The following is a 288,358-nucleotide window of genomic DNA, read 5'->3' as shown; positions in this document are numbered from 1 at the left end:
AGCCACAGCTAACAGCGTGGACCACAGAGAAGGGCATGAGACGCAAAGACTGCTGCTGCCACCTCCAAGGGTCCTATGTGCGAGCACAGGTCACTATCCACACCTTCCTTCCGGGGAGCCTCTGCAGCCCGCCACTGCCAGGGTCTCGGGATCCAGGGACAACTTCCCCAGGAGAACGCACAGTGCGCCTCAGACTGGTGCAATGTCCTGCTGGCCTCTGCCACTGCAGGCTCGCCCCGCATCGTGCCCCTCCCTTCCCCCGGCCTGAGTGAGCCAGAGCCCCGAATCAGCTGCTCCTTTAACATCGTCCCATCTGAGCGAAGAACAGACGCCCTCCGGCGACCTACACGCAGAGGCAGGGCCAAATCTAAAGCTGAGCCCCAGGAGCTGTGCGAACAAAGAAGAGAAAAGGAAATCTCTCCCAGCAGCCTCAGGAACAGCAGATTAAATCTCCACAATCAACTTGATGTACACTGCATTTGTGGAATAACTGAATAGACAACGAATCATCCAAAATTGAGGAGGTGGACTTTGAGAGCAAGATTTATGATTTTTTCCCCTTTTCCTCTTTTTGTGAGTGTGTATGTGTATGCTTCTGTGTGAGATTTTCTCTGTATAGCTTTGCTATCACCATTTGTTGAAGGGTTCTGTACATTCATTTTTTGTTTGTTTTTTATTTATTTTAAAAAAAAATTTTTCTTAATAATTTTTTATTTTAATAACTTTATTTTATCTTACTTTATTTTATTTTATCCTCTTTCTTTATAACTTTCTATTTTTCTCCCTTTTATTCTGAGCCATGTGGATGAAAGGCTGTTGGTGCTAGACCAAGGAGTCAGTGCTGTGTCTCTGAGGTGAGAGAGCCAACCTCAGGACACTGGTCCACAAGAGACCTTCCAGCTCCACGTAATAACAAATGGTGAGAGTCTCCCAGAAATTTCCATCTCAACACCAACACCCAGCTTCACTCAATGACCAGCAAGCTACAGTGCTGGAAACCCTATACCAAACAACTAGCAAGACAGGAACACAGCACCACCCATTAGAACAGAGACTGCCTAAAATCATAATAAGGGCACAGACACCCCAAAACATACCAACAGAACTGGACCTGCCCACCAGAAAGACAAGATCCAGCCTCATCCACCAGAACACAGGCACTAGTCCCCTCCACCAGGAAGCCTACACAACCCACTGAACCAAATTTAGCCACTGGGGACAGACACCAAAAACAACGGGAACTATGAACCAGCAGCCTGCAAAAAGGAGACCCCAAACACAGTAAGATAAACAAAATGAGAAAACAGAAAAACACACAGCAGATGAAGGAGCAAGATAAAAACCCACCAGACCTAACAAATGAAGAGGAAATAGCCAGTCTACCTGACAAATAATTCAGAATAATGATAGTAAAGATGATCCAAAATCTTGGAAATAGAATAGAGAAAATGCAAGAAACATTTAACAAGGACATAGAAGAATTAAAGATGAAACAAGCAACGATGACCAACACAATAAATGAAATTAAAAATACTCTAGAAGGGATCAATAGCAGAATAACTGAGGCAGAAGAACGGATAAGTGACCTGGAAGATAAAATAGTGGAAATAACTACTGCAGAGCAGAATAAAGAAAAAGAATGAAAAGAACTGAGGACAGTCTCGGAGACTTCTGGGACAACATTAAACGCACCAACATTCGAATTATAGGGGTTCCAGAAGAAGAGAAAAAGAAAGGGACTGAGAAAATATTTGAAGAGATTATAGTCGAAAACTTTCCTAATATGGGAAAGGAAATAGTTAATCAAGTCCAGGAAGTACAGAGAGTCCCATACAGGAAAAATCCAAGGAGAAATATGCCAAGACACATATTAATCAAACTGTCAAAAACTAAATACAAAGAAAACATATTAAAAGCAGCAAGGGAAAAACAACAAATAACACACAAGGGAATCCACATAAGGTTAACAGCTGATCTTTCAGCAGAAACTCTGCAAGCCAGAAGGGACTGGCAGGACATATTTAAAGTGATGAAAGAGAAAAATATACAACTAAGATGACTCTACCCAGCAAGGATCTCATTCAGATATGATGGAGAAATTAAATCCTTTACAGACAAGTAAAAGCTCAGAGAGTTCGGCACCACAAAACCAGCTTTACAAAAAATGTTAAAGGATCTTCTCTAGACAAGAAACACAAGACAAGGAAAAGACCTACAATAACAAACCCAAAACAATTGAGAAAATGGGAATAGGAACATACATATCGATAATTACCTTAAATGTGAATGGACTAAATGCTCCCATCAAAAGACACAGACTGGCTGAATGGATACAAAATCAAGACCCATATATATGCTGTCTACAAGAGACCCACTTCAGACCTAGAGACACATACAGACTGAAAGTGAGGGGATGGAAAAAGATATTCCAAGCAAATGGAAACCAAAAGAAAGCTGGAGTAGCAATTCTCATATCAGACAAAATAGACTTTAAAATAAAAACTATGAGAAGAGACAAAGAAGGACACTACATAATGATCAAGGGATCAATCCAAGAATAAGATATAAAATTGTAAATATTTATGCACCCAACATAAGAGCACCTCAATACATAAGACAAATACTAACAGCCATAAAAGAGGAAATCAACAGTAACACATTCATAGTAGGGGATTTTAACACCCCACTTTCACCAATGGACAGATCATCCAAAATGAAAATAAATAAGGAAATACAGCTTTAAATGATATATTCAACAAGATGGACTTAATTGATGTTTATAGGACATTCCATCCAAAAACAACAGAATACACATTCTTCTCAAGTGTTCATGGAACATTCTCCAGGATAGATCATATCTTGGGTCACAAATCAAGCCTTGGTAAATTTAAGAAAATTGAAATTGTATCAAGTTTCTATTCCAACCACAATGCTAGGAGACTAGATATCAATTACAGGAAAAGATCTGTAAAATATAGAAATATATGGAGGTTAAACAATACACTATTTAATAACGAAATGATCACTGAAGACATCAAAGAGGAAATCAAAAACTACCTAGAAACAAATGACAGTGGAGACAGGATGACCCAAAACCTATAGGATGCAGCAAAAGCAGTTCTAAGAGGGAAGTTTATAGCAATACAATCTTACCTTAAGAAACAGGAAACATCTAGAATAAAAAACCTAAGCTTGCACCTAAAGCAATTAGAAAAGAAGAACAAAACCCCCCAAAGTTAGCAGAAGGAAAGAAATCATAAAGATCAAATCAGAAATAAATGAAAAAGAAATGAAGGAAACAATAGCAAAGATCAATAAAACTAAAAGCTGGTTCTTTGAAAAAAGAAACACAATTGATAAACCATTAGCCAGACTCATCAAGAAAAAAAGGAAGAAGACCCAAATCATTAGAATTAGAAATGAAAAAGGAGAAGTAACAACTGACACTGCAGAAATACAAAAGATCATGAGAGATTACTACAAGCAACTCTACGCCAATAAAATGGACAACCTGGAAGAAATGGACAAATTCTTAGGAATGCACAACCTGCCAAGACTGAATCAGGAAGAAATAGAAAATATGAACAGACCAATCACAAGCACTGAAATTGAAACTGTGATTAAAAATCTTCTAACAAAGAAAAGCCCAGGACCATATGGCTTCACAGGCGAATTCTACCAAACATTTAAAGAAGAGCTAACACCTATCCTTCTCAAACACTTACAAAATATAGCAGAGGGAAGGACACTCTCAAACCCATTCTACGAGGTCACCTTCACCCTCATACCAAAACCAGACAAGGATGTCATAAAGAAAGAAAACTACAGGCCAATACCACTGATGATCATAGATGCAAAAATCCTCAACAAAATACCAGCAAACAGAATCCAACAGCACATTAAAAGTATCATACAACATGATCAAGTGCGGTTTATTCCAGGAATGCAAGGATTCTTCAATATATGCAAATCAATCAATGTGATAAACCATATTAACAAACGGAAGGAGAAAAACCATATGGTCATCTCAATAGATACAGAGAAAGCTTTCGACAAAATTCAGCACCCATTGATGATAAAAACCCTGCAGAAAGTAGGCATAGAGGGAACTTTCCTCAACATAATAAAGGCCATATATGACAAACCCACAGCCAACATCATCCTCAATGGTGAAAAACTGAAAGCATTTCCACTAAGATCAGGAACAAGACAAGGTTGCCCACTCTCACCACTCTTATTCAACATAATTTTGGAAGTTTTAGCCAGAGCAATCAGAGAAGAAAAGGAAATAAAAGGAATCCAAATTGGAAAAGAAGATGTAAAGCTGTGACTGTCTGCAGATAACATGATACTGTACATAGAGAATCCTAAAGATGCTACCAGAAGACTACGAGAGCTAATAAAAGAATTTGGTAAAGTAGCAGGATACAAAATTAATGCACAGAAATCTCTTGCATTCCTATACACTAATGATGAAAAATCTGAAAGTGAAATCAAGAAAACACTCCCATTTTCCATTGCAACAAAAAGAATAAAATATCTAGGAATAAACCTACCTAAGGAGACAAAAGACCTGAATGCAGAAAATTATAAGACACTGATGAAAGAAGTTAAAGATGATACAAATAGATGGAGAGATATACCATGTTCTTGGATTGGAAGAATCAACATTGTGAAAATGACTCTACTACCCAAAGCAATCTACAGATTCGATGCAATCCCTATCAAACTACCACTGGCATTTTTCACAGAACTAGAAGCAAAAATTTCACAATTTGTATGGAAACACAAAAGACTCTGAATAGCCAAAGCAATCTTGAGAACGAAAAACGGAGCTGGAGGAATCAGGCTCCTGACCTCAGAGTATGCTACAAAGCTACAGTAATCAAGACAATATGGTACTGGCACAAAAACAGAAAGATAGATCAATGGAACAGGATAGAAAGCCCAGATATAAACCCACGCACATATTGTCACCTTTATTTGATAAAGGAGGCAGGAATGTACATTGGAGAAAGGACGGCTTCTTCAATAAGTGGTGCTGGGAAAACTGGACAGGTACATGTAAAAGTATGAGATTAGATCACTCCCTAATACCATAAACAAAAATAAGCTCAAAATGGTAAAGACCTAAATGTAAGGCCAGAAACTATCAAACTCTTAGAGGACAACATAGGCAGAACACTCTATGACATAAATCACAGCAAGATCCTTTTTGACCCACTTCCTAGAGAAATGGAAATAAAAATAAACAAATGGGACCTAATGAAACTTCAGAGCTTTTGCACAGCAAAGGAAACCATAAACAAGACCAAAATACACCTCAGAATGGGAGAAAATATTTGCAAATGAAGCAACTGACAAAGGATTATTTTCCAAAATTTACAAGCAGCTCATGCAGCTCAATAACAAAAAAACAACCCAATCCAAAAATGGGCAGAAGACCTAAATAGACATTTCTCCAAAGAAGATATACAGAATACCAACAAACACATGAAAGAATACTCAGCATGATTAATCATTAGAGAAATGCAGATCAAAACTACAATGAGATATCATCTCACACCAGTCAGAATGGCCATCATCAAAAAATCTAAGAACAATAAATGCTGGAGAGGGTGTGATGAAAAGGGAACACTCTTGCACTGCTGGAGGGAATGTGAATTGGTACAGCCACTATGGAGAACAGTATGGAGGTTCCTTACAAAACTACAAATAGAACTACCATATGACCCAGAAACCCCACTATTGGGCATATACCCTGAGAAAACCATAATTCAAAAGAGTCATGTACCAAAATGTTCATTGCAGCTCTATTTACAATAGCCCAGAGATGGAAACAACCTAAGTGCCCATCATCCGATGAATAGATAAAGAAGATGTGGCACATATATACAATGGAATATTACTCAGCCACAAAAAGAAATGAAATTGAGCTATTTGTAATGAAGTGGATAGACCTTGAGTCTGTCATACAGAGTGAAGTAAGTCAGAAATAGAAAGACAAATACTGTATGCTAACACATATATATGGAATTTAAGAAAAAAAAATGTCATGAAGAACCCAGGGGTAAGACAGGAATAAAGACACAGACCTAGTAGAGAACGGACTTGAGGATATGGGGAGGGGGAAGGGTGAGCTGTGACAAAGTGAGAGAGAGACCTGGACATTTATACACTCCCAAACATAAGGTAGATAGCTAGTGGGAAGCAGCCACATAGCACAGGGAGATCAGCTCGGTGCTTTGTGACCGCCTGGACGGGTGGGATAGGGAGGGTGGGAGAGATGGAGACGCAAGAGGGAAGAGATATGGGAACATATGTATATGTATAACTGATTCACTTTGTTATAAAGCAGAAACTAACACACCATTGTAAAGCAATTAGACCCCAATAAAGTTGTTTAAAAAAAAAAGGAACAAACAATACCCAATGTTAATAGAAGGAAAGAAATCATAATGATCAGAGCAGAAATAAATGAAATACAGATGAAGAAAATAACAATGATCAATGAAACCAAAAGCTGGTTCTTTGCAAAGATAAGCAAAATTGATAAATCTTTAGGCATATTTAACAAGAAAAAAAAGGGAGAGGATGCAAGTAAACAAAATTAGAAATGAAAAAGAATTTACAATGGACACCACAGAATACGAAGAATCAGAACGGAATACTACAAGCAACTATATGCTAATAAAATGGACAAACTAGAAAAAATGAACAAATTCTTAGAAAGATACAACCTTCCAAGACTGAACCACGAAGAAATAGAAAATATAAACAGACCAATCACAAGTACTGAAATTGAAACTGTGATTTAAAAACTCCCAACAAGGAGTGAAGGACCAGATGGCTTCACACGTGAATTCTATCAAATATTTAGAGAAGAGTTAACACCTTCACTCTGAAACTCTTCAAAAAAATTAGAGGAAGGAATACTCCCAAAGACATTCTATGAGGCCGCCATCACCCTGACACCAAAACCAGACAAAGATATCACAAAAAAAGAAAACTACAGGTCAATAATACTGATGAACATAGATGCAAAATTCCTCAGCAAAATACTAGCAAACAGAATCCAACAACACATTAAAAGGATCATACACCATGATCAAGTGGGATTTATCCCAAGGATGCAAGGATTCTTCAATATATGCAAATCAATCAATGTGATACACCATATTAACAAATTGAAGAATAAAAACCCTATGATCATCTCAATAGATGCAGAAAAATCTTTTGACAAAATTCAACACCCATTTATGATAAACACTCTCCAGAAAGTGAGCTTAGAGGGAATCTACCTAAACATAATAAAGGCCATACACAACAAACCTACAGCTAACATCATACTCAAAGGTGAAAAGCTGAAGCATTTCCTCTAAGATCAGGAACAGGATGTCCACTCATGCAACTTTTATTCAGCAGAGTTTTGGAAGTCCTAGCCACGGCTATTAGAGAAGAAAAAGAAATAAAAAGAATCCAAATTGGAAAAGAAGAAGTAAAACTGTCACTGTTTGCAGATGACATGAAAATCCTAAAGATGATACCAGAAAACTAATAGAGCTCCTCAATGAATTTACAGGATACAAAGTTAATACTCAGAAATCTCTTGCATTCCTAAACACTGACAATGAAATATCAGAAAGGGAGATTAAGGAAACAATCCCATTGACCATGGCACCAAAAAGAATAAAATACCTAGGAATAAATCTACCTAAGGAGGCAAAAGACCTGTACTTTGAAAACTATAAGACACTGATGAAAGAAATCGAAGATGACACAAACAGTTGGAAAAATATACCATGTTCTTGGATTGGAAGAATCAATATTGTGAAAATGGCTATACTACCCAAAGCCATCTACAGATTTAATGCAATCCCTCTTAAATTACCAACGGCATTTTTCACAGAATTAGAACAAAAAAATTTACACTTTGTATGAAATCAGAAAAGACCCAAAATAACCAAAGCAATCTTGAGAAAGAAAAACAGAACTGGAGGATTCAGGCCCCTTGACTTCCGACTATACTACAAAGCTACAGTCATCAACACATTATGGTACTGGCACAAATACAGAAATATAGGTCAATGGAACAGGATGGAAAGTCCAGAGATAAACCCATGCACCTATAGTCACCTAATCTATGACAAAGGAGGCAGGAATATACAATGGGGAAAAGACAGTCTCTTCAATAAGTGGTGCTGGAAAAACTGGAGAGCTACATGTAAAAGAATGAAATTAGAACACTGCTTAACACCATACACAAAAATAAACTCAAAATGGATTAAAGACCTAAATGTATGGCCAGGCACTATCAAACTCTTAGAGGAAAACATAGGCAGAACACTCTCTGACATAAATCACAGCAAGATCTTTTTTGACCTATCTCCTAAAGTAATGGAAAAAAAAAACAAAAATAAATAACTGGGACCTAATGAAACTTAAAACTTTTGCACAGCAAAGGAAACCATAAACAAAATGAAAAGTCAACCCTCAGAATGGGAGAAAATATTTGGAAACAAAGCAACTGACAAGGAATTAATCTCCAAAATATACAAACAGCTCATGCAGCTCAATATCAAAAAAACAAACAACTCAATCAAAAAATGGGCAGAAGATCTAAATAGATATTTCTCCAAAGAAGACATACAGATGGTTAAAAAGCACATGAAGAGATGCTCAACATTACTAATTATTAGAGAAATGCAAATCAAATCTACAATGAGGTATTACCTCACACTAGCCAGAATGGCCATCATCAAAAAATCTACAAACAATAAATGCTGCAGAGGGTGTGGAGAAAAGGGAACATTCCTACAGTGTTTGTGGGAATGTAAATTGATACAGCCATTATGGAGAACAGTATGGAGGTTCCTTAAAAAACTAACAATGGAGCTGCCATATGACCCAGCAATTCCTCTCCTAGGCATATATCTGGAGAAAACCAGAATTTGAAAGGATGCATGCACCCTGATGTTCATTGCAGCACTATTTTCAATAGCCAGAACATGGAAGGAACCTAATTGTCCATTGACAGAGGAATGGATAAAGAAGATGTGTTACATACATACAATGGAATATTACTCAGCCATAAAAAGGAACGAAATAGTGTCATTTACAGAGAGGTGGATGGACCTTGAGATTGTCATGCAGAGCAAAGTAAGTCAGAAAGAGAAAAACAAATATCATATAATATCGCTTATACGTGGAATCTAGAAAAATGGTACAGATGAACTTATTTGCAAAGCAGAAATAGTCACAGATGTAGGGAACTAACACAGTTACCAAGGGGAGAAGTGTGGGTGGGATAAATTGGGAGCTTATGATTGGCATATAAACAGTACTATGTATTTATAAAATAGATAACTATTAAGAACCTACTGTATAGCACAGGGAACTCTACTCAGTGTTCTGTGGTGACCTAAATGGGAAGGAAATCTAAAAAAGAGTGGATATATGTATACATATAACTGATTCACTTTGCTGCACAGCAGAAACTAAGACAACATTGTAAAGCAACTATACTCCAATAAAAATTAAAACAACAACATAAAGAAACACAAATGCTAGATTTAAGAGTTTATGGGGGAAAACGCATATATTACACACAAAATATGACTTCCCTTGAGAAAAAGCACAGTCACACACAAAAATTTTTTGCTATTCTTTTGGTAAAAAAGAAAGTCTTCTGGCAACTATGGGAGACTCTGCTTTGTATGCGTGTTGAAGAGGCCTTTACTTATATTCTCGGTTTGGTTCCTGTTTTTATTTATAAAGGACTCAAGGTAGCCTACAGAAACATAGGTGTTACGTGTCTTTGAAATGAAGCACTACCTGCATCTGCCACCTGGATTAAGTTCCATCCACTGAAAGAACACTGTGCATAAAAGTTCTTTGTTTCATCCAGTTTGTGAGAAACACATAATTTAATGAATGGGAACCAAGCCTTTCTATGGAATCTGTATGGTCTCAACTAAATGTTAGAAATGGTATGTTTGCAGGTTTCTTAAGCATTTCACTTTCTATTCCAAATCCTTGGTATATATTCTGTACACTGAAAGAAAAATCTGTATAAATCTTTCACCTTGCTTGTTAGAAACACATACTCTTTTAATATGGGAAACAGGCCTTTTCCTGCAGTATTAAAATCTTTCACTCCTATTTACCTTTAGAACACAGTTTAGCACATCTTATTATATTTACCTCTAGTGGGAACAGTATTATGGACCTGTTGAACAATATACTACATGCACTACACTTCAAATATATTTTACTCAATGAATTAATATAGTGCATATTTGTTCTTGTGGCAAGAAGCAATTTAAATATGTTGTCTGAAAGGCTTACCTTCCAATTGCATGAGCACATTTAGTTCATCTCAATATCACATAAGTATTACAAAAGCTTGCTTTACAAGGTTATGGAACAAATTTCTACTTGTATCACAAACAATTTTATTACTTCCCTTCATTGAAAGAACACTGAGAAAAACGGTGTGTTGGTAACTTGGTAAAATGGCCTTCTGGTTACTATGGGAAACTCTTCATTGTATGCAGGTTAATAAGGCCTTTGCATATATTATCAATTTGTTGCCTGTTTTGAGAAAAGAGTCAAAGTAGTCTTTAGAAACACTAGTTTTGCAAGTCTATAAAATAAGGCACTAACTGCTTCAGCCACTTGTGTTAAATTCCACACACTGAAAGAACACTGCATAAAATTCTTTCACCTTGTTTTGGATACACACATCTATTTACTAAATTGGAAAAAAAGACTTTATGTGTAGTCTGAAAGGCTTTTTCTCTTATTTAGTCTTTGAACTCAGAACATCACACAGTTTTAATGAAATTATAAATTGTAGGTTTGCAGGTCTCTCAAACATTTCACTAGCTACTCTAAATCCTGGTTTCAAATTCCATACTCTGCGAGAACAATCTTTATAAAACTTTATACTTCTAGATTGTAAGAAACACATTCGTCTTCTATATGGAAACAAGTCTTTTCCTGCGGTGTAAAAGACCTTCACTCCCATTTGTTTTCAGAACACAGAGCTTTGTGCAGCTTTGTAGAGTACCTATAGGAAAAGCAGTATTACAGATCTCTGAAAAAATATACTACATGCATCACACTACAAATATATCTTCCATTCAGTGAAAGAACACAGTTTATCGTAGTTGGTTTTTTATGGTAGTAAACAATTATCTACATTCCTAATATGGTAAATACATTTAACTATGCCATGTGAAAGTCTTTTCCTTCCAATCGCATTGAGCATAGTCAGTTTAACTCAACATCACATAAGAATTACAAATGGTCAATTTATATGTTTATGGAACAACTAACTACATATATCACCCTCAAGGTGTAACTTTCTTTTACTGATAAAACACTATTAGAAAAACCTTGTGCTGGTTGTTTGGTATTTAAAATGGTCTTCTGTTTACTATAGAATCTCTTTATTGTATCTGTATTGGAAAGACCTTTCTTATGTTCTTATTTAAGTACTTGTTTGATGAAAGATATATTTCACATATAATGAAAGGAGAGGATGGTTTCTTGCTATGCTCTGCATTCTGTCATTGAAAGGAAGATATACTTGAAGTGTGACACATGTAGTTTGTTCTCTCAGAGATCTGTAAAAGTGCCATTTCTACAGATCTTTTAAAATTGTGCCAAGCTATCTGTTTTAAAGTCTAATAGGATGAAGAAAGCCTATTAGACTGCATGGAAACACTTGTTTCCAATACAGTCAAGTACGTGTTTTTGCCAGTTTAGATGAATGTAACTTAATACTCAGTGTTATGTCAATGCATGGAACTTGTACTCCAAATTTGGAGTATGTAAGGAAACGCTTGAGAGTCCTGTAGACCTTCACTTTCTAAAGTTTCTTTTACAGCTAGGCTAAGCTCTGTGTTCTAAAGGCAAATAGGAGTTAAAGCCTTTCATACTACATGAGAAGGCTGGTTTCTTATAGAGGAAATATATGTGTCTTTTATTCAACTAGTCGAAGGAAAGTTTATGCACAGTGTTCTTTCAGTATATGGAACTTAACCCAAGTAGCTAAATCAGAGTGTATTATTCCACAGACTTGGAATGCTAGTGTTTCTAGAGGCTACTTTCAGTCTTGCCTCAATACAGGTACCTAACTGAGAAGATAAGCAAAGGTCTTTTCAGCCCACATAAAATGAAGAGTTTCCCATAGTCCCTACAAGACCTTTTTCAGACTACCTGAAAGAAGTTTTTCTGACAGTGTTCTTGCACCGAAGGGTAGCTATACTTAGGCTGTGATACAAGTAAGCGATTTGTTTCAAAAACTTGTAAAGTTAATCAAAGTATGCTCAAGGTGAAAGGAAAGTAAAGCTTTTTAGATGACATCGTTTAACATGTGTCTCATATAATGAGTGGAGGGGATGCTTTTTTGCTATGGGAAAGAAATACTATGCACTGTGTTCTCTCATTGAGTGGAAGATATTTTTGAATTGTGATGCATGTAGTGCATTTTTTCAGAGACATGTAAAACTGCTATTTTGGCAGGTCTTTTATTTTTTATTTTAAGATTTTTTCTTGATGTGGACAGTTTTTAAAGTCTTTATTGAATTTGTTGCCACATTGCTTCCATTTTATGTTTTGATTTTTTGGCTGCGAGGCATGTGGGATCTTAGCCCCCTGACCAGCTATCGAGCCTATACCCCCTGCATTGGAAGGAGAAGTCTTAACCACTGGACCAACAGGGAAGTCCCCAGGTCTTTTCTTTTTATCATTTTATTTTGAGATTTTATTATTTTATTCTAATTTTTTATTTTTTTAAACTTTTAATTTTATATTGGAGTATAGTTGACTAACAATGTTATGATAGTTTGAGATGTACAGCAAAGTCATTCAGTTATACATGTATCTATTCTTTTTCAAAATCTGTTCCCATTTATGTTGTTTTATAATATTGAGCAGAGTTCCCTATGTCATACAGTAGGTCCTTGTTGGTTATCCATTTTAAATATAGCCATGTGTACATGTCAATTTTAACTGTCCCTTCCCCCTCCCTTCCCCCCTGGTAACCATAAGTTCATTCTCTAAGTCTGTGAGTCTGTTTCTGTTTTGTAAATAAGACCATTTGTATCATTTCTTTTTAGATTCCAGCATATAAGCAATATCATACAATATATTTCTCTTTCTCTGTCTGACTTACTTCACTCAGTATGGCAATCTCTAGGTCCATCCATGTTGTTGCAAATGACATTATGTCATTCTTTTTAATGGCTGAGTAATATTCCACTGTGACAGGTCTTTTATAATTGGACTTATCTCTCTCTTTGATTGGTCAATAGGAGTGAAGAAAGCCTTTCAGGCTGTATGGAAAGACTTGTTTCCCATACAAAGTATGTGTTTTTTACACGTTAGAGTAAATAAATTTTTATACACAGTGTTATTTCAATACACAGAATGTGTACTTTGAATTTTGAGAATGTATGGAAACTTTTGAGATTCTCAAAAAGCCTAAATTTTCTAAAGTTTATTTTAAAGCCATGCTAATCTCTGTGTTCTAAGGGCAAATAGGAGTGAAATCTTTCAGACTGCCATGAAGAGCTGCTTTCCCAAATGGGAAATGTATGTATCTTTCATAATGTAGATGAAAGATGTTTTATGCACAGTGTTTTTTCAGTATATGGAAATTAACCCACATGGCTATAGCAGGTAGTGTATTATTTCACTGACTTGTAACACTAGTGTTTCTATAGGTACCTAACTGAAAATATAAGACCTCCTCAACTATCCTAAAGTGAAGTTTCCCATAGTCAGGTGAAGATCATTTTACCCAGATACCTCTAAGAAGTTTTCATATAGTGTCCTTTCAGTGAAGGGAAATTATTTTGAGTGTGATATATGTAGTGATTTGTTTCAAAAACTTGTAAATCTAGCCTTTCTAAATTCTTGTATGATGTTGATGTAAGCTACCTGTGCTCACGGCAAATGGAAGATAAAGTATTTCAGATGGCATGTTTAAAAATGTTTCATATAAAGAATGTAGAAGGTTGTACTTACTATGCAAAAGAAATACACTGTATTCTGTCTTTAAGTAAAAAATGAATGCATGTAGTGTATTTTTTAAAGAGATCTTTAATAGTGCTATTTCTACTGGTCTTTCAAATCTGCACTAAAGTTCTCTTATAAAGTCAAATAGGAATGAAAATCTTTCAGATAGCATGGAATGTCTTGTTTCCTATATAATGTGTTTTTACAATGTATGTGTTTTTTACAAGCTAGGCATTAGAAATTTTATTCATGGTGATCTTTCATTATAGGGTGTTGCACCCAATATTTGGGGTATGTAGTGAAAGTTTGAGAAATCTGTAATTCTACAGTTTTTACAGGTTAATTGAAAGCTTGCTGATCTTTTTGTTCTAGAGGCATATTGGAGTGAAATCCTTTCTGACTGCATGCAATAGTGGTAGTATCTGTTTTTCACAAACTTGATGAAAGAAATTTTATACACAATTTTTTGAAATTATAGACATTGTATTTTATTTTTCAAAAAAATTTTTAAATTTTATATAAATTTTAAATGTTACTTTCCTTTTATAGTTATTACAAAATATTGGCGATATTTGTGTGTTATAGAAAACATCCTTCAGCTTATCTTACACTCAATATTTTGTGCCTCTCACTACCCCACTTCAAAGTCCCCCCCTCCCAACTGGTAACCACTAGTTTGTTCTTTTTATCTGTGAGTCTGCTTATTTTTGTTATATTCACTAGTTTGTTGATTTTTTTTTAGACTTGACATATAAGTGATATCATACAGTATTTGTCTTTATCTGTATATATCATGTCATTTAGCATAATGCCCTCCAAGTCCATACATGTTACTGCAAATCACAAAATTTTGTTCTTTTTTATGGCTGAGTAGTATTCCATTGTATAAATATGTAGCACATCTTCATCCATTCATGTCTTGATTGACACTTAGGTGGTTTCCATATCTTGGCAATTGTAAATAATTATTCTATGAACATTGGGATGCATGTATCTTTTTGAATTACTATTTTTTAAATTTGGATATATACTTAGGACTGGAATTGCTGGGTCATATGGTACTTCTATTTTGAGTTTTTGAGAAACCTCTACACTGTTTTCCACAGCAGCTATACCACTTTACATTCCCACCAACAGTGTAAGAGCGTTTCCTTTTCTCCACAACCTTGCCAACATTTGTTATTTTTGTTTTTTAGTGATAGCCATTCTGATAAGTGTGAGGTAATATCTCATTGTTGTCTCTTGCATTTCCCTGATGATTACCAATGTTGAGCATCTTTTGATGTGCCTGTTGACCTTTTGCATTTCCTCTTTGGAAAAACATCAGTTCTGTCCATTTTTAAATTGGGTTTTTGTTTTTTTGATGTTGAGTTGTATGAGCTGTATATGTATATTGGATATTAATCCCTTATCAATCATATATTTTGCAAATATATTCTTCCATTCAGCCAGTTATATTTTTGTTTTGTAGATGGTTTCCTTTCCTGTGCAAAGGCTTTTAAGTTTAATTAGGTCCCATTTGTTTATTTTTGCTTTTATTTCCTTTACTTTTGGAGATAGATCCAAATAAATATTGCTGTGATTTATGTTAAAGTGTGTTCTGCCTGTTTTCCTCCAGGAGTTTTATAGTATCTGGTCTTACATTTAGGTCTTTAATCCATTTTTTAGTTTATTTTTGTATATGGTGTTAGAGAATGGTCTAATTTCATTCTTTTGGACATGTAGCTGTCCAATTTTCCCCAGCACCACTTATTGAAAACTGTAATTTCTCCATTGTATATTCTTGCCTCATTTGTTGGAGATTGAGTGCATGGGTTTATTTCTGAGTTCTCTATCCTGTTCCATTGATCTATGTGTCTGTTTCTGTGCCAGCACCATACTGTTTTGATTACTGTAGCTTTGTAGTATAATCTGAAAGCAGAGACCATGATTTGTCTTACCTACTTTGTTTTTCTTTCCCAATATTGTTTTGGTTATTCAGGTTTTTCTGTGTTTCCATACAAATTAAAAAATTTTTTGTTCTAGTTTTGTGAAAAACACCATTGGTAATCTGATAGGGGTTGCATTGAATGTGTAGATTACCTTGGGTAATATGGTCATTTTAACAAAATTGATTCTTCCAATCCAAGAGTACAGTATATCTTTCCATCTGTTTGTGTCATCTTCAGTTTTTTTCATCAGTGTCATAGTTTTCAGAGTACAAGTCTTTTACTTCCTTGAGTAGTCTTTCCCCGAAGTATTTTTATTTGATGCAATGGTAACTGAGATTGTTTCCTCACTTTCTCTCTCTGATAGTTTGTTGTTAGCATATAGAAATGCAAGAGATTTCTGTATATTTATTTTGTATCCTGCATGTTTCTGATTTTATTGATGAGCTCCAGTAGTTTTCTGGTGGCATCTTTAGGATTTTCTATGTAGAATATTATGCCACCTACAAACAGTGACAGCTTATTTCTTCCTTTCCAATTTGGACTCCTTTTTTACTTTTTCTTCTCTAATTGCTGTGGTTAGGACTTCCAAAACTATATTGAATAAAATGGCAAGAGTAGGTATCCTTGTCTTTTTCCTGATCTTAGAGGAAATGCTTTCAGCTTTTCACCATTGAGTATAATATTAGCTGTGGGTTTGTCATATGTGGCCTTTATTATGTCTAGGTATACTCCCTCTATGCCCACTTTAAGGATAGGTTTTAATCATAAATGGATTTTGAATTTTATCAAAAACCTTCTCTGTGTCTATTGAGATGATCATATTATTTTTATTCTTCAATTTGTTAATGTGGTGTATCACATTGATTGATTTGGGTATCCTGAAAATCCTTGCATCCCTGGGATAAATCCCACTTGGTTATGGTGTATGATCCTTATAATGTATCGTTGGATTTGGTTTGCTTGTATTTTGCTGAGGATTTTTGCAACTATGATCACTAGTGTATCAGGCTTGTAATTTTCTCTTTTTGTGATATCTTTGCCTGGTTTTGGTATCAGGGTGACGCTGGCCTCATAGAATAAGTTTAAAAGTGTTCCTTCCTCCGCAACTTTTAAAAAAAATAGTTTCAGAAGCATAGGTGTTAACTCTTCTCTAAATGTTTGATATAATTCACCTGTGAAGACATCTGGAATTTGTTTACTGGGTGTTTCTAGATTACTGGTTCAATTTCATTACTAGTAATTGGTCTTGTTCATATTTTCAATTTCTTCCTGGTTCAATCTTTGGAAACTGTACATTTCTAAGAATTTGTCCATTTCTTGTTGGTTGTCCATTTTTATTGGCATATAGTTGTTTGTAGTAATCTCATGATTCTTTGTATTTCTGTGGTGTCAGTTGTAACTTCTCCTTTTTCATTTTTGATTTTATTGATTTGGGCCTTCTCCATTTTTTTCTTGATGAGTTTGGTTAAAGATTATTAATTTTCATTATCTTCTCAAAGAACCAGCTTTTAGTTTCATTGATCTTTGCTATTGTTTTCTTTGTTTCTATTTCATTTGTTTCTGCTCTGATATTTATGATTTCTTTCCTTCTACTAACTTTGGGTGTTGTTTGTTCTTCTTTCTCTAGTTGCTTTAGGTGTAAGATTAGGTTGTTTATTTGAGATTTTTCTTGTTTCCTGAGGTAAGATTTTATTTCTATAAACTTCCTTCTTAGAATGCTTTTCTTCATCCCATAGGTTTTGGATCATTGTGCTTTCATTTTCATTTTTCTCTGGGTATTTTTTAATTTCCTCTTTAATTTCTTCAGTTAGCATTTGTTGTTTAGTAGCATATTGTTTAACCTCCATGTGTTTGTGGCTTTTTTGTTTTGCTTTGTTTTTGCAGTTGATTTCTTAGTCTCATAGCATTGTGTTTTGAAAAGATGCTTGGTATAATTTCAATTATCTTAAATTTACCAAGGCTTATTTTGTGGCCAAGCATGTGATCTATCCTGGAGAATATTCTACGTACACTTGAAAAGAATGTGTATTCTGCTGTTTTCAGATGGAATGCTGTATATACATCAAATATGTCTATTTGGTCTAATGTGTTATTTAAGGCCTTTGTTTCCTGATTTTCTGTCTGGATGATCTGTCCACTGATGTGAGTGGGGTGTTAAAGTCCCCTAAAATAATTATGTTACTGTCGATCTCTCCTTTTATGTTGGTTAATATTTGCCTTACATATTGAGGTGCTCCTATGTTGGGTGCATAAATATTTACAATTGCTATATCTTCTTCTTGGATTGATCCCTTGATCATTATGTAGTGTCCTTCTTTGTCTCTTGTAATAGTCTTTATTTGAAAGTCTATTTTGTCTGATACAAGTATTGCTACTCCAGCTTTCTTTTGATTTCCATTTGCATGGAGTAGCTTTTTCCATCCCCTCACTTTCAGTCTGTATGTGTCTCTAGATATGAAGTGGGTCTCTTGTAGTTAGTCTTGTTTTTGTATCTGTTCAGCCACTCTATGTTTTTTGGTTGGAGTCTTTAGTCCATTTAACATTTAAGGTAATTATCAATATGTATCTTCTTATTGCCATTTTGTTAATTGTTTTGGATTTGTTTTTGTAGGTCTTTTTTCCCCCTTTCTTTTTTGTTCCCATCTCTTTTGATGACTATCTTTAGTTTATGTTTGGATTCCTTTTTCTTTCATTGTGTAAATCTATTATAGCTTTTTGGTTTACAGTTACCATGAGGTATAACATCTATAAGTGATTATTTTAAGTTGCATATTTCTTAATTTCAAATGTATTTTTAAAAACCCTTATATTTGTACTCTCTTCCCTTCATGATTACTGTTTTGTATATCATATTTTATATTTAATTGTTTCATGTATCCCTTAACTGCTTATTGTGGATATAGATGATTTTATTACTCTTGTATTTTAACCTCCATACTAGCTTTGCATGTGAATGATTTCCTACATTTACTGTATGTTTTGCCTTTACCAGTGAGTTTTCTCATTTTGTAATTTTCTCATTTCCAGTTCTGACTTTATTTTTCACCTTCTGTTAACTCACTACTAGCAGGAAAATTTTGGTTTATGTTCACTTCTGGAAAAGAACTCTGTTCCAGGTAATATGAAACTAAGTAACAAGTCTCCAATTTCAGAATGAAATATTTCACTTATATGCATCTCTAGAACTGTGTGACGAATGCCTCTTCATAGCAGCTTTGAGAAGAATTATCATTTCAGGACTGGTAAAGAGTTCAATACAAGCATTACATACTGGGAATATAATCCATTCATTCAAACAATACTGTCTAGAAACTGTCTTGTAGGTAGATTGTTAAAAAACATTGAAATTGATAATATTGGAAATGCATCACTTTATGAGAGTAGAAATGCTGCCCCTTATATTTACTGATAGAAGCCTGAGAGCATACAGATTCCAAGTAAGTAGAAGAATCACAGGTTTAATAGCCTGTCAAACAAATTATTACAAGCATGATAGTCTCAGTATAAGTTCAATTAGGAATACTGTGTCAAGTAATATTCTCATAAACCCTCTTAAAAACATCTATATTATTTATATGGAAAATAAGTCTTCATGTTCATATGAAAACATTTCACTTATATGCACTGCTAGAACTATGTGATGATGCATCATCATAGTTGCTTTTAGAAATGTGTTACAGGACAGTTAAACAATGCTATACAAGAGGGTCAAACTGGGAATAAGTTCCATTCATTGAAATAAAACTGTACCTAAACCATCTTATATGTAGCTTGATATGAACATTGACATTGATAATGTTTTTAAAAAGTTACTACAAGCATCAAATTCAGAGTTTAAGTTCCATTCAGGAAGAGACCACTGTGCCAATTACATCTATCATATAGCGTCTTACAAACATTTATATTGCGAATATAAAAAAAAGTCTCCACATGAAGAAATAAAAGTTTCACTTAATATGCACTGGAAGAACACAGGAAAAATTCATTGACATAGTAGCTTGTAGAAACACTCATATTAAAGGACTGTTAAACAAATGAATATAAGCATGACATATTCAGAACATGTTGCATTCATGGAAATAATACTGTCCTGAAAATGTTTTGTAATTAGCTTGTTGTAAACATTGATATTGATAGAATGAGAAATGTTTCACTGTAACTGGATTGAAAAAGCTATCCCTTACATTCACTGATTGAAGTCAGAGCTGAGTGCAGCTTACAAATAGTTAGTAGAATAACTACTTTAACAGGCCTGTTAGACAATGCACTGCAAGCATGAATTTCTGGGTATAAGTTTAACTCAGGGAAAAAACCCATTGTGCCTATCAATATTATTAAAGAAGAAGCTTCTTGCAAATAAATATATTGCTAATGTAGGAAACGACTCTCCACATGCATACTTAAAGGTTTCACTTAATATGCACTGCAAGAAAACTGTGATGAATATATGCTCACAGTAGTTTTTAGAAAGAATAGATTTACATTACTGATAAACAATGCAGCACAAGCATAACGTACGGGGAATCTGTTCCATTCACTAATATAACAGTGTCCCAAACAGTCTGGTAATTAACTTGTTAAAAACATTGATATTGATAGCATGGAAAATGTTTCACTGTATGCGGGTCGGGTTCCCTTATAATCAATGATAGAAGATTTTTTTTAACACCTTTATTGGGGTATACTTGCTTTACAATGGTGTGTTAGTTTCTGCTTTATAACAAAGTGAATCAGTTATACATATACATATGTTCCCATATCTCTTCCTCTTGCATCTCCCTCCCTCCCACCCTCCCTATCCCACCCCTCGAGGCGGTCACAAAGCACCGGGCAGATATCCCTGTGCTATGCGGCTGCTTCCCACTAGATATCTACCTTACGTATGGTAGTGTATATATGTATATGCCTCTCTCTCGCTTTGTCACAGCTCACCCTTCCCCCTCCCCATATTCTCAAGTCCATACTCCAGTAGGTCTGTGTCTTTATTCCTGTCTTACCCCTAGGTTCTTCATGACATTTTTTTCTTAAATTCCATATATATGTGTTAGCATACAGTATTTGTCTTTCTCTTTCCGACTTACATCACCCTGTATGACAGACTCAAGGTCTATCCACCTCATTACAAATAGCTCAATTTCGTTTCTTTTTATGGCTGAGTAATATTCCATTGTATATATGTGCCACATCTTCTTTATCTATTCATCCGATGATGGGCACTTAGGTTGTTTCCATCTCCAGGCTGTTGTAAACAGAGCTGCAGTGAACACTTTGGTACATGACTCTTTGGAATTATGGTTTTCTCAGGGTATATGCCCAGTAGTGCGATTGCTGGGTCATATGGTAGTTCTATTTGTACTTTTCTAAGGAACCTCCATACTGTTCTCCATAGTGGCTGTACCAATTCACATTCCCACCAGCAGTGCAAGAGTGTTCCCTTTTCATCACACCCTCTCCAGCATTTATTGTTTCTAGATTTTTTGATGATGGCCATTCTGACTGGTGTGAGATGATATCCCATTGTATTTTTGACTTGCATTTCTGTAATGATTAATGATGTTGAGCATTCTTTCACGTGTTTGTTGGCAATCTGTATATCTTCTTTGGAGAAATGTCTATTTAGGTCTTCTGCCCATTTTTGGATTGGGTTGTTTGTTTTTTTGTTATTGAGCTGCATGAACTGCTTGTAAATTTTGGAAAATAATCCTTTGTCAGTTGCTTCATTTGCAAATATTTTCTCCCATTCTGAGGTGTATTTTGGTCTTGTTTATGGTTTCCTTTGCTGTGCAAAAGCTTTGAAGTTTCACTAGGTCCCATTTGTTTATTATTATTTTTATTTCCATTTCTCTAGGAGGTGGGTCAAAAAGGATCTTGCTGTGATTTATGTCATAGAGTGTTCTGCCTATGTTGTCCTCTAAGAGTTTGATAGTGTCTGGCCTTACATTTGGGTCTTTAATCCATTTTGAGCTTATTTTTGTGTATGGTGTTAGGGAGTGATCTAATCTCATACTTTTACATGTACCTGTCCAGTTTTCACACCACGACTTACTGAAAAGGCTGTCCTTTCTCCACTGTACATTCTTGCCTCCTTTATCAAAGATAAGGTGACCATATGTGTGTGGGTTTATCTCAGACTTTCTATCCTGTTCCACTGATCTATATTTCCGTTTTTCTGCCAGTACCATACTGTCTTGATTACTGTAGCTTTGTAGTATAGTCTGAAGTAAGGGAGCCTGATTCCTCCAGCTCTGTTTTTTGTTCTCAAGGTTGCTTTGGCTATTCGGGGTCTTTTGTGTTTCCATACAAATTGTGAAATTTTTGGTTCTAGTTCTGTGAAAAATGCCAGTGGTAGTTTGACAGGGATTGCATTGAATCTGTAGATTGCTTTAGGTAGTAGAGTCATTTTCACAATGTTGACTCTTCCAATCCAAGAACATGGTATACCTCTCCATCTATTTGTATCATCTTTAATATCTTTCATCAGTGTCTTATAATTTTCTGCATACAGTTCTTTTGTCTCCTTAGGTAGGTTTATTCCTAGATACTTTATTCTTTTTGTTGCAATGGTAAATGGGGGTGTTTTCTTGATTTCACTTTCAGATTTTTCATCATTAGTGTACAGGAATGCAAGAGATTTCTGTGCATAAATTTTGTATCCTGCTACTTTACCAAATTCATTGATTAGCTCTAGTAGTTTTCTGGTAGCATCTTTAGGATTCTCTATGAATAGTATCATGTCATCTGCAAACAGTGACAGCTTTACTTCTTCTTTTCTGATTTGGATTCCATTTATTTCCTTTTCTTCTCTGATTGCTGTGGCTAAAACTTCCAAAACTATATTGAATAAGAGTGGTGAGAGTGGGCAACCTTGGCTTGTTCCTGATCTTAGTGGAAATATTTTCAGTTTTTCAACATTGAGGATGATGTTGGCTGTGGGTTTGTCATATATGGCCTTTATTATGTTGAGGAAAGTTCCCTCTATGCCTACTTTCTGCAGGGTTTTTATCATAAATGGGTGTTGAATTTTGTCGAAAGCTTTCTCTGTATCTATTGAGATGACCATATGGTTTTTCTCCTTCAATTTATTAATATGGTTTATCACATTGATTGATTTGCATATATTGAAGAATCCTTGCATTCCTGGAATAAACCCCACTTGATCATGGTGTATGATCCTTTTAATGTGCTGTTGGATTGTGTTTACTAGTGTTTTGTTGAGGATTTTTGCATCTATGATCATCAGTGATATTGGCCTGTAGTTTTCTTTCTTTGTGACATCCTTGTCTGGTTTTGGTATCAAGGTGATGGTGGCCTCGTAGAAGAAGTTTGGGAGTGTTCCTCCCTCTGCTATATTTTGGAAGAGTTTGAGAAGGATAGGTGTTAGCTCTTCTCGAAATGTTTGATAGAATTCGCCTGTGAAGCCATCTGGTCCTGGACTTTTGTTTGTTGGAAGATTTTTAATCACAGTTTCAATTTCAGTGCTTGTGATTGGTCTGTTCATATTTTCTATTTCTTCCTGATTCAGTCTTGGCAGGTTGTGCATTCCTAAGAATTTGTCCATTTCTTCCAGGTTGTCCATTTTATTGGCATAGAGTTGCTTGTAGTAATCTCTCATGATCTTTTGTATTTCTGCAGTGTCAGTTGTTACTTCTCCTTTTTAATTTCTAATTCTATTGATTTGAGTCTTCTCCCATTTTTTCTTGATGACTTGGCTAATGGTTTATCTATTTTGTTTATCTTCTCAAAGAACCAGCTTTTAGTTTTATTGATCTTTGCTATTGTTTCCTTCATTTCTTTTTCATTTTTTCTGATCTGATTTTTATGATTTCTTTCCTTCTGCTAGTTTTGGGGTTTTTTTGTTCTTCTTTCTCTAATTGCTTGAGGTGCAAGGTTAGGTTTCTTATTCTAGATGTTTCCTGTTTCTTAAGGTAGGATTGTATTGCTATAAACTTCCCCCTTAGAACTGCTTTTGCTGCATCCCACAAGTTTTGGGTCGTTGTGTCTCCATTGTCATTTGTTTCTAGGTATTTTTTTATTTCCTCTTTGATTTCTTCAGTGATCACTTCATTATCAAGTAGTGTATTGTTTAGCCTCCATGTGTTTGTATTTTTTTTACAGATCTTTTCCTGTAATTGATATCTAGTCTCATGGCGTTGTGGTTGGAAAAGATACTTGATATAATTTCAATTTTCTTAAATTTACCAAGGCTTGATTTGTGACCCAAGATATGATCTATCCTGGAGAATGTTCCATGAGCACTTGACAAAAATATGTATTCTGTTGTTTTTGGATGGAGTGTCCTATAAATATCAATTAAGTCCTTCTTGTTGAATGCATCATTTAAAGTTTGTGTTTCCTTATTTAATTTAATTTTGGATGAGCCTCCAGTGTTGTAGTTACAGATTCTTTTCCTGTATTGATATCTTCTCATGGCGTTGTGGTGGAAAAGATACTTGAGATTAGTTCAATTTTCTTAAATTTACCAAGGCTTGATTTGTGACCCAAGATATGATCTATCCTGGAGAATGTTCCATGAGCACTTGACAAAAATATGTATTCTGTTGTTTTTGGATGGAGTGTCCTATAAATATCAATTAAGTCCTTCTTGTTGAATGCATCATTTAAAGTTTGTGTTTCCTTATTTAATTTCATTTTGGATGATCTGTCCATTGGTGAAAGTGGGGTGTTAAAGTCCCCTACTATGAATGTGTTACTGTCAATTTCCCCTTTTATGGCTGTTAGTATTTGCCTTATGTATTTTTTTTTTTTTAACATCTTTATTGGGGTATAATTACTTTACAATGGTGTGTTAGTTTCTGCTTTATAACAAAGTGAATCAGTTATACATATACATATGTTCCCATATCTCTTCCCTCTTGCGTCTCCCTCCCTCCCACCCTCCCTATCCCACCCCTCCAGGCTGTCACAAAGCACCGAGCCAATATCCCTGTGCCATGTGGCTGCTTCCCACTAGCTATCTACCTTACTACGTTTGTTAGTGTGTATATGTCCATGACTCTCTCTCGCCCCGTCACAGCTCACCCTTCCCCCTCCCCATAACCTCAAGTCCGTTCTCTAGGAGGTCTGCGTCTCTATTCCTGCCTTACCCCTAGGTTCTTCATGACATTTTTTTTTTTTTCTTAAATTCCATATATATGTGTTAGCATACTGTATTTGTCTTTTTCTTTCTGACTTACTTCACTGTGTATGACAGACTCTAGGTCTATCCACCTCATTACAAATAGCTCAATTTCGTTTCTTTTTATGGCTGAGTAATATTCCATTGTATATATGTGCCACATCTTCTTTATCCATTCATCCGATGATGGGCACTTAGGTTGTTTCCATCTCCGGGCTATTGTAAATAGAGCTGTGATGAACATTTTGGTACATGACTCTTTTTGAATTTCGGTTTTCTCAGGGTATATGCCCAGTAGTGGGATTGCTGGGTCATATGGTAGTTCTATTTGTAGTTTTTTAAGGAACCTCCATACTGTTCTCCATAGTGGCTGAACCAATTCACATTCCCACCAGCAGTGCAAGAGGGTTCCCTTTTCTCCACACCCTCTCCAGCATTTATTGTTTCTAGATTTATTGATGATGGCCATTCTGACTGGTGTGAGATGATATCTCATTGTAGTTTTGATTTGCATTTCTCTAATGATTAATGATGTTGAGCATTCTTTCATGTGTTTGTTGGCAGTCTGTATATCTTCTTTGGAGAAATGTCTATTTAGGTCTTCTGCCCATTTTTGGATTGGGTTGTTTGTTTTTTTGTTGTTGAGCTGCATGAGCTGCTTGTAAATTTTGGAGATTAATCCTTTGTCAGTTGCTTCATTTGCAAAAATTTTCTCCCATTCTGAGGGTTGTCTTTTGGTCTTGTTTATGGTTTCCTTTGCTGTGCAAAAGCTTTGAAGTTTCATTAGGTCCCATTTGTTTATTTTTGTTTTTATTTCCATTACTCTAGGGGGTGGGTCAGAAAGAATCTTGCTGTGATTTATGTCATAGAGTGTTCTGCCTATGTTTTCCTCTAATAGTTTGATAGTTTCTGGCCTTATATTTAGGTCTTTAATCCATTTTGAGCTTATTTTTGTGTATGGTGTTAGGGAGTGTTCTAATTTCATTCTTTTACATGTACCTGTCCAGTTTTCCCAGCACCATTTATTGAAGAGGCTGTCCTTTTTCCACTGTACATTCCTGCCACCTTTATCAAAGATAAGGTGTCCATATGTGCATGGGTTTATCTCTGGGCTTTCTATCCTGTTCCATTGATCTATCTTTCTGTTTTTGTGCCAGTACCATACCGTCTTGATAACTGTAGCTTTGTAGTATAGTCTGAAGTCAGGGAGCCTGATTCCTCCAGTTCCTTTTTTTGTTCTCAAGATTGCTTTGGCTATTCGGGGTCTTTTGTGTTTCCATACAAATTGCGAAATTTTTTGTTCTAGTTCTGTGAAAAATGCCAATGGTAGTTTGATAGGGATTGCATTGAATCTATAGATTGCTTTGGGTAGTAGAGTCATTTTCACAATGTTGATTCTTCCAATCCAAGAACATGGTATATGTCTCCATCTATTTGTATCATCTTTAATTTCTTTCATCAGTGTCTTATAGTTTTCTGCATACAGGTCTTTTGTCTCCTTAGGTAGGTTTATTCCTAGATATTTTATTCTTTTTGTTGCAATGGTAAATGGGAGTGTTTTCTTGATTTCACTTTCAGATTTTTCATCATTAGTATATAGGAATGCCAGAGATTTCTGTGCATTAATTTTGTATCCTGCTACTTTACCAAATTCATTGATTAGCTCTAGTAGTTTTCTGGTAGCATCTTTAGGATTCTCTATGTATAGGATCATGTCATCTGCAAACAGTGACAGCTTTACTTCTTCTTTTCCGATTTGGATTCCTTTTATTTCCTTCTCTTCTCTGATTGCTGTGGCTAAAACTTCCAAAACTATGTTGAATAAGAGTGGTGAGAGTGGGCACTCTTGTCTTGTTCCTGATCTTAGTGGAAATGCTTTCAGTTTTTCACCATTGAGGATGATGTTTGCTGTGGGCTTGTCGTATATGGCCTTTATTATGTTGAGGAAAGTTCCCTCTATGCCTACTTTCTGCAGGGTTTTTATCATAAATGGGTGTTGAATTTTGTCAAAAGCTTTCTCTGCATCTATTGAGATGATCATATGGTTTTTCTCCTTCAGTTTGTTAATATGGTTTATCACATTGATAGATTTGCGTATATTGAAGAATCCTTGCATTCCTGGAACAAACCCCACTTGATCATGGTGTATGATCCTTTTAATGTGCTGTTGGATTCTGTTTGCTAGTATTTTGTTGAGGATTTTTGCATCTATGTTCATCAGTGATATTGGTCTGTAGTTTTCTTTCTTTGTGACATCCTTGCCTGGTTTTGGTATCAAGGTGATGGTGGCCTCGTAGAATGAGTTTGGGAGTGTTCCTCCCTCTGCTATATTTTGGAAGAGTTTGAGAAGGATAGGTGTTAGCTCTTCTCTAAATGTTTGATAGAATTCGCCTGTGAAGCCATCTGGTCCTGGGCTTTTCTTTGTTGGAAGATTTTTAATCACAGTTTCAATTTCAGTGCTTGTGATTGGTCTGTTCATATTTTCTATTTCTTCCTGATTCAGTCTTGGCAGGTTGTGCATTTCTAAGAATTTGTCCATTTCTTCCAGATTGTCCATTTTATTGGCATAGAGTTGCTTGTAGTAATCTCTCATGATCTCTTTTATTTCTGCAGTGTCAGTTGTTACCTCTCCTTTTTCATTTCTAATTCTATTGATTTGAGTCTTCTCCCTTTTTTTCTTGATAAGTCTGGCTAGTGGTTTATCTATTTTGTTTATCTTCTCAAAGAACCAGCTTTTAGTTTCATTGATCTTTGCTATTGTTTCCTTCATTTCTTTTTCATTTATTTCTGATCTGATTTTTATGATTTCTTTCCTTCTGCTAGCTTTGGGGTTTTTTTGTTCTTCTTTCTCTAATTGCTTGAGGTGCAAGGTTAGGTTGTTTATTCTAGATGTTTCCTGCTTCTTAAGGTGGGCTTGTATTGCTATAAACTTCCCCCTTAGAACTGCTTTTGCTGCATCCCACAGGTTTTGGGTCGTTGTGTCTCCATTGTCATTTGTTTCTAGGTATTTTTTGATTTCCTCTTTGATTTCTTCAGTGATCACTTCATTATTAAGTAGTGTATTGTTTAGCCTCCATGTGTTTGTATTTTTTACAGATCTTTTCCTGTAATTGATATCTAGTCTCATGGCGTTGTGGTCAGAAAAGATACTTGATACAATTTCAATTTTCTTAAATTTGCCAAGGCTTGATTTGTGACCCAAGATATGATCTATCCTGGAGAATGTTCCGTGAGCACTTGAGAAAAATGTGTATTCTGTTGTTTTTGGATGGAGTGTCCTATAAATATCAATTAAGTCCATCTTGTTTAATGTATCATTTAAAGCTTGTGTTTCCTTATTTATTTTCATTTTGGATGATCTGTCCATGGGTGAAAGTGGGGTGTTTAAGTCCCCTACTATGAATGTGTTACTGTCAATTTCCCCTTTTATGGCTGTTAGTATTTGCCTTATGTATTGAGGTGCTCCTATGTTGGGTGCATAAATATTTACAATTGTTATATCTTCTTCTTGGATCGATCCCTTGATCATTATGTAGTGTCCTTCTTTGTCTCTTTTAATAGTCCTTATTTTAAAGTCTATTTTGTCTGATATGAGAATTGCTACTCCAGCTTTCTTTTGGTTTCCATTTGCATGGAATATCTTTTTCCATCCCCTTACTTTTAGTCTGTATGTGTCTCTAGGTCTGAAGTGGGTCTCTTGTAGACAGCATATGTAAGGGTCTTGTTTTTGTATCCATTCAGCTAGTCTGTGTCTTTTGGTGGGAGCATTTAGTCCATTTACATTTAAGGTAATTATCGATATGTATGTTCCTATTCCCATTTTCTATATTGTTTTGGGTTCGTTATTATAGGTCTTTTCCTTCTCTTGTGTTTCTTGCCTAGAGAAGATCCTTTAGCATTTGTTGTAAAGCTGGTTTGGTGGTGCTGAACTCTCTCAGCTTTTGCTTGTCTGTAAAGGTTTTAATTTCTCCATCAAATCTGAATGAGATCCTTGCTGGGTAGAGTAGTCTTGGTTGCAGGTTTTTCTCCTTCATCACTTTCAGTATGTCCTGCCACTCCCTTCTGGCTTGTAGGGTTTCTGCTGAAAGATCAGCTGTTAACCTTATGGGGATTCCCTTATGTGTTATTTGTTGCTTTTCCCTTGCTGCTTTTAATATGCTTTCTTTGTATTTAATTTTTGACAGTTTGATTAATATGTGTCTTGGCGTATTTCTCCTTGTATTTATCCTGTATGGGACTCTCTGTGCTTCCTGGACTTGGTTAACTATTTCCTTTCCCATATTAGGGAAGTTTTCAACTATAATCTCTTCAAATATTTTCTCAGTCCCTTTCTTTTTCTCTTCTTCTTCTGGAACCCCTATAATTCGAATGTTGGTGCGTTTAATGTTGTCCCAGAGGTCTCTGAGACTGTCCTCAGTTCTTTTCATTCTTTTTTCTTTATTCTGCTCTGCAGTAGTTATTTCCACTATTTTATCTTCCAGGTCACTTATCCGTTCTTCTGCCTCAGTTATTCTGCTATTGATCCCATCTAGAGTATTTTTAATTTCATTTATTGTGTTGTTCATCGTTGCTTGTTTCATCTTTAGTTCTTCTAGGTCCTTGTTAACTGATTCTTGCATTTTGTCCATTCTATTGTCCATTCTATCTCCAAGATTTCGGATCAACCTTACTATCATTATTCTGAATTCTTTTTCAGGTAGACTGCCTATTTCCTCTTCATTTGTTAGGTCTGGTGCATTTTTATCTTGCTCCTTTATCTGCTGTGTGTTTTTCTGTTTTCTCATTTTGCTTATCTTACTGTGTTTGGGGTCTCCTTTTTGCAGGCTGCAGGTTCGTAGTTCCTCCTGTTTTTGATGTCTGTCTCCAGTGGCTAAGGTTGGTTCAGTGGGTTGTGTAGGCTTCCTGGTGGAGGGGACTAGTGCCTGTGTTGTGGTGGAAGAGGCTGGATCTTGTCTCTCTAGTGGGCAGGTTCACGTCTGGTGGTGTGTTTTGGGGTGTCTGTGGCCTTATTATGATTTTAGGCAGCCTCTCTGCTAATGGGTGGGGTTGTGTTCCTGTTTTGCTAGTTGTTTGGCACAGGTTGTCCAGCACTGTGGCTTGCTGGTCGTTGAGTGAAGCTGGGTGCTGGTGTTAAGATGGGGGTCTCTGGGAGATTTTCGCCGTTTGATATTATCTGGAGCTGGGAGGTCTCTTGTGAACCAGTGTCTTGAAGTTGGCTCTCCTACCTCAGAGGCAGAGCCCTGCCTCCTGGCTGGAGCACCAAGAGCCTTTCATCCACACGGCTCAGAATAAAAGGGAGAAAAAGTAGAGGGAATTAGTAGACGTATGAGGAAAGAAAGAAGGAAAGGAGGGAAGGAAGGAGGGAAGGAAGGAAGGAAGGAAGGAAGAAAGAAAGAAAGAAGCAAAGAAGGAAAAAAGGCAAGAAGGAACGAAAGGAGGGAGGGAGGGAGGGAGGAAGGAAGGAGGGAAAGAAGGAAAAACAAAAAGAAAAAAGATACAGTAAAAATAAAATAAAGTATAATAAAGTTATTGAATTAAAAAATTCTTAATTAGAAAAAAAAAAAAAGGACGGATAGAACCTTAGGACAAATGTTGGAAGCAAAGCTGTACAAAGTCTTACACAGAAGCGTACACATACACCCTCACAAAAAGAGGTAAAGGGGGAAAAATCATAAATCTTGCTGTCAGAGACCACCTCCTCAATTTGGGATGATTCGTTGTCTAAAGGAGGGAAGGAAGGAGGGAAGGAAGGAAGGAAGGAAGGAAGAAAGAAAGAAGCAAGGAAGGAAAGAAGGCAAGAAGGAACGAAAGGAGGGAGGGAGGAAGGAAGGAAGGAGGGAAAGAAGGGAAAACAGAAAGAAGATACAGTAAAAATAAAATAGAGTATAATAAAGTTATTGAATTAAAAAAATTCTTAATTAGAAAAAAAAAAAAAAAGGGACGGATAGAACCTTAGGACAAATGTTGGAAGCAAAGCTGTACAGACAAAGTCTCACACAGAAGCGTACACATACACCCTCACAAAAAGAGGTAAAGGGGGAAAAATCATAAATCTTGCTGTCAGAGACCACCTCCTCAATTTGGGATGATTCGTTGTCTAAAGGAGGGAAGGAAGGAGGGAAGGAAGGAAGGAAGGAAGGAAGAAAGAAAGAAGCAAGGAAGGAAAGAAGGCAAGAAGGAACGAAAGGAGGGAGGGAGGAAGGAAGGAAGGAGGGAAAGAAGGGAAAACAGAAAGAAGATACAGTAAAAATAAAATAGAGTATAATAAAGTTATTGAATTAAAAAAATTCTTAATTAGAAAAAAAAAAAAGGGACGGATAGAACCTTAGGACAAATGTTGGAAGCAAAGCTATACAGACAAAGTCTTACACAGAAGCGTACACATACACCCTCACAAAAAGAGGTAAAGGGGGAAAAATCATAAATCTTGCTGTCAGAGACCACCTCCTCAATTTGGGATGATTCGTTGTCTAAAGGAGGGAAGGAAGGAAGGAAAGAAAGAAAGAAAGAAAGGACGAAGGTAAAGTATAATAACGTTCTTAAAATTAAAATTGATTATTAAGAAAAAAAATTTTAAGAAAAAACCATGGACGGATAGAACCTAGGACAAATGGTGGAAGCAAGACTATACAGACAAGATCTCACACAGAAGCATACACATACACATTCACAAAAAGAGGAATAGGGAGAAAAATCATAGATCTTGCTCCCAAAGTCCACCTCCTTAATTTGGGATGATTGGCTGTCTATTCATGTATTCCACAGATGCAGGGTACATCAAGTTGATTGTGGAGCTTTAATCCGCTGCTTCTGAGGCTGCTGGGAGAGATTTCCCTTTCTCTTCTTTGTTCTCACAGCTCACAGGGGCTCAGCTTTGGATTTGGCCCTTCCTCTGCGTGTAGGTCGCTGGAGGGCGTCTGTTTTTTGCTCAGACAGGACGGGGTTAAAGGAGCCGCTGATTCGGGGGTTCTGGCGTACGGAGGCCGGCGGCGGGGAGGGAGGGGCACGGAATGCGGGGCGGGCCTGCGGCGGCAAAGTCCGGCCAACAGCCCGAGGCCCGCCGTGCGCTCTCCCGGGGAAGTCGTCCCCGGATCCCGGGAACCCGGCAGTGGCGGGCTGCACAGGCTCCGCGGAAGAGGGGAGTGGAGAGCGACCTGCGCTCGCACACAGGCCCCTTGGTGGCGGCAGCAGCAGCCCCAACGTCTCCCGCCCGCCTTGGGGTCCGCGCCTCCAGCCGCGGCTTGCGCCCGTCTCTGGAGTCAGCGCCCTCAGCCGCGGCTCGCGCCCGTCTCTGGGGTCCGCGCCCTCAGCCGCGGCTCGCGCCCGTCTCTGGGGTCCGCGCTTTCAGCCGCGGCTCGCGCCCGTCTCTGGGGTCCGCGCTTTCAGCCGCGGCTCGCGCCCGTCTCTGGGGTCCGCGCTTTCAGCCGCGGCTCGCGCCCGTCTCTGGGGTCCGCGCTTTCAGCCGCGGCTCTCGCCCGTCTCTGGGGTTCGCGCTTTTAGCCGCGGCTCGCGCCCGTCTCTGGAGTTCCTTTAAGCAGCGTTCTTAAACCCCTCTCCTCACGCACCAGGAAACAAAGAGGGAAGAAAAAGTCTCTTGCCTCTTCGGCAGGTGCAGGCTTTTCCCCGGACTCCCTCCCGGCTAGCTGTGGTGCACTAACCCCTTCAGGCTATGTTCAAGCCGCCAACCCCAGTCCTCTCCCTGCGCTCCGTCCGAAACCGAAACCCTAGCCTCAGAGCCTCAGCTCGCAGCCCCGCCCGTCCCGGCGGGTGAGCAGACAAGCCTCTCGGGCTGGTGAGTGCCGGTCGGCACCGATCCTCTGTGCGGGAATCTCCCCGCTTTGCCCTCCGCACCCGTTGCTGTGCACTCCTCCTCGGCTTCGAAGCTCCCCACTCCGCCTCCCGCCGTCTCCGCCCGCGAAGGGGCTTCCTAGTGTGTGGAAACTTTTCCTCCTTCACAGCTCCCTCCCACTGGTGCAGGTGCCGTCCCTATTCTTTTGTCTCTGTTTATTCTTTTTTCCTTTTGCCCTACCCAGGTACGTGGGGAGTTTCTTGCCTTTTGGGAGGTCTGAGGTCTTCTGCCAGCCTTCAGTAGGTGTTCTGCAGGAGTTGTTCCACGTGTAGATGTATTTCTGGTGTATCTGTGGAGAGGAAGGTGATCTCCGCGTCTTACTCTTCCGCCATCTTCCCTTACTCTCCCTGCCTTATGTATTGAGGTGCTCCTATGTTGGGTGCATAAATATTTACAATTGTTGTATCTTCTTGGATCGATCCCTTGATCATTATGTAGTGTCCTTCTTTGTCTCTTCTAATAGTCTTTATTTTAGAGTCTATTTTGTCTGATATGAGAATTGCTACTCCAGCTTTCTTTTGATTTCCATTTGCATGGAAAATCTTTTTCCATCCCCTCACTTTCAGTCTGTATGTATCTCTAGGTCTGAAGTGGGTCTCTTGTAGACAGCATATATATGGGTCTTGTTTTTGTATCCATTCAGCCAGTCTGTGTCTTTTGGTGGGAGCATTTAATCCATTTACATTTAAGGTAATTATCGATATGTATGTTCCTATTCCCATTTTCTTAATTGTTTTGGGTTCGTTATTGTAGGTCTTTTCCTTCTCTTGTGTTTCTTGCCTAGAGAAGTTCCTTTAGCATTTGTTGTAAAGCTGGTTTGGTGGTGCTGAACCCTCTGTTTTTGCTTGTCTGTAAAGGTTTTAATTTCTCCATCATATCTGAATGAGATCCTTGCTGGGTAGAGTAATCTTGGCTGCAGGTTTTTCTCCTTCATCACTTTAAATATATCCTGCCACTTCATTCTGGCTTGCAGAGTTCCTGCTGAGAGATCAGCTGTTAACCTTATGTGGATTCCCTTGTGTGTTATTTGTTGTTTTTCCCTTGCTGCTTTTAATATGCTTTCTTTGTATTTAATTTTTGACAGTTTGATTAATATGTGTCTTGGCGTATTTCTCCTTGGATTTATCCTGTATGGGACTCTCTGTGCTTCCTGAACTTGATTAACTATTTCCTTTCTAATATTAGGGAAGTTTTCAACTATAATCTCTTCAAATATTTTCTCAGTCCCTTTCTTTTTCTCTTCTTCTTCTGGAACCCCTATAATTCGAATGTTGGTGCGTTTAATGTTGTCCCAGAGGTCTCTGAGACTGTCCTCAGTTCTTTTCATTCTTTTTCTTTATTCTGCTCTGAACTAGTTATTTCCACTATTTTATCTTCCAGGTCACTTATCCATTCTTCTGCCTCAGTTATTCTGCTATTGATACCTTCTAGAGTATTTTTAATTTCATTTATTGTGTTTTTCATCATGTGTTTTTCACCTTTAGTTCTTCTACGTCCTTGTTAAATGTTTCTTGCATTTTCCCTATTCTATTTCCAAGATTTTGGATCATCTTTACTATCATTATTCTGAATTATTTTTCAGGTAGACTGCCTATTTCCTCTTCATTTGTTAGGTCTGGTGGGTTTTTATCTTGCTCCTTCATCTGCTGTGTGTTTTTCTGTTTTCTCATTTTGCTTATCTTACTGTGTTTGGGGTCTCCTTTTTGCAGGCTGCAGGTTTGTAGTTCCCGTTGTTTTTGATGTCTGTCCCCAGTGGCTAAGGTTTGTTCAGTGGGTTGTGTAGGCTTCCTGGTGGAGGGACCAGTGCCTGTGTTCTGGTGTTAGAGGCTGGATCTTGTCTCTCTGGTGGGCAGGTCCACGTCTGGTGGTGTGTTTTGGGGTGTCTGTGGACTTATTATGATTTTAGGCAGCCTCTCTGCTAATGGGTGGGATTGTGTTCCTGTTTTGTTAGTTGTTTGCCATAGGGTGTCCAGCACTGTAGCTTTCTGGTTGTTGAGTAAGCTGGGTGTTGGTGTTGAGATGGAGATCTCTGGGAGATTTTCGCCGTTTGATATTATGTGGAGCTGGGACATCCCTTGTTGACCAGTGTCCTGAAGTTGGCTCTTCCACCTCAGAGGCAGAGCCCTGACTCCTGGCTGGAGCACCAAAAGCGTTTCATCCACACGGCTCAGAATAAAAGGGAGAAAAAGTAGACAGAAAGAATTAGTAGAAGCATGAAGAAAGAAAGAAAGAAAGATAGAAGAAAGAAAGAAAGAAAGACAGAAGGAAGGAAGGAAGGAAAGAAGCAACGAAGGAAAGAAGAAGGAAAGAAAGAAAGGAGGGAGGGAGGGAGGGATGGAGGGATGGAAGGATAATGGTTGGAAAGAAGGAAGGAAGGAAGGAGGGAAGGAAGGAAAAAAGAAAGAAAGAAAGAAGATAAAGTAAAATATAATAAAGTTATTAAATTCAAAAACAATTATTAAGAAAAAATAATTAAAAACAAACAAACAAAAAACTGACGGATAGAACCTTAGGACAAATGGTGGAAGCAAAGCTATACAGACAAAATCTCACACAGAAGCATACACATACACACTCACAAAAGGAGGAATAGGGGAAAAAATCATAAATCTTGCTCTCAAAGACCACCTCCTCAATTTGGGATGATCCGTTGTCTAAAGGAGGGAAGGAAAGAAAGAAAGAAAGAAAGACAGGAAGAAGGAAAGAAAGAAAGAAAGAAAGGAAGGAAGGAAGGAAGGAAGAAAGAAAGAAAGAAAATAAAGTAAAATAAAATAAAGTTATTAAAATTAATTATTAAGAAAAAATTTTTTTTTAATTTGAAAAAAACAAAACAAAATAATGGACGGATAGAACCCTAGGACAAATGGTGGAAGCAAAGCTATACAGACAAAATCTCACACAGAAGCATACATATACACACTCACAAAAAGAGGAAAAGGGGAAAAGAATCATAAATGTTGATCTCAAAGTCCACCTCCTCAATTTGGGATGATTTGTTGTCTATTCATGTATTCCACAGATGCAGGGTACATCAAGTTGATTGTGGAGCTTTAATCCGCTGCTTCTGAGGCTGCTGGGAGAGACTTCCCTTTCTCTTTTTATTTTCACAGCTCCCAGGGGCTCAGCTTTGGATTTGGCCCCACGTCTGCATGTAGGTCGCTGGAGGGCGTCTGTTTTTTGCTCAGACAGGATGGGGTTAAAGGAGCCGCTGATTCGGGGGCTCTGGCTTACTCAGGCCGGGGGGTGGGAGGGGCGCGGAGTGTGGGGCGAGCCTGCGGCGGCAGAAGCCGGCGTGACGTTGCACCAGCCTGAGGCCCGCCGTGCGTTCTCCCTGAGAAGTTGTCCCTGGATCCTGGGAACCTGGCAGTGGCGGGCTGCCCAGGATCCCCGGAAGGGGGGTGTGGATAGTGACCTGTGCTGGCACACAGGCCCCTTGGTGGCGGCAGCAGCAGCCTTAGCGTCTCCCGCCAGTCTCTAGGGTCCGCGCTTTTAGCTGCGGCTCGTGCCCGTCTCTGGAGTTCCTTGAAGCAGCCCTCTTAATCCTCTCTCCTCGCGCACCAGGAAACAAAGAGGGAAGGAAAAGTCTCTTGCCTCTTCGGCAGCTCCAAACCTTTTCCCGGACTCCCTCCCGGCTAGCCGTGGTGCACTAACCCCTTCAGGCTGTGTTCACGCAGCCAACCCCAGTCCTCTCCCTGCGCTCCGACCAAAGCCCAAGCCTCAGCTCACAGCCCCGCCCGCCCTGGCGGGTGAGCAGACAAGCCTCTCAGGCTGGTGAGTGCCGGTTGGCACTGATACTCTGTGCAGGAATCTCCGCACTTTGCCCTCCGTACCCCTGTTGCTGTGCTCTCCTCCGTGGCACTGAAGCTCCCCCCTCCGCACCCGCAGTCTCCGCCCGTGAAGGTGTTTCCTAGTGTGTGGAAACATTTCCTCCTTCACAGCTCCCTCCCACTGGTGCAGGTCCCGTCCCTATTCTTTTGTCTGTGTTTTTTCTTTTGCCCTACCCAGGTACGTGGGGAGTTTCTTGCCTTTTGGGAGGCCTGAGGTCTTCTGCCAGCATTCAGTAGGTGTTCTGTAGGAGTTGTTCCATGTGTAGATGTATTTCTGGTGTATATATGGGGAGGAAGGTGATCTCCGCCTCTTACTCTTCCGCCATCTTCCCCTCCGGCCTCGCCATCTTCCCCTCCGGCCAATCACTGATAGAAGTTTAGTTTAGCTAAGCACAGCTTGGTAATAGATAGAGAATCACAGGTTTAACAAGCCAATTAAATAACTCACTACAATTATGAAATAATGAGTATAAGTTAAATTCAAAAAAAGAACACTGTGCCAAGTAATACTATCAAACAGCATCTTACAAACATATATTATTAGTATTAAAAAAGTCTTTGCATGTAGACACAAAGGTTTCTCTTGTATACACTGCTATAATACTGTGATAAATCATCATCATAATAGTTTTTTGGAGCAACTCACTACAAGCATAAATTTATGGGTACAAAGTCAATTCAGGTAAAGAACACAATGCCAAGCAATAGGACCATGAGCTCCTTACAAGCATCTATATTGCTAATAAAGGAAGAAATCTCCACAAGCAGATACAAAGTGTTCTCTTATATGCACTACTGTAACACTGTTAGGTGTGCATCGCCCTTATATCTTGTGCGATCTTATTTTGGCCAAACTGCTAATAGCACAATAGAGGCATGAATTACTGAGAACATATTCCTTTCATTGAGAGAACACTGTCTGAAATCATCTTATATGTAGCAGTTAAACACATTGAGGTTGATAGTATGGGTATTGCTTCACTGTATGTGGGTCAAGAAAGCTTTCCCTCACATTCATTGACAAAAGTCTGAGCTGAGGGCAACTTCAAAGGCCAGTTTAGAAAAATAAATAAAAATATGAAATCCTGGGTAGAAGTTCAATTCAGGAAGAAGACACATGCCATACAGAGCTATGATGTGGCTTTTTTAAATTGTTTTTTATTAAGATTTTTAAACTTTTTATTTTATATTGGAGTAGAGTTGATTAACAATGTTGTGTTAGTTTCAGATGTACAGCAAAGTGATTCAATTATACGTATGCATTTATCCACTCTTTTTCAAATTCTATTCCCATTTAGGTTGTTACATAATATTGAGCAGAATTCCCTGTGCTATACAGTAGGTATACAGTAGGTCCTTGTTGGTTATCCATTTTAAATATAGCAGTGTGTACATCTCAATCTCAAACTCCTAACTATTCTTTCTCTCCACTCTTCCCCCATGGTAAACATAAGTTCATTCTCTAAGTCTGTGAGTCTGTTTCTGTTTTGTAAAAAAGTTCATTTGGATCATTTCTTTCTAGATTCTGCATATAACTGATATCATACGATATTTCTCTTAGTCTGACTTACTTCACTCATTATGACAATCTCTAGGTCCATCCATGTTGCTGCAAATGGTATTATTTCACTTTTTTAAATGGCTGAGTAATATTCCATTGTGTACATGTACCACATCTTCTTTATCCATTCCTCTGTTGATGGACATTTAGGTTGCTTCCATGTCTTTGCTATTGTAAATAGTGCTGCAATGAACACTGGGGTGCATTTATCCTTTCGGACCATGTTTTTATCCAGATATATGCCCAGTAGTGGGACTACAGGAACTTATGGTAGCTCTATTTTTAGTTTTTTAAGGAAACTCCATATTATTCTCCTTAGTGGCTGTACCAATTTACAGTCCCACCAAGAGTGTAGGAGGGTTTGCTTCTCTCCACACTCTCTCCGGCATTTATTGTTTGTGGACTTTTTGATGATAGCCATTTTGACTAGTATAAGGTGATATCTCACCATAGTTTTGATTTGCATTTCTCTAATAATTAGTGATGTTGAACATCTTTTCATGTGTTTGTTGGCCATCTGTATGTCTTCTTTGGAGAAATGTCTATTTAGGTTTTTTGCCCATCTTTTGATTAGGTTTTTTTGTTTTGATGATATAAAGTCACATGAGCTGTTTGTAAATTTTGTGAACTAATCCCTGTCAGTCACATCATTTGCAAATATTTTCTCCCATTGTGTGGGTTGTTTTTTCATTTTGGTTATGGTTTGTTTGCTGTGCAAAAGCTTTTGAGTTTAATTAGGTCCCATTTGTTTATTTTTGTTTTAATTTCCATTAGTCTGGCATACAGATAAAAAAAGATATTGCTGTGATTTATGTCAGAGAGTGTTTTTCCTATGTTTTCCTCTAAGAGTTTTATAGTGTCCAGTCCCACATTTAGGTCTTTCATCCATTTTGAGCTTACTTTTGTGTATGGTCTTAAAGAGTGTTCTAATTTCATTCTTTTTACATGTAGCTGTCCAGTTTTCCCAGCACCATTTATTTAGTCTTGCCTCCTTTGTCATAGATTAATTAACTATAGGTGCACAGGTTTATTTCTGGGCTTCCTATCCTGTTCCATTGATTCATATTTCTATTTTTGTGCCAGGATCATACTGTTTTGATTAATATAGCTTTGTAGTATAGTCTGAGTCAGGGAGCTTGGCTCTTCCAGTTCCATTTTTCTTTCTCAAGATTTCTTTGGCTATTCGGAGTCTTTTGTGTCTCCATACAAATTTTAAGTATTTTGCTCTAGTTCTGTGAAAAATGCCACTGGTAATTTGATAGGGATTGCATTAAATCTGTAGATTGCCCTGGGTAGTATGGTTATTTTGTCAATACTGATTCTTCCAATCCAAGAACATTGTATATCTTTCCATCTGTTTGTGTCATCTTCGAGTTCTTTCATCAGTGTCTTATAGCTTTTGGAGTGCAGGTCTTTTGTCTACTTAGGTAAGTTTATTCCTAGGTATTTTATTCTTTTTGATGCGATGGTAAATGCGATAGTTTCTTGAATTTCTCTTTCAGATCTTTCATTGTCAGTGTATAGATTTCTGTGTATCAATTTTGTACCCTGCAACTTTACCAAATTCATTGATGAGCTCTAGTAGTTTTCTGGTAGCATCTTTAGGATTTTCTATGTATAGTATCATGTCATGTGCAAACACTGACCGTTTTACTTCCTATTTTCTAATTTGGATTTCTTTTCCTTCTCTGATTGCCATAGCTAAGACTTCCAAAAGTATGTTGAATAAAAGTGGATAGAGTGGACATACATGTCTTTTTCCTCATCTTAAAGGAAATGCTTTCAGCTTTTCACCATGGACTCTCACGTTTGTTGTATATGGTCTTTATTATGTTGAGGAAGGTTCCCTCTCTGCCCACTTTTTGGAAGGTTTTTTTTTATTATTATTATCATAAATCAGTGTTGAATTTTGTCAGCTTTTTCTGCATCTATTGAGATGATCATATGGTTTTTATTCTCCAGTTTGTTAATGTGGTGTCTCATACTGATTGATTTGCAGAATTCCTACTCCAGCTTTATTTTGATCTCCATTTGCATGGAATAACTTCTTCCATCCCCTCACCTTCTGTCTGTATGTGTCCCTAGGTCTGAAGTGGGTCTCCTGTAGACAGCATACATACAGGTCTTATTTTTGTATCCATTCAGCCAGTCTATGTATTTCAGTTGGATCATTTAATCCATTTACATTTAAGGTAATTATCAATATGCATGTTCCTATTGCCATTTTCTTAATTGATTTGGATTTGTTTTTGTAGGTCTTTTTTCTTCCCTTCCTCTTTTGTTCTCTCCTCTTGTGGTTTGAAGACCATTTTTAGTGGTGTGTTTGGGTTTTTTTTCTTTTTTGTGTGTGTATCCATTGTAGTTTTTGGGTTTGCTGTTCTCATGAGGTTTAGGTATGGCAGTCTATATGCGTACAAAGTTGTTTTGAGTTGCTGGTCTCTTTCCTGCCTAGAGAAGTTTCTTTAGCATTTGTTGCAATGCTGATCTGGTGGTGCTGAATTCTTTTAGCTTTTGCTTGTCTGTAAAGCTTTTGATTTCTCCATCAAACCTGAATGACACTTTGCTGGATAGAGCATTCTTGATTGTAGGTTCTTCCCTTTCATCACTTTAAATATATTGTGCCAATCCCTTCTGGCTGCAGTTTCTGCTAGAAATCAGCTGATAACCTTATGGGAGTTCCCTTGTATGCTATTTGTTATTTTCCCCTTGTTGCTTTTAATATTTTTTCTTTGTCTTTAATTCTTGTCAATTTGATTACCATTTGTCTTGGCATGTTCCTTTTTGGGTTTATCTTGCCTGGGATTCTGCACTTCCTGGACTTGGGTGATTGTTTTCTTTCCCATGTTAGGGAAGTTTTCTGCCATTATCTCTTCATATGTTTTCTCAGGTCCTTTCTCTCCCTCTTCTCCTTCTGAGACTCCTATAATGTGAATGTTGGTGCATTTAATGTTGTCCCAGAGTTATCTTAGACCATCTTCATTTCTTTTCATTCTTTTTTCTTTATTCTATTCCATGGCAGTGATTTCCACCATTCTGCCTCTAGGCCACTTATCCATTCTTCTGCCTCAGTTATTCTGCTATTGATTTCTTCTACTGTATTTTTCATTTCAGTTACTGTATTGTTTATCTGTATTTATTTGCTCTTTAGTTCTTCTAGGTCTTTGTTAAACATTTCTTGCATCTTCTTGAACCTTGCCTCCACTCTTTTTCTGAGATCCTGGATCATCTTCACTATCATTTTTCTGAATTATTTTTCTAGAAGGTCTCCTATCTCCACTTCACTTAGTTGTTTTTCTGGGGTTTTATCTTGTTCCCTCATCTGGGACATAATCCTCTGCCATTTCATTTTATCTAACTTTCTGTGATTGTGGTTTCTGTTCTTCAAGCTGCAGGATTGTAGTTTTTCTTGCTTCTGCTGTCTGACCTCTGGTGGATGAGTCTATCTAACAGTTCCCTCGTGCAAGGGACCGGTGATGGGTAGAGATGGGTCTTGTCCCTCTAGTGGGCAGGGCTTTGCTCAGTAAAACTATAATCCACTTCTCTTCTGATGGGTGAGGCTGTGTTCCTTTCCTGTTGGTTGTTTGGCCTGAGGCAATCCAGCTCTGGAGCCTATAGGTTGTTTGGTGGTGCTGGTGGTGGCCTCCTCAAGGGCTTACACCAATGAGTACTTCCCAGAACTCCTGCTGCCCGTATCTTTGTCCCTGCAGTGAGCCACAGCTACCCCTCCCCACCTCTGCAGGACACCCTCCAATACTAGCAGGTAAGGCTGGCCCTGTCCCTTATGGGGCCACTGCTTTTTTCCCCTGGGTCCTGGTGTGCAAAAGAATCTGTGTGTGCCCTCCAATAGTGGAGTTTCTGTTTCCCCCAGTCATTTGGAAGTACTGCCAGATTCTCTGGGGACTCCTCCTCTTGTTGCTAGACCACCAGGCTGGGAAGCCTGAGGTGGGGTTCAGAACTTTCCCTCCAGTGAGAGAACTTCTATGGTATAATTGTTTTCCAGTTTGTGGATTGCCCATCCGATGGCTATGGGGTTTGATTTTGTCACACTTGTGCCCCTCCTACCATCTCATTGTGGCTTCTTCTTTGTCTTTGGATGTAGGGTATCTTTTTTGGTAGGTTCCAGCATTTTTTTTTTTTTTTTTTGCGGTATGCAGACCTCTCACTGCCGTGACCTCTCCCGCTGCGGAGCACAGGCTCCGGACACACAGGCCCAGCGGCCATGGCTCACGGGCCCAGCCACTCCGCGGCACGCGGGATCTTCCCAGACCAGGACACGAACCCATGTCCCCTGCATGGGCAGGCGGACCCTCAACCACTGCGCCACCACGGAAGCCCCCAGCATTTTTTTGTCAATGGTTTTTCAACAGTTAGTTGTGATTCCAGTGTTCTTATAAGAAGGGGTGAGTGCATGTCCTTCTACCCCACCATCTTGAGCTCATCTCTATGCTGTAACTTTTTCCATACATCTTTATTGCTGATATGGGAAACAATTCTCCATATGCAGATGCAAATATTTCCCTTATATGCACTAGAGTACACTGATGAGTGCATAATCTTTGCAGTTTTTAGAAACATTAATTTGAAGAGACCAGTCAAGGTGGTGGAGTAGAAAGACCCTGAGCTTACCTCCTCTCATAAGCACACCAAAATCATAACTACCTACAGAACAACCATCAATGAAAAAGACTGGAGCCTACAAGAAAATATCTACTACAACTGAAGACATAAAGAAGAAACCACAATGAGATGAGTAAGAGAGTTGTATTTATATTATAATCAAATCCCTTACCCCCCAGTAGGTGACCCACGAACTGGAGAATAATTATATTGCAGAGGGTCTCCCAAAGGAGTGAGAGTTCTGAGCCCCATGTTGGGTTCTCCAACCCAGAGGTCCTGCACTGAGAAGATGAATCCCCAGAGCATTTAGCTTTGAAGGACAGCAGGGCTTAATTTGGGGATCCCCTGGGGGAAATAGAAAATTCACTCTTAAAGGGCATGGACAAAATCTCATGTGCACTGAGACCCAGGGCAAAAGCAGTAACTTGATTAGCCTGAGCAGGCCTACCTCCTGGTCTTGGAGAGTCTATTGAAGAGTTGGGGGGGTGGGCAGTGGCTCACCCTGGAGGCATAAACACTGGTGGCTGCCATATTTGGCAACATTCTACCTTGTGAACACTGCTGCTAGTGGCTGCCATCTTGGCTCATTAATTCCAAGACCTGGCCCCACCAAACAGCCTGTAGGCACCAGTGCTGGGACTCCTCAGGCCAAACAACTAACTTGGTGGGAACACAGCCACAGACATGCTGCCTAAAGTCTTCCTGAGCCGACAACCACATCTAGACATGCCCTTTGACATGGCCCTGCCCACCAGTCAAGACCCAGTTCCACCTAGCAGTGGGCAGACACCAACCCTTCCCTTCAGGAAACCTGCACTAACCTTTAGACCAGCCTCACCTACCAGGGAGCAGACAACAGATGCAAGAAAACTACAGTCCCTCAGCTTGTAGACCCATCCTGCCCACAGCTGGGTTGTGTCCCTGTCCACTTGCTTATCAGAAACACGTCCATTTGCTAAATGGCAAACAAGGCTTTCTATGAAGTCTTAAAGGATTTCTCTCTTATTTGCCCTTTGAACACAGAACTTCATGCAGCTTTCAATGAAATATCTGGAGTCTTAGATGTTCTTGTAAGAATTGAAAGTAAATCAGTTTGCTTTTGTGTAAGTTTTTCTTCCAGTCAGAAATGTTTGCTCTTATCCTTTCTGTTTTTTAACACCTATCCCATCTTTAAGACCAAACTCAAGTTTTATCTTTTCGTGAGGCCATCCTAGGACACAATCTACTGAGATTTAATTTTTCTGATTTGTATTTGCAAAGTAAACTTAATATATGATTATGTCATATTTTTTACTTAAAAGTAGTAATTTATTTTAAAAATTGAGGTATTGTTGATTTATAATATTATATTTGTCTCATGTGTATAACATATTGATTCAATTTTTTTTTTTTTTTTTTTTTTTTTTGCGGTACGCGGGCCTCTCACTGTTGTGGCCTCTCCCGCTGCGGAGCACAGGATCCGGACGCGCAGGCTCAGCGGCCATGGCTCACGGGCCCAGCCGCTCCACGGCATGTAGGATCTTCCCGGACCGGGGCACGAACCCGTGTCCCCTGCATTGGCAGGCGGACTCTCAACCACTGCGCCACCAGGGAAGCCCTGATTCAATATTTTTTATGTTGTACTTCATTTATAGTTATACCTGCTTCAGGCACTTGGGTAAAATTCCATATACTGAAGGAACTCTGTGCATAAAGCTTCTTTCACTGAAGTATGAGAAGAAAACCTTTCCAAGAAAGAGTTTAGTGCAGCTTTAAAAGACGTGTAGAAATAGCAGTGTTACAGATCTCTTAAAAAATACACTACATTCATCACATGTCAGGTGTATCTTCTGCTCGGTGAGAGAACACAGTGCATACCATTCCTTTTCCATAGCAAAAACACATCATCTCCATTCATGATATGAGACACTTGTTAAACCATGCCCTCTGAAAAACTTTACCTTGTTTTGCTTAAGCACACTTTGCTTAGCTCAATGGAATTTAGAAAGGCTAGATTTTCCGGTGTTTAAAACAAATCTCTTCATGTATCACAGTGTAGGTACATCTTACTTTCAGTTAAAGAACACTGTCAGGAAAACTTCTTGGAGGTTGCTTGGTAAATATGTCCTGTGGAGACTATGGGAAACCCTTTATTGAATGTGGGTTCAAAAGGTTTTTGCTTCTAATCTAAGTTAGGAATCTCTATTGAGGTAAGAGTCAAAGTAACCTATAGAAACACTAGTATTACAAGTTTTTGGAGTAATACCAAACTTGCTTCAGCCACAAGAGTTAAGTTCCATATACTCAAAGACCATAATGGAAGCAAGCATTTCCATGCAGTCTGAGAGTCTTTCACTTTTTTCTTCCTTTCCAAGAGGGAGCTTAGCCCAGTTTTAGAAGACACATAGAAATAGCAGTTTTACAAGTCTCTTAAACAATACATTACATGCATCACACCTCAAGTATATTTTCCATTCAATGAGTGAACCCCGTGCATACTATTTCTTTCCCATATCAGTAACCATCCACTAAATTCATTATATGAGACATGTTGGTATAACTTCTCTTCACTGAAAGTACACTGTCAAGAAAACTTCTTGTATGCGGCTGTTTAAAATACCTGTATGGGAAACTCTTCCTTGTATCTGGGTTTAAAAGGTCTTTGCTTATATTCTAAGTTAGACACATTTATTGAGGAAAGTCTCAAAGTAGACTGTGGAAGCACTAGTGTTACAAGTCTGTGAAATAAAACACTGCCTGATTCAGCCACTTGGGTTAAGTTCCATTTACTGAAAGAATACTGTGCTAAAAAACTTCTTTCATCTATGTTATAAAATACACATACATTTCTTATATGGGAAACCAGCACTTGAATGCAGTCTGAAAGTCTTTCATTCCTACTCACCCTTAGAACACAAAGCCTAGTATAGCTTTAAAATAAACTTTAGAAACTCTATGTGCCCAGGTCTTTCAAACTTTTTACTACATACTCCAAATTCGACGTACAAGTTCCATATACTGAAAGAACACTGTGCATAAAATTTTTTTCATCTAGCTTGCAAAAAACACATATGCTGATTATACAGGAAGAAAGCCTTTTCATGTAGTCTGAAAGACTTTCACTTCTATCCGCCTTTCCAAGAGAGATGTTAGCGCACCTATAAAAGACCTGTAGAATTAGCAGTATTACAGGTTTAAACTAAATACTACATACGTCACACTGCAAGTATATCTCCTCACAATGAGAGAACAGGGTATAGTATTTCTTCACCATAGAGAGAAACCATCCACTACATTCAGTATATGAGAGATGTTGAAGCATGCTATCTGAAAGTCTTTAACCTCACTTTGCTTTGCTCAACAACCTGCACAAATTAAGCAAGGCTAGATTTACAAGTTTTTGAAACAAATCACTACATGTATCACAGCCTAGGTATAACTTCCCTTCACTGAAAGAGCACTGTGAGGCAAAATTCTTGGGAGTGGCTTGATAACAAGGTCCGGTTGAGGCTATGGGAAACTCTTCATTCTATGCAGGTTGAAAAGGACTTTGCTTATATCTCAGTTAAGAACCTGTATTGAGGAAAGTCTCACAGCAGCCTATAGAAATACTAGTGTTACAAGTCTTTGAGATAATACCCTTTCTGAGTCAGCCACTTTCTTTAAATTCCAAATAATGAAAGAACACTGTGCATAAAACTTTCATCTAGCTCTAAAATATAAATACATTTTCTATATGGGAATCCAGGTTTTTCATGCTGTCTGTATGGCTTTCATGCCTATTGGACTTTCCAAGGGAGAGCTTAGTGCACCTTTAAAAGATCTGTAGAAATAGCAGTTTTACAGGTCTGAAACAATACAAGACATCCATCACGCTTCAAATATCTTTCACTCAATGAGAGAAGCCAGTGCATAGTATTTCTTTCCCATAGCAAGAAACCATATCATCCCATTAATTTTTTCAGACTCGTGTTGTACAGTTTCACCTCAAAGATTTTTCCTTCCTTTCACCTTGAGCACTTTGCTTAGCTCAACATACAGGAATTTAGAAACGCTAGATATTCAAGTTTTGTAACGAATCAGGACACCTATCCCACAGTGAGTATAACTTTTTTCATTGAAAAAACAGTCATAAAACTTTTTGCTTATAGTTTGGTAAATGGTTTTTTGTGTCTATAAGAAACTCTTCATTGTATCTGTGTTGAAAAAGCTTTTGCTTTTATTCTCAGTTATGTTCCTGTATTGAGGAAAGACTCAAAGTAGCCTATAGAAATGCTAGTGTTACAAGTCTGTGAAATAAAACGTTACCTGGTTCAGCCACTTCGGTTAAGTGCCATTTACTGAAAGAACACTGCATAAAAACTTCTTTCACTAACTTATAAAGTACACATATGTTTCCTTATATAGCAAACCATCACTTGCATGTGATCTGAAAGTCTATCACTCTTATATGCCTTTAGAACACAGAGCTTAGCATAGCTTTCTAATAAGCTCTGGATAGTATAGGTTTGCTGGTCTCTCAAAACGTTTCACTACTTCCTCCAAATTTTGGGTACAAGTTCCAAATACTGAAAGAACATGGTGAATAAAATTTCTTTAAAGTAGCTGGTGAAAAACACATACATTAACTATACGCAGGTTTTTCCATGCAGTCTGAAAGGCTTTCACTCCTATTGAGCGTTCCAAGAAAGCTGTTAGTGCAGATTTAAAAGACCTGTAAAAATAGCAGTATTACAGGAATCTTAAACTATACACTAAATGCATCAAACTTCAAGTTTATCTTCATCTCAATAAGTAAATATAGTGTAGCATTACTTTCCCACAGCAAGAAATCATCCACTATATTCATTATTGAGATATCTGTTAAATAATGTGGTCTGAAAAATCTTTACCTTCTTTTGACATCAGCACACTTTGCTTATCTCAACAATTTACAGGAATTTGGAAACAAACCACTATGTGCATCACAGGCTAGGTATAACTTCCATTCACTGAAAGAATATAGGCAAACTTCTTGTAGGTAGCTTGGTAAAAAAATCTTGAAGTGACTATGGGAAATTGTTCATTGTATTCAGGTTATAAAGGGCTTTGCTTTTTTTTTTAACGTCTTTTTTTTGTGTGTGTATGATACGCGGGCCTCTCACTGCTTTGGCCTCTCCCATTGCGGAGCACAGGCTCTGGACGCGCAGGCTCAGCGGCCATGGCACACGGGCCCAGCCGCTCCATGGCATGTGGGATCCTCCCGGACCGGGGCACGAACCTGTGTACCCGGCATCGGCAGGCAGACTCTCAACCACTGCGCCACCAGGGAAGCCCTAACATCTTTATTGTAGTATAATTGCTTTACAATGGTGTGTTAGTTTCTGCTTTATAACAAAGTGAATCAGTTATACATATACATATGTTCCCATATCTCTACCCGCTTGCATCTCCTTCCCTCCCACCCTCCCTATCCCACCCCTCTAGGTGGTCACAAAGCACGGAGCTGATTTCCCTGTGCTATGTGGCTGCTTACCACTAGCTATCTGTTTTACATTTGGTAGTGTATATATGTCCATGCCACTCTCTCACTTTGTCACAGCTTACCCTTCCCCCTCCCCATATCCTCAAGTCCATTCTCTAGTAGGTCTGTGTCCTAATACCCGTCTTGCCCCTAGGTTCTTAATTACCTTTTTTCTTTTTCTTAGCATACGTTATTTGTTTTTCTCTTTCTGACTTATTTCACTCTGTATGAGAGACTCTAGATCCATCCACCTCACTACAAATAACTCAATTTCGTTTCTCTTTATGGCTGAGTAATATTCCATTGTATATATGTGCCACATCTTCTTTATGCATTCATCCAATGATGGGCACATAGGTTGCTTCCATGTCCTGGCTATTGTAAATAGAGCTACAGTGAACATTTTGGTACATGACTCTTTTTGAATTATGATTTTCTCAGGGTATATGCCCAGTAGTGGGATTGCTGTGTTGTATGGTAGTTCTATTTGTAGTTTTTTAAGGAACCTCCATACTGTTCTCCATAGCGGCTGTATCAACTTATATTCCCACCAACAGTGCAAGAGGATTCCCTTTTCTCCACACCCTCTCCAGCATTTATTGTTTCTAAATTTTTTGATGATGACCATTCTGACCAGTGTGAGATGATATCTCACTGTAGTTTTGATTTGCATTTCTCTAATGATTAATGATGTTGAGCATTCTTTCATGTGTTTGTTGGCAATCTGTATATCTTCTTTGGAGAAATGTCTGTTTAGGTCTTCTGCCCATTTTTGGATTGGGTTGTTTGTTTTTTGATATTAAGCTGCATGAACTGCTTGTAAATGTTGAGGATTAACCCTTTGTCAGTTGCTTCATTTGCAAATATTTTCTCCCAGTCTGAGCGTTGTCTTTTGGTCTTGTTTATGGTTTCCTTTGCTGTGCAAAAGCTATTAGGTTTCATTAGGTCCCATTTGTTTATTTTTGTTTTTATTTCCATTTCTGTAGGAGGTGGGTCAAAAAGGATCTTGCTGTGATTTATGTCATAGAGTGTTCTGCCTATGTTTTCCTTTAAGAGTTTAATAGTGTCTGGCCTTACATTTAGGTCTTTAATCTATTTTGAGTTTATTTTTGTGTATGATGTTAGGGAGTGTTCTAATTTCATAATTTTACATGTAGCTGTCCAGTTTTCCCAGCACCACTTATTGAAGAGTCTGTCTTTTCTCCACTGTATATTCTTGCCTTCTTTATCAAAGATAAGGTGGCCATATGTGAGTGGGTTTATCTCTGGGCTTTCTATCCTATTCCATTGATCTATATTTCTGTTTTTGTGCCAGTACCATATTGTCTTGATTAATGTAGCTGTGTAGTATAGTCTGAAATCATGGAACCTGATTCCACCACTCCGTTTTTCTTTCTCAAGATTGCTTTTGTTATTCAGGGTCCTTTGTGCTTCCATACAAATTGTGAAATTTTTTGTTCTAGTTCTGTGAAAAATGCCAGTGGTAGTTTGATAGGGATTGCATTGAATATGTAGATTGCTTTGGGTTGTAGAGTCATTTTCACAATGTTGATTCTTCCAGTCCAAGAACATGGTATATCTCTCCATCTATTTGTATCATCTTTAATTTATTTCATCAGTGTCTTAAAATTTTCTGCATACAGGTCTTTTGTCTCTTTAGGTAGGTTTATTCCTAGATGTTTTATTTTTTTTGTTGCAGTGGTAAATAGGAGTGTTTTCTTAATTTCACTTTCAGATTTTCATCATTAGTGTATAGGAATGCTAGAGATTTCTGTGCATTAATTTTGTATCCTGCTACCTTACCAAATTCATTGATTAGCTGTAGTAGTTTTTGTAAGGTCGGATCTTAACAAACGGCACCGCGAAACAGAGGAAAGCTTCAAGTGAGCTTTATTAGAGAGTGCTCCCGGGCGAGGTTCACTGGTCCGAGAGAAATGGGCCAGAGAAGTCACACCTGGGCGAGGGTTGGGCAAGATTTTATAGGGGAAGAAAGGAAAGGGGTGTGGTGAATCTGGGAGGGCACAGGGTATTCCTTATTTGGTGGTCTTTTCGGGTATCCTGGGGGACCGTTAGTCCCGCCCCTCGAGAGGCGGGAAGGCTGGGCCGGGTGCAAAGTCCCCAGGTCAGTTCCTGGAACTGGGTGGTCCGGAATGCCTCCAGGGCAGTTTCTGGAACTGGGTGGTCCGGAGAATTTCGGTCTGATGCAACCTGTGAATCTGATTGTGCTCCCCTGCCTCGGGTTAGTTGGCCTTACAGTTTTCTGGTAGCATCTTTAGGATTCTCTATGTATAGTATCATGTCTTCTGCAAACAGTGACAGCTTTACTTCTCCTTTTCCAGTTTGGATTCCTTTCATTTCTTTTTCTTCTCTGATTGATGTGGATAAAACTTCCAAAACTATGTTGAATAAGAGTGGTGAGAATGGGCAACCTTGTCTTGTTCCTGATCTTAGTGGAAATGGTTTCAGTTTTTCACCATTGAGGATGATGTTGGCTGTGGGTTTGTCATATATGGCCTTTATTATGTTGAGGAAAGTTCCCTCTATGCCTACTTTCTGCAGGGTTTTTATCATAAATGGGTTTTGAATTTTGTCAAAAGCTTTCTCTGCATCAATTGAGATGATCATATGGTTTTTCTCCTTCAGTTGGTTAATATGGTGTATCACATTGATTGATTTGCATATATTGAAGAATCCTTGTATTCCTGTGATAAACCCCACTTGATCATGGTGTACAATCCTTTTACTGTGTTGTTGGATTCTGTTTGCTAGTATTTTGTTGAGGATTTTTGCATCTATGTTCATCAGTGATATTGGCCTGTAGTTTTCTTTATTTGTGACATCTTTGTCTGGTTTTGGTATCAGGGTGATGGTGGACTCGTAGAATGAGTTTAGCAGTGTTCCTCCCTCTGCTATATTTTGGTAGATTTTGAGAAGGATAGGTGTAGCTCTTCTCTAAATGTTTGATAGAATTCATCTGTGAAGCATCTGGTCCTGGGCTTTCGTTTGTTGGAAGATTTCTAATCACAGTTTCAATTTCAGTGCTTGTGATTGGTCTGTTCATATTTTCTATTTCTTCCTGGTTCAGTCTCGGAAGGTTGTGCTTTTCTAATAATTTGTCCACTTCTTCCAGGTTGTCAATTTTATTGGCATAGAGAAAAATCCCAGTGGTAGTTTGATAGGGATTGCATTGAATCTGTTGATTGCTTTGGGTAGTAGAGTCATTTTCACAATGTTGATTCTTCCAATCCAAGAACATGGTATATCTCTCCATCTGCTTGTAACATCTTTATTTCATCAGTGTCTTATAGTTTTTTGCATACAGGTCTTTTGTCTCCTTAGGTAGGTTTATTCCTAGGTATTTTATTCTTTTTGTTTCAGTGGTAAATGGGAGTGTTTCCTTAATTTCTCTTTCAGATTTTTCATCATTAGTGTATAGGAAGGTGAGAGATTTCTGTGCATTAATTTTGTATACTGCTACTTTACCAAATTCATTGATTAGCTCTAGTAGTTTTCTGGGAGCATCTTTAGGATTCTCCATCTATGATATCATGTCATCTGCAAACAGTGACAGTTTTACTTCTTTTCTGATCTGGATTCCTTTTATTTCTTTTTCATCTCTGATTGTTGTGGCTAAAACTTCCAAAGCTATGTTGAATTATAGTGGTGAGAGTGGGTAACCTTGTCTTGTTCCTGATCTTAGTGGAAATGGTTTCAGTTTTTCACCATTGAGAATGATGTTGGCTGTGTGTTTTTCATATATGGCCTTTATCATGTTGAGGTAAGTTCCCTCTATGCCTACTTTCTGCAGGGTTTTTATCATAAATGGGTGTTGAATTTTGTCGAAAGCTTTTTTTTTTTGCATCTATTGAAATGATCATATGGCTTCTCCCCTTCAATTTTAATATGGTTTATCACATTGATTGATTTGCATATATTGAAGAATCCTTGCATTCCTGGGATAATCCCCGCTTGATCATGATGTGTGATCCTTTTAATGTGCTGTTGGATTCTGTTTGCTAGTATTTGTTGAGGATTTTTGCATCTATGTTTATCAATGATATTGGCCTGTAGTTTTCTTTTTTTGTGGTATCTTTGACTGGTTTTGGCATCAGGGTGATGGTGGTCTCATAGAATGAGTTTGGGAGTGTTCCTCCCTCTGCTCTATTTTGGAAGAGTTTGAGGAGGCTATGTGTTAGATCTTCTGTGATACAATTCACCCGTGAAGCCTTCTGGTCCTGGGTTTTTGTTTCTTGGAAGACTTTTTCTTTTTTTTTTTTTTTTTTTGTAGTATGCGGGCCTCTCACTGTTTTGGCCTCTCCCGTTGCGTAGCACAGGCTCTGGACATGCAGGCTCAGCAGCCATGGCTCACCGGCTCAGCCGCTCCATGGCATGTGGGATCCTCCCAGACCAGGGCACAAACCCATGTCCCCTGCATCAGCAGGCAGACTCTCAACCACTCTGCCACCAGGGAAGCCCTGGAAGACTTTTATAACAGTTTCAATTTCAGTACTTTTGATTGGTCTGTTTATATTTTCTATTTCTTCCTGGTTCAGTCTCAGAAGTTTGTGCTTTTCTAAGAATTTGTCTATTTCTTCCAGGTTGTCCATTTTATTGGCATACAGTTGCTTGTAGCAATCTCTCATGATCCTTTGTATTTCTGCAGTGTAAGTTGTTACTTCTTTTTCATTTCTCATTCTATAGATTTGAGTCTTCTCCCCTTTTTTCTTGATGAGCCCGGCTAATGGTTTACCAATTTTGTTTATCTCTCAAAGAACCAGCTTTTATTTTTGTTGATCTTTGCTATCATTTCCTCATTTCTTTTTCATTTATTTCTGAACAGATCTTTATGATTTCTTTCCTTCTGCTAACTTTGGGGTTTTTGTTTTTGTTCTTCTTTCTCTAATTTCTTTAGATGTCAGGTTAGGTTGTTTATTTGAGATGTTTTTTGTTTCTTGAGGTAGGATTGTATTGCTATAAACTTCCCTCTTAGAACTGCTTTGGCTGCATCCCATAGGTTTTGGATCGTCTTGTTTTCATTGTCATATTTTTCTAGGTATTTTTTGATTTCTTCTTTGATTTCTTCAATGATCTCTTGGTTATTTAGTAGTGTATTGTTTAGCCTCCATGTGTTTGTATTTTTTACAGATTTTTTCATGTAATTGATATCTAGCCTCATAGTGTTGTTGTCAGAAAAGATACTTGATACGATTTCAATTTTCTTAAATTTACCAAGTCTTGATTTGTGACCCAAGGTATGATCTATCCTGGAGAATGTTCCATGAGCACTTGAGAAGAGTCTTATCTCCTGTTTTTGTATGGAATGTCCTATAAGTATCAATTAATTCCATCTTGTTTAATGTATCATTTAAAGCTTGTGTTTCCTTATTTATTTTCAATGATCTGTCCATTGATGAAAGTTGGGTGTTAAAGTCCCCTATTATTACTGTGTTACTGTAAATTTCCCCTTTTATAGCTGTTAGGATGTGCCTCATGTATAGAGGTGCTCCTATGTTGGGTGCATTAGTATTTTCAATTGTCATAACTTCTTCTTGGATTGATTCCTTGATCATTATGTAGTGTCCTTCTTTGTCTCTTATAACATTCTTTATTTTAAAGTCTATTTTGTCTTATATGAGAATTGCTACTCCAGCCTTCTTTAGATTCCCATTTGCATGGGATATCTTCTTCCATTCCCTCACTTTCACTCTGTATGTGTCCCTTGGTCTGAAGTGTGTCTGTTGTAGACAGCATATGTATGGTCTTGTTTTTGTATCCATTCAGCCAGTCTATGTCTTTTGGTTGGAGCATTTAAACCATTGACATTTAAGGTAGTTATTGTTATGTATGTTCCTTTTACTATTTTCTTAATTGATTTGGGATTTTATTGTAAGTCTTTTCCTTCTCTTGTGTTTCCTGACTAGAGAAGTTTCTTTAGCATTTGTTGTAGAGCTCATTTGGTGGTGCTGAATTCTCTTAGTTTTGCTTATCTGTAAAGTTTTAATTTCTCTTTCGAATGTGAATGAGATCGTAGTGGGTACAGTAATCTTGGTTGTAGGTTTTTCTCCTTCATCACTTTAAGTATGTCCTGCCACTCCCTTCTGGCTTGCAGAGATTCTGTTGAAAGGTCAGCTCTTAACTTTATGGGGATTCTTTTGTACCCTTGCTGCTTTTTTTTTTTTTTTTTTTTTGCAGTGTTTGGGCCTCTCACTGCTGTGGCCTCTCCCGTTGCAGAGCACAGGCTCTGGAGCACAGGCTCAGCAGCCATGGCTCACGGGCCCAGCCACTCCACAATGTGTTGGATCTTCCTGGACAGGGGCATGAACCCATGTCCCCTGCATTGGCAGGCGGACTCTCAACCACTGCGCCACCAGGGAAGCCCCTCCCTTGCTGCTTTTAATATTTTTTCTTTGTATTTAATTTTTGATAGTTTGATTAATATATTTCTCAGTGTGTTTCTCCTTGGATTTATCCTCTATGGGACTCTCTGAACTTCCTGTACTTGACTATTTCCTTTCCCATATTAGGGAAGTTTTCAACTATAATCTCTTCAAATATTTTCTCAGTCCCTTTTTTTTCTCTTCTTCTTCTGGGACCCCTGCAATTTGAATGTTGGTGTGTTTAATGTTGTCCTAGAAATCTCTGAGACTGTCCTCAATTCTTTTCATTCTTTTTTTCTTTCTGCTCTGTGGTAGTTATCTACTGTTTTATCTTCCAGGTCACTTATCCGTTCTTCTGCCTCAGTTATTCTGCTATTGATTCCTTCCATAGAATTTTTTTTTTTTTTTGCGGTACGTGGGCCTCTCACTGCTGTGGCCTCTCCCATTGCAGAGTTCAAGGTCCGGATGCGCAGGCTCAGTGGCCATGGCTCATGGGCCCAGCCGTTCCACAGCATGTGGGATCTTCCCGGACCGGGGCACGAACCCATGTTCCCTGCATCAGCAGGCGGACTCTCAACCACTGCTCCACCAGGGAAGCCCCCATAGAATTTTTAATTTCATTTATTGTTTTGTTCATCATTGTTTGTTTGCTCTTTAGTTCTTCTAGATCCTTGTTGAAGGTTTCTTGTATTTTCTCCATTCTATTTCCAAGACTTTGGATCATCTTTACTGTCATTACTCTGAATTCTTTTTCAGGTAGACTGCCTGTTTTGTTTTCAGTTGTTTGATCTGGTGGGGTTTTACCTTGCTCTTTCATCTACTGTGTATTTCTCTGTCTTCTCGTTTTGCTTAACTTACTATGTTTGGTGTGTCCATTTTGCCGGCTGCAGGTTCGTAACTCCTGTTGTTTTGGGTGTCTGCTCCCAGTGGTTAAGGTTAGTTCAGTGGGTTGTGTGGGTTTCCTGGTGGAGGGGACTGGTGCCTGTGTTCTGCTGGATGAGACTGGATTTTGTCTTTCTGGTAGGCAGGACCGAATCCGGTGGTGTGTTTGGGAGTGTCTGTGAACTTATGATTTTAGGCAGCCTCTCCGTTAATGGGTGGGTTTGTGTTCCTGTCTTGCTAGTTGTTTGGCATAGGGTGTCCAGCACTGTAGCTTGCTGGTCGTTGAGTGGAGCTGGGTCTTAGGGTTGAGATGGAGGTCTCTGGGAGAGCTTTTACCATTAGCTATTATGTGGGGCTGGCAGATCTGGTGGACCAATGTCATGAACTTGGCTCTCCCACCTCAGAGGCTCAGGCCTGACAGCCGACCAGAGCATCAAGACCATTTTGGGAAGTCTGAGGTCTTCTGTTAGCGTTCAATAGGTGTTCCATAGGAGTTACTCCATATATAGATGTAGTCTTCATGTATTTGTTGGGAGGAGAGTGATCTCCACGTCTTACTCCTCCAGCATCTTAAAGGTGCCCGTCTCCCATATGTTTTGAATTGTTGTGTTTTTATTCATCTTCAGTTATTTTATATCTCCTTTTTGATTTCTTCAGTGACCTGTTTGTTGTTTAGTAGCATATTGTTTAACCTCCACATGTCTGTGTTTTTTGCATTTTTTTTCTCTTGGTTGATTTCTAGGCTCATAGAGTTGTTGTCAGAAAAGATACTTTATATGATTCCAGTCTTCCTAAATTTACCAAGGCTTGTTTTGTGGCCTAGCATGTGATCTATCCTGGAGAATGTTCCATGTCCACTTGAAAAAATGTTTATTCTGCAGCTTTTGAACAGAATATATACATATATATATATGTGTGCGTGTGCGTGTGTGTGTGTGTGTGTGTGTGTGTGTGTGTATGTATATGTATATATGAAGTCCATTTGGTTTAATGTGTCATTTAAGGCAGTGTATCCTCATTGATTGATTTTATGTCTGGATGATCTGTCCATTAATGTAAGTGGCAAGTGAGAATCCCCTACAATTATTGCCTTATCATCAATTTCTCCCATTATGTCTGTTAAGATATGCTTTATGTATTTAGGTGCTCTTATGTTGGTTGCATACATATTTACGATAGTTATACCTTCTTCTTGGACTGATCCCTTGATCATTATGTAACGACATTCTTTCTTTCTTTTTACAAAGTTCTTTGTTAGAAAATGTATTTTTTTCTGTTATAAGAATTGCTACCCTGGCTTTCTTTTGATTTCCATTTGCATGGAATACTTTTCTCCATCCCCTTGCTTTCAGTCTGTGTGTGTCTTTAGATCTTCAGTGAGTTTCTTGTAGGAATTATATATATGGGTCTTGTTTTGTATTTATTCAGCTGCTCTATGTCTTTTGATTTGAGCATGTAGTCCATTTACATTTGAAGTAATTATTGAAAGGTACGTATTTATTGCCATTTTGTTCATTGTATCTGGGTTGTTTTTGTGGGTTTTTTTTTTCTTTTTCTTTTTTTGTTTCTCTTCCCATGTCATTTGATGACTATTTTTAGTGTTATGTTTGTATTCTTTTCTCTTTTTTGTGTGTATCTAGTATAGATTTTTGGTTTGTGGCTACCATGAGGTTTATATATAGCAATCTATATCTAAACATGATTACTTTAATTTACTTATCTTAATTTCACATGCATTTTATAAATTTATTTATTTATTTACTTATTTATTTATCTTTTTAAAAAGTTTGGCTGCATTGGGTGTTCATTGCTGTGCTTGGGCTTTCTCTAGTTGCAGCTAGCAGGGGCTACTCTTTGTTGCAGTGCATGAGCAACTCATTGTGGTGGCTTCTCTAGTTGCACAGCATGGGCTCTAGGTGCATGGGCTTCAGTAATTGTGACATGCAGCCTCAGTAATTGTGGCTCCTGGGCTCTAGGGCACAGACTCAGTAGTTGTAGTGCATGGACTTAGTTGCGAGCAGGAGCTACTCATTGTTGCGGTGCATAGGCTTCTCACTGCGATTGCTTCTCTTGTTGTGGAGCATAGGCTCTAGGTGCTCAGGCTTCAGTAGTTGTAGCACGCAGGCCCAGTAGTTGTGGCTCACATGCTAAGAGTGTAGGCTCAGTAGTTGTGGCACATGGGCTTAGTTGCTCCGTGGCAGGTGGGATCTTCCCAGACCAGGGCTTGAACCCATGTCTCCTGCATTGGCAGTGGATTCTTAACAACTGCGCCACCAGGGAAGTCCAATTTCACATGCATTTTAAAACCTCTGCATTTCTACTCCCTTCCTCTTCCAATTATTGTTTTTGACATTATGTTTTATATGTGTTTGTTTTGTGTATCCCTTAAATACTGTGGATATAGATGGTTTTACTCCTTTTGTCTTTTAACCTTCTTACTAGGGTTACATGTGGTTGATTTGCTACCTTTATTGTATGTCTGCCTTTATCTATGAGATTTTTCCTTTCATAATTTTCATGTTTCTAGTTGTGGCCCTTTCTTTTTCACTTAGAGAAGTCCCTTTAACATTTCTTGCAAAGCTTGTTTTGTGGTGTTGAACTCTTTTAGCTTTTGCTTGTCTGTAAAGCTTTTGATCTTTCAGTCAAATGTGAAAGCCTTGCCAGGTAGAGAATCTTGGCTGTAGGTTTTTCCCTTTCATCACTTTACATATATAGTGCAACTTCCTTCTGGCTTTTATGATTTTTGCTGAAAAGCCTTATGGGAATTCCCTTCTATGTAACTTGTTGCTTTTCCTTTGTTGTTTTTAATATTCTATTTTTAATCTTTAATTTTTCCCATTTAATTACAATGTGTCTTGGTGTGATCATGTCTGTGATTCTCTGTGATTCCTGGACCTGGATATTTGTTTTCTTTCCCAGGTTAAGGAATTTTTCAGCTCTTATGTCTTCAAACATGTTCTCCGCCACTTCTCTCTTTCTTCTCATTCTGGGATCCATGTAATGCAAATGTTAGTACACTTGATGTTGTCTCAGAAGTCTCTTAGATCATCCTCATTTCTTTTTATTCTTTTTCCTTTTTCTATTTATCTTCACTGATTTCCACTACTCTGTCTTCTAGCTTGCTGATCTGTTCCTCTGATCACTTAATCTATTGTTGGGTCTTTCTAGTATATTTTTCATTTCAGTTATTGTATTATTCATCTGTTTACTTTTTCTTTGTATTTTCTAAATCTTTTTGAAAAACTTACAACTTTTCACTCTGTTCACCTAATCTACTCCTTAGTTCTTTGAACATCTTTATGATCAATCCCTTGAATTCTTTATTGGGTAGATTTCTTATCTTCACTTCACTTAGTTATTCTTCTGGGATTTTATCTTGTTTCTTCATTTGGAACATAATTTTCTGTCACCTTATTTTTCCTAATTTGTTGTTTTCATTTTTATGTATTTGATGATGGTTTTATTTCCCAACATTACAGAATTGACCTTTTGTAGGAGACAGCCTATACATCACAGCAGCACACTCCTTTCTGGTCACTAAAGCTATATACTTTAGGGGTGCCTCCTATGTGGGCTGTATAGGTTCTTCAGTTGTGGTGGGATGACTACTGTGGATGGTCTTGTAGATGTGACTGGCCCTCATTCAGTTGGTTGTTAGGCCCTGCCTTGTGTGGAGGCTTCCAGATGCTCATGGGTGGGGCTGGGACATGAGATTGATGGCTGCAGAGTGCAGGGGGCTCCTGGTGCTACTGCTGGCCCACTGTTGGGCAGAACCTAGTTCTGGGTGGGAGGTTCATGGGCTTGGGTTCTGAATCTATTGTCTACCTGCTGATCGGCTGGACTGGTTCCCTACACAGCTGCTTGGGGTCTTAGGATGTCCCAAATCTGGCTTCAACATTCTGGTGAGTGTAGCTGGGGCCCAGAGAACATAGAGGCTGGTGCTGGCCTACTTGTTGGGTGAGCTGGATCCTGGCACTGCAGGCTGCAGGGTTGTGTTTGTCTTGGGAATGGTGTCACCCAGTGGTGAGTGAGGCTGGGCCCTGAGGCTAGTGCCAGTCCACAGGTGGGTGGTACTGGGTCTTAGAGTTTCTATCTGCAGGACCTGGTGGTCTGTAGCTGGTATTGGTATGTTGGTGAGTGAGACTATGGCCCTGGGTGTTCAGTCACTTGTGCTGGCCTGCTGGTTGGTGAGATGTGTCTTGATATGGCAGGTAGTGGGGCTACTGTGGTACTTGGGTTGGTGTCTGCCCAATGGTGAATGAGGCTGGGTCCTGGCGTGTTTGTCTCCAGGGCCTGGTAGTCCTGGAGCTGGTGTCATCTTGTTTGTAGGTGGGGCTAGAGCCTGTGGGGTCCTGGTGATGATGCCTGCTTACTGGTGTGTTATGCTGGTCCTGGGGTTAGTGCTGGCCCACTGTTGGGTGGAACCAAGTATCACAGTCTCTGGCTGTGGATCTTGGGGGTTCCTGGAGCTGGTGTTGACCTTCTGGTGGGCCAAGCTGGTCTGGTGGTCTCTGGATGCAGTGCTCTGAGGGTCCCAGGTTTATTGTCTGGGCATTGGTGAGCAGGGTTGGGTCCTGGGCACTCTGGTGGACAGAGATATGTCCCAGGGCAGCTATGATGTGTGTGTGTTTTAAGACAGTTGGCCTGGTGATGGGTGGGGTTATTTCCCTGCCCAGCTAGCTGCTTGGCTTGACTTGAGGCATCCCAGTACTGGTGCCAACAGGCTGGTGGGCAGGGCTGTGTACTGACACTAATAAGCTAGAAGAAAGTTTCCAAAATGGCACCTGCAAGCACCAGTGTCCACGTGGTAGAACGAGCTTCCCAAAATGGTTGCCACCAGTGTCTTTGTCCCCAGGGTGAACTCCAGTTGCCTACTGTCTCTCTGGAAGGCTCTCTGAGATCAGCAGGTGGCTCTGTCCTAGGCTCCTTTCAAATTACCCCTTCTGTCCTGGGTCCTGGAGCATGTGAGATTTTGTGTGCACCCTTTAAGAGTAGAGTCTCTATTTCCCCCACCCCTCAACTTCTCTGGAAAGGAAGCCCCACTGGCCTTCAAATGTTCTGGGAGCTCATCTTCCTGGTGCAGTATCCACAGCTGGGTAGTCCAGTGTGGGACTCAGAGCCCTCATTCTTTGGGGAAAATCTCTGCAATTGTATTTATCCTTCCATTAATATGCCAGCCATCCATGGATATGAGTCTTGACTATACTGCACTTCAGCCCTCCTACCCATCTCGTTGTTGTTCCTTCTTTGTATCTTAAGTAGTAGAAGATAGTTTTTGCTAGATTTGGTCTTTCTCATAAATAGTTGCTCTGTAAATAATTGTAACTCCGTTTTGCCTGTGGGAGGACATAAGCTCAACGTCTTCCTACTCTGCCATCTTGGCCATGAGGGAAATTTCTTTATAAAAGAACTTCATCTACTGATTGTACAGGAATAATAATATTTGACATCACCATTTTATGAGCACTAGTAAAATAATAAGTCTTGACAATGATCATCAGCAGATACTAAAACTAGTAAATAGATGGGGACCCTGGTAATGGATGAATTCATGGTGACAACACTTGAGTCCACTTATCAATCTTACCTCTATGAAAAGTGAAACAACTATAATGTGCTTCAAGATGTGATACTATAGGAAGTAGAGACAAGTATTTTTGTAAAAAAACAAACTTGATCTTGAATCTAATCAAATCTCTAAATCTAACCACTAGTTTATTAAAAATAAAAGATAAGGAATCATGTTAAAATAAATTTTAAAATAATATGCAATAAGCTAAACACAGAATGTGTTTTAAAATATTTTAAAATATTTTAAAATAAAATATTTTAAAATAAAAAGGGCCCATGTCATAGGATCTTGTTTCTCCCTGTGCTCACAGGTAACAGGGCACCACCTACATGAGCTCCAGGGGCAGGCAAAAGCCACGGCTGCCATCTTGGACTCCAGAGGCGGGTGTGGACCTCTGCAGCTGCTGTCACCACTGAGGATCCTGTGGGTGCATGTCATTGCCCCCGCCTTCCCGGGATCCTGTGCAGCCCACCACTGCTTAGGGTCCCATGATCAGGGGCTAACATCCCCAGGAACGTGCATGGACCACTGCTGCTACCAAGGGCCCTACAACCCAGTGCCAACCACTGCCCCATCTCCTCTGGGGCGCAAAACTGGCTACCACTTCTGCTGCCGCCTAGGGTTCTATGATCTGGGGCCAACTTCCCCGAGGGGACGTGACCTGCTGCTGCTGCTGTGGAGGGACCTGTGACCTGGAGCTAACCTCTGTCCCTGGCTGCCTAGGACCCTGCATAAGTCATGCACCTGTGCACCTGCACAGCCCCTATCAAGGGGACAAGAGCCAGCACACACTGGGGAAAGAGACAGCAAACATACAAACCAAAAACAGCCCTTACACCAAAAAAATATTAAACCCACACAAGCTACACAGGGATGCTCCCACTTATAAATGGCTCTCCAAGACTATAGTAGATAACTGTTTCTCCTAAACACCAGACTAAGGGAAATATAAGCAAAACAAAGAAGCAGAGGAACCACACTCAGTTCAAAGATCAAGAAAATTCCCCTGAAGGAACAAAAAAATGAAACAGACCTCTTCAGTCTAATAGACATTGAGTTCAAAAAGGAGGTAATGAAAATACTGAAGGAATTAAGAAAATCTGTCAACAGAAATGCAGATTACTGTAAAAAGGAACTAGAAACTATAAGGAGGAGCCAAGAAAAATTAGAAAATTCATTCGTCAAGACAAAAGCTGAGTTAAAGGCAATGAATAGCAGAATGAAAAATGAAGGAGAAAGAATAAGTAATCTGGAAGGTAGAATAATGGAAATTACCCAATCAGAACAGCAAACAGAAAGCAAAATTAAAAAATGAAAGCAATATAAGAGACCTATGGGATAATATAAAATGAGCCAATCTACTCATAATAGGGTTTGCTGAAGGAGAAGAAAGAGAAAAGGGGATTGAAAATGTATTTGAAGAAATTATGGCTGAAAATTTCCCTAAATTAAATTTCCCTAAAACTAAAGAAGGAAACAGATATTCAGATACAGGAAGCACAGAGAGTCCCAAACAAGATGAACCCAAACAGAATATACACCAAGACATATTATAATAAAAGTGGCAAAGTTGATAAAGAGAGGGTTCTAAAGGCAGCAAGAGAAAAACAAAGAGTTCTTTACAAGGGAACCCCCATAAGGCTATCAGCTAATTTCTCTACCAAAACACTGCAGGCCAGAAGGGAGTCGCAAAATGTATTCAAAGTCTTGAAAGAGAAAAATCTGCAACCTAGAATACTCTACCCAGCAAGATTATCATTTAGAATAGGAGGAGAAATAAAGAATTTCTCAGACAAGAAAAACTAAAAGAATACAGCAATATTACATCTATCCTAAAAGAAATATTGAAATGTCATTTCTAAATAGAAAAGAAGCAAGAAAAAATAGGAAGGAGGAAATCACAATTGGAAAGCAAATCACTTAAATTAGCCAGTATACAGATCAAAAATGAAAAAAAAATCTATTTGTGAAAGCAATGATAAATACAAGCAATAGCAAAAGGATAGGGCTTCCCTGGTGGCGCGGTGGTTGAGAGTCCGCCTGCCGATGCAGGGGACGCAGGTTCGTGCCCCGGTCCGGGAAGATCCCACATGCCGTGGAGCGGCTGGGCCCGTGAGCCATGGCCACTGGGCCTGCGCGTCCGGAGCCTGTGCTCCGCAGCGGGAGAGGCCGCAGCGGTGAGGGGCCCGCGTACCGAAAATGCATATTCTTTCTCTTTTTTTTAAGAATATATTTGAGACTATATGACTATCAGTCTAAAGCAAGCAGATATAGGAAGAGGTTATCATACTTGAAAAACAGGGCAACCACAAATCAAAAGCATACAATAGATTTACAAAAACCTAAAAGAAGAGAACATTCTTCTTTTTAAAAGGAAATCATTAAACCACAAAAAGAAAAACAGAAAGAAAAAGAAAGGAACAAAGAAGAAAAAAGAATCAACTGGGAAACACAGTTTGAAATGGAAATAAATACACATGTGTCAATAATTACCTTAAATGTCAATGGACTGAATGCTCCAATCAAAAGACATAGAGTGGCAGACTGGATAAAAAAAACAAGAGCCTACAATATGCTGCCTACAAGAGACCCACCTTAAGGCAAAGGACACACATAGATTGAAAGTGAGGGGATGGAAAAAGATATTTCATGCAAACAGAAATGACAATAAAGTGGGAGTTGTAATACCCACATCAGACAAAATAGACTTTAAAGCAAAGGCTATAAAGAAAGATAAAGAAGGACACTATATAATGATAAAAGGATCAATACAAGAAGAGGATTTTACACTCATCAACACATATGCACCTAATATAGGAGCACCCAAATACATAGAAACAAATACTAACAGACAAAAGGGAGAAGTCAATAGGAATACAAGAATAGTAGGAGACTTTAACACCCCAGTCACATGAATGGACAGATCTTCCAGACAGAGAATCAATAAGGCAACAGAGGTTCTAAATGATACAATAGAATGGTTAGATTTAATTGATACTTTCAGGACACTACATCCAAAAAATCCCCCCATAATATACATTCTTTTCAAATGTACATGGAACATTCTCTAGGACTGACCACATCCTAGGGCACAAAACTAACCTCAACAAATTTAAGAGTATAGAAATTATTTCAGGCATCTTCTCTGACCACAATGGCATGAAACTAGAAATCAACCACAGGAAAAGAAATGAGAAAAAAACTATTACATGGAGACTAGATAACATGCTACAGAAAAACAAATGGGTCAATGTGGAAATCAAAATGGAAATTTAAAAATATCTTGAAACGAATGACAATGAAAACAAAACCATACAAAATCTATGGGACACGACAAAAGCAGTTCTTAGAGGGAAGTTCATAGCAATACAGGCCTTCATCAAAAAACAAGAAAAATGTCAAGTAAACAACCTAACCTACCACCTAAACAATTAGAAAAATAACAAACAAAACCTTAAGTCAGCAGAAGGAAGGACATAATACAGATCAGAGAGGAAATAAATAAAATATAAATTTAAAAAACAATAGGAAAAAATCAACAAAGCCAAGAGCTGGTTCTTTGAAAGGGTAAACAAAATTGATAAACCTCTGTCCAGGCTCACCAAGAAGAAAAAAGAGAGAATCCAAATAAACAAAATAAGAAATGAAAAAGGAGAACTCTCAACTGATATTGCAGAAATACAAAAAACCATAGGAGAATACTATGAACAATTATATGCCAAAAATTTGACAACCTAGAAGAGGTGGACAACTCTCTAGAAACATACAGCCCACCAAAATTGAATCAAGAAGAAATAGGTAATTTGAACAGACTGATCACTAGAAGTGAAATAGAATCTATTAAACAAACAAACAAACAAACAAACAAATTTCCTCCAAACAAAAGTCCATGACCAGATGGCTTCACAGGAGAATTCTACCAAACATACAAAGAAGAACTTATAGCGATTCTTCTCAAACTCTTCCAAAAGACTGAAGAGGAGGGAACATTCCCAAAGTCATTCTATGAAGCCACCTTCACCCTGATATCAAAACCAGACAAAGACACTAACAAAAAAGAAAATTACAGGCCAATATATTTGATGAATATAGATGCAAAAATTCTCAACAAAATACTAGCAAACTGAATCCAATGACACATAACAAAGATCATACACCATGACCAAGTAGGATTCAACCCAGTTTCACAAGGATGGTTCAACATACAAAACTCAATCAATGTAATATACCACATTAACAAAAGAAAAGACAAAAACAACACGATCATCTCAATAAATGCAGAAAAAACATTTGACAAAATTCAACATCCAGTCACAGTAAAACTCTTACCAAAGTGGGAATGGAGGGAACATATCTCAACATAAAAGAAGCCATTTATGACAAACTCACAGCCAGTGTAATACTCAATGGTGAAAATCTGAAAGCCTTTCCGCTAAAATTTGGAACAAGACAAGAATGCCCACTCTCATCCCTTCTCTTCAACATAGTATTGGAAGTCCTACCTACATCAGCCAGACAAGAAAAAGAAATAAAAGTTATCCAAATTGGAAGGGAAGAGGTAAAATTATCACTATATGCAGGTGACATGATACTATATATAGAAAACCCTAAGGACTCCACACAAAAACTACTAGATCTAATAAATGAATTCAGCAAAGTAGCAGGATACAAGATTAACGTTCAGAAATTGGTTGCATTCATTTACACTAACAATAAAATATCAGAACAGGAATGTAAAAAAACAATACTTTTAAGATTGCACCAAAAAAAAAAAAAAAAGAAAACCTAGGAATAAACCTGACCAAGGAGGTGAAAGACTTATACACTGAGAATTATAAAACATTAGTAAAGGAAATAAAAGAGGACTCAAAGAAATAGAAAGATATCCCATGCTCTTGGATTGGAAGAATTAATGTTGTTAAAATGGCAATACTACCCAAAGCAATCTACAGATTTAATGTGATTCTTATTAAACTAAAATATACAAGGGATTCTTGGAGAATGGGCTGATTTCAAGGCATAGGCAGAGAAATGACATGATGAGCCTAGGTCATCTTCTTATACTAGAAAGTAAGGAAGCACTCAAAGAAAATGGAGGTATGTGGAAATGTCACAAAAACCAGCTTGGGGCTCTCACTGGCCAAACTGGGGCATCAAAATAAATTCTGATAATAATGTATTATTATCCCACTGAATAAAATTATGAATCTACTGAATAGAGATAGAAATCATGAGTCTATACTAATAAAAATGCATAATTTGGAAGTTTGATAATAAATTAGCATAGTTTCTATTGGGCTGCCCCCTGCAGGCCTGCAAGCCCTGTAATTACCCAGCCTCAAGACCAAGGAAAGAGCCCGAAGTCAGTGACAAAGACATCAATGGTTTAATGGATAGAGGATCTTACAAAAGCAAAAGTGTCTTGGAGGGACACCCCACCATGGAAGGCAGATGGCAGACAGTATATGGGAGCAAACTTTGCTACCTGGGGAAGAAGGTGTTATCAGTTATAGGGGGAATTGACCTCAGCTTGGCTCATTGATTACCAGGGAAACCAGCAGAGGAGCACACCTCTCACCACCCCTTTGATAAACTATCATAGTGGAAATAGTTCTGATCTAAAGATTAGAATAATCACTAGCTAGGGTGGGGGTAAGTATGTAGGCATTTAATGATTAGGATCTAAGATTAATTGGGAAGTAGGGTGAGTAGGGTGTAGGTGAGGCAGGGACTGGTTGAACTGGGGATGTACAGAGAGCAAGAGAACAGCCATTTGGGGTGACCTGATCATGTAGTTTCAAAGAACTGTCTGAAAAATACTTATTAATTACAAAGGGAAAAGGAGTAACTTTATAGTAGAGAAGTTTGGCAGAAGCCACTTTATTTAAATGATCAGGGTTAACATCACTAGTAATAGAACAAATGGAAATTCTGTGTTACCTGATAGGATACAATGAGAACACAGTCATACTTCTGTGATAGTTCTCTCCAAGATGCTTAACCTAAGTCTAACCACAAAGAAACCTCAGACAAATCTAAGCTGAGTGTCATTCTATAACAAAACTGTTCTGGAATCTTCATGACTCTTCCACGGTTAGTTGTGGTCATGTAACCTACTTCTGGTTCATTAAGATTTAAACAGAAGAAAATGGACAGGCTTTAGGAAAGTCATAATTTTTCTAATAAAAATGGGGTAGGCTTAGGTGTCATACACTTCTTGCCCTTTATTCTTCCCCCTTATTCCTATTTTTAATAGATGCAATGTACAGATGTGAAAGAATGGAACACACTCCTTGTGACTATAAAGACTTAAGTTACATACTAAGTGTTACAAAGCAGAAAAGGAGAAACAACATGGTTCCTGGACCAGCTACCTTTAGGCTCCTTATTACATTACGCTTTGTTTGATTAAACCATGGATTTCTATTGATGTGGCCAAATGCAAACTGGTAACAACAACTTGCTTTACCTTACTTTTCTATATCAACCTGTCTAGTTCCCCTCCCTGATGCCAGCATTTTTTGTTGGTAATTTTATGGGTTATTGTATTCACAAAGTAATTTATAGACAATTGATTTCTTTATGATGTTGAGCCTTCTTCAAGCACATGGTATGCCTCTTCATTTGTTCTAGTCTCTTCTGTGCCTTAAATAGGATTTAAAAGTTTCTGTTATATAATTTTGCATTTTTCTGCTATTATCACCAATTTTTTGACCCCACAATTGATGCAAGGGGTAAACAGATGCTTTTCTGAATCCCAAGAGAATCTGAAAGAGTGGAGTGACATTTGGGTTAATTATGACAAAAATCTGTCAAGTTGTTACCAACGAGGGTTCTTGGCCTTCCTTAATCAATAGATATTGATGAGGCTAGACAAGAAATTCAGACAAGGATTTTTGGGGGCTCCTGCTGCAGCATAAGGGGGCAAAAACAAGTAACAGTTTCTCTTGCTTGCTCACTGAGGAGGGAGGCAAGCTGGTTCCTTATGTGGGGTGAGGGTAGGGGTGGGTCCAGGGGTTGGGCTGGAGAGGTGGCTTGGGTGCTTTGCCCACCCCTTTGTTTATTCGGTTGCTCAAGGAGGTATTTGTCCAGCTGCAAGCACTACAGCAAAGTGTCCCAGGTCCCAGGTCCCAGCCTGTCTCATTTCCAAGAGGAGTGACGCTGTAGCTGCCTGACGTCCACTCTCTTGGATGGATAGGGCAGAGAAGTAGAAGAGGACAGAGAAAGGAGAAGTAGAGAGATATCAGGAGAGGGAAAGGGACAAAAGGGAGAGGGAAAGCATTGCCTGAATGAAGGTACTGAAGTCCTCAGGGGCCAGGAAGGCAGACTTACCAAACTTGGTGACACCCAAACAAGAGGTTCAGGTGGCCGCTTGACACCCATGGGAAAGCTGCATTCAGTGGTCCCAGAGATGCCCAGATTCTCTCCCAGGAAGGGGACAAATGCCCCACACTGGGTGCCACAAAGTCTGTTATTTACCAGGGTTCTTAGACTTCTTTAATTAATAGAAATTGATAAAAGGCCAGACAAATTCAGGCAAGGCTTTATTGGGGCTCCTGCAGCAGGAGGGGGCAAAAAGAAGTAGCAGATTCCCATGTTTGCTTGCTGAGTCTGGGGCGAGCTGTCTCCATCTATGGGGTGAGGGTAGGGGTGGGTCCAGGGGTCGGGCCAGAGGGGTGGTTTAGGTGGTTTGCCCGCCCCTTTGCGGGTATGGTGTACAGGGGTCATGCTCATTACCCTGCTTTTGCTACTGGTACCCTACTTTTGCCTCCTGTTTTTGTTCCTGGCTCTTCAGAAGTGGCAGTTGGGTTTTAGTCTTTTTGTATCTTGTTGTCCATAATTTGCCCCAACTGTGCATGCACACAGTTATTTTTAGTCCCATGTAGTTTCTTTGTGTTTTGTTGCTGGAGGAGACGTTTGTCCAGGTGCAAACACTGCAGCAAAGTGTCCCAGGTCCCAGCCTGTCTCAAAGTCACAGTGGATTAAATATTTCAAGGTTAATTCATAAATTAAAATTCACTTTTCTGTAACAAAACTGCAATGAATACATCTATTTTGAATATCAAACAAGTAAACACTATATGTTTGAAGTTAAGATTTTCAGATAGGTGAAATAGAAACTCCTGGGAAAGCTTCTTGGAAACACAAATTCAGTTTTATGAAAACTTAAAATGAAGCATACTTACCTGATAAATAGAATATTGCCTGCCATATCAGTAAACAAAGGATGTCACAGTCATCAGTGATTACAGCCACAGCCTATGGTGAGCTGCTGAATCCTGAGGGAACTCAGGAAGGAAAAGAATACCTGCCATCTAGCAGCCATCAGACTATAGCCACTCCCCACGGAGAGCCCTGAGGAAACAGCATATGAAAACACAAGATATGGGCCCCAGATAGCTGAGGTGCATATCAAAGCAACGATTTCAGTGAGCCCAGACTCTTGCATCTCCCCATATATAGAAAAGCATTAAATTACTTAACTTGACATATGTGGTTTTCTTTAATTAATAATCTTTTGACTTTCAGACTACCTGCCCCTTGTTGCAAAACTCCTATATATCCTGGCTCCCTGCTTCGCCTCCTCGGAGCAGTTCTCTCAGGGTTACTTGAGATGCTGCCTCCCAGGCTTGAAGTCCTAAAATTCCCACCAAATAAAACATAACTCTCAACTTTTAGGCTGTGAATAATTTTTTAGTCGATATACTTCAATCTGTTTTATGTTAACTATTTTTAATGTTTTTAAAGTATCTAGTTTGTTATTATTCTCCAACCTTCTTCTTTATCTTTGTGATTATATATAAGCTCGGTGTTTTATAGTCTCAAAGCACTTGATTAATACTTTAGAATGTCTTATTCTTCATGGAACTTAAAGTTCTATGTTTGGGAGATGTTGCCAAAAAACCTTGGCTCTCTGTGCACGGATGCTGAACAGAATACAGAGACAGAGACTTTGGAGGATAGAGAGATGGCTTTATTCCTCTGCCAGGCAGAAGGGAAGACATGGCAGGTTAGCACCTCAAGAACTGTGCCCCCCTGGCATTCTTTTTCTCCTTGCATTTTTTCAAAACAGTCATAGCTGGCATTAGGCAGCCTGGTAATTGGGTCCTTTTGTCTCTGGTTTATAGGCCAGCGACCTTCTTTCTGAAGCCAAAAGCTACAGGGGGTGATTTGTTACAAGGGAGCATAGTAAATGTAAACACCAGGAGGAGGATGTAATTTACACAAAGTTAGGGAGTGATAGGTTAGCTTTGTGAAGTACAAATCTAGTTACAGACACTACAGATTAGTAACAGTTAAAATAAAATAAGGGGTGATTAGCTCTTTCAGGCCAGGTTATGTTTCTTCTCTAGCCTGTTCACTGTTCCCTTTATTTTCCTTGTTCTCAGGAGAGGGAAGAAAACCCCTCACTTCTATTTTTATTGTAGCATAAAACAGGAACACACAAATAGGTAATTGCACACTGTAATGAAAAATGCTTGAGTGAATAAGTATGAACAAATAATATGTCAGAAAAAATTTTACACTTTAAATAAGCTCGTAGAAATTATGAAGTGCAATGCAAAATTCACATGACGTTTTCATATACTGTACTTTACAAAAGTCCACCAAAGCAAAACATTGACTCTTCAAAGCAATTTTGCCCTCCTGCTACCTTGCATTGCCTTTCTGGCCAACCTTCCTTCGTTCCATTCCTCCTGCACAGGGAAACCTCTTTGGCGGGAAGGGCGCTTTGGTGGAAATCTTTGAAAGGTGCGGATTTAACCTCCCTGAGTGTCTAACTTACTGCGGAGATTTTAAGAGGAGATAGCTGATAGCTGAAAATGCCGTCAGAACCTTGCAAAACGCGTAACAAATGTACACCTACACCAGTCCTGCTCAGCGCAATCTCGATATACGAAGGTGGGCAATTCCCCGGCTAAATCTTCCTGCTTCCTCTAAAACCACGGGTTAGACAATTCACCCGAATAGTAAGCAACAATCAGATCTGCGCATGCTCTGCTGGTGGACAGCGCCCCTCCTCCTCCTAGTCGGAAGTCCCGGTTTGTTTAGTAAATTACGACAGTCGTAAACTGAGATTTTTGTGACGGCTTCCCAACTTTACGACAATCACTATGGCGGCTGCCGGTGGTGGGTTTGAAAATGCGAGGGTCGTCGACGAGCGTAAAGAACAGACTTGGATTTCCAGGACCGAGGTGTTGGGACAGGTACCTCTGTTTGGGGGCTTCGTGAACCATTTAGAATTGAGAGAGTGGAGGCTTTCTGGGAGCCAGGCCTCTGGTTCTCCTGCCTCCCCGCAGCCTTGGTATCTCACCTTACCTGGTTGTGTGGGGGTAGATGTCTCCCTTTGGAATGCCCGCAAATTCTTGGGTATTTTCTGCCTCCTAGATGCTCTGGCAGGCTCCAGTTGCTCATATTCTTTTCAGTAAGACTTGTTTATTTCCTCTGAATTTCCATATCTTTTAAATCATCCATTCTTGACATTTCTATCACCTGATCACCTGAGCTGCGCACTTTCGAAGAACTCCGCCACTTACAACGACTCTCTCTGCGTTTTATATAGTCTCAATCCTCGCTCTTGCTATATCTGAAATGAAATTTTCCGTTTCCAGGAACACATGTAAGCCTTGTCAGAGTAGACCGTTTCATTCTCCTTTTAAACTATTTATATCAGTTATTGGCTTATTGTAAATACTTACTGATGCAAACAAGGATTGAGACAAGAGACCCAGAGAATTCAGCACTTCGAAAAAGGTTGAGAAGCATTCTATTTCTCATTAAGATTGAGATGGGGTAGAGGTAACATAAAGAATGCAGGAAGTAAACTGTACTATTGAATTATCTGACAAGATGTAAGAAGTGTGGCAATGAAGGGGAAAAGTTGTAGTTGGAGAGCAATGTAAGGTGAAACAAGTGATGGATTTTGTTTTAAGCTGGAACAGTTTAAAACGAGTTTAAATGCAGACGAGAAGGAGCCGGTATACAGACTGGAAGGAGAAGGTGTAGCGACTACAGCCAGATTTACAGGGGAAGAGAGGGCAATAAGTCTTAGGTGAAAGGTTGGTGTTGTTCCCTGATTTCAGCATATGTAATATACGTGTATAATAAATATCCTTCATCCTTGTCTCTGATATTTCAGGCAGTTTTTGGAGAGAGTAGGGTTTGTGATAAATTGTATAGTAGAGCTACGTACAGAGGTTTGAGAAGGACCAACCCCAGCTTTGAAATTTGGGGGAAGAATGAAAAGGCAGGAACAACTTCCTAGAAAGATCTTACTTTATTTGACTGTTGTTGAAAGATGAATAAAAATTAGCAATATAATCATTTGTTTTTAGAAAGGTGATTCTTCCTGAAGCATTTTGGGGGTGTTGGTAGAGGAGTTTGGGCACTGCAGACTGAAGGTGTGGAGGTCAGTCCCCAAATAGTTACAAAAGTGTCAGGCAGTATCAGTGCGATAGTGAAGGGAAAAGAGATTCAAGTCATATTTGAGGTAGGGAGCTTAGGGAGAGGGAAGGGTCTACAGTAGGTCCCCGGATTCTGTCTTTGATTGGTGGCTCATTTCACTAGAGATTGGTAATTGGTAATGCAATTGGTAATGTGGAAGGAGAGTTTTTTGTTTAAATCTTTCTTATACTTTGGTAGAAGCAAATTCCTGGTAAGCCTTATATGAAAGAGGGAGAAGTTTTTGTTTTGCTTTTTTGTGAAAGGCAAGTGGATCAATTGTTAATTTTTCTTTTTTCACTGTTTTAGGCTAAAGCCAATTTTGAAAAGGAAGAAAGGCGTAAAGAACTTAAACGACTTTGGGGTAAGGAAACATGGATGCTACCTGATGTGAATAAGCGACTTGAACAAATCTCACAGGTGAATACTAACAGGCTTACTTGATGTAAGCTTATCTGTCTTTTTTTTTCTTTTTGTACTTATTCAAGTTAATATTGGAGGAGTAACTTTATAGACTATTTTTGCAAGTTACAGAATGAATATCACATAGTTGGCATTACTGAATATTTTCTCTCTCTGGCCAAATAATATTTTGGACATAATGACATTGGAAAGATTTTGTTAGTTGAGTTGGCTGGTAGAAAACTTAGCTTCAAATTTCTAGCCCACTTGTGGCAAGTTTATGGATCTAAAAAGTTATGCGTTTTAAGCTTAATGTCATGCTTTTATTTCTTTTTCTTTTTTTTTAGGGGGATTGTCTCAATCCTTGTTTTCTCTTCCCACAGTTTATGCTATCTTGTTATATTTTATGTGGCTAGTAATCTTCTATAAATTCTTTTGGGCTTATTGAAGGAGATACACACACACGTATGTCTGTGCATATATGTGTTTATTTGATTATATCTGTCAATGTATCTACAAATAAAACTTCCCTCATATTTTTCTAAGAAATTTTAGCTATATGATTTATTACTAGTGGCATATATTATAGAAGTATGGTAAAGTTTCTTAGAAGAAATTATTTATTTAGTCATATTCCTTGTTTCCTTTCATGAAAGATTTAAAGTTTTTTGGAATATAGAGGTTTCTTTTCCTCAAAATACTTCCTTTTAAAGTAAGCTAAACTAAATTCTTACCTTTTAAACATGATTATTTATAGGAACACTCTGTGAAGAAAAAGAAGAAAAAAGACAAACATTCAAGAAAAGTAAAAAAAGAGAAGAAAAAAAAGAACAAGAAACAAAAGTGTGAAAAAAACAATGAGTCAACTGACAGTTCATCAGTAAGTATGTACTAAAACTAACCAAAGCAGCTACTTGAGAAAATTGTATTTAGAGGAACAACATATGGGAACCTAAAATATATATGAGAACTTAGATAATATTATTAGTTAGGATATGAAAATGCCTGGGAGACATCTACTTGGAGGTGTCCAGGAAATGGTAGAAATATGGATCTTAGGTTATAGATAAAGGTAAGAGGATGGAGATACATTTTGAGAATCATTGCTCATTGAAGCCATTAGAATGGATGAATTGCCTAGGGTAATTGAAAAGAAAGAAGAATACCGATACTGAGGAGCCAGACAGAAAATAAAGGATATTAAGTAGAAGTAGTTGGAAAATTAGGAGAAGCAGGAAAGAGTAGTACTGTAAAATAAGGGAAAAGAGTGCCAAGATATTTCAGAGTCTGTTACTTCTGTTTGCTTTTCATAGAAATTAACATTTAAGTCTTTAAAATAGGTTGTATTTATATATTTATCTTTGGGACAAAAAGGAAGAGAATGCTGGGTCTGCTTTGTCTCTAGCCAGGTCTGGGGTGAGAGGACTCACAGAGGATAGGAATGCAGGCCAAACCCTCATGCTTATTTTCAGGAAGAGAAAGGTATGTTGTGCTTAGTGAGTGATGAGCTAGAGATGTTTAGGGATAATTGGACTCATAGGTACGATCTTCAGAGGATTATACTCTCAGTTGAATCATCATGTTTGACAATCTGGCCTTCTTGTAGTTTCAGAAATTAAATTTTTGGCAGTGTACCCTGAGATGATAATTGGCTCATGAAAGCCTATCTTATTTGAGAACGCAGTATCTTAATTCATAGTGAGAAATACACCTGGATAGTTTTATTGACTATCCAGCATATTTTGTAATGGTAGGAATATTATATAGAAAAAAAATTTTTTTGGAATATAACTCAGCACAGAGGGAGTTAGAAAATCTTAATGAGAAAAGAAGATAGAGGTACTTTTTCCACAATTGTGGGATTGAGTTGCTGACCCCATTGAGAATCTGATAAAAGTGATCTTTTCTTCAAAAAGAAATTTATATACAAAGTTGTTTATTTCAGGGGAGTTTGTAAAACTCCCAGGAGTTTACACAAGGATCACAGGTTAAGAATCCTCATTCCATGGGGATATATCTGCCAGGGCAACTAAACATTTATGTCAATTGATTAAGGGCACTTGCTTCCCTTTATTAGAGACACACTGTCCTGTTCTTTGTTGTTCTTGTTGCTATTGCTGTTCTTCTCTGCAACATACATAAGTCTTTTTGTTGCAATATATAGCATGTACATTTATACATACCTATTAAGTTGTATAACATATACCTTAGAGAAAGTAGTTTGAATGAATGCTCAGTGCCCACATCACACTGAAGTTGACTGAAGAAGAACAGAGAAACTTATACTGACAGTGAAGGGTAGGAAAGACAGAATGATAGCTAGGGGAATCAGGTTGGTTGGGAGGTCTTTTTGAGAAAATGTTTTTAGGAAGAGAGGGATAAATATTGCTGAGGAGAATGCTAAGTTTGGGTGAGCAAGCTTCCAGGGGAAGGGGTAAGCTTAGACGGGAAGTAGGATCACCTTCTCTTCTGAGCTAGAGGGAAGTAGTAAAGATGTATACAAATACAGATAAATAAGGAGGAGGTAGCAGATAAATAAGAAGGGGAGCAGATTATTGATGGTGTTTCTGCTTGATGTTCTCTGTTTCCTTTGTGAAGTAGAAGGTAAAATCATCATCTGAGATGACAACTTGGGAGTAGAAGTAGGATGGAGGGACTGAGGAAATAGTATAGATTTGAAACAACTTTGCTTAGGTAATAAAAGAAGCAAATGAATTGCTGGGAACCATTGAGGATCCATGTGAGGCTGGAAAGCATATCTTGACTGTCAGGGTTTCTATTTTTTTTTCTTTTAACTTTTCAAATGAGCTTTACTGAGGTATAATTTATATATAATAAAATAATCCTATATTAATTGTACTATTTAGTGAATATACCTTTTTAACTGTCAGTTAAGATAGCATTTCCATTCCCCATAAAGTTCTTCATGGCTCTTTGCAATCAGTTCCTCCTCACCCTCTCTCCTCCTCCACTCTGGGATTGGGCAGGCATAGATCTGCTTTAGCACGCTATAGATTAGTTTTCGCTGTTCTGGAATTTCATATGAATATTCATATATAATTGACTCTTGAACAACACGGGTTTGGACTGCACAAGTTCATTTGTACGTGGATCCTTTTCGAGGAATATGTACTATAGTACTGCACGATCTACAGTTGGTTAGTTGAATCTGCGGATGTGGAACCATAGATATGGATGGCCAACTGTAAAGTTACACGTGGATTTTCCACTGCACTGAGGATCAGCACCCCTAACCCCCACATTGTTCAAGGGTCAACTGTAATATGATCCTTTTTGTGTCGGGCTTCTTTGGCTTTACATAATGTTTTTGCCACTCACGTAATTGCATGTATCAGTATTTCCTTTCTCTTTATTGCTATATTCCAGTGTATGAATATACCATAATTTGCTTATCTGTCTTATCTGTTCAAAGTCATTTGGGTGGTTTTTTAGTTTGCGCTAGTATGAATAAAGCTACTGTGAATGTTTGTGTACAAGTCATTTGGTGGACATGTTTTTCTCTTGGAAGAATGCCATAGTTTTCCAAAGTGTTTGGACCATTTTACACTCCTACCAGCAATATATGAGAATTCCAGTTATTCTACACCTTTGCAAGCACTTGGAATTTTCAGCCTTTGTACTTTTTTGACCATCCTACTATGTGTAGTAATATTTCATGTGATATTTCCCTGAACACCAGTGATGTAGAGCATTACTTTAAGTCTTTATTGGCCATTCTGTTTTCTTTTATGAAGTCCAATTTATTAATTATTTTCTTTTATCATTAATTTTTCGTAGTTACTGCTTTTGGTGTCCTAATTTTTGCACATCTCAAGGTTGTGAAGATTTTCTCCTGTGTTTTTTTCAAGAGGTTTTGTAGCTTTGGCTTTTTCGTTTATCAGCGATTCATTTTGAGTTAATTTTTGCTTATGGTATGTAGTAAGTGTCAAATTTCAGTTTTTCCACGTGGATTTCCACTTGTTCCAGCATCATTTGTTGAGAAGGCTAACCTTTCTTTGTTGAATTACTTAGGCTCCTTTGTTTTAAATACAATTGAGCATATATATTTGTGGGTTAATTTCTAGACTCTGTTCTGTTCCCTTGGCTTGTATGTCTCTCCTTGGCCAGTAAATAAACTGTTGTAATTACTGCAAGTTTAGAGTAAGTCTTGGAATAAGGTAGTGTAAGTTCTATGATTTTGTTCTTTTTGAAAATTGTTTGCTACTCTAAGTTCTTTGCATTTTTAAAATAAATTTTAGAATCAGCCTATCACTTTCAACAAAAGTATGTACTGATATTTTGATTGGAATTGTTTTGCATCAGTAGATCAATTTTGGGAGAATTAATATCTTAAAATAGAGAGTCTTCCAACCCATCATGTATGTGGTATGTCTCTCCATCTCTTTAAGTCTTCTTTAATTTCTCTCACAGTGTTCTGGAATTTTCAGTGTAGAGGTCTTACTATCATCTTTTGTTATATATTTTATATTTTATTTTCTTGGGGTGCTGTTGGAAATGGAATGAAAAAAATAAATTTTATTTTTTGTGTATTTGCAGCTAGCATGTACGTTTACAGTGGATTTTTGTATATTTACCTTGTATCTTGTCACCTTGCTAAATTCACAAGTACTAGTGTTAGGTTTTTTTGGTTGATTCTTAGTACATGATTATATTATGTGTGAATAAAGACACTTTTTTTTCTTTCCGATCTCTAGGTGTTTTATCCCATTTGTTAATTTTTTGTTATTTTATTTCACTCGCTAGGCCTTCAATATAGTGTTGAATAGAAGTGGTGAGAGTGGACATCCTTACCTGTTCTTTATCTTAAGTGGAAAGCATTTATCTTTCACCTTTAAGCATGATGTTAGCTGTGGGCTTTTCATGTATGCCCTTTTAGACTGAGTAAATTCTCCTCTATTTTTATTTTTTTCTAAGAGTTGGTGTCTTGAATAGCATTGGATTTTGTCAAATACTTTTTCTGCATCTATTTATATAATCATATGATTTTTCTCCTTTATTCTGTTAGTATGGAGAATTACATTGGTTGATTTTTGAATGTTACAGCAACCTGAGTTTCTGGGATATACTCTATTTGGTTATTTTTGTTTATTTAATTATAAAATATTTTATTTATATATACTCACAAGCACATTTTATTTTATATATATTTTTTCTGATATGATTTGCTCACAATTAGTTGAGAATATTTGCATCTGTGTTTATGAGGGGTATTGGGTTTTGTTGTAAGGGTAATGCTGGCCTCACGTATGAATTAGGAAATGTTCCCTGTTCTTCCATTTGTAGAAGAGTTTGTGCAGGATTGGTGTGATTTCTTCCTTAAAGGATTGTTAAAACTCACTAGTCAAACTGTTTGGGCCTGGAGTTTTCTTTGTGGGATGCTTAAAGGACACATTTAATTTCTTTAATATCTGTATTAAATGTTTTCTCTTTATTCTTGAGTTAGTTTTGGAATTAAGGTTTGCAAGGAATTTGTTTATTTCATCTAAATTTTTGAATTTATTGTCATAATATTGTAATATTCCTTTATTGTCCTTTTAATGTCTGTTGAGTCTGTAGTTATGTCCCCTCTTTCATTCCTGATTTTGGCTATTTCTATTTTCTCATTGTTTCCTTTAGAATAGTTTTAGGTTTATCAATTTTATTAATCTTTTCAAAGAATTGCCTTTTAGTTTCATTAATTTTCTAGTTGTGTATTTTCTATTTTATTGATTTCCACTCTCTTTTTACTGTTTCTTTCCTGCTACCTATTTTGTATTTAATTTGCTCTTCTTTTTCTAGCTTCCTGAAGTGGGTTGTGTAGGTCTTTGATTCTAAATCTTTCTTATTTTCGAATGAGTATTTAATCTACAATTTTTTCTCCTAACACTGTTGTATCTCCATCTAACTAATTTTGATGTGTTATGTTTTCATTGTCATCTTTTCAAAATATTTTCTAATTGATTTTGTTACTTTTTTTAAACTTACAGACTATATATGAGTTTAAAATTTTCCAGGTATTTGTGGATTTAACCAGTTTTGTTTTTGACTTCAAATTTAATTCTATTGTTGTCACAAAACATACTCTGTATAATTTAGTTTTAAAAAAAAAATCATAGAGACTAATTTTATGGCCTAGCCTATGCTCTATCTTGGTGAAAATTCCTTATGTAATTGAAATGAATGTATATTCAGCTGTTGTTAGTTGTAGTGTTCTGTGAATGTCAACATGGGAAAGTTTATTCATAGTGTTAAGTCATCTGTATTCTTACTGATTTTCTCTTTTCCTCTTCTGTCAGTTACTGAGAGAGCAGCAGTAAAATCTGTGTTGTGGATTTGTCTTTTTCTTCTTTCAGTTTTGTCAGTTTTTGCCTTATGTATTTTGAAGTCTTGTTAGATACATACACATTTAAGATTGTTGTATCTCCTTGATGAATTGATGGTTATATTATGAAATGTTCCTCTTTATTTCTGGTAATATTCTTCTTTAAGGTCTACTTTTGTCTCATAGTAATAAAGCCTTTTCAGTTTTCTGACTTTTTGTTTTCATGGTGTATTTATTTTTATTCTTTTAGTTTTAATGTATCTGTTTATTTTATATTGAAAGTATTTCTTGTGGACAGTCTGTGTTTGGGGCTTGCTTTTTTATCTAGCTTATCAGTTTCTTCCTTTTAAATTAGAGGATTTTCTCCACTATATAATATGACAGCCATATTGACTAACATTTCTGGTAAAAATTTACTGAAGTTATATCAGGTTGAAAGTTCATTTCTTCAGGGTCACTAGCCAGATTTTTTAAGTGTTTGTAGACACACATGGCTAGGTTAGTGGCTACCATATTGGGCGGTGTAGGTATAGAAAGATCCTATTAGATAGTGCTGGTTTAGATTATTAATGTTTAATGTAATTACAGGTATGTTTGAGTTTGTCTGCCATCTTGCTTTCCCTTTTCTATTTGTCCCATTTATTTTTTCTCTTCCTAGCTTCATTTGGGTTAGTTGGTTTTATTTTAGTGTTCTTATTTGTTTATTCATTCATTGATTCATTCTATGTTTTTTTTAGTTGAATGAAAGATTTTTAAAATTTTGTAGTGCCTTATACTTTTCAAAAGTTTCACAGACATGATTTAATATAATCCCATAATAACCCTTAATTTTAATCCCCTGTGCCTATATTGCCCCTTTCCCCTTCTCTCTCCCCACTGTTAACTACTAGTTTACCCTCTATATCTGTGAGTCTGCTTTCTTTTTGTTTTATTCACTAGTTTGTTTTATTTTTAGATACCACATATAAGTGATATTTTGTAGTATTTGTCTTTCTTTGTCTCACTTACTACTTCACTTAGCATAATGCCCTCCAGGTCTGTCCATGTTGCTGCAAATGGCAAAACTTCATTCTTTTTTATGGCTGAGTAGTATTCTGTTCTATTATATATATATATATATATATATATATATATATATATATGACATATCTTTATCCATTCATCTGTTGGTGGACATTTCAGTTGCTTCCATACCTTGGTGATTGTAAATAATGCTGCTCTGAACATTCGGGTTCATGTATCTTTTTGAATTAGTGTCTTTGTTTTTTGGGGGTATATACTTGGGAGTGGAATTGCTAGATCATATGGTAGTTGTATTTTTAGTTTTTTGAGAAACCTCCATACTGTTTTCCACAGTGGCTGCACCAGTTTACATTTCACCAACAGTGTAGCATGGTTCCCTTTTCTTCACATCCTTGTCATTTGTCATTTGCGTTCTTTTTGATGATAGCCATTCTGACAGGTGTGAGGTGATATCTCATTGTGGTTTTGATTTGCATTTCCCTGATAATTAACGATGTTGAGTATCTTTTTGCCCATCAGCCATCTTCATTTCCTCTTTGGAAAAATGTCTGTTCAGTTCTTCTGCCCATTTTTTAAATGGGTTATTTGTTTTTTTGATTACGAGTTGTATGAGTTGTTTATATATGTGGGGTATTAACCCCTTTCAGTCATATCATTTGCAAATATTTTCTCCCATTCAGTAGGTTGTCTTTTCGTTTTGTCAGTTGTTTCCTTTGCTGTGCCAAAGATTTTAAGTTTAATTAGGTCCCATTTATTTACTTTTGATTCTGTTTCCTTTGCTTTAAGAGACGGATCCAAAAATATATTGCTGAGATATATGTCAGAGTGTTCTGCCTATGTTTTCTTTTAGGAGTTTTATAGTATAGGTCTTATATTTAGGTCTTTAATACATTTTGAGTTTATATTTGTATACGGTGTTAGAGAATGTTCTAATTTCATTCTTTTATGTGTAGCTGTCCAGTTTTCCCAGCACCACTTATTGAAGGGACTGTCTTTTCTCCATTGTATATTTTTGCCTCCTTTGTCATAGATTAATTGACCATAGGTGTGTGGGTTTATTTCTGGGCTCTCTATCCTGTTGCATTGATCTATGTGTCTTTTTTTTGGTGCCAGTGCCGTACTGTTTTTATTACTGTAGCTTTGTAGTATAATCTGAAGTCTGGAAGCATGATTCCTCCATCTCTGTTCTTCTTTCTCAAGATAGCTTTAGCTATTCAGTGCCTTTTGTGTTTCCAAAGAAGTTTTAAAATTATTTGTTCTAGTTCTGTGAAAAACGCCATTGGTAATTTGATAGGGATTGCAGTGAATCTGTAGATTGCCTTGGGTAGTATGGTCATTTTAACAATGTTAATTCTTTCGATCCAAGAACACAGGTATATCTTTCTATTTGTGTCTTCTTCAGTTTCTTTCATCAGTGTCTTATATTTTTCCGAGTACAGGTCTTTTACCTCGCTAGGTAGGCTTATTCCTAGATATTTTATTCTTTTTGATGTGGTGGTAAATGGGGTTGTTTCTTACATTCTGTTTCTGATAGTTCACTGTTGGTGTATAGAGATGCAACAGATTTCTGTATATTAGTATTGTATCCTGCAACTTTACTGAATTCATAGATAAGCTCTAGTAGTTTTCTGGTAGTGCTTTTAGGATTTTCTATGTATAGTGTCATGTCACTTCTAGATAATGACAGTTTTACTTCTTCTGTTCCAATTTGGACTCCTTTTATTTCTTTTTCTTGTCCGATTGTGGCTAGGACTTCTAAAACTATGTTGAATAAAAGTGGCAAGAGTGGGCATCCTTGTTTTGTTCCTGATCGTAGAGGAAATTGAGCATGACGTTAGCTGTGGATTTGTCATATATGGCCTTTATTATGCCCACTTTCTGGAGAGTTTTTATCATAAATGTTGAACTTTAATGTAAGGTTTTTCTGCATCTATTGAGATGGTCATATGGTTTTAATTCTTCAATTTGTTAATGTGGTGTATCACATTGATTGACTTGTAAGTATTGAAAAATCCTTGCATCCCTGGGGTAAATCCTACTTGACAAAGGTGAATGATCCTTTTAATGTATTGTTGGATTGAATTTGCTTATCTCCTGTTGAGGAGTTTTGCATCTATCTTCAGCAGTGATATTGGCCGGTAATTTTTTTTTCTCAATATGTTTGTCTGGTTTTGGTATTAGGGTGATTCTGGCCTCAGAGAATGAGTTTGGAAATGTTCCTTCCTCTGCAATTTTTTTGGAATAGTTTGAGAAGGATAGCTGTTAACTCTTCTCTAAATGTTTGGTAGAATTCACGTGTGAAGCCATCTGGTCCTGGACTTTTGTCTGTTTGGAGTTTGTTTTTTTTTTTAAATTACTGATTCAGTTTCATTACTGATAATTGATGTATTCATACTTTTCTATTTCTTCTTGGTTCACTCTTGGGAGATTGTACCTTTCCAAGAATTTGTCTGTTTCTTCTAGGTTTTTCATTTTATTGGCATATAGTTGTTCTTAGTAGACTCTTTTGACCTTTTGTATTTCTGTGGTGTTGTAACTTATACTTTTTCATTTCTGATTGGACCATTTCTCTTTTTCTCTGATGAATCTGGCTAAAGGTTTATTGGTTTTGTTTATCTTTTCAGAGAGCAAGCTTTTAGTTTCATTGATCTTTTCTGTTGTTTTTTTAAGTCTCTGTTTCATTTATTTCTGCTCTGATCTTTATGGTTTCTTTCCTACTACTAACTTTGAGTTTTGTTTCTTCTTTTGCTTGTTTCTTCAGGGGTAAGTCAGGTTCTTTATTTGAGTTTTTTCTTGCTTCCTGACATAAGCTTGTATCACTGTAAAGTTCCCTCTTAGAACTGCTTTTTCTCGTCCCGTATGTTTTGGATCATCATCTTTTCAGTGTTATTTGTTTCTAGGTATTATTTCCTCTTTGATTTCTTCAGTGATCCATTGGATTTTTAGTAGCAAATTCTTTAGCCTCCACGTGTTTGTGTTTTTGTTTTTAACATCTTTATTGGGGTATAATTGCTTTACAGTGGTGTGTTAGTTTCTGCTTTATAACAAAGTGAATCAGTTATACATATACATATGTTCCCATATTTCTTCCCTCTTGCGTCTCCCTCCCTCCCACCCTCCCTATCCCACCCCTCCAGGCTGTCACAAAGCACCGAGCCAATATCCCTGTGCCATGCGGCTGCTTCCCACTAGCTATCTACCTTACTACGTTTGTTAGTGTGTATATGTCCATGACTCTCTCTCGCCCTGTCACAGCTCACCCTTCCCCCTCCCCATAACCTCAAGTCCGTTCTCTAGTAGGTCTGCGTCTTTATTCCTGTCTTACCCCTAGGTTCTTCATGACATTTTTTTTTCTTAAATTCCATATATATGTGTTAGCATACGGTATTTGTCTTTTTCTTTCTGACTTACTTCGCTCTGTATGACAGACTCTAGGTCCATCTACCTCATTACAAATAGCTCAATTTCATTTCTTTTTATGGCTGAGTAATATTCCATTGTATATATGTGCCACATCTTCTTTATCTATTCATCGGATGATGGGCACTTAGGTTGTTTCCATCTCTGGGCTATTGTAAATAGAGCTGCAATGAACATTTTGGTACATGACTCTTTTGAATTATGGTTTTCTCAGGGTATATGCCCAGTAGTGGGATTGCTGGGTCATATGGTAGTTCTATTTGTAGCTTTTTAAGGAACCTCCATACTGTTCTCCATAGTGGCTGAACCAATTCACATTCCCACCAGCAGTGTAAGAGTGTTCCCTTTTCTCCACACCCTCTCCAGCATTTATTGTTTCTAGATTTTTTGATGATAGCCATTCTGACTGGTGTGAGATGATATCTCATTGTAGTTTTGATTTGCATTTCTCTAATGATTAATGATGTTGAGCATTCTTTCATGTGTTTGTTGGCAGTCTGTATATCTTCTTTGGAGAAATGTCTGTTTAGGTCTTCTGCCCATTTTTGGATTGGGTTGTTTGTTTTTTTGTTATTGAGCTGCATGAGCTGCTTGTAAATTTTGGAGATTAATCCTTTGTCGGTTGCTTCATTTGCAAATATTTTCTCCCATTCTGAGGGTTGTCTTTTGGTCTTGTTTATGGTTTCCTTTGCTGTGCAAAAGCTTTGAAGTTTCATTAGGTCCCATTTGTTTATTTTTGTTTTTATTTCCATTACTCTAGGAGGTGGGTCAGAAAGGATCTTGCTGTGATTTATGTCATAGAGTGTTCTGCCTATGTTTTCCTCTAAGAGTTTGATAGTTTCTGGCCTTATATTTAGGTCTTTAATCCATTTTGAGCTTATTTTTGTGTATGGTGTTAGGGAGTGATCTAATCTCATACTTTTACATGTACCTGTCCAGTTTTCCCAGCACCACTTATTGAAGAGGCTGTCCTTTCTCCACTGTACATTCCTGCCACTTTATCAAAGATAAGGTGTCCATATGTGCGTGGGTTTATCTCTGGGCTTTCTATCCTGTTCCATTGATCTATCTTTCTGTTTTTGTGCCAGTACCATACCATCTTGATAACTGTAGCTTTGTAGTATAGTCTGAAGTCAGGGAGCCTGATTCCTCCAGTTCCTTTTTTCGTTCTCAAATTTGCTTTGGCTATTCGGGGTCTTTTGTGTTTCCATACAAATTGCAAAATTTTTTGTTCTAGTTCTGTGAAAAATGCCAGTGGTAGTTTGATAGGGATTGCATTGAATCTATAGATTGCTTTGGGTAGTAGAGTCATTTTCACAATGTTGATTCTTCCAATCCAAGAACATGGTATATCTCTCCATCTATTTGTATCATCTTTAATTTCTTTCATCAGTGTCTTATAATTTTCTGCATACAGGTCTTTTGTCTCCTTAGGTAGGTTTATTCCTAGATATTTTATTCTTTTTGTTGCAATGGTAAATGGGAGTGTTTTCTTGATTTCACTTTCAGATTTTTCATCACTAGTATATAGGAATGCCAGAGATTTCTCTGCATTAATTTTGTATCCTGCCACTTTACCAAATTCATTGATTAGTTTTCTGGTAGCATCTTTATGATTCTCTATGTATAGGATCATGTCATCTGCAAACAGTGACAGCTTTACTTCTTCTTCTCCGATTTGGATTCCTTTTATTTCCTTTTCTTCTCTAATTGCTGTGGCTAAAACTTCCAAAACTATGTTGAATAAGAGTGGTGAGAGTGGGCAACCTTGTCTTGTTCCTGATCTTAGTGGAAATGCTTTCAGTTTTTCACCATTGAGGATGATGTTTGCTGTGGGTTTGTCATATATGGCCTTTATTATGTTGAGGAAAGTTCCCTCTATGCCTACTTTCTGCGGGGTTTTTATCATAAATGGGTGTTGAATTTTGTCAAAAGCTTTCTCTGCATCTATTGAGATGATCATATGGTTTTTCTCCTTCAATTTGTTAATATGATTTATCACATTGATAGATTTGCATATATTGAAGAATCCTTGCATTCCTGGAATAAACCGCACTTGATCATGGTGTATGATCCTTTTAATGTGCTGTTGGATTCTGTTTGCTAGTATTTTGTTGAGGATTTTTGCATCTATGTTCATCAGTGATATTGTCCTGTAGTTTTCTTTCTTTGTGACATCCTTGTCTGGTTTTGGTATCAAGGTGATGGTGGCCTCGTAGAAGGAATTTGGGAGTGTTCCTCCCTCTGCTATATTTTGGAAGAGTTTGAGAAGGATAGGTGTTAGCTCTTCTCTAAATGTTTGATAGAATTCGCCTGTAAGCCATTTGGTCCTGGGCTTTTCTTTGTTGGAAGATTTTTAATCACAGTTTCAATTTCAGTGCTTGTGATTGGTCTGTTCATATTTTCTATTTCTTCCTGATTCAGTCTTGGCAGGTTGTGCATTTCTAAGAATTTGTCCATTTCTTCCAGATTGTCCATTTTATTGGCATAGAGTTGCTTGTAGTAATCTCTCATGATCTCTTTTATTTCTGCAGTGTCAGTTGTTACCTCTCCTTTTTCATTTCTAATTCTGTTGATTTGAGTCTTCTCCCTTTTTTTCTTGATGAGTCTGGCTAGTGGTTTATCTATTTTGTTTATCTTCTCAAAGAACCAGCTTTTAGTTTTATTGATCTTTGCTATTGTTTCCTTCATTTCTTTTTCATTTATTTCTGATCTGATTTTTATGATTTCTTTCCTTCTGCTAGCTTTGGGGATTTTTTGTTCTTCTTTCTCTAATTGCTTGAGGTGCAAGGTTAGGTTTCTTATTCTAGATGTTTCCTGCTTCTTAAGGTGGGCTTGTATTGCTATAAACTTCCCCCTTAGAACTGCTTTTGCTGCATCCCACAAGTTTTGGGTCGTTGTGTCTCCATTGTCATTTGTTTCTAGGTATTTTTTGATTTCCTCTTTGATTTCTTCAGTGATCACTTCATTATTAAGTAGTGTATTGTTTAGCCTCCATGTGTTTGTATTTTTTACAGATCTTTTCCTGTAATTGATATCTAGTCTCATGGCGTTGTGGTCAGAAAGGATACTTGATACAATTTCAATTTTCTTAAATTTACCAAGGCTTGATTTGTGACCCAAGATATGATCTATCCTGGAGAATGTTCCATGAGCACTTGAGAAAAATGTGTATTCTGTTGTTTTTGGATGGAGTGTCCTATAAATATCAATTAAGTCCATCTTGTTTAATGTATCATTTAAAGCTTGTGTTTCCTTATTTATTTTCATTTTGGATGATCTGTCCATGGGTGAAAGTCGAGTGTTTAAGTCCCCTACTATGAATGTGTTACTGTCGATTTCCCCTTTTATGGCTGTTAGTATTTGCCTTATGTATTGAGGTGCTCCTATGTTGGGTGCATAAATATTTACAATTGTTATATCTTCTTCTTGGATCGATCCCTTGATCATTATGTAGTGTCCTTCTTTGTCTCTTCTCATAGTTTTTATTTTAAAGTCTATTTTGTCTGATATGAGAATTGCTACTCCAGCTTTCTTTTGGTTTCCATTTGCATGGAATATCTTTTTCCATCCCCTTACTTTCAGTTTGTATGTGTCTCTAGGTCTGAAGTGGGTCTCTTGTAGACAGCATATATAAGGGTCTTGTTTTTGTATCCATTCAGCTAATCTGTGTCTTTTGGTGGGAGCATTTAGTCCATTTACATTTAACGTAATTATTGATATGTATGTTCCTATTCCCATTTTCTAAATTGTTTTGGGTTTGTTATTATAGGTCTTTTCCTTCTCTTGTGTTTCTTGCCTAGAGAAGATCCTTTAGCATTTGTTGTAAAGCTGGTTTGGTGGTGCTGAACTCTCTCAGCTTTTGCTTGTCTGTAAAGGTTTTAATTTCTCCATCAAATCTGAATGAGATCCTTGCTGGGTAGAGTAGTCTTGGCTGCAGGTTTTTCTCCTTCGTCACTTTCAGTATGTCCTGCCACTCCCTTCTGGCTTGTAGGGTTTCTGCTGAGAGATCAGCTGTTAACCTTATGTGGATTCCCTTATGTGTTATTTGTTGTTTTTCCCTTGCTGCTTTTAATATGCTTTCTTTGTATTTAATTTTTGACAGTTTGATTAATATGTGTCTTGGCGTATTTCTCCTTGGATTTATCCTGTATGGGACTCTCTGTGCTTCCTGGACTTGATTAACTATTTCCTTTCCCATATTAGGGAAGTTTTCAACTATAATCTCTTCAAATATTTTCTCAGTCCCTTTCTTTTTCTCTTCTTCTGGAACCTCTATAATTCGAATGTTGGTGCGTTTAATGTTGTCCCAGAGGTCTCTGAGACTGTCCTCAGTTCTTTTCATTCTTTTTTCTTTATTCTGCTCTGCAGTAGTTATTTTCACTATTTTATCTTCCAGGTCACTTATCCGTTCTTCTGCCTCAGTTATTCTGCTATTGATCCCATCTATAGTACTTTTAATTTCATTTATTGTGTTGTTCATCATTGCTTGTTTCATCTTTAGTTCTTCTAGGTCCTTGTTAACTGATTCTTGCATTTTTTCCATTCTATCTCCAAGATTTCGGATCATCCTTACTATCATTATTCTGAATTCTTTTTCAGGTAAGCTGCCTATTTCCTCTTCATTTGTTAGGTCTGGTGCATTTTTATCTTGCTCCTTTATCTGCTGTGTGTTTTTCTGTCTTCTCATTTTGCTTATCTTACTGTGTTTGGGGTCTCCTTTTTGCAGGCTGCAGGTTCGTAGTTCCTGCTGTTTTTGATGTCTGTCTCCAGTGGCTAAGGTTGGTTAAGTGGGTTGTGTAGGCTTCCTGGTGGAGGGGATAGTGCCTGTGTTGTGGTGGATGAGGCTGGATCTTGTCTCTCTAGTGGGCAGGTTCACGTCTGGTGGTGTGTTTTGGGGTGTCTGTGGCCTTATTATGATTTTAGGCAGCCTCTCTGCTAATGGGTGGGGTTGTGTTCCTGTTTTGCTAGTTGTTTGGCATAGGTTGTCCAGCACTGTGGCTTGCTGGTCTTTGAGTGAAGGTGGGTGCTGGTGTTAAGATGGAGGTCTCTGGGAGATTTTCGCCATTTGATATTATGTGGAGCTGGGAGGTCTCTTGTTGACCAGTGTCCTGAAGTTGGCTCTCCTACCTCAGAGGCAGAGCCCTGACTCCTGGCTGGAGCACCAAGAGCTTTTCATCCACACGGCTCAGAATAAAAGGGAGAAAAAGTAGAGGGAATTAGTAGAGGTATGAGGAAAGAAAGAAGGAAAGGAGGGAAGGAAGGAAGGAAGAAAGAAAGAAAAGCAAAGAAGGAAAGAAGGCAAGAAGGAAAGAAAGGAGGGAGGGAGGGAGGGAGGAAGGAAGGAAGGAGGGAAAGAAGGAAAAAAGACAGAAAGAAGATACAGTAAAAATAAAATAAAGTATAATAAAGTTATTGAATTAAAAAATTCGTATTTAGAAAAAAAAAAAAAAGGGACGGATAGAACCTTAGGAGAAATGTTGGAAGCAAAGCTATACAGACAAAATCTTACACAGAAGCATACATATACACCCTCACTAAAAGAGGTAAATGGGGAAAAATCATAAATCTTGCTGTCAGAGACCACCTCCTCAATTTGGGATGATTCGTTGTCTAAAGGAGGGAAGGAAGGAAGGAAAGAAAGAAAGAAAGAAAGAACGAAGGTAAAGTATAATAACGTTATTAAAGTTAAAATTGATTATTAAGAAAAAAAATTAAAAAAAAAAACCATGGACGGATAGAACCTTAGGACAAATGGTGGAAGGAAGACTATACAGACAGGATCTCACACAGAAGCATACACATATACATTCACAAAAAGAGGAAAAGGGGAAAAAAATCATTGATCTTGCTCCTAAAGTCCACTTCCTTAATTTGGGATGATTGGTTGTCTATTCAGGTATTCCACAGATGCAGGGTACATAAAGTTGATTGTGGAGCTTTAATCCGCTGCTTCTGAGGCTGCTGGGAGAGATTTCCCTTTCTCTTCTTTGTTCTCACAGCTCCCAGGTGCTCAGCTTTGGATTTGGCCGTGCCACTGCGTGTAGGTCGCTGGAGGCCGTCTGTTTTTTGCTCAGACAGGGCGGGGTTAAAAGAGCCGCTGATTCGGGGGCTCTGGCGCACTCAGGCCGGGGGGTAGGGAGGGGCAAGGAGTGCGGGGCGGCCCTGCGGCGGCAAAGGCCGGCGTGACTTTGCACCAGCCTGAGGTGCGCTGTGCGTTCTCCCGGGGAAGTTGTCCCTGGATCCCGGGAACCTGGCAGTGGCAGGCTGCACAGGCTCCGCGGAAGAGGGGTGTGGAGAGTGACCTGTGCTCACACACAGGCCCCTTGGTGGCAGCAGCAGCAGCCTTATCGTCTCCCGCCCGTCTCGGGGGTCCGCGCTTTTAGCCGCGGCTCGCGCCCGTCTCTGGGGTTTGCGCTTTTAGCCGCGGCTCACACCCGTCTCCGGAGTTCCCTCAAGCAGCGTTCTTAAACCCCTCTCCTCACGCACCAGGAAACAAAGAGGGAAGAAAAAGTCTCTTGCCTCTTCGGCAGGTGCAGACTTTTCCCCGGACTCCCTCCCGGCTAGCCGTGGCGCACTAACCCCCTGCAGGCTGTGTTCACGCCGCCAACCCCAGTCCTCTCCCTGCACTCCTAACCGAAGCCCGAGCATCAGCTGCCAGCCGTGCCCGCCCCAGCGGGTGAGCAGACAAACCTCTCGGGCTGGTGAGTGCTGGTCGGCACCAATCCTCTGTGCGGGAATCTCTCCGCTTTGCCCTCCGCACCCCTGTTGATGTGCTCTCTTCCGGAGTTTCCGCCCCGAAGCTTTCCCCCTCCACCACCCGCAGTCTCTGCCCGCGAAGGGGCTTCCTAGTGTGTGGAAACTTTTCCTCCTTCACAGCTCCCTCCCATTGGTGCAGGTGCCGTCCCTATTCTTTTGTCTCTGTTTTTTCTTTTTTTTCTTTTGCCCTACCCAGGTACGTGGGGAGTTCCTTGCCTTTTGGGAGGTCTGAGGTGTTCTGCCAGCGTTCAGTAGGTGTTCTGTAGGAGTTGTTCCACGTGTAGATGTATTTCTGGTGTATCTGTGGGGAGGAAGGTGATCTCCACGTCTTACTCTTCCGCCATCTTCAAGGTCCCCCCGTTTGTGTTTTTTTGCAGTTTTTTTCTTTACTTGGTTTCTAGTCTCACAGCATTGGCAAAGATGCTTGATATGGTTGCAGTTTTCTTAATTTTACTGGGGCTTATTTTGTGACATTTGTCTAAGTTACTGTTTGTCTGAAAATTTGTTTTGTTTAGTCTTCATTTTTAAAGTTTTTTTCCTAGACAGATAATTTTAAGTTTATAGTTCTTTTCCTGTACTTTAAGATGTCATTTTATTGTCTTTTGCCTACATTGTTCCTAATGAGAGACATTTGCAATCATGTTTATCCCTTTCTCTCTGTATATATTTCTTTCTGCTCTGAATGCTTTTAAAATTTTTTCTTTATCATTTTTTTTAGCAAATCAATTATGATACGTTTGATACTGTTTTCTTTTTCTTTAACCTGCCTTGGGTTCATTGTGCTTTTTTGATTTATGAGTTCATAGTTTCCATCAAATTTGAAACTTTCTGGCTATTATTTTCGTGAAATGTTTTTTGTGTCCCCTCTTATTCTGCTAGTCTCCTTAATTCTGTCCCATAAGTCACTGAACCTTTATTTATTTTCGTTCTAGCCTTTTCTGTTCTTCAGTTTGGATAGATATTACTGTTGCATTTTAGGTTCAAGTTCACTAGGCTTTTCTTTTGTAGCATCTAGTTGGCTGTTATCCCCAGTCATTAAAGTTTTCATTTCAATTATTGTATTTTTCATCATTAGACATTTCATTTGGGTGTTTTTTATATCTTCATTTTGACTCCTATTTGTTCATGCTTTCCTTTCCTTGGGCATATTTATAACAGCGGTGTCAAAATCCTAGTTTGCTATGTCATTATCTCTTTATTTCTTGTTCTGTTTTGATTAACTGATTTCTTTTCTTGTCTTTGGGTCACATTTTCGTGCTTTGAATGTCTAGTAATTTCTAATTAGATGCTGAACCTTGTGAAAGTTATATTGTGACTACTGGATTTGTTGTCTTCCTGTAAAGGGTCTTGAGTTTTCTTTTGGTGGGGAGTAGGTTACTTGTGTATTAGCTTAATACTTTTCAAAGGCTGGTGTTTAAGTTATGTTTGTGTGCATCTAGAGTAGCCATTACTTCTAAGACATGCTAAGGCGTGCCCTTTGTGGTTTCTCTGCTGATTGCCCTCGGTATTCAAGGAGATTTCTCTATTCTGGTTGGTGGGAACTAGAATGTCTTCTCGCCCTTTGTGAGCTCTGGGGATTTCTCTGCTCATAGTACTCTAATAATTGTTCCTTCCATGGTAATTATTCTTTGTCTGTCCTTGCATCCTAAGAATGTTCAGTTTGATATTCAGTTAAAGACTACAGGGGTCTCTTATATAGTTTTCTGGAGTTCTTTCTCTGTGTAGCTCCCTTTTCATGGATGCTCTATCTCAGCCATCACAAAGTAAAAATTCTGTTTTCTTATCTCAGTGAGATTGTCATATTGGGCTTGAGTTACCCTGCCTTGTGCCATGGTCTAGAAAGTGCCACTAGGCAAAAAGCAGTAGAGTGTAATTGTAGCACTCACCTCATTTGTTTGCCTTTTCTCAGGGATCATAGTCCTGCACAACTGAGATTCAATGTTTAAAAACAGTTGTTTCTTATATTTTTAATTTTATTTCCATTTCTGTATATTTTTCTAGTCTGATGTAGCATTTATTTTTTCACGGCTAGTGCAGAAGTCTTCAAGTATCTTTGAGAAATATATGTATTTATGTAGGTACTTTATATTTTAAATATAAAATGTATGCATTTTATGTGTATTATGCAAATATAAGTAAATGTATTTTATATACATATGTAATACTTCATATATATATATATATATATATATATATATAATATGTACATTTACATATGTTTTTATTGGTGACACTTTTCTGTCTTGGTCCTGTATTTAGGTTTTGACTGTTAGATGGGATTAGGAGTGTGGTTAATTATGATGGCTACACATGAGAAGAAGAGTCCTGGGAGCTATCTTAGGTCAAGAGGCACGTTGATGGTTTATGAGTTCTTCAAGGTAGGGTCGAGGATTGAAACAGCAGGAGAACTTAGGTCATAGCATGGGGAGAGGGGAACATAAGTCATGCTGAAGTGGTGAGGTGAGTGAATAATAGTGAAAATTAGCAACAAAATTAATAGGGAATGGAGGCAGGAGAGTTGTACAGAATGGTCCAGTTGTCGTTGTGTAAATGAAAAATGAGTACTAGCTGTATCACATATGCTTCTTTCATTCAGTACCTAGTATTTAATGCAGGCTGCTGCTTAAAGTTTCTGACTTGGGCTTTTGCAAGGGTGGATTGAGTTAATTTTAATGCGCATTTATTGAATGCCAGCTCTTTGCCAGACATTTTTTATATACATGGGGAATACAAATATATAGAGTTCAAAGTTTTGGGGAACTCATTTTATAATTAAACAGACACATACTTCCAGTATGTAATCTCATGATGCCAAGGCATGTCAAGGTATTAAGGGAAGGAGGATTTCATATGCAGGTTTTGAGGAAATGATGCTTGAGTTCAGACTTAAAGGATGAGTAAGAATCACCCTGGCATATAGAGGTGTGTGTGCACAAGGAATTGTGAGAGCAAGGTGTGGAAGTAGGAGATAACATGATATAAAAGTGTCTGTGTGTGCATGTGTGTGTTTATGTATGTACATAGGTAAATACAACTATAAGTAACTTAACAATATTAGATTATAAAACAAGAGGAGAGTGAATGGAGATGAAATTGTAAGAGTTGATAGGACTTTGTAAACCAAGAAGTTTGAATTCTTCAGTAGGGAGTATATCATCAAATTAGGTTCATTTGTGTTATTAGAGAACCCCAGAATAGCCATTGGTTAATATAAAATATATAGAATCTAAAAATAGTTAACTTTTCTTTTTCTGAATTTTATTTTTTTATACAGCAGGTTCTTATTAGTTATCTATTTTATACATATTAGTGTATATATGTCAATCCCAAGCTCCGAATTTATCCCCCGCACCCCCCCCCCCCGCCCCATTTGGTGTCCATACGTTTGTTCTCCACATCTGTGTCTTTATTTCTGCCTTGGAAACCTGTTCATCTGTACCATTTCTCTAGGTTCTAAATATATGCATAAATATAGGATATTTGTTTTTCTCTTTCTGACTTACTTCACTCTGTATGACAGTCTCTAGGTCCATCCACGTCTCTACAGCTGACCCAGTTTCGTTCCTTTTTGTGGCTGAGTAATATTCCATTCCATTGTAGATATGTACCACATCTTCTCTATCTGTTCGTCTGTTGATGGGCATTAGGTTGCTTCCATGACCTGGCTATTGTAAATAGTGCTGCAGTGAACGTTGGGGTGCAAGTGTCTTTTTGAATTTTGGTTTTCTCTGGGTATATGCCCAGTAGTGGAATTCCTGGGTCATATGGTAATTCTATTTTTAGTTTTTTAAGGAACCTCCATAGTGTTCTTCATAGTGGCTGTATCATTTTACCTTCCCATCAACAGTGCAAGAGCATTCCCTTTTCTCCACACCCTCTCCAGCATTGGTTGTTTGTAGATTTTCTGATGATGCCTATTCTAACTGGTGTGAGATGATACCTCATAGTTTTAATTTGCATTTCTCTAATAATTAGTGATGTTGAGCAGATTTTCATGTGCCTTTTGGCCATCTGTATGTCTTTGGAAAAATGTCTATTTAGGTCTTCTGCACATTTTTTGATTGGCTTGTTTTTTTAATATTGAGCTGCATGAGCTGTTTTCATATTTTGGAGATTAATCCTTTGTCAGTTGCTTCATTTGCAAATATTTTCTCCCATTCTGACTGTTGCCTTTTCCTCTGGTTTATGGTTTCCTTAGCTGTGCAAAAGATTTTAAGTTTAATTATGTCCCATTTGTTTTTGTTTTTATTTTCATTATTCTAGGAGGTGGGTTAGAAAAGATCTTGCTGTGATTTATGTCAAAGAGTGTTCTTATGTTTTCCTCTAAGAGTTTTACAGTATCCAGTCTTACATTTAGGTCTTTAATCCATTTTGAGTTTATTTTTGTGTATGGTGTTAGGAAGTGTTCTAATTTCATTCTTTTACATGTAGCTGTCCAGTTTTCCCAGCACCACTTATTGAAGAGACTGTCTTTTCTCCATTGTATATCCTTGCCTCCTTTGTCATAGGTTAGTTGACCATAGGTACATGGGTTCATCTGTGGGCTTTCTATCCTGTTGCATTGATGTAAATTTCTGTTTTTGTGCCAGTACCATATTGTCTTGATTACTGTAGCTTTGTAGTGTAGTGTGAAGTCAGGAAGTCTGATTCCTCCAGCTCCATTTTTTTACCTCAAGATTGCTTTTGCTATTTGGGGTCTTTTGTGTCTTTATACAAATTTTAAGATTTTTTTGTTCTAGTTCTGTAAAAAATGCCATTGGTAATTTGATAGGGATTGCATGGAATCTGTAGATTGCTTTGGGTAGTATAGTCATTTTCACAGTATTGATTCTTCCAGTCCAAGAACATGGTATATCTCTCTGTCATCTTTGATTTCTTTCATCATTGTCTTATAGTTTCCTGAGTACAGGTCTTTGACCTCCTTAGGTAGGTTTATTCCTAGGTATTTTATTCTTTTTGTTGCAGTGGTGAATGGGATTGTTTCCTCAGTTTCTCTTTCTGATCTTTCATTGTTAGTGTATAGGAATGCAAGAGATTTCTGTGCATTAATTTTGTATCCTGCAACTTTACCAAATTCATCGATGAGTTCTAATTGTTTACTGGTGGCATCTTTAGGATTTTATATGTATAGTATCATGTCATCTGTAAACGGTGACAGTTTTACTTCTTCTTTCCCAATTTGTATTCCTTTTATTTCTTTTTCTTCTCTGAATGCTGTGGCCAGGACTTCCTAAACTATGTTGAATAAGTGTGGCGAGAGTGGACATCCTTGTCTTGGTCCTGATCTTAGAGGAAATGCTTTCAGTTTTTCACTGTTGAGAATGATGTTTGCTGTGGGTTTGTCATATATGGCCTTTATTATGTTGAGGTAGTTTTCCTCTATGCCCACTTTTTGGAGAGTTTTTATCATAAATGGGTGTTGAGTTTTGTCAGAAGCTTTTTCTGCATCTATTGAGATGATCATAGGGTTTTTATTCTTCAATTTGTTAGTATGGTGTATCACATTGATTGATTTGCATATATTGAAGAATCCTTGCATCCCTGGGATAAATCCCACTTAATGATGGTGTATGATCCTTTTAATGTGTTGTTGGATTCTATTTGCTAGCATTTTTTTAAGGGTTTTTCCATTTGCATCAGTGATATTGGTCTGTAATTTTCTTTTTTTATAGTATCTTTAGTTTTGGTATTAGGGTGATGGTGGTCTCGTAGAATGAGTTTGGGAGTGTTCCTTTTTCTGCAATTTTTTGGAAGACTTTGAGAAGGATGGGTGTTAGCTCTTCTGTAAATGTTTGATAGAATTCACCTGTGAAACCCTCTGGTCCTGGACTTTTGTTTGTTGGGAGATTTTTAATCACAGTTTCAGTTTCATTACTTGTGACTGGTCTGTTTATATTTTCTGTTTCTTCCTGGTTCAGTTTTGGAAGGTTATACCTTTCTAAGAATTCGTCCATTTCTTCTAGGTTGTCCTTTTTATTGGCATAGAGTTGCTTTAGTAGTGTCTTAGGATGCTTTGTATTTCTGCGGTGTCCTTTGTAACTTCTCCTTTTTCATTTCTAATTTTATTGATTAGAGTTCTCTCCCTCTTTTTCTTGATGAATCTGGCTAAAGGTTTATCAATTTTGTTTATCTTCTCAAGGAACCAGCTTTTAGTTTTATTGATCTTTGCTATTGCTTTCTTGTTTCTGTTTCATTTGTTTCCACTCTGATCTTTATGATTTGTTCTACTAACTTTGGATTTTGTTCTTCTTTCTCTAGTTCCTTTAGATGTAAGGTTAGATTGTTTATTTGAGATTTTTCTTGTTTCTTGAGTTAGGCTTGTATAGCTATAAACTTCCATCTTAGAACTGCTTTTGCTGCATCCCATGGGTTTAGGATCATCATGTTTTCATTGTGTTTGTGTCTAGGTATTTTTTGATTTCCTCTTTGATTTCTTCAGTGATCTCTTTGTTATTTAGTAATGTATTGCTTAGCCTCCACGTGTTTGTGTTTTTTACGTTTTTTTCCCTGTAATCTATTTCTAATCTCAGCATTGTGGTTGGAAAAGATGCTTGATATGATTTCTATTTTCTTAAATTTACTGAGGCTTGATTTGTGACCTGAGATGTGATCTATCCTGGAGAATGTTCCGTGTGTACTTGAGAAGAAAGTGTAATCTTTTTTTCAGATGGAATGTCCTATAAATATCAATTAAATTGAACTGGTCTATTTTGTTGTTTAAAGCTTTTATTTCCTTATTAATATTCTGTCTGAGTGATCTGTCCATTGGTATAAGTGAGATGTTAAAATCCCCCACTATTATTGTGTTACTGTCAATTTCCTCTTTTATAGCTGTTAGCATTTGTGTTATGTATTGAGGTACTCCTATGGTGGGTGCATATATATTTATAATTGTTATATCTTCTTCTTGGATTGATTCCTTGATCATTTTGTAGTGTCCTTTCTTGTCTCTTGTAACATTCTTTATTTTAAAGTCTAGTTTATCTGATTGGAGTATTGCTACTCCAGTTTTCTTTTGATTTTCATTTGCATGGAATATCTTTTTCCATCCCCTCACTTTCAGTCTGTATGTGTCCCTAGTTCTGAAATGGGTTTCTTGTAGACAGCATATATATGGGTCTTGTTTTTGTATCCATTCAGTGAACCTGTGTCTTTTGGTTGGAGCATTTAATCCGTTCACGTTTAAGGTAATTATCGAAATGTGTGTTCCTGTTACCATTTGCTTAATTGTTTTTTGTTTGTTTTTGTAGGTCCTCTTCTTCTATTTTGTTTCCCCTTTAGAGAAATTCCTTTAGCATTTCTTGTAGAGCTAGTTTGGTGTTGCTGAATTTTCTTAGCTTTTGCTTGTCTGTAAAGCTTTTGATTTCTCTGTCGAATATGAATGAGATTGTTCCTGGGGAATATTGCTTGTAGGTTCTTCCCTTTCATCACTTTAAATTTATCGTGGCACTCCCCTCTGTCTTGTAGAGTTTCTGTTGAGAAATCAGCTGTTAACCTTATGGGAGTTCCGTTGTATGTGGATTGTCATTTTTCTCTTCTTGCTTTTAGTAAGTTTTCTTTGTATTTAATTTTTGTCAGTTTGACTACTATGTGTCTCGGCAAGTTTCTCCTTGGGTTTCTCCTGCCTAGGACTCTCTGCGCTTCCTGGACTTGGGTGGCTATTTTCTTTCCCGTGTTAGGGAAGTTTTGTACTATAATCTCTTCAGATATTTTCTCGGGTCCTTTCTCTCTCTCGTGTCCTTCTGGGACCCCTATAATGCGAATGTGGGTTTGTTTAATGTTGTCCCAGAGGTCTTTTAAGCTGTCTTCATTTCTTTTAATTCTTTTTTCTTTATTCTGTTCTGTGGCAGTGAGTTCCACCATTCTGTCTTCTCAGTCACTTATTTGTTTTTCTGCCTCGGTTATTCTGCTGTTGATTCCTTCTAGTGTAGTTTTCGTTTTAGTCATTGTATTGTTCGTCTCTGTTTGTTTTTTCATTCTTCTAGGTGTTTGTTCTTTAATTCTTCTAGGTCTTTGTTAAACATTTTTTGCATCTTCTCGGTATTTGCCTCCATTCTTTTTCCTGCGTCCTGGATCATCTTCACTATCCTTATTCTGAATTCTTTTTCTGGAAGGTTGCCTATCTCCACTTCTTTAGTTGTTCTTCTGGGGTGTTATCTTGTTCCTTCATTTGGTACATAATCCTCTGCCTTTTTATCTTGTCCATCTTTCTGTGAATGTGGTTTTTGTTCCACAGGATGCAGGATTGTGGTTCTTCTTCTGCGGTCTGCCCTCTGGTGAGTGAGTGTATCTACGAAGTTTGTGCATTTCCTAATGGGAGGGACTGGTGGTGGGTAGATCTGGGTGTTGCTCTGGTAGGCAAAGCTCAGTAAAACTTTAATCCTCTTTTCTGCTAATGGGTGAGTTCCTTCCCTGTTGGTTGTTTGGCCTGAGGCGACCCAACACTGGAGTGTAAAGGCTCTTTGGTGGGGCTAATGGTGGAATTTGGGAGGGCTTACACCAAGGAGTACTTCCTGGAACTTCTGCTGCCAGTGTCCTTGTTCCTGCAGTGAGCCACAGCTGCCCTCCGCCTCTGCAGGAGACCCTCCAACACTAGCAGGTAGGTCTAGTTGAGTCTAGACCCATGCTCCTTCCCCATGGGTCATGGTGCACACAGTACTTTGTGTGTGCCCTCCAAGAGTGGAGTCTCTATTTCCCCCAGTCCTGTTGAAGTCCTGAAGTCAAATCCCACTAGCCTTCAAAGTCTGATTCTCTGAGAATTCCTCCTGTTGCCATACCCCCGTGTTGGGAAGCCTGACATGGGGCTCAGGACCTTCACTCCAGTCGGTGGACTTCTGTGGTATAATTGTTCTCCAGTTTTGAGTCACCCACCTAGTGGTTATGGGGTTTGATTTTATTGTGATCGTGCCCCTCCTACCATCTCATTGCACCTTCTTCTTTGTCTTTGGATGTGGGGTATCTTTTTTGGTGAGTTCCAGTGTTCTCCTGTCAATGATTGTTAAGCTGTTAGTTGTGATTCCAGTGCTCTCGCAAGAGGGAGTGAGCGCACGTCCTTCTACTCTGCCATCTTGAACCAATCTCTAACTTTTCTTTCATATAGAAGAAATCAAGTAGGCAATTTAGTGTGGTCTTCTGGGACCAAGTCTTCTAGTTTTGTTCCTCCATTGTCTTTAAAATGTACCTCTTAGTGTAGATAACAGGAACGAGGATGCCCTCTTTTTTGTAACTTCCAGAAAGTCCTAAATAGTACTTTCATTTCCACCTTATTGGAGACTTGATTAAGGTTTCACTCTCCAGCAAGGGAGGCACATTACATCTCCAAATGAAATTGGGTTCTATTGGTAGGAAAGAAAAGGCGTAACAGTCGTCTTTATGACAGGGAGTCAAAGAAGAGGAGTACTGTGGTCAGACATGCCTTTTATGATACTTAAAGGTATTTAGGGTGGGGGTTGGAGAATGAAAGGGAGCAGGAAAGACTGGGATTTTGGAGACTAACTTGGTTTTTCCAGTTGTCTAAGTGAGAGATAAGCAGATCTGATCTAGGGCTGCTGCTTTAAGAATGGGGAGGAAGGAGTATATATTAGTTGGGACTCTTGGTTGTAGGTAGCAGAGACCAAACTTAAGTTGGTTTAACCAGCCCCCCCCCCCCAAAAAAAGAGGGAGGGATTTATTATTAGAACACAAACGTCTCATAGGACATATAGGAATGCACCTGGGTTTTAGGAATAGCTCAAACTAGAGTCATGAATGCTTTTATGAATCTTCTTACCATCTTCCTTTTTTCCCCTCTAAGTTCTATTTTTGCTTTTCTTGATATAGGTAAATTTTTCCTGAGTTCTGTGCCTCATGACAGAAATGGTCTCTGCCAATGGCTTTCGAGTTCTCCTTTGTTATAGAGTAAACCATTTAGCCTTGGTTTCAAATTCCTGGAGAAGTGGCTATGATTGAAATTAATTGGTTCAGGTCCCTACCTCTGAAACAGTCAGTTGTGGCCAGGGATGGAGGTGAACTCCCATGATAATCATTTGGTGTTCACTGTAGTTGAGAAATCTTTTGGAAATGACAGTCATAGGTTTAGATGGGAGGAGTAAGATGATCCTGAGATTTCTGACTCGGGTAAGTGGGTGGTTGGTGATGTCAGGTAGCTTAATTCAGATATATAGAAGAAGGATCAAGTATTGTGGAAGTAGGTGCTGGGTTCACTTTTTGTTCTTACTGCGTTCAGCATGGCGTTTAAATATTGTAGGCAGTTGTTTAAATCACAGAAACTTTGGGTGGATAAATTAGAAAGATATCAGTATAGTTGTGGTAGTTTAAGTCATGAGAGTGGATTTAATGTCCCAAGGGGAATGTCTAGAGATTAAAAAGTATAATTGGCAAAGACTGGAAACACAGACAAAGTTGATATTTAAGGGTTGAGAAAAGGAGGAAGAGTGGAACCACACAGTTTTTATGCGGAAGTATGTAAATTTGAGAATTCTACTTATATGTTAAATATTCTTAGAGCTCTGAAGATGAGTGGGTTGAGGCTGTTTCCTCCCACACTTCTGGCAAGGAAAAGGCCTGGAAGGTGAAAGATGAAAAGTCAGAAAAAGAAGACAACGAAGTTATTCAGGTAAGCCGCCTGATTTTAAACAAAGAAAGCGTCAACTTACAAGAGTAGGTGAATGTTAAAATGAAAGATGATTGTAATTTAGTCAGAAGAAAAACTAGACTTTGTAAACAGTATACTTTTATGAGTAATTTTAGCAATAATGCTGTTTGCTGATCCTTTTCACTCCCCTTCTTCTCTTGTGGGAAAGTTAGCATTTGTCCCTATTCTAGTCCCTCAGAGGGTTTCCTACCTCTGGTTGTTGATAAGGAAGTGGCACTTTTCCCCTTATGTACTTGAAGTCTTGTATTTTTACATCTATCTGACTTTTCTACAGCGAGTAGAGTTCAGTCACAGTTTTTCTTTCCCTTCACTTCATGCGATAATTTTCTTAGCAACGCTTATAGTTGAATAGTTCACAAATTTGGGGTTATAGTTCATACGCCTGAGGAAGAATGCTATATTTACACTGTTAGCAACAATGAAGAAAGAAAGGTGAAAAGAACTATGTTTGAGAGCCTGTTGTATATCCGGCATTGGGCTAGATGCCTTAAGTCAGTTTTCTTGTTAACTCCTTAAAACATTCCTGAAAGGTAGGTATTTTAACCCGTTTTTACAGGGGAGAGAAGAAGGCTTAGAGAGACTAAGAAACTTGCTTTAAGTTATACAGCCATGTGGGATTTAATCCAGGTTTCAGTGCCTCCAGAATCTCTAATTTATTGTTAAGTGTTTAGTGTTGTTCTAATCAATTTAGATTGAAGTGACTTCTTTTTCTTAACAGAGGGATGAATGGATGACTGTTGATTTTATGTCTGTTAAAACTGTGTCATCATTATCACTCAAAGCTGAAAAGGAAACTATAAGGAAAATAGAGCAAGAGAAAACCCAAGCACTTGAACAGGTAAGAGAACATTTAAAATGCTTTACTTTTCTGATTTGCCTTTAACTGATACACATTTATGTAAATGCAGTTTTCCTTGTAAGATATTATTTTTGGTGGTATTTAATAAATCAGTGGGAACAACTATGAAATGTGATATGTTCTTTTAAATTTTTTTTGTAGGAAATGAGGTTAAATGTATATTATATTTATAAATCTAGGGCATATATGGTTGAGTACAGAATTTGGTTTACAGCTGAAAATCTTCAAGGTGAGAATTTAAAGCATTCTTGAGTTGGTAGTGCCTTGAAATGATTGGCAGAAATAACTACCAGTCCTTTCTAAAGGATGACACTGTCAATTAGGTCTCCCAGGTCTCCCAGAAGCAAGTTCTATGGCATTTAAGGTCATAATCTAAAATCATACTATACATGAAAATGTAACGATAGTCCACGAATGAGAGTCATCCGAAACAATAAACAACCAAATCAGACTCATAAAACCTTTATCTTTTGGAATATTTAATAGCTTTATATAGTAATAGTAGGTATAGAAAATATGAATAAGGGTTAAAAGTTTAATAAGAAGGTGGATTTGAGAAAGAGCCAATATTATAAATGAAAAATATTAGAGTTGAAATTAGAAACTTGTAAAATGGTGAAGCAACAAACTGAATACAGCTGAAGACAGAATTAGTGAACAAGAAGATAGTCTTTAAGAATTTAGTCTATCAAGTTCAAGACTTTGAATGCAACATAGAGGCACAAATAAATGAAAAATATGAAAGAGTGATTATGAAGTCCTGTGATCAATGTTTTGTGTTTTTGTTTCTTCCCCAGTTTGATTTTAATTCTGAAAACGTTGGTGTGGTAAACTGTATTGACTTTATAATTAAGTAGCTGCCCATTTGGAACTTTGGGGCCAGAGGTTTTTGGAATATCTTTACTAAGTTCTGTTTTGTCTCTGAGTTAGACCTGAGGAAGTTAGGGGGAAAGTACCAAAGGGGGGTAACCAGTGGGTAGTAGAGCAAGAAAGAGGAGCTGCATGAAGTCAGGAAGTTGATTTTACCCATTGTGATTACATGCTTTCTCCTGAAATCATGCTCTGCTGTTTGTGGGCATGAATGGTCTGGTATGTTCAGGTATCCCTGGCTTATGATCTTCGGTTTTGCACATATTCGTCTGTTCTCTATATCAAACAACGGAATGTAGTAAACTCTTGAATATCTTTAATACATTGAAATAGTGATTAGTTTTTCTTAGAAATACTGTTACAGAAAACTACCTTTCCTTTCCTAAGAAGCTATAGTACTTTGTCATGCTTATCTTACCAACTTTCCAGCATTGAATTACAGCTTTTCTAATTAATATAATCTTTTCTTATTATATAAACTTCTCTGATTCAAGTAAGTCAGTGTCTGTTGACTTGCTCATTTGCTTATGTAATTTTTGTCTTTTTTTTTGCATCTAAATCATCTTTTCCATTCCTGCTGCTACTCCTAGTTTAAATGCCATTTGTTAGTTGTATGTCTTCACCTCTTTGTCTCATTTATATCATCTTTACTGGAGCTGAGTTAATATATGAAGTGAACTGAAGACAGCCCCTGGAACTAAGAACCGGTTAACGTTAAATATTATTATGGTTCAGGCCCTAATTTATTCTTGCCTGGGCAGTTACAATAACGTTTTTGTTTTTCAGCATCCTACAACTGATGTCAGACTAACTTTTTCAAACTACAGCTTTTGTCATGGTATTATTCTGTTTAGAAATCTTCAGTGATTGAAGTTAAGGGGAATGTGTCTTTGCTGTTTGTGGTATTTCCTTTTCCGTGGATGATGCTCTGCTAGTGGTGGTTCATGCCACCCTCCTTTCTCATTCTGTCTTTGAGGATATGAAGTACATTTTCTATTAGAAAATTTGCAAAGAATAAACTGGGTGTACTTGGCTTAGCCCTGCCTTTCCTGCTTATGGAACAGACTGCTTGAAGAGATTGTGTGGGGAATGATATGAAGTGCGGGGTTGGTTCAGTGCATTCTACACCTGGGAAAATCTGCCTCATTGTGGGGTTAACAGATGCATTTGTTGTTCACTGAAAGAAAAATTCCAATTTAGCTTTCATTAGCAATAAAGGTAATTTTTGTCTTTTATTTCTTATGCTTTTTTTATGTTTCTTAACTTGCTCAGAGCCTAGATTGAAAAGAAAGGTGCTATATTTATTATTCTCTTTTAAAGACCACAAAATGCTGCCTGCAAATAGAGTCCAAACACATTAGATTGGACTCTTTCCTTTGGGTGATCTGCATCTCAACCAAAATAGTTTAATTAATTTCTGTTGTATTTCTCTGCAAATTCCTGTCTCTGAATTTTTGTTCATCTGGATTTTTCTAAGTACATGCCCTCTATCCCTGTATGACTGCATCCTGTTTATCCTTCAAGGCCTAACTTGATATATATGATGAAATTTTTATTATTTTGCTTGATTGAAATATATCTCTGCTTCCTTTATGTTCCCATAGCACTTTATTTGTTCCTTTAGTATATAGTACTTGTAGTTTTCTATAAAGCACTGTAGTTTAATAGTCTTATCCTGTTTCCCTTATGAGATTATAAACTTTTTGGGAAACTGTAGGTGCTTCTTTTTTTTTTTAATGTATTTGAAATTGTACAGTATTATTCTTTTACCCATGAATTTATTTTGCTGCTCTGTAAATGCCTGGATTTAGTCCTGATTTATGATAACCTGTAGTAATTTTTGACTTTTGCTTAGGTAAGAATTCAGATTATTGTGTACAGAAGTAAATCATCTAGACTAATGAGTGAGACAAGCCAGTTTTCAAACATCCATATATTTTCTTTCTTCAAATGATGGTTACAGTTTTTATAATAAGTCTTTTTTTTTTTTGCGGTATGCGGGCCTCTCACTGCTGTGGCCTCTCCCGCTGCGGAGCACAGGCTCCGGACGCGCAGGCCCAGCGGCCACGGCCCACGGGCCCAGCCGCTCCGCGGCACGTGGGATCCTCCCGGACCGGGGCACGAACCCCCGCCCCCTGCATCAGGCAGGCGGACTCTCAACCACTGCACCACCAGGGAAGCCCTATAATAAGTCTTTAAAAGTTTTATTGTATTTTTAATTTAATCTAATTTTTAATTGAAGTATGGTTGATATACAGTATTAGTTTCAGGTGTACACCTTAGTGATTCAATATTTTTATAGATTATATTCCTTTTAAAGTTATTATAAAACAATGGCTATAATTCCCTGTGCTGTACAATATATCCTTGTAGTTTATTTACTTTATACATAGTAGTTTGTACATCTTAATCCCCCACCTCTGTTGAGCCCCTTGACCTTACCTTTCCTCACTGGTGACCACTAGTTCTATCTGTGAGTCTGTTTTGTTATATATTCATTTTATTCCACATATAAGTAATAACTACAGTATTTGGCTTATTTCACTAAGCATAAAATCCTGTAGGTCCATCCATATTGTTGCAAATGGCAGAACTTCATTTATTTTTATGGTTGAGAAATATTCCTCTGTGTGTGTGTGTGTGTGTGTGTGTGTGTGTGTATGTATCACAACTTCTTTATTCATTCATCTATTGATGGATACTTAGGTTGCTTCCATATCTTGGCTGTTGTGAATAATTCTGCTATGAACATTGTGTGCATATATCTTTTTGAATTAGTCTTTTCATTTTCTTTGAATATGTACCTCAGGAGTGGAATTTTTGGATCATATGGTAGTTCTTTTTTTAGTTTTTTGAGGAAAGTTCTTATTGTTTTCCATAATGGCTGTACCAATTTACATTCCTACTAGAAATGTACTAGGATTCTCTTTTCTCCACGTCACCAACATGTTATTTGTGATCTTTTTGATGATGGCCATTCTGACAGGTGTGAGGTGGTACCTCATTGTGGTTTTGATTTGCAATTCCTTGATGATTAGTGATGTTGAGAATCTTTTCATGTGCCTGTTGGCCATATGTATGTTTTCTTTGGAAAAATGTCAATTCAGGTCTCTGCCCATTTTTTTAATTGGGTTGTTTTTTTTGATAGTGAGTTGTATGAGCTGTTTATATATTTTGAATATTAACCCCTTATCAGAAATATCATTTGCAAATATTTTCTCCCATTCAGTAGGTTGTCTTTCCTTTTGTTGATGGTTTCCTTTGCAGTGTCAAAGCTTTTAAGTTTAATTAGGTTCCATTTGTTTATTCTGTGTTTTTTTTCTTTTACCTGAGGTGACAGATCCAGAAAAATACGGCTACAATTTATTGGAAAGAGTGTTTAGCCTATGTTTTCTTCGAGATTTCTGGTTTCTGTTCTTACATTTAGGTCTTCAATCCATTTTGAGTTTATTCTTTGTATATGGTGTTAGAGAATGTTCTAATTTCATTCTTTTACATATAGTTGTCCATTGTTGTAGCACCACTGACTGCAGAGACTGTTTTTCTCCATTGTATATTCTTGTCTCCTTTGTCATAGATCAATTGAACCACTGGTGTGTGCGTTCATTTCTTAGCTGCCTATCCTGTTCTATTGATCTATGTGCGTGTTTTTGTGCCAGTACCATACTGTTTGGATTACTGTAGCTTTGTAGTAATGTCTAAAGTGAGCAAGCATGATACCTCCAGCTTTGTTCTTTTTTCTCAAGATTGTCTTGGCTATTTGGGGTCTTTTGTTGTTCCATGTAAATTTTAAGATTATTAATTCTAAATCTTTGAAAAATGTCTTGGGTATTTTGATAGGGATTGCTTTGGGTAGTATGGACATTATAATAGCATTCTAACAATTTGTGAACATGGTATATCTTTCTGTTTCTTTTATCATCTTTAATTTCCTTCATTGTTGTCCTATAGTTTTCAGAGTATAGGTCCTTTACCTCCTTGGTTAAGTTTATTCCCAGGTATTTTATTCTTTTTTGATTCAATTGTAAATGGGATTTTTTTTCTTGAATTCTCTTTCTGATAATTCATCACTAGTATTTAGAAAAGCAACAGATTTCAGTATGCTAATCTGTATTTTGAACTTTTATAAAATTTATTTCTTAGTTTTAATAGTTTTCTGGTGAAGACTTTAGGGTTTTCTATATATAGTATCATGTCATGGGCAAATAGTGTTAGTTTTACTTCTTCCTTTCCAATTTTGATGCCTTTTATTTCTTTCTCTTGTCTGATTGATGTCGTTACATCCTCCAATACTGTGTTGAATGAAAGTGGAGACACTGGGCAACATTGTCTTGTTCCTGATTTTATTTTTTTATACTTGATTTAATGAAAAATTTTTTTATTGCAGTATAATTGCTTTACAATGTTGTGTTAGTTTCTGCTGCAGAACAAAGTGAATCAGCTATATGTATACATATATTTCCTCCCTCTTGAGCCTCCCTCCAACCCCCACCCCATCCCACCCATCTAGGTCATTACAGAGCACCGAGCTGAGCTCCCTGTGCTATACAGCAGCTTCCCACTAGCTATTTATTTTACACATGGTAGTGTATATAGGTCAATGCCACTCTCTCAATTCGTCCCACTCTCCCCTTCCCCCACATGTCCAGAAGTCCTTTCTCTACATCTACATTTCTTTTCCTGCCCTGGAAATAGGTTCTTCAGTACCACTTTTCTAGATTCCATATATATGCCTTAATGTACAGTATTTGTTTTTCTCTTTCTGACTTACTTCACTCTGTATGACAGACTCTAGGATCATCCTCATCAATAAAAATGACCCAATTTTCTTACTTTTTATGGCTGAGTAATATTCCATTGTATATATGCAACACATCTTCTTTATCCATTCATCTGTCGATGAACATATAGGTTGCTTCCATGTCCTGGCTATTGTAAATAGTGCTACAGTGAACATTGTGGTACATGTATCTTTTGAATTATGGTTTTCTCAGGGTATGTGTCCAGTAGTTGGATTGCCGGGCCATATGGTAGTTTTATTTTTAGTTTTTTAAGGAACCTCCATTCTGTTCTCCAAAGTGGCTGTATCAGTTTATGTTCTCACCAACAGTGCAAGAGGGTTCCCTTTTCTCCACACCCTCTCCAGCATTTATTGTTTGTAGATTTCTTGATAATGGCCATTCTGACTGGTGTGAGGTGATACCTCATATTAGTTTTGATTTGCATCTTTCTAATAATTAGTGATGTTGAGCATCTTTGCATGTATTTGTTGGCCAACTGTATGTCTTCTTTGGAGAAATGTCTATTTAGGTCTTTGACCCATTTTTGGATTGGGTTGTTTTGATATTTAGCCGTATGAGCTGTGTGTATATTTTGGAGATTAGTCCTTTGTCACTTGCTTCGTTTGCAAATATTTTCTCCATTCTGAGGGTTGTCTTTTTGTCTTGTTTATGGCTTCACTTGCTGTGCAAAAGCTTTTAAGTTTCATTAGGTCCCATTTATTTATTTTTGTTTTTAGTTTCATTACTCTAGGAGGTGAGTCAAAAAGGATCTTGTGATTTATGTCAAAGAGTGTTCTTCCTATGTTTTCTTCTAAGAGTTTTATAGTGTCTAGCCTTAAATTTAGGTCTTTAATCCATTTTGAGTTTATTTATGTGTATGGTGTTAGGGAGTGTTCTAATTTCATTCTTTTACATGTTGCTGTCCAGTTTCCCCTGCACCATTTATTGAAGAGACTGTCTTCATTATCTTATCTTCATCATCTTATCATTATCAATATCTTTTCATTGTATATTCTTGTCTCCTTTGTCAAAGATCAGGTGGCTGTAAGTGTGTGGGTTTATCTCTGAGCTTTCTTTTCTGTTCCATTGATCTATATTTCTGTTTTTGTGTCAGTACCATACTGTCTTGATTACTGTAGCTTTGTAGTATAGTCTGAAGTGAGAGATCCTGATTCCTCCAGCTCCATTTTCTTTCTGAAGATTGTTTTGGCTATTTGGGGTCTTTTGTGTTTCCATACAATTTGAAAATTTTTCCTCTAATTCTGTTCAAAATGCCATTGGTAATTTGATAGGGATTGCATTGAATCTGTAGATTGCTTTGGGTAGTATAGTCATTTTCACAGTGTTGATTCTTCCAGTCCAAGAACATGGATCTCTCCATTTGTTTGTGTCATTTCTTATTTCTTTCATCAGTGTCCTATAGTTTTCTGCATACAGGTCTTTTGCCGCCTCAGGTAGGTTTATTCCTAGGTATTTTATTCTTTTTGTTGCAGTGGTAAATGGGAGTTTTTCCTTAATTTCTCTTTCTGATTTTTCAGTGTTAGTATATAGTAATGCAAGAGATTTCTGTATTAATTTTGTGTTCTTTGCCTTTACTAAATTCATTGATTAGCTCTAGTAGTTTTCTGGTGGCATCTTTAGGATTTTCCAAGTATAGTATCATGTCATCTGCAAACAATGACAGTTGCTAGTAGTTTGTTGAGGATTTTTATATCTATGTTCATCGGTGGTATTGACCTGTAATCTTCTTTTTTGTGTGATATCTTTGTCTGGTTTTGGTATCAGGGTGATGGTGGCCTTGTAGAATGAGTTTGGGAGTGTTCCTCCCTCTGCAATTTTTTGGAAGAGTTTCAAAAGGATAGATGTTAGCTCTTTTCTAAATCTTTGTTAGAATTCGCCTGTGAAGCCATTTGGTCCTGATCTTTTGTTTGTTGGGAGTTTTTAAATCACAGTTTCAATTTCAGTACTTGTGATTGGTCTGTTTATATTTTCTGTTTCTTCCTGGTTCAGTTTTGGAAGGGTGTACCTTTCTAAGAATTTGTCTGTTATTTCTAGGTTGTCCATTTTTTGGCATATGGTTGCTTGTAGTAGTCTCTTAACAATATTTTGTATTTCTGTGGTGATAGTTGTAACTTCTTTTTTATTTCTAATTTTACTGATTTGAGTCCTCTCTCTCTTTTTCTTGATAAGTTTGGCTAATGGTTTACCAATTTTGTTTATCTTCTCAGAGAACCAGCTTTTAGTTTCATTGATTTTTGCTATTGTTTTCATTGTTCTATTTCATTTATTTCTGCTTTGATTTTTATGATTTCTTTCCTTCTATTAACCTAGGGCTTTGTTTGTTCTTCTTTTTCTAGTTGATTTATGTTTAAGATTAGTTTGTTTATTTGAGATTTTTCTTGTTTCTTGAGGTAGGATTGTATTGATATAAACTTCCCTCTTAGAACTGCTTTTGCTGCCTCCCATAGATTTTATGTCCTTGTGCTTTCAATGTCATTTGATTCTAGGTATTTTTTGATTTCCTCTTTGATTTTTTTCAGTGATCTCTTGGTTATTTAGTAGCACATTTGTGTGTTGTGTTATTTACAGTTTTTTTCCCTGTAATTGATAGCTAATCTCACATTGTTGTCCAAAAAGATGCTTGATATGATTTCTATTTTCTAAAATTTATTGAGGCTTGATTTGTGACCCAAGATGTGATATATCCTGGAGAATGTTCTGTGTGCACTTAAGAATAAAGTTTTTCTGCTTTTGGATTGAATGTCCTGCAGATATCAGTTAAGTCCATCTGGTCTAATGTGCCATTTAAGGCTTGTGTGTCCTTGTTAATTTTTTTTTCTGGATGATTTGTCCATTGGTGTAAGTGTAAAGTCTCCCACTACTATTGTGTTACTGTTGATTTCCCCTTTTATGGCTGTTAGCATTTGCCTTATGTATTGAGTTGCTTCTATGTTGGATGCACAAATAGTTAGAATTGTTATGTCTTCCTCTTGGATTGATCACTGAATCACTATGTAGTGTCCTTCTTTGCCTCTTGTAATAGTTTTATTTTAAAGTCTATTTTATTTGATATGAGTATTGGTACTCCAGCTTTCTTTTGATTTCCATTTGCGTGGAATATCTTTTTCTATCCCCTCACTTTCAGTCTGCATGTGTCCTTATGTCTGAAATGGGTCTCTTGTAGACAACATGTATAAGGGTCTTATTTTTGTATCCATTCAGAAAGTCAGTGTCTTTTGGTTGGAGGATTTAATCCGTTTACATTTAAAGTAACATGTATGTTCTTATTACCATATTTTTTATTGTTTTGGCTTTGTTTTTGTAGGTTATTTTCCTTCTCTTGTTTTTCTTGCCTATAACAGTTCCTTTAGCATTTGTCATAAAGCTTGTTTGGTGGTGCTGAATTCTCTTAACTTTTGCTTGTCTGTTAGGCTTTTGATTTCTCTGTTGCATCTGAATGAGATCCTTGCTGGATAGAGTAATATTGGTTGTATGTTTTTCCCTTTCATCAATTTAAATATATCTTGCCTCTCCCTTCTGGCCTGCAGAGTTTATGCTGAAAGATCAGCTGTTAACCTTATGGGAATTCCCTTTTATATTTTTTGTTCCTTTTTCCTTGCTGCTTTTAATATTTTTTCGTTGTGTTAAGTTTTGTTAGTTTGATTAATATGTGACTTGGCATGTTTCTCCTTGGGTTTATCTTGTATGGGACTCTGCGTTTCCTGGACTTGATTGACTGTTTCCTTTCCCATGTTAGGTTTTTGTCTATAATCTCTTCAAATACTTTCTCAGACCATTTCACTTTCTCTTCTAATTCTGGGACCCCTATAATTCAAATGCTGGTGTGCTAAATGTTGTCCCAGTGGTCTCTGAGACTGTCCTCAATTCTTTTCATTGTTCTTTCTTTATTCTGCTTTGTGGCAGTTATTTCCACCATTCTTTTTTTGTTTTTAGCATGTTTACTGGAGTATAATTGCTTTGCAATGGTGTGTTAGTTTTTGCTATATTTTCACCATTCTGTCTTTCAGCTCACTTATCCATTCTTCTGTCTCAGTTATTCTGCTATTGATTCCTTCTAGTGTATTTTTAATTTCAGTTATTGTGTTGTTCATCACTGATTGTTTTTTAGTTTTTCTAGGTCCTTGTTAAACATTTCTTTCATCTTCTCGATCCTTTCTATTTCCGAGATTTTGGATCATCTTTACTATCATTACTCTGAATTCTTTTCAGATAGATTGCCTATTTCCCTTCTTGTATTTGGTCTTGTGCCTTTTTACCTTGCTCCTTCATCTGCAAGGTATTTGTCTGTTTTCTTATTTTGCTTAACTTACTGTGTTTGAGGTCTCCTTTCCACAGGCTGCAGGGTCGGAGTTCCTCTTTCTTCTGGTCTCTGCCCCCAGTGGGTGAGGTTTGGCCAGTGGCTTTTGTAGGCTTCTTGGTGGGAGGGCTGGTGCTTGTGTTCTGGTGGGTGGAGTTGAGTCCTTTACATCTGTTGGAAAGGGCCATGTCATGTGGTGTGTTTGGGGTGTCTGTGAGCTTAGTACGACTTTAGGCAGCCTGTCTGCTGATGGGTGAGTATGTGTTCCTGTTTTGCCTGTTGTTTGGTGTGAGGCAACTAGTGCTGGGGGCTGCAGGCATTTGGGTGGAGCTGGTTCTTGAATTCGGATAGAGACCTCTGTGAGAGCTTTTGCTGATTAATATTTTCTGGGACTGGGAATTCTCAGGAAGTCCAGTATCCTGGACTCTATCCTCCTCCCCCAGAGGCTCAGGCCCATCTTTTGGTCGGGGAGCCAAGACCCCACAAGCAGCTTGTCATGGATTAAAGAAAAAAAAAGAGACAAAACTCCAAATGGTAAAAGCAAAATCAAATGAGCAAAAACAAAGAAACAAACACACACACACACACACACACACACACACACACACACACACACACAGAGAGAAGAAACAAAAACAGAACCAAAGAAACCAGAAAACAAGAGAACAGCCAAAGAATCCCAAGGCAAAATTAAACAATTAAAAACAAAACTAACAAAAACAAAATACCAAAATCAAAGCAGAGTGCCAACTGAAGAATAAAGCAAAGAAAACAAAACAGACAAAAATGATTCAAAAAAAAAGAAATGAGGGGCTTCCCTGGTGGCTCAGTGGTTGGGAGTCTGCCTGCCGATGCAGGGGACATGGGTTCGTGCCCTGGTCTGGGAAAATCTCACATGCCGCGGAGCGGCTAGGCCCGTGAGCCGTGGCCGCTGGGCCTGTGCGTCTGGAGCCTGTGCTCTGCAATGGGAGAGGCCATAGCAGTGAGAGGCCCGCGTACTGCAAAAAAAAGAAAAGAAAAAAAAAATAGTAATGGGTACAAAACCCACAGAACAGAAGAGCAAAGGGAAAATGGAAATATAAAAAAATTTTTTAAATATATTAAAAAACGATGAAAAAGCACAGAACAACAGAAAAGCAAAGTAAAAGTAGAAATATAAGAAGATCAAAAGTATGTTAAAAAAAACATTGAGACTCAATAAAAGTAAAAAAAAAAAAAACAAACCCCAAACCAATAGCAACAACAACAGAGAAAAAGAAAAAAACAAAACAACAGACTTAACAACAGAATGAATCAAAACTGAGTAAAATTAATAGTAATAATAATGTTTTCCTGGGGTCTCAGCTGTTATTGTCCTTGCCATGAGCTACAGCCCACCCCTGCCTCCTCAGGAGACCCTCCAGTGCCTCTGTGCTGGTCTCTGGACCTGCTGTGGGCCCTGTGGGGACAGCTGAGACTCTGATCTGGCCCCACTCATGTGTGTGCTTGCCCCCAAAGTCCACAGGTGTCAGTGCTAGACCATTTTCATTTGTGGGAGTACTCATTGTCCTTTCAGATATTCCATAGGCACAGTATCTACTTAGCTGATTATGGGGATTTAATTTGCCAGTTATGTAACTGATGGAAAGATTTTTGTTTCTCTTTTTTAGTTGCCCCACCCCTGGGGCTCAGCTGTGGTTTTATTCCCATCTATGTGTGTGGGCCACCCACAGGAGTCTGCTCCCGAGGCTTCCCTGGAGCAGTTGGGTCTGTCCTGGTGAGGACAGGGCATGGAGGTGGCATGGCTACTTGGATAGTGGGAGCCCCGGCAGCGCCAGGTGCGTGGGGGAGCTGGCGGCCATGGGCGCAAGAGATATGGCCCTAGTGGGAACCTTTTCTAGTGCCCAGTGGCATGCGTGCGAGGGCCAGCCCTGGTCAGTCTGTTTTTAGTGCCTGGCAGCAGGTGTGCAAGGGCTAGCCCTGTCTGGTTTTTTTGTAGTGCCCAGCGACAGGCTCATGAGGGCCAGCCCTGGCAGGGCCTTTTGTATTGCCTGGTGCTAGGCGCTGGCATGTGGGGAGAGACTGGCTACAATGGTGGCTCCACCCCCTGCATGTGACTCAGCAGTAGTGCCCTGCTTCCATGGCATTCCGGTTTTCCTCCATAGGCATTCTCTGTTGCTATTTCCTCCCTCCTGTTCCCTCACACCATCTCCCCACAGCCAGCAGCAGTTCTTGCCCCGGGTTTACTCTCTATTCCCCATGCTCCAGTTCCCAGCCCCCATGTGCACTGTTGGACACACATCCCAATCTGGGGCACTTAGGGCCATGGTACAGACCGTCTGTGTAGTTTTCACTCTGTCCCATCTGCCACAGATCGGTCGCTTCACCCTCCATCAACAGCCTGAAATGCTTCCCTTCTCTCCCAACTGATTTCCTCATTGGTGAGGGGGCTTCCCCGGATGAGGGAATTTCTCTCCTGCTTCAGCTCCCACCACTGGCATGCAGGTCCTGTCCCGCTTCCTCTCCTCCTCCTTCTCCCTTCTTTCTTTCTTCCTACCCAGTTATGCAGGGATCTTTATAGTCCTTTCCGGTGTATAAGGTCTTCTGCTAGTGTATAGCTGGTGTTCTGTGAGAATTGTTGCATCTATAAATGTATTCCTGATGCATCCATGGAGAGAGAGGAACTCCACATCCTCCTACTCCTCCGCTGTCTTGGAACCCCTTTGTTCCTGATTTTAGAGGAAAAGTTTTCAGCTTTTCATCATCAAGTATGAGGTTAGCTGTGGATTTGTCACAAATGGTCTTTATTATGTTGAGATATTTTCCCTCTATACCAACTTTGATGAGAGTTTTTGTCACCAAAGGATGTTGAATTTTGTCAAATGCTTTTTGTGGGTCTGTTGAGATGATCATGTGATTTTTTTTCCTCCTTTTGTTAATGTGGTGTATCATATTGATTGGTTTGCAAATATTGAACCATCCCTGGAATAAATCTCACTTGACCATTATGTATGATCTGTTTTATATACTGTTGAATTTGGTTTGCTGATATTTTCTTGAGGATATTTGGATCTTCATTCATTGGAGATATTCACCTGTCATTTTTTTTTTTTGGTAGTGTCTTTATTTTATTTTAGTATCAGGGTAATTAGCGATGGCCTCATAGAATTAATTTGGGAATGTTCCCTCTTCTTCAATTTTTTGGAGGAGTTTGAGAAGGTATAGATATTAGTTCTTTTATATATGTTTGGTAGACTTCTCCCAGGAATGGATTTGTTCCTGAACTTTTGTTTGCTGAGAGTTTTTTAAAGTACAAATTCAATTTTACTACTAGTGATCTTTCTGTTCATATGGTCTATTTTGTCCTGATTCAGTCTTGTAAGTTTTTATGTTTATAGAAGTTTATTACTTCTAGGTTGTCCAATTTGTTGGCATATTAATTGTTCATAGTATTCTGTTTTGATATTTTTGTATCTCTGTGATAGCAGTTGTTATTTTTCCTCTTTCATTTCTTATTTTATTTGGGTCCTCTCTCTTTTTTCCTTGATGAATCTGCCTAAAGGCTTATCAGTTTTGTTTATCTTTTCAAAACATCAACTCTTGGTTTCATTGGTCATTTCTATTTTTTTTTTCTTTTTTGTTCTTTGTTTTATTTATTTCCTCTCGGATGTGAATTGCTTTCTTTCTGCTTTTGTTTGTTCTTCTTTTTCTAATTCCATTAGATGGTAGGTTAGGTTGTTAATGAGATTTTTCTTGTTTCTTGAGGTTGGCCTTTTACTGCTATAAACTTACCTTTAGAACTACTTTTGCTGTGTAGCACAGATTTTGGAAAGTTGTGTTATTTTCATTTGTCTAGAGGTTTTGTTTGATTTCGTCTTTGATTTCTTCATTGACCCATTGGTTTTTCTTTTAGTAGCATATTGTTGAGTCTCCACATTTTGTGTTTTTTCCATTTTTCTTCCCGTTAATTGATTTCTAGTTTCATGCCTTGTGGTTGGAAAAACTGCTTGATATAATTTCTATCTTCTTAAATTAGTTGAGACTTGTTGTTTGGCCTCCTATGTGATCTATTCTGGAAAATGTTCCATATGCACTTGAAAAGAATGTTTATTCTACTGTTTTTGGATGGAATGTCCTGTAGATATCTACTAAGCCCATCTGGTCCAAAGTATCATTTAAGATTACTGTTTGGGCTTCCCTGGTGGCGCAGTGGTTGAGAGTCTGCCTGCCGATGCAGGGGACATGGGTTCGTGCCCCGGTCCGGGAAGATCCCACATGCCGCAGAGTGGCTGGGCCCATGAGCCATGGCTGCTGAGCCTGCGTGTCCGGAGCCTGTGCTCCACAACAGGAGAGGCCACAACAGTGAGAGGCCCACGTACCGCAAAAAAAAAAAAAAAAAAAAAAAAGATTACTGTTTTCTTGTCTGGATGATTTGTTCATTGATGTAAGTGCGGTGTTAAAATCCTCTTCTATTATTTGTTATTGTCAATTTCTCCCTTTATGTCTGTTAATATTTGCTATATATATATATTTAGGTGCTCCTATATTAGGTGCATATATGTTAATGAGTGTTATCTCCTCTTCTTGCATTGAAATCCTTTTTGTTAATAATGCCCTTCTTTATCTTTTTTTATTGACTTTATTTTAAAATTTGTCTGAAGTGAGTACTTCTACCCCTGCTTTCTTGTCATTTCCATTTGCATGAATTATTTTTTTCTATCCTGTCACTTCCAGTTTATGTGTTTGTCTTTATGTTTGAAGTGAGTCTCTTACAAGAAGCATTTAGATGGGTCTTGTTTTTTTTTTTAATCCAATCAGCTGCTCTGTGTCTTTTGATTGGATCATTTAGTCCATTTACATTTGCAGTGATTATTGATAGGTGTGTCCTTATTCCCATTTTGTTACTTGTTTACTGGTTGGTTTTTCAGTTCTTCTTTGTTCTTTTCTTCTTTTAGTTCCTTCCCTTGGGGTTTGATGATTTTCTTTAGTGGTATGCCTGTGTTCCTTTTTCTTTAGATTTTTTGTATGTAGTACAGGTTTTTGATTTGCAGTTACCATAGGGTTCATATATGTTGACCTATAACTATATTTACATGTTTTAAACTGGTAGTCATTTAAGTTCAAACACATTCTAAACGATTTACATTTTTCTAAACCCCTTCACCACATTTTGTGTTTTTAATGATGTATTTTACATATTCATGTTTTCCCTTAACTGTTCGTTGTAGATATAGTTGATTTCACAGTTTTTTGTCTTAATCTTAGTAAGAGCCTATTTAAGTGATTGAGTCATAGGCTTTACTATATATTTGCCTTTACTAGTGGGATTTTCCCTTTCCTATAGATTCTTACTTGTTGTAGCTTTTACTTTTCCACTTAGAGAAAATGCTTTAACATTTTTTTAGGGTTGGGTTAGTACCCTCTGTGCTTCCTGTACTTGGATTTCTGTTTCCTTCTTCAGGTTCTGGCAGTCCATAATTTCATCAAACATGTTTTTGCCCTGCCTCTCTCTCTCTTCTCCTACTAGGACCCCTAGAGTGTGAATGTTGGTATGCTGGATGTTATCTTAGAGATCCCTTAACTGTTCTCATTTTTTTTAAACCTTGTTTCTCTTTTTCTGTTCAGATTGAGTTAATTTTTATTTCATCTTCTTCCGTATCACTTTGTCTGCTGTTGGTTCCTTCTAATGTGTTTTGCATTTCAGTTAGCATGTTCTTCAGTTCTGTCTTTTAAAAATGTTTTTTAGTTCCTTTTTAAAATTCTCTGTTCATCTATTCTTTCCTCTAATTTAGTCAGTATTCCTATTATTAATGCTTTGAACTCTTTGTATATTAAGTTGTTCACTGCTGTTTCATTAGTTGGTTTCTTTAGGGTTTTTCTCTTGTTCTTTCACTTGAAACAGTTTTCTGTCTTCTCATTTTGCTTAACTTTCTCTGTGTCTGTGATATTAGGTGAAACATTTACCTACTCTGATCTTGAAGGAGTGTCCTTGTGTGGGAGCATTTCTATGCAGTCTCCATGTGCCCAGTGGCTTTGATGGGAGAACTGGATCTGACCTGAGCATGAGTCACATCTTTCCACAGGGTGTGCTGGCAGCTGTCACCTTTGTAGGAGGTGAGACTGGAAGATGGAGGGACTAGAGTCAGAGCCAGGTGTGAGCCTGGGGTTCTTCTCTGCTCAGTGACCAACACCACCTTATTGGAGGTGGTATAGGGCCCCAAGTTCCTGGAGCAGAAGCCCTGTTATTTGGGAGTGAGCTGGCTCCATTCCCTTTAAGTGTGTACTCTTTTCGTTCCTAGCACCAGTACTTTGCCCCAGAGGGGACCAGTATTGGAGCAAGAGGGGCCAGAGTGGGTGCTCGGCAAAGGTCAGGTGTGGGCTGTGGTGTTCTGGACCCCAGTCTGAGTTTCGGACCTCACCCAATGAACTGCTTCCCTAAACAGCTGCAGCGACTGCCACCTTCCCCCACCCCCGTCAGATGCCATTCTGGGTCAGGTTAGCTCTGTCCCTCAAAACAGCATACTCCCCTCAGTCCTGTAGCCCTTGCCCCAGTTTGGAGCTGCATGGCATAGCAAGAGAGGCTGGAATGGGCACTTGGCTTCGGTCAGGGAGTGGGCTGTGGTGGTCCCAGACCAGTCAGAGTTACAGACTGCTCCTGATGTGCTGCCTCGCCAAGCACCTTTAGTGGTTGCCGTCACTCCATTCAGATGCTGTTCCAGATCTGAGCAGGGTTCATTTCTCACAACTATGTACTCTTCTTGGGTGCAGCATCCCTTGCGCCAGTATGGAACTGTGCCATGGAGCAAGTGGTGCTGTAGTGGGCACTTGGCTTAGGCTGGAGCATGGGCTGGGGGTGTTGTAGGAAACTGGCCAGAGTCCTGGGGCAGTTTAAGTCTACTTCTGCTGCCTTGTTTTGAGAGTAATCAAATTTGTATGTGCTCTTCATGAGCAGAGTCTAGGTTTCTTACAGTCCCCCTGTTAGTCCCACTGGTTTTCCAATCAGCTAAGGGGACTTGTCTTCTTGGCATTGGACCCTAGGACTAGGGAACCCAATATGTGGCTTGAATTGCTCACCCCCCAGGGAGGATCTCTGAGTCCATGTAATCTCCTTCCTTTTCTGTGTCCCCTCCCAGGGTCACAATTCCTGACTTGATTGCTTCTCTTCTCTTTCTACTTGAATCTGTGTGGATTTTTCTTACAGCCTTTGTTGTATAAGAGTCTTTCTACCAGTCTCCTGTTGGTTTTCAGTGAGAATTGTTCCACATGTAGATGTATTTTTGCTGTGTTCTTGGAAGGAAGTGAGCTCCACATCCTCCTACTCCACCATCTTGATCTCTCCTTCCTACATCATCGTATTCTTAACACATGATAAATGTTTGGTTTATTTTGAGGAAAATATGGCCCTTGCCTTAGAATCAAATGATAATTCCTATAATGGGAGTGAAAATAAATGAAGATCGTAGGAAGAAGACTAAAATGATGGTCCGTAACTGAAGCTTCAGTGTGAAGAATGTTGATTTCATATGTCTTCTTTATATTGAGGATATCATTTCTTTTGTGCTTTATGCTAATGTTTTTCATATTGTGAGTCAGAAATTTATTGCTGTCATCATTTAAAAATATAAAATATCAGCATGTATTACATGTAACAAATATACGTTTTGTTTCCTAAAACCTTTGTTTTGGATACACATACACACAGAAAATCTCTCTATGGGTCAAGGTCACAGAAAAGCTTGAAAGCCAATGCTCAAGTCTTTGTGTCTTCTTGGCTTCTTTCTCACATTGTGCTGTAAGCTTCAGATCTATGGCACATATCTATAAAACCAGTCTATAGCACATAGAGATGCATACCAATTTTTCAACCTTTTTTCATAAGCAGGGCATCTCCCCACTCCAGTCCTTGGCTTTGTTTCCATTCCCCTGTATATGCTGGAGCACCTTTAGTATTTATTATGTTTTAGAAATTGAACTAAGGACTAACGTTTTCTGCTTGCACATAGAGCCCAGTAGTCATGTGGCTTCAGTTATGCTTACTGCTTTGCATTTCTCTTCTGTTTTTGGTCCACAGAGATGGGTTTATCTTGTTTTGAACTTAGCAGTGTTTTATATTTTGTATATCTTTTCGGTTTGTCCTGAGCAGAGACAAACATGGCAACATGAACTGAACTTTAATAAATCCCTTGACTAGAAGGTCTGAGCATGTTTTAGAGATTGATTCATGTTGATATATTTTATTTCTATTTCATTCCTTTCAATCACTGTATAGTCTTTCATAATCTAACTCTGCCATTCTGTAAATATCCATTCCTCTTGGAATGGATATTTTGTTTTTCACTCTTACAAACTATTACAAGCAGTGCTAAATTTCTCCATAGTGCATATTTAGAAGTGGAATTGCTAAGTTATTAAGTACGCACCTATTTTCTTTCACAAACACTTGCAAAGAGATTATATCAATTTATTGTGCCCCAACAATGTATGTTTCTTAACCATACTTAGTATCTGTATTGTCAAACTTTAAAATTATGTCATGCTGAATAATGTGTGAGAAATGGTATTTCATGTATTAATATGCATTCCTCTGATTACTAGGAGAGATCTCTTTTTTTGTCATTTAGATTTCTTATAGTATGAACTGCTTGTTTATGTTTTTTATCTTTTTCTTACTGATGGTAGTTCTTTATATATTCAGTCTTGTGTCTTTTGTGTACTTTCAGATAGTATCTCATAATTCGTCTTACCAGTTGTCAATTGTCCTCCTCAGTTTGTAATTTTAGTCTTTGTTATCCTGTTGAATATCTGATATGTATCTCTCTGAGTGTCCAAATAAGACCACTGGAAGAAATTGTAGATACTGTGAGATTTTACAGTAGGCTAAAAAGGGAGGTGGCAGAATCTTTTTGTGTGTACATTATAAGAAGTCAAATCCTTACTACTTTGCTTATCCCTCTAAGTTAACCTTTAACATAAAAATTTTTTTGTTTGTTTTTTTCTATTTTTTTGCCGCACCATGTGATGTGGGATCTTAGTTCCCAGACCAGGGATCGGACCCGCACCCCCTGCAGTGGAAGCACGGCGTCTTAACCACTGGACCGCCAGGAAATTCCTAACTTAAATTTTGTTGTTTGGAGATTCTGTACTTTTTTGTCAGCTCATGAATACATTTTAAATGCTTTTTAAAAATTTTTTATCCAACATTTTTGTTTTCAAAGGTTGGTTCTGGAAGCTAACTAACATTTAACTCTTTCCATTCTTCTCTATCTAATTGCCATTATTATTTCTAATAATTGCCATTATTAGTTCTAAGAAGCATTTTCTGACCCCTTAAGTCAAATTGGATACCCCTAGTATATGTTTCTATAGCAGTCTTTACTTTCATAGCACTCTTCTATATTAATATTGCTTGTCTTTCTCCTTTCTCAAGGCCATAATTTCTTTGACGGTAAGGACTATGCCTGGCTTATTAATTATAGCCCCAGTACCTGGCATAGTGCTTGGAACACAGTAGACACTTGCACTGTGACTAGGCTACTGTCATCTTTTTCCTGATTACTGCCACAATCTTCTTACTGGTTTCCTACCTATAATGTTGCTTTTCTCCAGTCTTTTCTCCACTCTGAAACCAGTTTGCTCTTTGTGTAACACAAAGCTGATCATGTTTATGACTTACCATTGCCCCAGCAGAAAGCTCCAATAGCAGTTTAAAGTGTTTCCTGTGGCCTAGTCCCTGATTATTCTATAACCTAATCTCTTATTGATGTTCATTCATGCTTCTCAAGTTTTAGCCAGTCTGAATTACTTTGTTCCCTAAAGGTGCAGTGCTTTTTCTTTCCTCTTGGGCTTTATGAACATGCTTTTATTCCTATACTTGGAACCTCTTAATTCTCTTTTCCCACAGAAGAAACTGGCTAATTCTTGCTCATCCTTAGGTCTAATAGTACTCATATTACTTCCTTTAGGAAGTCTTTGATTTGTCAGCATGAGAGGAGTTTGAATTGTGTATGGCTTTAACACTCTGTACTTCTGTCTTCAAAGCACTTGACAGTTACTTGTATATTGTCTGTATTCCTCACTATCTCATAAGCTAGCAAAGGCTGTGTTAGGCATATTGACTATTACATTTTCTGCATCTAGCACAATTCTGATTCATGGTAGGTATTCAAGAAAAGCATTGAATGAATATTAATTTAGACATTATTTCCTGCAAGTTGGAAAAGAGTGTGTCTTAAGAGTTTTTAAAGTATTTCCCTAAGGTTACAATTGTTAACTGAGTCTCAGGTTTTTAATTTATTAATATATTTTATGGTGGGGTTATTTTAAAATTGTGACCTCTGAAAATGTTTTGTTCCAGTTCAGACTGCTGGAAAGAGAATTGAACCCATACTGGAAGGATGGTGGGACAGGTCTTCCACCAGAAGACTGTAATGTGTCATCAGTTACTAAAGGTATCTTCATATTTTGATTGTAGCCACACAGGCATTTCTTATAACTTGGTATTCCTAAGGGAATCAACTGAGTCTGCTAGTAGATTGGCAAGATGTATTATGAATTCCAAAAATGAATAATAATCTAAATCAGATTTTGAGATGTATTAAATCTAAATTTTATCACTAGTTATTATTTAAATATTTCTGCTTGATGCTGTAATTTTGATCTAGTCTGCAGATATCTGTGTCTGTTTATGTATTTGCAGAACAATGATGTATATTGATTATCTGATGTGAAATTTGTATGGTTTTATATTATGAGCATCTATGGATTATTACTAAAGGTTCAGTTTACATATAGGAAAGCAATGATAAAACATGCAGTCTTTTAAGGCCTCATTTAAATTATTAGTACTTGGGAAGATTATTTTAACTATAATATGTTAGCAAATTTATTAAATATTTTTATACTCGATAATGTTTTTATATTTGAGTTTATATTTTGAATGGATTAATGAAAAGTATGGTTCTGTAAGGATGTAATCCTTTGGTTTGTTACATTCTATAACAAAATGTAAAAAGTATTAAAGCTCTGAAGTTTCATGAAAATGATGTATAAATATTAAAGATGTGATTTTATATCTTCAGAAATTCTTACTTTGCCAGCATTTACAGATTTTATTGATGTTAGGATAGTGCTGTTACTTTCCAGCAGATGGAGACAAAATACTTGTGTCATGTATTCATACCTTTCACCATAATTTAAAAAAATACTTATATGCCAATTAAGTGTTACATTGACAACTCAATGAAAAGTTTGATTAATTACAATTAACCCAGTATACACATAGTAGTATTATAAATTATCTTTTCATCTTAGTCATTTCTCAGCAGAATATTTTCCTGCTTTTTATACATAGTTTATTTTTATTTTGGCCATTTGTTATATTCTTTTGTGTTTTATGAGAGATGTCCCTGGAGCCACGTTATAGGTTCCTTTTTAATTTATATTTATTAGTTTTACTGAAGTTATTAGTAATTAATAACCTTTTCTTTATTGCCTTTCAACTTGGGCAATAAAGAAATGTCTCTGCTGGGCTATATAATAATAACTGTAGTCATATAAGATTCTCTTTGAAATACTGATGTTTAGAAATTTAAGAGTTTGGGAATCATAAGTTTTCTCAGTGAACCATTATTATGTAGGGCTGATCCAAGCTTTTACCATCCTTGTTGTCAGAGGACAGTCAGTAAGTTCATCTATGGGGAAGACTTAGAATTGGCAAATCCTGTCTGAGTATATGTAGTCAGCAGGTTCTTAACTTCACTGATTGGAGAAGACCCAAAGTTCTACCTTAGGTAGTATCTTTCAGCTTGCTAAACCAGTAGAATCAAAGACACTAGGAGAAAAATGACCTTACATAAAGGTATTAGAGAGCCTTTCTCCCTTCCCTTTCATATAATGCTTTTACCATTTCCCTTTCTCATATTTAATTAGAAGGAGAAAGAATGACAGAAAACTCTGAATGTCTGTCAGAGGTTCAGATCCCAGAGTTGAAATTAAGCTTTAAAAAATGATTTGTAGGTTTTTCTGCATATGCAGATAGTGTAGTCATTCTCTTTAGACTAGTGGTAGAGTTGAAACTGTGAGGCACGTAAAAGTGTTATAAAAGTAGTATTAAGAGGTATGTAGAGGTGCTATAGTGTTTATATTTAAGGACTTAGACTTTGGAGTTTGACTTCTTGGGATTAGAATTTTGGCGTTTCCACTCATTAGTTCTGTGATTTGGGGAATGTTTCCTGACTTCTCTGAGCCCAGTTTAAACATTGTAGTAGGGAATAATGGTATTACCTGTCTTATATGGTTATTATGAGGATTTATCACAGAATCTGGAATATAGTAAATACTTAATAATGATGTTGTCAAATATTTGTCCTTATGATGAAATGTTTTGGGAAGATTTTATCAACAGGTTTTTTGGTAATGATTGAGGTGCCATATACACAATAACTAATTTGTTACTCTTGATATTTTTTTCCTTAGAGAAAATTAAGTAGAAAAATAAATAAATTTTCACTGTCCATACAAAATTATCTTAAATCATATTTTAGTAATGGGAATATTTGTACAATTTTTAAGTTTACAAAATAACACGTTTTTGTATCAGTTTATTTTCAATAGCAGCCATGTGAGGGTAGCAAAGTAGATGTCCCAATTGTATAGGAAGCTAATACCTAATGTTCAGGAAACTAAGGCTGAAATTGGTCGTTATTTGCCTATAGTCATATGAGTAGTACTAGAACCCAGGTCTTCTGATTTTAGTCTAGGGTTAGTTACTTTAGGTTTTTATTAGAAGACTCTGTTACCATGTAGTTAGTAGATATTCTTGCTTAAAAACTCTGTATTTTTGTTCATCCATGTAGATTATTTTCCCTCTTTATTTTTTGGCTTTCTCTTACAGAATCTTTTGAGAAGTTGTTTCAAAGTTGATTTAAATCAACTGCCTTATTTTGCACACAAAGAAGCAAAATTTAAAGGAGTTAATGACTTGCTTGAGGTCTTACAACTATTTAATAAAAACAGCAAGACTAAAATCTAGGTCTCCTGATATTCAGTTTATTGCTATTTTTATATTATCCTGTCTTCTGAGAAAAATGAGGATGTAGCCCAGATTCACTTGGTTGTATTTTGTCTATAATAATATAACTTTTAATTATGGAAGCATATACTCAGTCTCTGAATTTTTGACTTATAAACAACAGACTTCACGTACAGGTATATATTAAGTGCTCCATACCAATGAATTTACTGTAATTATTTGATATATCTTTATCTCAGATAGGACAGGGACCATGCCTTATTCATGATTTTTTTTGTTTTTTTAAAAAGTTACTTTTTAGTGAGTAGATACCCCATTCACCAATGTTTTACCCCCTTATTATTATTATTATTATTTTTTTTTTGCGGTACGCGGGCCTTTCACTGTTGTGGCCTCTCCCGTTGCAGAGCACAGGCTCCGGACGTGCAGGCTCAGCGGCCATGGCTCACAGGCCCAGCCGCTCCGCGGCATGTGAGATCTTCCCAGACTGGGGCACGAACCCGTGTCCCCTGCATTGGCAGGCGGACTCTCAACCACTGCGCCACCAGGGAAGCCCCCCCTTATTATGTTTTGATTTCCTTCTGTGTTTAATAGATTTTCATATTCATAGTAAGTGTTCACAAAATATTTGTTGGATTGAATTTCTTGATAGATGGTTCTGTAGTTGGTATTTTTTGTTTGCTTTTTAAATATTCAATTTGGTGAATTCTCTTGTTATAAATATTTTATTATTGCTATTGTTGGGGCCCAGGGTACGTTGCCCCAAAGTGTGCCTCAATGGCATATTGATTATTTTGAATTAAAGTTACTTAAGAAAGAGCTGATGCAAGAGGGACACTTTGAACCTCCTCTCTGTCTTCCTGAAAGTAGGGAATAAATTGCATATGAAAAATGAAGGTAGAAGGAAATTCTTATCAACAGAGATAGGGAATTTGAGGTCAAAAAGCCTATACAAACAGACCTTGTTACTTCTTTAATTTATTACCCCAAGCCCAAACTCAGTTTAGATTCTTCACTAATTAAGCACCCAAAGCCTAAGTTATTTTTGTCCTATAAATTTCTTATAAATTTAGTGTTTCTCTGTCTAAAAAGTATAAAAACTGGCTTCTTTGGTCCCTTCTTAGGTCCCATTTCTATGAGAACTCCATGAATATGAATTAAAATTTTCACTGTGTCCATCAGTTTGTCAGTAGATAACTCCTTGGAATAAAAATTTTAATTATATAGCTAGAACATTAACATGGGTGTTATTTACAGTGGTTGTCTCTTATCACAGTGTAAATTGCAGATTTAGACTAACTTCCTTGAGTAGCTGCATTGTTAATTTTGAACTCATAGAATGTATACATTAAAAAAAAGAGCAAGACCAAAATAAACTTAAATGAAAAGTGAATCATTGAGTTAACTAGAGACCTGGATTTGAAGTACACAATATTTTAGGCATGTAAAGTAAGACCCGTTATCTTAGAAGAGATAGCTTAGTGAAGATAAACTTTTGAGATTTGTGTGAGGGACAGAATTAATTTCAGAATTGAAAAATCTGTTTTTTTTAAAGTAAACTTTTTATTTACGTTCAACACGTATATAGAAAAGTACACAAATCTTTAGTATACAGACTGATTACAGTTGACCGTTGAACAACATGGGGGTTAGGGGCACCTACCCTCTGTGCAGTTGAAAATCTGCATATGACTTTTAGTTGGCCCTCTGTATTTGTGGATTCAACCAACCATGGATCCAGCCAACTGCAGGTTGTGTATATTGTAGTATTTGCTATTGAAAAAAATCCAAGTGTAAGTAAACCCACATACTTCAAACATGTTGCTGTTCAAGGGTCAACTGTATTTTTACAAAGTGAAAACATCTGTGCAATCAGTGTACAGTTTAAGAAACAGAACATTATTATCATCCCAAAGATTCGCTTTGTGGCTCTTCGAGTCACTGTGCTCTTGCCAGAGGGTTCTGGAACCAAAATTCTGCTTTGCCTGGAATCATATACTATGCCCTCTTTTGTTTCCTGCTACTTTTGTGCCCATTTTCAGATTCACTTGTGTTGTTGGGTATATAGTCATTTATTCTCATTGCTATGTAGTAGTCTATTTTAGGAATATATATATCATAATCTATAATGTATGTATATTCATTTTACTGAAGATGGACATTTGGGTTGATTCTAGGCTGGGATTACTACAGGTTTCTTGCTATGAAGATTCTTATACATGTCTTTTGGGGTCTCTGTATTTTGTGGGTTATAGAGCTGGGGTGATCTAAACTAGTTCTGTTTTTGAACAAGGAAAATCAGGAACAGTTTTGATTTATTTATTAAATTTCCTATATGCAAATGAAAAGTGTGATGTATATAGAAGGAAATATAAGCAGCCTAATAAAGTTTGTTGGAGGCATTCAGATTTCCATAGTTGGTAATCACAGCTAGAATAATTTGTTTCATTGTTATAGTTCTGCGTTAATATCTGCATTATTATCTATGATAATACAGATAGTTCTGTATTATCTGTAATTTCCTTATTTGTTCTTTTTTAAAACTATTAATATATTTTATTTCATTTATTTATTTTGAAAAAATTTTTATTGGGGTATAATTGATTTACAATGTTGTGTTAGTTTCAGGTGTACAGCACAGTGAATCTGTTACACAAATACATATATCTGCTCTTTTTAAGATTGTTTTCCCATAGAGGCTATTACACAGTATTGAGTAGAGGAGGTCCTTATTAGTTACCTATTTTATATATAGTAGTGTGTATGTGTCAATCCCAATCTTCCAATTTATCCCTCCCCCACCCTCACCCACCGGTAACCATAAGTTTATTTTCTACCTCTGTATCTCTATTTTGGTTTTGTAGATAAGTTCATTTGTAGCCTTTTCTTAGATTTGACATGTAAATGATATCATATGATATTTGTCTTTCTTTGTCTGACTTAAGTCACTAAGTATGAGAATCTCGAGGTCCATCCATGTTGCTGCAAATGGCATTATTTTGTTCTTTTTTATGGGTGTGTAATATTTAGTTGTATATATATGCACCACATCTTCTTTATGCATTCCTCTGTTGATGCACATTTAAGGTGCTTCCATGTCCTGGCTATTGTAAATAGTGCTGCAGTGATCATCGGGGTGCATGCATCCTTTTGAATTCTGGTTTTCTCCGTATATATGCCCAGGAGTGAGACTGCTGGATTATATGGTAGCTCTATTTTTACTTTTTTGAGGAACCTCCATACTGTTCTCCATAGTGGCTGTACCAGTTTGCATTCCCACCAACAGTGTAGGAGGATTCCCTTTTCTCCACACCCTCTCCAGCACTTATTGTTTGTAGACCTTATTGATGATGGCCATTCTGACTTGCGTGAGGTGATACCTTATTGTAGTTTTGATTTGCATTTCTCTAATAATTAGTGATGTTGAGCATCTTATCATGTGCTTTTTGGCCATCTGTATGTCTTCTTTGGAGAAATGTCTATTTAGATCTTCTGCCCACTTTTTGATTGGTTTGCTTTTTTGATATTGAGCTGCAGGTAAACTTTGGAGATTAATCCCTTGTCAGTTGCTTCATTTGCAAATATTTTCTTCCATTCTGAGGGTTGTCTTTTCGTCTTGTTTATGGTTTCCTTTGCTGTGCAAAAGCTTTGAAGTTTAATTAATAAATTAACTAGGTCCCATTTGTTTATTTTTGTTTTTATTTTCATTATTCTAGGAGGTGGATGGAAAAAGATCTTGCTGTAGTTTATGTCACAGAGTGTTCTCCCTATGTTTTCCTCTAACAGTTTTATAGTATCTGGCCTTACATTTAAGTTTTTAATCCATTTTGAGTTTATTATTGTGTATGGTGTGCTCTAATTTCTAATTTCATTAGAAATTAGAAATTTCTAATGTGCTCTAATTTCATTCTTTAGCATGTAGCTGGCCAGTTTTCCCAGCACCACTTATTGAAGAGACTGTCTTTTCTCCATTGTATATTCTTGCCTCCTTTGTCAAAGATAAGGTGACTGAGGTGTGTGGGTTTATCTCTGGGCTTTCTATGCTGTTCCATTGATGTATATTTCTGTTTTTGTACCAGTACCGTACTGTACCATAGTGTCTTGATGACCGTAGGTTTGTAGTATAGTCTGAAGTCAGGGAGCCTGATTCCTCCAGCTCTGTTGAGTATAATTGCTTTACAATGGTGTGTTAGTTTCTGCTTTATAACAAAGTGATTCAGCTATACATATACATATATCCCCACATCTCATCACTCTTGCGTCTCCCTCCCAACCTCCCTATCCCACCCCTCTAGAAGCTGCTTATACTTCATTGCAGCTTACCCTTCTGCCTCCCTGTGTCCTCAAGTCCATTCTCTATGTCTGCATCTTTATTCCTGTCCTGGCCCTAGGTTCTTCAGAACCATTTGTTTTTAGATTCCATATATATGTGTTAGCATACGGTATTTGTTTTTCTTTTTCTGACTTAACTTCACTCTGTATGACAGACTCTAGGTTCATCCACTTCACTACAAATAGCTCAATTTCGTTTCTTTTTATGGCTGAGTAATATTCCATTGTATATATGTGCCACATCTTCTTTGTCCATTCATCTGTTGATGGACATTTAGGTCGCTTCCATGTCCTGGCTATTGTAAATAGAGTTGCAGTGAACATTGTGGTATGCGTCTCTTTTTGAATTATGGTTTTCTCAGGGTATATGCCCAGTAGTGGGATTGCTGGGTCGTATGGTAGTTCTATTTTAAGTTTTTAAGGAACCTCCTACTGTTCTCCATAGTGGCTGTATCGATTTACATTCCCACCAACAGTGCAAGAGGGTCACTTTTCTCCACACCCTCTCCAGCATTTATTGTTTGTAGATTTTTTGCTGATGGCCATTCTTGACTGGTTTGAGGTGATACCTAATTGTAGTTTTGATCTGCATTTCTCTAATTATTAGTAATGTTGAGCATCCTTTAATGTGTTTGTTGGTAATCTGTCCTTCTTTGGAGAAATGTCTATTTAGGTCTTCTGCCCATTTTTGGATTGGATTGTTTGTTTTTTTGATATTGAGCTGCATGAGCTGCTTGTAAATTTTGGAGATTAATCCTTTGTCAGTTGCTTCATTTGAAAATATTTTCCCCCATTCTGAGGGTTGTCTTTTCATCTTGTTTATGGTTTCCTTTGCTGTACAAAAAGTTTTAAGTTTCATTAGGTCCCATTTGTTTAGTTTTTTAAAATTTCCATTTCTCTAGGAGGGGAGTCAAAAAGGATCTTGCTGTGATTTATGTCACAGAGTGTTCTGCCTATGTTTTTGTCTAAGAGTTTTATAATGTCTGGCCTTACATTTAGGTCTTTAATCCATTTTGAGTAGTTTATTTTTGTGTATGGTGTTAGGGATGATCTAATTTCATTCTTTTACATGTAGCTGTCCAGTGTTCCCAACACCACTTATTGAAGAGGCTGGTTTTTCTGCATTGTATACTCTTGCCTCCTTTATCAAAAATAAGGTGACCATATTTGCGTGGGTTTATCTCTGGCTTTCTCTCCTGTTCCATTGATCTATATTTCTGTTTTTGTGCCAGTACCATACTGTCTTGATTACTGTAGCTTTCTAGTATAGTCTGAAGTCCAGAAGCCTGATTCCACCAAATCCGTTTTTCTTTCTCAAGATTGCTTTGGCTATGCAGGGTCTTTTGTTTCCATACAAATTGTGAAATTTTTTGTTCTATTTCTGTGAAAAATGCCAGTGGTAGTTTGATAGTGATTGCATTGAATGTGTACATTGCTTTGAGTAGTATAGTCATTTTCACAGTGTTGATTCTTCCGGTCCAAGAACATATCTCTCCATCTGTTTGTGTCATCTTTTACTTTCTTCATCAGTATTTTATAGTTGTATGCGTAGCAGTCTTTTGTTTCCTTAGGTAGGTGTGTTCCTAGGTATTTTATTCAGTTTGATGCAGTGGTAAATGGGGTTGTTTCCTTAAGTTCTCTTTCTGATTTTTTGTTGTTAGTGTGTAAGAATGCAAGAGATTTCTATGTATTAATTTTGTATACAGCAACTGTACCAGATTCATTTATGAGTGCTAGTAGTTTTCTCATAGCATCTTTAGGATTTTCTATGCATAGTGTCATGTCATCTGCAAACAGTGACAGTTTTACTTCTTCTTTTCCAATTTGGAGTCCTTTTATTTATTTTTCTTCTCTGATTGCTGTGTCTAGGACTTCCAAAACTATGTTGAGTTGTATTAGCAGGAGTGGTCATCCTTGCTTTGTTCCTGATCTTAGAGGAAATGCTTTCAGCTTTTCACCATTGATTAATTGTTAGCTGTAGCTTTTGTTGTATATGGTCTCTTTTATGTTGAGATAAGTTCCCTCTAAGCCCACTTTCTGGAGTTTTTTTTTTTTTTTTTGGTCATAAATGGGTGTTGAACTTTGTTATAGTTTTTTCTGCATCTATTGAGTTGATCATATGGATTTTATTCTTTAGTTTGTTAATGTGGTGTATCACGTTGTTTGATTTGTGTATATTGAAGAATCCTTGCAACCCTAGGATAAATCCCACTTGATCAGAGTGTATTATCCTTTTAATGTGCTGTTGGATTCAATTTGCTAGTATTTTGTTGAGGATTTTTGTGTCTATGTTCATTAGTGATATTGACCTATAAATTTTCTTTTTTTGTGGTATCTTTGTCTGGTTTTGGTATCAGGGTGATGGTAGCCTCATAGAATGAGTTTGGGAGTGCTCCTTTCTCTGCAATTTTTGGGAAGAGTTTCAGAATGGTAGGTGTTATCTCTTCTCTAAATGTTGGATAGAATTTGCCTGTGAAACCATCTGGTCCTGGACTTTTGTTGGAAGATTTGTAATCACAGTTTCAATTTCAGTGTTTGTGATTGGTTTGTTCATATTTTCTATTTCTTCATGGTTCAGTCTTGTAAGCTTCTGTCTTTCTACAAATTTGTCCATTTCTTCTGCATTGTTCATTTTATTGATGTAGAGTTGCCTGTACTAATTTCTTATGATCCTTTCTATTTCTGTGGTGTCCATTGTAACTTCTGTTTTTTTAATTTATAATTTTATTGATTTGAATCCTCTCCCTTTTTTTCTTGATGAGCCTGGCTGAAGGTTTATCAATTTTGTTTATCTTCTCAAAGAACCAGCTTTTAGTTTTATTGATCTTTACTATTGTTTTCTTTGTGTCTATTTCATTTATTCTTCTCTGATCTTTATGATTTCTGTCCTTCTACTAACTTTGGGTTTTGTTTGTTTTTCTTTCTGTAGTTGCTTTAGATGTAAGGATAGGTTGTTTACTTGAGATTTTTCTTGTTTTTCGAGGTAAGCTTGTATTGCTATAAACTTCCCTTTTAGAACTGCTTTTGCTGTGTCCCATACATTTTGCAGTGTCGTGTATTTGGTGTCCTTTGTCTCTAGGTATTTTTTGATTTCCTCTTTGATTTCTTCAGTGATCCATTGATTATTTAATAACATATTGTTTAGCTTCCATGTGTTTGTGTTTTTTACATTTTTTTTTTTTCCTGTAATTGATTTCTAATCTCATAGCGTTGTGGTCAGAAAAGATGCTTGATATGATTTCAGTTTTCTTAAAATTTTCAAGGCTTGATTTGTGACCCAAGATGTGACCTATTGTGAAGAATGTTCCATGTCCACTTGAGAAGAAAATGTTTTCTGCTGCTTTTGGATATAATGTCCTATAAATATCAATTAAGTGTGTCTGGTCTAATGTGTCATTTAAGGCTTGTGTTTTCCTTAACTTTCTGTCTGGATGATGTATCCATTGGTTTCAGCGGGATCTTGATATCCTCCACTATTGTTGTGTTACTGTCAATTTCCCCTTTTATGGCTGTTAGTATTTGCCTTATGTTGAGGTGCTCCTATATAGGGTGCATATATTTACAATTGTTATGTCTTCTTCATGGACTGATCCTTTGATCGTTATCCAGTGTTCTTCCTTGTCTCTTGTAACAGTCTGTATTTTAAAGTTTATTTTGTGTGAGATGAGAATTGCTACTCTCTCCTTCTCTTCATTTCCATTTGCATGGAATATATTTTTTCCATTCCCTCACTTTCAGTCTGTATGTGTCCCTAGAGCTGAAGTGGGTCTCTTGTAGACAGTATATATACATGTCTTGTTTTTGTATCCATTCAGCCAGTCTGTACCTTTGGCTGGAGGATTTGATGTATTTGCATTTAAGGTAATTATTGATATGTATGTTGCTATTGTTATTTTCTTAATTGTTTTCAGTTTGTTTTTGTAAGTCTTTTTCTTCTCTGTGTTTCTTGCCTAGAGAAGTTCATTTAGCATTTGTTGTAAAGCTATTTTGGTGGTGCTGAATTTCCTCTTAGCTTTTGTTTGTCTGTAATGCTTTTGATTTCTCAGCTGATTCTGAATGGGAGCCTTGCTGGGTAGATTAATCTTGGTTGTAGGTTTTTCCCTTTTATTACTTTAAATTTCTCCTGCCACTCCGTTCTGGCTTGCAGAGTTTCTGCTGAGATATCAGCTGATAACCTTATGCGGATTCCCTTGTATGTTATTTGTTGCTTTTCCCTTGTTGCTTTTAATATTTTTTCTTTGTATTTAATTTTTGTTAGTTTGATTCATATGTGTCTCAACATGTTTCTCCTTGGGTTTATCCTGTATGGGACTCTCTGTGTTTCCTAGACTTGGGCAACTATTTCCTTTCCCATGTTAGGGAACTTTTCAACTACAATCCCTTCAAATATTTTCTGACTCTTTCTCTTTCTCTTCTTTTTCTGGGACCCCTATAATTCGAATATTGGTTCCTTTAATGTTGTCCCAGAGGTCTCTGAGACTGTCCTGATTTCTTGTTTTATTCTGTTCCACTGCAGTGATTTCCCCCATTCTGTCTTACAGCTCACTTACCTGTTCTTCTACTTCAATTATTCTGCTACTGATTCCTTCTAGGGTAGTTTCATTTCATTATTGTTCATCACTGTTTGTTCTTAGGTTCCTCTAGTTTTTTGTTAATCATTTCTTGTATATTTTCGATCCGTGCCTCTATTCTGTTTCTGATATCTTGCATCATCTTTACTATCATTACTCTGAATTATTTTTGGGTAGATCGCCTAGTTCCTTTTCATTTATTTGATCTTGTATGTTTCTATCTTGCACCTTTGTCTGCAGCATATTCCTCTGTTCTTTCATTTTGTGTAACTTACTATGTTCATTGTCACCTTTCCGCAGGCTGCAGGGTCGTAGTTCCTCGTGCTTCTGGTGTCTGCCCCCTTGTGAGTGATGTTGGTCCAGGGGCTTGTGTAGGCTTCCTGGTTGGAGGGACTGATGCCTGTGCTCTGGTGGTTGGAGCTGGGTGGGCAGGGCTGTGGCAAGAGCTGTATTTTGGGTGTCTCGAGCATAGGATGACTTTTGGCAGCCTGTCTGCTGATGGTTGGGGTTGTGTTCCTGTCTTGCTGGTAGTTTGGCCTGAGACATCCAGCACTGAAGCTTGCAGGCTGTTGTGGGGAGCCAGGTCTTGCTGCTGAGATGAGAACCTCTGGGAGAGCTCACACTGATTAATATTCTCTGGGGCCAGGAATTCTCTGGAGGTCCAGTGGCCAGGACTTCATGCTTCCACCACAGGGCTCAGTTTCAACCCCTGGCTGGGGAACCAAGGAAGAACTTGCAAGCCACGTGGTGTGGCCAAAAACAAACAAACAAAAAACAACAAAAAAACCCAGAAAAGAGACAAAAACCAAGAGAAACAGAAAACTAAAAAGAAGCAAACAAAACCAAAAAGATCCCCAAAAACCCCACAAATAATAAAGTAGACAACCACCAACCAAACAAAAATACCTCAAAATGAAAACAAACAATAGAAACATAACTAACAAAAACAAAAGAAAAACAACACAAAAAGCAAAGACTACAAAAAATAAACACACAAAAATGACAAGAAAACAAAGTGAAACAAACAGAAAAAGAGAAAAAAAGCTCCAAAACAGAAAAGAAAAAAAAGAAGACAAAAAGAAACAAAAATGACAAAACAAACAAAAAAACCCAATAGACCAATAAAAAATACGTTTAAAATTTTAAATGAATTAAAACAGCAAAACAAAACAACAAAATAATCCCTGGGGGCTCTGCTATCTGTGTCTTTGCCCCCATGGTGAGCCATTTCCAACCTCCACCTCCCCAGGAGGCCCTCAAAGACCTTTCAGGTAAGTTTCTGGACCTGCTGTGGGCAGTGTGGTTGCAACACAGATTCTGACCTGCCCCAACTCCCATGTGCACATGTTCCCAAAGTCCACAGCTGCCAAAGCTAGACCCATCTCAGTTCTGGAAGCACTCATCTCTTCAGTTGTTCTGCAGGTGTTGGATATACCAGGCTGATCATGGGGGTTAAATCTGTGGCTTGTGCAGCTGCACGGAGAGATTTTAATTCCTCTTCCTTAGTCGTACAGCCATGGGGGCTCAGTTTTGGTTTCGGTCCCATCTCGGTGTGTGGGCTAACCTCAAGCATCTGCTCTCCACCCAGGCGAGTGGGGGCAAAGGCAGCAACTGAGTGGGAGACTCTTACTCGCTTAGGTGGGATTGGCCACAGGTGGTGATCGATTGGGGCATGCATGCTTGCTCAGGCAGGAGGGAATAAGGTGCCTATGACTGGGGCATGTGCACTTGCTCAGGTGTGAGGGGGACAAGGTTGCAATGACTGGGGCGTGGGCACTCTGTTGGGAATCCCTCCCAGTGGCCATGGAGGCCAGGGCTGGCATGTGGGGAGAGAGGCTGCGATGGGGGCCCCGCCCCTTGTGTGCCACTCAACAATGGCACCTTGCTTCTAAGGCAGTCCTACTTCTTCCAGGAGCATTCCCAGCTGCAGAGCTCCTCACTCCCGTCCCTTCAGGCCGTACAGGACTGCCAACAGCAGTCCTCTCCCTGGGTCTGCTCTCCTAACATCTCGTGTCAGCACCCAGCCCCTGCCCACGTTGGCAGACACCCATCTCAGGCTGAGGTGTGCAGGGCTGTGGTACAGACTGTCCATGGAAGCCTTGTTTTCTTCTGACTGCCACAGATCAGCCACTGTCCTTTCTTACAATAGCCCCTGAATCCACCCCTTTCAGCATATTTTGCCACTGGTAAGGGGGCCTCCCTGGGTTTGGTAATCTCTCCTCTCCTTCAGCTCCTCCCCAGGAGTGTGGATTCCATCCCGTTTCCTCTTTTCCTTTTCTTCCCTTTCTGTCCTTCATCCTACCTGGTTACACAGGGATCTTCTCTTGTCCTTTTAGGTGTCCAGGATCCTGTGCTAGTGTTCAGCAGGTGCTCTATGCAAATTGTTCCACTTGTAGATATATTCTCGATGTACTTGTGGGGAGAAGTGAACCCCAGGTCCTCCTATTCCACCCTCTTGACTGCTCTCAGCTCCTTATTTGTTCTTTGTGTTGTATCTGAAACAGCTTTTCTACCCCATGTGTGTACCTTTATTCCTTATTTATTTCTAGGAATGCCCTTCCTACTCTTATCTTTTATTATAGAAATCCAACTCATTTTTTCAGCCTGGTTTGTGAAATTTTCCCTGACCTCACATTTAGAGGCAATCGTTCCTTTTTTTTCATTTTTATATAACTTTTTAGCTGTTTATAATATTTATCAAATATTATCTTTGTTATAATTATTTATGTCTTTTTATCCTCATTCTCTTAGATGGCAGTGTTTTTGAGGGTAGTTTTATTTTTTCCTTTCTCATAATTGTAGAACTGCACCTTGCATATATAGGCACTCAAGTATATGTTGAATTTTAAATGTATTTATGATTTTTATATATTCAAGGAATAATATGTAATTTTATAGTTAGAAATCATTGTAGTAGCAATAAGTATTCTGTCATAACCATGTGAAAAGTATAACTGACATTTAATATTGGAATTTAATTTCAGTAGTAGAAGATGGTGGTTTAAGCTGGCTAAGGAAGTCTTACCAAAGAATGAAGGAACAAGCTGAGAAACAAAATAGAAATTTAGAAGACATTGTAGCTGAAAGATATGGGGTAAGTATTAAGGAGCTACATATTATTTTCAGAGTTATATGAGAAATTAACTTTGTCAGTGTTTTGTGCCAGGAAACACTTTTGAATTGACTTGATACTAAATTTCAAATGTGTATATTGCTATAGCCATTTTTTCCTTTTCATTTTTATGTAAACCTATGTAGCATATTTGAATATAAAACTCAATGAATATAAAACTTAAGTATGTAAAATTCAAGTATGCATGTGTTTAATGTAAAAGCAACGTTTTCTTCTTGTGAGGAAATTTAAATAATATAGGAAAGCCTCCATAGTATACCTCTGGACATAACCACTGTTAAAAATTTTGTATATATCAGAGATTTTATTTTATTTCAGAGTTTTTGTTGTATTCCGGAGTTTCAGATTGTAACAGTTTTTTTGTTGTTGTTTAGAGAGTGTGCTTTTAAAAAGTGATATTTATTTTTTCTTCCAGTTTTATGAAATATACTTGACATACTTGACATATACTTGACATAACAGCACTATATAAGCTTAAGATATGCAGCATAATGATTTCACTTACATACATCATGACATGATTACCAAGTGTGTGTGTGTGTGTGTGTGTGTGTGTGTGTGTGTGTGTGTGTGTGTATGTACAAAACAATGGAATCATGCAGCAGTATATTTTAGAACCAGCTCCCCCATTTACCATGGGTGAATAATCTTTCTGTTTCAGTAGCTATTGATATCCTGTTTTTCTTTTTTAATTTCAGAAGAAAGAAGGCTTAGGAAGGAGTAGGCAAACAAAGAAAGTGAGAGAGAAAAATTATCCTTTGTTTTAAGAGAATCTTTGTTAATATTTTGATTTTTTTTTAGATTTTTTTCTGGTTATTATATACTTTTAAAATAAACAGTTTCATAAAAGTAGGCTCGGGCTTCCCTGGTGGCGCAGTGGTTGAGAGTCCACCTGCCAATGCAGGGGACACGGGTTCGTGTCCCGGTCTGGGAGGATCCCACATACCGCGGAGTGGCTGGGCTCGTGAGCCATGGCCGCTGGGCCTGCGCGTCCGGAGCCTGTGCTCCGCAACAGGAGAGGCCACAACAGTGAGAGGCCCGCGTACCGCAAAAAAAAACAAAAAAAAAACAAAAAAAAACCAAAAAAAAAACAGGCTCATAGAATACATCCTGATTCTTTCACTTACACAAACAGACATAGTTGGTTGCCAGTAAATGTATATATTTTAATGACCTCTTAATATTTACATATATATATTTATATGATTTTACCATTATTTATTTAATTGTCAGTGGAGGGACATTTATATATTTTTATTTTCTCCGCTGTTAAACAACACTGTGCTGATCATCTTTTCCAATGCATTTTTCATACTTACCTGGTTATTTTCTTACATGAATTGCTAAAAGGGAAATTGTCAATTTAGAGGATATAGACACTTAAAATGAGATATGTATTGCAAAATTTCTGTACAGAAATATTGAAGAAATTATACTGTCAGTAAAATGACTTTTGTTACATGGTTTTCAATAGTAGTACTATCATTCTTTATACTCTGTGCTACTGTGATTGGTAAGCAGACTTTTTCTTTGCTTTTATTTTTATACATTTGTTTACTAGCAAAGTGGGATATTTTTTCATATTTTTTTGGCCATTTGATTGATTATTGATGGTATTTACCCATTTGGGGATATTAATTTAAGACCTTTTAATAAGTCTGTTCAAATTTCTTCCTGTTAGTTTCATGTTCATTTTTTACTTTGTTTATATTTGCTATGAATATATTTTAAATATTTTTACGAACAAAACCTATCAGGTTTTTCTTTTATGACTTAATGTTATTGGTATAATTCATTGACAGGCCTTCTCCACCCCCAAGATCATAAAAATGCACACCTATATGTCCTTTGAGAACTTGTTCAGTTTTATTTTTATGGATAGCTTTAATATTTTTGAAATACATATTTGTGTATAGTTTAAAGTAAGCATTTAACTTTCCTTAAGTCTTTAGATAGTCATTTATAATATATTGAATGAATTATTTTTTCCCACTAATTAGAAATGATACATTTATTATATATTACATCATTTTTTATAAAATCAGTCTATTTCTTTACTCTCAAATCTATTTTATTGATTTTTTTGTTGTTTCCTGGAATTAGTATCATACTATTTTAATTACTGTAGTTTTCAGTAACTCATGCAGATAGCAAATAATTAGTGAACACCTACTATGTGACAGGGTAAGTCTCCTTTTATTCACTAAAAAGTAACTTTACATTCTTATGTGTGCTTTTTTTTGTTGTTAAATTTAGAATCAATTTTGTCAAGTTCAAGCTCAAAAGAAACAGTTTTCCAAAATACATTATAAATTTACAACTCATTTTGGAATTTTGATTTAAATTTAATTAAATGTATAGATAAATCAAAGACAATTAATAGCTTTGTAATGTTGAGTAATCTCATCCTAAAATACTGATTATTTCTCAATTCAAAATTTTTTAAAATTTTTATTGGAGTAGGGTTGTTTTACAGTGTTGCATTAGATTCTACTGTACAGCAAAGTGTATCAGCTATACCTATACATATATCCCCTCTTTTTCGGATTTCTTTCCCATTTAGGTCACCACAGTCAATTCAGATTTCTATTTATGCTCTTCAGTACATTTCTCCATTCAGTTGTTAATGCATGTATCCTAAGATATTTTTATTTTTTTCAATTGTATGCTGAATCTTTGTTCTCTTATGTTTTCTGACTTGCCTGGTGCTAGTCTGCCCATTTTTTTTTAACTCTTGTCATTAAATCTATAGGGTTTTTTTTTTAATTGGGTTATATGGGAATATAGTTATATGCAAATGGTGATTACTTTTGCTTTTGCTACTCGGTATTACAATATTTCAACTTTCTTGTATTCTTGAAGTAGAATTTCAGAACTTTGATTAATAACACTTTTCTTTCTGTGTTTAAGTGATAACTTCTCGCATTTAAGATGAAGATTGTCATCTTTAGAAAGTATCTTTGCATTCAAAGTTTATTCAAAAGTGTTTTTTTGTTAATTTGCTTTTGCTTTTAAATTAGGAATGGGTATCTAAATTTTATGAAATAACTTTTTTGGTATCCTTTGATATAACTGTGATTTTTTTTTTCTTTTGTTAATGAGATGAATTGCCTGAATACATTTCCTAACATTGGACCATTCTTGCATTCTTTGAATCCTATTTGATTATGGCATTTCCTTTAATATACCACTACATTAAATTTGTTAATATTTTATTTTGAATTTATATCTTTATTTATACATAACATGGCCTTTAGTTTCCTTCTTATGTTTTTTTAGGGGTTATTATGAGTTTATGTTTTGAATTGTGGACTTTTATATAAGTTCTTTATTTTTAAACCTTCGTTTTTTAGATTTTTTTTTGATGTGGACCATTTTTAAAGTCTTTATTGAATTTGTTACAGTATTACTTCTGTTTTATGTTTTGGTTTTTTGGCCGTGAGGCATGTGGGATCCTAGCTCCCCAACCAGGGATTGAACCCTTACCCCTTGCATTGGAAGGTGAAGTCTTAACCACTGGACCACCAGGGAAGTCCCTTATGTAATTTCTTAATGCTCTAGAACAGTTAAGAATCACAGAGTGAGGCATTTTGACATAGTAGTTAAAAACATTGGCTTTGTAGTCAAATAGTCCTGAATTTCAATACAGTGTTTGTTACTCTTGCTATGTGACCTTAGCTTCATTTTTATTTTTCATTTTAAAAACACAGCTATTAGTATCAATATCATAGAATTGTTGTGAACATTAATAATAATTTGAATGCTTTTTATCTGCCAGGTACTGTTAAAATACTTCATGTATAATTAAACTTATTTAATACCCATAATTGTACTATTTTCTTGTTTGGTAAATGAGGAAACTGAAGCAGACAGAGTTTAAATAAACAAGATTACGTAGCTCATGAGTAAATTTGAACCTAGGCATTGTTTGTAGAGCCCACTTAAATGATACAAAAGATGTAGTAAAATAAGCATTGGGTAAATTGTGGTAACTGCTGTTTTGGTTTTTATTATTACCATATTTTATTTAATCTAAGAAGCCACTAATTGTAGATACATCGTTAATTTATGTATCACCAAGAAAAAAAGAAGTTGCCTATGAGGCAATGCTTAAATTATGAAAATATTCCCCCCCACTGCCATCAGTTTCACTCTGTTGATGTTGTCATTAAATTTAAGAAACATGTTAAACCTGAATTTTTAAAATAATTTGAAAAAATGAAATATAATGGATTATCTCTGCCTAGACTAAGATGACAACTTTCCATCTCAACTCACATATTTTATTGAAATAATTTGAAATTTTAATTAGTTTACTATAAATTTAAAAAATATGCATGTGATTCTTGACAGTTATATTCTTCACAACTACAAGAACAATTATTTAGACTATTGCTATTTGGTTTATAGCATGCATTCCTTTTTTCAGAGATCTTTGCCCTAATTCATTTATGGTTTGGCTTAATGATCCTGAGTAATTTTCCCCCCAGAATTAGTAAGTGATTTACTTTTTGATTCCTTTCATTTTGGAAAATGACTTTCTTTTGTCCATGTCAAGGAAGGATAATTTGACTGAATTGAATTCTGTATATAGAATTACTATTGCCTTATAATTTTTTATCAAAATTTGATCTTTATTCCATTATCTTCTAGCATTTAGTATTGTAAGCAAATAGTTGATAGCAGTCTTTCTTTCCTTTGTAGGCAATGTGTTATTTACCTAACTCACGTTTGTTTACATGCTCACACTCCCTTCTCCCCTGATCCAATCTTTGTGAAGAATTTTTTTCTGAATGAATTTTGAGACTCAGGAATTAGGATTTTTTATGTATGAGTCTTTGTATGCTTCACTTTCTCTCCTCCCTTAAGGCTGTTGGGTGAGCCCTTTGGATCTAGAAAGTTAGCTGAGGAAATTTTCTCTCTTTTTTTTGTTAATGCTCCTATTATCTTTGCTTTTTTCTTTCTGAAAGTACTAGCATATGCATATTAGATTCTGTAGAATTAATTGTTCATGTGTCTTCTCCCTGTAACTTAAATCAATTTACCATTTTTTCCTAAGTATAGCAAATTCCCAGGCTAGTGTTGAATTCACAAATTTGGATTCAACACTTTCTATTCTTCTACTCACTACATGCATAGTTTTGAACATAGTTTAATTATAAGTCTTTATTATTCTTGAATGGCTCTTTTTTATGAGAATCTATTTTGTTTTAGTATTTTAGTAACATCTTGACTGTCACTGACTGTAGGAATTATTATTATTATTATTTTTTGCGGTACACGGGCCTCTCACTGTTGTGGCCTCTCCCGTTGCGGAGCATAGGCTCCGGACGTGCATGCTCAGCGGCCATGGCTCACGGGCCCAGCCACTTCACGGCATGTGGGATCTTCCCGGACCGGGGCACGAACCCGTGTCCCCTGCATCGACAGGCGGACTCTCAACCACTGTGCCATCAGGGAAGCCCCATAGGAATTATTATTATTTTTTAATTATGTTTTTATTGTTTTCTGAATTACATTTTGTTTTAGTGCTGGTCATTTGGTCAAAGGGCTCCTTTTGAGCTCCCAGGATTTTTTCATTATTTGGTAATTTTTCATTGGTTATTCATATTTTTTTAAGTATTCATTTTATGGTAGTGTGTTTCCTTGCTAGGGCTGCCAAAACACAGCTCCACAGGCTGGGTGGCTTAAACAACAGAAATTTTTCTTACAGCTCAGGAGAATGGAAGTCCAAGATCAAGATGTTAGAGGGTTTGGTTTCATCTGAGGCTTCTCTTCTTGATTCATAAATGACTGCCTTCTTGCTCTGTCCTCACATGAACTTTTCTCTGTGTGTGCACATTCCTCATGTCTCTTTGTGTGTCCAAATTTCTTCTTCTTACAAGGACATCAGTCATACTGGATTAGGGCCTAACCCAATGACCTCATTTTAACTTAATCACTGCTTTAAAGATCCTGTCTACAAATGTGGTCATATTCTGAGGTACTAGGGATTAGGGGTTCAACATATAAATTTGGGGGGGACATATTTCAGGCCATGTCAGGTAGGATGACTGTATGGGTCTTTTATTACCCTTTGTTGAGTTTTTCTTTCATTGTGCTACATGACAGTGTATCGTGACACAGTGGCATGTGGGGTACAAGTCATTGAGCCATTTTTAATTTTAAATATCTTGTTTAATTTTTCCTCCTTTCTAGTCAATGGAAATCTTCCAGTTGAAATTAAAAGAAGCTGAGAAAACTGCGTTTATGAAAGAAGACTGCAGACGAGAACGGTGGAGGAAACCAGCATACTCAGAGAGAGCACAAAGTAGTCAGGAAAGTAGAAAATCAGACTTGGTAAAATATAATAAAAGTTCAAGAGATAGATATAATACAACAGATATTGCAAAGAATATCAATAAAGATAAGTTTAGTGGTGATGAAAAAGATAGTAGATCTGGGTCTTTAGAAGCATGTAGAAGAGAATTGAGTCCAAAACAAAATCAAGAGTTTTCTTCTCATATAAATTTGAGACCTAAATTCTTAAGACCCTCTGATGCAGAACTGTCATTTCATAGCAAGGACAGAAATTTTGAACCATCTAGTTCATCTTCAGCACTGGTCTCTCAGGATTCTGTACATTGTGGTTTTCAAAAATCCACAGAGAACAGTGAGGAAAGTTTATCATGGTGGAGTCGATCTGATGAGAGAGAAGGAGACAGGAAACATTCAAATCGAAAACCATTAGAAACCAGTCACAGTGTTGACCGTGGACAAGTTTCAGAAGACGTGAGAGAAAAATCACAGGGTGAAAGCTTGAGAGAGGACTCTCTGAAAAAAGAACACCTACAGGATACAAAGTCTTCGCTTGCTGGGTATTTTTTCATTTATTTTTTAAACTGATAAATGAATATTAAGGTCCAGAGGATTCAGGGAACTGAACTGTATTTTTAGAGCATCAGTTACTAATTAGATATGAGTTATGATTTTCTATTTCTTAAATTCAATGGAAGAGATAGGATATGTACTTTTAACAATTCAGTAGTTCCGTTTTGTGAATTGTATTTCATTTCACAGTATATTTAACAAAAAGAGCTGGAAGATGAATTCAGTAGCTATATAGTCCCTCAAAATTTATTGCTTTTTTGCAATCTAAAAAACTAAATGAGTTTAGTAATTCTTTTAAATGGATATGCCACAAGAAATATTTTGGTAGATTTTGTTAGTACTGCCATATTACTTCCAAAGGAAATTGCTGCATTTTAAAGTATAATCATAATTGTAAATATTGCATGCCTACTGGAGGTCTGGGAGACTGAAGGAAAATATGCTGCCATAGCCCAAATATAAAGTGGAAAAGATATGTGAAATATCCTGCAGAGGGAAGCATGAATTTTGGTGGTGGTTTTGCAGAGAAAGAAATCCACTTTGATAGTTGTCAGGTTTTAAAGCTAATGTTAGAGGTTTTTTTTTTATACACATATCTTTAAAAAAAATTATTTAGGCTGCGCTGGGTCTTAGTTGTGACATGTGGGATCTTTAGTTGCGGCATAAGGACTCCTTAGTTGAGGCATGCATGCAGGATCTAGTTCCCTGACCAGGGATCGAACCCAGATCCCCTGCAGTGGGAGCACAGAGTCTTACCCACTGGACCATCAGGGAAGTCCCCTAATGTTAGAGTTCTGAAAGCAAAATATAGATAGGATAGTGGTTGTACCCATAATGATTAGGAAAATCGGCAGCACTTATTGGTTTTATTATTCTTGTACCTGTAGCACTTATATATAGGGCTGAGTCAGTCGATCAGGAAACCCAGGTTGAATGGGATCAAACCTAGGAAAACTTGCTTTAGCCATAGGGCTGGCACTATTTGAAATAGCCATAAATAGAAAATGAGTATCCAAAGGATAATAACTAACTTATACTTGAATGATCATTAAAATATGTTTTAAAATACCACCAAATGAATGGGACACTGAAGGAAGAGGTTTTAGGAAATAATAGAATTCATTGGTGGCAGTAGTAGGTATAAGCATTGTGGTTTGGGGTCATGAGTCTGGTAAATCACTTTTGTTAGTGACTCCATCTGAAGCTGTGGATTATAGAGCACAGTGTGTAGCTTTCAGTAGGAGGGAGGCAGGGAAGCTGGCAAAATCTGGACTGAATGATGGGAGGCCCAGTCACATGGGCTCTGGTTCACGTCAGGGCTTTGTTCCCAGGAAGCGAAAGGAGAAATCCAGTTGTATTGACCGGATAAACATGGTAGGGATTAGAGAATGTCTAAGGCTGTATACATATATAATTGTCCGGGCTTCACTCCAGGTAGTCTGGAAGGTAGACTGTTTCCAGTCACCAGTTGCCAGTGGGATGAGGCTCTTATTTCCTGATATCATTAGGGTTGGCTTAACATTTGGGTGATCTGTAGGTTTTTACTTCTGTGACTGCAGCTAAGCAGAATATGTAAGCAATCTTACATTGTTAATATTCCTTCTGGTTCTATAATTGCTTCATGTTTATATGTTGTAAGCTTCTGATAGATATACTGTAATACAGGAACTCATTGAAAGCTTTATGTTTTGGTCTGAAGACAGTATTCTTTGTTAGCTGTGTTAATTTTGATGTTACAGATGTTTTGAGGCTTTCCATGAATTCCATGATTGGCTGGAGAGGGAAAGGACAGTCTAGGAATATTCCACATATATGTAAACAAAAAAGAATTCCTGAGCATGTAGAGTGGTATAAAGTGAGAAACCAAGTGTGGGACCTTGAAGAATGCCTGTTTTCAGGGAGTGGAAAGATTCAGTGAAGGATTGTTAGAAGCTGTTAATTTGTCTGAACATTATCCTGGGTATATGTTGAATTCTTTATAAAATGCCAGAATTTTAGGGAGCTTTAGAACCAATGAATTTTAGAACTAGGAAAAAATCATAGAACTGATTTTATAACTATGAGAAATTATAGACTGACCTGGGCATTTTCCAGATGCAGAGACTGAGGCAACTGAGATTGTGACTTGCACAGTGCTATGTAACTGGGGTTGCCAGATTTAGCAAATAAAAATGTTTGGACATACTTAAACTAAAAAAATATATTTTTTTTTTACCTGAAATTCAAATTTAACTGCGTGTCATGTGTTTTATTTGGCAACTGTACGTAGCACTTGGCCATTTCTTGGGTCTGTGACCTTTTAAATATTTAAGTATTAAATATTTACCCTTGTAGTCATCATTTCTGTTGCTCTTCCTTCCTTTGGGTTTATCCATGTTTCAGTCTGGTATACTTTTTTTTCTGCCTGAAGGCTTTTCTTTAATATTCTTTCAGCTTTGTATGTCTGAAAAACTCTTCATTTCACTTTTCTTTTAAAGATATTTTCACTTGATATAGAATTCTAGGTTGGCATTTTAAAGTACTTTAAAGATATTGCTACTCTTTTCTTGCTTACATTTTTTCTGATGAGCAATCTGCTGTCATACTTTCCTTTGTTTCTATGTGCATAACTGTCTTTTTTTTCCTCCTATGGCTGCTCTGAAATGTTCTCTTTATCACTAGTTTTGAGCAATTTGATTATGAAGTGCCTTGCTGTGGTTTCTTTTCAGGTAGTTTTTTTGTTTGTCTTGTTTTTTTTTTTTTTGGTTTGTTTGTTTGTTTTTGCGGTACGCGGGCCTCTCACTGTTGTGGCCTCTCTCATTGCGGAGCACAGGCTCCAGACACACAGGCTCAGTGGCCATGGTTCACGGGCCCAGCCACTCCGCGGCATGTGGGATCTTCCCGGACCAGGGCACGAACCCGTGTCCCCTGCATCGGCAGGCGGACTCTCAACCACTGCGCCACCAGGGAAGCCCTGTCTTGTTTTTGTACTTGGGATTCTGTGAGCTTCTTGGATATGAAAGTTTTTTAGTTTTCAACATATTTGGTAAAATTTGGCCTTTGTTTCTTCTGTCTCTCATTTCTTTCAGGGACTCCAATAGCATGAATAGTAGGGTATTTAAGGTTGTCCCATAGCTCTCGGTTGTTCTTTTCCATTTTTAAAATTCTTTTTCTCTGTGTGTTTCATTTTGCATAGTTTCTAATGCTTCAAGTTAACTGATTTTTTCTTTTGCAGTCTAATCTTACATTAATCCTTTTCAGTGTATTTTTTTTATCTCAGACATTGTCATTTTCACTTGTAGAAACTAAATTCTTACCTATTTTATATCTTAGTTGTCTCTAACTTTTTGAACATATGGAATAAATTTATAATAATAACTTTTAATGCCCTTGTATGCTGTTTCTTACATCTGTGTCAGTTCTTGGTTTGATTGATAGCTTTTTCTCCTAATTATGTGTTTTACTTTTCTACATCTTTGCATGTCTGATAATCTTTAATTGGATACTAGATATTATGAATTTTACTTTGTGAGTGCTGGATATTTTTGCATTGCTGTAAGTATTCTTGAGCTTTATTTTGGGACCCAGTTAACTTAATTGGAGACTATTTGGTCCTTTTGACTCCTGCTTTTAATATTTGTTAGGTGGGCTGAGAGCAACATTTAGTCTAGGACTTATTTCCCACTAATGAAACAAGACCTTTAATATTCTACCCAGTGCTTTCAGAATTATGAATTTTCCTAGTCTGACTTGTAGGACCAGGCACTATTACCAGGAATGCTGAATATCTCTTCCTTTAACCCTTTGGGATAGTTCTTTCCCTGACTCCAGGTAGTGTCTTGCTGAATACTCAACGGGAACTCTCTGCACTTCTCTGGGATCCTTTCACTGTGTAGCTCTCCCCTCTCTAGCTGCCTTGGACTCTTAGCTATGTCTCTCCCATTAAGGAGTCCTTCATGCTCTCCCTGGGTTCACCCTCCCTGCACTGTAGTCTCAAATCTTTCTTAAGGTTGGGACAACTTTGTATATGCCAGGAATCTGACCTTGGCTGGAAATTTCTCTTTTCTCTTGTGAGGCTTCCATAGTATAGGTTTCACACGTGATATTAGTTGTAAATTAGTTTATGTTGTCTAATTCTGGGTTGACTTTGCAAGAGCACATGGTCACTGTTTTTATTCTTTAAATGCAGTTAAATGTAATTTCCTGATTATAGTTTCTTAGATTATCAGTAATTTATCACATTGAATGAGAAGAGTTTCCCTAGCTGTGTAGAGTTATGGCCTGATTCTAGAGTTTTAATTTTTTGTTTGTTTCTTTCTTTTTTAGAATGAGTATGGGAATATTAAGTAATGAAGAATAGCTGACATATTATTTTTCTCATTGCTACTGGATCTTTGGTCAGATATTATAACTGCCATAGGCCATCATGACATTGTAACATAGAATCTTTAAGTACTGATTTATGGTGGAGCACTGAGGGTTATTTATTTATTTATTTAATATACTAGAATCATGATCTATTTGTGCTGAATGCTTTGTTAAGGTCAATTAAAGTAACATTTGAATATTGGTGATGTTACTTGCAACAACTTACTTCTTGTTAATATGTACCTGTATTTCATATGCTCTTAATCTGTCCTGTTCAAACAGGAGTAGTCCAGTGGATGACTCTATCCACATCTTGAGTGTTGATGAGAAGAACAAGTTGGGAGCCAAGATTATCAAGGCAGAGATGATGGGAAATATGGTAAGACTTGTATGTTGTTCTTTTGGAGAATATTTGCTAAATATTTAACTTCTTACAAGTAATTTTGGAAGTTCCTTAGCTATGTGGATGTAGCACTCTTTGAAAATAACTGCTGCTTATTGATTCTTTGAAGAAATTCTTGAACACTTCTAAGAACAGTGCTGTCTACTTCTAAGTAAGTTATGTAATTTGTCAAATTTCTGAAATTTAAGATTCTAGGGAACTAAATGCTTTTTAATTTTCTTTTTAACTTGGATATTTGCTTTATTATTGTATTTATAACTTATTGAGCGTATTTGAGGGAGATAAAGATGTCACTGTCTTCTTTCCCTTTTTTAGTCATATTTTGTTAAGAATGTGTATTACTTTCTTAAATTCCCTTACTTAGGAACTTCAAAAATGAGCTAATAAAAAGGATGGTTAACTCATTTTTTCAAATCTTAAGGCAATATATTTGTGCCTGACAATGTGTTAAATGCTCTGTGTAGATTAGCTCACTTTATTCCCATAATAATGTTGTGATTTGAAACTTACTTAACTCACAATTGAATAGAAATCAGAATTATTTGGTAAGAGTGGCACCTATCTATTTATTATATTGTCACATTTATATTATACAAATACTGTTACATTGGACATGGCAGAATAACAAAGGCAGCTTTCCATGTCTTGACAAAATTGATTCCCTCGTGGTCATATGTATGTACGCATCTCAAATCCAAATATAAGTGATCTTAAGTAGTGTTCTGTTTTGGTGTACCATCCGTATGACACTCTTTAGTAGAACAAAAAGTAGCCAAACATGATAACTTCTGTTTTTATTAGTTTATATCTGTAATAAAAGTCATATTTGCTGCAATCTGGTAACACTGAACTTAAGCTCAACCCAGAAATTAGTAAGCAAGACAGACCACTACCAACAACAGCAAGAAAATAACATATGAATTTTGAAAGCACAATGAAATTAGTTAAAATAGTGAAAGAGAGATCACCAAGTTAAGAGGTTAACATGTTAAAAGAAGTGTTCTGTGTTCATGGAACTACTGCAGTGGAGAATGCTGTCTTTGCTTGTCATATAATTCTGTTTATTTATTTCATTGTGATTTATTGCTTTATATGTCAGTTTTGTAATATAAATTTTTATAGATTTCCTAGGGTTAAAATGAAATACATTCAGAATTTTAATCTAAATTCCTTAATAATAAAGAAGGTAATATTTTAAATCTTGCGATGGCTTTCTTTTTACAAATAACTGAAATTCTGAGTATTGGAAGTTTATAATATCTAAGGAATTATAAAAATGCCATTCTTAAGGTTATGTATTTCTTTCATTTCCCTATCTTCCCTAAAATATATGTCCTTGTAATTATTTACCTTCAAAGCATAAACAATTTCTACAGGTATTTGAGAATTTTGTTACCCAGAAGAGTTCTTTAAAAAGTAACATACTAGGCTGTGAGTTGGTAACTAGATTTAGGTGAGAGCTACTTGGATGTTTGCTATGCTGTTTTCCCTGTTGTTAAGTGAATTTGAAATATTCTACAAATGAAGAAACTATGTTATCACACCTGTTTTTCTTGTCTTTCTATTTGAAGGAATTAGCTGAACAACTTAAAGCCCAACTTGACAAGGCAAATAAATTTGAAGACAGCATAACACAGATATCATCAAAAAAATCTGGGGTAGAGGTAAGTAATAAAAGTTTGTTTATAGGTAGCCAGTTACCTTATATAATACTTCTACTTGGCAGTGGTAATATTTTAATGTTAAATGTGTCTATATCTGTGTCGGTGTGCTTGTATGTTTTTATGCTTGTTTGCTTGTTTTTAAAATTTATTTGCGTATGTATTCTCTCATGTTCCACCATTGTATCCTGGTGGAAAAAAGCCTAGGCCTACAGCTAGGCCTAGGGCCAAGGAGACCTGGTTTTTTTCTGGGCTCTGCCATTTACTGACTGACCTTGCACAAGTCAAGGTCATTATCTCCTCCTCCAGAATGAGAGACTTGAATTTGGTATCCATTTCATGTAAAATATTTTGTTCTAGGATTCATTCACCTATCTGTTGGTCAGTAAAACAGATAAAAACACCTGTCTGCATGGAATTCTATTTGGGTACTAAGAGAGAGGTAATAAATTGTAAAAATAAAAAAAAAGTTATATATCTTAGGCAGGGTGGTAGGGATCTTGAGTGCCAGGTATGCTGTATGTTTATGTGTATGTGTATGTCTTGGGATGCACAGGCTAATTCTCATTGAAAAAGTGACATTGATACAAGGACTTGAAGGAAGTTAAACAGTGATCTTTGTGGATCTGAGTGAAGAGCACTGTGGACATAAGGAACAGAGAATTTAAAGTTCCAAAGACTGGACATGTGTCCAATGTGTAGGAAGAACAGCAAGGAGACCAGTGTTGTTGGAGTGGAATGAATGAAAGAGAGGAAAGTAGAAGATCCAGATTAGAGAGATTGTGGGAGGCCAGATCATGTTATGCTTAAAAGTCATAGTAAGGAAGTATTGAGTTGGCCAAGAAGTTTGCTTGGGTTTTCATACCATCTTATGGAAAAATCCTAATGAACTTTTTGACAAACCCAATAAGTTTTTATTCTGGGTGAGAGGTAAAGCTATTTAAGATTTTTGAGCAGAAAATGTATTTTGACAGGACCATCCTGGCTTCTTTGTTAAGAGTAGATTGGGGGAGAATAAGGTCAGACATAGGGTCTAGTTAAGCTTTTGCCATGATACATACAAGAAACGATAGTGGACTTGACCAAGATAGTAGCTGAAGAGATGATTAGAAGTGATTAAAGTTTTTATATGCATAAATGTTTTCTGTGTATATTTTGAAGGAGAGCGGACAGGATTTTTATGATGGTTTAGATGGGAGGGGAATATGAATTAAAGAGAAGAGGAAAAGTAGACTCCAGAGATTTTTGCCTGAGCAGCTGGAAGACTAGAATGGCCATTATTTGAGATGTGGGAGAAAGAGTAGGTTTGGAGCAAAGATTGGAAGTTCTGTTTTGGGTATACTGAGCTTGGATGTCTTTTAGATGTGAAACAAGTAGAGCTATCAAGTAGGCAGATGGATATAGTTGGGAGTTGAGAGAAACCTGAACTGGAAATAGAAATTGGGGCATTATTAACATATAAATGGTGTTTAAATTCACAATACTGCATGAAATTACCACAGGAGTAAATGGATAGAAAAAGGCAAAGGATTGGTTTGGTTGCATTACAGTGTTGAGAGGTTTATAGAGTGGTTTATAACTGATTTTAAAGGACTATTCTCAAAGATTAATTTATGTAATTTAATGGTAGTGTGAGAAGAGGTGAGAATCTATGAAATCAGGTTTCATAGAATTTTTTCAAGCTTCACTTATTAATGACTTAGATAATAGTACAGAGAATATGTCTATGAAATAGGCTGTTTTTACTAAGTTGTGCTAGTCATGTTTTTAAAAAGTGGATAATTTGGAGTTTCTTGTACAGATTAAGGAATTGAGAATGGGAAACTATAAGTAGGATTAAAAAGTAGGGACTAAAAGAGTATAGCTAAAACTACTTATACTGTGTACACTTTTGCCAGATTTATTTTTTCAAGTGTCTTTGTGGTCATAATACTTTTGTACTCTGAAACTTTTATGTGGTTTCTTAGTGCTAACTATATAAAGTACTAGATCTTCCTGCAGTATATCCTTCCAAAGTATAACCCATTTTCCAGCCTTACCTCCAAAGCTTTTTTATACGTAACCTACATGTTTCTTTGACATTTACATATGCTATTAATTATCTGTGCCGGATATCACCCTCTTGAGGCTATCCACTTTTCATTTTGTCTTTAGTCCATTTTGAAGTCTTTTTTCTCATCCTTTTGAACAGTTGTAACCTTTTTCTCTTTTGAAACTTAAAGCCTTTTAAAATATTCTCTGCGGAATTTGTCTTTTCAAATTATGTATATTTGTATTCTTGTTATACCTATCTCTTTTTTGATACTTGTCACTTTATATGAGAGGGTTCTAAAACTGTGGCTGAATTTCAGGGGATTCTTGAAATTGAAAGCAGTTCATCTGAAAAAATTGAAGCAGATCTTCTATTAAATAACATTTCTTCTGCTGTTCTAAGGATATTGTAGAGTACTGACAGACTATATCTCATCCCTTGAGCATATATCTCTATACCATTACTGATTTCTTTATGTTTTTCAGCTCCTCCTAGCTTTTGAGCATTGTATCTCATAACTCAGGGAAGTAGAACTCAAAGTTGTATTCAAAGTAGAATTTCTATTTGTGAGTCTCTTTTGGAAACTGTATAGCCCTTTGAAGCTTCAAATAGAAAGGTTTTTATTCTATGGATTCTTTTTTTTTTAAACATTTTTTCCTAGTTTTATTGAGAAATAATTGACATACATCACTGCTTACAGTGTAGAGCATGATGATTTGATTTACATATGTTGTGAAATGATTATCACAACAGGTTTAGTTAACATCCATCATCTCATATAGATATAATAAAAAGAAAAGAAAAAATCATTGTGATGAGAACTCTTAGGATCTACTTTCTTAACAGTTTTCCCGTATATCATACAGCATGTTAACTATAGCATCATGTTGTGCATTACATGTCTAGTACTTATTTGTCTTGTAACTGGAAGTTTGTACATTTTGACCACCTTCCTCCAATTCCCCCACCCCTAGGATGTGCACAGTTTAACTGTGAAAAAGCACCTATTAAATTCATACAAACGAATGGAGTGATAATTATAGGAATTTCAGGTATCAGCAGTGTTTTTCTTTTGGGGATGGTGGTGTGTGGATGTAACGTGGGAGAGACAGCTATACAGGGTGGCCAGGGAAGGGGATCTTTCTGCAATTTCTGAAACTATACCTGTAGGTTGTCACTTTTTATTTATTTATTTGGTTACAAGTATTATTTATTTATTTATTTATTTATTTGGAGTATAGTTGATTTACAGTGTTGTGTTAGTTTCAGGTATACAGCAGTGTGAATCAGTTATACATATACATATAACCACTCTTTTTTTTTAGATTCTTTTCCCATATAGGCCATTACAGAATACTGAGTAGAGTTCCCTGTGCTATACAGCAGGTTCTTATTTCCTAAGGATTCTTTGACCAGAAAAGAAAATTTCATTCTTCTCTGCAGAGATAGGGCACTTGCACATTTAGTTAAAGCTTTACTAGGCATATATGTAAAAAAAACCTTTGCCAACAATTCTGAAAGAATTCTCTTTCAGAGAATTCAAAGAATGCCATTAAAGTCATTTATTCTATCAGGGTCAATGCCTTGGTTTATCTACCTTTCAAAGTAGTTTGTTAAAAAATGAAAGTACAAAGTTGTTTACTACAACAAAGAAATGTGCTGATATTTTAGAGGAAAATCCTGAAATACTTCTGATAGAAATTTTGCCTTTTCAGAGAAAAGAAAATCCCACTCATAGAACATTGAACATTGTTCTTTCGTTACTTAGCTTATTTGTTAGAAATGTTAGATTGTACGAATAGGGTAAATCTCCTGAATCAGTGATCTATGAACATCTTTTTGGCTTTAGTGAAAATCCATCAGCACTTCTAATTGTTGGTTTGCTTATTTCTCTTACCCTTTAGAAGTTGAACTTTTTAGTGATTAGGACAAGGGCTATTTCAGTTTATATATATAGTGTCTATGGTAATGCTTGGCATATTGTAAGCAATCAGAAAATAATTGAAATATTTGTTTTATGAATGTCCTTGATTTATTTTGTTCCCCATAGTTTTCTTTCTTTTTCTTTTTCATATTATTTTCCATTATGGTTTATTATAGGATATTGAATATAGGTCCCTGTGCTGTACAGTAGGACCTTGTTGTTTATCCATTCTATATATAATAGTTTGGATCTGCTAATCCCAAATTCCCCATCTATCCCTCCCCAATACCCCCTCCCCCCTTGCAATGACAAATCTGTTCTCCATGTCTATGAGTCTCTTTCTGTTTCATAAATAAGTTCATTTGTGTCATATTTTAGATTCCACATATAAGTGATATCATATGGTGTTTGTCATTCTCATTTTGACTTGCTTCACTTAGTATGATAATTTCTGGGTGTATCCATGTTGCTGCAAATGGCTTTATTTCATTCTTTTATGGCTAAGTAGTATTCTACTGTTTAAATATACTACATCTTCTTTATCCATTCATCTGTCAATGGACAGTTAGGTTGCTTCCGTGTCTTCGCTATTGTAAATAGTGCTGCTATGAACATAGGGGTGCATGTATCATTTCAAATTACAGTTTTGTCCAGATACATGCTGAGGACTGGGATTGCTGGATCATATGGCAACTCTATTTTCAGTTTTGTGAGGAACCTCCATACTGTTTTCTGTAGTGGCTGCACCAATTTACATTCTCATTAACAGTGTAGGAGGGTTCCCATTTCTCCACACCCTGTCCAGCATTTTTTATTTGTAGATTTTTCAATGTTGGCCATTCTGAGTGGTGTGAGGTAGTACTTCATTGTACTCTTGATTTGCATTTCTGTAATAATTAGCAACATTGAGTATCTTTTCCTGTGCCTATTGGCCATCTGTATGTCTTCTTTTTTTTTTTTTCTTATTTCTGAGATACACATTTTAAAGTAATAACTAGAATTATGACTTATAACATTATACCAGAGCATATAAGATTTTTAGAAATTTCATGTAATGTCTGGAACATTTATGTTAACATATTTCCATACAAATAACCCAAAGAAAGTTTAGTATTAGTTGTTTTTCTTGTTTGTTTTTTTATACTGCAGTTTCTTATTAGTGATCAGTTTTATACACATCAGTGTATACATGTCAATCCCAATCACCCAATTCAGCACAACACCATCCCCACCCCACCACGGTTTTCCCCCCTTGGTGTCCATACATTTGTTCTCTACATCTGTGTCTCAACTTCGGCCCTACAAACCGGTTCCTCTGTACCATTTTTCTAGGTTCCACATACATGCGTTAATATATGATATTTGTTTTTCTCTTTCTGACTTACTTCACTCTGTGTAACAGTCTCTAGATCCATCCACGTCTCAACAAATGACTCAATTTTGTTCCTTTTTATGGCTGAGTAATATTCCATAGTATATATGTACCACAACTTCTTTATCCATTCGTCTGTCGTTGGGCATTTAGGTTGCTTCCATGACCTGGCTATTGTAAATAGTGATGCAATGAACATTGGGGTGCATGTGTCTTTTTGAATTATGCTTTTATCTGGGTATATGTCCAGTAGTGGGATTGCTAGATCATATGGTAATTCTATTTATAGTTTTTTAAGGAACCTCCATACTGTTCTCCATAGTGGCTGTATCCATTTACATTCCCACCAACAGTGCAAGAGGGTTCCCTTTCCTCCACACCCTCTCCAGCATCTGTTGTTTGTAGATTTTCTGATGATGCCCATTCTAACTGGTGTGAGGTGATACCTCATTGTAGTTTTGATTGGCATTTCTCTAATAATTAGTGATGTTGAGCAGCTTTTCATGTGCTTTTTGGCCATCTGTATCTCTTCTTTGGAGAAATGTCTATTTAGGTCTTCTGCCCATTTTTGAATTGGGTTGTTTGTTTCTTTAATATTGAGTTGCATGAGCTGTTTATACATTTTGGAGATTAATCCTTTGTCCGTTGCTTCATTTGCAAATATTTTCCCCCCTTCTGAGGGTTGTATTTTCGTATTGTTTATGGTTTCCTTTGCTATGCAAAAGCTTTGAAATTTCATTAGGTCCCATTTGTTTATTTTTGTTTTTATTTCCATTGCTCTAGGAGTTGGATCAAAAAAGATCTTGCTGTGATTTATGTCAAAGAGTATTCTTCCTATGTTTTCCTCTAAGAGTTTTATAGTGTCTGGTCTTACATTTAGGTCTCGAATCCATTTTGAGTTTATTTTTGTGTATGGTGTTAGGGAGTGTTCTAATTTCATTCTTTTACATGTAACTGTCTAGTTTTCCCAACACCACTTATTGAAGAGACTGTCTTTTCTCCATTGTATATCCTTGCCTCCTTTGTTGTAGATTAGTTGACCATAGGTGTGTGGGTTTATCTCTGGGCTTTCTATCTTGTTCCATTGATCTATGTTTCTGTTTTTGTGCCACTACCATATTGTCTTGATTACTGTAGGTTTGTAGTATAATCTGAAGTCAGGGAGTCTGATTCCTCCAGCTCCGTTTTTTTCCCTTAAGACGGTATTAGCTATTCGATGTCTCTTGTGTCTCCATACAAATTTTAAGATGATTTGTTCTAGTTCCGTAAAAAATGCCATTGGTAATTTGATAAGGATTGCATTGAATCTGTAGATTGCTTTGGATAGTAGAGTCATTTTCACAATATTGATTCTTCCAATCCAAGAACATGGTATAGCTCTCCATCTGTTGGTATCATCTTTTATTTCTTTCATCAGTGTCTTATAGTTTTCTGCATACAGGGCTTTTGTCTCCCTAGGTAGGGTTATTCCTAGGTATTTTATTCTTTTTCTTGCAGTGGTAAATGGGAGTATTTCCATAATTTCTCTTTCAGATTTTTCATCATTAGTGTATAGGAATGCAAGAGATTTCTGTGCATTAATTTTGTATCCTGCAACTTTACCGAATTCATTGATTAGCTCTAGTAGTTTTCTGGTGGCATTTTTAGGATTCTCTATGTATAGTATCATGTCATCTGCAGACAGTGACAGTTTTACTTCTTCTCTTCCAATTTGTATTCCTTTTATTTCTTTTTCTTGTCTGATTGCCCTGCCTAGGACTTCCAAGACTATGTTGAATAATAGTGGTGAGAGTGGACATCCTTGTCTCATTCCTGATCTTAGAGGAAATGCTTTCAGTTTTTCTCCATTGAGAATGATGTTTGCTGTGAGTTTGTCGTATATGGCCTTTATTATGTTGAGGTAGGTTCCCTCTATGCCCACTTTCTGGAGAGTGTTTGTCATAAATCGGTGCTGAATTTTGTCAAGAGCTTTTTCTGCATCTATTGAGATGATCATATGGTTTTTATTCTTCAGTTTGGTAGTATGGTGCATCACATTGATTGATTTGCACATGTGGAAGAATCCTTGCATTCCTGGGATAAATCCCACTTGATCGTGGTGTATGATCCTTTTAATGTGTTGTTGGATTCTGATTGCTAGTATTTTGTTGAGCATTTTTGCATCTATATTCATCAGTGATATTGGTCTGTAATTTTCTTTTTTTTGTAATATCTTTGTCTGGTTTTGGTATCAGGGTGATGGTGGCCTCGTAGAATGAGATTGGGAGTGTTCCTTCCTCTGCAATTTTTTGGAAGAGTTTAAGAAGGATAGGTGTTAGCTCTTCTCTAACTGTTTGGTAGAATTCACCTGTGAAGCCATCTGGTCCTGGACTTTTGTTTGTTGGAAGACTTTTAATCACAGTTTCAATTTCATTACTTGTGATAGGTCTGTTCATATTTTCTGTTTCTTCCTGGTTCAGTCTTGGAAGGTTATACCTTTCTAAGAATTCGTCCATTTCTTCCAGGTTGTCCATTTTATTGGCAGAGAGTTGCTTGTAGTAGTCTCTTATGATGCTTTCTATTTCGGCGGTGTCTGTTGTAACTTCTCCTTTTTCATTTCTAATTTTATTGATTTGAGTCCTCTCCCTCTTGATGAGTCTGGCTAAAGGTTTATCAATTTTGTTTATCTTCTCAAGGAACCAGCTTTTAGTTTTATTGATCTTTGCTAGTGTTTTCTTTGTTTCTATTTCATTTATTTTTGCTCTGATCTTTATGATTTCTTTCCTTCTGGTATCCTTGGGTTTTTTGTTTGTTCTTCTTTCTCTAGTTCCTTTAGGTGTAAGGTTAGATTGTTTACTTGAGATTTTTCTTGTTTCTTGAGGTAGGCTTGTATAGCTATAAACTTCCCTCTTAGAACTGCTTTTGCTGCATCCCATAGGTGTTGGATCGTCATGTTTTCTTTGTCAGTTTTCTCTAGGTGTTTTTTGATTTCCTCTTTGATTTCTTCAGTGATCTCTTGGTTATTTTAGTAACGTATTGTTTAGCCCCCATGTGTTTGTGTTTTTTATGTTTTCTTCCCGTAATTCATTTCTAATCTCATAGCATTGTGGTAAGAAAACATGCTTGATATGATTTCAATTTTCTTAAATTTACTGAGGCTTGATTTGTGACCCAAGTTGTGATCTATCCTGGAGAATGTTCCATGCGCACTTGAGAAGAAAGTGTAATCTGCTGTTTTTGGATGGAATGTCCTATAAATATCAATTAAATCTGTCTGGTCTATTGTGTCTTTTAAAGCTTATGTTTCCTTATTTATTTTCATTTTGGATGATCTGTCCATTGCTGTAAGTGAGGTGTTAAAGTCCCCGACTATTATTGTGTTACTGTTGATTTCCTCTTTTATAGCTGTTAGCAGTTGCCTTATGTATTGAGGTGCTCCTGTGTTGGGTACATATGTATTTATAATTGTTATATCTTCTTCTTGGATCGATCCCTTGATCATTATGCAGTGTCCTTCCTTGTCTCCTGTAACATTCTTTATTTTAAAGTCTATTTTTTTTGATAGGAGTATAGCTACTCCAGCTTTCTTTTGATTTCCATTTGCATGGAATATCTTTTTCCATCCCTTCACTTTCAGTCTTTACGTGTCCCTATTTCTGAAGTGGGTCTCTTGTAGACAGCATATATATGGGTGTTGTTTTTGTATCCATTCAGCAAGCCTGTGTCTTTTGGTTGGAGCATTTAATCCATTCACGTTTAAGGTAATTATCAATATGTATGTTCCTATGACCATTTTCTTAATTGTTTTGGGTTTTTTTGGTAGGTCCTTTTCTTCTGTTGTGTTTCCCACTTAGAGAAGTTCCTTCAGCATTTGTTGTAGAGCTGGTTTGGTGGTGCAGAATTCTCTTAGCTTTTGCTTGTCTGTAAAGCTTTTGATTTCTCCATCGAATCTAAATGAGATCCTTGCCAGGTAGAGTAATCTTGGTTGTAGGTTCTTCCCTTTCGTCACTTTAAGTATATCATGCCACTCCCTTCTGGCTTGTGGAGTTTATGCTGAGAAATGAGCTGTTAACCTTATGGGAGTTCCCTTGTATGTTATTTGTCATTTTTCCCTTGACGCTTTCAATAATTTTTCTTTGTCTTTAATTTTTGCCAGTTTGATTATTGTGTGTCTTGGCATGTTTCTCCTTGGGTTTATCCTGTATGGGACTCACAGTGCTTCCTGGACTTGGGTGGCTATTTCCTTTCCCATGTTAGGGAAGTTTTCAACTATAATCGCTTCAGATATTTTCTCTGGTCCTTTCTCTCTCTCTTCTCCTTCTGGGACCCCTATAATGTGAATGTTGTTGTGTTTAATGTTGTCCCAGAGGTCTCTTAGGCTGTCTTCATTTCTTTTCATTCTTTTTTCTTTAGTCTGTTCCATAGCAGTGAATTCCACCATTCTGTCTTCCAGGTCACTTATCCATTCTTCTGCGTCAGTTATTCTGCTATTGATTCCTTCTAGTGTAGTTTTCATTTCAGTTATTGTATTGTTCATCTCTGTTTGTTCTTTAATTTTTTCTAGGTCTTTGTTAAACATTTCTTGCATCTTCTCGATCTTTGCCTCCATTGTTTTTCCGAGGTCCTGGATTATCTTCACTATCATTATTCTGAATTCTTTTTCTTGCCTATCTCCACTTCATTTAGTTGTTTTTCTGGGGTTTTATCTTGTTCCTTCATGTGGTATATGGCCCTTTGCCTTTTCATCTTGTCTATCTTTCTGTGAATGTGGTTTTTGTTCCACAGGCTCTAGGATTGTAGTTCTTCTTGCTTCTGCTGTCTGCCCTCTGGTGGATGAGGCTATCTACGAGGCTTGATGAGGTGTATGTTTTCTTTGGAGAAATTTCTATTTAGGTCTTCTGTCCACTTTTTGATTGGGTTGTTTGTTTTTTTTTGTTATTGAGTTGTATGAGCTATTTGTGTATTTTGGAAATGAAGTCCTCGTCTGTTGCATCGTTTGCAAATATTTTCTCCCATTCCGTAGGTTATCTTTTCATTTTGTTTATGGTTTCCTTTGCTGCGCAAAAGCTTGTAAGTATGATTAGGTCCCATTTGTTTATTTTTGCTTTTATTTCTATTGCCTTGGGTGACCTAAGAAAACATTGGTATGATATATGTCAGAGAATGTTTTGCCTATGTTTTCTTCTAGGAGTTTTATGCTGTCATGTCATATATTTAAGTCTTTGAGCCATTTTGAGTTTATTTTTGTATATGGTGTGAAGGTTGTTGATTTACATGCAGCTGTCCAGCTTTCCCAATGCCACTTGTTGAAGAGACTGTCTTTTCTCCACTGTATATTCTTGCCTCCATTGTTGAATATTAATTGGCCGTAGATGTATGGGTTTATTTCTGGGCTGTCTATTCTGGTCCATTGATCCATATGTCTGTTTTTGTTCCCAAAACAATGCGGTTTTGATTACTGTAGGTTTGTAGTATTTTCTGAAGTCTGGGAGGGTTATGCGTCTTGTTTTGTTCTTTCTCCTCAAGAATACTTTGACAGTTCTGGGGCTTTTATGGTTCCATATTAATTTTAGGATTATTTGTTCTCGTTCTCTGAAAACTTTCATGGGTAATTTGATAGGGATCACATTAAATATGTAGATTGCTTTGGGTAGTGTGGCCATTTTACTAGTATTAATTCTTCCAATCCAAGAGTATGGGATATCTTTCCACTTCTTTGAATCAACTTCAATTTCCTTTAGTAATTTTTTAAAGTTCTTAGCATATAAATCTTTTCACATCCTTGATCAGGTTTATTACTAAGTCTTTTTTTTTGTTTTGTATTGATGTGATTTTAAGAGGAATTTTTTTTTTTACTTTCCCTTTATTTTATTGTTAGTGTAATGAAATACAACAGATTTCTGCATATTAATTTTGTATCCTGCTACCTAGTTGAATTCATTTATCAGTTCTAGCAGTTTTTGTGTGAAGTCTTTTGAGTTTTCTGTATGCAGTACCGTCTTCATATAATGACAGTTTTATCTCTTCCCTTCCAATTTAGATGCCTTTCATTTCTTTTTCTTGTCTGATAGCTGTGGCTAGGACTTCCAATACTGTGTTGTATAGAAGCGGTGAGAGTTGGCATCCTTGTCTTGTTCCAAATTTTAGTGGCAGCGCTTTCAGCTTTTCACCTTTGAGTGTTATCGGCGGTGAGTTTTTCATAAATAGCTTTTATTATGTTGAGTTATGTTCCCTCTATACCCACTTTGATAAGAGTTTTTGTCATGAATGGATATTGAATTTTATCAGATGCTTCTTTTGCATCTATTAAGATGTGGTTTTTGTCTTTTTTTGTGTGGTGGTGTGTCACATTGATTGATTTGTGTATGTTGAACCATTCTTGTTACCCTGGGGTGAATCCAGCTTGGTTGTGGTGTATGATCTTTTTTATGTGATGTTGGATTTGGTTTGCTAGTATTTTGTTGAGAATTTTTGCATCTGTATTCATCAAAGATATCGGCCTGTAATTTTCTTTTTTGGTAGTATCTTTGTCTGGTTTTGGTTATTAGGGTGATCGTTGCTTCATAGAATGACTTTGGGAGTGTTTCTTCCCTTCAGTCTTTTGGAAGAATTTGAGAAAAATCAGTATATAAATTCTTATTTGTATACCTGGTAGAATTCCATCAGTCTGTTCAAATTATCTATTTCTTCTTGATTCAATTTTGTTGGGCCCCTTGTTTCTAGAAACTTGTCCATTTCTTCTAGGTTGTCCAATTTGTTGGCATATAATTGTTCATAGTATTTCCTTATTTTTTTTGTATTTCTGCAATATCAGTTGTTATTTCTCCTCTTTTATTTATTTTTTTGCTTTTTTGTGTCCTCTCTCTTTTCTTAAAGATCATGGCCAGAGATTTGTTGATTTTGTATATCCTTTCAAAGAACCAGCTCTTGGTTTTATTGATTTTTTTTCTACTTTCTAAAAAATCTCTTTTTTTAATTTCCTCTCTGACCTTTATTATTTCCTTCTTTCTGCTGACTTTAGGTATTGTTCTTTGTCTAATTCTTCTATGTGATAAGTTAGGCTGTTTATTTGAGATTTTTCTTGTTTTTTGAGGAAGGCCTTTATTGCTGTGAACGTCTCTCTAAGAAATGCTTTTGCTGCATCCCACTGATTTTCTATGGTTGTGTTTTTATTGTCATTTATCTCAAGGTGTTTTTTAATTTCCTCTTGATTTCGTCATTGACCCATTGGTTTTTAAGTAGTATGTTGTTTAGTCTCCATGTAATTCTTTTTTTCCCATTTCTCATTGTGTGTTTGATTTCTAGTTTCATGCCATTGTGGTCAGAAAAGGTGCTTGAAATAATTTCTGTCCTCTTAAATTTGTAGAGGCTTATTTTGTGACCTAGTTGATGGTCAATTCTAGAAAATGATCCTTGCACACTTGAATTATTTTGGTTTTTTGGATATAACGTCCTGAAAATATAAATTAGGTTTAGCTGTTCTGTTGTATCATTTAGTATCTCTGTTGCCTTATTGAATTTCTATGTGGAAGATCTGTCCAGTGATTTGAGTTGTGTATTAAATTCTAATGCTATTTTTGTATTCCTGTCTGTTTCTCCCTTTATGTCTGTTAGTATTTATGTCTTTGGGTGCTCTTGTATTGGGTGCATATATATTAACGAGTGTAATGTCCTCTTCTTGTACTGATCCTTTTATCATTACGTAGTGTCCTACTTTATGTCTCTTTATGGCCATTGTTTTAAAGTTGATTTTGTCTGATAAGAATATTGCTACCTCCACTTTCCTGCCATTATGTTTGCATGAAATATCTGTCTCCATCCCATCACATTCAGTCTATGTGTGTCCTTTGCCCTAAAGTTGGTTTCTTTTTACAGTAACCTGCATTTCTATTGACAGCTTTTCTTAATTCCTTCAGTATTTTTATTACCTCCTTTTTGAACTCAGAGTCTATTATATTTAAGTGGTATGTTCCATTGTTTGTTCTTTCAGGGGAATTCTCTTATCTTTTAATTGGGATTGGTTCTCCTGCTTCTTCATTTTACTTATATTTCTCTTACTCTATGAGTTTAGGAAAAACAGTTATGTAGTGTGGTCTTCGAGGACTATTTTTATGTGGTAGCATTCCTCTGTAGGCTGTGTGAGTTTAATATTTTTGGTGCAAGGTCTGTTATTAGTATGGATGCTTGTCACTTATTTCCTCAGTGTGTGCTGGCCATTAGCCCCTTGTTAGGGGGTGTGGCTGCTGTTGTGGTGATCAGAGAGAGCCTGCAGTAGATATTTTCGGGGCCTCCTCTTTTCTCTGTGGTTGTCACAGCCCTGTCAGGAGCAGGGTCTTTGCTCTCCAGATGTTGGAGTAGAAGCCCCCAGGTCCATTTCTCAACTGCACTGTGAGGTAGGGGGGACTGGAACATTCCTTCTGGGAAAGTAGCCACTGAGTATTCCTTCGTCAGAGCTGTCCACTCAGGAGTGGGCTCTGTGGTGTCACCTGTCACCCATTGTGCAGGCTCACAAAGCACACTGTTGTTGGCACTGCCCTTGTCCCTGCCTCAGCTGTAGGAATGCATGCAATCAGCCCTGGTGTCCCTCAGGTGCTGTGTTCACAAAGCCAACAGTGCAGATCCATAGGCACAGATCTACTGAAGTCAGGTACTAGAACTGCAGTAGCGGTGCACCTGGTCCTGCTGTGGGAGCTATGGAAGCAGCCCAGACCCCAGTCCTGCCTCCTTGTGCATTCACCTGTAAAACCCACGGCTGCTAACACCAGACATGCACACCCATAGTCCACTCGGATGTCTGGCAGGCACTGAGTTCGCAGAGGGCCTGGTGGCTACATTGTAAATCTGCAGATCACACAGCAGTGAGGAGAGGGCTCAGATTTCAACCCTGTTTCCTAAATCGTGTGGCCCCTGGGTATGGGCTCTGATTTCAGCCCTGCCTCTGCATGTAGGCAACTTGCTGGAACTTGTGCATTCTCAGAGCTTCTAGAGGAGGTGCCAGGCCTGCTTTGAGTATGCCAAGAAAGAGGCTTCTATGGTGGGCCCTGCCCCTCTCTTCACAAATCCATTAACAGTGGCACTTCACTTCTATAGTGGGCCCAGGCTTCTTCCACATATAACCCCCCAGTTGAAGCCCATACCACTCTTCAGTCCCTTTAGGCTGTCTTTGCTCAGCTACCCCTAGTCCTCTCCCCTGGTGTGTCCTTTGAAGCCCGAGTTTTAGCACCCTGTCCCTATGTGCACTAGCAAAGGCATGTCTCAGGCTGGGCAATGCAGTGAGGTGGCATGGACCATCTGTGCTGGTTCATCTCTCTCTGTCTGCCTTCCACAGACCAGCTGCTTCACTCTCCTCTGAGCCTCTGAAGCTCCCTTTCTGTCCTGGCTGATCACCCTACCTGTGAGGGGGCTTTCCAGGGTGCAGAAACCTTTCCTGTTTCATAGCTCCCTCCTGGGGCACAGGTCCCGTCCAGATTCCTTTTCTTATTTCTTTCATCCTATTCAGTTATGTGATAATCTTTCTTGCAATTTTGGATGTCTGGGATCTTCTGCCAGCTTTCAGCAGGTACACTGCATGAATTGTTCCACATGTGGATGTAGTTTTGATGTATTAGTGAGAGTAGATGAGCTCCATGTCCTTTATTCCCCCATCTTGATTGGAGCCCTCCCCATAGTTTTCTATTGTAAATCTTAAAAATGGCCCATGAACTTTGAAATCCTCTAGACTGGCCTTTCCAGTACTGTAGATTCCTTATTTAAACAACTCAGCTATATAGTATTTCCATCTAACTTGTGCATGGACTATGAGTGATGAGAGCCATTGAGTTTTGGAAGATTGCAGTTCTATATCAGGACAAATCTAGTCCTAATTCTTTAATGTATTAGATCCTGATCTGCCCTTCTATAATTTCTACCTTGTTAATAATCCTTCAATGGAGTTACATCATGGGTCATTAAACCTAATGGAATTCAGCCCTATACTTTTTTTCTTTTTAATAGTACAGGAAATTCAGCTCATTTGCAGTAAACAATTAAATAGCCGCTCTATAATGATGCAATATCTTTTAAGTTTTGTTTGCATTGCTGGCAAAGAAGGGAAGTACATTATTATACTCCCTTGAGTGGGGAGGGTTGAGTGGGGCACTTGAGTGGGGAGGGTTACATAGTCATTCTCTGGAAAGAAATTGAGGAATTAACTGAGGGCCTTAAAAGGCCATAGAAAAACATTAACTAATAGTTAATTAGTTAATGGCATTTTGTACATAAAGCTAGGTACTTGACTGGTGATTTAAAGTATTTCAAATAGCATTTTCACTATTATTGATTATTGACTTTTAACACTGTCAATCTGATTCTTATTGTGAGTTTACTATTACATAATGCGGTAATTTTCAGACTATGTGTATACCAGACTGTTTTTTTTTTCTTTTAATTTTTATTGGAGTATAGTTGATTTACAATGTTGTGTTAGTTTCAGGTGTACAGCAAAGTGATTCAGTTATACATACACATATCCACTTTTTTTTTTTTAGATTCCTTTCCTCTATTGGCCATTACACAGTATTGAATAGACTTCCCTGTGCTATACAGCAGGTTCTTATGAGTTATCTATCTTATATATAATACTGTGTATATGTTAATTCCAACCTGCTAATTTATTCCTCCCTCCCCACCTTTCCCCTTCAGTAATCATAGGTTTCTTTTCTACATACGTGATTCTACTTATGTTTTGTAAATAAGTTCATTTGTAACTTTTTTTTTTTTTTTTAGATTTCACAAATAAGTGATATCATATGGTTCTGTCTGACTTCACTCAGTGTGACAATCTCTAGGTCCATCCATTTTGCTGTAAATGGCATTATTTTGTTCTTTTTTATTGCTGAGTAGTACTCCATTGTATATATGTACCACATGTTCTTTATCCGTTCCTCTGTTGATGGACATTTAGGTTGCTTCCATGTCTTGGCAACTGTAAATACTGCTTCAGTGAACATTGGGGTGCATGTATCTTTTTGAATTATGGTTTTCATTGGGTATATGCCCAGGAGTGGGATTGCTGGGTCATATGGTAGTTCTATTTTTAGTTTTATAAGGAACCTCCATACTGTTTTCCATAGTGGCTGCACCAGTTTACATTCTCACCAACAGTGTAGGAGGATTCCCTTTTCTCCACAGCCTCTGCAGCATTTATTGTTTGTAGATTTTTTGATGATGGCCATCTGACCAGTGTGAGGTGATAACTCATTGGAGTTTTGATTTGCATTTCTCAAATAATAATGATGCTGAGCATCTTTTTATGTGCTTTTTGGCCATCTGTATGTCTTCTTTGGGGAAATGTCTATTTAGATATTCTGCCCATTTTTTGATTGGGTGATTTGTTTTTCTGATATTGAGCTGCATGAGCTATTTGTATATTTTGGAGATTAATCGTTGTTTGCAAATATTTTGTCCCATTCTGAGGTTTATCTTTTCATCTTGTTTATGGTTTCTTCTGCTTTTCAAAGGCTTTCAAGTTTAATTAGATCCCATTTGTTTAATTTAGCTTTTATTGCATTAGTCTAGGAGGTGGGTCAAAAAAATATTGCTGTGATTTATGTCAAAGAGTGTTTTCCTCAAAGAGTTATATAGTGTCTGACCTTACATTTATGTCTTTAATCCATTTTGAGTTTATTCTTGTGTATGATGGTAGAGAATGTTGTAATTTCATTCTTTTACATGTAGTTGTCCAGTTTTCCTAGCACCACTTATTGAAGAGACTGTCTTTTTTCCATTATGTATTGTTGCCTCCTTTTTCATAGTTTAGGTGTCCATAGGTGTGGGTTTATCTCTGGGCTTTCTATCCTGTTGCACTGAACTGTATTTCTCTTTTTGTGCCAGTGCTATACTGTCTTGATTAATGTGCCTTTGTATGATAGTCTGAAGTCAGGGAACCTGATTCCTCCAGCTCCATTTTTCTTTGTCAAGATTGCTTTGGCTATTTAGGGCCTTTTGTGTTTCCATACAAATTGTAAAATTTTTTGTTCTAATTCTGTGAAAAATGCTATTGGTAATTTGATAGGGATTGCATTGAATGTGTAGATTACTTTGGGCTGTACAGTCATTTTGGCAATATTGATTCTTCCAATCCAAGAACATGGTATATCTCTCCATCTGTTTGTGTCATCTTTGATTTCTTTCATCAGTGTCTTATAGTTTTATGAGTACAGGTCTTTGCCTTCTTAGGTAGGTTTATTTCTAGGTATTTTATTCATTTTAATGCAGTGGGATATGGAATTGTTTCTTTAATTTCTCTTTCTGATCTTTCGTTGTGTGTATAGGAATGCAAGAGATTTCTGTGTATTATTTTGTATTCTGCAACTTTACCAGATTCATTGATGAGCTCCAGTAGTTTTCTGGTAGCATCTTTAGGATTCTGTATATAGAGTACCATGTCATCTGCAAACAGTGACAGTTTTACTTCTTTTTTTCCGATTTGGATTCCTTTTATTTCTTTAATTTCTCTGATTGCCATGGCTAGTACTTCCAAAACTATGTTGAATAAAAGTGGCAAGAGTTGACATCCTTGTCTTTTTCCTAATCTTAGAGGAAATGCTTTTAGTTTTTCATCATTGAGAATGATGTTTGCTGTGGGTTTGTTGTATATGGCCTTTATTATTTTGAGGGAGGTTCCTTCTATGCCCACTTTCTGGATAGTTTTTATAAATGGATGTTGAATTTTGTCAAAAGCTATTCCTGCATCTATTGAGATAATAACATGGCTTTTATTCTTCAATTTGTTAATATGGTGTATCACATTAATTGACCTATATATACTAAAGAATCCTTGCATCCTTGGGACAAATCCTACTCGATTTGTGTATGATCCTTTTAATGTGTTGTTGGATTCTGTTTGGTAGTATTTTGTTGAGTATTTTTGTGTCTATATTCATCAGTGATATTGGTCTTTAATTTGCTTATTTTGTGATATCTTTGTTTGATTTTGGTATCAGGGTGATGGTAGCCTCTTAGAATGAGTTTTGGAGTGTTCTTTCCTCTGCAGTTTTTTGGAAGAGTTTGAGAAGGATAGGTGTCAGCTCTTCTCCAAATATTTGGTAGAATTTGCCTGTGAAGCCATTTGGTCCTGGACTTCTGTTGGAAGATTTTTAATCACAGTTTCAATTCCATCACTTGTCATTGGTCTGTTTATATTTTCTATTTCTTCCTGGTTTAGTCTGTAAGGTTGTGCTTTCTAAGAATTTGTCTATTTATTCCAGGTTGTCCATTTTATTTTATTGGTGTTGTAGTAGTTGCTTGTTGTATTGTCTTACCATACTTTGTATTTCTGTGGTGTCAGTGTTACTTCTCCTTTTTCATTTCTAATTTTATTGATTTGAGTCTTGTCCTGTTCTTTATTGAAGAGACTGCTTAAAGGTTTATCAATTTTTTTATCTTCTCAAAGAACCAGCTTTTAGTTTTATTGATCTTTGGTGTTGTTTTCTTCATTTCTATTGCATTTATTTCTGTTCTGATTTTATAGCTTCTTTCCTTCTACTAACTTCGTGTTTTGTTTTTCTTTCTCTATTTGCTTTAGATATAAGGTTCAGTTGTATATTTGAGATTTTCCTTGTTTCTTGAGGTAAGATTGTATTGCTATAAGCTTCCCTGTTAACACTGCTATTGCTGTATCCCATAGGTTTTGGGGCATTGTTTTCATTGTCACATGTTTCTAGGTATTTTTTGATTTCCTCTTTGAATTCTTCAGTGATTCATTGGTTATTTAGTAGCATACTGTTTAGCCTCCATGTGTTTGTGCTTTTTACAGTTTTTTCATGTAATTGATTTCTTATCTCATAGTGTTATGGGAGGAAAACGTGCTTGATATGATTCCTTTTCTTAAATTTACCATGGCTTGATTTGTGACCCAAGATGTGATTTATCCTGGATTATGTTCCATGTGCACTTGAGAAGAAAGTGTATTCTGCTGCTTTCGAATGGAATGTCCTATAAGTATCAATTAAGTTTATCTGGTCTAATGTGTTATTTAAGGGTTGTGTTTCCTTATTAGTTTTCTGTCTGGATGATCTGTCCATTGGTGTCAGTGGAGCATTAGAGGACCCCCACTATTATTGTTAGTGTTGATTTTCCCTTTTATGGCCATTAACATTTTGCTTATGTATTGAGGTGCTCCTATGTTGGGTTCATAAAAGTTTACAATTGTTATATATTCTTGGATTTATCCCTTAATCATTATGTAGTTTCCTTCCTTGTCTCTTGTAACAGTCTTTATTTTGTAGTCTGTTTTGTCTGATATGAGTATTGCTACTCCAGCTTTCTTTTGATTTCCATTTGCATGGAATATCTTTTTTCATCCCCTCACTTTCATTCTGAATGTGTCTCTAGGGCTGGAGTGGGTCTCTTGTAGACAGCATATATAAGGGTCATGTTTTTGTATCCATTCAACCAGTCTGTGTCTTTTAGTTGGAGCATTTAATATGTTTACATTTAAGATAATTATCAATATTTATGTTATTATTACCATTTTGTTAATTGTTTTGGGTTTGTTTTTGTAGATCTTTTTCTCCCTTCCTCTTTTGTTCTCTTCCCTTTTGTTTCTTGCCTAGAATAGCATTTGTTGTTCCTTTAACATGTGTTGTAAAGCTGGTTTGGTGGTGCTGAATTCTCTTAGTTTTTGCTTGTCTGTAAAGCTTTTGATTTCTCCATCAAATCTGAATGAGAGCCTTGCTGTGTAGAATAGTCTTTGTTGTTCCCTTTCATCATTTTCAATATATCCTGCTACTCCCTGTGTCCTGCAGAGTTTCTGCTGAAAAATCAGCTGATAACCTTAAATTCCCCTGTGTGTTATTTGTTGCTTTTTCATTGCAGCTTTTAATATTTTTTCTTTGTATTTAATTTTTGTTAGTTTGGTTAGTATGTGTCTCAGCCTGTTCCTCCTTTGGTTTATCCTGTATGGGACTCTGCATTTCCTGGACTTGGATGAGTATTTCCTTTCCCATGGAGGGAAGTTTTTGACTATGATCTCTTCAAATATTTTCTCAGGCCCTTTCTGTTTTTCTTCTTCTTTTGGAATCCTTATAATTCGAATGTTGTTTCATTTAATGTTGTTGCAGAAGTCTCTGAGACTGATCTCATTTCATTTGTTTTTTTTCATTCTCTTCTAAGGCAGTGATTTCCACCATTTTGTCTTCCAGGTCCCTTATCCTTTCTTTTGCCTCAGTTACTTGGCTTTTGATTCCTTCAAATGTATTTTTCATTTCAGTTATTGTCTTTTTCATCTGTTTGTTCTTTATTTCTTGTGGGTTTTTGTTAGACTTGTATCTTCTCAACCCATGTCTCTATTCTTTTTCTGAGATTTTTGGGTCATCTTTAGTATCATTACTCAGAAATCTGTTTCAGGTAGATTGCTTACCTCCTTTTAATTTAGTTGTTCTTGTAGGTTTTTATCTTGCTCCTTCATCTGCAATATAAGAGAGTAAGTAGATACCCTTTAAAATATGGCTTTATTAATTAATGCTAATTGATTAATTGAAAAAAAAGTACTGATAATAATCACTTCGTATTGTGTGTGAATGTAAGATCAGTAATTTGTATGCACTTTTTTATTTCATTTCAACAGAGGAACTAAACCTCTATTAAATGGAATTGAAATGCATTTTAAAAAATTAATTCTGATTGGAGAAGTAACCTGAAATGTGAATAATTTGCTTGGTCTTGTTTCAGATCAGTTTTTAATGAAGTAGTTATCTAATATTCTTTATGCGATTCTTTATTAAAATGCTTTCAATAAAATTCTGTTTTCATTATAGAATACAGTTTTCTTTATTCTATATGGTACCAGTTGTCTATTTGACTAAAGGTTCATAGGAAGAAGATTATGTATTGAAAGTAAGTGGGATATAACTTCTTCTTAAGAGTCAGAGAAGTGAAAAATATTTGAGGGCTCTTAATGGAACAAATAGAAGTTGTGTGGAATATCATTGTAGTAGCTAACTTAGCAAGTTCATTTTGTCATCTAATTGCTTTCAAGTTTAGTAGGATATTTATTTTTTTATACTTTAACCATATATAATTTTATATATCAGTATAAATCACTAAAGGTATGAGGGGGACAGAATGTGGAATCTCAGCCCCTTCCTGCTAAGTCAGAATTTGCATTCTTTATTTTTTTTTATTTTTAATTTTTATTGCAGCATAGTTAATTTAAAATGTTGTGTTAGTTTCATGTGTACAGCAAAGTGATTCAGTTATACATATACATGTATCTCTTCTTTTTCAAATTCATTTCCCTATTAGGTTATTACATTATATTTAGAAGAGTTCCATATGCTATATAGTAGGTTCTTGGTGGTTATCTGTTTTAAATATAGTAGTGTGTACATGTTAATATAGTAGTGTGTACATGTCAATCACAAACTCGCAATCTGTCCCCACCCATCCCCTCTGGTAAGCATAAGTTTGTTCTCTAAGTCTGTGAGTCTGTTGATGTTCTGTAAGTAAGTTCATTTGTATCATTTTTTATTATAGATTCCACATATAAATGATATCATATGATATTTGTCTTTCTCTGTCTCAGTTACTTAGGTATCATAGTCTCCAGGTCCATCCATGTTGCTGCAATTGGCATTATTTCATTCTTTTTAATGATTGAGTAATATTCCAATATATATATGTACCACATCTTCTTTATCCATTCCTCTGTCGATGGACATTTAGGTTGCTTCTATGTGTTGGCTACCATAAATAGTGCTTCAGTGAACATTGGGGTGCATGTATCTTTTTGAATTATGGTTTTCATTGGGTATATGTCCAGGAGTGGGATTGCTGGGTCATATGGTAGTTCTAATTTTAGTTATTTAAGGAACCTGCACACTGTTTTCCGTAGTGGCTGCACCAATTTACATTCCCACCAACAGTGTAGGAGGGTTCCCTTTTCTTCGCATCCTCTCCAGCATTTCTTATTTGTAGATTTTTTGATGATCGCCATTCTGACTGGTATGAGGTTATTTCTCTTTGTTTTGATTTGCATTTCTCTAATAATTAGTGATGTTGATCATCTTTTCATGTGTCTCTCAGCCCTCTGTATGTCTTTTTTTTAGGAATGTCTATTTAGGTCTCCTGTTCATTTTTTGATTGGATTGTTTGTTTTTTTGATATTGAACTGCATGGCTGTTTGTCAGTTTTGGAGACTATTCCTTTGTTGGTCTCACTGATTGCAAATATTTTCTCCCATTCTGTGGGTTGTCTTTTCGTTTTGTTCATGGTTTCCTTTGCTGCTGTTTAAAAGCTTTTAAGTTTAATTTGATCTTATTTGTTTATTTTTGTTTGTATTTCCATTACTCTAGGAAACAGCCTCGGAAAGATAGTACCTTGATTTATGTCAAAGAATGTTCTGCCTGTGTTTTCCTCTAAGAGTTTTATATTATCTGGTTTTATATGTATGTCTTTAAAGCATTTTGATTTTTTTTCAATAGTAGCTGTCCAGTTTTTTCAGCAATATTTATTGAAGAGATTGTCTTTCCTCCATTGTATAGTAGTGCCTCCTTTGTTAGATTAATTGACCATAGGTATGTGGGTTTATTCTGGGCTTTCTATCTTCTTCCATTGATCTATATTTCTGTTTTTTATGGTAATACCATATTGTTTTGATGACTATAGCTTTGTAGTGTAGTCTGAAGTCAGGGAGCTTGATTCTGCCAGCTCTGTTTTTCCTTCTTAAGATTGCTTTGGCTATTCAGGGTCATTTTTGTCTCTATCCAAATTGAAGAGTTTTTTGTTTTAGTTCTAAAAAAAAGCCATTGGTAATTTGATAGGAATTGCATTGAATCTGTAGATGGCCTTGGGTAGTATTGTCATTTTGACAATATTGATTCTTACAATCCAGCAATATGGTATGTCTTTCCATCTGTTTGTGTCATCTTTGATTTTCTTTTATCATCGTCTTATAGTTTTCAAAGTACTGGTGTTTTTTCTCATTAGGTAGGTTTATTTTTAGATATTTTATTCTTTTTGATATGATGGTAAAAGGCATTGATTCTTTACTTTGTTTTTCTGATCTTTCATTGTTAGTGTATAGAGGTACAAAAATTTCTGTGTATTCTTTTTTTATCCAGCAACTTTACTGAATTCATTGATGAGCTCTAGTAGTTTTCTGTTATTTATCTGTTGGATATTCTATCTGTAGTATCATGTCATCTGCAAACAGTGACAGTTTTACTTCATCTTTTCCAATTTATATTCCCTTTATTTCTTTTGCTTCTCAGAATGCCATGGCTAGGATTTCCAAAGCTATGTTGAATAAAAGGGGTGAAAGTGGACATCCTTGTCTTGTTCCTGATCTTAGAGGAAATGCTTTCAGCTTTTCACTCTTCAGTATGATGTTGGCTGTAGGTTTGTCATAAATTGCTTTTATTATGTTGAGGTATGTTACCTCTGTAACCACTTTCTGGAGAATTGTTATCATAAATAGGTGTTGAATTTTGCCAAAACCTTTTCCTGCATCTATTGAGAAGATCATACATTTTTTATTCTTTAATTTGCCAATGTGAGGTATCACACTGTTTGATTTGTAAATATTGAAAAATTCTTACAACACTGATCATGGTATATGATCCTTTTACTGCATTATTGGATTCGGTTTGCTAGTATTTTGTTTGAGGATTTTTGTGCCTTTGTTCATGAGCGATATTGGCCTGAAATTTTCTTATTTGTGGTATCTTAGTGTCGTTTTGGTATCAGGGTTATGGTGGCCTCATAGAATTAGTTTGGGACTATTTCTTGTGCAGTTTTTTGGAATAGTTTGAGAAGGATAGATGTTAACTCTTCTCTAAATATTTGATAGAATTCTCCTGTGAAGTGGTCCTGGACTTTTTTGGAAGATTTTTTCATCATAATTTAAATTTCAGTACTTGTGATTGGTCTGTTCATATTTCCTGTTTCTTCCTGGTTCAGACTTGGGAGATTGTAACTTTCTAAGAATTTGTCTATTTCTTCTAGGTTGTCCATTTTATTGGCAGATAGTTGCTTGTATAATCAATTATGATCATTTGTAAAAGAGATCATTTATAAAAGATCATTTGATCTCTTTTGATACTTTGTATTTCTGTGTTCTGTTGTAACTTCTCCTTTTTCATTTCTAATTTTATTGATTTGAGCCCTCTTCCTTTTTTTCTTGATGAGTCTGACTAAAGGTTTATCAATTTTGTTTATCCTTTCAAAGAACCAGCTTTTAGTTTCATTGATATTTTCTATTGTTTTCTTCATTTGTATTTCATTTATTTCTGCTCTGATCTTTACAGTTTCTTTTTTTCTACTAACTTTGTGTTTTGTTTGTTCTTCTTTCTCTAGTTGCTTTAGGTATAAGGTTAGGTTGTTTATTTGTGAGTTTTCTTGTTTCCTGAGGTAACATTGTATTGCTATAAACCTCCCTGTTAGAACTGGTTTTGCTGAATCCCATAGATTTTGGATCGTTGTGCTTTCATTTTCATTTATCTCTAGGTATTTTTTGGTTTCCTCTTTGACTTCTTCAGTGATCCATTGATTGTTTAATAGCATATTGTTTAGCCTCCATGTGTTTGTGCTTTTTACAGTTTTTTTTCTTGTAATTGATTTCTAATCTCATAGCATTGTAGTCAGAAAAGATGCTTGATATGATTTCAGGTTTCATAAATTTACCAAGGCTCACTTTGTGATCTAGCATATTGTCAATCCTGGAGAATGCTTCATGTGCTCTTGAGAAAAAAGTGTATTCTGCTGCCTTTGGATGGAATGCTCTTTAAATATCAATTAAGTGTATCTAGTCTAATGTGTCATGTAAGGCTTGTGTTTCTTTATTGATCTGCTGTCTGGATGATCTGTTCATTGATGTAAGTGGGGTGATAAAGTCTCCCACTGTTGTTGAGTTAATGTCAGTTTTTCCTTTTATGGTTGCAAGTATTTGCCTTATATATTGGGGTGCTCCTGTGTTAGATGCATATATACTTACAGTTGTTATATCTTCCTGGAATGATCCCTTGATCATTATGTAGTGTTTTTTGTCTCCTTTAACAATCTTTATTTTAGTCTATTTTGTCTGATATGAGTATTGCTACTCCAACTTTATTTTGATTTCCATTTTCATGGAATACCTTTTTCCATCCTCTTAGTTTCAATCTGTATATGTCCCTAGATCTGAAGTGGGTCTCTTGTAGGCAGCATACATATGGGTCTTGTTTTTGTATCCGTTCAGCCAGTCTGTGTTTCTTGACTGGAGCATTTAATCCATTAACATTTAAGGTAATCATTGATATATGTGTTCCTATTGCCATTTTCTTAATTGATTCGGATTTGTTTTTGTAGGTTTTTTTTTTTTTAACCATTCCTCTTTTGTTTTCTTCTCTTGTCATTTACTGAGTAACTTTATTGTTGTTTTTGGATTCCTTTTTCTTTTTTGTGAGTATATCTATTGTAGATTTTCATTTTGCAGTTACCTTGAGGATCTGATATAGCAGTCTGTATATAACAAGATTGTTTTATGTTGCTGGTCTTTTAATTTCAAATGCATTTCCAGTATCCGGCATTTGTGCTGTCCTCTTCTCACAATTGCTGGTTTTGATATCATATTTGTGTGCAGATGATTTCCTACCTTTACTTTATGTTTGCCTTTACTGGTGAGCTTTTTCATTCATAATTTTCTTGTTTCTATTAGTGGCCTTTTCTGCTTAGAGAATTTCCTTTAGCATTTGTTCAAAGGTATTCTGGTGTTGCTGAATTCTCTTAGCTTTTGCTTGTCTGTAATGCTTTTGATTTTTTTGCTGAAGCTGAAAGAGAGCCTTGCTGGATAGCGTATTTTTGTTTGTAGGTTCTTCTCTTTCATCGCTTTAAATATATAGTGCCAGTCCCCTCTGGCCTGCAGAGTTTCTGCTGAGAAACCAGCTGATAACCTTTTGGGCATTCCTTTGTATGTTAATTATTGCTTTTCCCTTGTTGCTTTTAACATTTTGTTCTTTGTATTTAATTTTTGTTAGTGTGATTATTGTGTGTCTCAGCATGCTCCTACTTGGCTTTATCTTGTCTGGGACTCTCTCCATCTCCTGGACTTGGGTTACTGTTTCCTTTCTCATGTTAGGGAAGTTTTCATGTATCATATCTTCAAATATTTTCTCAGGTCCTATCTCCCTGTCTTCTCCTTCTGGGACCCCTATAATAAGAATATTGCTGCATCTAATGTTACCCTAGAGGTCTCTCAGACTGTCGTCATTTCGTTTAATTTTTTTTTTATTCTGTTCCCTGGCAGTGATTTCCACCATTCTGTCTTCCAGTTCACTTGTTTTTCTGCCTCATTTATTCTGCTGTTGATTCCTTCTAGTGTATTTTTCATTTCAGTTATTATATTATTCACCTCTGTTTGCTTTTTAGTTTTTCCAGGTCTTTAAAAAAAATTTCTTGTATTTTCTCACTCTGTGCCTTCATTGGTTTTCTGAGATCTTGGAGCATCTTCAGTATCATTTCTCTGAATTCTTTTTCCAGTAGATTGCCTGTCTCCCTTCACTTAGTTTTTCTTCTGGGGTTTTATCTTATTCCTTCATCTGTGACATATTCTTCTGTTGTCTCATCTTGTCTACCTTTCTGTGTTCGTGGTTCCCATTCTACAGGCTGTAGCACTGTAATTCTTCTTGCTTCTGCTGTCTGACCTCTGCTGGATGAGTTTATCTTAGAGGCTTGTATACACCTCCTACTAGGAGTGACTTTTTCCTACCTGATGGTGGGTAGAGCTGGGTCTTGTCCATCTGCTGTGCTGGGTCATGCTCAGGAAGACTTTAAGCAGCCTGTCTTCTGATGGGTGGGGCTGTGTTTCCGCCCAGCTGGTTGTTTGGCCTGAGGTGTCCCAGCACTGGATCATACAGGCATTTGGATGGGGTTATGTCTGCGGGGGTGGGGGGGATGACATGGCAGCGTCCATGGGGGCTCACACTAATGAGTACTGGCCAGAGCTGCTCCTGCCGGCGTCTCTGTCCCCTCAGTGTGCCACAGCCATCCCCTGCCTTCGCAGGAGACCCTTCAATACTAACAGGTAAGTCTGACCCAGTCTCTATGAGCTTGCTGTTTTGTTACCTGGGTCCCATTGCACATGAGACCCTGTCTGTGCCCTTTAAGAGTGGAGTTTCTGTTTTCCCCAGTACTGTGGAATTCCTCTGATCAAACCCCTCTGGCCTTCAAAGCCAGATTCTCTGGGGGCTCCTCCTCCTGTTGCCAGATCTGCAGGCTGGGAAGCCTGACATGCGGCTAAGGACTTTCACTCCTGTGGGAGAACTTTGGTGGTATAATTATTTTCCAGCTTGTGGGTTGCCCACCCGGCAGTTATGGGATTTGATTTTATCACAGTTACACACCTCCTACCATCTCTTTGTGGCATCTTTTTTGTCTTTTTTGGTAGGTTTCAGCAGTGTTTTTGTCGATGGTTGTTCAGTTACTTGTGATTTTGGTGCTTCTATAACAAGGGTTGAGCCTATGTCCTTCTACTCTGCCATCTTGCAGGCAAGCCGGATCTTTAAATTGAAGAAACATTCATTAAATATGACATCTGCTCCATACGTGATGGGCATTCTCATACAATGCCTGTTTGAATATTGGTGCTTTGTCATCTTTTAATATTGTTTAGAGGAAAACTATATTTGAAGTTTCCTTTTGTAATTATTTTAAAAAAGTAAATAAGCTTTAGATATTTTTCTTCAACTTTTCCATGAAAAGATTATGGTCACTTTACATTATAGTGGATAATGAAAGTCCATGAGGCTTAAGATAATCTGTAATATTATGTGAAAACTAGAATCATTTTTATGCTCTTTTGGCTATTAAACAACAGGTTTCAAGACTCTTCTCAATAATTACAATTGTTATCTCTAAATCTTTCCACAGAATGAAGATCAGGAAGAAGTGATCCTTGTCAGAACAGATCATTCTGGAAGAGTCTGGCCTGTGAACACACCACGAAAACATCTGGAATCTAAAGGAGGAAGAAGGAAGAGACTGATTGTATGTTTAACATATGTCTTTTGTTTATTAATTCCTAATTCACTTTTTCCCTTTGTATCAGACTACAGTTGACCCTTTAACAACATGGGTTTGAACTGCAAAGGTCTACTTATACACAGAATGTTTTCAATAAATTACATACTATAGTACTGCACAGTCTGTGGTGGTTTGAATCTGTGAATATGGAACTATAGATATCGAGGGCCGACTCTAAAGTTATAGTCAGATTTTCAACACCATGGGGGTCACTGCCCCTAACCTTCGCATTGTTCAAGGGTCAACTTTATTTCAAAATATTTTCTGAAATGTTGCTTAATAATGCAAACATTAGAAGGTAGTAAATCATGTTCTTACTTTTATTTTAGTTATGATCCTCTGCCTTTTACAAAATGAATTCTAATTCAACAACAGTTTTCAAATAATTGTGAACATTGAATTTTTAAGGCAGTTTTAACTTTAGTGTATATTTCTTTGACATTGTTTCTAGCTTCTTTTTACATACTTATCATAACTCTTAGGGAAAACCTTGGTGCTATAGACCTGTGTTAGATCCTTTGTAAACCTTAATTTTCTTTTCCATCTTCTAGCTGCAGCAGTTAATTTTTAGCACTACCTTGAGGCTCTTAAAATGGAAAAAACAACATATTCAGTTTTCCCAAGTTAGATTTTTTGTTTTAAATTTGAAAGATCTTATAAGTGGTAATTGGGTCCACAGAAGATTTGTTCATTTAGAATTCTTCTATCAAATGTTTATTATCTGCCTGTTGAGTGCCTGTGCTGCTAGAGCTAGTAATTGATTTGTTCAGCAAATAGAAATGGGATGGATACCTCTCCTAAAGAAATGGGACGTATTAGGGGTTTGAAAGGGAGATGTGGGAGAAGAATAGTAAAGGTTTGAATTGTATGAAATGACAGAACTGGCTAGGGATTCATAGATGCATTGCCAGATGGCATTGAATACTCTTTTGAATTGCTTACTACTGAGTAGTCTAGGTATAGGAGTAAAGAGGATAGACACATTCATTCAGGATTGAGGTTTGTTTTCTGAGTGTAGTGAAAGGATAAGAGGAACAGAAAGGGGTTTGGATCCAGAGAGTGATTGAAGTCTTGGAATGTGAGATTTAAGCTTGTGAAGACAGGAGTAGTAATGTGGGGAAAAAATATTGGGAACGTGGTTCTAAAGAAGTTGAAGACCGGGTTTTATTTGGATAAGGGAATGTGAGAACAGTGTTGGAGAGATTTGATTTGGTTGGTAGACAGTACATAGCACTTTTCTTTTCCACGTGTAGGTATGGAATCAACTGACAGGAAAACCCAGAATTGATTTAGATGAGAATCAGAATATCAGCTTTTTTTCTGATAGAGCTGTTTAAAGTAGGTTTGCTAATACTTCACTTTTGTTCTTGATATGCTTACTTGATCTCTGGGTAACTAATGACTTCCCTTCACAGTGGTAGGGAATTTTTACTACAAGGAGGGGAAGAGCATAGAGGAGAGAAGAAGGCATAAAACAATTCTGTCCTTTCCTTAAAACTCAGAAATCAGATACTGTCATGCTTCCATCCTTGGGGAAGAGGAAAAAGTAAAGGCACAGAGAGGTAGAGAGTGTTATTCTAATGGAAATTTTTCCACGTGGAGTCAGACAGAATAGGGATATACTGGAAAGAAAGATTATGATACAAAGAGGGATTTTTAGTATCAGATTTATAGATAATTCATTAAAATACTTCAGAGACTTATGTTTTCACTAAACTAATAATGTTCATTTTGTCATAGGTTTCAACCTATGAGGAAAAAGAAAGGGTCAGATACTTTCATGATGATGATACTCTAAGCCTAAGTGACTTAGTCAAGAACGAAAAGATGGGAACAGCAGAAAATCAAAACAAACATTTTATGAAAATGACATCTAAGGTAAGATATATTCCTAGGATACCTTTGAATTTTGGTAAGCTGGTTACTCAGTCTACAATGATTTACTTTTCAGACACAGCTAGTTCTTTATAATCATGATTTGTTTTATTAAATTAAATCCTTTGTAAGACATATTGGAAATGTGCATTTTAGAATTGATTTGATTGGGGAGTATACTTTTGGTATTCAGGTTTTTTTTAAATAAGAATTCTGGGTTAACTTTTTAATGTATTCCATGAAAATGTTAACTATATATTTGATCTACCATTTAAGGGAATGTTTGGGGCCAGACTTTAATGTCGACAGTGTACTGCTAGTTAGGTGACCAGTCTGTTTTATCTTGATGTTACACTAGTTCTTCATAATTATGCCACAAGGTATATATAATTTGGAGTAATATATATCATAAAGAAGGCATCTTGGAAAAATCTTAAGTCTGTTTATATGAAAATTTTGTATGTTTTTAAATGTATATCAATGTTTCATGGGTAGTAGGATGAATTTTTTTATTTCAAAATAGCATTCTTTGTTGCAAACCCTTCCATTGCAGTCCCTTCAAACATTACCATTAACACTTATAATGAAAGAGACATATGTAAAGTTAGGGTTTGACCCCACTGGAAAGATTCAGCTCACTGCCTATATTTACAAATAAAGTTTTATTGGAATACAACTATGCACCTTTGTTTACCTGTAGTCTAAGGCTGTTTTTGCTTTATAACAACTGAGCTGAATAGCTGAGACAGAGACTGTACAGCCCACAGAACTGAAAATATTTACTGTCTGGCACTTGACAGAACAAATTACCCTTCCTTGCTTACGATGGGAATTTGAACCTAGGGATCTGAAGGACAGGAGGGAGCCTTTTTACTGTATACCTTATTAGACTTTTTCTTTTAACTATGTGAATATATTACCTGGTGAAAAAATTAACTTAATGAAAACTAGAATACAGGTAACCAAGGTATCAAGTGTGTGTATGTGTATATCACAGAGAGTAAAACAAACTTGGGTTAAACAGAAATGATTAAAAAATTGTATGGGATCTTAACTTTAGCCCGTTAGGATAATTTTACTTTTTATTTGGGGGGAATACTAGAAATATTCTAGGGTCTGGAAATTCACTGCAGAAAGAAGAACATATTTTTATGAAAATTTCCTTCTCAGAAATGGGGCAGTGGGACCTAATGAAACTTAAAAGCTTTTGCACAGCAAAGGAAACCATAAACAAGACCAAAAGACAACCCTCAGAATGGGAGAAAATATTTGCAAATGAAGCAGCTGACAAAGGATTAATCTCCAAAATTTACAAGCAGCTCACGCAGCTCAATATCAAAAAAACAAACAACCCAGTGCAAAACTGGGCAGAATACCTAAATAGACATTTCTCCAAAGAATACATACAGATTGCCAACAAACACACGAAAGGATGCTCAACATCACTAATCATTAGAGAAATGCAAATCAAAACTACAATGAGGTATCACGTCACACCGGTTAGGATGGCCATCATCAAAAAATCTACAAACAATAAATGCAGGAGAAGGTGTGGAGAAAAGGAAACCCTCTTGCACTGTTGGTGGGAATGTAAATTGATACAGCCACTATGGAGAACAGTATGGAGGTTCCTTAAAAAACTAAAAATAGACCTACTGTATAACCCAGCAATCCCACTACTGGGTATATACCCTGAGAAAAGCATAATTCAAAAAGAGTCACGTACCACAATGTTCACTGCAGCTCTATTTACAATAGGCAGGACATGGAAGCAACCTAAGTGTACATCAACAGATGAATGGATAAAGAAGATGTGGCACATACATACAATGGAATGTTACTCAGCCATAAAAAGAAATGAAATTGAGTTATTTGTAGTGAGGTGGATGGATCTAGAGACTGTCTTACAGAGTGAAGTAAGTCAGAAAGAGAAAAACAAATACTGTATGCTAATACATATATATGGAATCTAAAAAATATATATTTCTGAAGAAAAACAGGGGCAGGATAGGAATAAAGATGCAGATGTAGAGAATGGACTTGAGGACACGTGGAGGAGGAAGTGTAAGCTGTGACAAAGTGAGAGAGTGGCATGGACATATATACACTACCAAACGTAAAATAGATAGCTAATGGGAAGCAGCCGCATAGAACAGGGAGATCAGCTCGGTGGTTTTTGACCACCTAGAGGGGTGGGATAGGGAGGGTGGAAGGGAGACGCAAGAGGGAGGGGATATGGGGATATATGTATACGTATAGCTGACTCACTTTGTTATACAGCAGAAACTAACACACCATGTAAAGCAATTATACTCCAATAAAGATATTGAAAAAAAAAATGAAACGGGAAAGATCATTTTATTTGGAAGTCTGAATTAAATATAGTTTTAATAATTTTATCATAATCCATTCATGTTTATCCATAAGATTTAAAAACCTCATTAAAAACTTATTTTTTAAATTAATATAAAAATAAATAATTTATCAATTAAAAAGTTGTTTATTGGGCACCTAATTTATGCTGGGTACCATTTAAGGTGCTGGGTGTAGCAAAGTAGTAAAGTTCGCCCTCTTGAGGAGCTTATATTTCTAGTGGATGAGACAGAAAGTGAACAAATACATGATATAAAAATTACATAACACTAATATATCACACAATAGAAAATATTTTTGTAGGGAGTAAAACAAACTAGAAGAAGATAAGATGTTATTTTCAATAGAATGCTGAAGGAGGGCCTTTCTCTGGAGATGATGTTTCAGCAACCTTCTGAACAAAGTGAGGGAGTGATCTGTGAATATCTGGGAGAAGACTATTCATGCAGAAGAAACAACAAATGCAGAGGATCTGAAGAAGAGACAAACTTGACAAGCATTAAAAGACAGCAAGATCACACGTGACTGTGAATAGAGGGAGAAATGGAAAGACATGTAGAAGATGAAATGGTCAGATCATGTTGGATCTTTCACGCCATGGTGTAGAGCTTTTATTTTTGTTTTAAATGATGAGAAACCATTTGAAAGTTTTTAGTAGGACAGTGTCATGACCTCATTTGTGTTTGGTAGTTGTCTCATAGCTCTTGTATATTCTCTTCTGTTTGTTGTTTTTTTATTTGTTTGTTTTTTGGTCTTTGTTCTCTTTGCTTTTCAGTTGTGGAAGTTTCTGTTGTCATATCCTCAAGCTCAGAGATTTTTTCCTCAGCCTTGTCCAGTCACTAATGAATCTATCAAAGGCATTTGTCATTTCTGTTATAGTGATTTTGATCTCTAGCATTTCGTTTTGGTTATTTCTTAGAATTTTCATCTCTCTGCTTACATTATCCATCTGTTCTTTGTGACCCTATGCCCCTGGACTGTGAATTTCACCGGTACTTCTCAGTTTTTTTCCCACTTAGTTGTGATAGAATGGCTAGAAGGGGATGGAGTTGGATGTTTCCCTTCCTTCAGGTAGGTTAGGCTCTGACAAAACCCCAGCAGGTAAAACTCTGGCACAATAGTTTCTATGAAGGGGCAGGCCTTGTTAAGTAAAACAGAATGCCCTGGTATATTTCAAAATGTTTCCTTTTACCTTCCCCCTGTTGAAAGTCATAGGGGATTTTTTTCCTGATCTTTAGTCTGAGTACCTGGTAGAGCTCCAAGAGGTAAAATTCACAAAAGTTTGAGGGCCCCCCCCATGACTGGATTCCCCTAGGAATTTTAACTCTTAAATTTGTCCACACTGAGCCTCCTGCAACTTATGAATTACAGTTTAGGTTTTCCTACCCTGGCACTGGTTCTCACAGAACCACTGGTTTCTGCGCATATAAATTATGATTCTTTGTATCCACCCGACTGTCTCTCCATTTTTGGGGGCAGTCACTTTCATGATGGATCTAAAAAGAGCTGTCAGTTTTTCAGTTTGTTCAGCTTTGTACTTGTTGGTGTGATAGGGTGGTGACTTCTCAGCCTCTGAAATGCCAGTCTGGAAACTGCTGGTTTGTGTTTTAAAAGACTTTTCTGGTGGCTCTTTTGAGAAGGTAATGTAGATAGGCAAGAGTGGAAGCAGGGAGAATATTTAGGAGGGTATTTAATTAATTCAGATAGTGCCTTGGGTTAGGGTGGTAAACTGGTGAGAAATATTAAGATTTGGGGCAATGCTGGTGCCATTTATTGAAGTAGAAAAACTTTGCAGTGGGACAATTTTTCAGGAGGTGGGAGATGAAGAATGCTGTTTATGGACATGTGAAGTATGCCCATTAGCCATTCACGTGGTAGTGTGGAGTGACTGCCCATGGATCTCTGGGTATATGTTGGTTCTCCCATATAGACTTAGATGCTGTTAACATTTAAATGTACTTAAAGCCATGGGAGTTAAGAAGTGATTAATGAGGAGAGTCTGAAGACTGAACTGAGCACTGTCTGAAAGAAGACAAAATAGATTCAACAAATGAGATTGAGAAAGTACAGCCAGCGAGGAAAAGCCAGAAGGAAAACTTAGGGTGTAGTGTTTCAGAAACCAGAGAAGACAAGAAGGAGGTTGTGAATAACTGTGTCAGCTGTTTCTGAGAGATAGAGTAAGATCTTCAAAGATGGAAAAGTGACCATTGATTTGGCATTGGGGAGGTTTCTGGTGACTTTTTTTTTTTTTTTGGCCGTGCCATGCAGCTTGTGGGATCTGTTCCCCAACCAGGGATTGAACCTGGTCCCCAGCAGTGAAAGCCCCAAGTCCTAACCACTGGACCGCCAAGGGAATTCCCCTGGTGACTTTCATAAGTGTGATTTCCTTGGTCTTCTAAGGAGAAAAGCCTGATTATAATGTGTTCAAGAGTGAATGTGAGAATAGTTAGTGGAGAGATATCTTTAGAAAGGAGCTGGTTACTGTCCATCAGTAGGAGAGGCACAGATACAGGTAGGTCTGTAAATGTGGTGGTAGAAAAATGACCTAGTTTTCCTCTTATTGCCTCTGTTAGTTTAGTGAAAGGACTCAGGTATCAGCTGAGATTGATGATGAAGAAGGGGTATTAGAGGTTTGAGAAGAAAGTGTGAAATGGTTTTTGAGAAAACCAGTGAATGAAATAAAGTAGGAGTCTCAGGCAGTGCTGAAGGTCCATCTAAGGTTTATGGTTATAAATTTAAAATAAAACATGTCAGGGCATTTGTGTATTTTCCTTATAACATGTTTCAAGAGGCTTAGTTTTATTGAATTATGAGACAATAATCATGACTTGTTCTGTGTTTTGCATATTTCACCACTATTGGTTATTGCTTTAAGAATACAAATTTATAATATTTTTTCTTTTGTTTCATTTGTATATTAGAGGTCTTTTAGTATTTGTATTGTAAAGGATTGTTTTTACTTATTAATTGATTTGGCAGTAATTGTGATTGAAGATATTTGATCGGTTTCTGGGAACATTTTGAGTCTTTAACTTTTTAAAATTTAAGTTTACTAAGCTAGAACATTATAAAAGATACAGTGGGATGTCACCAAAGTGGCTGAGTAAGAGACCCCACCCTCTGTCATCCCTGAAAGATCAATGGTTAGGTAGCTATCTGTGAGTGAAAACAGATCTGGGAGAGCTCCTGAAAGATCAATGGTTAGGTAGCTATCCGTGAGTGGAAACAGATCTGGGAGAGCTCTAGAGTCTACTTAAGAAACTTCAGCAACGTAGTGGAACAAAAAACTTGAGAATGACTGCACAGAAAGGGAAGGAAGACTGCTTCTCTTTGCCTGGATCATCCTGTCGCCCAAGCTGGTATTGCTCAATGCCAAGAGAGATTTCCCCAGGTGAAAAGAGTTCCCCTTGCAGGGAAAAGAAGAGTGGGTGAGTGACCAGCTTTCCCCAGTGTTTTGTGGCACCACATGAAGGTACCATTCAGTTTCACCCTGCCTAGAGATCAGAAAAGCTGAGATATATAGAGAAGCTAGGAACAAGGAAGAAAATCAGAGCATACTAGGCAGGAGTGATCATGTTTCCCAGTGATTTACTCTGTAGACAGTCAAAACATTTGCTACTGAAGAAACTAATGGCCAACACAGCTGCTGTGAAACACTTGCAGATTTCACCAGCTTTCACCACCTAGGTATTTTCATTTGCTGATGCCAGCTGACCGAGTCCCTTCCTGTTCCCTACCCACCTCCTGGAGCCTGAGAACTGCCCTTGCAGCCAGCCTAGGCCTCTGCAGCTGCAGGAGTACAACATGACAGCCTAGACCGCTATGGCTGACCCCCACCACCATGTGTGTGCTCAGGGCTAGCCCTTCCAGATGTGTACTTGCGCACTGCCAACCTGACACCTTTTCCCAGCCTCCACTGCCATGTGCATGCCCTGGGGGAGACTGTGTAGCTACAGAAGAGCATGCCAACACCTAGGGTCCCTGCAGGTACTTCTGGGCCTGGATCAGTCTCTCTTTTCTGTCACTGGCCTATATCACTGTGCTCACCTGCAGCTAGCCCACTAGCTGTGCACAGGCACACCTCCACTTCCATGTGCCTGTGGCAAGACCCAATAGCCATGGTAGTGAATGTTGATGGTTGAGACTCCCACAGCTGTCAGTGCACCCATAGTATACTCTGGCCTTTGCTGCCTACCCTGGCCCCCACCACTATATGTGTGATTGCAACCAGCCTCTGCCATTCACTATACAAGCACCTGCAGCTGGCTCCTGCATCTGAGTGTCTTTACACCTCTGGCTCCAGCCACTACTGCTACTTGCCCTGGTCCCTAGCTGCTGAAGACCCCAACAGCTCTTACAGCATTTGTGGACCCCCTGCAGTACCTACCAAGGACCACACAGTTTTTGATGCTGCAGACCGCAGTGACTTGAGCTGACAAGGCACTGTACTCCCCTGAACCCAGTGCCACCACATGCCCTTGCCCCACCCACAAGTGAACATTTTCCCTTAGTAAAGTCATTCCATAAAGTCTGGAAGAGGTACCTGCTTCTTCAGTTGCTCAGATATCTGTGCAAGGCTACAGTGATCATGAAGAATCAGTGAAAGAGACTCCACCAAAGGAATATAGTAAATCTCCAGTAAGTGGCTTCCCCAAAAAGGAGATACAGGAAATATCTGGCAAAGAATTCAAAATAATTTCTCTAAAGATGCTCAGAGAGCTGTAAGAGAACTGGATAAGCAATTTAACAATACCAGGAAAACAATATAAGAACAAAATAGAAAGTTCAACTAAGAAATAGAAAACAAAAAAGAACCCAGCAAATTTTGGAGCTGAAGAATACAGTGACTGAACCAAATAATTCAGTAGAGATCTTCAACAACCGACTAGACCAAGCAGAAGAGCTTGAAGACAGATCATTTGAAATTATCCAGTCAGAGAAGCAAAAAGGAAAAGAATGAAAAGGAATGAAGAAAGCCAGTGGGTCTTACAGTACACCACTAACAAAAACAATCTATGCATCATTGGAGTCCCAAAGGAGAAGAGAGAGAGAAAGAGGTAGAAAGCTTAATTAAAGAAATAATGGCTGAGAACTTCCCTAACTTAGGGAGAGAGTTAAACATCCAAGTTCATGAAGCTAATAGGTTACCCCAAAATTTCAACCTGAACCAGTCGTCTCCAAGATAACAATATAATAAAACTCTAAAGTCAAAGAAAAAGAATTCTTCTGTGTTGCTGTTGGGTGAAATGTTCTGTACATATCTGTAAGGTCCACCTGGCCTAAAGTTTAGTTCTAGCCCAGTGCTTCTTTATTGCCTTTTTATTTAGATGATCTGACCATTGATGAAAGTGGGATATTGAAGTCTTCTAGTATTACTGTGTTACTATCTATCACTCTCTCCAGATCTGTATTTGGTTAATATATTGGGTTGGCCAAAAAGTTTGTTCAGGTTTTTCTGTAAGCTTGTACAGAAAACCCAAACAAACTTTTTGGCCAACCCAATATTTAGGTGCTAGGAAGTTGGGTGCATATATGTTAACAATTAGCATTTCCTCTTGATGAGTTGAGTCCTTTATTATTATATAAGGACATTTCTTCTCAAGTTCACATGGAACATTCTCCAGGATAGATTATATGTTAGGTCACAAAATAAGGCTTAATTAAATAACACACTCCTGAACAAACAGTAGGCCAAAGATGAAATCAAAAGGGAAATAAAAAATATATTAAAAAATGAAAATCGAAATACAACATACCAAAACTTATGGAATGCAACAAAGCAGTGCTAAGACGCTAAGTTTATAATGCTAAACACCTACATTTAGAAGAAAAGAAGGTAACAAATAAAGAACCTAACTTTATACCTTAAGGAGCTAAAAAAAAAAAAAAGAATAAGCTAAGCCTAAAGTTAGCAGAAGGAAGAAGATAAACAAAGATTAGAACAGAAATAAATGAACTAGGAAATATAAGCACAACAGAAAAGATCAACAAAACTAAGAGTTGGGTTTTTGAAAAGATAAAATTGACAAGCCTTTAGCTAGACTTACAAAGAAAAAAAGAGAGGACTGAACCAAAATTATAAATGAAAGAGGAGATATTACAACTGATACCACAGAAGTGCAAAGATCATAAGAGACTACTATGAACAATTATATGCTAACAAATTGGACAACTTAGGTGTTATGGATGAATTCCTAGAAAGATACAACCTACCATGTCTGAATCATGAAGAAAAAGAAAATCTGAACAGATCAGTAATAAGTAAGGAAATTTGTTTTCAATAATCAGAAACTTCCCACCAAAGAAAAGCCAAGGACCAAAAAGGAAAGGGAGGTAAGACTGTCTCTATTTGCAAGTGACGTGATATTATATATAGAAAACTGATTTTTTTATTCCATCAAAAAACTGTTAGAACTAATCAACGAATTCAGTAAAGTTTCAGGATACAAAATCAATATACAAAAATTAGTTGCATTTCTGTACACTAATAACAAGCTATCAGAAAAAAAGTTTTTAAAAATTCAACATCCTTTCATGATAAAAACTTTCAAGAAATTGAATATAGATGGAACATACCTCAACACAATAAAGATCATATATGTGAAATCCACAGCTAACATAATACTTAACAGTGAAAAGTTGGAAGCATTCACTCTAAGATTAGAAATGAGACAGGGGTATCTGCTTTCACCACTCCTATTCAGGATAGTAGTGGATGTGCTAGCCAGAACAGTTAGGCAAGAAAAAGAAATAAAAGGAATCCACACTGAGAAGGAAGAAGTAAAATTTTCTTTGCTGATATGATTTTCTATATAGAAAATCTTAAAGAATCTACCAAAAACTGTTAGAACTAATAAATGATTCAGTAAAATCTCAGGATACAAACTCAACACACCAAAGTCAATTACATTTGTATACACTAGGAATGACCTATCTGAAAAAGAAATAAAACAATCCCATTACAGTAGCATGAAGAACAATAAAATACTTAGGAATAAATTTAATCAAGGAGGTGAAAGATCTGTATACTGAAAGCTATAATACATTGGGGAAAGAAATTGAAGACAGAAATAAATGAAAAGCTATCCTGTGTACATGGACAGAAGAGTTAATACTATAAAAATTTCCATACTAACCAAAACCATCTATACATTCAGTTCAGTCTCTATCAAAATTCCATTGTCATTTTTTACAGAAAAAGTAAAAATTCTAAAGTTTGTATGGAACTGCAAAAGATTCCAAATAGCCAAAGAAATCTTGAGAGAGAAGAAAGCTTAGAGGCATTACACTTCCTGATTTCAAACTATATTACAAAGCTGTAGTAATCAAAACAGTATGGTACTGGCATAAAAACAGACACATAGACCATTGGGACAGAATTGAGCACCTAGAAATAAACCTCTGCATGTATGTATGGTCAACTAGTATTTGACAATGGAGGCAAGAATACTTAATGGGGAAAGGATAATCTTTTCAATAAAGGATGTTTGGAAAACTGGATATTCACATGCAAAATAATGAAATTGAACATCTTTCTTAACACTTCTCACAAAAATTAACTTAAAATAGATTAAAGACTTAAATGTAAGACCTAAAACTAAAATTCTTAGGAGAAAACGTAGGGCGGAAAATGCCATGACATTGGTCTGGGCAATGATTTTTTTTTGGATATGACACCAAAAACACAAGGAAGAAAACCAAAAATTGACAAGTGGGACTACATCAAACTAAAAAGTGTATGAAAAGGCAACCTACAGAATGGGATAAAATATTTGCAAACCATTTCTCTGATAAGGGGTTAATGTCCAAAATAATAGCAAAAAAATCCCTCAATATAACTCATATATAACTAAATAGCAAAAAAAAAAAAATCTGATTTCAAATGGACAGAAGACTTTAATAGGCAAAGTTTTCTAAAGAGGACATGCAGATGTCCAACAAATACATGTAAAGATGCTCAGTGTCACTAATCTTCAGTGAAATGCAAATCAAAAACCACAATGAGATATCTTACACTTGTTTGAATCATGTTATCAAAAAGTGAAGAAACAACAAATGCTGATGAGGATGTGGAGAAAAGAAGGAACCCTGGTGCATTGTTAGTGTGAATGTAAATTGTTGGTACAGCCATTGTGGAAAAATAGTATGGATGGTCCTCAAAAAATTAAAAATAGAACTACCATATGATTCAGCAATTCCACTTCTGGGTATATAGCCAAAGAAGATGAAGTCACTATCTTAAAGACACTTGCACCCCGATGTTCATTGCAGCATTATTCACCAAAACCGTGACTTGGAAACATGCTAAGTGTCCATTGATGGATGAATGGATAAAGAAAATGTGAGATACACACACACACACACACACACACACACACACACACACACACACACACAAGAATATTAGACATTAAAAAAAGAAAAAAAGAAGAGAAGATCCTGCCATTTGCACCAGTGTGGGTGAACCTTGAAGGCATTATGCTAACTGAAATAAGTCAGACAGAGAAAGACAATTTGTATGATCTCACATGCGTGTGGAATCTAAAAACATCAAACTCCTAGAAATAAAAAGTAGAATGGTGGTTGCCAAGTGATGAGGGGTGGAGGAAAATGTTGGTCAAAGGTAAAATCTTTCAGTTATAAGATGAATAAGGTCTGGGAATCTAATGTACAGCATGGTATCTTTGGTTAACAATACTGTATTGTATTCTTTTTTTTTTATAAATTTATTTATTTTATTTATTTATTATTTTTGGCTGCTTTGGGTCTTCATTGCTGCGCGTGGGCCTTCTCCAGTTGCAGCGAGCTGGGGCCACTCTTCCTTACAGTGCGGGGGCTTCTCTTGTTGTGCAGCACGGGCTCCAGGCACACAGGCTTCAGTAGTTGTGGCTTGTGGGCTTTGATAGTTGTGGCTCATGGGCTCCAGAGCGCAGGCCCAGCACTTGTGGCTCACGGGCCCAGTTGCTCCGCGGCATGTGGGATCCTCCCAGACCAGGGCTCGAACCCATGTCCCCTGCATTGGCAGGAGGATTCCCAACCACTGCGCCACCAGGGAAACCCTGTATTGTATTCTTGAAAGTTGCTATGAGAGTAGAGCTTTAATGTTCTCACTTTAACAACAACAATAACAAAACAGGAATTATGTTAAGGTGACGGAGGTGTTAACTCACTTTATTGTGGTAAACACATTTTGCAATTTGTAAGTATCAAATCACCACATTGTACACCTTAAATTTACACAGTGTTAAATGTCAATTATCATCTCAATAAAGCTAGAGAACACTTATTAGTGATATTTGACCCTTAAAAGTTCTGTTCCAAGTTTATATTACTTACAACAGAAAATTTTGACATACAAAATAGTATCCCAGTTTTATAAAATGACATGTTTTGGATTAAATAGTCACATGAAATCATTATTAAATGGATTCATAAGAAGTATTCCTAGCATAGACAGTAGGCACTCAATAAATGTTCTTTTTCCCTACTTTCTGTACATTTTTCACACTATTTATAAATAAATGCTTACTGTTTTAAAAATATGATTTAGATATTACCTAATAATTTTTAGCAGAAATCAGCCAGATCTCATAGCAGTAAGTAAATCTACAAACTGGGCACACTTTTGAGTGTGCAACTGATACACACACATAAAATCCAGATTTTGAAAAAAAAATTGACCTAATTTATGTACTGTTGAATTTGCAGTAGTTAAAATTTTTACAAGGGTGTAGTTTTTATTCAAACAAATTGTTTTCTTTTTATTATTTAATGAAGCTGTTAATTTGGTTGTAGCAGCTAAGGAAGTACAATAAGTACCATCCCATTTGTTTTATCAATTTTTTTAAGTTTTTCATGTCTTTTTTTTTTTTTTTTGGCTGAAGATTGATTTGTATATGATAGCAGAAGGAAGAAAGTTGACTTGAATCATATTAGGTAATTTCTCACAGAAAAAGGTAAACTTTTTTTAAAGTATGTAGAGTAATGCCAGTCCCTACCTATATGCAGTAGAGCTAATGGACTCACAAGTTACTATAGAAATGCTGATTTGACATTGTGAGCTTTTGTTCTTCATGGCTAATAATTAACCATAGCATAGTAGCAATTTGTTTTGTAAATCATCTCAACAAAAATTTGAAGTAATACTAAAAGCTTATAAAAGCAAAGTATTGGGAGTATTGACCATTTCTATTAATATTGTGCTTAATCCCTTCATTCTTAAAAGTTTATGAATTAACATACCTGTTATTGCATTTTTAGAGATAGTAGTATCATTGGTGTAGAGTTCAAAAGTGTTAAATATTTTCATGAAGAGATCACAAAAGCTCATTACCCTGTGTTTCTTTCATTAGTTGAAAGGCATTGGTCTAGAATAGAGGTTGGCAAACTTTTTCTGTAAAGGGCGAGATAGTAAATATTTTCAGTTTTCTCTTGCAACTACCAGCTCTGCTATTGTGCCAAAAGAGCAGTTGTAGGCAATATGTAAATGAATGGGTATGGCTATATTCCAACAGCACTTTATTTACAAAAATAGATGGCTGTCCTGATTTGGCCTGTGGCTCATGGTTTGTCAATCCGTGGTCTAGGATATCTAAATGATATATATTTTCATGGCAGTTGTCTTTGAATTTGGGTGCTTTCCTTAATTAGGAGAGTGGATCTTATAAGGCCCTGGTAGAGGTAAACAGTCAGGAATAGTTGATATAGATCAAGATCCTGTTTATTTGTTTATTCAGTCAACACATATTAAATAATCACATTCAATGTGTGAGGTGTTCTTGGGGTACATTGGCACATAAAGAAGACATGATCCTTGCATTTAAGGAGTTTGTAGGCTAGTGAGGAGAATGCATTCAATAAATAATTATGAAAAATAAATTTAGTAATTACGGATGTGCAAATTACTGTGAAAGACAAGTGGAAAGTCTTTTGAGATCAGCACCAGGTGTCCTAACCTAAACTAGGAAGTCAGAAATTATTTTAGGTTGGACAGCAACTCTGATACTACTGGTCAGTACTCAGTTCTACCCTGCTGTATTATTTTTATTGTTGTATTATTTATTATGTCCATCCTTCTTTGTAATTCTGAAATTCAGGTATGCTCATTTTCTTTCCAGTTGTATTTTACCATTAAATCTTTAATAGCGTCTCTTTCTTATAACTAGGTGAAGAAAGGTATGCCAAGTATAACCTTGATTATATTTTTGTATTTGGATAGGGGAATTATGGCTGTTGGTTTTAATCCTTTCTGTATTTAAAATTTTTTTCTGAATATTTACTACATAATTATTGATAAAAGGAAACAATAAAATATATCCTGACAAAGAAAAGTTTGTACATCTATTATCATACTGTATATATGTGTGTGTGTGTGTGTGTGTGTGTGTATATATATATATATATACACACACACACACACACACACATATATATATCTTAGAGTATAGATGATGGTGTACTATGATTTCTTAGAAACTAGTAAGTATACAGTTAACTTCTTTCTGGAAATTTCTTCCTTTGAAATCATAGAACTAAAGAATATTCAACTATAGGAAGGGATTTTACTAATCTTGCTTAACCGTCCACATTTTACTGATGAGGAAACTAAGACTCTAAGAGAACTAAATGGCTTATACAACGCTAAGCATCTTTTCTGAGTTTCCATATTAATCAAATCATGGTACAAAAACCAACTAGTAACCTCAACTTTTAACTCCTAGTCCAGCTTTTTTCATTAAACAGCACTGCCCTTCAAATGACTCAAGTTAATGGATAGTTCTTGATTATTGCCTAAATTTAATTGTCTTCATACAATTTGCATGTATCACTTATTGGTATTTGGGGGTAAGTGGTGTGTTCTTTACTTTTTCTTAAAATGCATTCTGTTAACTCCAGCATTCTTTAAATATAAACTCTTACATTTAAACTCCAAGACGTCAGTGTTTCCTTGGCAATGTAAAGTTAGGCACATCTTCATGAGATCTGTGTACGTCTTTCCTCAATTTTATTGGAACCATGGGCAGTAATTTTTTCCTTTTTGTACTGATAGTGCATCAAAAATGGACTGGAGGGGAGAAAATGGAAGGTACTAGAGAAGAATAGGAAGAGTGAGAAAGACTCAAAGTAATTAGGGTCTTACCTTAAATTGTAAGAAAACAAGATGATTTTATTGTCTAATAAAATATGCCTGTGTTTCTATTGATAGTTTTATCTTTTCTGAATTTATGACATTTAAGACTTGCTATGTTTCCTGTTGGAAGTAATTTTTAAAATACAAAACACGTAGTTCCTTAATACACACTAGAACCTAAATCCATTTTATTTTCAGTAAACTGTAATATTAATAATCTTGAGAGATTAAATGTCATATATTTTTTAAAGGCATAACTAGAAGTAGGTAAGGAATATTGAAATTGTAACTCATTGCAGCTTCCTTTGGTTTTTTCAGTTCTCATGGTAGCCATTTCCATTTCATAGACTCTTCATTGATATGAGGTGAAATTGGCGTTGGATTGAAAGGCTAATCCAAGAGTGTGAAATCATGTATATTTTTCTGTGACTTTCTCTAAAGAAGATTTGAAATTTGGGTGTCATAAAATGATAGAAATGATATTTTGCTTTTACATGGAACTGAATAAAATGAATTTTGGTTTAGTTTGGTGATTTTCTAAAAGATGTAGGCTTGAATCCAGTCCAAGATGCTATCATAACAGTTTTTGTTTATCTAAACATCACTTCTGGGTGGAAACACCAGGAAAGTAATTTATTTGACATTCTTTAGTTCAGATCCCATTTATTTTTTATATGGTAAAATATACATGACATTAAATTTAATAGTGTAACCATTTTTAAATGTATGATTCAGTGATATTAAGTACATTCACAGTATTGTGCAACCATCACCACTATTCATTTTCGGAACTTTTTCATCATTCCAAACAGAAGCAATGTAACTATAAAACAGTAACTCCCCTTTCCACTTCTGTATCTTGTATTCTATTTTTATCTATTCTATTCTATCTATCTATTCTATTTATCTATTCTATTCTATTTTTATCTCCACGAATTTGCCTTTTCTAGGTACCTCATATAAGTGGAATCGTACAAGGTTTGTCTTTTTGTGTCTGAATTATTTCACTTAGCATAATGTTTTCAGGGTTTGTCCATGTTGTAACATGTATCAGAATTTCATTCCTTGTTAAAGCCAAATAGCATTCCATTGTATGTATATATCACTTAAAAAAATTCCTTCATCTGTTGATGGAAATTTGGATTGTTTTCACCTTTTGACTATTAAGAATTAATTTTTGTGTGTGCTGTGAGAAAGTAGTCCAGTTTGATTCTTTTGCATTTAGCTGTCCAGCTTTTCTAATGCCAATTATTGAAGAGGATGTCTTTTCCCCATTTATATTCTTACCTACCTTGTCATAGGTTAATTCCCCATATGAGTGTGGGTTCATTTCCGGGTTCTCTGTTCTGTTCCTTTGATCTATGTTTATGTTTTTGTGCCAGTCCTACACTGTTTTGGTGACTGTAGCTTTGTAGTATAGTTTGAAACCAAGGAGCATTATACCTTCAACTTTGTTCTTCTTTCTCAAGATTGTTTTGCCATATAGGATCTTTAGTGTTTCCCTACAGATTTTAGAATTCTTTGTTTTAGTTTTATGAAAAATGCCATTGGTATCTTTCTAGGGATTGCACTAAATCTGCAAATTGTCTTGGGTAGTACAGTCATTTTAACAATACTACTTCTTCCAGTCCATGAGCATGGTATATATATCTCTCCATCTGTTTGTGTTGTCTTCAGTTTCATTTGTCATTGTTTTACAGTTTTCTGAGTACAGGTTTTTACCTCCTTAGTTAGATTTATTCCTAGGTATTATATTAATTTTGATGTGAATGTAAATGGGATTGTTTTCTTAATTTCTCTTTCTGATAGTTTGTATTTAGTGTATATCAGCGCCACTGATTTTTGTATCCTGCAACTTTACTGAATTCATTGATGAGCTCTCATAGTTTTCTGGTAGCATCTTTAAGATTTCCTATGTATAGTATCATGTCATCTGCAAACAATGACAATTTTACTTCTGTTCCAATTAGAATTCCTTTTATTTGTTTTTCTTGTCTGATTGCTGTGGCTAGGACTGCCAATACTATATTGAAAAAAGTGGCAACAGTGGGCATCCTCGTCTTGTTTCTGATTTTAGAGGAAATGCTTTCAGCTTTCACCGTTGAGTATGATGTTAGCTGTGGGCTTGTCATATATGACCTTTATTACGTTGAGATATGTTCCCTCTATACCCACTTTCTAGAGAGTTTTTATCATAAATCAGTGTTGAATATTGTCAAAAGCTTTCTCTGCATCTATTGAGATGATCATATGGTTTTTATTCTTCAGTTTGTTAATGTGGTGTATCACATTGATTGATTTGCAGATATTGAAAAATCCTTGCATCCCTGGGTTAAATCTCACTTGATCATGGTGTATGATCCTTTTGATATACTGTTGGATTTGGTTTTCTAATGTTTTGTTGAGGACTTTTGCATCTATTATCATCAATGATATTGTTCTGTAACTTTCTTTTTTTGTGATATCTTTGTCTAGTTTTGGTATCAGGATGATTCTGACCATTTAGGATGAGTTTGGAAATGTTCCTTCCTCTGTGATTTTTGGGAATAGTTTTGAGAAAAACAGATACTAATTCTTCTGTAAATGTTTGGTAGAATTCACCTGTGAATCCATATAGTGTAGCTTTTGTTTGTTGGGAGCTTTTGTTTTTTATTTTTAAATTACTGATTCAGTTTCATTACTGGTAATTGGTCTGTTCATATTTTCTGTTTCTTTCTGGTTCAGTCCTAAGAGATTGTACATTTCTAGGAATTTGTCCATTTCTTCTAATTTTCTATTTTATTGGCATGTAGTTGTTCATAGTAGTCTCATGATCTTTTTTTATTTCTGTTGTGTCAATTGTACCTTCTCCATTTTCATTTCTGGTTTTATTAATTTGGGCCCTCTCTGTTTTTTTCCTGGTGAGTCTGGCTGAAGGTTTATCAATTTTGTTTATCTTTTCAAAGAACGAGTTCTTAGTTTCATTGATCTTTTCTGTTGTTTCTTAGTGTCTATTTCATTAATTTCTGCTCTGATCTGTATGATTTTTCTTTCCTCCTAAATCTGAGTTTTGTTTGCTCTTGTTTTTCTAGTTCTTTTAGTCATAAGGTTAGGTTGTTTACTTAAGAGTTTTCTTGTTTCCTGAAGTAAGCTTGTATTGCTATAAACTTCCCTCTTAGAATTGCTTTCGTTGTGTCCCATAGATTTTGGATTGTTGTATTTGCGTTTTCATTTGTCTCCAGGTATTTTTTGAATTCACTTTGATTTCCTCAGTGACCCATTTGTCGTTTAACAGCATATTGTTTAGCTTTCATGTGTTTGTGTTTTGCAGGTTTTTTCCATGTATTTGATATCTAGTGTCATAGCATTGTGGTCAGAAAAGATACTTGATATGATTTCAGTCGCCTTAAATTTACTGAGACTTGTTTTCTGGCCTAGCATGGGATCTTCCTGGAGAATGTTCCATGTGCACTTGAAAAGAATGTGTATTTTGCTGCTTTTGAATGGAATGTTCTGTATATATCTGTGGAGTTCATCAAGTCTAATGTGTTGTTTAAAGCCAGTGTTTCCTCATTTATTCTCTGTCTGGATGATCTGTCTATTGGTGTAAGTGGGGGTTAAAATCCCCTGCTATTATTGAATTATAGTCAGTTTCTACTTTTATGTCTGTTAATATTTGTTTTATGTATTTAGGTTCCCTCTATGTTAGGTGCACCCATATTTATAATTATATATCTTCTACCTGGATTGATCCCTTTATCATTATGTAATGTTCTTTGTCTCTTGTAGCGACCTTATTTTAAAATGTATTTTGTCTGATACAAGTATTGCTACCCTGTTTTTCTTTATATTTCCATTTGCATAGAATACCTTTTTCCACACACTCACTTTCAGTCTGTGTGTCTTCACATCTGAAATGAGTCTTTTGTAGGCAGCATATATGTGGGTCTTGTTTTTGGATCCATTCATCCACTCTGTGTTTTTTGATTGGATCATTTATCCATTTAGTGATAGGTGTATACTTATAGCCATTTTGGTAATTCTTTTGGGGTTGTTTTTCACATGTTTTTGGTTTCTTTCTTCTTCTTTTGCTCTCTTTCCTTGTGATTTGATGACTATCTTTAGTGTTTTGATTGGATTCCCTTTTCTTTTTTGTGTATCTGTGATAGATTTTTGGTTTTTGGTTACTATGAAGTTTATATAGAGCAGTCTATATATATTCATGATTATTTTAAGTTGCTGATCTCTTATGTTTGAAGGCATTTTAACACTCTTGCATTTTACTGCCTCCCCCTCATTTAATGTTTTTGACATCATATTTTACATCTTTTTTGTGTGTATTCCTTAACTATTCATTGTGGATATTCATGATTGTACTTTTTTGTCTTTTAAACTTCCTACTAGCTTTATATGTTGTTAATTTACTATCTTTACTGTACATTGCCTTTACCAATGAGCCTTTTCCATATGTAATTTTCATGTTTCTAGTGTGACCTTTTCTTTTCCGCTTAGAGAATTCTCTTTAACGTTTCTTACAAAGCTGGCTTTGTTGTGCTGTACTCTTTAGCTTTTCCTTGTCTCTAACACTTTTGATCTTTCCTTCAAATCTGAATGGTAGCCTTGCTAGGTAGAGTATTCTTGGTTGTACGTTTTCCCTTTCATGTCTTTAAATATATTGTGCCACTCCCTTCTGCCCTGCAGAGTTTCTGCTGAAAAGTCAGCTCATACCCTTATGCAAGTTCCCTTGTAAGTAACTTGTTCCTGTTCCTTTGCTGCTTTTAATATTTTCTTGTTATCTTTAATTTTTGCCATTTTAATTCTAATTTGTCTTAATTTCATCCTCTTTGGGATTCTCTGTGCTTCTTGGACCTTGAGTTCTGTTTCCTTTCCCAGGTTAGGGAAGTTTTCAGCTCTTATCTTTTCACATATGTTCTCTGCCCCTTTCTCTCTGTCTTCTTTCTCTGGTACCCCTGTAATGCAAATGTTAGTATGCTTGATGTTGTCTCAGTGTCTCTTAGACTGTCCTTTGCTTTTTAAAAAATTCTTTTCTCTGTTCAGCTATGTGATTTCTGCTACTCTGTCTTCCAGCTCACTTATTTGTTTCTCTGTATCATCTAATCTACTCTTAATTCCTTCTAGAATATTTTAAAATTTCAGTTATTGTATTTGTAATCTCTTTTTGGTTTTTCTTTATATTTTCTAACTCTTCGTTAAAATTTTCTAACTTTGTTATAATCTTCTTTATCATGTGTATTACTTATCTCCACTTCACCTAGTTCTTCTGGGATTTTTATCTGCTCCTCTGTTTTGGAACATTTTTCTCTGTTGCCTTGTTTTGCCTAATTTGCTGTTTTTACTTTTATATGCATTTGATAAGTTGGTTACGTTTCCCAATCTTGGAGAAGTGGTCTTTTGTAGATGTCCTATATGTCTGAGCAGCACACTCGCCTCTGGTTACCAGAGCTATATGCTCTAGGAGTGCCCCCTATGTGGGCTGTGTTGGTCCTTCTCTTGTGGTGGGCTGACTACTGTGTGTGCAGTTTGGTAGCTGTGGCTGGCCCCCAGTCCAGTTGGTTGCCAGTTGAGTCGGACCAGGTCATGAGGTGGCTGGCCACACAGCCCAGGGACCTACCAGGGCTAGTGCTGACCAACTGGTGGGCAGAACCTGGTCTGTGGTGGCTGGTTGCGGTGCTGGTGGTCCCACATCTAGTGTCGGCCTGCTGGTGAGCATGGCTGGTTCAAGGTGTCCTAAAGCTGCTGTTTGCTCACTTGTGACTGTGGCTGGATTCCAAAGTGGCTAGCTGAGAGGTCCAAGGTGTCTTGGTGTTCATGTCAGCCTGCTTTGGGGGAGGCTATAGCTTAGGGGGTCTGTGGGTTGGTGCTGGCCTACTGTATATTGAGCTGGGTCCTGGCACAGTAGGCTATGTTGCTGTGGTGGTCTTGGGGCTAGTGTATGCCCACTGGTGGGTGAGACTGGGTCCTGGGGCTAGTGCCGGCCCACTTGTGGTTGGAGCTTTGTCCTGGTGTTTCTTGCTGCAGAGCCTGGAATTCCCAGAGCTGGTGTTGGCCCTCTGGTGATAGGGTTGGGGACCAGGTGTCCTGGCAGTGCTGCCTGCCCACTGGTGTGTGAGGGTGGTTCTGGGGATAATGCTGGTCCACGCTTGCGTGGATTCTGCATCTTGGGATCTCTGGCTGCAAACCTGGTGGTCCTGGAGCTGCTTGGCACACTGGTAGGAAGGGTTGAGGTTCAGGGCATTCCAGGGCTAGTGCTGGCTCTCTGATAGGTGCTAATGGTCCTGTGGTCTCTTGATGCAGGGCCCTGAGTGTCCTGGAGCTAGTGCCTATGCATTGATTTGTGGGGTTGGTCCTGAGCCTGTATTGGACAGGTCTATGTCTTGGGGCAGCTGTGGGCTTTGGGAGCCTTAAGTCAGCCACCCTGCTTGTGGGTGGGGCTTTGGCAGGGCCAAGTTCTGGTACTAATTAGCTTGAGGGAGGATTCCAGAATGGCACCTGCTAGCACCAGTGTCCATGTGGTAGAACGAGCTTCCCAAAATGGCTGCCACCAGCATCTGTGTCCCTAGGTTGAGCTCCAGTTTCCTCCTGCCTCTCCAGGAGGCTCTCCAATATGAACAGGTGCATCTGATCCAGGCTTCTTTCAAATTACTGCTTCTGCCCTGGGTCCCTGAGCATGAGTTTTTCTGTGGACCCTTTAAGAGTATATAGTCTCTCATTTCCTACAGCTCTATGGCTCTCCCACAAGTAAGCCCCACCTGCCTTCAAACTGAAATGTCCTGGGGGCTTATCTTACCAGTGCAGTACCCCCAGGTTGGGAAGCCTGATGTGGGGTTCAGACTCCTTGCTCCTTTGGAAGAACCACTGAAAGTGTAATTATCATTCCATTTTTAGGTCACCCATCTCATGGTGTGGATCTGTACCAAGTCTCTGACCCTCCTATCCATTTTGTTGGTGTTCCTTCTTTATATCTTAAGTTTTAGAAGATCTTTTCTGCTAGTCTTCAGATCTTTCTCATCAGTAGTTGCTGTGTAAATAATTGTAATTTTGGTGTGCTGTGAGAGGAGGTGAGCTCAAGATTTTCCTGTGTTGCCATCTTGGCCACCCTCTATGGTTCTTTTTTATTAACTCTATGTTATTAAGTAAAATTACACATTCAGCATATCTGTTTAGCTACTGACTTTCTAACGTTGCGGTAGTACATGATTTAACAGGAGAACAGTTTTTGTAAGTAGAGTTTGTCAGCTGATTTGTTATAGTAGGATGGATTTTATTTGAGATTTTTCTCTCAACTGAAATTTAAATTTGATGTTTATTTAATCATCGTTAGGTAGTGCATCAAAAGACTGTTGACTTTGTTGTATACTTATTTCATAGTTATATGAATAAGTGAAACATGAGTTACATTTCTAGTCATTTCATAAAGCTAATACTTGAAAATTAGTGTTTTTTCATTTAATTAGGTGATAATGGTACTGGTTCTTTATGAACTACCAGGGTTCTAATTACCTGTAAAAGAGCCAGGTAATGGTACTTCACAAAGTATGAATGTATAAGGTGAAGACCAAAACCACAGTTTAGTTATGTTGTCATAATACATTATTTGCTCTTCTTTGTCTTTGCCAGTTGATTTTAGTTTCACTTTGAAAAATAGTTCCTTGTTAGTCTTTTGGCTTTAAATAATCTTAAACTCATTTTGAAAAAGTATAGAATCAGTTTCCTTATTTTCTTCCTGTAACAAATTATTGTGAATACTTTAACATCATAATAATGCAACATACAAATGATAGTAGTAGAAGAAACAGAATTCAAAAAGTTGCTACTACCTATGAAGTCATTGTAGACCAGAGAAAAGATAAGCATATAAATCCTTTCTCCATGATTTGTCATCATTTTATTTTACTTATTTTTTTTGTTTTATACAACAGATGTGTATAGTTGATTTACTCTCATCATATTATTTTTTATTTTTTAACATTTTTATTGGAGTGTAATTGCTTTACATTGTTGTGTTACTTTCTGCTGCATAACAAAGTAAATTGGCTACATGAATACGTATATCTCCATATCCCCTCCCTCCCACCCTCCCTATCAAACCCCTCTAGGAGGTCACAAAGCACAGAGCTGACCTCCCTGTGCTACACAGCTGCTTCCCACTAGCTAGTGTATATATGTCAATGCCATTCTCTCACTTCATCCCAGCTACACTTCTCCATCCCCATGTCCTCAAGTCCATTCTGTATGTCTGCGTCTTTATTCCGGTCCTGCCTGTAGGTTTGTCAGAATTTTTTTTTTTTTTAGATTCCATATATATGTGTTAGCATACGGTATTTATCTCTTTCTGACTTACTTCACTCTATATGACAGCCTCTGGGTCCATCCACCTCACTACAAATGACTCAGTTTTCTTTCTCTTTATGGCTAATATTCCACTGTATATATATATGTGCCACATCTTCTTTATCCATTCATCTATTGATGGACACTTAGGTTGCTTCCATGTCCTGGCTATTGTAAAGAGTGCTGCAGTGAACATTGAGGTACATGACTCTTTTTGAATTATGGTTTTCTCAGGGTATATGCCCAGTAGTGGGATTGCTGGGTCATATGGTAGTTCTATTTTTAGTATTTTAAGGAACCTCCATACTGTTCTCCATAGTGGCTGAATCAATTTACATTCCCACCAACAGTGCCAGAAGGTTCCCTTTTCTCCATACCATCTCCAGCATTTATTGTTTGTAGATTTTTTGATGGTGGCCATTATGACCGGTGTGAGGTGATACCTTATTGAAGTTTTGATTTGCATTTCTCTAATGATTAATGATGTTGAGCATTCTTTCATGTGTTTGTTGGCAATCTGTATATCTTCTTTGGAGAACTGTCCATTAAGGTCTTCTGCCCATGTTTGGATTGGGTTGTTTGCTTTTTTGATATTGAGCTGCATGAGCTGCTTGTAAATTTTGGAGATTAATCCTGTGTCAGTTGCTTCATTTGCAAATATTTTCACCCATTCTGAGAGCTGTCTTTTCGTCTTGTTTATGGTTTCCTTTGCTGTGCAAAAGCTTTTAAGTTTCATTAGGTCCCATTTGTTTGTTTTTATTTCCATTTCCCTAGGAGGGGCGTGAAAAAGGATCTTTCTGTGATTCATGTCATAGAGTGTTCTGCTTATGTTTTCCTCTAAGAGTTTTACAGTATCTGGCCTTACATTTAGGTCTTTAATCCATTTTGAGTTTATTTTTGTGTATGGTGTTAGGAAGTGTTCTAATTTCATTCTTTTACATGTAGCTGTCCAGTTTTCCCAGCACCACTTATTGAAGACGCTGTCTTTTCTCCATTGTATATTCTTGCCTTCTTTATCAAAGATAAGGTGACCATATGTGCGTGGGTTTATCTCTGGACTTTCTATCCTGTTCCATTGATGTATATTTCTGTTTTTGAGCCAGTACCATGCTATCTTGATTACTGTAGCTTTGTAGTATAGTCTGAAGTCAGGGAGCCTGATTCCTCCAGCTCTGTTTTTCATTCTCAAGATTGCTTTGGCTATTCGGGGTCTTTTGTGTTTCCATACAAATTGTGAAATTTTTTGTTCTAGCTCTGGAAAAATGCCATTGGTAGTGTGATAGGGATTCCATTGAATCTGTAGATTGCTTTGGGTGGTACAGTCATTTTCACAGTATTGATTCTTGCAATGCAAGAACATGGTATATCTCTCCATCTGTTTGTATCATCTTTAATCTCTTTCCTCAGTATCGTATAGTTTTCTTCATACAGGTCTTTTGTCTCCTTAGGTAGGTTTATTCCTGGGTGTTTTATTCTTTTTGTTGCAGTGGTAAATGGGAATGTTTCCTTAACTTCTCTTTCAGACTTTTCATCATTAGTGTATAGGAATGCAAGAGATTGCTGTGCATTAACTTTGTATCCTGCTACTTTACCAAATTCTTTGATTAGCTCTCGTAGTCTTCTGGTAGCATCTTCGGGATTCTCTACATATAGTATCATGTCATCTGCAAACAGTGACTTTTACTACTTCTTTTCTGATTTGGATTCCTTTTATTTCTTTCTCTCCTCTGATTGCCGTGGCTAAAATGTCCAAAACTATGTTAAATTATAGTGGTGAGAGTGGGCAACCTTGTCTTGTTACTTATCTTAGTGGAAATGCTTTCACTTTTTCAACATTGAGAACGATGTTGGCTGTGGGTTTGTTATATACGGGCTTTATTATGTTGAGGTAAGTTCCCTCTATACCTACTTTCTGGAGTGTTTTTATCATAAATGGGTGTTGAATATTGTCGAAAGGTTTTTCTGCATCTATTGAGATGATTATATGGTTTTTCTCCTTCAGTTTGTTAATATGGTTTATTACACTGATTGATTTGCGTATATTGAAGAATCCTTGCATTCCCGGGATAAACCCCACTTGATCATGGTGTGTGATCCTTTTAATGTGCTGTTGGATTCTGTTTGCTAGTATTTTGTTGAGGATTTTTGCATCTATGTTCATCAGTGATATTGGCCTGTAGTTTTCTTTCTTAGTGACATCTTTGTCTGGTTTTGCTTTCAGGGTGTTGGTGGCCTCATAGAATGAGTTGGGACTATTCCTCCCTCTGCTATATTTTGGAAGATTTTGAGAAGAATAGGTGTTAGCTTTTCTGTAAATGTTTAATAGAATTCACCTGTGAAGTCGTCTGACCCTGGGCTTTTGTTTGTTGGAAGATTTTTAATCACAGTTTCAATTTTAGTGCTTGTGATTGGCTTGTGTATGTTTTCTATTTCTTTCTAGTTCAGTCTCAGAAGGTTGTGCTTTTCTAAGAATTTGTCCATTTCTTCCAGGTTGTCCATTTCATTGGCATATAGTTGCTTGTAGTAATCTCTCATGATCCTTTGTATTTCTACAGTGTCAATTGTTACTTCTCCTTTTTCATTTCTAATTGTATTGATTTGAGTCTTCTCCCTTTTTTTCTTGATGAGTCTGGATAATGGTTTATCAATTTTGTTTATCTTCTCAAAGAACCAGCTTTTATTTCTATTGATCTCTGCTATCATTACCTTCATTTCTTTTTCATTTATTTCTGATCTGATCTTCTTGATTTCTTTCTTTCTGCAAACTTTGAGGGTTTTTTGGTTCTTCTTTCTTTAATTCCTTTAGGTGTATGTTTAGGTTGTTTATTTGAGATTTTTCTTGTTTCTTGAGGTAGGATTGCATTGCTATAAACTTCCCTCTTAGATTTCTTATTGCTGCATCCCATAGGTTTTGAGTTGTCATGTTTTCATTGTCATTTGTTTCTAGCTATTTTTTGATTTTTTTCTTTGATTTCTTCAGTGTTATCTTGGTTATTTAGCAACGTATTGTTTAGCCTCCATGTGTTTGTATTTTTTGCTGTTTTTTGCCTGTAATTGATATCTCCTCTCATAGCATTGTGGTCAGAAAAGATACTTGATACGATTTCAATTTTCTTAAATTGCCAAGGCTTTATTTGTGACCCAAGGTATATCCTGGAATATGTGCCATGAACACTTGAGAATTAAGTGTGTTCTGTTGTTTTTGGATGGAATTTCCTCTATATATCAATTAAGTCAGTGTTGTTTAAAGTGTCTTTTAAAGCTTGTGTTTCCTTATTAGTTTTCATTTTGCTTGCTCTGTCCATGGTGAAAGTGGGGTGTTAAAGTCCCCTACTATGATTGTGTTACTGTCTATTTCCCCTTTTATGGCTGCTAGCATTTGCCTCATGTACTGAGGTGCTTGTATATTGGATGCATAAATATTTAGAATTGTTATATCTTCTTCTTGGATTGGTCCCTTGATGATTATGTAGTGTCTTTCTTTATCTCTTGTAATACTCTTTATTTTAAAGTCTGTTTTGTCTAATATGAAAATTGCTACCCCAACTATCTTTTGATTTCCATTTGCATGGAATATGTTTTTATATCCCCTCGGGTTCAGTATGTATGTGTCCCTAGGTCTGAAGTGGGTCTTCTGTAGACATCATAGACATCTTGTTTTTGTCTCCATTCAGCCAGTCTGTGTCTTTTGGTTGGACAATTTAATCTGTTTACATTTAAGGTATTATTGGTAAGTATGTTCCTGTTGCCATTTTCTTAACTGTTTTGGGTTTGTTATTGTAGGTCTTTTCCTTCTCTTGTGTTTCCTATGTAGAGAAGTTTCTTCAGCATTTGTTGTAAAGCTGGTTTGGTGGTGCTGAATTCTCTTAGCTTTTGCTTGTCTGTAAAGGTTTTAATTTCTCCATCAAATTTCAGTCAGACCCTTGCTTGGTAGAGTAATCTTGATTGTAGATTTTTACCTTTCATCACTTTAATTATGTCCTGCCACTCCCTTCTGGCTTGCAGAGTTTCTGCTGAAAGATCAGCTGTTAATCTTATGGGGATTCCCTTATATGTTATTTGTTGCTTTTCCCTTGATGCTTTTAATATTTTTTCTTTGTATTTAATTTTTGAGAGTTTGATTGATATGTGTCTTGGCATGTTTCTCCTTGGATCTATCATGTATTGGACACTGTGCTTCCTGGACTTGGGTGGCTATTTCCTTTCCCATAATAGGGAAATTTTCAACTATAATCTCTTCACATATTTTCTCAATCCATTTCTGTTTCTCTTCTTCTTCTGGGACCCCTATAATTTGAATGTGGGTACGTTCATTGTTGACCCAGCGGTCTCTGAGACTGTTCTGAATTTTTTTCATTCTGTTTTCTTTATTCTGCTCTGTGGTAGTTATTTCCACTCTTTTATATTCCAGGTCACTTATCCGTTCTTCTGTCTCAGGTATTCTGCTATTGATTCCTTCTAGAGAATTTTTAATTTCATTTTTTGTGTTGTTCATCATTGTTTGTTTGCCCTTTAGTTCTTCTAGGTCCTTGCTAAACGTTTCTTGTATTTTCTTCATTCTATTTCCAAGAGTTTGGATCATCTTTACTATCATTACTCTGAATTCTTTTCCAGGTAGACTGCCTATTTCCTCTTCATTTGTTAGGTCTGGTGGGTTTTTACCTTGCTCCTTCATCTGCCGCACATTTCTATGTCTTCTCATTTTGCTTAACTTACTGTGTCTTCTCATTTTGCTTAAGTTACTGTGTTTGGGGTCTCCTTTTCGCAGGCTGCAGGTTAGTAGTTCCTGTTGTTTTCGGTGTCTGCCCCCAGTGGGTAAGGTTGGTTCAGTGGCTTGTATAAACCTCCTGGTGGTGGGGACTGGTGCCTGTTGTCTGGTGGATGAGGCTGGGTCTTGTCTTTCTGGTGGTGTGTTTTGCGGTGTCTATGAAGTTAGGATTTTAGGCAGCCTCTCTGCTAATGGATGGAGTTGTGTTCCTGTCTTGCTAGTTGTTTGGCATGGGTGTCCAGCACTGGAGCTTGCTGGTCTTTGAGTCGAGCTGCGTCTTAGCATTGAGATGGAGATCGCTGGGAGAACTCTTGCTGATTGATATTGCATGGGGCCTGGCGGTGTCTGGTGGACCAATGTCGGTTCTCCCACCTCAGAGGCTCAGGCCTCATACCCGGCCTGAGAACCAAGACCCTGTCAGCCATATGGCTCAGAAGAAGAGAGAGAGAAAAAAAGAAAGAAATATAAAATAAAATAAAGTTATTAAAATAAAGAATCTAAAGAATATTATTAAAGTAAAAACTTTTTAAAAAGTAATAAAGAAAAGAAGAGAACCAAGCCAATAAACAAATCCACCAATGATAGTAAACACTAAAAACTAAACTAAGATAAACATCAAAATCAGCAACTAGTCAGCTGCATACAACAAACCCCAAGTCTACAGTTGTTTTCAACGTCCACTGCCTCAATTTTGGGATGATTCATTGTCTGTTCTGGTATTTCACAGATGCAGGGTACATCAGGTTGACTGCTGCTCCTGAGGCTGCACAGAGAAATTTCCCTTTCTTTTCTTTGTTCTCAAAGCTCCTGGGGTTCAGCTTTGGTTTTGGCCCCACCTCTGCATGTAGGTCGCCCTCTGGTATCTTTTTTTCACCCAGACAGGAGGGGGTTAAAGAGTGGCTGATTATGGGGCTCTGGTTCACTCAGGCTGGGGGTTGGGTGGGTTACGGAATGCAGGGCGAGCCTGTGGCGGCAGAGGCTGGTGTGACGTTGCAACAGCCTGAGGCGTGCCATGTATTCTCCTGGGGCAGTTGTCTCTGGATCACAGGACCCTGGCAGTGGTGGGCTGCACAGGCTCCCAGGAGGGGAGGTGTGGATAGTGACCTGTGCTTACACACAGGATTCTTGGTGGCTGCAGCAGCAATGTTAGAGTTTCATGCCTGTCTCTGGTGTCTGTGCTGATAGGCAGAGCTCGTGCCTGTCTCTGAAGCTCGTTTTGGTGGTGCTCTGAATTTCCTCCCCTTGCACACCCCGAAACAATGGTCTCTTTAGTCTTAGGCAGTTCCAGACTTTTTCCTGGACTCTCTCCCGGTTAGCTGTGGCACACTAGACCCCTTCAGGCTGTGTGTTCACGCAGCCAACCCCAGTCCTCTCCTTGGGATCTGACCCCTGAAGCCCCAGCCTCAGCTCCCAGTACCCACCCGCCCCGCTGGGTGAGGAGACAAGCCTCTCAGGCTGGTGAGTGCTGGTCATCACTGATCCTCTCTGTGCGGGAATCTCTCCACTTTGCCCTCTGCACGCTTGTTGCTTCACTCTCCTCCGTGGCTCTGAAGCTTCCCCCTGACTTCCCACTGGCCACCCCAGTCTCTGCCAGTGAAGGGGCTTCCTAGTGTGAGGAAACTTCCTCTTTCCCAGCTCCTTCCCACTGGTGCAGGTCCCATCCCTACTCTTTTGTCTCTGTTTTTTCGTTTTTCTTTTGCCCTACTCAGGTACATGGGGATTTCCTTGCCTTTTGGGAAGTCTGAGGTCTTCTGCCAGCATTCAGTAGGTGTTCTGTAGGAGTTGTTCCACATGTAGATGTATTTCTGATGTATCTGTGGGGAGGAAGGTGATCTCTATGTGTTACTCCTCTGCCATCTTGAAGGTCCTTCTATTGTCATCATTTTAAGAAGATTTTTTTTTAAGTCTTTTCTCTTGATGCCAATCTAGTATTTATAGACTATAGGGTAGCTTTTTTGTCTTTCCTCTAAATTTATCAACTATTTACTGATTACCTGGAGAAGGTGGCCTCTAAGCCGTACTTTTATATATAATTCTAATATACTTGGCTATTCAACTTTAGACCAGAAATATAATAAAAGTAGCAAATTAGAAGTGGGGACACGAGTACTACAAGAAGAAGTGCTTATAACAATGAGAACCAACAGCTGACTTAATATAGAGCAAAGAATGAGATGGAAAAATTCAGGTAAAGAATTGAAAAATCATAAACATCTTGGTTGACATAGCTAGCATAGAAGCCACTAGCCCTTGAGAGGGCCATTTGTGAATTATGGCACATTTTAATAATTGTTCCATTAATTACCCTATTACCAGGATAAGACTAAATTCCGGTAATTATGTTTTAAAAGGTAGGACAGTTTATAACTCTGGGAACATTAGTATTCAAAATGACTATAATAAGTAATGTTTCTTTGCTTAAATGGTAAACCCTTAACTGTTTGGAAATTTGGCTGTTCAGGAAGACTTATTCAACTGGTTTACATTAATGGTTGTATTCTAAACATCAGTCATATTTTGACATCTCCCCCAGTTATCACTGTTTAATAAAATCCTGACTTCTTTCTTCTCTTCCCTTGACAATTCATTCAAGAGGTTTAACTTTTACTGTGATAAAAGGTGGTGTGTATTCCAAAGGAACTGTTTAAAATAGAAGAATGTTTGGCATGCTTAAATACTTAAATTCTAGTTAGGAAGAGTTGTTGGCAAGGGAAAAAAGGCCCATGATAAAGGAGAAGAAGTTATGAGTGGCACAACTGAGCAGACTGCAGAGAGTCAGTCCTATCCAGAGTATGTGAAGAGGGGTTAGGTAGGGTCTACTGCATGGATGACAGAATTTAAACAGGAGCACATATACCCTTCCATTATCTCAGGAGAAAAGAAGTATAAGCTGTGTGTTTGTGGATGGTTTTAGGTTTGGTGGTAGGAGGATCAGGAAATTCTTGTCTGATTTTAATTTTTCTTTGAGGTCATCTACTGAAAGTGAGAGAGGAGTTGATGGAGTGTCCAGGGTTTGATGGTGATCATCTAAAATTGCCACTGTGGAAAATGGGAGGTTTTCTTATTATGTTGAAGTGGCAGTTAGCTTATGAGCTTATAATGGAACCATTTATAAAATATAATAACTTTTCTATAGTAACATGGAAGCATTGCAGAGGGCCAGAAAAGGGAGATGATTGACTACATTCAGATTAGACTATGCTCAAATAGTATAATTGGATTTGTTTGTTTGTTTTTTTGTGGTGCGCGGGCCTCTCACCGTCGTGGCCTCTCCCGTCGCAGAGCACAGGCTCCAGACGCGCAGGCCCAGCGGCCATGGCTCACGGGCCCAGCCGATCCACGGCATGTGGGATCCTCCCGGACCGGCGCACGAACCCGCATCCCCTACATCGGCAGGTGGACTCTCAACCACTGTGCCACCAGGGAAGCCCTGGATTTGGTTTTTAAGGAAAGTGGACTGAAGCAGAAAAGGAGTGGTTTTATTTTATTATTATATTAATTTTCTCCCATTATATTATACAGTTGGCATTTGAAATGTCTGAATTTCACTTACATTATGATTAATGATATTTAGAATAATATTATTCTTGGAATAATATTGAAAAAATGTTATACAAGCAGAGCCTCTGAACAGAAGCAGTTTGTTATTGCTGTTTATAGAGGGTTATATGTTTATCAGTCACTTATCGATCAGAGAAACAGAACTATTAAAAGACATATAGACATAGGTTTCTTTACAGGGATTTGACCTTATGCCATTGTAGAAGCTGGTTAAGCAATCTTTTTAAGGCTGTTGTGGTTGCATCTGAATTTGGAGCTTTAAGTCCAGAGAGCAGTCTCTTGGGAAGGAAAAATGAATATAAAGCGGGGGAGACTAAGAACAAGAACAAGCTAGAACCCACAGGCATGAGCTGGAATTCTCGAGGATGGACAAATATACATGTCAGTTTATGTTGCCTCTGACCTTGGTGGTGTGGGTATTCTGTAGATTAGGCTAGGAGCTAAATACACACATCTGGCCTAGAAGTCAGAGAAGCTGAAGGAGGATGGTGGGAAAGGTGGGGCAGCTGCAGACTCAGATGCTGCCTTATATAAGGAGGTGAACCAGCAGTTAGGTGACAATGTATGCAAGCTATAAAATGGCTGCTGCTTTATTTCTACTCTTCAGGTCTTCTATAAAAATCTGTTACCCATCATAACCAGAAATACACTGAAAAGGGAATTCTGGTAAGTGTATGTCAGACTAGTCAAATTGACCCAGTGACCACAACCATGTTACCTTGGCTCCTCTCTTTAAACTATATTTAATCTCCAAATAAAGAAAACAAAATCGTGCTTCTGTGCAACATGATAGAACTGTCCTACATACAACCAAAAACAGGCTGTGTCCCCAGAATAGAGTACAAAGCTACTATTATGTTAGATGGTAAGGGGATGAGAAAGGGGAAGAAAAGAAAGAAGTTTTGTTAATATTTAGGTGTATATTCACACATATAAATTCATATCAAAATATTGAAAGGATACCATAATATTACAATATTAATTTCTGAAACTGGTTATGGAGTTTCATCTAGTATTTATACCTGCTTTCCTCTACTACCCATTCTGTATTCCTTTTGTCCTCAGCAACATCTTAGCTGGTCATGGCCCCTTGCCTTGTGGGGTGATCCAGTCCTTCATTCAGAAGGTCTGGGCCATTTATTAGCTGTCCTGCCTTAACTGAGTTGTATTTTATCATTGACTTTAATCATAGGCCATGAGAATTCCAAGAGGTGCCCTAAAAGGTAACCTATATTCAAGATATACTTCCTCTTACCTCCATTATGTAGTACCAGCCCAATTTTCCCTTTATAGTCAGAATCAATCACTCTAGAAAGTACAGTAACTCCCTTCTTTGCCTTTTGATTCAGTGGAATGAGGAGCCAGAGTGGCCAGGTGGCTGTCGGAACTTCAAGTTCAATTAATCATTGTGTCCCTTGATAGATGTATTCCTCTCTTTAGAACTAAGACCTCTAGACTAGTAGAGCCTAAGATCACAGAGTTGGGAAGCAGAAATTTTGCTAGTGTATCAAAAGGGGCAGTAGTGAGATAGGTCACTCCTGTTTTATCCCCCCTAGATTCCCATACCTGTGAATTCTGGCTGTGGGAAAGATAGCATCATAGTTTGGGTGCTGATTTAGAGCACTTACTTCATTCTGGGAGACATACCCTTAGTTTACAAGACATCACCTATCCAGCACTTGTAATTAAATCTTAAAAAGGCCAGTTCACTGTTCTATCCAGCCAGCTACTTCAGATGGTGGGGAACATGGTGAATTAGTGAGCAGTGCTGCTTGGTAGTCATCATTGTTACATGGTGACTGCAATGGGCATAGACACATTTCATCTGCTGTGAAATTGTTTCCTTGGTCAGAAGCATATGTGTGATACCACAATGATACAAGTCCAGAGATGGTAGTTTTGGCAGAATCACTGTATACATTGAAGGCAAGTCAATATCCAGAGTAAGTGTCTATTCCAGTAAGAACAAAGTGCTGCTCCTTCCATGATGGTAGCAGTCCAATGTACCCAACTTGCCACCAGTTAGCTGCCTGATCCCCCAAAGGAGTGGTACTCGTATCAGACGCTCAGTGTTGATCTCTCAAAGGAGTGGTGCTCATATCAGAGGCTCAGTGTTGATCTCTGTTGGCAGATTGGGTATTCAGCAGTGGCTATAGCCAGATCAGCTTTGATGTTGCTGAGCCCTTGAATAGTTTCCATACCTGCATGGCCACTTTGTTCACAAGCTCATTGGAACAATGGTAGGAGTGGCTAGTGACATAAATATCACTAGTGACATAAATATCTGTATCTATTTGGAGAGGTCTGTCCATATACCTCTTCCCCAGACTTCCTTGTTGGTAATCTCTACTTGTGTTCTATCCAGGTTCCTGGCCATCCAGCCAAACCATTTGCCATAGTACATGAATCAGTGTAGACCTGTATCTATGGCCATCTCTCTTTCCAGGCAAAGTGAACTCACTGCGCAAAGTTCTTCTTACTGAGATAATTTCCCTTTATGGCCATTCCAGAGTGGGACTGTAGTGCTGTAGCTGTCCACTTTGGGTGGTGCCTGTGTATCATGCAGAACCATGTATTTATTTTTTTAAATGTTGATATAGATGAACCTATATTTAAATTTTTATAGCTTTTTTTTTTTGAGATTCAGGATCTGATCAGTGTTCGTGCATTGTGTTTATTATATCTCCCCAGTGTCCCTAAGACCATCCTCACTTCTGACATCAGCTTCAAGTTCAGGGATCCCCAAGCCCACCTTCAGCTTTGATACTTTACTACAAGGACTCACAGAATTCCCTAAAAGCTGTTAAATATACAGTTAAGGTTTATTACAGTGAAAGAATACAGATGGAAAATTAGTCAAGGGAAGCGGCTCATGGAGCTGAATCCAGCAGAATGTCAAGCATGAAGCTTCCATTTGTCCCCTTTCCCAGTGAATCATGGACAGCCCTAACTTCTCCCAGCAATAATGTGTGAAATACACAGGGTATTGCCAACTAGGGAAGCTCCCCCAAGCATTGGTGTGCAGTTTTTGTTAGGATTTGGTCACATAGACATGGTTGATTGCCTGTGAAGATGACAGTTTCCAGCCCCTCCTGAGGTGGAGCTGATACTGTGTGGCCCAAATTTCCCAGCATAAACCATAGATGGCTCGTGTGGCCCAAGACCCTCAGATAAACAAAACCACTGTTTTAGGCAGGACATTTCAAGTCCTTAAAGATTACCTTCCAGTGACAGAAGGCAAAGGCCAGACCTCTATTTGGGTACAGTTAATTTTTTAAAACACAGGTTTATTGAGATATGATTCACGTGCCATACAAATTCACCCTTTTAAAGTGTAAAATTCAATGGTTTTTAGTATCTTCATGAATATATGTAACTATCACTACAGTCAATTTTACAACATTTTTATCACCTCAAGAATAAACCCTGTAACCTTTAGCTGTCACCCCCTAACCCTCTTAGTCCTCCTCCATCTCCAGCCTTAAGCAGCCTTGAGTTTGTTTTCTGTCTGTATAGATTTTGCTGATCTGGACATTTCATGTATATGATAGTGATTTTTTGTGACTGACTTCTTTCACTTAGCATGTTTTCAGAGTGTTGTAGGGGGTATCAGTACTTCATTTGTTTTTTATAGCCAAATATACTCACTCTGTTGTACATATTTTATATGTTTTGTTGATCTGTTCATCAATTGATGGGCATTTAGATTGTGTACAAGTTTTGACTTTTATGAATAATGCTGCTGTAAAGATTCATATACAAGTTTTTGTTAGGCATATGTTTTCATTTCTCCTGGGTATATACCTGGAAGTGGAATTGTTAGGTCATATGGTAGCCCATATGTTTAATTATTTATTAATTAATCTATATTGAATTGTTTGAGGAACTACCAGACTGTTTTCCAAAGCAGCACCATGACTTTGCACTCCCACCAGCGGTGTTTGAGGGTATCAATTTCTCCACATCCTTGACAACACTTGTTATTATCTGACTATTTGATTCTAGTGAGCATGAAGTCGTAACTTCATTGTAGTTTTCATTTACATTTCCCTTATTTATTGGCCATTTGTATATCTTCCTTGGAGAAATGTCTGTTTAGATCCTTTGCCCATTTTAAAATCAGGTTGCTTGTTTTTTGATGTTGTTGAATTGTAGGAGTTCTTTATGTATTCTGGTTGTAAGTCCCTTATCAAATAAGTGATTTACAAATATTTTCTCCCATTCTGTGGGCTGCCTTATCACTCTGTTGAGAGTGTCCTTTGATGCACAAAAGTTTTAAGTTTGATGAAATCCAACTTACCTATTTTTTCTTTATTGCTTGTGCTTTTGTTGTCATAGCCAAGCAATCATTGCCAAATTCAATGTCATGAAGCTTTTCCCCTATGATTTCTTCTAAGAGTTTTAAAGTTTTAGCTTTTAAGTTAGGTCTGTGATGCATTTTGAGTTAATTTTTTTATATGGTGTGAGGTGAGGGTCCAACTTCATCTCTTTTTGCATGTGAATATCCAGTTTTCCCAACACCGTTTGTTTAAAAGACTGTCGTTTCCCTATTCAGTGGTCTTGGCACCCTTACTGAAAATCATTTGACCATATATGAGTTTGTTTATTTCTGGGATCTCCATTCTATTCCATTGGTCTATATATCTTTCTTTATGCCGGTATCACATTATTTTGATTATTGTAGCTTTGTAGTACGTTTTAAAATCAGGACGTGTGAGACCTCCAACTTTGTTCTTTTTAAAGATTGTTTATTTGTAGTCCCTTGAGATTCCATATGAATTTTAAGATGGCTTTTTCTATTTCTGCAAAAAACGTCATTGAGATTTTGATAGATGTTGTATACATTGTAGATCACTTTGGGTAGTATTGACATCTACTCCCCTTTCTTTTATCTTATTCATTTTAATGTTATAACTATTTTATCACATTTTCTTATTTATTTAGAAAAGAGATTCTCAAAGTTCTAAAATTTATGATATACTATCTTGATCTTGTACCATCTCATCAGTTTTCTTTAGGACTCTATCTAAATGAAAAAGAGGCATATTTTCATGCCCCTCTTGTTTTCTTCACCTCCTTTCCTCCAGCAAATATTTCACTTTTCCCCTTCTTGGTCTTATATTCTCCACTATCTCTGTTCATTAAAAATTTTTGGTTGGGGGTAAGGTCATAGATGTGTACGTGACTGATAAAGGTAAAAACATTTTGTGTCAAACCCCAAAGAGAAGATAATGGGAAAATGCAAATAATTAGAGGATGTAGGAGGAGGGAATTATTGTTCTGGGATAGATGAGTATCATATTTCAGTTGTGTTGAAGAATCATTCAGACTTAATTTGGAAGACTGTCCCCTATTTAAGTCAAAAACTGTGAATAGATCAGAGATGTTCAGCAGCATTCATGGAACATAGATTTAAAAACTAGAAATACTGTCTTCTGTTTTCAACTGATTTTATTTGAATTGAATATATTCCCTGGCAAGTTATGAACTGATTTTTAATAACAATATTTTAACAATATATCATATGAAAGTAAAGTTACATGTAGAAATACATATTCTGCTCAGTAATGTATTTTAGAAAAGATAAATACCCATGAGATATCTGTATTCTCTTTTAATATGTACCTTAACTTGATTGGGTATGTTTATTCTGGATGAAATTTAAGGTTTCTTCTAATTCTTTATTCTGCTTCATAGACTATATTCACAGTATTCCCTTTCTATGTTTTAAAGATGGGTTTCTTAAGTGAGAGAGGCTCACTATATGCCAGGCACTCTCAGTTTTACAATCAAACTTGATTCCTGGCTCTGTCTCTTAATAATTATGTGATTTTGATTAAGTTATTTAGTCTCTCTTAGCCTCAGTTTTTTAATATGAAGGGAGAATGACAATTCCTATGTTGTAGAGGTATTTGGCTGAGAGGGTACTTAAAGTTTCTATTAATATCTAGCATATAGTTAGTTACTATTTTCATGAAAATTTTAGTGACCAGTTTGGACATTTTTCAAAATTTGATATATTATGGTTGAGATAAAGGTCTGAAGTTAAAATAATAATTTGTAAGTCAGGAGACTACATATAAATAGACAAACCTGAAGAATAGAGAGATAATCAAAGATTAATAAAGAGAAAAAGTAGAAGATAAAAATTAATTCCTGAAGCTAATGTGCTCTGAGAAATACCTTACTGATAATAATCTTTTTACCTGATTCTATCAATAATGACATTTTAGAAATTTTCTTCTGTTTACATTTAGTTTTACTTCTCTTCTTTTTCTAGTTTTTTAAGTTGGAAGATGACATCATTGATTTAAGGCCTCTCTTGTTTTCTAATATAAGTGGTTAGTTCTGTAATTGTCCTTCTAGGTACTGCTTTCACAGTACACCACAAATTCTCACATGTCCTGTTTTTGTTTTATTATAGTTCAAAAAACTTTCTAATTTTATTTTTTTGATGATCCGTGGGTTATTTGGAAGTACACTATTTAATTTTTGCATACTTGACTATTTTCCATATATCTTTCTGTTGGGATTTCTAGTCTAATTCCATTGTTTTCAGTGCACATACTCTATGTTACTTGAATTCTTTTAAATTTATTGAGAGTTTGTTTTAAGTCTGAGAATGCCGTCTGTCTTGGTAAATGTTCTCTGTGCACTTGAGAAGAATGTTTATTCTGCTGATACAATTTCTGTTGGATACAATTTCTGTCATTGTTGGTTATGTCAGATTGGTTGATAGTTTGTTCAAGTCTTCTATTGCCTATTGATTTTCTATTTGTTTTATCAATTGTAGAGAGAGTGGCATTTGAATTTCTGACTACAGTTGTGGGTTTGTCTATTTCTCCTACAGTTCTGTCAAGTTTTTGCTTCATATATTTTGAAACTATTATTAGGTGCATAAACTTTAGGATTGTTTTGTCCTCCTGCTGTAAGTCTTTTATTATTATGAAATGACCTTCTTTATCCTTCATAATATTCTTTGCTTTGAAATCTACTTTCTCTGACAGGAGTACAGGCACTCTGGCTTTCTTCATATCTATTTAAGTATCTGGTAAGATGAAAACAGTCATTTTCTTTTTGGTATTTAGTAGACTAAGTAGAACTTAGTCTAATGGAAGAAAAACATAAGTTAATGAGCTGTTTTGATACAGTGTGGTCCTCATGAAACTGATGTGAGTATAGTACTGAAGGAGCTTGGACGATCTAGAAAAGTTCTTTCATGCAGGTGACAACTAAATCTAAACCTCAGATTAAAAAATGAGTAGGGGTAGGAATGGCAAAATTGAGGGCAGAACTGCTCAGAGAGCAATATGTGCAAAGCCTGAAGGTAACAGTACTTTTGGGGACTAAAGTAGGGTGGCAAAGTGTAGAGTTTGAGTAGGGATGTGATCACATGTGACCGAGGTGACTCACATTTATGAGTCCTTATTGTGTGCCAGGCATGTGTTGTAAGGATGAAGAAAGATAACCCTATTAGATGGATAATATTGTTATAGCCATTGTAAAATGAGGAAATAAAACAGAGAGAGAGCTCAGAGAGATTAAATAACTGCCCAAGATTATACAGACAGGAGATAGAATTTTACCATGGTCATTCTGACTATAGAGCCCAAGCTCTTAACCATTATACCGTTCTGTGTCTATGACTTAGGCCAAACAACAGTTTGAACTTGATCCTGTTCACAATGTAGAGCTCTTTGAGGATTTTAAGTAGGGACATAAATAAAATAAGTAAATAAAATTTTTGTTTTAAAAACATCACCCTGGCTACAGTTTATGTTGGGGGAGGTATAGAGCAGGTGCCTTGAGATACAGTTGAAAAATGTTTTATGTTCTATGTGGAGCGTATACTAATTTTATTTTTTTTATTTTTATTTTTTCATAGATGAGGTTCTGGGATTTATTTTTTAATAAAAATAAACTTTTAATTCCTAATTTAAATAAATTAGGAGTTTGGGTTTAACAGATACACACTACTATATACAAAACAGACAAACAAGGACCTACTGATAAGCACAGGGAACTACACTCAGCATCCTGCAATAACCTATAATGGAAAAGAATCTGAAAAAAAACACACACATATACATACACATACATATACATATACATATTTATTTACACATATATATAACTGAATCACCCTGCTGCACACCCAAAACCAACACAACATTGAAACCAACCACACCTCAATAAGATAAATAAATAAACTTTTAACAGAAGTTTTTAGCATTATCACAACACCATTATCACACACACACAAATTAACAGTATTTCTTGATACTGTCAGTGGCTGTTAGCCAAAGACCACCAGGGGCACACAGAGTTAAACAAGTTGGGTTTATTACTTATTGCAGCAAGGCAGAATGCACACCATGTTGAATTGCTCAGTATTTCAGTAAAAGGGTGTTAGAAAAGACTTATTAAAGAATTTGGTTTTGTACACATGAAACTTATATAGTTTTATAAATCATTGTTACCTCAATAAAAACAAATGAAAAAGAAAATTATTTTTAAAAGAGAAAGGGGAACGTGGCTCTCAATGCTCTCAATATACATATTAGCAAATTGGCTTGTAAGTTTAATAGAGTGTATGCTAATTTTAAAGTGAAGGTTGTTCTTAACCTCTCTGTCGTTCAAGTTCCTCATCTATTAAATAGAAATGGTAATGGTTCCCTCATCATAGGAGTATAAAACAATCAAATTGCATAGAACTGCACATAGTAAATACTCAGTAAACTTTAGCTATGATGATGATAATAACTTGGTCCTTGCAGGTCAAGCTTAAATTTTAATCATGTTTTCTTTTTTCTTTTAATGTAAGAGTTTTATCACAGGACTTACAGATATGACTTCAGTATGCCACAGTACAATAAACTGAATTAACTACTACCTTCTCCCCACTACTATTATTTTGTTTTTTCAGTTTATGGGAAAAACAGATGGAGACTATTACACTCTGGATGACATGTTTGTCTCCAGAGCAGCTGAGAGAGAATGTTTTGGTGAAGAGGAAGAGAATCAGAGGAAAAAAGCTATTGCTGAGCACCGGAGACTTGCTGCACTAATGGAAAACTGTCTGTATTGTTTTGACAGCTCTCAATTTCCCAAGCACCTTATTGTTGCAATAGGTGTTAAGGTAAGAAATATAACGTTTATTGCCCTAAGGAAACGATTCAGTGGTATATGTAAATTTGCCTATTTCTTCATAAGATTCTAAGAAATCTGTCTTGTCTCATTCTGTTTCAAATATTTTCTAAGTTCCCATGATTCTTAGAATCTTTTTAGAGCGAGTATAAATATCTAAATGATATGAAGCTCCCATTTTGTGTAATTCTTCTCTGTAGAGAGGCAGCATTGAGTAGTGCTCAGGCCCTAGACTTTGGAACCAGACCACCTGGATTCAAATTCTTGCTCTGCCATTTACCATCTATGTGATCTTATTTTCATGATTGGCACTTGATTCTCAGTATTAAAATCACTTCAGAGCTACTTAGTCTAACTTCTGCTTCTTCCTTTACTTTCTCATAGAACCTTTTGTATCTTTATAGAATATCTCATAATTTGAAGAAGTTTATTGTACAGTTGTTGCTTGGTTTCCACGGGAGATTGGTTCCAGCAGTCTCTCTATACCAAAATCCACAGATGCTCAAGTCCCATAGTCACCCATCTATCTGCAATTCCACATCTGTGGATTCAGCCAACCCTGGATCATATAGTACCATAGTATTTATTGAAAAAGGTCCATGTAGAATTGGACCCACGCAGTTCAAACCCATGTTGTTCAAGGGTCAACTGTAGTTTGTTTTACTTGTTGAGTGTCTCCCTCAGTAGTCTGTAAGTGCTCTGACGGCATAGATAACTTTCACTCATCATTGTATACCACACATGTATCCCATTATATACCAAGCATTTATGTTTATAGTCACTTCTTTCGATAAATGTTAATACTCACTTATTTAATAGTCACTAATAATAGTCACTTATTTCAGTATTTGGCAGTTTAATTCTTTTTTTAACATCTTTATTGGAGTATACTTGCTTTACAGTGGTGTGTTAGCTTCTGCTTTATAACAAAGTGAATCAGTTATACATATACATATGTTCCCATATCTCTTCCCTCTTGCGTCTCCCTCCCTCCCACCCTCCCTATCCCACCCCTCTAGGTGGTCAAAAACCACCTAGCTGATCTCCCTGTGCTATGTGGCTGCTTCCCACTAGCTATCTATTTTACGTTTTGTACTGTATATATGTCCATGCCACTCTCTCACTTTGTCACAGTTTACCCGTCCCCCTCCAAATATCCTCAACTCCATGTTCTAGTAGGTCTGTGTCTTTATTCCTGCCTTACCCTTAAGTTCTTCATGACCTTTTTTTTTTTTCTCTTAGATTCCACATATATGTGTTAGCATACAGTTTTTGTTTTTCTCTTTCTGACTTACTTCACTTTGTATGACAGACTCTAGGTCCATCCCCCTCACTACAAATAACTCAATTTTGTTTCTTTTTATGGCTGAGTAATATTCCATTGTATATATGTGCCTCATCTTCTTTACCATTCATCTGTTCATGGACACTTAGGTTGCTTCCATGTCCTGGCTATTGTAAATAGAGCTGCAATGAACATTTTGGTACATGACTCTTTTTGAATTATGGTTTTCTCAGGGTATATGCCCAGTAGTGGGATTGCTGGGTCGTATGGTGGTTCTATTTGTAGTTTTTAAGGAATTATTTTTTACGGAATTATAAAGCAATTATACTGTTCTCCATAGTGGCTGTCTCAATTTATATTCCCACCAACAGTGCAAGAGTGTTCCCTTTTCTCCACACCCTCTCCAGCATTTATTGTTTCTAAATTTTTTGATGATGGCCATTCTGACCAGTGTGAGATGATATCTCACTGTAGTTTTGATTTGCATTTCTCTAATTATTAATGATGTTGAGCATTCTTCCATGTGTTTGTTGGCAATCTGTATATCTTCTTTGGAGAAATGTCTATTTAGGTCTTCTGCCCATTTTTGGATTGGGTTGTTTGTTTTTTTGTTATTGAGCTGCATGAGCTGCTTGTAAATTTTGGAGATTAATCCTTTATCAGTTGCTTCATTTGCAAATAATTTCTCCCATTCTGAGGGTTGTCTTTTGGTCTTGTTTATGGTTTCCTTTGCTGTGCAAGAGCTTTTAAGTTTCATTTGGTTCCATTTGTTTATTTTTGTTTTTATTTCCATTTCTCTAGGAGGTGGGTCAAAAAGGACCTTGCTGTGATTTATGTCATAGAGTGTTCTGCCTATGTTTTCCTCTAAGAGTTTATCTGATAGTCTCTGGCCTTACATTTAGGTCTTTAATCCATTTTGAGTTTATTTTTGTGTATGGTGTTAGGGAGTGTTCTAATTTCATACTTTTACATGTACCTGTCCAGTTTTCCCAGCACCACTTATTGAAGAGGCTGTCTTTTCTCCACTGTATATTCTTGCCTCCTTTATCAAAAATAAGGTGACCATATTTGCGTGGGTTTATCTCTGGCTTTCTCTCCTGTTCCATTGATCTATATTTCTGTTTTTGCACCGGTACCATACTGTCTTGATTACTGTAGCTTTGTAGTATAGTCTGAAGTCAGGGAGCCTGATTCCTCCAGCTCCATTTTTCATTCTCAAGATTGCTTTGGCTATTCGGGGTCTTTTGTGTTTCCATACAAATTGTGCCACTCTTATTCAACATAGTTTTGGAAGTTCTAGCCACAGCAATCAGAGAAGAAAAAGAAATAACAGGAATCCAAGTCAGAAAAGAAGTAAAGCTGTCACTGTTTGCAGATGACATGATACTCTACATAGAGAATCCTAAAGATGCTACCAGAAAACTCCTAGAGCTAATCAATGTATTTAGTAAAGTAGCAGGATACAAAATTTATGCACAGAAATCCGTTGCATTCCTATACACTAATGATGAAAAATCTGAAATTGAAATCAAGAAAACACTCCCATTTACCATTGCAACACAAAGAATAAAATATCTAGGAATAAACCTACTTAAGGAGACAAAAGACCTGTATGCAGAAAATTATAAGACACTGATGAAAGAAATTAAAGATGATACAAATACATGGAGAGATATACCATGTTCTTGGATTGGAGGAATCAACATTGTGAAAATGACTCTACTACCCAAAGCAATCTACAGTTTCAATGCAATCCCTAATTCTTATATTAAGTAAATAATTATTGTGTACCTGATGTATGCCAGAACCTCAGTAGTCACTGGGGAAAAGTAGAAAATCAGATATACGTGTGGAGCTTGTATTCTAGTGAAATAGAGCAGAGAATAAAAAACGTAATGATTGCCCTGATATAAAAGAAAGTGTTGTTATGAAGCAGATATAGAGAGCAAATGTGATAAAATAATGGGAGAGTGTTTTTTGAGAAGGTGGTGTAGAAGGCTTCTCTGAGGAGGTATTTTAGTAAAGGTATGAAAGATGAGAAGAAGCAAGCAACATGAAGCTATGAATGAATAATGTTTCAGAAAGATATCAGTGAGTGAAAAGCCTTGAGGAGGAAGTAAGGCAGGCATTTATGGGACAGAAAAAAGATCAGTATAGCCGGAGTGGAGTGAGTGAGAAAAAGTGGTAGGAGAGGAAGTTCAATTAATGCTAGTTTCAAGAACTAATAGTTTGGGGAATATACATATACATATTAATTAATTTGTTTGTTGTATATACATACTTACACATACACACAAGCACCTGTGTAGCCAAAGAACTGGCATTGACTTTTCCATTCCAATTCTAGACTTTAATATCTTTAGGTCATTAAGACAGTCAGTTTATCAGTTTGGATTTTGGTTTCTTTGTTTCCTTACCCTTCCTTTTCTTTTTCTTTCTTTTCCTCTAGACTTTATCAAAAAGTAAAAGTAAAAATTCCATTCAAAATTTAATCAATCAAAACCCCAACCTTAATCACTTATATTAATTTTTCTATGTTCTTTTCTAGATTGTTACATAAACATTCGCATTTTCATAATTATGACATTATATATAAATATTTCATTCCCTTTTCATCTAGTCCCTACCTTTAAAAAATGTATGAATAAATTAAACATAAAGTAACACAAAGTTTTCAGTAATTCTTTACAAGAAGTTTGGGTTTTTTTCAATGACTTCATTTTCTCTAATGCACTGAAGACAGGCCAGGTCCAGGGGAGGCCCAGAGGTGTGAAGTGTATAAACCTTTTTTTAGCCTCCTACCTTATAGTCGGTGTCCCAAAGTAGGCATTTCTCAATTAACTAGTGAAAGGAAACTGTTGGCCAGTAAAGAGACATTTTCTATTTCTTCAACTCATATATTATTTCATACATTCCTTTTCCTAGTCTCAGTTTTCCTCTTCTGCTGTGAGGTAATCCACATTTTCCATTAGAGATTTGTAAAGGTATTAAATCTTCTTTTGCCTTTAACTTACTGAGCATTGGCTGATGTTTCTTCCCTCTCAGACTAGTCGTTTCATTCTGATTTCATTTTAATACCATTTGAATCTCTTTTCTTGGTCTATGCTTTATTATGCTATCTTAGCTTTAATAACTGCTATCTAGCTTCAGCCTTTCATCCGTGAATATTTTAATATAGAAATGTTTGAAATATTGGTTCGAAGGAATTTCATCTATTTACTACAATATCTGACTGCTTATCCCATCTATTGTAGCTAATAGGTTATTTTATTAATCTGAATAAACAGTAAGAAATTATTCCTTTTAGTTGTTACCTCAGTAATTATATATGATTATGAGTTTCTAAGGAATTACTTTGCGTTAGGTAGTAATAATTTAACAGTATTCTAAAGCAGTTCAGCAATTCTCACTCAGCTTGAATTTCTAATACTTAAAGTTAATGTCGTAAATCCAAATGTATTAATGAAGCTATGTGAGTACTCATTAGAGTCAGACAGTTATGTAAGTTTCTGATCATAAATTGTCCCTGCCTTCTCCCTCTTTTTTAAAAATAAAAGTTATCTCTCCCCTTCTTGTCTTAACACTATCCTTTACTTAAAAGAAAAAAAAAGTACTTTGATTTTAGAGCAGTTTTAGATTTACAGAAAAATTGTAAGGCAGTATAGAGTTCCATATACCCTGTGCCCAGTTTCATCTATTATTTCCATCTTAACATTAGTATAGTAAAATTGTTACATCTAATGAATCAGTACTGTTTTTTGTTTGTTTTACTTAATATAGTTGATATACAATATTATGTTAATTTCAGGTGTACTACGTAATGATTTGACATTTGCATACATTATGAAATGATCACCATGAAAAGTCTAGTAACCATCAGTCCCCATACTGATGGTGATTACAATATTACTGACCATATTCCTTATGCTGTATATTACACCCTCATGACTTACTTATTTTGTAACTGGAGTTTTAATACTTTTTCATCCCCTTCACCTATTTCACACCTCCATCCCCAAACACTTCCCTCTGCCAGCCACCATTTGTTCTCTGTATCTGTGAGTCTGTTTTTGTTTCATTATGTTTGTTCATTTGTTTTGTTTTTCTGATTTCATGTATATGTGAGATGATATGGTATTTATCTTTCTCTGTCTAACTTATTTCACTTAGCATTTCAATCTGTAGTGTTGCAAATGCCAAGATTTCATTTTCATTATGGCTGAGTTATACTTCATTGTATATATGGTATATATATATATATATATATATATATATATATATATATATATATACACACACACACACACACACACATATATACACACACAGATATATACCATATCTCCTTTATCCATTCGTCTATTGAAGAACACTTAGGTTTCTTCTGTATCTTGGCTATTGTAAATAATGCTGCAATGAACGTTGATATGCATATATCTTTTTGAATTAGTGTTCTGTTTTTTTTAAGTAAATACTCAGAAGTGAAATTGCTGGATCATATGGCAGTTTTATTTTTAATTTTTTGAGGAAGCTCCACACTGTGTTCCATAGTGCCTTCACCAATTTATATTCCCACCAACAGTGTAGCAGGGTCATCTCTTGTCCACATCCTCACCAACACTTGTTATTTGTTTTTTTGATGATAGCCATTCTGCCAGGTATGAGGTGGCATCTCATTGTGGTTTTGATTTGCACTTCCCTCATTGTTAGTGATGTTGAGCATCTTTTCATGTGTCTGTTGGCCATCTGTATATCTTCTTTGGAAAAATTTCTGTTTGGTCCTCTGCCCATTTTTTAATCAGTTGTTTTTTTGGTCTTGAGCTATATGACTTCTTTTGTATATTTTGGATATTAACCCCTTATCTATCATTTGCAAGTATTTTCTCCCATTCAGTAGGCTGCCTTTTCATTTTGTTGATGATTTCTTTCACTATGTAAAAGCTTTTTAGTTTGACGTAATCCCATTTATTTATTTTTGCTTCCGTTTCCCTTACTCGAGGAGACATATGCAAAAAAATGTTGCTAAGATCAATTTCAAAGAGTGTACTACCTATAGTTTTCTCTAGAAGTTTTCTGGTTTCAGGTCTTACATTTAAATCTTTAATCCATTTTGAATTTTTTTAATATGGTGTGAGAAAGTAGTCTAGATTGATTCTTTTGCATGTACCTATCCAGTTTTCCCAACACCATTTATTGAAGAGGCTATCTTTTCTCTTTTGTATATTCTTGCTTCTTTTGTTGTAGATTAACTGAACATGTAAGCATGGGTTTATTTCTGGGCTCTCTATTCTGTTTCATTGATCTATGTGTCTGTTTTTAATGCCAGTACCATTCTGTTTTGATTACTATAGCTTTGTAGTATAATTTGAAATCAGGAAGTGTGATACCTCCAACTTTGTTCATCTTTCTCAAGATTGTTTTGGCTGTTCAGGGTATTTTGTATTTTTATACAAACTTTAGAATTATTTGTTCTAGTTCTGTGAAATATGCCAATGGTATTTTGATAGGGATTGCATTGAATCTCCAGGTTGCCTTGGGTAGTATGGTCATTTTAAACGATATTACTTCTTCCAGTCTATGAACACAGAATTTCTTTCCATTTATTTTTGTCATCTTCATTTTCTTTCATCAATGTCTTATACTTTTCAGAGTACAATTTGTTTACCTTCTTGGTAAGATTTATTTGTAGGTATTTTGTTCTTTTTGATGCAACTGTAAATGAGACTGTTTTCTTAATTTTTTCTTTCTGATTGTTTGTTATTAGTGTATAAAAATGCCACAGACTTCTGTGTATTAATTTTGTATCCTGCAACTTTACTGAATTCACTTATTAGTTCTAATAGTATTTTTGGTAGCATCTTGAGGACTTTCTATATATAGTATCATGTCATCTGCAGTGAGTTTTACTTCTTCCTTTCCAGTTTAGATTCCTTTTATTTCTTTTACTTGTCTGATTGCTGTGGCTAAATACAAGTGGCAAGAGTTGGCTTCCTTTTCTTTTTCTTTTATTTATTTTTTATTTTTTAATTGAAATATAGTTGATTTACAATATTATGTTAGTTCCAGGTTTATAACATAGTGATTCAGTATTTATATAGATTATACTCCATTTAAAGTTATTACAAAATAATAGCTATATGTCCCTGTGCTGTACAATATAGCCTTGTTGCTTATTTATTTTATACATAGAAGTTTGTATCTCTTAAACCCCTATCCTTATTTTCCCCTCCCCCACCCCTCTCTCCACTGGTAACCACTAGTTTGTTCTCTGTATTTGTTTTATTTTATTCATTTGCTTATTTTATTTTTTTTGATTCCACATATAAGTGATAACATACAGTGTTTGTATTTCTTTGTCTGACTTACTTCACTAAGCATTATACCTCTTAGATCCATCCACATTGTTACAATTGGCAGAATTCATTCTTTTACTATGGCTGAGTAATATTCCATTGTGTGTGTGTGTGTGTGTGTGTGTGTGTGTGTGTGTGTGTGTGTGTATTACATCTTCTTTATCTATTCATCTGTTGATGGACACTTAGGTTGCTTCCATATCATGGCTATTGTAAATAATACTGCTGTGAACATTGGGGTGATGTGTCTTTTCAATTATTGTTTTCATTTTCTTCAGATGTATACCTGGGAGGGGAACTGCTGGATCGTATGATAGTTCTATATTTAGTTTTTTGAGGAACCTCCATACTGTCTTCTGTAGTGACTTCCAATTTACATTCCCAGCAACAGTGTACAGGGTTTCCTTTTCTCCACATCCTTGTCAACATTTGTTATTTATAGACTTTTTGATGATAGCCATTCTCACAGATGTGAGGTAATATCTTTGGCTTTGATTTGCATTTCTCTGATGGTTAGAAATGTTGAGCAACTTTTCATGTGCCTATTAGCCATCTGTATATCTTCCTTGGAAAAATATCTATTCTAGTTTCTGCCCATTTTTCAATTGGGTTATTTGGTTTTTTGATATTGAATTTTATGAGCTGTTTATATATTTTGGATGTTAACCCCTTATTGGTCATATGATTTGCAAATATTTTCTCCCATTCAGTAGGTTGTCTTTTCATTTTGTGGATGGTGTCTTTCGCTGTGCAAAAGCTTTTAAGTTTAATTAGGTCCCATTTGTTTATTTTTTATTTTGTTTCTTTTGCCTTAGGAGACTGATGTGAAAACATAACACCATGATTTTTGTCACAGAGTGTTCTGCCTATAATGTTCTTCTAGGAGTTTTATGAGTTAATTTTTGCATATGGTGTGAGAAACTGTTCTAATTTTATTCTTTTACATGTAGCTGGTCAGTTTTCCCAGCACCTCTTATTGAGGAGACTGTCTTTTCCTTTGTATATTCTTGCCTCCTTTGCCATAGATTAATTGACCATAGGTTCATGAGTTTATTCCTGGGCTTTCTGTTCTACTTAATTGATCTCTGTGTCTGTTTTTGTGCCAGTACCATACTGTTGTGATTTTACTGTAGCTTTGTAGTATCAGCTGAACTCAGGGAGTGTGATACCTACAGTTTGTTCTTTTTTTCTTAAGATTGCTTTAGCTATTCAGGATCTTTTATTCTGTGAAAAATATCATGGTTATTTTAATATGGGTTACATTAAAGTTGTAGATTGCTTTGAGTAATATGGACATTTTAACCGTGTTATTTCTTCCAATCCATGAACACAGGATATCTCTCCATTTCTTTGTATCATCAGTTCCCTTCATTAGTGTCTTATAGTTTTCAGAGTATAGGTCTTTCACATGATTAGTTAAGTTTATTTCTAGGTGTTTTCTTCTTTTTGATGCAATTTTATATGGGATTTGATTTCTTGCCTTTTCTGATAATTTATTATTAATATATAGAAAAACAATAGATTTCTGTATATTAATCTTTTATCCTGCAACTTTACTGAGTTCATTTATTTGTTATAGTAGTTTTTTGTAGCATCTTTAGGATTTGATATGTATAGTATCATGTCATCTGCAAACAGTGACAGTTTTACTTCTTTTTAATTTGCAGTCTTTTTTTTGTCTTTTTCTTCTCTGCTGTCGCTAAACACAGATGGTGAGAGTGGGCATCCTTTTTATTCCTGATCTTAGAGGAAATGCTTTCAGCTTTTCACTGTTGAGTATAATGTTGGCTGTGAGTTTTTCATGTATGGCTGTATTATATTGGTGTATGTTCTCTGTATACCCACTTTGTTGAGTTTTTGTTATAAATGGGTCTTGAATTTTGTCTAAAGCTTTTTCTGCATTTATGGAGATGATCATATGATTTATACTCTTCAGTTTTTTTATGTGGTGTATCGTGTTGCATCAAATACAATTTTTTGTTTCCTCACTTTCAGTATGTATGTCTTTAGATCTGAAGTGAATCTCTTGGAAGCAGCATATGTATCATTCTTGTTTTTTTTTACCAAATTAGTTGCTCTGTGTCTTTGTTGCTATTTTGTTAATTGTATTCCTGTTGTTTTTATAGTTCTTCTTCATTCCTTTCTTCTCCTTTTGCTCTCTTTCCTTGTGATTTGATGACTGTCTTTAGTGTTACATTTGGATTTCTTTTTCTTTTTTGTGTATCTATTACTGGTTTTTGATTTTTTTAGTTACCATGATGTTCATATGTAGCAACATACATATTTGCATATATATATATATATAAAATCTTTATTTTAAATTAATGATCTGTTAAGTTTATACTCATTCTAACCACACTACATTTTACTGCCCTCCCCCCAACATTTAATGTTTTTGTTGTCATATTTTACATCTTTCTGTTTTGTGTATCCCTTAACTACTTATTGCAGGTATGGATAATTTTTTTACTTTTATCTCTTAACCTTCCTATTTGTAAGTGGTTGATCTACTACCTTTAATGTATGTTTCCCTTTCCCAGTGAGACTTTTCTTTCCATAATTTTCTTACTTCTAGTATGGCCTTTTCTTTTCTCCTTAGAGAAGTCTTTTTATCATTTCTTGTAAAGCCAGTTTAGTGCTGAACTCTTTCAGCTTTTGCTTATCTTTAAAATGCTTTAACTCTCCTTCAGACCTGAATGATGACATCGCCAAGTAGAGTATTGTTGGTTGTAGGTTTTTTCTTTTCATCATTTTAAAGATATCATGCCCTTCCCTTCTGGCCTGCAATTTCTGCTGAAAAGTCAGCTGATAGCCTTATGGGAGTTACCTTATATGTAACTAGCTGCTTTTCTCTTGCTGCTCTTAAGATTCTCTCTTCGTCTTTAATTTTTGCAATTTTAATTATAATGTGTCATGGTGTAGACACATTGGGTTCATCTTGTTTGGAAGTCTCCATAGCTTCCTATACCTATATCTGTTTCCTTCTTAAGGTTAGGGAAATTTTCAGCCATAATTTCATTGAATACATTTTCTACCCCTTTTTCTTTCTCTGCTCCTTCTGGGACCCCTATAATGTGAATATTAGTATGCTTGATGTTGTCTCAGAGGTCTTTCTCAATTTGTCCTCATTTTTAAAACCCTTTTTTTTGTTGTTGTTCAGCTTGAGTGATTTCCACTACTCTGTCTTCCAGATCTTCCAGATCTCTGATCAGTTCCTCTGTATCAGTTCCTCTGAATCAATCTACTGTTGTTTTGTTCTAGTATATATTTTTCTTTTAGTTCTTGTATTCTTTAGTTCTCTTTGGTTCTTCTTTGTATTTTCTAACTCTTTTTTGAAATTGTCAATGTGTTCATCCCTTTTTCTCCCAAGTTCAGTTAACATATTTATGATCATTATCTTGAATTCTTTATTGGGTCAATTGCTTATCTTTGTTTAGTTGCTTTTCTTTTTTTTTTCCTGAGGTTATGTCTTGTTCCTTCACTTGGAACATTTCCTTCATCTCCTCATTTTACCCAATTCTGTGTTTTTTCACTCGGTGTTAAGTATGTCAGTTACTTCTCCCCATCTTCAGAAGTAGCCTTATATAAGAGACATCCTTTGGAGCCTGGCAGCATGCACCCCTTTGGTCACCAGAGCCCTATTCCTAGGGGTGCCCCCTATATGGACTGCATGTACCCTTCTGTTGCAGTAGGGTCAACTTCCATTGGGCAGCTGGTATGTGGGGCTGAACCCCAGCTTAGTTGGCTGTGGTGCCTCTTGGCACAACTTGCAGGCCTGCTGGAGTGCAGGGTGGGCTTTTCTCGTGGTTGTCTGTTTCAACCTATGGGATGTGGGGCTGCTGCCGTCTGCTGGTCGGTGGGGTAGGCTTCTCAAGTGGTTCATTGCATGCCTAGCAGGGCTCAGGGCTGATGCCAGCTTGCTGGAGGACAGGCCTGGTCCTTGGCACTAATAAGCTAGAGGGAGGATTCTGAAATGGTGCTTGCCAGTGCTGGTGTTATTGAGGTAGAATGAGCTGCCAAAAATGGCTGCTGCCAGCTTTTCTGTCCCCAGGGGGAGTCCCAGTTGCTTCCTGCCTGTCTCGGAGGCTCTCCAAGAGCAGCAAGTGGGTCTGAAACAGGCTCCTTTCAAACTAGTGCCTCTGTGCTAGGACTCAGAGCATGTGAGATTTTGCAGACAACCTTTAAGAATGGAGTCCCTATTTCCTATTGCCCTTGGGATCTCTCCCATATGCAAACCTTGCAGGCCTTCAAAGCCAGACATTCTGGGAGCTCATCTTCATGGTGCAGGTCCCCTGCCTGGGAGCCCAGTGTGGGGTTCACACTCCTTGCTTCTTGTGGAGGACCTCTATAATTGTAATATTCCTCTGGTTTGTGGGTTGCTGACCTGGGGGTGTAGGTCCTGACTAAAGTGCATCTCCAGCGCTGTTGCCTGTCTCATTGTGGTTCCTTCTTTATGTCTTTAGTTGTGGAGTATCTTTTCTGCTGGTCTTCAGGTTGTTCTTACAGGTAGTTGCTCTGTAATTAGTTGTAATTTTGTTGTGCCTGTGGGAGGAGGTGAGCTCAGGGTCTTCCTAGTCCAACGTCTTGGCCACCTCTTCAGTGCTTATTCCTGATATTGTTTTTAATTGTGAATATTTTGGGGATTTAACTGTAAATTTAAGTAGATAGCCATATCCACACACACTCCTAGTTTCTCCTCTTACAGTGAAGTTTTAAAAATTTGCATAATTTTGTAAAGCAATTAATAAATAAATTTATTAATTCATTAATTCTCTTACATAAAATTTTTCTAGCTAAAACCTAGCGAAAAATTATAGAAAATAGGATCAAGCCTCGTTGAAGAATATTTATGGTTCTTATAAACACCTTTTCCTCTCTACATATTTACTAATTGACCTTTTTTGTTTTTAGACAGTTTGTGTAAAATGAAAAAATAGTACCAGCTTGTAGGTAATACATGTATGTAAATAAATAGAACTTAACCAGTGCTGTAAAGCCATACAGAGGTTATTTCTCTTTTCCCAGCCAATGAGGGAAGGAAGACCTGATTAACAGGCATCAGTTTAACTTTCGTATCACTACCAGGTCATGTATTTCTTTTATTCTTGCAAAATTTGTGCTGTTTCAAGGGCTTTGAAGGCATATAGCTTTCTCAGGTGAAGGATAAAGTGTCATTCATTCTACCCTTTGGTAAGCTTAATCTTTGAGGTATAGCAGTCAAAATTGAGACTTATGCAATAAGTTTCTGATTATTGAAAGATATCTTCATGGATTTTAAATTTTTAAATAGTGAATGTCTTTAAAATATTAAACTATAATATATTACTTATGAGCAGGTTTATTTTATTAACTGTTAGCCATGTTAACCTATGAGGGGCTCATCTTTCAGAACTGAGAATAGCAATAACATTTCGCCTTTGCATCTTTTTTCCCATAGGTTTATTTATGTTTACCCAACTTACGATCTCTTACTGAAGGGCACTGCTTGATAGTCCCTTTGCAGCACTATAGAGCAGCTACCTTATTGGATGAAGACATCTGGGAGGAAATTCAGGTCAGCATGATAATGCTCATGATCATTGTAATGATCAAGAGCAGTTTTTACACACTATTGTGATAAATTCTAACAAGTTTTATGCCTTCATTCAATGATTTTACTTTCTGAATTTAAACAAGTATACATTTCCATAGTTGTGTATAACTGTGGGTCATGATGTTTTCACCACTCACTTTTTACTTTATTGAAAGCTTTAAATAAAAATTTTTATTGAGGTATAATTGTCATATAATATATTAGTTCCAGGTATACAACTGAAAGCTTTTGTCTACTAAATAAACTATGATCAAGTAATAATTATTTTTACTTTAAAAGAAATCAATGTAAGATTTCTAATATTTGCTTTCGTGGAACATGAAATAATCATTCTTACCACAGTAAGCTAATAAATTACAGCCAAAGGAAAGATGTTTTCAGATAATAAAAAATAATTTTTGGAACTTAGTGGTTTACATTTAGCAATTGTCATATTTTCCTATAATGGCATTGACCTTTTCTGCTGCTATGTTTTGTCATGATTTTGTTACCAGCTTTAATTTCCATACTTTTCCCTTATAGCCTTTTGGATTCAGGGATTGTGTGTGTGTGTGTGTGTGTGTGTGTGTGTGTGTGTGTGTGAATGAATGTCTGTGTCTGTGTCTGATTCTTCAAGAAATTGAAAGGCACAACGTGGGTGAAATTGCTGCTGAATTGCAAGACCTTATAATGACCAAAATAGAGAGAGAGAGAAAGGGAGGGAGGGAGGGAGGAAGGAAGGAAGGAAGGGAGAAAAAGAGAGAGAGAGAGAGAAGGAAGGAAGGAAGGGAGGCAGGTCCTGTTTTTCTAATGACTGACAAGTGAATAGGGTGAATAGGGGTTATAGGAACCCCTAGTTAGAAAACACGAAAATTTTAAGACTTCTAAAGAGACTAATACTAGTCTTTGTATCATGCTGATAAAGATACCAAGAGAGGAGATATTTTGACTGTATTTCATGAAATTCCGTCTTTTAACTCCCTGAAATCTTTTAGTTTATGCTGTGAAAGTTAAAGGGCAAACTGTTTTAATGCGTCTGTGGCCCAGCAAGGGTAAAAGTGTGGATAAGTGTATTTGATGTGAAAAAAATTTTTCTTTTTCTAATAGTGGATTCCAGTGCAGTAAATAATTTAAAGTGGAAAGTGTAGCAGATTTGGTTTTGAGAATTATTTGGGGACTTTTCTGGAATGCTTTCTAAAAATGTATACATGCAAAACTGATTTAACTTAGAGCAAAAATAAAGTGCCAAAAAGATTTTAAGTTATACAGGAATCTAGTATGTATGTTATATGTTTTTGTAAGAAATTAAGTTACTTGGGCTTCCCTGGTGGCGCAGTGGTTGGGAGTCCGCCTGCCGATGCGGGGGGCGCGGGTTCGTGTCCCGGTCCGGGAGGATCCCACGTGCCGTGCGGCAGCTGGGCCCGTGAGCCATGGCCGCTGGGCCTGCGCGTCCGGAGCCTGTGCTCCGCGGCGGGAGAGGCCACGGCAGTGAGAGGCCCGCGTACCGCCAAAAAAAAAAAGAAGAAATTAAGTTACTTGATGAAAAACACCGAGTTGGATAAAGAAGAAATTTATTCAGTTCAGTAGATACTGAGTGCATGAATGTATGATCATGCAGGTGTTGTGAGAAATGCAGAGATAAAATCACTCATTAATTCTGCCCAAAGGTGTGGTATATACTAGTATAGGTTACATTATGGTTTAGCAGATTTTGTAAGCCAGATGCATTTTAGAAAATTGAGTGAGGGAGAAGCCAAATTGTTTTATGTAAATAATGGCATTATAGCTCTCTTTTGTGATAGAAAGAAGTTGTTAGAAGGTGTAAATTACTCTATGATAGTGAATGAAGAAAATATCTGAATTCTAGCTTATTTAAAGAAATGTACTTTTTTTGATTTTTGTTTTTACTTTCAAATATGTACAAAAACTCAAATTAATTATGCCCTGGTTAATACCCTTATGGTCATTCACCTCTTTTAGAGAATATATGTTAAAAATGACTTGACTTAGCAAAAAATTATGTTTGCAAATTCAGGGACCACTTCCTTCAAGTAATTTTTATCACCATCCTCTAGTAACATTTAAATTTAATTTTAGACCTTGTATTTAGTAGAATATACAAAGATATTCAGCAGAGCATGTGGGAATAATCACAGATTTCTAATGATAATATCTAAATTTTTAGTTTTACTAAATATATAGTGAAACTTGTTCCCCTTTAAGTTTATTCTTATCAGTTTGACAAATGAACTTGAACATACGTTATAGTCAGATACTGTAGGTCCATTTTTTAAATATCTCAAATTAGCGGTATGGTGGTGGGGTCGTTGATGCTTATCTACAGTGGGCTTCACTGTGGGGCCATTTCAGTGGAAAACTTCCAGTGTTAGTACCATTGGGTCTTTTTCTTGGGGCTAGTCAGACTCTCCAGAAAACACTCTTTCAGTCTCTTGCCTAGAGCATCTATGTCTGCTTTCCAGTGTTCTGGGAGCTGAGTTGGGAAAGAAGGCTGGTGTGGCAGAATGTCAAACATTTAAGAACACTAAGTAACATTTTTTATGATGCCCCTATTTTCAGACTGTATACTCTCAACTGTGTCTGGTTTTCCTAGCCCAGCAACTTTGTTGTTTGCCTTCTCCAGAAGTTTATCCTATAGTGTTCTGCTGGTGTGGAGGAGGGGATCCGGTGTGTTAGTTATTTTTTTTCAAAAGACTTTCATCTGTGCCATTGTTTTTCATTACAACTTCACCTCTAGTTCCATAATTCCTTGGTGCTGCCAATTCCTGAGCCTTTTGAGGATTCTGCAGTGTAGCATGGATTTCTTCTTTACCATCCCTGCTAAACTGCCTCCTCCTATATCACCCAACTGTGAACCAGCTTTCTAGTGTTTAAGTCAGATAATATGGGGTGATCTGATTTTTAGCATATTTTCTTTGTTCTAATAGCTTTATGCTGTTTTGAAAATTATCTTAATGTCATTTTTGAGGGGACACTTCATGAAGGGTGTAGAATTAAATGTGTATGTTCTGTACTATCGCATAACATTTATCTTAGGATAATCCTATCTTTAGACATGTTCTATTTAGAAAATTTGAATAAATTATAGTATTAATATTATATCATCAGCCCTAAATAGCTTTGGTATGTTTAATGAAAATACTTTAATATTTATTTTAAATTCCTTTACGTGTGTTTATCTGAGTTTTTTGTAATGTGGTTTGTAATGTGTAAGAATCGTAACACTCTAGTATAGATTACTTAAATATATTGTAAGGAATATAAGTCCAGATGTGTTAACTAAATGAGGAATTGCAATTAGGTGAGTAATCATAGTTTAGAAACGTGGAAAATAGTGATTACCTGAAGGATGAAGTGTTTTCTACTAGTAATACGGGAATTTTATTTCGCCCCTGTAACATGAGATCTCTACATCTCTGTGAAGCATAAAATAGTTTTGGTATCTTATGATAATGAACTAAAACACTTTCTTCATTGTTTAGTTTTCATATAAATTTTAAAGAATGCATATTATTTAACTATGTATATTGTATTTGTTGTATTGAACTTGGGGAAATCCTGCTTTAATGGAGTTGATAACCTCAAATTATACCATTAAACTCATATTTTTAAATTAAAGTATTATATATATATATATATATATATATATATATATGTATATATATATGAAGTACTTAAAAGTGTGTATGTGTCCTCGAGGCTATAAGTATGATGTTTATATATTGTATAATATTGAACTATTCTTGTATCACTAATTTAGTACTTTTGAGTTTTCATTTATAATCCATGACATCTTAAGTCTGTCTTCTTCGCTATTATCCAGATAGACTCTAGAACAGTCATCCAACAGTTAAACCTAAATTTTACCACCTAAATGTGATTTTATCTCTTCCTTTTCTTCTTTTAGTTTACTGGAACTGTTTCCAATATATACATAATACTGAGCAGAGTGAGTTTCAGTTAAAAAAAATATGTTGCTTAACTATGTGAAATTATGTGGTAGATTTAGAAAGTAAAGTAACTATAAGGTAACATTGTAGAGTTTAAACATTGTTTACTATTTTTTTATTTTAAAAAATGCTGAGCTTATATATATAGCTGTGGTTAGAAATGTAGAGCGAATCCTGTATCTGTTGCTTACTAGGTACCTTTTTACTTTACCTCAAATTATAATTATTCGATTTTTTTTCCTACTTGTTCTTATTTTATAAAATGAGTGGAAAATAGAATAGTGATGAGTGATCAATAATAAGTGATCAGAGGAGACCTGGTCGGAACCCAGAACTCCCAACCCCTACCCAGCAGTAATTTGTAGGCTTTCTTATTTTTGGGTGTCAACAGAGGCTTGAATGGAAAACCTGAACTTCTATCTCCACATGGCAGTAACTAGGCAGGGTCTCAACAACAACCTGGTTGAATCTCTAGGGAATTATGCTGAGTGAAAATTTGCAAGTGAAGGATCAGAAGACATATGAAGGGAACCAGCAAATGAAGTTACTTTGAGGATAGAAAAACAATTGGAAGTGAATTCTGCATGTCTGTTACTGAATTTAAGGATGCCTACCTGCTCAGAGTACCTTTTTTGGTTTTTGGATGTTTTCCTATGATTTTACTGTCAGTTCTATATATTTTACCACCTAAATTTGATTTTTATCTCTTCCTTTTCTTATTTTAGTTTACTGGCACTGTTTCCAATATATACATAATACTGAGCAGAGTGCGTTTCAGTTATAAAAAACACATTGCTTAACTATGTGAAATTATGTGGTAGATTTAGAAAGTAAAGTAACTATAAGGTAACATTGTAGAGTTCAAACATTGTTTACTATTTTTTTTAATTTTAAAAGAATTTATTATACTTTTTATTGTTCTCATATTTTGAATCTCCTCTCAGTGTGTTATTTACCTAGCCATTTCCTCTCTTCAGATGTTTAGAAAATCATTGGTAAAGATGTTTGAAGATAAAGGATTGGACTGTATCTTTTTAGAAACGAATATGAGCATGAAGAAACAGTATCATATGGTTTATGAATGCATTCCTCTCCCAAAGGAAGTGGGTGATATGGCTCCCATCTATTTTAAGGTATTTATGGATAGTCTTTACAGGCATACTTATTTTTTGCTGTATTATGGTTTTATGAATAGTTATCTTTATTCTGATATTTTTTCTCCTATGTACTTATGAAATTTTATATCATATAAAGAAATGAAGTAAAGCACAAAAATTCTGCTATATAAATTTCTGTAGAAGAAATTTGGGATTTTGACCTTTAAAAAGCATGCTTACTTATCAGTATGAATATACTATCAAATGGTAATTTATAATTTTAATTTTTCATTTCTCAAATGAAAAATCAAGTTCTACCTTGAAATACTTTCAAGTCAAAATTGTAGTCATGACTCTAGAAATTTATAATTTAAATTCCTTAGGGCCAAACATAGTTACATGCAAACAGTACAAATTACAATTGCTAAAAAAAAAAAAAAAATTACAATTGCAGAGACAAGTTATTGCTGCAAGTTTTAGTATTTAATACCTCATCATGCTCTTTGAAAAAGGAACTAAAATCTAACCTTGACATACATCTTTGGACATTGTAATAAATGATTAGAGTTCTTAAGCAATTGTGTCATTATAATGTTCAAGCAGGTTTAACTAAATAGCGTTTGTTTGATACTGGCCTGAGTGCAGTGTAATTTATAAATTTATAATTTATAAATTTGTAAATGTAGAACCATATATGAAATAGTAACGTGTACAATTAAAGAAGAAGATAATGTTTTATGAGGTGGTATAGAAACTTGCAAATGCAACATTTAGACAATATAGGATGGTAAATTTTAATTAATATGGACTGTAAATCCCAATAAAAAGAATTATTTTAAAAAAGGATTATTAAACCTGTTAAGGTTGATGAGGTGGTGAAAATCAACTTTTCCTATAGAAATTTTTAAAAACCATCTGATTATTTGCTTTGAAGTCATGCTAGTAAAGTATAGGAAAACAATCCAGATAATTCCCAAACCCATGTCAGTCCTGTATTAAACAGAATCAATTGAGAAAGAGATTATTATGCTTTTCTTCAATTTTTTTTTTCCTCTTGTACTTCCTCAGTGAGCCCTAGGAGATTGTGACTATAGGTATTGAAGTACATAGGGCACAACATAGAGCAGCTACTGTTGCTTATGGTGGGTGACAGAAATGTCATCTCTTAGCAGAATGGTATGCTACTTTTCTTTTATATTGTATCTTTTATATGATCATTAAAGATGTACTTATTTGATTTAGCTTCAATTTTATATTGAATGTGCTACATTATAATGTCAACACAAGCAATCCATGTCTTTTAAATAGGGAGCAGCAGTATACCTGATGTATTTAAACTATGCTTATTTGAATGTTAATTTCACCTTTAAAATTTACTTCATTAGTAATGATGTATAAAAATGAGATTATTTTATAATTATCACCATGGCTTTTCTTTCTATTAAATATTTCTTTACCATAAATACTAGTCATATTGATTAGCTTAGAAAGTCTTATAATTCCATGTCTATGTATTTTTTCCCATGCATTTTTACTCCTTTTTTCTATGGCCAGAAATAGGTCAAGTATTTGGTTGCCAGAAAGCACATAAATTACTGTTCTTATATATGGAAGAAGAACAATAAAACAAAATGAATTTATTTGAGTAGATGTCTATGAATGGAGTAAGGAATTTGTGAACTTTATGTTCACAAATTCCGTTCAATATTAAGTTGCTTGGTCTTACTAAGGATTGTTTTTGTCATGTAAAGGTGAGCTAAAGTTAGTACAAGAGTTAAGAATGAGTAAAATAGTATTATTTTGGCTAAAGATAAGACTTGTATGAAATCAAGAAATTCCAATTTTAAATAACAGAAATTAAAGTCATTCAAACTAATAACCTAACATGTATATTAAACCTTATAATTAATTCACCATATTACTTTACTTTTAAACTCTTTGTATTTACTTGTGCATTATTTTTTAATTGACAAATGGCTGTTTCTTAGAAAGCCATAATGGAAACTGATGAAGAATGGTCTATGAACAAGAAATTAATTGATCTCTCTTCAAAAGATATCAGAAAGTCTGTAAGTATTATTTTTTTTAATATAAGAAATAACCCTACTATTTAGGATCTTTGTAATTTCCATATCTTATTTGAGAAAGAGACCATTTGGCTGAGTGATCAAAGGTGAAGGAAATATAATTCCATAAATAAAGAAGAAATTATTTTCATCCTACCTGGTCTAGCAAATCCTTATTTCTTTAATTGCTTATTTGAATGTTTATTCCTGATCTTTTGGTGCTCTGCCACTGTAGTCCCTATGATTGTTTATGATAACCATAAGACTCTGCCATGAAAGTTGCTCTTAATGGGATTCTCAGGCTCTGGGACAAGTGAAGAGAGATGCCTTCTTGTTACTGAAATTATAATGAGAAAAACATTTTCCTAAAGGCTCTATTTTGAACAATGGAACTCTCTCTCTTTTTTTTTTTTTTTTTTTTTTTTTTTTTTACTTATACAAAGGTTTACTGTTATGGTCCTTTAAAACAGTAGTTAAGTTAGATGATGGGTACATTATTCTTTTAGAGACTTTACTAACCATGCTTCATAGTTTAATCTTGATTTGCAGATCAGATTTTAGATACAAGTTACCCTTAGGTTGAGTACTTCTGTAATGACCTCCCTCTTTTCTAGAAATACACATTAAATGGAATAGATATATAATAGAACTGGGGATTCCTTTTTCTTTTCAAAGAGTATTATATGAATGTTTATTGAGTGCCTGCTATTTACCAGGCACTGTTCTACATGCTTTTTATACATAATGGAACAAAACAAAGGCTTTATGTAGCTAATATTCTAGTGCAGGAGTTGGGAACTGCACTCTGTGTGCTAAATCCAACCTGCTGCCTGTTTGTGTAAATGAAGTTTTATCGTAATACAGCTAAATCCCTTTTTTTTTTCTTAACATCTTTATTGGAGTATAATTGCTTTACAATAGTGTGTTAGTTTCTGCTTTATAACAAAGTGAATCAGCTATACATATACATATATCCCCATACCTCTTCCCTCTGTGTCTCCCTCCCAACCTCCCTATCCCACCCGTCTAGGTGGTCACAAACCACTGAGCTGATCTCCCTGTGCTATGTGGCTGCTTCCCACTAGCTATCTATTTTACATTTGGTAGTATATATAAGTCCATGCCACTCTCTCACTTCTTCCCAGCTTACCCTCCCCCACCCCGCCCCCGTGTCCTCAAGTCCATTCTCTATGACTATATTCCTGTGCTGCTGCTAGGTTCTTCATAACCTTTTTTTTTTTTTTTTTTTTAGATTCCATACATATGTGTTAGCATATGGTATTTGTTTTTCTCTTTCTGACTTATTTCACTCTGTAGGACAGACTCTAGGTCCATCCACCTCACTACAAATAACTCAATTTCGTTTCTTTTTGTGGCTGAGTAATATTCCATTGTATATATGTGCCACATCTTCTTTATCCATTCATCGGTCAATGACACTTAGGTTGCTTCCATGTCCTGACTATTGTAAATAGAGCTGCAATGAACATTGTGGTACATGACTCTTTTTGAATTGTGGCTCTCTCAGGGTATATGCCCAGTAGTGGGATTGCTGGGTCGTATGGTAGTTCTACTTGTAGTTTTTTAAGGAAGCACCATACTGTTCTCCATAGTGGCTGTATCAATTTACATTCCCACCAACAGTGCAAGAGGGTTCCCTTTTCTCCACACCCTCTCCAGCGTTTATTGTTTGTAGATTTTTTGATGATGACCTTTCTGACTGGTGTGAGATGATACCTCATTTTAGTTTTGATTTGCATTTCTCTAATGATTAGTGATGTTGAGCATTCTTTCATGTGTTTGTTGGCAATCTGTATATCTTCTTTGGAGAAATGTCTAGGTCTTTTGCCCATTTTTGGATTGGGTTTTTTGTTTTTTTGATATTGAGCTGCATGAGTTGCTTATAAATTTTGGGATTAATCCTTTGTGAATTGCTTCATTTGCAAATATTTTCATGCATTCTGAGGGCCGTCTTTTCATCTTGTTTATGGTTTCCTTTGCTGCCAAAGGTTTTAAGTTTCAGAGGTACTGTTTTTGGCTGCTTTCATGCTACAAGGATAGAGTTGAGAGTTGCAATAGAAATTTTATGATCTGCAAAGCCCAAATTATTTTATTTAAATTACAATTTTATTATAGGTTTTTAAAATTGTTTTTTAAGTTTTTAAAATTTTGCTGACCCCTCCTCTAGCAGATGTCACTAGAATATTTCTCTCCCATTTTTTGTTTTGGAAAGCCAGACCTGATACATGTGACTGATAGAATTCACTATTTTATTTATTATATCCCAGGCCAAAGGTTGAAATCTCATTGTATTATTGGAGGTAGTTTTAATTCAAAAGTAAAACCATTGTCTATTGTCTTTTTTAAAAATTAAAAAAAAAGTAATACAATTTTTAAAGGTTACTTTCCATTTACAGTTATTACAAAATATTGGCTATATTCCCCGTGTTGTACAAAACATCCTTCAGCCTATCTTACACTCAGTAGTTTGTACCTCCAACTTCCCCGCCCCTGTATTGCCCCCCACCATTGGTACTGGTAACCACTAGTTTGTATCTGTGTGTCTGCTTCTTTTTTCTTCTATTCACTAGTTTGTTGTATTCTTTAGATTCCACATATAAGTGATATCATATAGTCTTTCTCTTTCTCTGTCTGACTTATTTCACTTAGCATAATGCCTTCCAAGTCCATCTATGTTGCTGCAAATGGCAAAAATTGTTCTTTTTTATGACTGAGTAGTATTCCATATATACATATATACACCACATCTTCTTTATCCATTCATCTGTTAATGGACACTTAGGTTGCTTCCATATCTTGGCTATTGTAAATAATGCTGCTATGAACATTGGGGTGCATATATCTTTTCAAATGAGTGTTTTGGGGTTTTTTCTGATATATATACTCAAGAGAGGAATTGCTGGGTCATATGGTAGTTCTATTTGTAGTTTTCTGAGAAACCTCCATACTGTTTTCCTCAGTGGCTGCACCATTTTACTTTCCCACCAACAGTGTAGGAGGGTTCCCTTTTCTTCACATCCTTGCCAGCATTTGTTATTTGTTTTCTTTTTAATGATAGCTGCTCTGAAGGTGTGAGGTGACATTTCATTGTGGTTTAGGTTTTGATTTGCATTTCCCTGATGATTAGCGATGTTGAGCATCTTTTCATATGCCTGTTGGCCATCTTCATTTCCTCTTTGGAAAAATATCTATTCAGTTCTTCTGTCTTTTTTTTAATTGGGTTTTTTGGTTTCTTGATACTGAGTTGTATGAGCTGTTTATATATGTTGGATATTAATCCCTTATTGGTCATATCATTTGCAAAAATTTTCTCTCATTTAGGAGTTTGTCTTTTCATTTTGTTGATGATTTTCTTTGCTGTTCAAAAGCTGTTAAATTTACTTAGGTCCTATTTGTTTATTTTTGCTTTTATTTCATTTACTCTAGGAGACTGATCCAAAAAAATATTCCTGTGATTCATGTCAGTCAGTGTTCTGCATGTATTTTCCTGTAGGAGTTTTATAGTATCCAGTCTTAAATTTAGGTTTTAATCCATTTTGAGTTTTATTTTTGTATGGTATTAGAGAATGTTCTAATTTCATTCTTTTACATGTAGCTATCCAGTTTTTCCAGCACTACTTATTGAAAAGACTGTCTTTTCTTCATTATATATTCTTGCCCCCTTTGTCATAGATTAATTTACCATTAAGTATGTGGGTTTATTTCTGGGCTGTCTATTCTGTTCCTTTGATCTATATGTCTGTTTTTATGCCAGTATCATACTGTTTTAATGACTGTAGCTTTGTAGTATAATCTGAAGTCAGGGAGCATGATTCCTCCAGGTTTGTTTTTCTTTCTCAAGATTGTTTTGGCTATTCAGAGTGTTTCAAAGGTACAATCTCCCAAGACTGAACTAAGAAAAAATAGAAAAGATGAACAGACCAATTACCAGTAATGAAATTGAGTCAGTAATTTAAAAATTCCCAACAAACAAAAGTCTAGAACCAGATGGCTTCACAGGTGAATTCTACCATTTATCCTTCTGAAACTATTCCAAAAAATTACAGAGGAAGGAATGCTTCCAAACTGATTCTATGAAGCCAACATCACCCTGATACCAAAACCAAAGATATCACAAAAAAGAAACTTACAGGTCATTATCACTGATGAACATAGATGCAAAAATTCTCAACAAATACTATCAAAATGAATCCAACAATACATTAAAAAGATCATTCACCATGATCACGTGAGATTTAACCCAGGGATGCAAGGATTTTTCAGTATTCACAAATCACTGTACATACCACATTAACAAATGAAGAATAAAAACCATATGATGCAGAAAAAGCTTTTGATAAAATCCAACATGCATTTATGATAAAAACTCTCCAGAAAGCTGGCATACAGGGAACATACCTCAACATAATAATGGCTGTATATGGCAAACCCACAGCTGACATCATACTCAATGGGGAAAAGCTGAAAGCATTTCCTCTAAGGTCAGGAATAAGACAAGAATGTCCAAAGTCACCACTTTTATTCAACATAGTTTTGGAAATCCAAGCCATAACAGTCAGAGAAGAAAAAGAAATTAAAAGAATTCAAATTGGAAAGGAAGAAGTAAAACTGTCACTGTTTGCAGATGACATGATACTATACATAGAAAAATCCTAAACACACCACCAGAAAACTACTAGATCTCATCAATGAACTCAGTAAAGTTGCAGAATACAAAATTAATGTACAGAAATCTGTTGCATCTCTATAAACTAACGATGAACTATCAGAAAGAGAAATTATGGAAACAATCCCATTTACCATCACATCAAAAAGAATAAAATACCTAGGAATAAATCTAACTAAGATGGCAAAAGAGCTGTACTCTGAAAGCTATAAGGCACTGATGCAAGAAATTGAAGATAAAACAAAAAGATGGAAAGATATACCGTGTTCTTGGACTGGGAGAATCAATTTTGTTAAAATGACCCTACCACCCAAGGCAATCTATAGATTCAGTGCAATCCCTATCAAAATACCAATGGCATTTTTCACAGAACTAGACAAATAATTTTACAATTTGCCTGTGGTCTTTTTCTTTTCCCTTGCTGGTGAATTGGGACAGACAATATATTAAAAAACAAAACAACGCCCCCACAAATGTCTAATTCATGATCTTATAGAAAAAGGTATCTAATGTACATACATCTTTTGTGCCTAAGTTTTTCACTTCTCATATCATAATTTCCAATGCCATTGATTCTTTTAGAACATGATTTTAATGGCAGTTGAAAATATTTTAGGGGAGGGGTGGAATCAAAATGGTGGAGTAGCATGTTGCTGAACCCACCTCCCCTCACAAACACATCAAGACTACAACTACATATAAAGCAAGTCTCACTAAAGGTGACCTAAAGACTAGCAGAACAGCTCTTCTGAAACCTAGACTGTAAAGAAAGAACCACACAGAGTTTGATAGGAGGGGAGGAGAAGCGATCTAATTGGGACTGACACCCCTAGAGAGTTGACCTAGAGAGGAGAGAAAATCACATGTTCAGGATCTTCCTTGGGGAGTGGCGCATTCAATCCACACATTAGGCATTCCATCCCTGTGGTCCAGCAAGAGGAAGATAAGCCTGTCTGGGTTAGAAAACCAGTGGGGCTTACCTGAGTGCTGTAATAAATGGAAACTCTGCTCTTGAGGAGCTTGCACACAGACTTGCTCACAGTCCCAGGGTGGAGGCAGCAGATTGAAATCTTCATGGTGCTCTGGCTGGCTTGCCAAGACCACCCCAGTGTGCCCCCAGGTTTGCACTGGACTCCTACTCTAGCCCCTACTGCTCTGCTGTTGCTCCCTGCTAAGGTCAAGGCTGCAATTGCCAACAAGAGTGCACACACTTGGAGGGAACAGGGCTTGGTTGAACCCTGGCCCTGCCTCTGATTAGGATGGGAGCAACATACTTGGGAGGGAGAGGAATCAGCCCCAGGGTGGAGACTGCCATTTCTTGTGTGCATGTCGGTGCACACACTTGGGAAAGAGTGGAACCAGCTCAGTTGTGTGGCTCCAACTCCTCCAGCCCTGATCTAGCCTCTTACCAAAGTACACGCATCAAGAAAAAAGTGGAATCACTTCAAAGTGCAGGCCCAAGCCCTCAGTCCCTGACCATGCTCACAATTAAGGTAGAGACTGCCATCACACCTGGGAGAAGTGCAGGTCCCTCAGGGCTCCTGCTTCAGCTCTTGAGCCTGGATCTCACCCCCAGTAGGGCAGTGACTGCCATTGAGCATAGGAGAAGCCCCAGCTCAAACATGGCTCTGGCTCTACCTCCCACCAAGGCAGTGGCTGTCAGGGCACCCTGGGCTTACTTCAGATTGAGCTCCCACTGGAACCACTGTGCACACACACACTGCATTGGGATGCTCCCACACAAGGACATATCTTCAAGACCGGGATAGGTAACTCTTTCACCTACTGTCATGCAGACAAAGGAATATGTTTCAAATGAAAAAACAAGAAAAGAAAAATGAATAAAACCCTACTGAAACAGAGATAAATAATTTACCTGATAAGGAGTTCAGAGCAATAGTAATAAGAATGCTAACTCAAGTTGGGGAAAAAAATAAATGAACAGAGTGGGAATTTGAACAAAGAACTAGAAAATATAAAAAAGTACCAATCAGAGCTGAAGAATGTAATAACTGAAATGAAAAATACACTAGAAGGAATTAGCCACAGATTAGGTGATATAGAAGAATGCATAAGCAACCTGGAATATAGTGAAAATCACCCAATCAGAACAGGGAAAATAAAAAAATTTTTTAAATGAGCCTAGCTTAAGGGACCTCTGGGACAACATCAGGCATTCTAAATTTGCATTGTAGGGATCACAGAAAGAGAAGAGAGAGAGAAAGGGATAGAAAATGTATTTGATGAAATTTTGGCTGAAAACTTCCTGAACCTGAAGAAGGAAATAGATATCCAGGTATAGGAAGCACAGAGAGTCCCAAAGAAGATGAACCCAAAGAGAACCACACCAAGACATATAATAACTGAAATGGGAAAAAATAAAGGTAAAGAGAGAATTTTAAAGTCAACAACAAAAAACAGTTACGACAAGGGAATTTCCATAAGGCTATCTGCTGGTTTTTCAGCAGAAACTTTGCAGGCCAAAAGGGAGTGGCATGATATATTTAAATTGCTAAAAGGAAAAAACTAAAGAGTTCATCAGTCCTAAAGTGACCTTACAAAAAATGTTAAGGGGTCTTCTTCAAGTGAAAAAGAAAGGACCAAAACAAGAAATAAGAAAATACAGGAAGGGAAAAACCTCACTGTTAAAGGCAAGTAAAGGCAGTGGATCAATGAACAGGTAAGGGATAGGCATAAAGATGTAAAATATGACATCAAAAATAGAAAGCATGAAGGGGAAATTAAAAAATATAGATCTTTTAGAATGTGTTTGAACTTAAATGACTATCAGTTTAAAACGATAGATATAGATATACATCAACATATGTGAACTCCATGATAACCACTATATATGCAGTATTTTTGCTGGTAAGCCATCTAGTACCTATTGTAAGGTTGTTTTTTTAAAACCTGGATATATACCTAAAATAAGTACCTGGAGGATTTTAATATTTTAAAATAACCAATAGAGACAGTAAGAAACATACAAATTCTTGGAATGGTTGTTGTATATTCAACTTTGAAGTGTTTTCTTTTCTAAATCACCACATAGCGTTTTATCTGAGACTATTTGAGAGTAGCTGGGGAATGAATCAGATGACCTCTTGAGGTCACTCTTAGCTTAGGATTTGATAATTATGTGGATGGAGTTGTGAAGAGAACTTGAGCATAAGAATAATTTCAAAGCAGGTCACTTTTTACAAGGTTAACAAACTTTCCAGTGTCTTTTTTAAATGATAATTATGTTTCTGAGCATGAAGTGAACAATCTTGATTTATTTTAACATTATTTTTATTCTGAAGAAACCTCATTATCCTTCTTTTAAAAAACTCTATGTCCTTAGTAGGTACGTAAAGTATTTTATGTGTGTGTTGGGGATGTGCTGATTTTTTCTTCCATAGTGGATTCTTGGTTGTTAGTAGAGATTGACATATTTGTAATTCATTCTGATTCTCTGTTGATTTATGTTTTTATTTCTGTGAGTATAAGCTTCTCTTTTTATGTCTATTTTGTTTACTTTCTCTGGGTCTTTTTATTTCCTTGCAGTGTAGTGTGAAGTTCATGGATATATACAAAAAAAACAGATCTGAATGTTCATTGCAGAGGAGTTGCATAATATTCAGTAACTTGTCAAGAAAGTGGTCTTTTTTCACAAGACAATTTTATTGAGATTTCACATGAATTCTTCCTCAACTTTTTCTTTTTTTTACCACTTTATTGGAGTATAATTGCTTTACAATGATGTGTTAGTTTCTGCTTTATAATGAAGTGAATCAGTTATACATATACATATGTTCCCATATCTCCTCCCTCTTCTGTCTCCCTCCCTCCCACCCTCCCTAGTTCACCCATCCAGGTGGTCACAAAGCACCGGGCTGATCTAACTATGCTATGCAGCTGCTTCCCACTAGCTATCTTTTTTTTTTTTAACATCTTTATTGGAGTTTAATTGCTTTACAATGGTGTGTTAGTTTCTGCTTTATAACAAAGTGAATCAGTTATGTATATACATATGTTCCCATATCTCTTCCCTCTTGCATCTCCCTCCCTCCCACGCTCCCTATCCCACCCATCTAGGTGATCACAAAGCACCGAGCTGATCTCCCTGTGCTATGCAGCTGCTTCCCACTAGCTATCTACCTTACGTTTGGTAGTGTATATATGTCCATGCCACTCTCTCACTTTGTCCCAGCTTACCCTACCCCCACCCCATGTCCTCAAGTCCATTCACTAGTAGGTCTGTGTCTTTATTCCTGTCTTACCCCTAGGTTCTTCATGACATTTTTTTTTCTTAAATTCCATATATATATGTGTTAGCATACAGTATTTGTCTTTCTCTTTCTGACTTACTTCACTCTGTATGACAGACTCTAGGTCCATCCACCTCATTACAAATAGCTCAATTTCATTTCTTTTTATGGCTGAGTAATATTCCATTGTATATATGTGCCACATCTTCTTTATCCATTCATCCGATGACGGACACTTAGGTTGTTTCCATCTCCTGGCTATTGTAAATAGAGCTGCAGTGAACATTTTGGTACATGACTCTTTTTGAATTATGGTTTTCTCAGGGTATATGCCCAGTAGTGGGATTGCTGGGTCGTATGGTAGTTCTATTTGTAGTTTTTTAAGGAACCTCCATACTGTTATCCATACTGGCTGTACCAATTCACATTCCCACCAGCAGTGCAAGAGTGTTTCCTTTTCTCCACACCCTCTCCAGCATTTATTCTTTCTAGATTTTTTATTCTTTCTGGATGATGGCCATTCTGACTGGTGTGAGATGATATCTCATTGTAGTTTTGATTTGCACTTCTCTAATGATTAACGATGATGAGCATTCTTTCATCTGTTTGTTGGCAGTCTGTATATCTTCTTTGGAGAAATGTCTACTTAGGTCGTCTGCCCATTTTTGGATTGCGTTGTTTGTTTTTTTGTTACTGAGCTGCATGAGCTGCTTGTAAATTTTGGAGATTAATCCTGTGTCAGTTGCTTCATTTGCAAATATTTTCTCGCATTCTGACGGTTGTCTTTTGGTCTTGTTTATGGTTTCCTTTGCTGTGCAAAAGCCTTGAAGTTTCATTAGGTCCTGTTTGTTTATTTTTGTTTTTATTTCCATTTCTCTAGGAGGTGGGTCAAAAAGGATCTTGCTGTGATTTATGTCATAGAGGGTTCTGCCTATGTTTTCCTCTAATAGTTTGATAGTTTCTGGCCTTACATTTAGGTCTTTAATCCACTTTGAGCTTATTTTTGTGTATGGTGTTACGGAGTGGTCTAATCTCATAGTTTTACATGTCCCAGTCCAGTTTTCCCAGCACCACTTACTGAAGAGGCTGTCCTTTCTCCACTGTACATTCTTGCCTCCTTTATCAAAGATAAGGTGAACATATGTGTGTGGGTTTATCTCTGGGCTTTCTATCCGGTTCCATTGATCTATATTTTTGTTTTTGTTCCAGTACCATACTGTCTTAATTACTGTAGCTTTGTAGTATAGTCTGAAGTTAGGGAGCCTTATTCCTCCAGCTCCATTTTTCGTTCTCAGCATTGCCTTGGCTATTCAGGGTCTTTTGTGTTTCCATACAAATTGTGAACATTTTGTTCTAGTTCTGTGAAAAATGCCAGTGGTAGTTTGATAGGGATTGTATTGAATCTGTAAATTGCTTTGGGTAGTAGAGTCACTTTCACAATGTTGATTCTTCCAATCCAAGAACATGGTATATCTCTCCATCTATTTGTATCATCTTTAATTTCTTTCATCAGTGTCTTATAATTATCTGCATACAGGTCTTTTGTCTCCTTAGGTAGGTTTATTCCTAGATATTTTATTCTTTTTGTTGCAGTGGTAAATGGGAATGTTTTCTTGATTTCACTTTCAGATTTTTCATCATTAGTGTATAGGAATGCAAGAGATTTCTGTGCATTAATTTTGTATCCTGCCACTTTACCAAATTCATTGATTAGCTCTAGTAGTTTTCTGGTAGCATCTTTAGGATTCTCTATGTATAGTATCATGTCATCTGCAAACAGTGACAGCTTTACTTCTGCTTTTCCAATTTGGATTCCTTTTATTTCCTTTTCTTCTCCGATTCCTGTGCCTAAAACTTCCAAAGCTATGTTGAATAAGAGTGGTGAGAGTGGACAACCTTGTCTTGTTCCTGATCTTAGTGGAAATGCTTTCAGTTTTTCACCATTGAGGATGATGTTGACTGTGGGTTTGTCTAATATGGCCTTTATTACGTTGAGGTAAGTTCCCTCTATGCCTACTTTTTGCAGGATTTTTATCATAAATGGGTGTTGAATTTTGTCAAAATCTTTCTCTGCATCTGTTTAGATGATGATATGGTTTTTCTCCTTCAATTTGTTAATATGGTGTATCATGTTGATTGATTTGTGTATATTGAAGAATCCTTGCATTCGTGGAATAAACCCCACTTGATCATGGTGTATGATCCTTTTAATGTGCTGTTGGATTGTTTGCTAGTATTTTGTTGAGGATTTTTGCATCTATGTTCATCAGTGATATTGGCCTGTAGTTTTCTTTCTTTGTGACATCCTTGTCTGGTTTTGGTGGTGGTGCCTTGTAGAATGAGTTTGGGAGTGTTCCTCCCTCTGCTATATTTTGCAAGAGTTTGAGAAGGGTAGGTGTTAGCTCTTCTCTAAATGTTTGATAGAATTCGCCTGCAAAGCCATCTGGTCCTGGGATTTTGTTTGTTGGAAGGTTTTTAATCACAGTTTCAATTTCAGTGCTTGTGATTAGTCTGTTCATATTTTCTATTTCTTCCTGATTCAGTCTTCGCACGTTGTGCATTTCTAAGAATTTGTCCATTTCTTCCAGGTTGTCCATTTTATTAGCATAGAGTTGCTTGTAGTAATCTCTCATGATCTTTTGTATTTCTGTAGTGTCAGTTGTTCTCCTTTTTCTTTTCTAATTCTATTGATTTCTGTCTTCTTTTTTTCCTTGATGAGTCTGGCTAATAGTTTGTCAATTTTGTTTATCTTCTAAAAGATCCACCTTTTAGTTTTATTGATCTTTGCTGTCGTTTCCTTCATTTCTCTTTCATTTATTTCTGATTTGATCTTTATGATTTCTTTCCTTCTGCTAATTTTGGGGGTTTTTTGTTCTTCTTTCTCTAACTGCTTTACGTGCAAGGTTAGGTTGTTTATTCAAGATGTTTCCTGTTTCTTGAGGTAGGATTGTATTGCTATAAACTTCCCTCTTAGAACTGCTTTTGCTGCATCCCGTAGGTTTTGGGTCGTCGTGTCTCCATTGTCATTTATTTCTAGGTATTTTTTGATTTCCTCTTTGATTTCTTCAGTGATCACTTGGTTATGAAGTAGTGTATTGTTTAGCCTCCACGTGTTTGTATTTTTTACAGATTTTTCCTGTAATTGATATCTAGCCTCATAGCATTGCGGTCGGAAAAGATACTTGAAACAATTTCAATTTTCTTAAATTTACCAAGGCTTGACTTGTGACCCAAGATATGATGTATCCTGGAGAATGTTCCACTTGAGAAAAATGTGTTTTCTGTTGTTTTTGGATGGAATGTCCTATAAATATCAATTAGATCCATCTTGTTTAATGTATCATTTAAAGCTTGTGTTTCCTTATTCATTTTCATTTTGGATGATCTGTCCATTGGTGAAAGTGGGGTGTTAAAGTCCCCTACTATGAATGTGTTACTGTCAATTTCCCCTTTTATGGCTGTTAGTATTTGCCTTATGTATTGAGGTGCTCTTATGTTGGGTGTATAAATATTTACAATTGTTACATCTTCTTCTTGGATCGATCCCTTTATCATTATGTAGTGACCTTCTTTGTCTCTTGTAGTAGTCTTTATTTTAACGTCTATTTTGTCTGATGTGAGAATTGCTACTCCAGGTTACTTTTGGTTTCCATTTGCTTGGAATATCTTTTTCCATCCCCTCACTTTCAGTCTGTATGTGTCTCTAGGTCTGAAGTGGGTCTCTTGTAGACAGCATATATATGGGTCTTGTTTTGGTATCCATTCAGCCAATCTGTGTTTTTTGGTGGGAGCGTTTAATCTATTTACACTTAAGGTAATTATGGATATGCCTGTTCCTATTCCCATTTTCTTAATTGTTTTGGGTTTGTTATTGTAAGTCTTTTCTTCTCTTGTGTTTCTTCCCTAGAGAAGATCCTTTAACATTTGTTGTAAAGCTGGTTTGATGGTGCTGAACTCTCTCAGCTTTTGCTTGTCTGTAAAGGTTTTAATTTCTCCATCATATCTGAATGAGATCCTTGCTGGGTAGGGTAATCTTGGTTGTAGGTTCTTCTCCTTCATCACTTTAAGTATGTCCTGCCAGTCCCTTCTGGCTTTCAGAGTTTCTGCTGAAAAATCAGCTGTTAACCTTATGTGGATTCCCTTGTGTGTTATTTGTTGTTTTTCCCTTGCTGCTTTTAATATGTTTTCTTTGTATCTAATTTTTGACAGTTTGATTAATATGTGTCTTGGCGTGTTTTTCCTTGGATTTATCCTGTATGGGACTCTCTGTGCTTCCTGGACTTGACTAAATATTTCCTTTCCCATGTTAGAGAAGTTTTCAACTATAATCTCTTCAAATATTTTCTCAGTCCCTTTCTTTTTCTCTTCTTCTTCTGGAACCCCTATAATTCGAATGTTGGTGCATTTAATGTTGTCCCAGAGGTCTCTGAGATAGTCCTCAGTTCTTTTCATTCTTTTTTCTTTATTCTGCTCTGCAGTAGTTATTTCCACTATTTTACCTTCCCGGTCACTTATCCGTTCTTCTGCCTCAGTTATGCTGCTATTGATCCCATCTAGAGTATTTTTAATTTCATTTATTGTGTTGTTCATCGTTGTTAGTTTCATCTTTAGTTCTTCTAGGTCCTTGTTAACTTATTCTTGCATTTTGTCCATTCTATTTCCAAGATTTTGGATCATCCTTACTATCATTATTCTGAATTCTTTTTCAGGTAGACTGGCTATTTCCTCTTCATTTGTTAGGTCTGGTGGGTTTTTACCTTGCTTCTTCATCTGCTGTGTGTTTTTCTGTCTTCTCCTTTTGCTTATCTTACTGTGTTTGGGGTCTCCTTTTTGCAGGCTGCAGGTTCGTAGTTCCTGTTGTTTTTGGTGTCTGTCCCCATTGGCTAAAGTTGGTTCAGTGGGTTGTGTAGGCTTCCTGGTGGAGGGGCCTAGTGTCTGTGTTCTGGTGGATAAGGCTGGATCTTGTCTTTCTGGTGGGCAGGTCCACGTCTGGTGGTGTGTTTTGGGGTGTCTGTGGACTTATTATGATTTTAGGCAGCCTCTCTGCTAATGGGTGGGCTTGTGTTCCTGTCTTGCTAGTTGTTTGGCATAGGGTGTCCAGCACTGTAGCTTGCTGGTCATTGAGTGAAGCTGGGTGTTGGTGTTGAGATGGAGATCTCTGGGAGATTTTCGCCATTTGATATTATTTGGAGCTGGGAGGTCACTTGTGGACCAGTGTTCTGAAGTTGGCTCTCCCACCTCAGAGGTGCGGCCCTGACTCCTGGCTGCAGCACCAAGAGCCTTTCATGCACACGGCTCTGAATAAAAAAACGGATGGATAGAAACCTAGGACAAATGGTGAAAACAAAGCTATACAGACAAAATCTCACACAGAAGCATACACATACACACAAAAAGAGGTAAAGGGGAAAAAATAATAAATCTTGCTATCAAAGTCCACCTCCTCAATTTGGGATGATTAGTTGTCTATTCAGGTATTCCACAGATGCAGTATACATCAAGTTGATTGTGGAGCTTTAATCCGCTGCTTCTGAGGCTGCTGGGAGAGACTTCCCTTTCTCTTCTTTGTTCGCACAGCTCCCGGGGCTCAGCTTTGGATTTGGCCCTGCCTCTGTGTGTAGGTCGCCGGAGGTCGTCTGTTCTTCGCTCAGACAGGACGGGGTTAAAGGAGCAGCTGCTTCAGGGACTCAGGTTCTCTCAGGCCGGGGGGAGGGAGGGGTGCAAATGCGGGGCGAGCCTGCGGCAGCAAAGACCGGCAGGACGTTGCACCAGCCTGAGGCTTGCCATGCGTTCTCCTCGGGAAGTTTTCCCTGGATCCCAGGACCCTGGCAGTGGCGGGCTGCACAGGCTCCCATGAAGGGAGGTGTGGATAGTGACCTATGCTCGCACACAGGCTTCTTGTTGGTGGCAGCAGCCGCCTTAGCGTCTCATGCCCGTCTCTGTGGTCCGCCCTGTTAGCTGCGGCTCGCGCCCGTCTCTAGAGCTCCTTTAAGCAGCACTCTTAATCCCCTCTCCTCGTGCACCAGGAAATAAAGAGGCAAGAAAAAGTCTCTTGCCTCTTCGGCAGGTCCACAGTTTTCCCCGGACTCCCTCCCGGCTAGCCGTGGTGCAGTGACGCCCTGCAGGCTGTGTTCATGCCGCCAACCCCAGTCCTCTCCCTGCACTCCTACCGAAGCCCGAGCATCAGCTGCCAGCCGTGCCCGCCCCAGCGGATGAGCAGACAAACCTCTCGGGCTGGTGAGTGCTGGTCGGCACCAATCCTCTGTGCGGGAATCTCTCCGCTTTGCCCTCCGCACCCCTGTTGATGTGCTCTCTTCCGGAGTTTCCGCCCCGAAGCTTTCCCCCTCCACCACCCGCAGTCTCTGCCCGCGAAGGGGCTTCCTAGTGTGTGGAAACTGTTCTTCCTTCACAGCTTCCTCCTACTGGTGCAGGTCCCGTCCCTATCCTTTTGTCTCTGTTTATTCTTTTTTGTTTTGCCCTACCCAGGTACGTGGAGAGTTTCTTGTCTTTTGGGAAGTCTGAGGTCTTCTGCCAGCGTTCAGTAGGTGTTCTGTAGGAGTTGTTCCTCGTGTAGATGTATTTCTGGTGTATCTGTGGGGAGGAAGGTGATCTCCGTGTCTTACTCTTCCGCCATCTTCCCAATTCCCCCCGCCATCTTCCCAATTCTCCCCCTCTACTTTTTAATATGATTTTTAACTGTAATTTTGTGTTAACTGTAGCAGTTGAAAAACATCTAAGACATCTTGGGTTTGAGCTTCAAAGCTAAGCAAAGTCCACCTCAAGGAAAATTTGGGTTTACCCTAAGACCATCAAATATGAGGACAATTATACGAAGTCAGGATTAAAATCTGGAATATTAAAAGGGGAAAGCTCAAATACTACTGTTTTCCTATCATCAGTAAAATTTTTTGCTGTAATTCTGTCAGTACTCTTCATGGGTGGTGCCAATGTTCCAACTTCTATCCCTCTGGCTGGTCAAGGCAGGAAAAGGAAGTGCTAAATGTACATATACTTTTATACTGAATTCTTTGCAATGCCTACCGACTCACAACTCTTCAGGCAAGACATTAGGTTGTACCTTTTCTGCCTGCAGTGAGAGAAGAGTTCTTGTGGCACGCAACTGTTCTTTGTTTAGAAATAATGTGTTCATTTTGCCATCTTGGCAATTATGCCATATGTTGTTGAGCTTTGGTATGTATTGATATATACAAATTACCACAAACTTAGTGCTTTAAAAACAGCACATTTGTTATCTCATAGTTCTGGAAGTCACAAATATGAACTCGGTTTTACTGGGCTAAGTCAAGGTGTTAGCAGGCCTACTTTTTTTTTTTTTTTTTTCCTTTGGAGGCTCTCAGGGAGAATCCATTCCGTTGCCTTTTTCGTTTCTAGAAACCACCTGCATTCCATGGCTTGTGGTTCTTTCCTTTGTGTTCAAAGTCAACCAGTATAGCATTTTCCAGTCTTTCTCTGACTCTGATCCTCCTATCATATGCTATATAACCCAGGATAATCTCCCCATTTCAAGACCCCTAACTTAATTGTATCTGCAAAGTCCTTTTTGCCATACAACGTAACATGGAAGCCATTTTTTCTGCCAAACACAGTGTAATACAAACAAAAAGCATGGGCACTGTCATCATAAATTGCTTTCTGAAGTTATCTCTTCCTCAAAGTACTGCTTTTTAATTGATGGTAGTCTACAACATGATTTTAGCCATTCAAATTCATGTCTCACACGTTGATCTACTTCAGGTAGCAAAAATATTTTAATGATAATAAAGGCCATATATGACAAACCCACAGCCAACATCGTCCTCAATGGTGAAAAACTGAAACCATTTCCACTAAGATCAGGAACAAGACAAGATTGCCCACTCTCACCACTATTATATAACATTGTTTTGGAAGTTTTAGCCACAGCAATCAGAAAAGAAAAAGAAATCCAAATCAGAAAAGAAGAAGTAAAGCTGTCACTGTTTGCAGATGACATGATACTATACATAGAGAATCCTAAAGATGCTACCAGAGAACTACTAGAGCTAATCAATGAATTTGGCAAAGTAGCAGGATACAAAATTAATGCACAGAAATCCCTTGCATTCCTATACACTAATGATGAAAAATCTGAAAGAGAAATTAAGGAAACACTCCCATTTACCACTGCAACAAAAAGAATAAAATACCTAGGAATAAACCTACCTAAGGAGACAAAAGACCTGTATGGAAAAAACTATGAAACTGGTGAAAGAAATTAAAGATGATACAAACAGATGGAGAGATATACCATGTTCTTGGATTGGAAGAATCAACATTGTGAAAATGACTCTAGTACCCAAAGCAGTCTGCAGATTCAATGCAATCTCTATCAAACTACCAAAGGCATTTTTCACAGAACTAGAACAAAAAATTTCACAATTTGTATGGAAATACAAAAGACCCCAAATAGCCAAAGCAATCTTGAGAAAGAAAAACGGAGCTGGAGGAATCAGACTCCCTGACTTCAGACTATACTACAAAGCTACAGTAATCAAGACAATATGGTACTGGAACAAAAACAGAAATATACATCAATGGAACAGGATAGAAAGCCGAGATAAACCCATGCACCTATGGTCACCTTATTTTTGATAAAGGAGGCAAGAATATACAATGGCGAAAAGACAGCCTCTTCAATAAGTGGTGCGGGGAAAACTGGACAGCTACATGTAAAAGAATGAAATTAGAACACTCCCTAACACCATTCACAAAAATAAACTCAAAATGGATTAAAGACCTAAATGTAAGGCCAGACACTATAAAACTCTTAGAGGGAAACATAGGCAGAACACTCTATGACATAAGTCACAGCAAGATCCTTTTTGACCCATCTCCTAAAGAAATGCAAAAAAAACAAAAATTAAAAAATGGGACCTAATGAAACTCAAAACTTTTGCACAGCAAAGGAAACCATAAACAAGACCAAAAGACAGCTCTCAGAATGGGAGAAAATGTTTGCAAATGAAGCAACTGACAAAGGATTAATCTCCAAAATTTACAAGCAGCTCATGCAGCTCAATATCAAATAAACAAACAACCCAATCCAAACATGGGCAGAAGACCTAAATAGACATTTCTCCAAAGAAGATATACAGATTGCCAACAAACACATGAAAGAATGCTCAACATCATTAATCATTAGAGTAATGCAAATCAAAACTAAAATGAGGTATCACCTCACACCTGTCAGAATGGCCATCATCAAAAAATCTACAAACAGTAAATGCTGGAGAGGGTGTGGAGAAAAGGGAACCCTCTTGCACTGTTGGTGGGAATGTAAATTGATACAGCCACTATGGAGAACAGTATGGTGCTTCCTTAAAAAACTAAAAGTAGAAATACCATACCACCCAGCAATCCCACTTCTTGGTATATACCCTGAGAAAACCATAATTCAAAAAGTGTCATGTACCACAATGTTCATTGCAACTCTATTTACAGTAACCAGGACATGGAAGCAACCTAAGTGTCCATCAACAGATGAATGGATAAAGAAGAAGAATTGGCACATATATACAATGGAATATTACTCAGCCATAAAAAGAAACGAAATTGAGTTATTTGTAGTGAGGTGGATGGACCTTGAGTCTGTCATACAGAGTGAAGAAAGTCAGAAAAAGAAAGACAAATACCGTATGCTAACACATATGTATGGAATATTAAAAAAAAATGATCATGAAGAACCTAGGTGCAGCATTGGGAATAAAGACACAGACCTACTAGAGAATGGACTTGAGGACACAGGGAGAGGGAAGGGTAAACTGGGACAAAGTGTGAGAGTGGCATGAACACATATACACTACCAAATGTAAAACTGATAGCTCGTGGGAAGCAGCTGCATAGCACAGGGAGAACAGCTCTGTGCTTTGTGACCACCTAGAGGGGTGGGGTAAGGAGGGTGGGAGGGAGGGAGACGCAAGAGGGAAGAGATATGGGGATATATGTATATGTATAGCTGATTCATTTTGTTATAAAGCAGAAACTAACACACCATTGTAAAGCAATTATACTCCAATAAAGATGTTAAAAATATATACATATATACATATATATATGTATATATTTTAACGGAGCCTTCCATTTCTTTTTCTTTGACTATCAGATTTGCACAAAGTGCTATTAATAGATGGAAGTGAAAGTCATATTTGAATAATATTCTCTGTGCCAAGCATTTATATACATTTTTCTATTTGATCTTCACAGCAGACTTCTGAGCTCTTCATATTTCTCATGAGACTCACAGATGTTAAATAACTTGCCTGAAGTTACGTAGTTATAAGTATGAGAGCTGTGATTAGAGCCTTGTCTTTCTCTTTATTTTTCTCCTAATTGTCTGTGTCATACATGTTTTCACATTTTATTTTAAAATGTGAAAATATTTTTAAAAAGCACAAAGTAGTAACCCATTTCTCTGCATTTTACGTATTGTACTATTTTGTAAACGGATTATTTTTTAATTATGCTTTTCCTATAACCTGAACAAGTCTTTATAATCCCCAATTTTAATTGCTTTATACTATTTCAAGATGACCACTCTTCTTCCACCATACCATACTATCTCTTTCCAAGTCATGCCTTCCTGAGGACACAATACAAAATATATATAGTTAAGTAGAAATATGTAATTCACTGCCAAAATTAGTAAATGCTGACTGTATAAGGGTATTAGAGGAGAGAGATATTACTTTAAATTGACAGTTTGAATACTTTCTAGTGACAGAATAAGGGCTTGAAGGAAAAACTTGCAAGGACACAAGATCTACTTAACTTTTAAAGCTAGAAATTATGGCCTTTTCCAATCAAGATAGTGTTTAAAATACTTCATGCATGCACACGTGTGTGTGTGTTTGTGTGTCTGTGCGTGAGTGTGTATAGAAAGAGGGAGGGATAAAAGACAGGGAAAGATAATAGCTAATCATGGAAATATTTTGAAACAAGGTTGGTAAACTAAAAATTTCTATACCCACCTCACCAGTTAATAAAAAACTATGATTGTTCATGTTTAATTTATCTTTGATCAATAAATAGCAGTATAATCTCAGGAATGTTATACCTCTGCATTGTGAGGAAAATATAAGAAAGTATATCCTTAATCTCTATTTGCATAGTTTAAGGAAAATTACTCGGTTGTTATATATTTTAAAAATGCCTTTTCTTTCCTGTTTCCCCATAAGACAAAAATAATTGGTTCTGATTATAATTGCTGGATATTATAAAGCACTATCTAGCTGAAAGGCTACCAAATGAAATGTTTTATTTAAGAAGTTAGGTTATTGTTTAAATACCTATAGAACTGGAAATTCAGTGTATACGTTTGTCTTGAGGGATGCTTAATTAGGAAGAGGGATTAAGCATAACTTTCTGATTTCATGCTGTATTCATGTGTGATTTATCTGTTTATTTAGGTACCCAGAGGCTTACCTTACTTCTCTGTGAATTTTGGCCTCCAGGGAGGGTTTGCCCATGTCATTGAAGATCAACACAAATTCCCTCATTACTTTGGAAAGGTATGCTCACAAATTTAGTAAAGTACCAGAGTTTAGCAATTTTGTAACACTTTTCTTTTGAAGGGAAATCAAAACTTTGGGCACAATATATAGTGAAGTTGGTTATTACTGTTCCACCCAAGTTTTAGAGGGAGTACCCAGAAACTGTTAATAAATATATCCCAGAATATTTATAACAGGAATATTACTTTGTAACCAAACATTTGTTGACAGTGTCAATGGTGACTATAATGTTTTTCCTGTGGAGTCAGCCAGGCTTGTGCTGAGAGTGATTGATGATAATTGATAATGATGATAACGCACTCATTGAGGGTTTACAATGAGCCTGTTACTGTTCTGAGCACTCATTTAATGCTCACAATAACTCTATTATATAGATATTTTTATACTTTCATTTTATAGATGATGAAACTGAGCTACAGAGAGGCTATATAACTTCCCCATGGTCATGTGCTAAGTGACAGAAACAAGGGGTGCATAAGCTCATGGTTGAACTAGAGAACAAATGATCTCACATCTTTATTTATAATTAAGAACGATATAGTCCAAGAATGTGTCACTCATTTCACACAGATAGTTTCTGGACAGATACTAGAGTGTAGATCTTTCATTTTTTGCTAGTGGATTTTTTCTGTTACTACAGATTGCCTTCTAGGGTTATAGTCCTTAAATTTAAGGTCTACTGAGATCTGGGAAGTATGTAAGTTAGTATCAGGGACTAGAATGAAATTAGTGTAGCTATTGAAGCAATCAAAAGAAGTCTGGGCAATAACAGCTCTAGAAGTGACCTTTCAATCTAGTATAACTCAGGCCTTTCTCTCTAAATTAGAGGAGCCTAGATGACCTCTGTCCATTGTTCCCTGTTCTTCCTCCCCACTTTCATCTCCTGTGTAAGATCATTTTCTGCAAAGAATAGTGACATGTAAGAGGTTTGGACTCAAAAATGTTTATGCTGTTATCCTTAAAGGTTAGCTAGAGGCCTAAAATCACATTCATCTATGAACTGTTGAGATATGTTACAGAAACTTGTCTGAGAATTTTTCAGAATATCTTTTCCCAGAGTTAATTAGAAAGAAATTTGTTTTCATTGCTCTGAAAAATTCTGTTGTTATTCAATAGAGCTTTATAACTCAAAGCTTTATGACTCTGCATTTATTTCTTTCAAAAAAAGAAAACTTAATTCTAGTGAAAATGAAATAAAATATCAATTTTTTAACTTGCATAAATTTAATTGGGAGATCGCCCCCCCCAATATTATGCATGTGCTATGATTTTTATGATACTGTTTTAATGTTAAAAGGAAAGCTTCTTTAGTTAGCATTACATCATTGATCCGTTTTCTCCAAAATCTTCTTTCCAAGAAACAGCCTATGAGACCAAAACTCCCTTCAGCCTGCAGTTGTTTAGAGAGCAAGAAGGGTTGGTCTCTTTCCATTAACATCTGCTTCAGTAACAGAACAAGAATCAGTCCTTATATGGTACCCATGAGACAAAACTTGATGCTTTATAGACAGTTTTAGATCAATTTATAAGCTAGGCTTTCTTAAACTACATTGCTAGTGATTGGCTGGTGCCAAGAAACTCTTGCATTAAATCTAAATGTGCCCTCTTTTTAAACTATGTCTCTCTTAACCCCTTTATTTCCCTTTCCCACTGAAAAGAGATTTCCTTTTCCATGAAGCTTTTCCTGATTTATCCAACAATTAGAATCTTCTTTCTTTTTGAGTTTCCATGTAGTCTGCTTTGACATTTGCCTTATTCTGCTTTATAACTCCCACCACAGCTCCACATTCTGTTATGAGCTTTCTGAAGACACAGAAATGTATTTTAGTTATCTCTGTATCCCCTACAATATTTGGCACTTGCTTGTACATAGTATGTCCCTTTAGTATATTTGTTAAGATGAAGAACCTATGTCTTAGAGTGATTATGTCCAAGGTCTTACCACACAATCCTGCAGACCTAGACTGAATATGCAGAACTCAACCCTTAGCCCAAGGTTTTCCTGTATTACCGTACTTCCCTTCCTTGAAGCATTATAAATCTCCCCCATATCTTTCTGTACATGGATACTCACTATCATAAATTTGATTAATTTCTGTAGCTGATAGCACAGGAAGAGGATCATGAAGGAAATGATCTAGAGTAATAAGCAGACAGTCAGAAATCCATTCCTTTCAGGGCTTGGGAATGTGACTTTTTAAATGAAGGTGATTTATAATTTCTAATTCTTGGTTTGCTTAGATTAGTACTAAAATATGATTTTGTTTCCTGAAAAAATATCTACAGCTAATAGTAGAAGAAACTGGCTTTTAACTATACTGGGTAGTAGGGAGAACATTAGCCGGAGATTCAACTGTAGTTGAACAACCAAGTTAATAATTGCTACATGTTGATCAACTTTTTCTTCAAACTTTTACCAGAGCAGCTAATAAGGACCAAATTAGTTAAATTCCATTTTCTCTTCCTCCCCTTTGCTGCTGTCTGATAGATGTGTTAACAAGCAACAAAATAGACAAATTGTTTGACAGGAGACACAGCTAGGACCCCTAGAATCACAGGGTTTGCATAGTTAGAACTAAATGAAAAGAATGTTTATTTTTAACTTGAAACTAATACCTATGTAAAATTTGATCCTCACGGAGAACTACTTAATGTTATATTTAGTAACAGAATAAATTGAAATAGTTTCATTCCTGTTTTTAGTATTTATACATGCACGTGTTTGTACTTTTCTCATTCTTTGAAAGGAAATCATTGGTGGGATGCTGGATGTAGAACCAAGACTTTGGAGGAAAGGGATCCGAGAAAGCTTTGAGGATCAGAGGAAGAAAGTACTGCAGTTTGCTCAGTGGTGGAAACCATTTGACTTCACCAAAAATAAAAAATGTTGAGACATACCTTTCATTTTTTATTTCCTCTTCATATTTCTTTCAGTTTTATTTCCATTGCATCTAACTAAACAACTGATCATCAGGTAATAGGAAGAGAATCATGATCTGGGTTTAATGACAACTGCATCATTGGATTGTGTCGGTTTCCTTCCCCACCTGCTCCTGTGGACTTCACTGTAGTAACTGTGGAGCAAGACCAGTTATGTCATGTGACCTGTTCATGTCCTGTTCTGTACCTCTGTCTTGGTATTCTGAACTATTTATATTAACATATAGAAAGACTTTTCTGAAGGATTATCTAGGAAGTATAGCAAATCATTGCTTCAGAGGGAAGCGGGTCTGCTTCAAGTTTGAGTCTGCTGACTAGCTTCTTTTGCATTTTTTAAACTAAGAGTTGGCATATTTAGTAATAATTGAAATTTCTTTTCACAGCATTTTATAGACGCTCTTAATTTTCTACCAATAGCATATATATTACTACTATTCTTTTTATTAAAGGAATAAAGAATGTCCCAAAAGTAATTAAGAATTAAATAAGGTATATAACATGTTCATGATTTGTTTTTATTTCTGTATTTTTAAATAGTGTCTTTGAATTTTGGTGATTTTAAAAGTAATTGTTCCAAAAATTACAGTTTACAGTTGTTTGGGGTTTGTATGAAAGTTAAAAATTTTAGCCAAATCATCATTTTGAGGTTGTATTGATTATTACAAAATCTTAAGTAATGTGAGTATTTTTAGTGTCAGGAACACATTCTGTTGTCCCATATGATCTAAGGTTCTTCATTTTCCTGTATTCTTACACTTGGTGTGAAGAGAAAAACCCTATACATATAAAATATGGCCATGGTCTCTAAGAGTGTTCCTACTTCATTTTTTATATGGAAGATATTTTTGTAGTAACCCTTTTTCAAAGATGTTGATTTTTTTGGAGCGGAACCTTGACGTTTTGTCATGAAATGTTGAATATTTAGAATCAATGTGACATGTACTCTAGAGTAACTCCTAACTCGACGTAGTTATTTTTAATATTGACATCTCATTTCTTTAGTATCTTGAAAAAAGAGAAATGTTTATGTTCTATCTGAAGTTTTAAAATTTTAATAAAAGTTGGAAGTTTAATGGTTTCAGATTCTCAATATTTACAAATTGGATTTAAGTTATTATCACATACTTGATACTTGATAGTATTTTATTTTTCGCTGTTTTCAGACTCTTTTGGCCTTGCTGCAAAGTCTCAGAGGAATCTTTAACATTCATTTATTCAATCAGTGAGTTAACAAACATTTGTTTGCAGGGCGTTTTGTTGCATACTGGTAGTACAAAAATAAAAAAATACTTCCTATACCTTAAATTATTTCATAGTTTAGTGGTGCAAGAGATATGTTCAAAAATAATTACATAAAGAAGATGTGGCACATATATACAATGGAATATTACTCAGCCATAAAAAGAAACGAAATGGAGCTATTTGTAATGAGGTGGATAGACCTAGAGTCTGTCATACAGAGTGAAGTAAGTCAGAAAGAAAAAGACAAATACCGTATGCTAACACATATATATGGAATTTAAGAAAAAAAATGTCATGAAGAACCTAGGGGTAAAGCAGGAATAAAGACGCAGACCTCCTAGAGAACGGACTTACTTGAGGTTATGGGGAGGGGGAAGGGTGAGCTGTGACAGGGCGAGAGAGAGTCATGGGCATATACACACTAACAAACGTAGTAAGGTAGATAGCTAGTGGGAAGCAGCCGCATGGCACAGGGATATTGGCTCAGTGCTTTGTGACAGCCTGGAGGGGTGGGATAGGGAAGGTGGGAGGGAGGGAGACGCAAGAGGGAAGACATATGGGAACATATGTTTATGTATGACTGATTCACTTTGTTATAAAGCAGAAACTAACACACCATTGTAGAGCAATTATACCCCAATAAAGATGTTAAAAAAAAATAATAATTACAGCACAATATAAGTTCTAATGCAAGATATGTGCCAAGTGTGTTCAAGTCCAGTGCTAAAGGACTATTTACACCTCCTCTGTCTTCATTCTTAGCTGATGAATCTTGCTTCCTGTTTTACTGAGAAAATAGAACTAAATAGAAGGAGTTTCTACCACATCTAATTAATATACCTGCATCTGTACCCAGGTACTCTGCTTCTCCTCTTGATAACTGTAGGTAAATTATTTTGTTGTCCTTACCTAGAGCTAGTCAACTCATTTATGTACTACTAGATTTCATCCTTTTTCACCTACTCAAATGCCTCTACCCTCTGAATTATTAGATTTTTTCCTCTCTGTAAGATTATTTCAATTAGCATACAAAACCTTTTATAATATATCAACAACAAGCCCTGGCATCATACTGCCACCCCTAGCCATTTCTCTTCTCCAGTTGAGCAAAATTCATTAAAAAAAAAAAATCTGTTTCCTTTCCTTCCATCTTCTTCCTGTTCTCAGTAGTCAGACTTCATCCTCACCATTCTACTAGTTTTAGTTTTGTTTATGGTAAGGTCCTCAGTTCCTTCCACATTGCCAAATCAAATAATTTATTCTCAGTGCTCATCTTACTCTATCAGCTTCATTGGCATACTTGATCACTTCCCCTTCTTGAAACACTATTTTTACTTTGCTTCTAGAACACTGTCTCTTATTTATCCTCTTTCCTTACTGGCTGCATCCTCTCAATCTCCTTTGCTGGTTTCTCCTCTTGTCAACTTCTAAGTGTTGAAATGCCTATTCTCAAACCATAACTACTGTATTCACTCTCTCCCAAGGTAATTTTCTCAATAAAATGGTCTTAAATACTATTTTTAAGTTCGTTCATTTACTCAGCAAATGTTTGAGTGTCTTCTATATGTCAGTCACTGGTCTGTGTGCAGGGGTTACATTAGTGAAGAAAACAAAAATCCCTGTATTTGAGGAGTTTACATTGTATCAGAGAAGACAGATAGTACACATTAGACAATAAATAAATTGTCTAGGAAATGTCAGAGGTGATAAGTACTATGGAAAAATGAAAATAGAACAGAACAAGGAGGTTGTTTTCCAAATTTTTATTCACTTTGGACATCTTCACTGAATTCCAGAATCACATATCCAAATACCAACTTGACATTTGTTCTGTAACTGTATCGGTAGTAAGCATATATAAACTGAACTCCTGATTTTCCTCCTGTTCTAGTTATTTATAATAACCATTTCATTATATCTCATGGTTTTATAGGTGAGACGTTTGGTCAGGGCTCAGCTGGATGATTTGCTTCTGCTTCAAGATGTCCGGGGCCTCAGCTGGGATGGCTCAAATGTCTGGAGATGACTGGGGTCATATGTCTGGATACTCTGTTCTTCTTACAGTGTATGTTGAAGCTGGAATAGTGGGAATGGTTCCTTTACTCACATGTGTGGTGCCTATAGCGGAATGAATGGAACAGCTGGGGACGGGCTTATAATACTCTTTTCTCCTATGGCAATTTCAGGGTAGTTGGACCTGCTATATGGCTTCTGGATTCCTCCAGAGCAAGCATTCCGAAAGACAGTTCCAAGAGATAAGAGGTGGAAGGTGCCAATCTTCTCGAGTCTGGTACAGCTTAACTTTTGCTGTGTTCTTTTTGTGATAAAGTTGTCACAGAGCCCACCTACATTCAAGAAGAGGGGTCATAACCCTATCTCTCAGTGGGAGTAGTGTCAAATAATTTGTGTCAAATAATTAATAATCTTTAATCTACCACAGTCCACCCTCTGGCCACAAACTTATACTCCTCCTATGTGAAAAGCATATTCAAATCCACCCAGGAAAGTCCCATTCCAGTAGGGCATTAGGCTTAGGCTCAAAATTCAGGATCCCATCTAAATCAGGCCCAGATGGAGATGAGGTTACTCAGGTGCTTCAATCTGAAGACCTGTGAACTTAGACAAATTATCTGTACCCCTTACACACACACACACACACACACACACACACACACACAATCAAACATACAGTAGTAAGAGAAGTATATAGTTACTGCAGTAGAAACATTCATTGAAAAAGATGGAAAACTTGATGCACATTTTAGTCACTGTTCACTAGTAATTCTAAAATTAAGTCAAGCATATGTTACCAGTTGCTTGATTAGGGCCCCAGTCCTGCTTTTTTTTTTTCCCCCCAGTCCTGCTTCTTGAGAATGACTCCATTGGGCTCTTTGCTCTGCCCTTTGCACTCTTGGTTCAACCCTCAGTCAGCCTTTGTTTTTCATAAGAAATAACTCAAGACTTACACTTCCAGCTAAGACAAAGTAGCCACATTATCTTCCTGTCCAGAACAACTGAAAAATAGACAACATATATGAAAGGATGGTTTTTAAGACATGGGATATCAGGCAAGAAGGTATAATGAGCCCTAAGAGATGGGGGGAAAGTGAGATAAACCCTGTATTACCCTATCTTATTGCTGTGTACCACCTTGTGGTACAAGTTGGGAGAATCCAGGCAGAGCCAGTTGAACTAACTGAGTTGAGGAAGTAGAGCTATGAGTCTGGGGAGACTAAGACAACAGGACTGGTTACTAGAGAAGAGATTGCTACACAGAGAATTCTAGAGATCTTCAGAGGGTCCCCTTCTAGTATCTGTACAGTGACTAATTGTATGCATGTGAGGAAACTACCCAAGGCCAGGAAAAGATTGATCTACCCGAGATGATTAGAGGGAACATTTCTTGATAGCTAGAATGGAAAATTTCAAGATTGACTAGGAATTGGGTAGAGTACACAGATGGTAATTGCAGTGTAGAATAATTATTCCAACACTTAGCACTGATCTAGTCTTGACAGACATCTTAAAAGCAAGAGGCAAAAGGCTCAAACTGTTTCCAAGTAACTGCATCTCGGAACAGAGCTTAAAAGTATGTATAGGAATAAAAATATATCCAGTAGTCACAATAAAAAATTCAAAGTGTCTGGCATGCAGTCAAAAATTACAAGGCATGCAAAGAAAGCAGTTACATGGATAAATATATAAGATTTTTTTCTTATTCTCTAGATTTATTTAAAAGACATTTTACTTCTATAAACAAAACCCATATGAGGTTTATAACATGTAAAAGCAAAATAAATGACAATAATAGCACAAGGGTGGGAAGGGGAGAAGTGAAAGTACAGGATATTGTACTATATTTGAAGCAGTATAACATAACTTGAATGTAGGCTGTGATAAAGATATGTAATTAACTGTAAAGCAGATCCTAAGATAAAAAAACGAGCAAATAGAGCTTCCCTGGTGTCACAGTGGTTGAGAGTCCGCCTGCCGATGCAGGGGACACGGGTTCATGCCCTGGTCTGGAAAGGTCCCACGTGCCGCGGAGCGGCTGGGCCCGTGAGCCATGGCCGCAGAGTCTGCGCATCCGGAGCCTGTGCTCCACAACGGGAGAGGCCGCAACAGTGAGAGGCCCGCATACCACAAAAAAAAAAAACAAGCAAATAAAGATTTATAGCAAAAACCCAACAAAGAGGGTAAAATGAAACATAAAATAATCTAAATGAAGGCAGAAAAAGAAGAACAGGGAAACAAAGTATAGATGGGATAAAGAGAAAGCAAATAACAAGATGATAGATTTAAACCTAAACATTATATCAATAATATCCATTTTTTATTGCCATATAGCAAATTACTACAACTTTAGCAGCTTAAAGCAACAAATCTTTAATATCTCAGCTTCTGTGGGTCAGGAGTTCGGGCACAGCTTGACTGGGTCCTCTCTGCTTAGGATCTCACCAGGCCAAGGTGTCACCTAGGACAGAGTTTTCACCTGGAGACTGAACCCAGAAAAGATTCACTTCCATACTCACATGGTTCTTTGCAGCATTCAGTTCCTTGCAGCTAGAACTGAAAACTTCAGTTGTTTAATGGCTGTTGGCCAGAAGGTGCTCTCTGCTCTTCTAGGCATCAGCAATTTCTTACCACATGTGGTTCTCTAACATGGCCTATTGCTTCCTCACAACCAGCAACAGAGAGGGAGATTCCAGAAAGATGGCAGCTGAACTCTTACATAATACACAAAATCACATCTGTTGCCATATACTATTGGTAGAGGCATGTCACAGGTCCTGGATCCCCACACTCAAGGGGATGCAATCACAAGGTTGTGAACACCAGGACTGGAACATAATGGAGGCCACCCTAAGAGTTTGTCCACCAAAAATATGCCATTTCACATTTTAAGAACCTTAAAACTTTCTTCTTTCATTTTTCCCACCTTGCCCTTTGTTTTTCTACATTTTATTTCTATGTCTATTAGAATCTACAGAATACATTGTTATTTTTGCTTTAAACACCTGACTCTATTTTAAAGCAACTTTTTAATGAGGAAAAAAATTCTCTTATATATACACAAGTATTGCAATTTCCAGTACTCTGCATTCCTTTTAGTTGATCCAATTCATATTTGGTGTCACCTTAGTAAATGGAAATAAAGTCAGTTTGATTTTTTTAGCCTTGTCTGTCCTGTGTACCTGTTGTTCCTAATTTATTTATTGATTCTGTAGCAATGTTTTTTTTTTTGGTTTCTCATTTTTTATAGCTAAGCAGTCTTCCTAATTCTATTTTTTAAATCATCTTGTTTTTGAGCTTTTGTCTATTGCATTTAGATTTTCATCAAGTTGCTCAAGAAGCACTTTATGGAAATTTCTTTTGTGTGAGTTTTCTTCTAATCGTGCTCTTTGTAGTTTGCATGCATTGTTTCAATTCATTTATACATTTATTCTTTACTCCTTTTTTCTTTTTTTTTGCTATGGTGTGTTTACAGAGTTGCCAGAATGTTTCTTTTCATCTTGTTCATGCTTGGAGATCTGTGTTGTACATTCTATCAGCAATAAAATTGCTTGGCTTTCTTCATACTTTTTAACTTGAACCAATTTGTTTTCCAGTCAGCACTGCAGTTTGAGACCTGGATAGTTCCTATTCTATCTACTTTTTCGTAGCCTGAGGAGATTGTGGGGAAGGGTGGAGAGTGGGGGTGTGATTGAGATGTTTTGTTAGAATTGCTGAGCTCTGTAAGTCTCTCTGTGAGATAGTAAATATTGTGTATCATAGTTCATATTGCCTAGTAGAAATCTTTCCATTCCCACTGGGAAAGATATGTGGGTTTTAAATTATTTCCCAACTCAGTGTTTAGTACTGGAGCATTCACTTCAAAAAGTCATCTCCATTGTCCACGTTTTCATAAGTTAGCCCATTTCTCTCCAGCCTTTTCCAATATTTTCTCAATGAAAAGAGGGAGGCAAATAAGAGAGAAAAGATATGGGTAATGACTGAGTTTGTTTCTTTTCATAATTTGGGGTATTAGTGACAATTCTGAAAACTTAGTAAACTCATTGAAGTTTTCCTTAATTTATGAATTTAATTCATTTATTCTTAATTCTTTTATTGATCAATATTTTTCTGCTTACTCTTAACTACATGTCATAGATTCTGATATAAAGTGTTTTCATTATTAGAAAATTTTACTTTCAGTTCGTATTTCTCATTTGACCCAAGGATTATTTAAAATAAGGTTTATTAATTTCAGTAGAAGATCATTTTTGCTTTTTGAATTTGTTAGTAATTTCTAGTACTACATTGTGATCAGATATTTTTTGTTAATATTTCTACTTTACGGAACTTTGTGGCCTCATATATGATTACTTTTTATGAATAGTTTATATGTACTTTAGATGGTATACAGTCTACTATCAGCATGTCAAGTTTGATTTATAGTCATAGAGTCTATGTTATGTTGTTTAGGTCTTCTATATACATAGTCATTTTTTGTACACTTATTTTGTCTTGTACTTTGTTTTGTTAACGTCTTCTACTATTAGTGCAATTCTATCTTTGTCTTCCTGCATCTTCTGGTTACAGTGTTATTTGGCACAAGTTAACTATTATCTTTATTTTGAGTTGTGGCTCTTAGCATTAAAAGAGAGCTTTCTTTGTCACAATTTTCCTTTTTTGGCCTGGATTATACTTTGCCTGGTACCCTTACTTTCTTATTGTTTTCATTTACCTAGCATTCCATTGTCCATCCCATTATTTTTAGCCTTCTTAAATAACTTTCTTATATGTGTCATACTGTTGGTTCTTGCTTTGAGAGCCAGATTGGAAGCACTTTTCCTTTAATAGATGTGTCAAACCCATTTATATTTATTAATATGAATGAATGTTTGGTCTCACGTCTTTCACAAAATTTTATAATTATTACATTTGCTCTGTTTATTTCTCCATGTAATGTACATTATTTGCTATTTCATTAAAAACTTTGTTGATATTTAGGAAGGTTTGAATTTTTGTTCTAGTGGTTACCATTTTACTTATACTTTATCCTCATTGTAATTAAATGTTTACTTTCTGATTTATCAGGTTTTTAAAACCCTTAATTCACACCTATTGCCTATATAGCATACAGCAGTGAATGAGCTTATTCTACTTACTTCTTTATGTTCCATTTTTTAGTTATCTTATTTCTACCTGGTCACAACATAAAATGTTTATATATTGGTTTTGCATTGTCATTCCTATTACTCATTTGTCATAAAGCTTCTTCGTATTTAATAAATATGATAAATGCTCAGCATCATTTTAATTTGTTTATTGGCTGAAGTTTTCTCAAGTCATCTCTTGCTTGAATGAAGCTCATTCATTACTAGATTCCTCATTAGTGGCTCATGGATACACAATTATCTAATTTCTTATATTTAAAGATGTTTTTCTATGGTACTGATACTTGAAGGATAGCTTAGCTGAATATAAAACCCTTGATTCACACTTGTTCAGTTTTCTGAAAATTCTGTTTCATTGTTGCCTTGCCATATACATATGTGTGTGTGTGTGTGTGTGTATGTGATTTTGAGAAGACTGATGCCAGTCTAATTCTTTTGCCTTTACAGTTTATTTGGTCATGTAGCCTGTAATCCTTGAGGATTTTTTTTTTATTTCAAGTCTAAATAGTTTTAACAGGATATGTCTCAGAGTTGACATTCTAGGTTTACTTTTCCAGTTACCTTGAGATCCCTTTCAAAATGTAAATTCAGATCTTTTTCATTTGTAATTAAGTTTTTGTAATTATAGTTTTAAGTATTAATTACATTGTTTTTATTTTCTTCTTCAGAGACTCCAATTATACATGTGTTATTTCTCCTTTGTCCACCATTTCACTCTTTCTAACCCTGTTTCCTTTCTCATATTGCTTGTTATTTAGCATTTCTTCTTTGCCTCTTAAATTTTCATTTAGTTTGTTCTCTATGGGCACCTTGTAATTTAATCTTCATGTATGATATGATTTTGCCTTATCTTCCATTTCTTTCTTGAATTTAATCATCTCTCAATTATGCCAGTTATTTTTGCCTATTTCTGTTTTGTTTTTTTTTTTAATTTTTTTGAGTTTTCAAGTCAGGTAGCTTTTTATATACCCAAATGCTACTTGAGTGTTTTAATTCAGTTTGCTTTGTTTTGTTACAGTTTTCTATGATTGTTGTTTTGGTAGAGTTTTGTTGAATCCTTGGTTGATTGAATCTGCAGATGTAGAACCACAGATATGGAGGAACCACAGATATGGAGGGTCGACTCTAAATTATATTCTTACATTTTCAACTGTATGGAGGGTTGGCATATCCCTAACCTCCATGTTGCTCAAGGGTCAACTGTAATTTGAGGTTTGGATATATCCTATCTTTTCCTCAGGTTGAGGGTATGATTTTTGTATAAATTTATTTGTTCTTGTTGTTCTTTATTGTTTCTGGTGGATGTGGGGAGACAAAGATGTAAGTAGCTGCCATTCTTCTTTATTACCTAGAGGCTCTCTCTTGTTCACTCTTAAATCCACCTCAGTGAGGCCTCCAAAGCTGTTTATTTTTGGAAGCTACAATAGTAATGTTGATCCAGTTGCCCAATTCAAAGCAAATTAACCAAAAAGACTATTTCAGTCTTTATCTTAATTACGTTCTCTATAGGACTGAACATTGTTGAACATTACATGAAACTCTTTTTACTTTATTGGTGGCCCTGTCTCTGTTTTCTTATTCCTCTTTGGTTTTTGTTTGTTTGTTTGTTTGTGGTATGCAGGCCTCTCACTGTTGTGGCCTCTCCTGTTGCGGAGCACAGGCTCAGCGGCCATGGCTCATGGGCCCAGCTGCTCCGCAGCATGTGGGATCTTCCCAGACTGGGGCATGAACCCGTGTCCCCTGCATCGGCAGGCAGACTCTCAGCCACTGCACCACCAGGGAAGCCCTCCTCTTTGTTTTTTATTAATATAGTTTCTGGTTCCTTTTTCTTTGTACACCCCTGAAATGAGTTCTTTATCTAAATACCCCATAAGATACTGCAGAATCAACATATCCAAAATAAAACATATTTTACTCATTTCCAAATTTTTTCTTCCTCCAGTAGATCCAGTTTCGGTGAATGAATCTAACCATAACCAAGTAAGCCACACCCCAAATTTGAGTCATCTTTTGTGCCTTCCACATTCAATGACCAATTGTGTCCTGAACAATATACTTTTTTAACATCTCTCAAATATCCTCCTTATTCCCTTTGGTATGGCATTGCTTCAGACTTCTGTTATCTCTCTTCTGAATTATTGTATTAGCCTATTGTTTCCCTTTCAGTTTTGCTTTTTTCTTTCAATATCAGAATTATTTCTTTAAAAAATCATGTCATGCCTCTTCAGTGGTTCTTTTTCGCCTAAAGGATAAAATCCAAACACCACAGCATGGGAGAAATTCCTTTCATAATATGAGTTCATCCTACCTTTCTGTTGTCACTTCTTCCTTCTCATGATCATCTCACTTCTTCTCCTAGTCAATGAAAATCATAGTGAACAAACTTTAATTCCCCTAACATATCATGCTGGTTTAGCCTCTTTACCTTTGTTCATGATGTTTCACTTGGACTACTTCCCACCCCCTTTCTACAACATACACACTTGGGGGATATCTACTAATTTTGAGGACATTGTTCCACCCAGATATTAACCTTCTTAATGGAGATTTTTACTGACACATGTGTTGAATTGATCGCTTTCTCTTTCTGTCCCAGTTGTAAAAGGCACAACATTCTGATGTAGCACCTATAAGATATTATTTGATTTATTTATTTACATTTCTTCCCTTTTGTAAGTTCCTAGGACGAGTACCTGAAATACAGTAGGCTCACTTTACTGGCACTTATTTAAAAGATAAGATGATAGTTTTCTAAGGCTTGCTTTGCCTCCTCCTGATCTAGGACTCTACAACTGGCATCAACAGAAAGAACTTCAGATAGTATTACTGGTTAAAGTGTTCTAGAAGTTTTTGCAAGTTACACATCACTTTCCCCTGCAAAATAATTCCGTGTCTAGATACAAATAATTGAAGAGGAAATATCAGAACTAACAGGAAATTCAAAAGAAGCACTTACATCAAGAAACATTTGATAAAATTCAGACAATGTCATTAGGTGCTAGAGGACACGTAAATAGTCCAAGGACTATTAACATGATCTTTAAGAAATTTTGCTGGAAATGATATGACTGGTAAGGGATTAATATCCAAAATATATAAACAACTCATATAACTCAATATTTAGAAAAATAATCCAGTTTAAAAATGGGCAGAAGACCTGAATAGACATTTTCTCAAAAAGACACATAGATGGCCAACAGACATGTGAAAAGATGCTCAGCATCCCTAATCATCAGAGAAATGCAAATCAACACCAAAAGCACAATGACATCACCTAACACCTGTCAGAATGGCTATCATCAAAAAGAACATAAATAACAAATTTTGGCAAGGATGTGGAGAAAAGAGTACTTTTATACACTGTTGGTAGGAATGTAAATTGGTGCAGCCACTATGGAAAACAGTATGGAGGATCCTCAAGAAACTAAAAATAGAACTACCATATGACCCAGCATTTCCACTCCTGGGTATATATCTGATGAAAATGAAAACATTAATTTAAAAAGATACATGCACCCCAATATTCGTAGCAGCATTATTTACAGTAGGCAAGATATGGAAGCAACCTAAGTGTCCATCAACAGATGAATGGGTAAAGAAGATGTGTATATATATGCAGTGGAATACTACTCAGCCTTAAAAAAAGAATGAAATTTTGCCATTTGCAACAACATGAATGTATTTAGAGGGTATTATGCTTAGTGAAATAAGTCAGAGAAAGACAAATACTGTATGATGTCACTTATATGTATAATCCAAAAAATAAACTAGTGAATATATCAGAAAAGATACGCAGGAGAGACTTCAAGATGGCGGAGGAGTAAGACGCAGAGATCACCTTACTCTCCACAAATACATCAGAAATGCATCTACACGTGGAACAACTCCTACAGAACACCTACTGAATGCTGGCAGAAGACCTCAGACTTCCCAAAAGGCAAGAAACGGAGCTGTGAAGGAGGAAAGTTTTCCACATACTAGGAAGCCCCTTTGCTGGCGGAGACTGAGGGGGGCGGAGGGGGAAGCTTCAGAGCCACGGAGGAGAGTGCAGCCACAGGGGTGCGAAGGGCAAAGCGGAGAGATTCCCGCACAGAGGATCGGTGCCGACCAGCACTCACCAGCCTGAGAGGCTTGGGCGAGTGGGGGCTGCGACCTGAGGCTCCAGCTTCGGAGGTCAGATACCAGGGATAGGACTGGGGTTGGCTGCGTGAACACAGCCTGAAGAGGGCTAGTGCGCCACAGCTAGCCGGGAGGGAGTGCGGGAAAGTCTGGACCTGCCAAAGAGGCAAGAGACCATTGTTTTGGGGTGTGCGAGGAGAGGGGATTCAGAGCACCGCTAAACGAGCTCCAGAGATGGGCACGAGCCACGGCTATCAGCGCAGACAGCAGAGACGGGCATGAAACACAAAGGCTGCTGTTGCAGCCACCAAGAAGCCTGTGTGTAAGCACAGGTCACTATCCATACCTCCCGTCCCAGGAGGCTGTGCAGCCCGCCACTGCTAGGGTCCCGTGATCCAGGAACAACTTCCCCGGGAGAACACACGGCGCGCCTCTGGTGCAACGTCACGCCGGCCTCTGCAGCCACAGGCTTGCCCCGCATTCCATACCCCTCCCTCCCCCTGGCCTGAGTGAGCCAGAGCCCCCTAATCAGCTGCTCCTTTAACCCCGTCCTGTCTGAGCAAAGAACACATGCCCTCAGGCGACCTACATACAGGGGCGGGGCCAAATCCAAAGCTGAACCCCAGGAGCTGTGCGAACAAAGAAAAGAAAGGGAGATTTCTCCCAGGAGCCTCAGGAGCAATGAGGAGTTTATTTTTGTATACGGTGTGAGAAAATGTTCTAATTTCATTGCTCCTCATTGCTATTAAGGTTTATTAACATGACTATATGACAAAGGAAGTTTCCAACACAACTGGTTTAAATATCTGTACTCTAGGTACATAAATACTAAGATGGCTGGCAGACGTACAAAAGCTGCAATGGTGTTTTTTCTTAGAAAGCCAGGTTTGAGACTAATCCTACTGAAAAATGAGCCTTTGTCATCATCATAGTTGTTAACATTTAGTGAGCACTCTGTATGTGTCCATGTCCTATACTAAACATTTTTCATACATTATCTCACTTAATTTTCACAATACTAAGTTAGGTAGATATTCTAAATGCCTCTGTTTAATGTCCCTATTCTGCACATGAAAGAACTGAGGCATGGAGAGGATATGCAACTCAAAGCATGCCAAGGCTAGCACATTGCCCATCTCCAGGGGACACACATCCTAGCCTAAGAGACAGAGACCGCATCCCTCAGAGCTGAGCAGTTCACACTTTGCACAGTTATCACATGCTGATAACATGCAAGACTAACACTGCGGACATCCATATATTTCTGACTCTAGAGACTGCTAAATAGAATTGGAGCTGTGGGCCCAGCTGGAAGGAGCAAGTATAGTGTTTAATACTGGAAGACAGAAAAGTGACTCCTGTTAACAGGTCTCAAACTGGAATCTGAAGGGAACATGTATTATCTCAGGATCTTCTGATCTGAGAGTGAAAATAATCACCACCATTTCTCTGTGATGCAGGCAGCTAGTAAGGTATTCAGAAATTTTATAACAGCCTTCGAAGTTGTAATCCAGACAAGGACTGTAATCTAGGTATAAATGTTATAATAAGTTCCTTTAATAAATTCTGAGTTCATGACAAACATGACTTATGCTTAATTCTATAGTATTATTAAGGGAAAAGTCTAGAGAATCTCCCATGTTGTTTTCTCAACAATGACACACATTGAGATTGTTAATTTACATACTTTATTTCAGCATTTTTAGTATGTTTCTATTGAACCTTAAGTTGACTGGAAGCATGCAATGAGTGTGTTCTTATAATTTATTCCATTACATTTCCTGATTAGCTGTCTAAACCTTTGGTCTTTTGACTTTCACATTAAACAAAATAGTCTACACATTGCTATAACAGCATTCTTTGTCTTTCAAAGCTAAGAATAGACAACACTCTGGCATTTTAATTAGCTGCTTCTCTTTCAGCAACAATCTAGCAAAACTGAATAATAGATGACAGATTGATGTGACTTCAGACATCCCCATCCGTCTAATTGCATCACAATAGACAACACAGGAACGCAGGATGAGAACAATGTTGTTCACTTTTTATTTTTCCTTAAACTGTACCTTGCTATTCTTTCTCTACAGCTATTCCAGTTCACTCAATGGCTTTCTGTCCTTTCAGCAGTACAATGATGCCTGTCAACAGAGTACCTGCTATCTTAATACATAGTTATTTTCTAAAACATTGCTGTTAGAAGATGAGATAATGAGATAATAACAATACAGTTTTCCCAGCCTCTCCCTCTCTCTTCTTTGTTTCCTACCCCTGACAGCTGGGTGCTCAGGGTACTGGGTCTGGGCTGCCCAGTACCCTGAGGAACTTGGGGTACCCAGGAACTTGGGGCCAGGTGACACTACTGTCTCTCAGAGTATGGAGCTGAATAGAGAAATTCACAGGCTGCCACCTTGGTCAACCTCTGTCAAATCTGGGTAGACCATCCAATTGGGTTGTTGATCCAAGAAGTCTAAGCAGAGAGGGAGAATCTAGGTGGGAAACAGTACGTTGAAATAACAAACCAGGTAAATGCTAGAGAATTTGAAGCAAATGTGTGGGCCAGATCCAGGAATTACTGAAACCTTGCTGTGATAGGGTTATACTACAATGACAGGCAAGACGTGATTCCTATCCTCAGAAGAGCTCAGATAACAACTACAATATAGAGTGATGTGTTAGAACAGAAGTTTGCACAGGTACTGTAAAGGAAATTAAACTACTTGAGGTAGTGAGGCAGGAGATAGGTGGGCTCCAGGTTAGGCATTCACAACTGGCCTCCTGTTTACATTTCTTGGGGCAGGAAAAAGGTGGGCTTCAGGCCGGACACTTAAAACTAGCCTCCTGTTTGCATTTCCTGAGACAGGAGATCGGTGGGCTCCAGGTTAGGCATTTCCAATCAGCCTCCTGTTTGCTCTTTAAAATAGAAATAACAACAGACACAGGGTAGATAGCCAGGCTTTGTCTCCTGAGGACACTTTAAAATAACAGTCCTGGCAGGGACAGAGAGGGGCTAAACCCTGTTTGAGTAAAGGATCAAGAAGTTACATATTTCCCCTCCTTAGGGCAACGGAGACACTACACATGCGCAGAAATTCTCTTCAGGGGTCAAAAGGCAGGGAACACCAGGCCATAATGAGTCTTGCCATTCCCCACCTACCCCAGACACCTGTGCACTGAAATCCATCTTGGCTGAGGGGTGCATTCGCACCTAAGGGAAGGCCCTGAGACAAATTAGCCAGGGGGGCAAAGCAAGACAATTGGCGAGAGGGAAGACAAAGGCCCAGAAAACTGCCCCCTTATAAATGATTTAAACTTCCCAAAGGCATGACTCTCATGACTCTTGCTGAGTTTGCCTGTTTGTCTTTCCCATGTACTCTGCTTTTCCAATAAATGCTTTGCTTTTCTCTTTACCTTCCACCTCCTCATCAGAATTTTCTTGTCAAGGCAGGCAATGACTGGGGATTTAGGCTCTAGCTGCTGGCCTTCATGGTCTAGCGGTTAGGACTCCTGGTTTTACCCAGGTGACCAGGGTTCAATTCCTGTTCAGGGAACTAAGATCTCGCTTCTAGCTGCCGCTCACTGCAAGCTACTGCTCACTGCTGTGTGCATCCAAAATCAGTAGGTGGGGGCAGGAGGAAGATCAGCAACCCTGTAACAGGGAAGAAGAGTGGGAACTGAGCCTAGAAGAGTAAATGGGATTTAAATAAGGGAGAACACTCCAAAAAGAGAAAACCTAGTGCAAATTCGCCAAGTTGTCATATAGCAAATGGAGAAGACAAAGATTTTAGAATGGCTGTAACGCAGGGTGAGAATGGAGGAGATCCAAGAACTGATACCGGTGAGGTGGGAAGGAGTCAGGGCATAAAGGGACATCTATTCTATACTCACAATTTAGGACTTTGTCTGTGGGTAATGGGCATCATTAAAGATTTTAAGGTAGGGTACAGAGATTAGCACATTCGTTATTTAGAAAGACCACTTTGGCACTCATGTAGAAGATGCCTTAGAAGGACCTGACATAAGAAAAGGGAGATTAATTTATAGGCATTTGCAATATAGTCTATTCAAGATATGAAAAGGAGCAATGAAATTAGAACATTTTCTTACACCATAAATTCAAAATGGATTAAAGACCAGAAACCATAAAATAACTAGAAGAAGACATAGGCAGAACACTCTTTGACATAAATTGTAGCAATATTTTTTTTAATCTGTCTCCTAAGGGAAAGGAAACAAAAGCAAAAATAAACAAATGGGACCTAATTAAAAGCTTTGGCACAACAATGGAAATCACTGACAAAACGACAACCTACAGAATGGGAGAAAATATTTGCAAATGATATTTTGGGTAATACCCAAAAAATATAAACAACTCAATATCAAAAAAAGCCAATTTTAAAATGGAGAGAACAACTGACTAGACATATTTCCAAAGAGGAAATGAAGATGGCCAACAGGCATATGAAAAGATGCTCAACATCACCAGTCATCAGGGAAATGTAAATCAAAACTAAAACCACCATGGGATATCACCTCACACCTTCAGAATGGCTATGAGCAAAAAGACCACAAATAACAAATGTTGGTGATGACGTGGAGAAAAGGGAACCCTTGTACACTGTTGGTAGGAATGTAAATTGATGCAGCCACTATGGAAAATGGTATGGAGGTTCCTCAAAAAACTAAAAATAGAACTACACATGATTCAGCCATTCCGTTCTTGGGTATATGTCCAAAGAAAACACTAATTCGAAAAGATATATGCACCCCAATGTTCATAGCAGCATTATTTACAGTAGCCAAGATATGGAAGCAACCTAAGTGTCCATCAACAGATGAATGGATAAAGATGCGGTATAAACATATACAATGGAATGCCACTCAGCCATTAAGAAGAATGAAATTTTGCCATTTGCAACAACATGAATGGACCTGGAGGGTATTATACTTAGTGAAACAAGTCAGATGGAGAAAGACAAATACAAATACTGTATGTTATCATTTATATGTGGAACCTAAAAAATAAAACGAATGAATATAACAACACAAAAATCTTCATTCTGCAATAGGGGAGTAAATAAATTATGATTCATAAAATAGTTATAAGTAGTTTTTAAAGACATTGGAAATAATATAATAATATTAGTATTAATAATAATATAACATTACAGTTTTAAAAGTACACAAAATACATATGCAGAATAAGCTAATCTCTCCCACATTAAAAGATGTGTACATATTACATATTTACACAGTAAAAAGATTAAAAGGAAAAAATGAATAGGGATGATTCCTAGATATTTCTGAAATGTCTCAACTAAGACATTTTTGAAAACCAAAAGTGACTAAAATGTTATGGAACCTAGTGAAGAGGAAAAATGGGTTTGACATAGTTTCATTGGGTGCTATGTGTTACGAAAAAAGGTTTTTTTTATTCCAACAATTGAGACTTCTCAATAAACTTGTTGCACCATTTGGCATCCATCTCCATAGGAAGCCACTCTGCTTCTCAGTGGAAAGCCACTCTTCCCTAGCTCATTTTTAAAACAATTGCTAATGGGTGACAAGCTCTGTTTTTCAGGGGACAGTCTTAAAAGGATACTCATTAGCAGTTGATATTTAATGTGAGTGCTTTTTAATGTAACTTCTTTCAAAGCTAATTTTATTTAATGAACCTGGGAAAGCTGTAATGAAGCAACACATTCCTGTAGCACAGAACTATTATATTTCCTCTAGTGTAGAAATAGTATAGAGCCAGGACACTTAAGCACATTCAGCAAAGACATGGGGGAAAACATGGCTGCAGTTGGGTTACAGCCAATAAAGTTTGTCTGCCCATCTAATTTCAGTATAGGAAAAAGTTAACAGTTTCAAAAATTATGAATTTGGGGTAACTAAAGTTAGGCAGATGGAGCTGGGGTTGAAAGCTATGATGTGATACCTTTCCTTCTCCCTCTCCTCCCCTAACCTGTATAGATCCCATCTCTTTTCTTTATTAGGCTGTCTCTTCTTATTTATTCAATCTGTCATCCTTCAATTAAAAACAGTATTCTTTTCTTTTGCTTAAAGGAACCATAATAGGTAGCCTATTAAGGCAGAAATCATACAGGGTGCTTATTGAAAAAGGTTCTTCAAATGCCCAGGGTGGCGACTACAAGTCACTTGAAAAAGGAAGTGTCAGTTGGCTGCCTCAACTTACTTATGCAAATTTAAGCCAACTGGACCACATTGAGAGTGTCCTTCAGTTCTGTATGCTTAGAAGGAGTTGGTCATCTTGTCTTAGGAGGTGGCTGTAAGAAGGGTCTTATAGAATTTGGAGTGGCCGAAGAAAATGTGTTAGTTCTGAGGATGAAAGACAATGACTCCAATTATTTGTACTGCAATTAGGGTCACTCTGACCCTGTAACAGTGCTCATTGTTACTGGGCCTGGCTTGTCCTTGGGCTATGGCTGTGAGGGTCACCTATGAACCCAAGCATGAGTCCCACTACAGCTGTGCAAGGCTCAAACCTGACATCACTGTGGGGGAGAAGCCCATGGAACTATACTGGTTTTTGTTTGAGTTGAACTGAGAAACTTATATGAAGAAAGCAGCTTTATTCTTTCACACTACTGCCTTTAACCAAGATTTATTGCAGCTTTCTTTACTTATGGATGAAGTCTTGAGTAAACCCCATAGCTTTATGAAGTTGTTTTCAGGTGTTAATGAATGATTCCATTTTTCAGATATTAAAAGTTCAGACCAGTGTAATCTATAACCTTCAGCCTCTCATCTAAATCATAGTTTCTTCCCACTCCCCACCGTAAGCTAAGCCTGCCCAGACTGGTAAACCCGCAGTGGAAAGGAGATAGTGGTGATGCTTTAATTATGTCCTTCCCCTGCTTGATTTGCTAAGTTGCCTCTGGCTCCACCACAGTTGGAGCAGGAGAGAACAGAGAGAAAAATAGCAAAGAAAACAAAACAAAACCCTTATTTGTGACCTGGTATTGGTCCCTCTGGGGGTGTCAGGTGTTCCAAAGCTGATCTTTTTCTGATAAGATAGGTCTGGGAGATCTTCAGAGAACCCCATTACTAGGAGCTCTTTTTTTCCATAGCTCTCCAATACAGGTACTGCCCCCTTTGAATTTCTGCAGTCTACCCCACGCAGAATCTTTTTGGGAGTCACTCAGCCCACCAAGATGGTCTTCTGGGCTAGGATTTTTTTCAAAATGACCAAGACCCACCTATTTTCTGGAAGATCTACATCTGGGGAGGTACTGCTGAATTCTGGAAGCACAGGCTGTTCCTGAAGCCGCCTTTGATCTTTGCTTTGTCACCATAGGTTGCTCCAGCCAGCTTCTCACATTTAGAATAGCTTATGTCCCTACTTCCTCCAAACTCCAGAAGAAACATGTCAGCCTCTTATTGATTCCCTGAAGCCCTCAATCCCTTCACAAGGACGTGGTGTTGTACCATAGCACTCAGACTACTTCCCTTCTAAAGATATCTTCATATTAATCTCTAGTTCTATTAAAAGCCCCTCCTGGGTGGTGGGGTAAGTTTCGCTGGACTGGATTTAAGGGTCATCTTAATAAGTTTTGCAAACATTTGTGCTTCTCTCTGGAATGTGTGGGTATTTAATATCTTTTGTTCATAACTTTGTAACATCAGCCATAACTGATTTAAAACAGGAAAATTCCATTTTAACATAATTTTGCACTAGAATACATTGGCCAGAAGCAACAGAAATTCTTGCCTGCCCTCCTCATACTTCCCTCTGTACTCCGCCAGAAGTTACATTTACTCTTGGGGCATCGAACATTAAGAAGGTTCATCGTAGTAGTTGGCCAACTGATTGCACTGGATCTTGCTGATGAACCACTGTCCCACATGGTCCCTTAAGGTATGACACTCTGTGCTTAGGGCTGAGAATCTTTGTGAAGATGGAAACCCCAGGGCCTGAGGTCCAGTAGTTCCCTCAGAGGTTTTACTGCCTCCTTGGGTGCTGACAGATAGTAGAGTGTGTGCCACACCTCTCTCCCCATTACTGAGGAATCACTCCTCTCCTAGCTGCTGCTTCCCTTCTTGCTCTGTGTCTCCATATAATCTCCTCAATGGTTCAGGCTTTAAAGAAACAAAGCAGAACAAGGCCCAGTTCTTTCTGAGGAATATTATAGCGAATTTTTAGACAGAAACAAACATAAATATCTCAATAAATTGAGTAGGTATGTGTTATAATAAGTATTAGGAAGGAAAAGTACAGGAGCTGGCTATAAAAATATAAAAAAGGGACCAAAATTAGCTTTGAGGCGAGGCTAGGCATTAGAGAATGCTTCTCTGCGGAAGTTATATTAAAGCTGAAACCTAAAGAGCTAGGGGAATGGAGTGTTCCAGACAAATAGACTGTATTAGTTTTAGTTTCCTTAGCTGCTGTAACAAATTACTGCAAACTTGGTGACTTAAATACTAGACATTTATTCTCCCATGGTTCTGGAGGCCAGAAGTCCGAAATCAAGTTGTAGGAAGGGCCACACTCACTCTAAAAGTTCTAGGAGAGAATCTTTCTTTTTCTTTTTCAGCTTGGCTTGTGGCTACATCATTCCAATCTCTGCCTCTGTCTTCAACTTGCCTTCTTCTCTTCTCACTTCTTTGTCTCTTATAAGGACTCTTGTCATTTGATTTAGGGACCACCTGGGTAATCCAGGATGATCTCATCTCAAGATCCTAAACTTAATTTTATCTGCAAAGACTCTTTTCCCAAATAAGGTCATTTTCACAAGTTCTAGAGGTCAGGGCATGGGTATATCTTGGGAGGGGGTTGGGGGGTGGCATTATTCAACCCACTATAGGGACTAACAATGCCAAACCCTTAAAGTTGTCTCCCCTGAACTCTCAAAGTAGTCCCTCTCTGTATCACTCCTTTAACATGCCATGTTATATGGTATTTGGATAATTATCTTTGGTTTTGGGGCTGTTTTGTACCTCCAGAGTATACATTTATTGAAGGCAAGGACTTGCTATTTTTGCATCCACCTTCAGTTTTCAGAAGAATATGTGCACTTGAGACACTTGAACTGAGTTGCAGATTCAGAATCATGTCCATTCCAACTATTTGGGGACAAAAGAAATGGCAGTTTTTGAAACTAGAATTAATAAAACATCACAAATGAGTGAGATTGCCCATCTGTGGAAATCTTTTCAGGAGGAAAAGATTTGGATGAGTGTTCCTGATAAGATTATGGAGCTTCTTTTCTCCCAGCCAGGGACATAAGGTGCTCCCATAAAAAAAAAAAAAAAAAAAAAAAAAAAAGGCTTCAATCTAGAATGTAATTAATGAAAAACAGGCTGTCATTTTGGAAATAGTGACATGTGTATCTTGAGGGTATGTTGTAATAAGTCTTTGGCAACTGTTAAGGAACACTGAAAAGGTAAATGTTTGAGAAAAATTTGTGATTACTAATCTGTCATTGTCAGAGGCACAGAGACACTGTATCTGGCAGATGTGAGTTTATAGTCACATTAAAGCTGCACCACCTAGTGGATTAGGGCTAAGACTCAGAACATTGGGACTTCCCTGGTGGCGCAGTGGTTAAGACTATGCACTTCCAATGCAGGGGACCTGGGTTTGATCCTTGGCCAGGGAACTAGATCCCACATGCATGCCACAAGTAAGAGTTCGCATGCCACAACTAAGGAGCCCATGTGTCACAACTGAGAAGCCAGAGAGCCACAACTAAGGAGCCTGCCTACTGCAACTAAGACCCAGTGCAACCAAATAAATAAATAAATATTTAAAGACTCAGAACATCACCCAGGTTCCTTTGTTTGGGATAGTATGCTTGCCACAAATCTCCTAGTGACAAGTCAGTTTCCCAGGTAATTTGAAAACTGGAGGTGAGGTGACACGGTGGAGGGAGGACTACATCCTGCCCAGTAGACATGGGTATGTCTGTCACCAATAAAGTTTGCTTTCTGCCAAATTATATTGACCCTCGTGGCAGTGTCTTGTGAAATTGGATGGCATGAATCAGTTCCTAGAATGTGACTGATCCTCAGGCAAAAAAATAAAATGAATGTGCCATACGTGGGATTAGATCCTAATCTCTTGGTTGTCTCTCTGAGGAGACCCAGGCTCAGGCTCCCAAATCTATCATATCTACCTCTAAAGTTTGCTATTTAGAAGTGTGATTGGGTAGCAAGTCAAGAGGAGCAAGTAGAAGCCCATAGATAGGGTCTTCTTTTTTTATGCAGCAGGTTCTTATTAGTTATATATTTTATACATATTAGTGTATATATGTCAGTCTCAATCTCCCAATTCATCCCACCACCACTCACCACTCCCCCACTTTCCTCCTTGGTGTCCATACATTTGTTTTCTACATCTGTGTCTCTATTTCTGCCTTGCAAACCGGTTCATCTGTACCATTTTTCTAGATTCCACTTATATGCGTTAATATAGGATATTTGTTTTTCTCTTTCTGACTTACTTCACTCTGTATGACAGTCTCTAGGTCCATCCACCTCTCTACAAATGACCCAAATTCGTTCCTTTTTATGGCTGAGTAATATTCCATTGTATATATTTACCACATCTTCTTTATCATTTGTCTGTCGAAGGGCATTTAGGTTGCTTCCATGACCTGGTGATTGTAAATAGTGCTGCAATGAACATTGGGGTGCATATGTCTTTTTGAATTATGATTTTCTCTGGGTATATGTCCAGTAGTGGGATTGCTCGGCAATATGGTAATTCTATTTTTAGGTTTGTAAGGCACCTCCATACTGTTCTCCATAGTGGCTGTATAAATTTACACTCCCATAACAGTGTAAGAGGGTTCCCTTTTCTCCACTCCCTCTCCAGCATTTGTTGTTTGTAGATTTTCTGATAATGCCCATTCTAACTGGTGTGAGGTGATACCTCATTGTAGTTTTGATTTGCATTTCTCTAATAATTAGTGATGTTGAGCAGCTTTTCACATGCTTCATGACCATTTGTATGTCTTCTTGGAGAAATGTCTATTTAGGTCTTCTGCCTTTTTATTGACTGGGTTGTTTGTTTTTTTTTAATATTGAGCTGCATTAGCTGTTTATATATTTTGGAAATTGATCCTTTTTCTGTTGATTCGT

The 288,358-nt window shown here is 37.0% G+C and overlaps 1 protein-coding gene and 1 long non-coding RNA gene across 4 annotated transcripts; one reads left to right on the top strand and one right to left on the bottom strand.

The window, feature by feature from the left end:
• Positions 1 to 68,441: 68,441 nt before the first annotated feature.
• LOC141279248 (uncharacterized) lies at positions 68,442 to 71,222 on the bottom strand. The gene is made up of 3 exons (XR_012333219.1): positions 71,131 to 71,222; positions 69,449 to 69,617; positions 68,442 to 69,223 (listed from the first exon to the last, which is right to left on the bottom strand). It is a non-coding gene; the product is annotated as an uncharacterized lncRNA (long non-coding RNA).
• A 109-nt stretch (positions 71,223 to 71,331) lies between these two features.
• CWF19L2 (CWF19 like cell cycle control factor 2) lies at positions 71,332 to 265,807 on the top strand. Of its 3 annotated transcripts, none has more exons than XM_019948742.3 (18): positions 71,332 to 71,470; positions 73,014 to 73,124; positions 73,864 to 73,986; positions 101,135 to 101,245; positions 102,003 to 102,122; positions 122,446 to 122,539; positions 137,012 to 137,118; positions 143,356 to 144,014; positions 148,657 to 148,753; positions 150,349 to 150,441; positions 178,630 to 178,746; positions 180,523 to 180,660; positions 220,747 to 220,959; positions 234,043 to 234,159; positions 239,123 to 239,278; positions 241,231 to 241,311; positions 261,690 to 261,791; positions 264,542 to 265,807. In XM_019948742.3, exons 1-18 carry the CDS (start codon positions 71,378 to 71,380, stop codon positions 264,683 to 264,685), a joined length of 2,676 nt encoding a protein of 891 aa, XP_019804301.2. In that variant the 5' UTR covers positions 71,332 to 71,377; the 3' UTR covers positions 264,686 to 265,807. The 3 variants fall into 3 exon arrangements, with proteins under 3 accessions (XP_019804301.2, XP_019804302.2, XP_019804300.2); XM_019948743.3 differs by having other exon boundaries at positions 137,009 to 137,118; positions 264,729 to 265,807; XM_019948741.3 differs by having other exon boundaries at positions 137,009 to 137,118.
• Positions 265,808 to 288,358: the final 22,551 nt, after the last annotated feature.

This window comes from Tursiops truncatus, chromosome 8 (genome assembly GCF_011762595.2).
Source record: "Tursiops truncatus isolate mTurTru1 chromosome 8, mTurTru1.mat.Y, whole genome shotgun sequence".
Lineage (NCBI taxonomy): Eukaryota > Metazoa > Chordata > Mammalia > Artiodactyla > Delphinidae > Tursiops > Tursiops truncatus.
This window is presented reverse-complemented; position numbering and strand designations above follow the sequence as displayed.

Bases quoted from the DNA above. Each gene is read 5' to 3' on its own strand.
- CWF19L2 (XM_019948741.3), top strand. From the start codon at position 71,378: ATGGCGGCTGCCGGTGGTGGGTTTGAAAATGCGAGGGTCGTCGACGAG. The intron at 180,661-220,746 runs GTAAGATATATT...TTGTTTTTTCAG, and splicing joins TTATGAAAATGACATCTAAG to TTTATGGGAAAAACAGATGG. The intron at 241,312-261,689 runs GTAAGTATTATT...CTGTTTATTTAG, and splicing joins CAAAAGATATCAGAAAGTCT to GTACCCAGAGGCTTACCTTA.